At 42.1% G+C, this 288358-nt stretch overlaps 1 protein-coding gene and 1 pseudogene across 2 annotated transcripts; one reads left to right on the forward strand and one right to left on the reverse strand.

Annotated features, from left to right (window-relative positions):
• The first annotated feature begins 38359 nt into the window (after positions 1-38359).
• Positions 38360-39327, forward strand: LOC122208562 (annotated as a pseudogene).
• An 84520-nt stretch (positions 39328-123847) lies between these two features.
• On the reverse strand, positions 123848-229019 carry TOX3 (TOX high mobility group box family member 3). 2 transcript variants are annotated; one of them, XM_042920347.1, is made up of 7 exons: positions 228866-229019; positions 152181-152246; positions 147965-148216; positions 134383-134652; positions 130068-130295; positions 128440-128520; positions 123848-124552 (listed from the first exon to the last, which is right to left on the reverse strand). In XM_042920347.1, exons 1-7 carry the CDS (start codon positions 228950-228952, stop codon positions 123848-123850), a joined length of 1689 nt encoding a protein of 562 aa, XP_042776281.1. In that variant the 5' UTR covers positions 228953-229019. The 2 variants fall into 2 exon arrangements, with proteins under 2 accessions (XP_042776281.1, XP_042776280.1); XM_042920346.1 differs by having other exon boundaries at positions 147965-148219.
• Positions 229020-288358: the final 59339 nt, after the last annotated feature.

The raw sequence follows: 288358 nt of genomic DNA on the forward strand, positions 1-288358 counted from the left end.
AGCTGTCAGCACAGAGCCTGATGCAGGGCTGGAACCCATGAACCGCAAGATCATGACCTGAGCCGAAGTTGGACACATAACCGATGAAACCACCCAGGCACCCCCATGTCTGAAAATGTATAAAGTTCTGTGCAAAAGTCTAATTAATGTTCAACAAACTCCGTGTGTGCAAACTCAGTAATAATCTTAAATGCAAAAATAAGAATGAATATTGATGCCGTAGTGTTTTAGCCTTTCAGCTTGGCAAAGAGGAATTAGATTGATATTACCCAGGGTTTGGGAGCATATGGAGAAAGGACACTCTCATACTCCGGTGAATGGAGTACAATGGGTATGAAATTTTGGCAGGCAATTTGGCAACACCTATCAAAAGTGTAATAACGTATGCAGACCCATTCTACTTCTGAGATTCTACTTCTGAGAACTCAACCCAAGGAAATAATCAGATAAGCACACAGAGAGCTATGTGAATAGTCATTGCTATGCTATTGAAAATAGATGATAGATAGATAGATAGATAGATAGACACAATCACAGTGTCTATAAATGGTGGATAGGTCAGATAAATTATAGGTTAGATACAATATAAGCATTCATTACCCTTGGCAATTTATGTCTGTATTTATTGACAAGAAACAACCTCTGGAAGAAACCAACAGCAATATGAAAAGGAAGACACAGTGATTCCATATGTAATTGGAAAGTTTTGTTTTCAAATGTCAATTCTGAAAACAATAAAAATAAAACGTTAGTTTTGTTTACTGATAGAATTTCTGATGATTGGAACTTTTTCTTCTTGTCTGTGTTTTCTTGCATTCTCTACAATAATTATGCATCAATTTTACACACAATCTAAACAAAGGAAGTCAATTATTTTCCATGGCTTCTCCTTTAAGAATATAGCCCCTAAACAGAGAATAGCAGCTGATTTTAATTTTTGACTTTTAAAGGAAAGGTCAACACAGTCGACATCCATTCCCAGTTTGCTGAACATCATGGACACAATGTTTGTAATGAACAAAGGGCTTGGAGTGTCAAGAGGGTGAATTTTCTTTTGGGCAACTTTTAGTAGGTCTAAGGACACCTTATGTAGCTCAACTACCATTGAACAGCTTTTCCCACACAAAACACATGTTTGAATCAATTGGAAGAGCACATTCCCAAACGATAAGTTGTTGCTTAAATATTGTATTAATTGTTTGAAAAATAGTTCATTAAACCTTGTGCACTTGCTTTTTTAGACCTCATGTATCTGGATCTTTCCTATCCCAGACTCAGCTACAAAACGGGCTTCTTCTTTGACTCTGAACCCAAGCCAAGAAGACATCTGTGCCCTCCACCCTTCCAATATATTCCATCTGCTTATTTCCCCAAGTCCAGAGCAATATGGAATTTACAGCGCTGGCTTTTGTAGATAGCCTTAAGTCATGTTGTGTTTTTTTTTTTTAATGTGACTTTTCTAGAGTTACAATTTTTATAAGGAAATCCCAGTCCTTGAATATTCCCATTTGGACAAGAATAATTGGAAATCAGGTTGGACTATTGCTTTAACTAGCACCGGCATCAAAACTTACCTTCTCTACAAACGTCTGTGAAATGAGCTTGCCATCAGAAGGTACTCCAGTCAAGCAATTTCCTGCTGCAAACTGAAGCCAGCATCATCTTCTACCTAAATAGAATAGAGTGGTGTCTTTGGAACGAAGGAGACATTTGTTTGACGTTCAGCTGGCTGTGTAGGGAAGACATAGGTCAGGCTGTCCTTTTGACAAATCAGCCCTAAGGAACAACTCTTAGAAACAATAAATATATCATATGTGTTCCATAATGGAAGAGAAAAATGACCCTACTCACTGATCTTCTGCCTGCTTTGTAAATAGGAAAAACAAAAAAACCAAAAAACCCCTCTTATTGATAGGAAAGGAGGAATTTAACTTATTTTCACGATTAGATAACATTCTCTCGTAATTTTTCAAGTTATCATGAGACAATTTGATGTGGATTAATGTATGTCTGGTTTTTATCACCTAGATGAAAAGAATATCAGCGCTAAGATGGGCAGAGGAGACATCCCATGATTTAATTATACTAAACAATCTTGTGCTTTAGTACACAGAAGATAACAGTTAACATACTGCTAAACATTTACTGATATACAAGTCAAGGCAAAGATAAAAGATTTCATTCCAAAGGAAAAGTACACTTAAGGAAAAGCGGCTGTCGTGGGGTTTTGAAACAGAAGTGAAACAAAAATTAATAGCGGAGGTGTGAAGCGCTCATGTAGCAACATGATCGGGGATCATGTGTTTCAATATTCCATTCTCTTCCTTCTCTCTACTCACACTCTTCCTCTACAGGATTTGTATAAGCCTATGTTCATATCCCACGCTAACCCTGTGGTTTGGTCTAGGTCCTATTTCCATTGTCTGATACACCCTCAGAGAACCTGCTGTGCCTAAAAGTGCTTCTTGCTGCAATGAAAACCTCACAATGGCCAAAGCCCATTCTGGTTTCCAGCTCCGTTCTCTTTCCCCACACGTGGTGTATCCTGAGTTTGAACAAGTTACACTGAACTCATTCAAATCACTCCAAGATTCATCGTGGTTGGATGAAGTAAGAGACAGAAAAAGAGGTGCCGAGGGTCTCTTGCCTGTCCTGGCTCCCCCCTGCGCATAGCTTTTCCTCCTGACCACAGGTCTGACTGACCAATGGTGACCCTGGCTCACTGCTAGACACAGAGACAACAGCTTTCCAGCAAATGTGGTTTTTGTTGTTGTTGTTGTTGTTGTTGTTTTACCAGATCCCTTTTGTGCCTCTTTTCTGAGAACTGGACATGCCTGGTTTCCTTGGATGTCCTTGCAGGTTATGACTCGTCCCCTGGTGCCCATGACTCAGGAGAGGTGGCTGGCTACTTTTGTTTGATCCTACAACAACTGTTTCTGGACCTTACTTCTCCAGCTCCTTCCACATTTTGTAAGATCTAATCCCCCAATGAATTCTCTTTAGCAGTCCATAATACTCGTAATGACTCTGCTCCTTCATTGAGCCCCAATGGGTACCGTCATTACCTGGTTCTGACCATGATTAACCCAACCAAAGAGACCAACAGGGCAAGGAGTATGCAAATCATGTCGTTTTCAGGGCTGCTGAGGCCCCAGGGAGTAATAAGCCTGCAGGACTGGTGATTCTGGGGGGACATGAATGCTTGCTCCAGCAGCATTTATGGTTCATTGGCTAATGCATAGCTCCCAACCTCCTTCCTGTTGCCTACACTGCCTTCCCAGCTCACCTTGTGTGAGGGCTGGCCATTTCACCCAGTCTGCCCAATGAAAGATAAGCAAAAGTCTGCAGAAGGACTTCAGGGAACATTATTTTCCTTCCTGAGAAAAGGAAAGGGAGTGAAAAGAGAGTTCTAGATTCCACTCCTCTCTGTTTCTTCCTGCTTTGAATTCATTCATGATTGCGGGGCTATGGCAGCCATCTTAGGGCTATAGGGCATAAAGTATGCAAAAAAGCACCAATAATGCAAAGAATAGTATACTGAGCAGAGAGAGAGAGAGCCTGGGGCCTTGATGAGATCAGTGAGCCACCAGACCTAGCCTAAGGCTGTATATCATTGAGCTTCCTATTAAATAATAAATGTCTTTATGATAAAACCAATGTCACCTGAGTTTTCTGTCACATACTTATAGCCAAATGCATTTCTTATCTATACATGTGTCCTCAGCCATCAGACATGTAATTAACGAGAAGAGAAAATAGAACAAATAAATTTACTGAGCACCTACTATGGGTTAGGTATGTTGGGCATTTTCACAAACGTTTCCTTTTTAACCTTCACAATTACTTGGTGAGGGAGGTGCTATCTGTGTTTTAGAGAGGAGGGAATTGAGACAGAAATTAAAAACTTGCCCAAGATCAACTAATTTGTGGGGCCAAAACTTGTATCTTCTGATTCAAAGACCAGTTTGGTCTTATAGGCCATGGATAGATCAGACATCTTCTTTACTCTTTCAGTGAGCACACTTAGGATTACTGGAGAGATGTTAGAAATGTAGATTTTGTCTCCTTGAAAATTATGGGATAAAACTGGCATGAAGAAGTAATGTCTAATAACCAGAGATAACTAAAAATTCAATGGTTTTTCTTAGAAGGTATCAAGTTTCTTCATCAAGAGAAACATTCAAGGATAAGTAAGACATGGTCATAAAGGGCTGTTTTTTTATAATTTTTTTAAATGTTTATTTATTTTTGAGAGAGAAAGAAAGAGACAGAGCGTGAGTGAGGTAGGGCAGAAAGAGGGAGACACAGAATCCGAAGCAGGCTCCAGGCTCTGAACTGTCAGCACAGAGCCTGATGCAGGGCTCGAACCCACGGACGGTGAGATCATGACCTGAGCCAAAGTCAGACACTTCAACCAACTGAGCCGCTCAGGCACCGCAGGTCTGTTTTTTGTTTTGTTGTTGTTGTTTTTAATGTTTTATTTATTTTTGAGAGGGAGAGAGCACAAGTGGGGCAGGGGCAGAGAGAGGGGGGCAGAATCTGTGCTGACAGCAGCGAGCCTGATGTGGGGCTCGAACTCACGAGCTGCGCGATCATGGCCTGAGCCGAAGTCAGATGCTCAACTGACTGAGCCACCCAGGTGCTCCCATAAAGGGCTGTTGTAAACAAACTCCAGCATTGGGTAGGGGAGTGATATAATTTCTAAGATCCTATGACTTTCTAGAGATGTCAAGGTATTTTCAATTTATTTTGACCGTCATATGTTTCAGAATTGGAGCTGTTCTTTCTAGCGCCTTGTCTTGAATACGCTATCCTTGAGAGAATGAGAAAGCAAAACCCTTTTCTGGTTTCTGGCTTAGAAAATAAAACACTTCCATGCCTCAAGGCCGTTCCCTAGGGAAAAATCAAAATGACTGACAACTCATTAGGTTGGTAAAGTAGCACCAACTCAATTTAGAGACATGGGAAGGTGATGAGAGGCTGGATGTAGTCTATACGTCATATACTACATTAAAGAAAATAATCTCTGATCAACCAAAAGTGTACTTTCTCTTTTCTCGAAACAAACAAACACAAACCACAGTCCCAAGGGAACACAAAAGGAAGAAAGTGCTTCCCATTAAAAGAAATTTAAATGATTTTAAATGAAGTTTGACAAAGTATCAAATCAGATTTGTAGATACTGATGATCTTTCCTGGTTCAGAGTTAAAGATCTAGCAGAGAAGCAACTTGGAAAAGTAAAACCATTTTAATGTTCAGTTCTAAAGATCATTTTGAAAATAATCTCTGTGTCTTTAGAGACTCTCCAGTGAGGCTATCAGTGAAATTTAAGATGTCTTTGAGATAATATGAAGGGATTTCTTCTTCATTCTTTGGAAGCCACAGAAGCTTGATTCAGTTTGTTGAGTCCCTACCACATGACAGGCAACTGAAAGCCACCCCCCCAAAAAAGTTTGAAAAGAATATGAATATACACATGATAAATACAGTGAAAGGATCCTATAGAAGGATTTCAGAAGCAGAATAGATCATATAGATTGTTCCCTTGTGAAAACATCCCTGTACTTCCCCTCTATCATCCTTCAACATGACTCTTATTTTCTTTTTGCTTATTCAGATTTTATTTTTAACTAATGTCTACCCCCAGTGTAGGGCTCGAACTCACAACCCCAAGATCAAGAGTTGCACAGTCCACTGACTGAGCCAGCCGGGCACCCCTCATTCTTTTTATTTTTATGTCTTAGAATAAATAACATCTCTGACCCCCCCCTATTTAATTTGGATATTGTTTCACCATTCTCCATCAAGGCACCGTGTTTATTTTCTAGTTAGCATTCATTACAATTTTAAATTTTATATTCTATACTCCTTTGTTTGCTCAGTTATATATTTTCTGTGTCTTCTCTTTATAAGGTTATCTTCAAGAGGGCAAGAATGATACCGACAGTACCTGAAGTTTCACACAATGTGTGGCATTCAGTAGGCATTTACTAAATGATGGATGGATGGATGGATGGATGGATGGATGAATAAGATGGATGATGAACAAATGGGAAAAAGCTTTACGCAGGTGATTTAATCAAGCCTTCAAGGATGCACAAAATTTGGTAATTGAAGACCGTAAGGACTACAGAAGGATGCAGTCCAGGTATAATGGACAACATGAAAAAATAGCATCTATGAGGAAAACAGGTCAGTGGCATTAGAGAAACAATGATTCCTACATGATGTGATCAGACTTCCTTCTCCAAGTCACTACCACTGTGGTCATTTGGAATGGGCAGGAAATGGAGTCAGAGCAGAACAGGAAACATTAGTCAGTTTATCTTTGGTTAATTACATCATTCAAACTATCGTTTGTCAATGATAATTTTTTGCAATTTTTAAAAACTACACAAGTAATGCATGGATACATCTTGGTAGCAAAAAGGATGTAGAAATTTTAGAATGGTATAAAGTTAAAAATGAAACCCCACCGCCACCTTTATTTCACCTTGCCCCATTCTTTCTTCCCTTCCCAGAGTTAAACACTTAACCAACAGGAGAGGATATATTCCCAAACTTCTCCCATGCATTTAACGCACTCACAACTGCACGCGTACGTTCGCATACACATGCCTGAACATGTGCCTCCATGCATATGTACACATCCATTCACAAACACACACATATATGCACACACATACAAACAAAAAATTAACGACAAATCTGTTACAGAGAGAAGTAAGCTTACTATTCACGGCTGAGAGTCCGAAGGCTCCCACTCCATTCACCGTGGAAACTCATCATGGATTTGGGCTTTATCATTCCCCACTCGGAAAGTAGGGCTTCCCTCATCAACCTCAGAGACCCTCAGCTTTCCTAGACACAGGTGGAAAATGCAATTTAAGAGCAACACACTTGGCAGGAAACGCTCCGAAACTGTATTCAGCACATCTGGACACATGAGGCACTTTTCTTTCAGGTCCTATAAAAGTTCTCTAATTCCTATTAGTTTTAGGAACTGACTCTTCCAGAACCCCCAATCCTGACCTCATTTAATGCACTCGCCCCAGTCTGAAGTTCCATGGACTGCAGCCATTCAGGCAAAAGAATTTCCTAAGCTCCTCTGACTTAGTGCTATGTGAGGCCACTCCTCTCCACATTCCTTTACCGACAGTGACCTCTTCTTTCCCCAGTGCTTTGTACCAACAAGGCGATTACTGGTCGTGGAGGGAGAAATGAGAGGGGTCCCTGGAAACGGGCCCCAAATGACGAAAGAAGTTCCTGTGAGTTCTCTAAACATTGCACACGCTTCACTGTGCTACATATCGGCTGCCCAGAACAGACACAATTTAGGGCCTTAGAAACAAACCCAAGCTCTACTAATAAAACAAATATTTCACAGTTCATTTAATCCAAGATATTGAAAAGACCTGCAGAGCCTCAGGGTTGCCCTCTCCCCGGGGAGGCGGCTGTGTTTGAGTAATACAGATGCCTGCCCCTTCCCAACTCAGCAGCTGCTTTGCCAACACCAGCCTTCCTGCTTCTCTGTTTTCTGGAATCATCACTGGATCCAACCCAAAGGAGGCTCAGGTGATGCTCCCTACTTGGGGGTTCCTAGTCATGGGCAGTCATAGAAAAGTATGGCTGAAGAATAACTATGGATGTCCAAGAAAACATACATGAACTCTACTGTTCTTTTTTAAGTTTATTTATTTATTTTAAGAGAGATAGTCGAAGCACGAGACGGGTAGGGGCAGAGAGAGAGGGAGAATTTTAAGGAGGCAGCACAGACCCCAATGCGGGGCTTGAACTCACAAAATTGTGAGATCATGACCTGAGCGTAAATCAGAAGTCAGATGCTTAACCGACTGAGTCACTCAGGCACCCCATCACTCACTATTTATTGAGTGCCTATTATGTGCCAGGCACTGTTCCAGGTGTTGGGGATATGGCAGTAAACAAGGCAGACAAAAATCCCTGGTTTTATGAAGCTGATATTGTAGCAAATGAAAGAGACAATAAATTCGTAAGACATAGTATGTCATATAGTAATGAGTTCTATGAATAAAATGACTGGAGATCCCTGAGAGCTCTGGGGTGGGTGAGAACAATTTTAAGTACAGTGTATAGGGAAAGATTCCCTGAGAAAATGATGAAGGAGGTGAGGGAGGGAGCCATGCAGATTTCTGTGGCAGGACTTTTCCAACCAGTGGTAACAACAAGTTCAAAGACCTTGCTTGGGGACACCAGTGTGGCCAGAGTGGCATAAGTACAGGAAGGATGTCCAGTGATGAACTTGCAGAGCGGTAATAGGGAATTAGATCTAGTAGGCACATTTATCCAAGTTTAAGGACTTTGGTTTTGCATTGCCTCGTTCTAAATCAATTTCAAAAGAAAAGTTCCAAGGCAAATATCAGGTCTGGAGGGACCATCTAAAGAAGTATTCATATGCACCACACCCCATCTTTCTTCTGGGAACTGTTATGTGTCATCACGGATGGCTACCAGAAGAGACACCGTGTTCTTACTTGACACTGGCCATGTTCCAACCACTCAATAGGAGACATCAGACCAGGAACAGGCCACTGAGTCTCCTTCCTGGGAATCTATTAGACTTGAGACTCAGAGAACAGAAATCAGACCCTCTCTCATGGCAGAAGTTCTCAGGTATAAAACTTAAGAGTTGGGGGTGGCCATGTTTTCTACTTTGCAGAAATGATGGAACACAAGGCAGAGAACAGCAAAACACAAGAAGCAGATTATTTCAACTTGTATTCAAGTTCCTGGTGAATTCTATTTATATCCCTATCTACCCACACTTAGCTTATTTAATCCTTCCTTGAATGCAGGGAGACACGGAATAGAGCAACCAGAACTTGCGAAAGACAAAGGCCAGGTCTCAGGGAAGGAAAGCAGAGCACAGCACAGCACAAATTGATAGTAGAATTGGAAATCATCGTAAACCCCACATGGCATTGCAATTCCTGACCATAAGACACAAAAACATTAGCCTGTCATCACCGTGCCTTATGCCTTTTCCCCACTGATAAAACCACAGAATCCAACACTAATCATATTGGCCTCAATGTTTTGTTGCCCTGAAGAGGGGACCCACCGATGCTGGAGCCAAGGTGAAAGGGAAATCATGATGGATTGGCTCTAGATAAGTGATCCCCAGACCTGCAGTTCATCTAAACTATATGAGAAACTATCTACAAAAACAAATGCCTGGTCATCACCCCAGACCCATTCAACTGGCATAGCTTGGATGGGGATTCAAGCACCTAGATTTTCCAAATGCTCCCTGGAGTTAATGATAATCCAGCAAGTATACACAACTGTTAGGTCAGATGTCAAGCTTTCTCCACTATGCAGAGAAAATGTGAAAATCAGCAACTATGGAAGAACAGTTCATTCCAACCCAGTGGCCTGTTGGCTGCTCCTTGAACGTGTCATCTCAAGGTTATTGTATTTGCTGTGCCCTTCACCTGGGACATCCCTCCACGAGACATGGCCTGGTCTTTTGCTTTCTTTGGGTATTTTTTAGAATGTCACCTGATCGTGAGGACTTCCCTGGTTTCCGTATCTGTTATTTCAAACCTGCCCCTCCCCACTTCCTGTACCCCCTGATTTCTTTCTTCATTAGTATTTATCATGTTTTCATATGTTTTATATTTTATATACTATATTATGTATCATCTCTCTCCCTGCTTCAGTAAAATGTAGTCTCCAAGGGGGACAGAAATTTTTGCCTGATTTGCTCACTCCTCTCTCTCCAGGACCTGGAGCAGCCATTGCACTAGAGGAGGTGATCAAATGTTCGTTGAGAGGACAAACGCCTTCTTGGCCATGATTCTGCAATGGTTAAGGATCCCATTCTCAGAATCATTGTAACCCCTGCAGTTGAGAACCGGACTTCCAACAAGTTAGTTAACCTTTTACGCAACACCGAAGAGCATGTTCTCATGCATCCAAACAGATTTCTACATGCTGGGAAAGCACCTGAAAATGGTCATCTGGCTGAGAAGGGGCAGACACAGGCCAAAGCAGAGGCTGCGGCCAGCTGGTTGTGAGCCGGCAGGAAGATGAAGTCAAAGTGTGCACCTGTGTTGGAGAGCCCCCGCTCAGGACGTCGCCCCACACCGTGAAAAGCCTCCATCAGCCCAGTGTCTGTGAGAGAAAAAGAGAAAGAGCTTCCTCTCTGTCAGCTCCCCAGAAAGTGTCCATTTCCTTTCAGAGTCTAACAGAATGAGCAGCACCAGGGGAAACGGGTGTTGAAAGCAGGGTAGGGAGATTTAAGAGGGGTGTCCGGGCACCTGGGTGGCTCAGTCGGTTAAGCAACCAACTCCTGGTTGTGGCTCAGGTCATGATCTCATGGTTCGTGGGATGGAGCCACATCAGGCTCTGTGCTGACAGTGCGGAGCCTGCTTGGGATTCTCTCTCTCTCCCTCTCTCTCCTGTTCTTTCTGCTCTTCCCCTGATCCTGCTCTCTCTTTCCCTCAAAATAAATAAATAAACTTAAGCCCCTCCACCCCCCAAGTTTCATTTGTTCTGGTGACTTCCTCTTCAGGGGAAGGCCTCCAACACACATAAAGAGATCCACATTGTTACACGTTTCTGATGAGGCACTAGAGGTGGGAAGTGAATCGAGAATGGAGGTGAGCTCTCAATTCAACTTTCCATCTTCCAAAATGGAGTGGAATAGAGAATCTTGATGAGTTAGTCTCAACACCAAAGTGGCATACCCTGAAAGTCCCTTCTCTAAGCTGAAAGTAGAATTTAACTATAATACACTTACAATGATATGAGGAACGTGAGGGGCGCCTGGGTGGCTCAGTCGGTTGAGCGTCCGACTTCAGCTCAGGTCATGATCTCACAGTTCGTGAGTTTGAGCCCCCAGTCAAGCTCTGTGCCGACAGCTCAGAGCCTGGAGCCTGCTTCGGATTCTAGGTCTCCCTCTCTCTCTGCCCCTCCCTCCACTTGCACTCTGTCTCTCTCAAAAATAAATAAACATAAAAAAAAAAGATATAAGGAACTTAAGGAAGCTTCCATGACTAATTTACAGGTGTAAACTATCTGCATAATAGAAGTGCATAGAGAGAATGGGTGTGCAAAACTAAAATAAATGCTTCCAACAGAATTAATAAGTGATGAGTGACTTTTAACACGTCTATTTAATTAGGCTGCGAGAATACAAAAGGAGTCTGCACTCAGTTGATTCTTGAGCTCCATTAAAGTTCTCTTCCCTCTCTAAAGAAATCGAAGTAAAAATCATAGCCAGTATTGCACAGGTATGGTTGAAGGCAAGGAAGGCGATATGAACTCCAATTAGGGAGCCCACACCTAAAGAAAAGGCCTTGACCCAGGAGAAAAAGACGATAAATGTACTTTACATATTTATAGGGGGTGGTGTGGATGTGTTTAGTTAAAACAATAAGGTGACCAAGGTAGCCGATGTTTTGTGATTCCCGGCATTAACAGACTTTTTCAATTATCTGAAAAGCCTACAAATCCCAGTTACAGTTTGATTAAAGGATAAAAATATCATGTTTTCTTCTGTCACTAAGGTTCCTAGAATGCTGCTTTTGTGTAATGTCTTCATTTAATCAGATTCTTTTTTTTTTTTCAAAAAAATTTTTTTAATGGTTATTTATTTTTGAGGCAGAGAGAGAGCATAAGCGGGGGAAGAGAGCAGAGAGAGAGGGACACACAGACTCCGAAGCAGGCTCCAGGCTCTGAGCTGTCAGCACAGAGCCCGACGTGACGCTCGAACCCACAGACCTAGAGATCATGACCTGAACCGCAGTTGGACGCTTAACCGACTGAGCCACCCAGGCGCTCCCCATTTAATCAGATCTTCACCCAGAGTGCAAATAATTTCTCTGGTACCAGTTTCATTTTGTTGTGAGAAGTTAGGCTTTGGGGGCCGGTAGGGGGGGAGGTGGGGTGAGAAATACCCGCATGATAAGATAAAATTATTTTACTTTTAGTATTCTTTCTGAATTGCTATTTCAGAGCCACTAACAAAAACAAAAATTATTTTTGTTTTGATTATTTTTAAAAGCAGGAACCTATTATTGCATGCAGGCATAGGGATTGGTAGATTACATGGTTTTATTCCTTCAGTCTTAGAGAAACTATCATCCCCATTTGGCAGACAGAGAAGTTCAAATCAGTGTATTTGTGTTCTATAATATAGAATGATTTCAGACAGATTTTGAAATGCTTATGTTTCAGTTACTATTGATGTGTGCAAATCTACCCTATAGCTTATTAAACAATTTTCCCCCCGTGTTTACACATTCTGTGAGTCAAAATCCAGGCAGGGCCCGGAGGGAACAGTGTGTCTCTGGCCTATCATGTCTAAGGCATTGGCTGGGAGTTAGTGATGGCTCAGGAGGACATGGTGGCTGGAATCTGGAATCATCTGGAAGCATCTGCACTCACATCTAGCAGCTCACAACAGCCATTGGTTGGATCCTCAGATGGAGCTGTTGGTTGTAGCTTCTCTTCCATGTGGCCTGGGCTTCTGCACAATAGGGCAGCCTCAGGGGGGTTGAACTGCTTGAATGGCAACTCTAGGCCCCACAAGGGGAGAACTTAGCAAACAAGATGGAAAGTGCGTGGCCCTCTGTTACCTTCACTGGGAAGTCACACAGTGTCACTTCTGCCACACTTGGTTAGTTCCAGTTGAGTCATAAGCCTGTCTAGATTCCAGAGGAGGAAAAAAAGGAGAAAGAACATAATCTCTCCTTTCAGTGAGAGTGATGTCAAAGATTTGCGGTCATTATTTTAAACCATCACCAGAAGTAATAACTTTAAAGTGCCTCTTAGAGCAATCCTACTTCAGTGCTAGACTTTTACTACTCATGATATTCCAGGCATTATCTTTATTAGGAAGATATTTCAATGAAAAAGATGAAGAGGGATGAAGTGTTGAGGAAAGGCTTGCAAGCTCGAAGGAGTACACAGGCTATGCAGTTCATATGAACACCTGAAAGAGGCCAACTTGGATAAGAGGGAGCTTCTCTCATCAAAGAGAATGCAAAAACCTGGATGTTTTTACGTGAAATCTCCTGATTCTTAAAAAGGCTCTGTAGACAGGAAAAATACTACCTATAAGCCACCAGTTTGCTATTCCTGTAATTGATAGATGATATTTTTTGTTCAATAAATATCTATGAGGGGCGCATGGGTGGCTCAGTCAGTTGAGCGCCCCACTCTTAATTTCAGCCCAAGTCATGATCTCACGGTTCGTGGAATCCAGCCCCACATCGAGCTCCATGCTGAGTGTGGAGCCTGCTTGGGATGCTCTCTTTCCCCCTCTATCTCTTCCCTTCCCCCACTCATTCTCTCTAAATAAATAAATAAATAAATAAATAAATAAATAAATAAATAAACTTAGAAAAAGATATTAGTAAAAAATATCTATGAAAGTGATTATCATTTGCCTGGGGATCTTCTGGGTCCTCTAAGTCAATGACAACTCCCGCTCTTTATGAGGAATGACTTTTCCCATATCATAAACAAAATTCCCTGGTTAGAAGACAATTAATTTACTCTTATCTTGAACATCGACTTTGTAGAAACACATAACTGTCCATCTGTTCCAAAACTTTACAGAATCATTATTTGTTCCACTAGCACCATAAATGGGCTGTCATCAGTAATTGTCCTGTGAACACCTTCACTGGGATTGCATCAAGTTTAACTCCCAGAGTTCTGAAAGATTAGTCAATCAGTATTCAAACCCTTTATGGCTACACTCACGTATCCTGCACCTTAGAGTTAGAACATTCAAAAAGTAAAATGTCCCGTATCTTTTGTAACGAATATGTCCTCACCTGCAATGCTAAGTTAGCCCAGGGGCTATCTGAAAGCCAAAGGGATAACGTAGTATTAGTAACCTTCCTGTTATTATGAGTCATTTATTAAAAAATAAACTTCCAGGCTTTTATTTCCAGCTGAGATGTGGTAACAGGGACACTGGTTCCTGAAATCACTCAAATACAGGCAAAATATGTGAAAGAGTGGTTTTCAAGACATTGGGCATCATCCACAAAGGACAGTGGTGCCTGAAAAGCAGGAAACCAATGAAGGGAGCCCCATAGTCTCCCCAGTTCATTCCATCGAGTTTCCAGAACATGGCACAGGAAGGGGAAGCACTAGAACTACACAAATTCCCTGAGGATAGGAAGGTGAGGGTCCAAGGAGTTCTTGACAACTAGAGTTCACAGGGCAGAGGACCAGAGAGGAAAGAGTTACACAGAGATTCTGTGGATCTGGAGAGAGTCCCCCTGGAGAATTCAGCATATTACTGGAAAATATCTGGCATCCAATAAAAAATTACCAGGCATGAAAAAAAGATGGAAAAATAGAATCCATTATGAGGGGAAAAATCAATGCACTGAAACCAACCCAGAATTGACCCAGATGCTAGAATTATTAGAAGAGGACATTAAAATTATTATTACTGCATTGTAGATATTAACCAAAACTAGAGGAAAGATTGAACATGCTGAGCAGAAATATGGACAATTTTTAAAAAATGACAAACTGAGCCTGGAGAAATAATTACAATGTGTGAAAGGAAAAGTGTGGGAGGGGATTAGTAACAGATGAGACATCACAGAAGAGAAGATTAGTGAATTTAAAGACACAAAAATGGAAACTATCCAAAATGCAAAAGAGAAAGAAAAAAGAATAAAAGAAAAATGAACAGAGCATCAGTGAGCTGTGGTATAACTTTAAGCAATGTAATATATGTGTGTTTTGTATAAAGGAAGACAGAGAAAAAAATATTTGAAACAAAACAATGGCCATATAGCTGGATGTTGGCTATTTTTCCAATGTAATAAAACCTACAAGTCCAGAAGTCCCAACAGCTCTATGAACACCAAGCACAAGAAATATGAAATAGATGTACGCACCAAAGCACAACATAGTCAAATTTCTTAAAACTAGAAAAAAGAGAAGATCTTAAGAGAAGCCGGATTAAATAGACACAATATGTACACAGGGAGAAAGATAAAGGTGATGGTAGATTTCTGACTAGAAACAAGGCAAGTGAGAAGACCGTGGAGAAACATGTTTAAAGTCCTGAAAACAGAACCTATCAACCTAGAATTCTATAGCAACCAAAATATTTTTCAAAACCAAAAGCAAAATACTCTCTCAGACATTAAAAACAAAAAAAAAAAAAAAAAAAAAAGAAGAAAGAAACACCACCTGAAATTCAAATTCAAGACTCAGATATGCACTACCAGACATGTTAAAGAAAGCCCTTCGGGGCGCCTGGGTGGCTCAGTTGGTTAAGTGGCCGACTTCGGCCCAGGTCACGATCTCGTGGTCCGTGAGTTCAAGCCCCGCGTCGGGCTCTGTGCCGACAGCTCGGAGCCTGGAGCCTGTTTCAGATTCTGTGTCTCCCTCTCTCTGACCCTCCCCCATTCATGCTTTGTCTCTCTCTGTCTCAAAAATAAATAAACGCTAAAACAAAAACAAAAACAAAAACAAAAGCCCTTCAAGCAGAAGGAACAATGATACCCAGATGGAAATACAGATCTATACAAAGTAATAATGAATAATGGAAATGGTAATGATATTAATAAATATATTATTTTATTATTATTTAAATCTATTCAAAAGAGGGGCAAATCTTACCTGTCTCTAAGAATTCTTATAAAGCTATAGTTATCAAGACAGTGTGGCATTGGCATAAAGGTGGGCAAATAAACCATAGAACAAAGTGGGGTCCAAAAATAGACCCACACTTGTATGGACAGTTGGTTTTTGACAAGGTGCAAATGCACTTCAGTAGATAAAAATTAGTCTTCAACAAATGGTGCTTTATCAATTGGATATTCATATTCAAAAAAACTAAGTCCATTCATACCTCACACCATATATAAAAATTAACTCAAAGCAGGTCATAGACTGAAATATAAAAGCTAAAACTGTAGAGCTTCCAGAAGAAAACAGAGGAGAAAAATCTTTGCAACTCTAAGGTAAGCAAGGATTTCTTAGCTATGACACTAAAAGCATAATTCATAAAAGGGAAATTTGGTAAGTTGGATTTCCTCAAATTAGAAATCTCTACTGTTCAAAGGACACTGTTAAGAGAATTAATAAAAAGCCACAGGCTAGGAGAAAATATTTGCAACCAGGTATGTGACAAAGGGTGAGTATCCAGAATAAATAAAGAGCTCTCAATACTCAATAAGAAAAAACAAGCCACCCAATGAAAAAATGGCAAAAGGTCTTGTGTCTGTCCTCTCCTCTGTATCCCCACTGCTATTTCCAGATTCTGAGTTCCCGTCACTTCCTCCGTGGCCAGATCTGGTAGGCTGTTCATGTACCCCCTGCCTCTGAGATTGCCCTAAGGAAATCTGTTCTCCAAACAGCAGCCAGTGAATTCATTTTAACAATATAAATTGGATCATGTCAGTCTCCTGCAGTTAAACCTTCAGTCGCTTCCCAAACTGACCTCAGTGCCCTACAAGCTCTGCTTCCTCTAGCCCCGGCCTCTTTTTCCTTCACTACCCTCCTCCTCTGTTCTTCTCCAGGCATTCTGACCTTCCTTCTGTTTCCCAAACACATCAAGTTCATCCCTGGCTTATCACCTTTGTGATTTCTGCATTCCCTCTCTGAAGGGGTCTTTTCACACCTTATATGGGTGGCTCTTTTTTGTCTAAATGGGCCTCAGCTCAAATATCCCCTCCTCAGAGAGGTCTTCCCAGATAACTTGGTCTAGCCAGTTCCCCTCCCCCTCCCCTCCCCCCCCTCCCTCCCCGAATACTGCTTTACTCTCTGCATGGCATTGATGTATCACTACCTGAAACCTCCACATGTGTTTCCACCTATCTACCTACACTAAGTTGTAAGCCCCAGGGGGCAAGGACCAGGCCGTCACGCTATGCAATCAGCCCACAGACAGGGCCTGATCCGTGATCCTAGGATGTTGGCCAAATGAGAGTGTTACAAATTCCTTTGGCAGTGAGGAGTCACCAAGCCTTTTAGTTCCTTTCAAATCCCAAACTCTGGATGTTTCCATAGCTCTCTGCTTTGCATTTCTTTAAAAAAATTTTTTTTAACGTTTATTTATTTTTGAGACAGAGAGAGACAAAGTATGAATGGGGGAGGGTCAGAGAGAGGGAGACACAGAATCTGAAGCAGGCTCCAGGCTCTGAGCTGTCAGCACAGAGCCCGACACAGGGCTCGAACTCACGGACCGCGAGATCATGACCTGAGCCGAAGTTGGCCACTTAACCGATTGAGCCACCCAGGCGCCCCTGCATTTCTTTAAAAAAAAATTTTTTTTAATGTTTATTTACTTTTGACAGAGAGAGAGAGAGAGAGATAGAGCATGAGTGGGGGAGGGGCAGAGAGAGAGGGAGACAGAATCCAAAGCAGGCTCCAGGCTCTGAGCTGTCAGCCCAGAGCCCAACGTGGGGCTCGAACTCATAGACTGGGAGATCGTGACCTGAGCCGAAGTCAGACGCTCAAGCGACTGAGCCACCCAGGCGCCCCTGCTTTGCATTTCTTTATTGCACACCAAACCCCTGCTTTCCAGTTCCTTAAAACACATGTGCAGCATTGGGGGTGAGAGAGTGAGTCTCTAAACTTCTGATTTATCTTCAGAGACACTTCTCAGAGAACTGGAATTCCTAAAGTCTACTTGGCATCAGAGTGGCATGAGCTGAAATCATCCAAAGAAACCTGATACCGATAGGAGAACAAATCAAAGAATATCCAAAGGAGAAAACTTCACTTTGCTTTTCCTTGCATGGATATGAATTTTCCCATCAACAACTGTAGACTATCCGGCAAGAACCGAGACCGCTTTCCTAGCACATTCATAACATGCATGAACGTGCTGTGCAATCGGGCACACAGAGTGTGCAGGTGCTCTGGGTTCTAATTCTGGCTCCGCTGCAAACCTGCTGGGTTTAATGGCTCAGCCTCTCTGCTTCTGTTTCTAAGACAGAGAATGATCAAATCTAACTCATAGGCTTGTTGAGAGGGACCCAATGAGACCTTCCATGTGAAGGTCACCGCGTGGTATTTGGGGTGTAATTAAGTGCTCAATCCATAGTGATGGTGTCAATGATGACCCATGACGATAATTCACATTATCTGTGACAACTGGCATCTGTTCACCTTTTCTAGTGGATTTAACCTTTTTTTAGGATCTGCATTTGGAAGGTATGGGCTAGGAATTGTATATGCAAGAATAACACACAACACTGGCAGTTTATAGCTTAAAGGGAAGAAGGAAAGGTGAAGAGGGCATTTGCAGACTTATTCTGTTGCCTGCAGGCATTCTTTCTGGCTGTAGTTGTTCAGAAAATCTACTCCACCACTGAAGTGGTATAGCCACGTGTTTATACCGCAGAAGGCACACCTCACTGCTCTGCCCTCTCTGGGCTTCCCTCTCCTGTGTCCAAGGAAAAGACAGCTATGTCCAGGATGAAAGATCAGCCACCACCACTGGTGTTTCCTGAAACAAGGTGCATGAACGGACAGCCGAAGGTGGGGAGGGGCTGGCGGGGGAGGGCCAGGGCCAGCTACTGGGGGGTCAGAGGCTGAGTTATCCTGTCCTTCTGAGACTGACCTAAGCAGGAGCATTGTCCCGCCTCCATGCCAGGGAAGAGGTAACACACCTGCGCCCCTGCAAGCTTTCTCATGGCAGGAGAAGAAAGGGAAGCTTAAAAAGCTGAACACGGGAGGTTCAATCGGCAGAGAGCCCCTCATTCAAGTAACATGAGACCTGGGAGAAAAAACGCAAGAGAAGAGCAGGACCCCACTCAGGTTGGTTTTCTTTCTTTCTTTTGCCAAATCTCCCCTTGGGCATGGAGGAAGGGAGGAGAGGGGAAGAGTTGCATGACACAAAATAGACTGCCCAGAGCCGATGCCAACTTGGTGCCTAAGAATGAGTGAGTCACAGGAGTGGGGAGAGTTGGGGCCTCTCCCCAGATCCCAGAAGATGAGTGAAAGTGATCCTTTCAAAGCCATTTGCTCAACGGGAGCAAAGCACGCCATTAGGAATCACGCCAAGAGTTTTTTTGCTTGTTTTTGCTGCATTTGGAAGGAGGGGTGCTTGGGCGGCTGAGTTGGTGAAGTGTCTGACTTCAGCTCAGGTCACGATCTCGCAGTGTGTGGGTTCGAGCCCCACGTCCAGCTCTGGGCTGACAGCTCAGAGCCTGGAACCTGCTTCAGATTCTGTGTCTCCCTCTCTCCCTCTCTTGCTCTCTCTTTCTGCCCTTCCCCTGCTTGTGCTCTCCCTCTCTCTCAAAAATAAATAAAACATTAAAAATTTTTTGAAAACAATAGAAAGTAAAGGAGATATTAAAGAGATAAAAACAGAGTGGAAATAGATGATGTAGTGGGGTGAAAAAAAACCCTTTATTTAACAGCCAACAGGGAGTTTTCCATAAGGAGGGGACTGTATTCATCAGCGGCATGTGTCTCCAGGCCACTCAGCATGCGAGCTTCTATAAGAAGACAGTGGAATCAGAAGGTAAGAAACCTATCTGCATAGGAAGTTCAAGAGAATTTAGGGCAACTAAGTAAGAGGTAAGGTGAGAACAGCATGATGACAGGCAGAAGTGTGTAGCAAAGAGTGATCATTGAGAAATTCCAGCATATTCCAAGAAGATTTGATGTCTAATGTGTATTTTTAAGTTGTCTGCAATTTTGAAATGTCAACATCTCTGTCACCAAGACTTGGAGCCAGTCTTACCCAAAGCACGGATGCCTGGGAAGAAAGAAAGATTTGGGGCAATCGACATTAATGGGGCCATGTTCTTGATCTGAGAGGCAGAGAAGGAGAACCGCAGCCAAATATGAGAATGGAACACAGTTGGGAGTTCACTGAGGGCAGAACCAGCTGCCAGAGAACTTTCACACAACCCCTCCACCCTCCACCCCTATCTCTTGCCCCCCCTCCAATACACAAGCAAACATGAAGGGAAAACATTGCCCTTTTCCTCTGCGCGTAGCATGAGAGTTTGTGCCAAGCTTTATTTAAATCCAAAGGGCAGGGTGACCCCAGCTAATCCTTGATTAAATTAATTAGCGCACAAAGCAAAACCTGGTCCCTGAGAACTTCTCAAAAGAATGCATTAGACACGACTCTTTCGGTTGCAAGTTGGCACAAGCACAAAAGGAAATGTGTTGACCCAGGAAACCCAAACCATGGAAAAAACTAGGGGTGGAAGTGGTTTCAGGATTGACCGGATCCAGAAACTCAAATATCATGGGAACTCTCATTTCCCATTTGTACCTCTCTTGGTGGATCTATTTCTTTTTCTTTTCTTTTTTTTCCTCACAAAAAGAGAACTCATCCCTAAAGTTTTTGATGTTAGCTTGCAGTGGAAAACAATTTGCCTAAACCAACAAAATACATCCAGGAGGTGTGGGGAGAGCATTAGGCAGTAGATGTCATCACCAGCCATATTTCTGAATGCTGATGCTAGGCTCTTTGACTTTCATCCTGAAGAGGTTGTGATGCCTCTTAAGATCTCAGAGGAAGTAATCACGGAAGATGTTTTGTCCAAGAAAATCTTGACGAGGAACAATGACTGTAAGCCTCAACCTCTTCCCCAAATGCAGGTGGTCAGTGGTATCATTTTCTAGAATAAATCTGATCACATGATTGTCCCTCCTATCCCACTCTCCCCAGCAAAAAACATTCAATTTCCTCATCTTATTCTTAAAATACCTTCTTTCATAAACCTTAGGAGGCCTGGCCCAACCTAATTCTCTATCTTATTTTGCCCATTTCTGGTGCCATTCTCCTCTGGACTCCCTCATTAACCACCTCCTCTATCATAATAGTTGTCCCCTTAAAATGCCACTCTCATTTCATCACAGGGCCATTAAAGGTGCTGTCCTCTCTACCAGGAGACTTCTTCCTCATCCTCTACCCTGCCCTACTCCACCAGCCTATCAACTGAGTTCCCAGTCATTATTCAGGTCTCAGTCAAGCCATTGTTGACCACCTTCTTCTCTCATCTCTGACAATTAGGTTAGATCCCTCTGTTACATGTTCAGAAAGCCCCATGAACTTTTTCTTCAATATACCCACTGTAATTTGTAATTGTGTGTTCAGATGACTCTTTGATTGATGGAAGTTCCATGATGGCAGGAACCATGTCAATTTTGTTCATTATTATTTCCCTGGTACTCAGCACCTGGATTGGCACAAAGTTGGTACTTAGACATTTTATGGAAATAAATAAACAGGGCACCTGCACGTGCGTGGCTCAGTCAGTTAAGCATATGACTCCCAATTTCAGTTCAGGTCATGATCTTGCAGTTCGGGGATTAAGCCCTGCATCGGACTCTGTGCCGACAGCATGGAGCCTGCATGGGACTCTGTCTCTCCCTCTCTCTCTAGGACTCTGTCTCTCCCTCCCCTGCTCTCTCTTTCTCGTTCTCTCACTCTCTGTCTTTCTCTCAAAATAAATAAATGAACTTTAAAAAAAAAGAAATAAACACATGAATCAATGAATCAATAAACGAATGAAGAAATGAATTGATGGATGAATGGAAGAGGAAGGAGGACTAGGGTAATAATCAAGAATGGCAAACTGCAAACACAGTACATTTTTCCTTAAATTATGGAAGAGGGAACATTTACATTTTTCTCCCCATGTGACTGATACTGGGCTAGATATTTTACACTTGATTTTTGTCTAGGTCATCCTGATTCTAATGCCCAATGGACTTTTTACCCTATTCTGTAACCTTCTGCAAACAAAAGGAGAAGTGAGACACCAAGGGAATTGGGCAATACAGAATTTCCTTCCTTCGAAGACACTTATATTCTATGGAGCCCATAAACATTAGTCTATGTATCACTTACTAGGTGCCAAGAAAAGTTCTAATGCTTTATAAAATATGAACCCATGTAATATGAACCCTATGAAGTAATTTCTATTATCAAAGTTATCTCTTCAAATCACCATTATCAAGTAACTTACTAACGGTTGTACTTCTAGAGAGTGGTGGAATCAAGATTTGAACCCAAGCATATGGTTCCAGAGCCCAGGTGTTCTGTACCACTCTAAGTAATTTTTATAATTAAAAAAGAAACAAAAGGACCAGAGATTAGCTTAAGTCTCAGAAGAACTCCCCCCACACCCCATCAAGTGACAGTTCAGGTTGTGCTCCAAATACAATAGACACATTCAATTCTGTCTCTCTCATTCAACGAGACTAAAAACCCTGACAAAATGCATGGAACAGCTAGCTAAGGATTCTGAAAAATAAATGGCAGCAGGAAGGTTAGGGGAAAAAGTTCAAAACTCTAAGTAATACTATACGCGTGGTACGCTCCCCACTTTTCCTCTTCCAGGAATTCCTGACCTAGATTCAAAGACATCCTGAAACCTAGAACTATAAATGGAAAGAGACAGGAAGAGCTTCAAGAAAGCTCAGCTTCTGGTTTAAGAAGTGGGAAAGGGGAGTCCTCTGGAAAAGAGAGAGTTGAAAAAAAAAATCCCATTTTTCCCATTTTCTCTTACCGCAGCCCCTGGGCAATCAATCACTCAGAGGCAGTGGTAATGATGGAACCAGAAGCTGAGCAGGTACCTAAACTTAGAAGGAAGGAATCCTTCTTTTTGACAGAGAACATAGGGACAAGGCTCACTGTTCTTTTTCTCTATGTATCTTGTTGCCACTTAGCCCCAGAAGCAGACATATTCTGTGAAGGGCATGGAGGAGGAATTAAGTAACAGCTTTCCAATCAAAAGACCAAGAAATGAAATTTCTGTGAGCCAGTTAGTGCCTGAGAGGTCACAGAGTAAAGAGCTAGTGAAAGTGATGCCAGAATATTTTGTACAAACTCCTTTACTCACCCTGAGCTGTGCATACATGGATCTGAGGCCAAACAACTTTAAGAACTGAACTGCATGGTAGAGACCACTGCATCATCCCCAAACTGGCACCTGTATGGCACTCACATGACAGAGACAAAAATCACACTGCAAAGGCTTTGAAACTTGACTGACCCAGGACCAATAGCTCAGAGGAAGTGGGTAGGAACTTACAACCTGAATAAAATCCGGTTGACTGACTGATAAACAAATAAATAACATTCTCCACATGATTTAATAAAAGCAAGAGTATCCTAACATAATATTCAAAAAGTCCAGGATACAATTCAAAATTAACCTGCATACAAATAACAAGAAAAATCTGATCATCTGAAAAGGGAAAAGATAGTCGGCAAATACTAATCTAAAGATGACCCAGATGCTGGAATTATCAGATGTAGATTTTAAGTGATCTATTTAACCATGCTCCAAACAGTAGGAATGAATATTCTAAAAGAAAGAAAGAAAAAAAGCAAGAAAGCAAGAAAGCGAGCAAGAAAGCAAGAAAGCAAGAAACAGAGAAAGAAAGAGAGAAAGAAAGAACAAAAGAAAGAAAGAAAGAAAGAAAGAAAGAAAGAAGAACAGAAAGTTTCAGCAGATAAATAGAAGGAATAAAGGATTTTTAAAGAACAGAATATAAATATTAGAACTAAAAAACACATTAACAGAAATAAAACATTTTCTTTTTGGGTTGAGAGCAGAATGGAGATGAGAGAAGAAAGAGTTAGTGAACTTAAAGGTAGATCAAAAGAAATACTGAATCTAAATAATAGAAAGGAAAATTTGGGGGGAAAAAATAATGACAGAGTTGCAGAAACCTGTGGGACAATATCAAAAGGTCGAACATTCATGTCATTAGAATCCCATAAAATGATAAAGACTGTGACACAAAATACAAAATTAAATGAAACTAAAATAAGGAAATTATAGCTGAAAACTCCTCAAATTTGGTGAGAAACATAAATGAACAGATTTAAGAAGCTTGGCAAACTCCAAACTAAAAAAAAATGAAGAAAAAGGAGGAGGAGGAGGAGGAGACAGGAGAAGGAGAGGAAGAAGAAAAGGAAAAACACCCACGTTTGGATATGTCATAATCAAAATGCTGCAGAGTAATGGCAATGGAAGCAGCCAGAGGAAAAAAAGGGATTGCATATAAAGGAACAATTATTTAACGGAATACAGAGTTCTCATCTGACACCATGGAAACCAAAAGATGGTGGAACAACATATTTAAATTGCTGAAAAAATATTGTCAACCTCATAGTTTTATATCCAGTGGTATTCTTTAGAAATAAAGAAGAAAGAATGAAATTCTGAGGTGAAGGAAAACCGAGAAAATTCATCTTCAGCAGATCTTTTCTTAAAGAACTAAAGGAAGTTCTTCAGAATAAAAGAAATTGATCCCATAGGGAAATAAGAAATACCAGGAATGAAAGAAGAACAACACAAGTGGTAAATATCTGGGTAAAAGGAATATATTATGCTTTTCCTCGTAGGTTCTTTAAAATACATATGACAGTTGAAAGCAAAAATTATAGCTTTCTCTGATGGGACTTTTGATGTTTCAATAGATGCATTAGTTCAGTGCAACTATGCACTGAACTAATACAACTTAAATGAAGGAAGATAAAGTGTTTTATGCAGTGGTAAGGTTTATACATTCCACTTAAGGTAGGAAAATATTAATTCTAAGTAGTCTATAAGAAGTGAAGTATGTATATTTTAACCCCTTAAGCAACCACTAAAAACTATGCAAAGATATGGTTATAAACTGAATAAAACAAATTAAAGTGGAATACTAAAAATACATAAATAATTGAAAGAAGTAAAGAAAGGGAAAATAGAGAAATGGAAATAGAGGAAACAAACATAAATAATACAATGATAGAGCTAAATCTAAACATATCAATAATTACATTAAATGTAAGCAGTCTAAACGCACAAAGTAAAAACGATAGATTGCCAGAATGGTTCAAAGAAAAGCAAGACCCAACTATATGCTGTCTATAAGAAAGTTACTTTAAAAATAATGAGATAGCTAGGTTATAAGTAAAGTGATAGAAAAATGCTGTGCAAAAACTAATCAAAGTAAATCTGTAGGGTCTAATTAATGTTAGGCAAAGAAGATGTTATGACAATAAAAATACCAGGGATAAAAAGGGACATTATAAATGATAAAAACATCAACTCACCAAGAAGACTTAACAGCCCTAAATGTGGGTGCATTTAACAATAAAGACTCAAAATATATGAAGCAGAAACTTACCTAACTGAAAGGAGAAGCAGACAAACCCACAACAATAGTTGGAAATGTCAACATTCCTCTATTGGGAATCAGTAAAACAAGTATACAGAAAAATCAACTAGTATATAGAAGAACCAAATAACACTGTCAACAAACCAGAATAAATTTATATTTATAGAACATTACATCAAACAGCAAACACGCAAGCATCTAGACTATTATAACAGACTGTTATAAAACAGACCTTAACAAATTTAAAAGATTTGAAATCACATAAATTAGTTTCTCTGATTATAATAGAATTAAAATAGAAATAAATAATGGAATGATAACTGGAATTGTCCCAACACATGAAAGTTAAATAATACATTTCTAAATAATATATGGATGAATAACAAAAGGAATTTGAAAGTATTTTCTAAACAAAGAAAATGCAACATACTGAAATCTGTGGGAACCAGTTAATGCAAGATTTAGAGTACAATTAATGGTTAACTGCTTGTATTAGGAAATAAGAAAAATCTCAGATCAACAGTCCATGCTTCCACCCTATGAAATTTTTAAAAGAGGAGAAAAATAAACCCAAAGCAAGCAGAAGAAAGGAAATAAAACAGCAGAAGTTACTGACATTTAAAATGGTAAACCAGGGCACCTAGCTGGCTCAGTCAGTTAAGCTTCCAACTTCGGCTCAGGTCATGATCCCACAGTTCCTGGGTTCAATCCCCGCATCGGGCTCTGTGCTGACAGCTCAGAGCCTGGAGCCTCCTTCAGATTCTGTGTCTCCCTCTCTCTCTCTCTGCCCCTCCCCCACTCACACTCTGTCTCTGTTTCTCTCTCTCTCTCTCTCTCTCTCTCTCTCAAAACTAAATAAACATTAAAAAAATAAAAATAAAATAAAATGATAAGCCAATAGAAAAAAGTCAATAAAAACAAAAGTGGGTTCTTTGAAAAGATCTATAAATTTGATAAATCTTTAAGAAGATTGGCAAAGAAAAAAGGGAGAAGACATAAATTTTCAATATCAGAAATGAAAGGTGGACTCTCACTACAGAACCACAGACATTAAAGAGCAAAGGAAAGGATACTTCCAGATTCATTTATGAGGCTAGCATTACCCTCATACCAAAACCAGACAAACAGTAAAAGAAAAGAAAATCATAAACCAATATACCTCATGAACATAGGAAAAATCCTTAACCAAATACTAGCAAATAAAATCCAGCAGTACATAAAAAGAATAATGCACCATGACAAATGGGGTTAATCCCAGGAATGTAAATCTAGTTTAACATATGAAAATAATTTAATGAAATTCACCATGCTAATAAAGAACAAAAAACACATAAACATATAAAATTATTCAGAAAAGCAGAAAGATTAAGAGTCATTTCAAGTAAAAACTCCCATCAAACTTGGAATAGAAACATCCATAATATGATAAAGAGGGTCAAACACACACACACACACACACTACTGACAATATAATGGACAAAGACTGATGCTTCTTTTCCTAAGATGAAGAACAGACAAGGACGTCAACTCTCACCACTCCTATTCAAATTATACTGAAGGTCCTAATCATGCAATAAGTCAAGCAAAATGAATAAAAGTCATATGGATTGGAAAAGAAGAAATTAAACTCTTCCTATTCACAGGCAACAGTTCCATGTATTTAAAAACAACAACAACAACAAGGCAATAAATCTAAGAGAAAGTTCTCTGACATAATAAAGCAGTTTAGCAAAAATAAGAGACAAATTTACCCCAAAAAATCAAATTTCTAGACCTTATCAATCAAAAATAGGAAGCTGAAATGAATACAGTTGAAAGTAGCTCCAAAATATGACATACTCAAGTGTACATCTGCATGTGCAAACTGTGTATGCCAAAACTACAAAATGCTGGTGAAATACATCAAAGAACCTCGAAGTAAATGCAGAGACAGGCCACATAAGTGGATTGGAACACTCAGTGTAGTTGAGATGTGAATTGTCACCAAACTGATCTGTATATCTGATGTTATTCCAATCAATTACTTGTTAGGATTTGGGGGTAATATATGTAGATATATAGATATCTATTATATATATATATATATATATATATATATATATATATATATATATATGTATGTGTGTGTATATATGTATATATACATACATATACATATACATGTGTATGTATACACACACACAGATTCTAAAGTTTATAAGAAAAGGCAAGGCAAATACACTAGCCATACATTTTTTTGAAAAATAATTTCGAGGAGAGGATTCAGACCATCCAATTTTAAGACCACCATAAAGCTATGGTAAGCAATACTGTGTAGAACTGGTAAAGGCACAGGAAAATGACAATACAGTGGTTATAAAGAAGCCCACACAAAGTGGCCAATTGGTTTTAAACAAAGACAGAAAGACAATTCAATGGAGGAAGGATTAGACTTTCCACAAATGGCGTTGCAACAATTGGACATTCAAATACTAAAAATTGATGTTAACCTAAACCTCACGTCTTATACAAAAGTAGGTAAGGGTGGCTGAAGTTTGGTAAGAAAATACTATGGCATTTTGCTTACCAAATCCAATACCTTCTCATGATAAAAATTCTCAGAAAACTAGAACTACAGAGAACTCCCTCAACACAACAAATGGCATTTTATGACAGAACCCACAGCTGAAATCATACTCAATCATGAAGACTTCCCTTCTAGGATGAGGATAAGGAACAAGGCAAGGATGTCTTACCACTTCTATTCAACATGGTGCTGGAGGTTCTAGTCAGAACAATTAAGAAAAAAAAAATGTACATTTAAAATCCAGATTGGAAAGGAGGAAGTAAAAGTCTCTATTTACAGATGGGTGAATCTTTTATATTAAAAATCCACAAAAAAAATCATTAGCACTAATGTGTGAGTTCAGCAAGATACAGGATATCAGATGAATATTTTTAAAAAATCAAGTGTATTTCAATACACCGGTGATGAACAATGTGAAAATAGAATCAAGAAGATAATTCCAGGGGCATCTGGGTGGCTCAGTCGGTTGAGCGTCCGACTTCGGCTCAGGTCATGATCTCGCAGTTTGTGGGTTCGAGCCCTGGGTCGGGCTCTGTGCTGACAGCTGGGAGCCTGGAGCCTGCTTTGGCTTCTGTCTGTCTCTGTCTCTCTCTCTGTCTCTGTCTCTCTCTCTCACTGTCCCTCCCCTGCTCATGCTCTGTCTCTCAAAAATTAATAAACATTGGGGCCCCTGGGTGGCGCAGTCGGTTAAGCGTCCGACTTCAGCCAGGTCACGATCTCGCGGTCCGTGAGTTCGAGCCCCGCGTCAGGCTCTGGGCTGATGGCTCAGAGCCTGGAGCTTGTTTCTGATTCTGTGTCTCCCTCTCTCTCTGCCCCTCCCCCGTTCATGCTCTGTCTCTCTCTGTCCCCAAAATAAATAAACGTTGAAAAAAAAATTAAAAAAAAAAATTAATAAACATTAAAAAAATTTAAAAAAAGAAGACAATTCCATTTACAATAGCATCCATGAGAGTAAAGTGCTCACAAATAAATTTAACAAAAGAAATGTGAGACTCATACACTGAAAACTATAAAATATTGTTGAAAGGAATTAAAGAAGATCTAAGTAAGTGGAAAGACATTCCATAATCACAGAGTGGTAGATGTAATTTTTTTAAGATGTCAGCACTCCCAAATTGATCTACAGATTCAGCACAATCCCTGTCAAAATCTCAGATCATTTCTTTGCAGAAATTGACACGCTGAGCCTAAAATTTATATAAAAATGCAAGGGATTCAGAAAAGACAAACTGGAGGACTCACATTTCCTGATTTCAAAACTTGCTACAAAGCTACAGGAATCATCATGACTCTGTACTGGCATAAGGATAGGCATACAGATAAATAGAATAGAAAGAAGAGTACAGAAATAAACCCATTAATCTCAGAAACATTATACTTATATGGTTCCATTGATAGGACATTCTGAAAAAGGCAGAAGTATAGGGATGGAAAACAGATCAGTGGCTGCCAAGGGTCGGGGGAGGGTTTGACTGCAAAGTATCATTGCAAAGGGGCTTCTGGGGGGAAGGGAGGGTGACAGAATTCCAGTTGTGGTGATAGTCACATGATTGTATGAATGTGTTGTCAAACTATACACACACACACAAACACACACACACATTTTTAAAAAGCACACCAAAAAATGAAGAAATAAAGTGAATGGTACAGGATCAATAATCCAAGACTTCAGAAGATGCCAACGTGTTATCATCCCTGCTTAAGAAGATTTGTGATCTGGCTAAAAGGACAGAATTAGCAAATTCGGGAGAGCTATCACTAAAAATAACACTAATTCCTGTCATTTGTCAAGCATTTATCCTGTGCCAGGCCCTCTACCGATGCCTTCCACCAGCTAATCCTCCCCACGCTATTATGAGGTAGAGAGAGAAACAGTGTCAAAGCCAAGGCTGACTGGTTACAACGGCCAGGCTACCTGGCACATAAAATCAGAACAATGGTAGATCCATTTCCTTCTCTTTGGGGTCTCTGTCAGAAATCAGAGTTCCAGGAGCACAGTGGCAGGCCATTTGTCACAACTGGTTTGTTGCGTATGAAGATGTAAGGCTGTTTTTGTAATGTGTATTCCTCATCATGGCAACAACACCATCTCAGCAAGAACTTCAGTGATGGTTCATAGGTGCCCATCATTTCTTGCAGCCATGTGGTACCTGACACCAAATGGCTCCAGCTCTAAATAAAAATCGCTGGCAACTTCTCCCCATAAGGAAATGAGAGGTAATTATCTAGTCTGAAAAATTAGATTGGGTCAATCAGAAAGGTAATTAAGGCACAAGGACTGCAGAAACTTCCCTATCAAGGAAAAATATGGTCAATATGTTAGAAGCTGGAGACTACTGATGTTACTAAACCCTGAATACAAACTTTTGCAGCAACTGTAATCAGTGCTAAATTTCGGCATCATTAAAAAGCAGGTATTTTTTGGAAAACGGACTACCTGGGCCTGAAGGACAAGACACAGGCCTCCCTAAAATGTCTTTGCTCTGAGACTTTCACTAATGCCAGTTGTTTCGTTTTGTTTTAATACCAGATGAAGAACTTTAGCTGGGACTCCAAGTGTTTCTCATCCCACATAGCAGGAAACTTGGCTACCATCCCCCAAGTTTTATTTCTTACTGTCTCAGCCGCCAAGGGGGTGAAGACTTTTCTAGTTCTACATTTTCTGGAGAAGAAGGCGTATTGGCTCCTTTGTCATTCGTGACCATGCTTATAGACCAGCCAAGTGTGACCAGTGAGACAGACACTGCTGTGAAATGGGGTGGGAGTGGAGCAGAAAAGACAAAACACTGTTTCCAATCCAAAGAAAGCCCTTTTGGATCAACGCCAAGGCTTTCTCTCTCCTCTGAGCAATATCATAAAAGCTAACATTTACCAAATATTTATTATGTGCTAAGCACTTTACACCTCTTTCATTCAATGCTCAGTGAGGTAAGTGCTGTTATACCCATTCGTAATTGAGAAAATCGAGGCACACAGGAGGTTATGTAACTTGCCCAAGATCACAGAGTTAGCCCTAGTGGTAGAACCTGGGCTGTGACCACAGTGCATTAGTGCTAATTTTTGAAATATGAACTCTCTGATCAACTCTTTTGGTAATAACAAGTCTCCAAGGGTATTTATCATTTCACACTTATTCCCATCTCCCCAGCTAGACTGAGGGTGGAAGCCAGGTCTTCTCACTCTCTCTCTCTATCCCACATCTTCGCCTCGGGCATGCCCTGCAATCAAGACCCAAGAGTGCCAGGGCCCCAGGTGACATGCGATCAGAGTGCCTGCCAACAAAGGAACAGATGGGTCTGCTAAATGGTGAAATCAAGTCCCTGCCACTGTAATGGCAATAAGCATTCCACATAAAATAATTACTTCCAGTTTGCTTGGCAGGTTGGACAGAGTCCGAGGGAAGGTTAATTTATCTTTCACAGCTTTGAGCCTTCAAGCTGTGGTTTCCCAAGTGAAAAGGGCCTCTCCTCAATGATTCTTTGCAAGATCCATTTAGTCATGACAGAATTACCTCCTCATCACTGAGTGGCAAAGTCTATTTGGAGCCTACTTGTCAGTGAGGGACCAGAATGGAGGGAATTATTTAAGTCACATGGAGATTCAAGTCTATAGCAAAGGTCTATGGGACAGCAGGTAGAATACTGAAATAGCTTTCAGATCGAGAGACCAGTGACCTGAACCGTGTAAAAGTTGTACAGTGATTTTGTCATCTAAGAAACGGGTATAATCGTACACGGTCCAATCTATTTAAGGAATAGAAGGAATATTCAGTGAGATTAAGGTTGCTAAATCAAATTTAGAATGGCTAAAAGTGCTTAAAAACTTCCAGGAAGAGAATCCAGGCATTGATGGAGCCTTTAATCTAAGCCGAAATGGCAGAGCTTCTGGTCTTTCCTGCTGGTCAATGCTTCTCAGCTTCTTCTTCACTTCTGTTTGCTGAGGCTCTGTCTTCCTTCTGGTAGGCCCATCTGTTAAAGTACTTGCATGAGGGGGATCGAATAAGCCAACTTTTGTGTGTGTGTTCCATAACCAAACACCTAGTCCCACTGAATGGCAGAAGTCTAATCTTGGTAAGAGTTTGGTGTCAGCGTTATGACTATTTGACCCAATTCAATCCAACCTCTTTTTCAGAGAAATGTGGTTTGTTAAAAGTAATCCCTGGTGGTCAGAGCAAAGACAGGTCAAGGATTTCATCCCCAAAATGCCTTATGTGGTGCCACAAAGAGACATTCATTCCGAATACAGTCTTGTCTACTTGGCCTGGGTCAGAGCTACTCCTTAGTAGGAGCAAAGATAATTTTACACACTGGGAAGAGAAAGCAGAATGTAAATGTTTTAAGATTTGTCAACAGTGGAAGGCACCCAATATTCTTTCTAAAAGAATGGAGAAAGAGTCATGGTCACAAAAGTAAGAGAAGCAAAAATATTTTAGTTGAAGTGGAAAATGGCTGTAATTATCCATTATATTTGAGGTGACATGTGTTCATTTGGTCTCCCAGGTAGCCATACACCCTTTTACTGTTAACAGAAATTTGTGTATAACTCTCTTTCCTTCTATGTCCATGGAGCTTACTGGATTAAGAATTTGTGGTCGAGAGTTATTTTATTTTATCTTAATAGTTGAAAACTGTAGCGCTGGGGCGCCTGGGTGATTCAGTCAATTAAGCGTCTAATTTCAACTCAGGTTACCATCTCATAGTTTTTGAGTTCAGGCCCTGCATTGGGCAGTCCGCTCTCAGTACAGAGCCCTCTTCAGATCCTCTCTCTCCCTCTCTCTCTGCCCCTCCTTCTCTCTCCCTCTCAAAAATAAATAAATATCTGGGGCACCTGAGTGGCTCAGTGGGTTAAGTGTCTGACTTCAGCTTAGGTCATGATCTCACAGTTGTGGGTTCAAGCCCTATGTCGGGCTCTGTGCTAACAGCTCAGAGCCTGGAGCCTGCTTTGTATTCTGTGTCTCCCTCTTTCTCTGCCCCTCTCCCACTCACGCTCTGTCTCTCTCTCTCTCTCTCTCTCTCTCAAAAATAAAGAAACATTTTTGAGGCACCCGGGTGGCTCAGTCAGTTAAGCTCCCGACTTCGGCTCAGGTCATGATCTCACAGTTCGTGGGTTCCAACCCCACATTGGGCTCTGTGCTGACAGCTCAGAACCTGGAGCCTGTTTCAGATTCTGTGTCTCCCTCTCTCTCTGTCCCTACCTTGCTCACGCTCTGTCTCTCTCTGTCTCAAAAATAAATAAACATTTTAAAAAATTAAAAATAAATAAATAAATAAATATTGTGTAAAAAGAAAAAGAAAATAAACATTTAAAATAATAATAGTAATAATAAAATCTTAAAAAGAAAAACGCAGTGCCCCTGTTCTTTGGCCTCTCTGGTCTCCGATGGAGAAATCCATTATCATCCAGTGTTTGTCTGTAAGTAACGCCTCATTTCTTTGTGGCTTCTTTCAAGATTTTTTTTGTTTATGTGTAGTATTCAGAAGCTCATTTATGATGTGTCTTTGTGTGGCCTTGTTTATTTATCCTGCGTGGAGTTAGCTCAGTTTCTTGAATAGGTTTATGATTTTGGCCAAATTTCTAAAGTTTTCAGATATTTTCCTTCAAACATTCCAATACTTCTTTCTCTTTGCTCTCCTTCTGGGATGCCAATAACATAGATGTCAGCTCTTTTGTTATCGTACTACAGGTTTCTGAGACTTCGCTCACTTTTCTTTCAGTCTATTTTTGCTCTGTTGTTCGTTACAAAGCTGTAGTGATCGAGACAGTATGGTACTGGCACAAAAAGAAACACATAGATTAGTGGAAGAGAACAGAAAACTGAGAAATGAACCCACAGCTACATGGTCAACTACTCTTTCACAAAGCAGGAAAGAATATCTAATGGAAAAAGACAGCCTCTTCAACAAATGGCGTTGGGAAAACTGGATAGCAGCATGCAAAAGAATGAATCTGGACCACTTTCTTACACCAGACACAAAAATAAACTGAAAATAGATGGAAGACCTAAATGTGAGACAGGCAACCATCAAAATCCTAGAGGAAAACACAGGCAGTATCCTCTTTGACATTGGCTGTAGCTACTTCTTACTAGATATGTCTCCTGAGGCAAGAGAAACAAAAGCAAAAATAAACTATTGGGACATCAGCAAGATAAAAAGCTTCTGCACAGTGAAAGAAACAATCGACAAAACTAAAAAGCAACCTACGGAATGGGAGAAGATGCTCGCAAATGACATATCTGATAAAGGGTTACTATCCAAAATATATAAAGAACTTCTAAAATTCAACACCTAGAAACCAAATAATCCAGTTTGAAAAAAGGGGAGAAGACATGAAGAGACATTATTCTCTGTTATTTAAGTTGGGTAAACCGTATTGGTATATCCCCAAGTCTACTGGTTCAATCCTCTCTCATTTCTGCTCCAGCATTGAACTCATCCGGTTAATTTTTTAAAAAATTTTGTTGAATGTTTATTTATTTTTGAGAGAAAGAGAGAGAATGTGTGTGAGAGAGAGCCGGGGAGGGTCAGAGAGAGAGAGAGGGAGACACAGAATCCGAAGCAGGCTCCAGGCTCTGAACTGTCAGCACAGAGCCCAAAGTGGGGCTGGAACCCATGGACCACGAGGTCATGACCTAAGCCCAAGTCGGAAGCTTAACCGACTGAGCCACCCAGGCGCCCCTCATTCAGTGAATTTTTAACTTCAGTTACTTTATTTTTAAGTTTATAATGTCCACTTTGTTCTTTTTATAACTTTTCTCCCTTGCTGAGAGTTTGTACTTTTTCCTTTGTTTCAAAAGAATTCATAATCACTTGCTAAAGCATTTTTAAGACAGCTGCTTGAATATACTTGCCAGACCATTCTGATTAACCTTGGTGTTAGCATCTTTGATGGTCTTTTCTCATTCAACTTGCGATGTTCTTGTTTCTTGGTATGAGGAGTGATTTTTTTATTGTATCCTGCACATTTTGGATATAGTATGAGTCTCTGGATTCTATTGAATCTTCATTTTTTAAGCAGGAAGTCCTCCTATTTTGAAGTCATGTGAAGGCTGGGTGTATCGGCTCCGTTTCCTGCTGAACTTCACTGACATCACCTCCAAAAAGTGGAGCCAAGACTCCCATCACACCACCTTGTTGCAGACAGATGTGGTAGGCCTTCAGTCCCATCCTCAGCCCATTAACATCTTTCTTGAAAAAGTGGTGCACCGACTCAATCCAACTTATTATCTCAAAGTGGGAGTGTAAGTTCAGCTCCTTACTGATGCGATGCGGCGGGGAGGGCTACAACGCAGGGGGCTGACATAGCATTTCGCCGGAAGAGGTAGAAGTTCAGCTCCCTACTGGTCCCAACTCATGAAGGGTGGGAGTAAAGTGTCAATTAGCTCCACCCCTCACCACCTCATTCTACCTGTTGATGCCAGTGGGGGGCGGGGAGGGTGGCAGCTCAGAAGACAGGTGGAGAAAGCAGAGTGTTGAGTAGCCCTGCTTCACACTGCCTCATTCAGTCTCCTTGCCGTGAGGTTGGAGGGGGAAGCTCAGCTCTCCGTTAAACCCCACTGACCTCCAGAAGCAGGGAAAGTGGAGCACAGACTGGCTCCAACTTACATTGCCTTATTGAGCCTCAAGGTTGCTAGATTACGGGGCGGAGATTCAGTGCGCCATTGGACTTGGTCAAATACTGTAATTTGATCCCTCCCCACCAGTGCTCTGTTCAAGAAAGGGCTGAAATCAATCCGAGATAACTCAGTGTTGGGACTTTGTGGGGACAATTGGGAAATATAGGGTTATTAAGAGAGCCTCTCTCTTTGTGCTGGACTTGAGGTTGGTGGGAGTAGACCTGGAAACTATGGAGACTGCTACCTAACGATTTAAGGAGAGTTTAAGACTCTTTTGTCTTCCCTATACAGTAAACACAGTGGTTAGGTACATATACCTGATTTCAAAATGTAGCTCAATTATGAGACTTTGATCACAACATTTTTACTAAGTAAAATGGAAATAATAAAAGTATACCCCCTACAGGGTTATTTCAAACATTTAATGAAGTAATGCACGTAAAGCAGTTCAACCAATGTTTGGCATGTTGTGAGTTCTCGCTAAATGGAAACAGTGATGAATAATTGACAATGGTTGTTCATGGCAAGCCAATGTCTTCTCCTTTCCTTTTATCTTTCATAGGACTGAGCTCATGGTAAGTGCTTAATAAATATACCAGCACCAACCAATGTATCAGGAATTAGCAGATTAAAACCTGCTAACTCAATTTTCTATCCCATCACAATACTTGTTTTAATGTAAAGATTAGAGCTGGCTGACCAACTGTACCCTCACCATCTGCTGTCCCCACAACATATCAGTACTGTCTCTTCCACATCTGTCTCTCCAGGGATTCTGTATCAAAAGCAATTTCCCATGAGACTGACATCCTTATAGCTGCACAGAATAAAAACTCCTTATCCACAGTAATGTAGAGACTCTTCCCTTCCTCCTCTAGTTTCCCAGTTTCCCCCTTGTCACTTTTTAAAAATAAACACAGTAGAACTTGGATTCGAGGAATAAAAGTTGTGAAGAACAGAACGTGAAAAAGTGTCAGATGACACTGGTATTAATATTGTGCTTCTGGAGTCGTGTTAGGGTTTTTAAGCTGGTTGTGTAGTGAGAAATGCAGACAGATTAATAGCACCTTGCCCTCACCGGCACAATAAGAACCATTCTGCCAGATTGCCAGAACCTCGAACAAGGGAGCTGTAAAGTGAGTTTTATCTGAAGGCGACCACATTCAAAGAGCCTTTCTTATTCCAAACTCTAATTGTCAACATCATCGGGGAAAAAAATGGCCTGGGATTTACCACTGTCTCATTCACCACAGCCTGGTTGGATCTTTTCATTCCACTTTGGTAATAGGTATGAGTATATCTCAAATGATATTGTTATTTGTAACACTGATCCTTGAGATATCATGGAATTTCTTTTTCTCCTAAACTACCCTGCCACTAATCTGTTTGTAGCAGTACTTAGTCCCATTTTTACTTCTCTCTATCATGCCTTTATGATCCCAAGAGGGGTATTCTCAGCAGAGGGTGATTCAGCCACTCCCCAGGGGGACATCTGGCAGTAACAAGAAATGTTCTCAACTATCACAACCTGAAGGAGAGTGAAGAGGTGCAGGCCAGTGCTATTGGCATCTAGTGGATAAAGGCCAGAGATGTTGCTAAACATCCTACAACATACAGGATGTTCTCTCTCCCCCAACAAAGCATCTGGCCTAAAATGTCAATAATGTCAAAGTTAGGAACCCTGATCTAGAAGCTGGAAAACAAGATCATATTTCCAAGATATCTTTGCAGCCAGAGTTCCACACATGTTCAATTGGAAAGCAGAAGTGAGATCCACGAGACCACAGCTGTAACGTCCTTCGGCAAACTCACTGGCAGTGGTGTTTCATTCTTCTGTGGAGTAGTTCTAGGTCTACCCTCTGACCCCTAGATCCCAAGTGGCAAGTGTTAGCAGCATCAAGGTTCCCACTGGAAGTATCCGATGGCTTATTTGCTCCTACTTGCATAGCATTCAATTTTGTTTCTCTGGCCCTCCTAGACATTCTTGTAAGTGACTTAATGGCCTATAATAAATCCTTTTCTGCTTAAACTAGTTAGAGTGCATTATTTGGTCTGCAATTAAGGATCCTAAGTAATACAGTAAGTGATTATAGGCAATCAATCTTCAAGAAGATGGGAATGTGAGATTGATTACAGTTTGAAATCAATGCAGATTTAGTTAGCAATAGAAGGTGGAACTCGTGTAGGCATTGGAGGACCAAGTGGCTGCTGCTATATGGGAAGTGGATCGGTATGGTGGATTAAAGATGGTCACAGGTTTTTTTGTCACTCATCCATCTGTTCCTTCCCTTTCCCTTGAACATAGGCCATCCCTATTATTTGATTCAGTGAGTAGAGAAAGACAAAATTAATCCTTGTAAGCCCTTCAGAGGCAGGGCTTTAGATCTGCAGTATCTGCTTTTATCACTTAGAATACTCCCTTTTGGGATTTAGCCGCCATGCTGTGGGGAAGCCCAAGCAGCCATGAGACAGACTACTGGGGAGTAGAACCAAGGTATCCTTAGCTGATAACCCCACCCAAATTTCCAACCAACATCCAGCCATTAACTACCAGCCATTTTGGTTGTCTGTCTTGAATGTCCCAGGTTCTGTTGTCCCTCTGATGCTTGTCATCTTAGCAGTCACCACTAAATAGTCAATCCACAAAACTGTGAGAGATAATGATTGGGTTATTATTTTGAGTCACTAAGTTTTGAAGTGGTTTGTTACACAGCAATAGATAACCAAAATAATTGGCTACTTCCAACTATATTGACAAGTTTAAAAAATAAAATGACAAGTTGAGGATTTAAATTCTCTACTCAAGACATAGCCAGGGAGTCAGTTTCTATAACTAACTTGAAAGAAGGTGGCTACAAAAATTAGATGCCGAGTCCAATTCTGTGGGATGCACAAAATTCAACATAGATGGAATAAACAACCTGATTGGATCTCTTGTGTACAAGTCAGAGCACTGATTTGGAAAGAATAAGATGTTGAGAATAGGAATGGTTGCATTTGAGAGAATTTGAATGATTCTGAGGACATCTAACCTCCCAAATCTGCCAACAGAAATTTATTGCCAGTGGAAGGAGCCCCTCTTTCTCTATCTGATGACACTCGTCCTGTCCAGTAGAACAACCAAGAAAGACATCATCTAAGGTAGATATCATCACAGAAATACCAATTATTCCCCTGCCTGAATGTACTACTTCTCAGAGGCTCCAAGCCTACAACTAGAGTCAGGGGCATCAACAAGCCCTGGGGCATCAGTTACAGAATAACTGATAAAAGAGGGGGCACGCTCAAAGAACTAAGAGATTTTGCAGCTGAATTTAGTGATATGAGTTTATTTAGCAGAATGGATTCACAACTCTCTTTTCCAGTTATTATGGCATGTGGCACCATGAGCAGCAAAGTCTCCCATGACACCCTGTATGAGGTGGAGAAGAAAGTCCTTCATGGGAACCAGTGCACATGCCTAAAGTTTTTGGAGATGGTGGAGTTTCAGATCATCTTGAAGAACAATGACCCTCAGAAGGACAAATGTTTCTGGAGCACTGTCAGGCTTAAGTCCACTCCCCATCCCAAGTTCACCATCTGTGTTTTGGGGGACCAGCAGCACTGTGATGAAGCCAAGCCTGTGGATGTTCCCCACATGGAGATTGAAGAAACTCAACAAGAATAAAAAAAATTAGTTAAGAAGCTGGCCAAGAAGTATGATGCCCTTCTGGCTTCAGGATCTCTGATTAAGGAGCTCCCACAAATCCTGGGCCCAGGCCTGGCAAGGTCCCTTCCTTGCTGACCCACAATGAGGATATGGTGGCCAAAGTGGATGAAGTGAAGTCCATGATCAAATTCCAGATGAAGAAGTTGCTGTGTCTGGCAGTGGCCGTTGGCCATGTGAAGATGACAGATGATGAGCTTGTGTACAACATCTACTTAGCTGTCAATTTCCTGGTGTCATTGCTCAAGAAGAATTGGTGGAATGTCCAGGCTTTATACATCAAGAGCAGCACCCTGGGCAAGCCCCAGTTCCTGTACTAAGCCACAACTTAATAAACCCTAGTGCTACCACTATCTGTCTGCCTCTGACTAGGGAGAGAGAGGTGTTTTGTGAGCTGACATTGCATGCCATAGCACTGTGCTGATGACTGCAGTTTCTGGCGCTCAGTGATGGATAATCATTTTCTCCACACTGCAAACCAGAAAGTGCATTCTATCTTCAAAACCGCACAGTCTTATTTAGATCTCTTGGATACTTATAACATGTAACAGTAGGGTTGTTAACCAGGACTGAAGTTTTTCTGGTAACCCTGAGAGGGACAGATATGGACTAGGATTCCAGTTTCAATTGTTCCCACTGCTTACTAGTGGAAAGAGGGGCAAGATCTTCACAATGAAGACATTTACTCAGCCCTTGGCAGCGTGCCTAACCTGTGCCTTGAAGTTGCTTCCCTTTATGCCATGGATTCTTTCCGTAGGCTTTTTGTTTGGTTTTATCCCTCTAAGTTGTGAGTTTGGGCTCTTGGTCTGTAGGGATCACAAGGAATATTCCAGATGGAGATTGGGTTCCTAGATTCTTCAGATGGGAGTGGCCCACAACCCTGAGAAATTGAACTAGTGTTTGCCTATCTGACCCCCACATTGAATATACTATGTTCAGGGTAGTAATTTACTGTATGAGATGTTTAGGAAAACACAAGTCAGAGACACGTACGATATTGTAATCCATTGTCCCTATTTTCTAAGGGAGCTTACCAAATGGGTAAAACCATGTTGTGGAAACTTCTAGGCCTTTTGCTCCGCAGGTAGGCTCTGCTCACTTCCTGACCTGAGGCACTTCCCTGTTGGGGTTCTTGCCTCTGGCACCAAGTACTGGAAAGCTGGTTTTTGGTGCTGTAGGAAATACCTGTGATTTAACGTTTTGACTTGAATCTTCTTGATTTAACTTTGGTAAGGTAACCAATTCATCTCTCCATCGTTTAATACAGCTGAAAGTCTATTCCAAACCATAAATTAAAATGTTGCACTTTCTCGAAACAAGCTGGAACCATGAAGAATACAAGGTTTTCACCAGAAACAAACAAATAAATAAATAAGTAAATTTTAAAAAATAATAAATGAAATCAATGGGCTCACTCTGGCATCTGGGAGTGGTTCTAAATGGCTGACAGAACTCTTGACTCAGTGGTGGCCTACTGACTTTGTAAATAAAGTCAATAGTCATGTAATTCCTTAATACAATGTAAGGAGAAAAAAAGGCAAGGAGCAAAGAATGCTGGAGTAAATTTGTTGTAATTCATCCACTCACCCACCTTTGAGAGTGTTCAAAAAACACTCCCTTACCAAAGCATTGAGAAATACTTTGATGAGAAGGATGACAGAATCTTTGAAAATCACTGTAGTGGCTGTACTCTAAGCTAGAAGTGAAAATGCAAGACGCTGCCACTGAGAAGGGCTTTCTGATCTGAGTGGTGTTGATAGGCTGGCACAAACACCAGAGGCAAAGCGAGCATGCTAGGCCACATGGTTGAAAAGACAGTCAGAATGGTTTGATCCCATAAGGGTCTCTACCCTGTGGTCTTTAAGACAGCTAAGGTCCAACTTGACCCAAGTCTTGAAAAACTCAAACGGGTGAATAGAAACTTGACTTCTAACAGCATGACAAAGGATCATCATCTGATCCAATTCTGAGAACTTGATCTCAGAATTGAGCCAGAATTCCTTGAAAAAAGGGACAACCTTACTAACCCCCAAGCAAAGAGCTTGCAATAATTGTGTGTGTTTCAAATATCCTTCCTGGTCTTCCCCAAAGGAAACGGTGGTCCTGTGCCATTGTAACTGTGCAGTAGGAAACAGGAGATATATAGACTTTTATGGCATCATTAGACTGCATTATTCTGAGTTATCATTAATTCCTGGGACCTCGTAACACAATTGTGGACCAAGGCTGAAGGGGAGCTGATAGCAGAGTTTAGGCCTGGACCACCTAACAGTGGTTCAATGGATATATGAACCCATGTTAGTTCTTTCCCTAGTTCCTGAGTTCAGTCAAAGGGAAGCTCCTGGAGCTTTCCTCCATATGCAAATAGTAAACCAAAGACAATAATAGTTCCTATAAGAATACAAAGATTAATGCTACCAAGACCTGGAAAATCAACACTATCACAATCCCATTTTGTTTGCCTATGTAATCTGTGCAGAAGATGGATGGATCTTGGAGAATTATAGTGGCTTATTCTAAGCTTAATTAGGTTTGACCTCAATTGCAGCTAGTATTCCAGATGTAGTCTTCTTAGTGAAGCAAATCAATACAGCCTCTGGCACCTCGCATGCAGATACTGATCTGTCTAATGCATTTTTCTCTATCCCGATTAGCAGAAAATACCAGAAGTGATGATTAAGTGACCATAAGGCTGACAATTTAAAAGGAGTCCAGAGCAAGAGAAGGTTCTCCAGCTGGCCCAACTCGGCCATTTGGCTTTTGAGATACCTCAGATCCAATGATGTTTGATTTGTAATTGATCAAGTTGCTAAATGAAGCTTGCAGAAAGAAGTGTTAGGAAAATCATAGTGGCAAACCTTCAGAGATTGGTAGGAAAGTCATGTTCCTTTCTCTTTTTTAAAAACAGCTCTTTCTATGAGGTGACTATTGGCTCAGTTAAGCATCTGACTCGTGATTTTGGCTCAGGCCATGATCTGAGAACTGTGAGATAGAGCCCCATGTTGGGCTCCATGCTGGGCATGGAATCTGTTTAGACTCTCTCTCTCCCTATCCCCCTCACTCTTTCTCTCCTTCTCTCTTTCTTAAAAAAATGGGAGGAAAATAATTAAAAAATAAAAAATAAATTAAAAAAATTTAAAAAACAGCTCTTTCTCAACATACCCGAATGCCACGAATCCAAGAACACTGACATCATGAAATGGGAGTTGTCTAATTCACGGAGCCATAAATTCAGGCAAGCCCTGCATCAGTCCATCATCAAACGGATATGATATAAACAGAAATAGGTTTGAACAAATCTTTAAGATATAACTTATTTACCAGAGGCCCATACTTCCAGCATAGTTACTCCTGCCATATTGGTGTCCCAAACTTCTGAGAGTTCATATGATCAGTTGACTGAGGAGGAAAATCAAGCCTGATTTATGGTGCCAGTGAGAAATGGAATGCTATGCCATTTCAATTTCACTCAAGAATGGCCTTGGAGGACAATGGAGAAAGGGAGAATTTTCCAATATGTAGGATTTTAAGCAATTAGTCTTGTGATGCAAGGTCCAGGCATTTGGAAGAATAAGATTAGATGATTGGTAACAAGGTTTGAATGAAGGATGAGCAACTCTAAATGGGCCCAGCATAAGGGCATAGTTGCGGGCATCTGGGTGGCTCAGTCAGTTAAGCATCCGACTCTTGATCTCTGCTCAGGTCTTCGTCTCAGGGTCATGAGTTCAAGCCCTGCATTGGGCTCCATTATGGTGTGGAGCCTCATTAAAAAGAGAGAGAGAGTCAAAAAAGAGTAGTTGAACCCATGTGAGTGCTCAGAAAAGGTAGTCATTGCATAGGAAGTTCTCAATAATCATGTTGCAACTTATACCCCTGTGGATATCTGTCTAGTGACTAGGTTCATGGACGATATGGTCATGGTGGCAAAGAAAGAGTGATACACAGGTTTAATAACAAAATTAATTCTGGCTATCATATTGCTCAGCACACCAGAGTCTTGCTTGCATTCTGCATCACTGTCTAAGGACCAAATTGCTACCTGGTAGCAACTGATTACATTGAACATGAAGGGACAGAATTTGTCCTTACTGGAATAGATACTCATTCTCTGCATGGATGTGTATTCCTTGTTTGCCACAGTCCCACCAGGCACGGACTCACTAAATACTTTGTTCAAGATCATGGTATCACATACAACACCATCTCTTCATTGTATAGCAGAAGAAATCAGGAAGTAAGTATCTAATGTTCATGGGGTTTACTTATGTTTCCATGTACCTCCTCATCCATAAATAGTTGGTCTTACAAAATGATAGAATGACAACACTACTGGAGACAACATTTTGAGAGATCAAATAACAGTCTAATAGCCTGTAATATATGCTCTGAACAAATAAGACACCAATATTCCTCCTAGAGTGGATTCATTCCTCTTGTAGCCAGAATCTAAGGGAGCAGGAAACACAAATGGGAGAGTCAGCAGCTCCTCTGACTATCACAACTAATAATAAACCGTCTAAATAAGTATTTCCTTTTTATTTCCATAATTCTGGACTTTGCTGATTTAGGACGTCTTCCTCCACAAAGGAATGAAGCTCAGTATGAAGCTGAGACTTCCTATTGGCCACTCCATGTTCCTCAAAAGAAAGTGTTGGCTAACATGATCAATCTTTGCTATGAAGAGGGTGTCTGCCACGTAATGTAAGTGAGGGAAAGTAATAGGAGAATCCAAAGGTTCCTGGTGCTGCCTTTCCAATGATAAAAATGAATGAAAGATGCCAGAAGCACCAAATTGGTAATACTACCAACCCCCTAGAAACGAATGACCCACTAGATGAACCCCAACAGGATGGATGCTGACTGAAGCAAAATGAAAATGGACTTGGATGTAGGGGAAAGGAGTTTTGAATGTGAGTGCCCCCTTTCCCTTGGCACATCACCAGGACTGGGTGATAATACACTTGAAATGTTTGCATTATATCTTTAATTAGAAATGTTGCTGATTAGTAATGAGGTCAAGCATCTTTTCATATGCTTATTGGCCATTTGGATTCCCTCTTCTTTAAATAACTCTATTGAGTTATTTGTCTGTTGTATTAAGCTGATGGTACCCAAGATGCAATCTAGAAAATCACAAGATCAATACTCTTTCAGGAAAATCTGTAACATATATATAACATATATATGTTAATGTCATATCAGCAAAGTAACATAAAATGGTTACTACCTATAATACTCTAAGAAGGTCTTTATGAGTCCAAACGTTGACCCTCAGATAATGGAACATGGCATGGAGAAGAATGAAAAAGTTGGTTGACTTGCTCAGAAGTCTATAACCCCTGTCTTCCCCACCCCCTGCCACACACATAGCATACCTGGGAAGAATTGGGAACCCCAAAAAAGCCCAGGGGAGAAGAGAAAGTTTTGCTCATTCCAAACAGGAAAACATCATGGAAAATGTGAACTGAAAATAACGAAGAGAAAAGAAGAGGCTGCTTTAAATAGTAATGAGTCAGGCAAGGTTGTATTGCCCAGGCTTCGAGTCAAAGGCGGGAGTGAGTCAGAGCTTTATAAAGGTCACCCTTCACCCACCTTTCCTGTGCCTCCCAGGCTGTTCACCACTGTTAACCACGGTGGGGGCATCTCACCACCCACATCATGCAGAGGACCAGATCTTCACTCTTTTGCTTTTCCACAGCACAGCTAAAAGGTAGACTGTGTGGTCCTCAGAGCTGGGAAGAAGCGCAGAGTCCCAGGAGAAAAGGATTTGTAATGACTGTGAGAGCCTGGCCACCTCCCTCCTACAGCTGCCAAGCCTTGCGTTTTTCTTACATTGTTTAGGTTGATACACCAACATGCTACTCTTAAAGGTAAAGATGATTCCACCGATCCACTCCCCAGTAGAGTTGTTGAGACATACAACTCATCCTACATGAGTTGTTGAGACATAATCAGAGAACATTAAACATGGTAGAAAGTTAGAAGCCAACAAGGTCAATACATAGCATATGCATACATACACACACTCTCTTTTCCTACAACCATGGCAGACATCACCAATCAATCATGGAACTCTTTCCTTTTGAGCCTGGATATAGCTCTAAAAGTCTCCTGTATCCAATGCTCCTTAAAAACAGATCCAAGCTGCCATGTGAAATTAACACAATTTGCCTCCCTGACCGACCTTTATCTAGAGATGATAGAGGGTTCAGAGGGGGAAATGAGTTGTTTAATAGCACAAAAGAAGTAAGCACCAGAGCCAGGGAGAGTGGGGCAGGGTGAGTGTTGGAAAAAGAAAAGAAACTCAATTTATTGAGTGAATTTGTGCCATGTCAATTGAGTCATTGGGCTTGCAGCTTTGCACATGTTATCTTGGAACAGAATTCAGGTCTTGTGAGTGTGCTGAATCAGTTATTCTCTTGATCAGCGCCCTTTATGGACAATAGCACAGGTATACATGACAAAGTGCCAAGATCATGGCTATAACGGTGGCCATGGGCTAAGTGGTGTTAACTAGGTCATGGGTGCAGTGTGATGAAAGCCACAGTCTTGCTATTCTTACCCCTGGGCTCTAATCAGACACTTCCCTTTAGCATTATGACTTTGGATCTATGCCCAGAAAGCATGGCACCCTTAAAGGCATCTGCCATGCCTTATCATTTGACAACCTCAGCCATGTACAAGAACTATTTGCTTGGCACAGAAAAACCTGCTCCAGGACCACAGTATATCAGTGGGAAGTACTGTGCTTTTCCACCATAGCCAAGCATTACCCTCCTCACAAAAGGAGACAAGTAAGAAAATGAGAAGCTCAGTACAACCTATCTCCTCTACCAGATACCATTTAACCCTCCATGACATGTCCCATTACCACCATCACCACCACTGCCACTGGGCATGATAATGGCATAGATATGAAATGACATCATTACCACTGATGATGATACTAAAGTTATCTAACTAATCGCCACTGTACTCTTTCACTGTGACATAAAATTTTGTTAGCATTTGCCAGTTCCTCTGGGATCTCACAGAGAATGATTTGGGGAAACAAATTCAACAGCAAATGATCAAAAAAACATTTTCATATAACGCAGAATGGTCTTTGAATTCAGACAGGCATGGGTTCATGTCCTGATGTCCTGACTCTGTCCCTTAATTATGTGACCTCAGGCAAGTTACTTCACTTCTCTGACCCTCAATTTCTTTGACTATAAAATGAAATGTGGACAATAATGAGACAATGAAGATGAAATATTTATCACAGGCCTTGGCACATAGTAAACTTTTAATAAATGTTTACTATTATTGCATATTTTAATATTAAGAATAATAAGCAATGAGTAGCAATAATTCCTATTAGAATAATAATGGTGATGACGAGAATGGTAATGGATGCTCTTTAGCCCCCATCATTGCATTCACCATTTTTCTAACCCATTTTCACATTGTCCCAAATAAGACCCTTCTCAGAAGGTCTTTTGTTCATTTTCTCAGGAAATGGCCATCCCTTCTCCATCTGTCCAGAGGATTTCATCTTTAAAGCCAAGCTAAATATCTCCTTCTTCTGGGAAGCTCACTGCCTAAGACCCACCTTTTGTCTTCGACCCTCTAAGCATGCTCGTTGGTACTTCTGCCTATCTGCACGTAAGTATTGTGTACCAACATTGCACGAAGCATTACGATCATATCACATATCACATTGTGCTCAGGTCTTGGTGTACCCAATTTTCCATATTCCTCCTCTATGGGGAGACACACTCCCTTTTCCTTGTTCATTGCTAGACCCTTAACACGTAGAAAATTACATAGTATGGGCTCAATACTTAATAAATGAATAAGTAACGTTTTCCTTTTCGCCCCAAAACGATTAGGAGCTTCAGGGCAACACCTTCTAAAGCAGACATTCCTTTATAGTCTGTTTACTGAGCCTGATACAGTATTACTCAATAGTTGAATAAAATAGCTAGCAATACAGAAATTCAATGATAAATAATATTAAAGTGTGTGTCCATCACATCCTCACTAGATTATAAGCTCCTTGGGGGTAAAAGTCATCTCTTTCTCAATCCTGTGCTTCCTGAAGTGCCTAGCAAGCACCATGAAATGCGCATGTATAATAAGAGCTTAGCTATGTCAAATGGAATTGAATAGAATAGCACAAGCGTCTGCAGAAATGTTCAAACGCACACAAGAGGCAACAATAAAACTGCGAACTCATACCCGGTTCCTCTGCAGCATTGGCTCAGATCTTAGAAAAGCACTATCTATAATTAGGCATTTTGTTCTTTTTATATCTGAGGGATGAGAAAGGAGCTCTTACTTTCTGGGTGGCTGGGGAAGCAGAAAATAAACGCACTGTCTGAAACAGAAATGAAGATCCTTCGATTCTTTCCGTTTTATCACCAGAACCCTGATTAAATGTGCCAGTCTGCATTTCCACATTCTTAAACGGACCCTCTTTATGGTCGAAGCCTTGTCATACTTGAGCAAACGTATCTCTTTCCACTGAAGGCTACGTTGATAAACAAAGATTAGACACATTTAGTGTCTAGGAAACATTATACGTAGCTACTGTGGCTAATGACCTTCTTCTCATTAACCCATATATAGTAATGAAAGGTGGTAGCTACCATTGATTGGGTGCATATGATGCGGCCAGTTAAGTGAGTCACAGGTATTATGCCATGTAGTTTTTACCAAAACCCTATAACTACGTTATTATTATTATATCATTAATTATTATCACTATTCATACGTATTTTAAAAAATCCAAACCTGGGACTGGTAAAATCTGAATATGGCCTGTAATTTGGTTAATAGTGTTGCATCAATGTCCATTTCCTGACATTGAGAACTGAACCTAATTGAATCTATTGAATCTAATATGTTATCATTGGAGGAGGCCGGGGAAAGAGTGCAAGAGAGCTGTGTGTACTATTCCTACAACTCCTTGCAGGTCTAAAATGATTTCCAATAAAACTGTGGTTGTGTCCTTTTTCAATAAAAAAGAATCCTGGGACGCAGGGAGGTTAAACAGCTTGCCCAGATCACAAAGTTTGTATATGAAGAGGTCAACGTGAACCACCGTTCACCTGGTACTGGAGCCCAGGCCTCTGCCGTCAGTTATGCTGCTTGCAGTCCATGCTTCTCCTTTCAGAAAAGAAGAGCTCTTTAGCATCCCATTGCCCTCCTCATCTTGGCTACTGGGAAGCTCAGAGCTAAATCTGCTGAACCATAGCATCTGCTGACTGCTATTACTGATATATCAATTTCATTCCTCTTAGGTCAATTTCTTTACAGCATCCATCCACTTTGGTCTTTCTTAGATTAATTTTATCACTTTAAAAAAATGTTCTGCCTTGGGCAGGTCCCTTCAATCCTTTTAGAAAATATCTCGGGTTATGAATAAAGGTAAGGCTCTTTCTCTTCAAGGGTTAAGAATACGCTGACCTTCAAGGTTCTAAACCTGGACATCAACTCATACCATTCAACCAGCATTCCATAGTCCAGATGCTAAGACTAGGAAGACACCCAAGGCAAGCGATGAGATACGAAACAATGGCTTCAGGTTGCAGAAGGTTGAAAGGCCTTCCCTATCTTTATTTTGCTTTCTGAAAATTAAATACTTGGCAGGGCTTTCCTTGAACTAATTAGCATCCCTTCTTCACATTTTAAGTAACTGCTCATTTAGAGCAGTGAATGATTGCACTGAGATTAGAGTACAGGGAAAATCTTTCTATTGGGAATAATCTACTTATTCGGCTGTTTGTTTGAAGCAGAGATAAACAGAGATTTTTTTTTTCCCTCTTGACATGCCAGGCATAAGAGAGAACACAGTGATTAATGAAACTCTGCTTTTTGCCAATAAATTTCTGACTTCAGATACAAGCTCATAGCTGTTGAGTTTTCTGGGAATTTTTTTCCTTTCTTTCTTTTCTTTTCTTTCTTTTTTGTTTTAACCAATAGGAAAAAGAAAGTGGCACCATCCAGATTCTCGAGCTCATTTAAATCTGTTACATTGTGAACTATTTTTGGTTCTTAAAATGGTTTAGGTAATTTTTCATTGGTTCTCCTGGGAATGCCACTTTGTGCTCTGTTATTTATAATCTGCAGAAATTAATTATGCTGCTAATTAACAGCTTGCAAACAAATTATTGCTCAAGGAGTTATTTATTCAGTTATGAAAACACAACTTCAGGGGTCTGTGTAGATTCTTTCTGACAGCTCTTTTATTTCTTGCTTTTGTTTCTGAGTCTTTCTGCTTCTAAGGTTCAGTCAAGGTCTGCTTGGAGGGGATGACAATTAGTCAGGATCTCAGTAGCAGAAGCTGGGTCAGCTGCTCAATGAGGGGTGGGGGGGAGCAGAAAGGCCAGAGGGGTGCATAGCCGGCTCAGGATGCATCCTGGGGTTGAGAAATTCCTTATGTGAGTGGTGGCTTCTGTGACAACCACTGCAAGGCTGCATGTGCCCATTTTTGCACCTCCCAGGATTTTAGGACAGCTCTGGAGACTTCACGTAAGAAGGAAGGCAGACATGTAAACACATTCCACATACAGCCCTACTCCCCATGCCCATACTGCTGGCAGACAGCAATAATGGATCACAGAGCTACTTCAGCCTCTGAATCATTCTCAACACAGTCCTCTGCGTAGGAATTACCAACTGTCGGTGTCTCTGGTAGCAGGGAAAGTGCTGGGCAAAGTGAGTGGTTTGAGATCCCCAACTCAGGTAAACAATTGCCCTTTCCAAATCAGGCCAATGGGATGGAAGAAGCTATAGATGAGAAACCTCTTTCTCCCTTGGCCAGACTTCAGAGGGGCCCTCAGAACACAGTCTGACTCCTCACGGACCCCACCCTGCCCAGGGAGACACCAACAAACTGGCTATTGGAGAAGACATAAAGAGCCAGTTCCGGGGGAAGGGCCATGTTGGATAGGGCCATGTTGGATAGGGCCTGCGGGAGTAGGGAGTCCAACACAAAAGCTAAAAGTAGCACCAGTACCTGGTTCTGATTCTTTGTACTGTTCAGTGACCGTGAGATCCTGAGTGAGTCTCTGTCTCTCTGGTCCTTACAGTTTTATCTGCTAAATGAGGGAGGTATGAGTGTCTAATGGTCCAATTAGACAGGTGTTGCTGGTGTTGGATGCACGTGGAGCCACCCAAGGCCAGGTCCATTCCGATTAGACACATAAAGCTGCTAAGGGACCCACTAACCCCTCGTGCACTCAGCCAAGGGGGAGCAGAGCTGGGCTCCAGGATCAAATTGTAGCATGCTGAAGAGAATAACAGGGGAAAAGCAAGGACAAAAGTCACCGTGTTAGCACTGGATGGTTGGCACACACCAAACAGCATTTATCCCTAACTTCAATGGAACCCAAACCACCCTGTGGCTCTGGAGACCTGCAGCCCCGCCTCCCCCCCCAAGTTTCCCTCACTACTTCAGCATCCCTGGAATGTGTCTTCCCCTCTGTTAACTTACCAGCCCGCCTCTCACAGATTCCAGAAGCCAAGACCTAGACCATCATCAAATGCGTTTACTTTCTTTAAGCCCCTCTCTTAAAGCTAAGAAACAAGGACCCACGTTCACCTGATCATCAGAAAAGCCCAGAACCTTGGCCACGTATCCCCATGGTTAGATACTCCCATGCTGTCCGGACTGGAGTTTTATCACAAGCCAGACCAGAGGTCCCTGCAGCATGAACTATTGGCTCCCACCTCACAGAACTCCAGACTGCCAGTCCCCAAGAAAACACCCCTTCCCTGGGGTGCCTGGGTGGCTCAGTCAGTTAAGCGTCCAATTCTTGGTTTCGGCTCAGGTCGTGATCTCAAGGTTCATGAGTTCGAGCCCCACGTCGGACTCTGCACTGACAGTGTGCAGCCTGCTTGGGATCTCTCTCTCCCTCTCTTTCTGCCCCTCCCTCCCCCCACTTTTTCTCTCTCTGAAAATAAATAAACTTTAAAAAAAAGAAAACACCCCTTCCTGCTCTCAGACCTCAGGCTCTGCCTTCTCAGGGCAACCAAAGCACAACTGACCTTAAATGCAACTTATTCTCTCAGACAAATTGTAGACAGCCAAAACCTGCGTGACGCTTTCTGAATTTCCATCAACAGATTGAACCAACTAGATGTCCGCGAATGCCGCACATTTTATGCACAAGGTTCTTCCCTGCACACTCCTTTCCTTGAGGCTCACAACCAGTCTCTGAGGTGCTGAGAGTTAGACTCCCCATTTCACAGATGCCCTTTAGAAAAGTTAAGCGACAGCCCCCACGTCGCACAGCCTGGAACTGGCGGAGCTGAGTCCTGAGCCTGTGATGCGTGATCGCTGAGCCTGTACGGTCTCCACATGACCAAGTTTCCAGGCGTGTCTTTGCTCCGTGATCGGCACCAGGGAACCTCAGTAAGTCTCAGCTCGGACTCACGAGGCAACCATGACACTTCCTTTCTCAGATCCCGCTCCAAGCAGTACGCCCCCATCTGGAAGACCTTCCAGCCTGTGGGAGGCTAAGTGCAGCAAATGATGCACAGTGGTCTGAATCTGAGTTCCAGCCCTAACCTGATTAGCCTTCTGACATCAGACAAGTCCCCAAAGTGCTAGGAGCCTCGAGTTCGTCATTTGGAAAAGGGCAACAACGAACTCTTACCACGCACAGGGAGACGTATATGAGGCTGTCCATTACAGCCTGGTTCACCATAATAAATATGGGAAATAATTTAACTATCCATCAGTGGGAGAGTGAACAATAGACTGATGTTTAGTCATAAAATGGAAGCATCTACCTCAGTTGAAATGAACAAACTAGATATACATATATTAGGGTGGATAGCCTTCAAAACCGCAGAGTGAATAAAACAAGAAGCAAATGCGTAAGAGGCGTGTCATACAATATATGGTGTTTATTCCGGATTTTTCCATTTATCTACCTATCTACTAAAAGAATAAAAACACCTGGACGGTGATACTCAATAACCTCAGAACATTGTTTCCCCTGAGAAGGGATGGAAAAGAAGGCATGTGAGTAAGAATTTTGTCGTTTCTGATGTGAATGCCACATGATTGCCTTTAGGTCCAGTTCATTTTATAGTGAATTTTCAGTAATTTGGTTTTCTACATTGAATCCTATTTTTTGATGCATCATGTAGTCTCAATATTTCAAGGAGACTTGCTAATCTCTGCCTTAGTGAAGGATCCTTCTGTTGTGCCATTAGTCAGTCCCCTAATTCTGCCCGTACACTAAGCTAGTGTTTTGAAACTGTCTCCCAAAAAGTGCTTATTCATTCAACATGCTTTAGTGAAGGTCAAGTCTGTGCCAGTCCCTGTGCTCAGTGGGGATATACAGAAGTAAACAAAATAAATACAGATGCTGCATTCTGAGAGCTTAGAGCAGGAAAGAAAATTAAACAAGTTGTGCAAAACTCTGCATGTTATGATAGAACAAAACAAGGAAGAAGACGCAGAGTGTTTATTCAGTTATTGTTTGTGTATAATAACCCACCTCAAAATTCAGTGTCTTAAAATAACAACAATACAATTTCTCACAATTCCATTGATGCGCCAGAGGGGTCTTCTGGTTCCTGCGATGTTGACCGGGGTGCTGAAATGGCTGGAAAGTCCAATCACGTGGCCTCAATCACGTGGCTGGCTAAGTTCTCATCCACGTAGGTGTTTCCATGAGGCTGCTTGACCTTCCTCAACATGGTGGTCAGGTTGCAAGGAGTGTTCCAAGTAAAAAATATGGGAGCCTCAGATCTTGTAAGCACAGCCACGAAATTACAGTGTCACTCCTACTGCAACCTACTGGTTAGAACAAGTCAGGGGGCCATTCCCGATTCAAGGGTATGTAAATTAGACTCCACCTGGTAATGGGAGCAATGGTGAAGAATTGATGCCCTCTTTATCTGCCACATGGAGCTTGGGACAGATCATGGCTAAGGGACTGTTGGATGCCATGACTTTTCCATAAATATTCACGGTGCCCAATACCAAAGTCCCTGAGAAGTCCTGCAGTAAAGAACGTGATTTCACTTAACTTTTTAAAAATGTATCTTTTGGGGCACCTGGTGGCTCAGTCAGTTAAGCATCTAAATCTTGATTTCAGATCAGGTCATGATCCCTCAGTTCATAGGTTCAACCCCCCACCCCCGTCGGGCTCAGCGCAGGGCCTCCTTGGGACTCTCTCTCTGCCCCTCCCTTGCTCATGCACTCTCTCTCTATCTCACTCAAAATAATAAATACACATTTTAAAAAACGTATCTTTTATAGGACACCTGGCTGGCTCAGTTTGTTGGGCATGTGACACGTGATCTCAAGGTAGAGTTTGAGCCCTATGTTGGATGTAGAGATCACTTTAAGAAACAAATAAAAATTAAAATTCAAAAAATTACCTTTTATTTATGTATATCTGCTCATATTTTTCACTTATATTAATGTAGCATTTTCCTTAGCTGACCACAAGAACTCTTTTTTTCACAGAACCCCTAGCATCCTTGCACTCAGTTTGGGAAATGACTGTTCTAAATGAAGTAGATTTTTATAGATTAGAGTTGCTTAATGCAGAGTCCAAATGACAAGTATCACGTGTTCTATGGAGAAAAAGTTCTTCCGTGTAAATCAGAAAAATTAATAAACACGGTGACACAGTCTGCATGACATATCCCAGGCCTGAGGTAAGGAGGGGGCTCCAGCAGAAAGGGGAAGAGAGGGATCTGGATTCTGTCACCTGCTCACTGTGCCCCGCCCCCCTCAACCCACCTCCGACCTTCAACATTTCCCTGTTCATTCCTCTGGCTTAGGAATGACCAACTCTGGAATTTTAATTGGTTCTAGAATAAAGATCTACAAGCAAAATGCCATCAGCCTATAATATTACAACCACCTGGACAATTATTAGCGATGAACTGCCCGTGAATTCCATGAAAGACCAAATCACCCCCCCGAACACAATCCAGCATCCAGCAGACAGGTTGCAATGTTCAGCAGCCTCGGCGGCCGTGTTACAATTGCATTACAGGGGGAAACGGCTCTGTGCTGAGTTCATAATTATCATGATCTACTATTATGATCCATCACCAGCAGAGCAGTTGGTGAAGCCACCATAAATCACCATTATTTATATTGCAACAAATCACAAGGACATATCATCGAGAATCATAATTCACACTCGCTTCAGATCATAATTACCTATACACGACTGTCTAGGTATGTCACGAAGGTAGCACTGGAGGAAAAAAACTCATAAGCTGCACCGTCTCAAAGATGTGGCTCCTCTGAGCAAGATTTTAAGCTTTGCAAGCAAGGAGAAGACAAGTCTGCCTATCTCTTCCCCCACACTACCTGTCCTAGATGTCCCCAGATAACACCGAAGTGGCTAAGTTCTCAGCTCTACCTTCAGGCTGGACATTAGCCAACTTTATGACCTCTTGGTTTGACACTATGCCCTGTGAAATTAGCTGAAGAAATTTTAAGCAACTGCTCCAGGATGCTTATCCCAGAGGAAATAAGACCCACAGGAATAACATCCTGGGAGGACTGTCACAGAGCTGTGGGCTTCCAGAGGAGTTTAACTCTGTCCCCAGTAGTGTGCCAGGGAGCTTAGAGAGCCATGTGCTTTAGACAAGATTAAGGCTCCAGATAAAAATTGGATTAGATTAGCAATGTCCAGATATTTTTGAGCCACCAAATTCGTAGGATCAGTAATGGTGCTCTGCCGGCCATATTGGAATACAGGGTAAAAGGGAAAACCAGTGATACTAATCCTGTCTTTAGTTAAAATCATGATAGTTTGTTCGTCATGGATTCTTTGCACTGACTTAAATGTTTAAAAATATTGCACTCAAATATTTCTCCGGATCACCGAGATTCTGGTGCTGTGTTAAATGCCCTGCAAGAATTCCTCAGTTCCTCATGCTAGTTACTGCCTGGGTACTTTTATCAATAATCCTATGATATAAATACAATTATCCCCATTCTTGTGATAAAAAGGCTGAGGCTCAGTAACTTGGCCAAGTCAGGTTCTGGACAGCTCCAAAATCTCACTGAGAGTAAGAACAAGTTACATACTTCCTGTCCTTCCTCCTTTCCTCATGTCCTACATGATGTCACTGAACCAAGAGGCTGAATCTCAGCCCAAAGGCAGAGATCTAGAGTAACAATTTGCCATGACAGAAAGGAGACTGTCCTTATGTCCAGCTGTTAGAGCAGACATTCTTAACAAAGGTTCTACAAGGGGCCAGCTGCCTTTACGGAGTCCAGAAACTACCCCCAAATTATATGAAAAAGCATGTGTGCCTGTGTGTGTGTGTGTGTGTGTGTGTGTGTGTGTGTTCTAGATAAGATTTATAGTTGTTAACTCTCAAAAAGATCTTTGATCCTCCCAATTTAGGAATTCTTCTTATAAGATTTTGAGTAACTTTTAGTGAAAAAATCTTATAGTAAATGATCCACAAATAACCTATTTTATCTTTCTCACAACCAAGGAGTCTCCATGAAAATAACATGGAGTGATTGGAGCCAAAGTTCTAACAGAAACCTTGTATCACATTGTCCCTCTCAAGAGGTTCAGCTGGGCATACATTTCTAACAGTTTCCAACAAAGCCATCTTATAGGTCACCTTGTCCCCAAAGCCCAATCTTAACCCCAAGGTCTTTATATACTGATAAAACGGAGGCTCAGACGATCTGTGTGACCTGTCCCCTGTCCCACAGCTGGGTTACCTCAGGGCTGAGGTTAAAACCAGAGCTCGTCTCCTGAGCCCCTTTCTCCATTGGGCAGCCAGTTTCTGTGAGACAAGTACATCTAGGACCATACTGGCTGACTCCCAACACCATGCTCTGTTAGGTCCAAGCCTCTGGGACCCAGAAACAAATGCTTCATGTATTTTGGCTGCAGCTCATCTGGGACACAAACCCCACACCCCCACTTCTTTGCATCTACCTTAAAAATATGGACGTTTGGTGGAGACCTTCTGCACTAAACCAGGGATTCCCTCTAGTTTGAGATTTGTAATTAACTACTGTGTAACTGACACCACTCTCCAGAATCACATGCTCTCTCTCTCAGGGCTTAATTTCTCAAGAATTTCTCTCTGAAGACAAACCTATTTAGTGGTGATTATTATTACAAACAAAGAGAACCTGACTTCAGAGAGGGCACATGAGTACTGGTCTCAGAGATGGTACATGATCTCATCTGGAAATAAAATGGCTTTAGAGCATAGTTTTCCAATAATTAAATGAGGGGAAGCAAAGAGACCATGCTGAGACAGGGGTGGGTAGATAAGCTTTAATGAATGGGGTCTCAGGCCTCAAGAAAGAAAGGCTTAGCAAGATGGAAAAAAGGTATCAAACTAAATCACTAGTAAATTTCACCAACAATTTTTAAAGCGGGGAATTCTCCCTTACACAGTAGCATGCTGTGTGTTGAAGCTCACCAAGAGCCCCAAACTGTGCCAGGCATCCTGTGAGTCATCAAAGGAGATAATAAAGAGCCACTGTCCTCAGGAGTTTACAATCGAGTTGGGGAGCTAAACACAAAACACAGCAACAAATCAATGAGTGATGCAAGATAGTAAATGAGGTGCCATTATTTCAGAGAAGAGAGCGTTATCAACGTGAGTTGAAATAGCAATGCCAGGTCAAGCCTCTAGTTAGGTGAGCGCCAACTACAATCTGGTAGGGGGCTATTTTCCACCTCGCCTATAGCACCTACATCTCACATTCTGTTGTAGTAAGGAGGTGTCTTCTAGCATCAGGTTCATTCCAGATGATTTTGTTGTATACACAAAGGACACAAAAAGAACAAATATCTTATAAGGCTAAGGATAGATTAGGTGGGACCGTCCATAGGCTCAGATAGGGCATTAAGCAGTCAGATGGGATGAATTTCTTTTCCAGATTCTTTGCAATACTGAAGGGAAATAGAAAGTCAACTGCACATTGGGAGTGGAGCATTGCCTTTAACATCCTTCCTGTCTCATCTACAGTTGGGGCTCAAAATATATCCCCTAGAAAGGGAAATGTATGAACAGGAGGCTGGAAGAGTTATGGACAGCAGAGGAAGGTTGGAGTTTATGACATCTGCGGGAAAAGCCAGAAAATCAGAAAAGAGGACAAATTGAAGGAAATGGAGAATTCTAGATGAGAGAAAGTTCAAAGGACAGAGGAAGTAAGGAGGGAAGAAAAGGGGTAGTGGGAGGAATCCATAGGGAATGAGGTGGCCCAAGGTCTTGGTGAGGCCACTGTGACCTTGAGGCATGGACAAGTGGGAGCAACCATGTGGGCAGGTGTTTCCACCTCTCCATCTTCCCGTCTCCCATCCCATCTTGACTCTGTATGATTTGGATTTTTATCCCCAGAAATACCAAGTGAAGTGCTGTCTGAAACTCTCTTGGTTGTTGTGTCTGTGAGGTGTAGGCAGCAAACACAATGAAAAAATAGTAGCTTAAATTTGTACTGAGTAGTGTTAAATACTTTACATGAAAGAACTCATTTTTTAATTTAATTTGATTATTTATTTATTTTTTTTTTTTTTTTATTTTAGAGTGAGAGTGCATGTGAGCAGGGGAAGGGGCAGAAGGAGAAAGAGAGAGAATCTTAAGCAAGCTCCATGCTCTGCATGGAGCCCAATGCAGGGCTTAATCCCAAGATCCCGGGATCATGACCTGAGCTGAAATCGAGAGTCAGACGCTTAACCAGCTGACCTACCCAGGCGTCCCATGAAAGAACTCATTTAATCCTCAACGGGTATCAACTAAAGGAGGCAACTCATTTTCTCTTCAGACATCAATGGAAGAGAATAGAGACCACTTTGGTGGGAAATTTGGGGGAAAAGGTCCATTCCTATAGAAATCTCATCTGGAAGATCCTTCCTTCCTTCCCTCCTTCCTTCCCCATCAATAAAGAAGAGCTGTAGAAACCCCATCAGCCAAACATATGGAGCCTGGTACCAGATTGGACTCACAATTCAACCTGCCTGAGCCAGTGCAAGTATTTGCCTATTCTCTAAAACAAAGGAACCAACAGATACCCTGGACCAGGACATAAATACCTTATAAAAGTTTCCTTGACACAAACTCAAATTTGTCCTCTCCTTGGGTATAAGGGCTGCATGTGCAAATGCACACACACACACACACACACACACACACACAAGTCTCCCTTATTGGATAGAATCATCCTACAGCCCCTGGAAATTTTCTCCCACTACAGGTTGTCTTCTCCAACACCTGAACCCTCCCCAGTGATCCTTCTAGTTACCTTGCAGATAATGTCAAGATTTTACCAGCCTACTCAAAGGTAGTATCCCAGTCACCCCAGTTTCCCAGCTAACACTGGGCACTGCACAGTCACAAATGAGTCCAGTTCATGCTTCTGACCATTGATCCAACATCAATTTTTTCCAAGCCCGAGGCATGCGATTATCTGCAAAGCTGACTTACAAGATAAAATCCCCAGGCCTCTCCCCAACGCCCCCCTCCAACAAGCAGACATTGATTTTACACAGAATGTGCATGGCTTTGATGGTGTTATTGCAATCAACATGAAAAATACCACCACAGTGCTTATCCGGATGTCTCAGTTGTTTTGCCTCATAGCACAAGTGATTGTTTAAAGAGGCCTGACACTGTTGGAGTCTTTTGTTTTATGGATTTTGTAAAGCATTGCTCTTTGTCTCCTGGGCTGGCAGAGGAGGAAGCTCTTTTTTCAAGGCAATGGGCAGTGCTTTTAGAAAATAGGATCCAAAGTGAGGGCTGATTCTGGGAGTCCTTTAAGCTCCCACATTTATCTGATGATGGTCCCACTGGCCTGTGCCTTTAACACAGGACTGGCCAGGTTACCCTTGAACCTTTTAAAGCCCTATCTGTTCTCCATGGTGTTCTGCCTTTCTTATTGCATGCTGGTCCTAAGTAACTAAATGGGTTTGCTCCCTCCCTTTTACCTTTCTGCCTCTCTCTTCCCCCACTTCCCAACCCCGCATCACAGCCCAGCAATTATCTGACTCATCTGATCCCCAGCAAAAGTCAACAAAGAAACTTGGCATACACACCATTCACTACCCCTCCCACACAGGCAAAAAGCCAGAGACGCAGACTCCCCGTATCTCTTCTCTCCCTCTGCCTGTGACACAGTCACTTGACCACCCAGTCCACCCACCGCTCCCATCAGAACGGAGCCCCCCAAAACCTGGAGCTCTTCACCATATTTGCTGTACCCACTTATGGCTTATTGTCCAATTTAATGCTGTTTGAATTATATTGAGAATCCTACTGAGGGTAGAGATTCAGGTGGACAATTATGAGACCATGTATTCGAGAATGATTGCTCAATTCTGAAGCAGGTTATCTCAACCTGGGTACAACTGACATTTGGGGCCGGATAGTTCTTTGTTTGGGGAGAACCTCCTATGATTGTAAGATGTTTAGCAGCATCAGAAATATCTGAGATATTGCCAGATACCCCCTGGTGGGCAAGAGCACCCCAAGTAAGAACCCTAGGGCATCACAGGGGAAGGGGTCTAATGCTAGCACAATTTCATGAAGAGATGGTAACCTGAGGGCGAAGTGAGCCAGGAGAATTGTACCTTTAGTATCACAACCCACCATGCCTCTTGTCTCCATGGTGCTCCCTATCAAACCTACATGATGATTTTGATCCACCCTGTCAAAATCATTGACCTGTCTTCTGAGGATCAATATGAAACTACATATTTCTACTGCCCCAGCAAATCTCCTGGCTCTAAATGTGATAGCTGAATTTATTAGACAATGTCTAGGCCCAATTTGGGGTCCTCTGTGTATTACAGTACATACAGAGAGCAAAACTGAGCTATGCCTGATGCAATCTTAGAGAACAGCATCTACGCTTTGAGTGGGGACAAGTGGGTTTTGGGGCCAGATCTGCTGTTGGGCTGCTGGGTGCCATTGAGCGACTCCTTTACGTTCCTTGTTTGACTTGCAGTAGGGGAGCAGAAAAAGAAGGGGGTGGGCCCAATTAAGGATTTTTCAACTGTTGCGTCGATTTCTAAAGTTTAATAAAGGTATTGTAGGCACCCCCTAGGGAGGTAAGAGAAAATGTGAGATCAGGAGCTCAGCCTGCTGCTCAAATGCCAAGTCAATAGATGTGTTTTTCTCTTACCTATTCTACATATTGGGCTTCTGAGTCAAATTTCCTCTGCACCCCAAACCCCCAAAGTTTCAACATCAAATGTGTGTGTGTGTGTGTGTGCGTGTGTGCATGTGTTATTATTGTTCTTAAAGAAAAAATAAAAACCTCAATGATATGCATCAAAAATAATAAGGAAGAGTTTGGGGAGACCTCTACAGGTATAACCACTGCAGTGGAACTTTCTAGGGATGGGGGTGGGGGAGAGAGATTGGGCCAAACTGTGAATACAGCAAGGGCAGTGGGAATCTGTACTCAAGGAGCAAGGTGGGGGTCAGTGGATAGATTACTAAAGGGAAGAATCAGGAGCATGGGGGCTCTGGCTAAACCAACCTAACAGGATTCTCCCTGAAAACAGGTCAGGGTGATCAGACATCACCTTGGTGGAGGATGAGGAACCTGATCAGATCTCTTAAGAGTTATCAGAATTCAAGGGGGGGGGGGGGCGGTGTTTAAACAGACTTAGCAGGATTCTTGCTAAAACTGGATTTTACAGGGAAAGGTACCAGTGAGCCAGTGAGCCTAGAGGAGAATGTTCAGGAGCCTGACTAAAGTCTGATCAAGCAAAGAATCTTTGTCAGTGTGTATAATGTTATTAAAGTTTTAAAATCTTTAGACCAGATAACACTAAGGAACCCTCTGGTTCCAGTATTCTAGAAAAGCCTTTAACATAGAAATAATTTTCTGTGCAAAAATACTTTAATGGCCACTAGAACCCAGACAGAAAGAGGGCAAGAACTTAATCCTGCAGAGGAAAAATAAAGCTCATTCCTCTACCTCCCAAATTCTCAGCATGCCTCCCCAACTTCCCCAACAAAAGACAGATTAACAAGAGAATTCATGTGCTTTCACAAGGAAATGAGACCTGAATAGTTAAACTTCAGTGTTTTTATGTTAGTTTTGATGAAGAGTAGAGACTTGTAGGATAAAAGTTAGAAGACCAAAAAAAAAAAAAAAAAAAAAGGATATAAACTTAGAGTAGTAAGCTCAGGAAAATTTAGCAAGGTCTGTTCCTTCAGATTCCTCTCGGTGTCCCTCTGCCTCCAGAGATAAGGATGCTCTTTCCTCCAGGTCTAGGGGGAGTACCTCTCACATGAGGATCTTTTGACCTGCTTCAGGGGAAGGTCAGGCAGTCATTTCTCAACACCCGTGAGCTTCAAATATTCATGTGTCTCTGTGCCGTATCTTGGGGTAGCATGCCAACCCATTCCTCCTTCACTTTATTTTTTTTTTACTGTGTTTTTATTTTTGAGACAGAGAGTGCGTGAACATGGGCGCATGCACGGGCAGGGGAGGAGCAGAGAAAGAAAGGGAGACAGAGAATCCCAAGCAGGCTCCAAGCAGTCGGCATAGAACCCGACTTGGGGCTCGAACTCAGGAACCCTGAGATCACGACTTGGGTCGAAATCAAGAGTCAGACGTTTAACCGACAGAGCTACCCAGGTGCCTCCCCCTCCTTCACTCTATGTATATAACCTCCAGGGACCCCCTGGGGGAAAGGGCCAAAAAGAAGGTATCTTCAGGAAGACCTGAATTTGCAGGATGTGTAAGAAGGCTGCAGGAGGAGGGGGGAGGTTGGGGTTTTCACCACCTCCGCTTTTCACAACCAGGGCCTCCTCTGATCCAAGCCCATGCCTTGTGGCTCAGAACTTGTTCACAGCTGAGATCTACCAACACAGGCAACTGTGTCAGCTTCCCCCAGTCCCTCTGAGCCTGCGAGGGGGACTGGAGCCCTCTGACTTCTTTCTGAAGCCCGAGCCTTTGACAGCAGGCCAGCCGGCAAGCCTCAGTTCTGCAAAGTTTGCCCTGAGCCCTGCAGTCCTCCTGTTTTATTAATACCGCACATAACGAGAAGAACCAGCCTGAGTGGCAGCTACAAAGACACTCATCTCCTAAAATGTGATATTTGATCACAGAAGGATTTTGTGGTGGGATAGCTTATAATCCTAAATTTAAATCCTTCCTGACTTTCCGAGGTTCCAGTATCAAAATCCTTTTAGGATTTTTCAAAGTGTGTAATCTGTTTAGAATTAAAAAAAAAAAAAAAAAAAAAAAAAACCTCTCTAGCCCATTCTTTCTCCAAAAATAGGCTTGCTACATTTTTAACTTCCTTTAAAAGAAAGAAGGAAAGAAATGCCTTTTTAAAAAAAAAAAAAAATTATTTTTGTTATTTATTTGACTTAAGGGGCAACCGTTTCTAAGACATCCAGTGAAATATTCCTACTAAAACAAAGTGAAACTTCGTTCACTGACTGCAAATAAACGCAGAAGAAACATTTATTTTAAAAGGGATTAAGGAGAGAGAGAAAAACCAGGAGCTGTGTTAGGGAGAAGAAGCTAAAAGCATACAAGAAAGAAAGTGCCAAACTCTCTTCCTCTTTCCTGGACACCTCAGGCTAGCAGAGGAGGGAGCAGGCTGGGTTGCCTTATTATAATTTAAATTAGAGGGTGGAGAACAAGTGTCCCCTGAATGGAAGGGAGGGCAGGGAGGTGTGGGGAGAGCTAAGAACCGGCTGAAGGGAGGGGCAACTGAATGGAGACCAGAAGGGCCAGTCCCTGCTCAGCTGCCTGGGCAAACCTCACACTCTTGGGGGGGGGGGGGGGGGGGGTGACCCTGGGACCTCTTCAAGGGTTGAATAAAGGTTGGAATCAGAAAAGTTGTCCCCAAAGACAGTCCACAGGTAGAGATTTCCTCAGAATGGCTGAACCTCATGGACAAATTTTTCCATGTGATTTTCATTCCATTTTCCTCATCTGTTATAACATAAAATTTCATCAACTGTAAATGTCAGTTCTTCCCTTTATTACTTGCTAATGTCATAAAAATCTGAATTGTTTGCTTTGTTAAAGGGCTTGCTGGGCATTGACTTTTCCTTATTTGTACTTTACTACCCCAAATGTGTGGGGCTTATTTATTTATTTTTTTTTTAAATAACATCCCTTTTGAAATGGGATTTAAATAACAGAGCAAGGTTTGCCATTATCATAAATGTATAAAGTGCTTTGTGAGTAATAAAATGGATCATGGATTCAGGATAATTCAAACTGAAATGTTATGTTCAGTATCAAGATTAGATTACGTTAATGCAGTTCATTTTAAATGGTTTAAAGGCCATCAGATGCATGTGAAAAGAATCTGTATCATAACTTAGAATAAATAGACTGAGACATTTGTTTATAATGTCAGTGCTAAACAAATCTATTACTACATTTCTGCATGTAGCGTTATATTACCACTGCTATTAAATAAACAGAGCATGAAGATAAATTATAGCTTTAATTATAAACATTACCTTTGCGTACTTATTAATTTAAAATGGAACAATGTTCAATAACCTTAGGTTATTTATATCAGCTAACATTTTAATTAACTTTGTTGTATTTATGCGTCTTGGTAATTGTTGCTACCAGGCACATGGAGCTCCTTGAATAATGGAAGCAATCTAACCTATCCCTGCGCATATTACCCATTAATGGGATGGTAACGTTGTAACTCCTGCCAGAGAATCAGACTGTGCTGCGCAGGCTCCCTGGGTGAAGAGCCTAAGACTCTAAAATTTGCCTTTCTCCTTGGAAACCACCAATGGGAGCACCTGAAATTCCTGGATAAACTATGAGGCAAGGTGACAGTGGGACCAGGAATTACTCTGTGAATTAAAAAAAAAAAATAGGCATCAGTCAAAAAGGTTGGGCTAGAGAACCATCATAGTGGTAAAGCATGTGGCCAGAGGCTGTGGCTCTTCCTCAATAGCGTTCCAATCAAACACACTGATCACAGGCTTGAAGCTGTCATAAGACTCAGGCAATAACTATCACAAATCTTTATTTTTCCTTATTCAACTTAATTTTTCCTTTAAGCCTCCAATGCAAGAGGTTCATGGGCAATCCTTTCTCTGTCTTTGTTGGAGTTGTAGAACAAAAGACGGGGAAGACTTCTAGACCCCAGCCCACCATGTTTTCTACTGGCAATCTCTTGGCTTTTCCATTGGTCTCTTGGAGTCTTGTTGCTACTCATTTCCATGCCATGAGAAGTCTATGACAGAGGCACAGTGCCTGAGAGCCCTTCCCTCCTTCCTCAGACTATGGGAGTCTACCCTATGAAGCCTGGCCATCTCTTTAGAGAGTTGGCCCAGGCTTCCCTTGGGTCAAGCTTCTCAGTATATCCATAGGTCTCTCTTCCTGTCCAAAGCCAGGGGAATGGCCACTACTATCCTCCCACGTCCCCATAGCTTTCCACCTTTTTGCTAAAACACCCCTTCTTTTTGTCCCTTTCATGAGAGACTTTGTTAGTCCATTAAGCCTAAAGATCAAAATATTCAAAACACAAACATAGATTCCACTATTTCTTGGGGACGGAGAGGGCGTAATTTTCATATGCTACCTCAAATTTCAAGAAATTAGAAGGAAAAAGAAAGTATGGCTACATTGGGTTGGGGGAAAGAATCTGGAAGACAAGGATCTCTCCAAACCTTGTCCCCATGTCTGTGTCCCCATCACATCCTTTACTCTCCAAAGCCAGGCAGCCAACAGTCTATCTGATGGGCTTCTCTTTTTATTTTGGGGAGGAACTCTTTCGTCTTCACTAGAGTATCTCTAGAATTCACACACAGCCAGGCCTATAGAAAACACACAATATGCATCTGTTGAAAAAACCAAACAGATAAAAAGTAATGCTCTCCACAACAGGTATCAGCCAACCTTGACAGTATAACATGATCTGCAGCCAGGCACTATCTCCACCTTCAAAAAACAAGAAAGTCAGTCTTGAAGGTCAGCATATCCTATTGACCTGTATGGGCTATCACTCTAGACCCAGTACTGCAGTAATATCAGGGCCGAATTCCCATGACAAGATCGTGAGGGGATCAAAACGGGAACTGTTTTAAGAGACGTACACAAAACAACTTTCAATAAGTATTCTTCTTTACGTACTTATTTTTAAAGACTATTTCCCTCATTCTTATAAAAAATGTAGCCAACTCATGGGAATATGTGTGCACGCACACGCACACACACGCAAACACACACACTCAGTTTTCATATCCACCCTCCCACACTCCCTATAGACCAACTTTACCATCATTTCCATCTAGAAAAGGTCTGGATTCCATTTTCATCTACCACTGATCACTTACTAAGCCTTGAACATCTCCAGATCTCTGACCCTGCTTATCCATCTGTGGAATAAATTCAAAAATTTCATCCTTACCCAGAACGATCAGTGTATCCAGTGACATGACAAATATGAAGACATCTGGGTGGAAATAATATCTCATCTGAATGAAAAGAATTATTTTACTAAAACATTACTTGGGAATCCTCCTACGCAGAGCATATTTAGCAACAGGGTCGTGTATGGGTTCAAAAGTGCTTCATCACATTGTTCGTGGTAGTAAGGAGCTGGATGGCCTCTGAATATCCATAGTTTGGTAGGGAGATGGATAAAGTATGGGACTGGATGAGGGACTACAACACAGTGGTCTGAAATAACCAACACTCTAGTGACACAGTGACACGGACAGACTTCAGAATCCTTGTGTTGAGTAAACCAGGTTAGAAGTAGAATAAGGTTCATCAGATAATATGATGAGGCAAATTTAAGACAAACACACAGAAGACAACACCACTGTATTTCAAGGATGCACTCTGCCTATGCATAAACAAATGAGAGGTGAATTGGAAGTATGTGTATTTAAGACATCAGCACAGACATCTATAGAGAAAAGGGGCATGAGACAGGAAATGCAAGAGGATGCAGAAAATAATAAAAAGTACAGTAAAAATAAAACTATTTTTCCAACAGTACAGGTGATAGTATGCCACAAACTGAGGAGTAAGCGTGAATCTGTCCTTGATGTACAAACACTAGTTTTTTCAGGAAGGAAAGAAAACCACTTGTATTAGTTGGCCAGGACCGCCATAACAAAAGGCCACAAGCTGAGTGGTTGAAACAACAGAAATTTATTGTCTCACAGTTCTGGAGGGTAGCAGTCTGAAGTCAAAATGAAGGCAGTGTTGGTTCCTTCTGAGGGCCATGAGGGAAGGATCTGATCTATTCCAGGTCTCTCTCCTTGGCCTGAAGGTAGTCATCTTAGAAAGTTCACATGCTTTCTTCTGGTATGCCCATCTGTCTCCAAATTTCTGCTTTTTATAAGAACATCAGTCATATTGGATTAGGGCCCACCCTAATGACCTAATTTTAATTTGATGACCTCTATAAAGACCCCATCTCCAAATAAGGTCCCATTCTGAGGTAGCTAGGGGGTTAGGATTTCAATATATGAATTTGGGCAGCAAACACAGTTTGGTCACTAATGGTGCTCTATCTGAAACAACATAGAAGCGAGGATGATGGTCTAAAAATTATTTGAGACACTTCAGACTATGGTTATACAGTTGATAAAACATGGACGTGAAGACTGAGTGAAGAGTTAGAATACACATGTCTTGAAAGATGAGTACAAAACACAATATTTCTAAGTAGTATTATTTTATGAATTCATGATTTTAAATATGCATGTCTAACTAGACTAATAAAATGAATATAACAAAGCATTTGGCTATTTTTTTTTTTTTTTTGCATTTGGCTATTTCTAAATAATTCTAAAAATTTGTAAATCTCAGTTTGTGAGATCGAGCCCTGCATCAGGCTCAGCGCTGGCAGGGCCTGCTTGGAATTCTCTCTCTCCCTTTCTCTCTTCTTCTCATTTTCTCTTTCTCCATGTCAAAATAAAGAAATAAAAACATTTTAAAAAATAAAAATATTAAAAAAACAAGAACCAAAAACTTTTTTAATCTCCTCACCAGGAAACTGAAGAATTATCCCATTGTTGGCTTGCTTTGTATTCAAATATGCATGTATGGTCCTAAGCTAGAAATATGCATATTTACCCTCTTTCAGTTTGATTAATCGGGTATCTTCTCTCTGAAGGGCCTCTCACTCACTAGCCTACTAAGAATTAATTACTCTCAGGGTACCTGGTGGCTCAGTCCATTGAGCATCGGATTCTCGATTTGGGCTCAGGTCATGATCCCAGGGCCATGGGATGGAGCCCCGTGCGAGGCCTGCTTGGTATTCTCTCTCTCCCTCTGTCCCTCTCCCCTGCTCGCATATGATCTCTCTCTCTAAAAATAATAAAAATAAAAATAATAATAATAATAAAAGTAAATTAATCACTCTTTCTTCCAGATAATACTTTCTTCGTTTATTCTATTGTTGTCTGCTACAATTGTTAAAATGAAACAAAACAAAAAACATGTTTGCCTTCAGCATTAGAATGTGACTTCCTTAAGGGCAGGATTTGTGTTTCATTCACCCCTGCAGCACACCTGGCTCATTTTCTCTAGACAATTAATAAATACCGTGGAGCTCCACTCAGCTATGATTGCCTTTGTTTCAAGTTTTTATCTTCCTTTCTTTAATTAAATAGGTAATACATGTTTCTTATAGAAAATGTAAGCAATGTAGATTTATTTTAGGTTGTCTGGAGGAATGCTTTCTAACAAAATGTTGACCATATAATGCAATGTTTGTTCTTCTCAATGATATATCTTGTAAAATAAATATTTTTCTTCATTATCATGTTTAATGGCTATACCATGTCCCATTGAGTGGATACCATAATTTACGTAACCTAAATGCCCAACTCTAAGGAAGAGCTTACTTTCACATTTTCCTTGCTAGAGATGCAAGCAGAAATAGGTAGAAACCAATAATAAAAGACTTTAACAGATCAATCCCAGTGGTCAAGCAGACATAGAATAAGTTACAATCGAAGAGATTTGAACAGCATGAGCATAAGGAAGATCAGATCTTGAAGGTAAACATTGAGATGTACACCCCAATAAGAGAGACTTTTTCTTTCCTTTCAAGCACACAATGAATCATTCATGACAACTGAAGATACACTATTTCACAGAAGAAACCGCAATAGAGTCTATAAAATAAAAAGATACAAATAAGATTCTCAGATCTTTTTGCAATAAACAAGAAATTCACAATAAAGCAAAAATAAGTCCTTCTCTCGGAAATTTAAAAACACCCCTCTTAACATTCCCAGGTAAAAGGTGAAAGGTAAACGAAAATTTCCTCCTAAAAGAAAATTACAGAAAATACCCCATGTCAGAATCTCTAGGTGCACAGCGACAGTGGCGATCAGAGGAAAATTCAGAGCCTTGGATATTTGTAAACACACAGTGATGCCATGAAAACAAAGTCCCAGCTCAAAAAGTAGGGACACATCTAAATGAAAAGAAACAGAAGAATAGAAATAATAATTGGAACAAAACGGTCCAGCAGATGGGGGAATGAGGAGGATGCAAAGATGTAAATACATAAAATAAGAAATGACAAGTGGGAGATAATGAGTTAGTCTCTCTAATGGGACCTTGAAATATTTGGGCAGATCCAGATGGACGCATCCAGTAAATGGTGGACAAGTGGGTCTAAAGCTCGGTAAGAGAGGTCCAGGCTGGAAAAAGGGAGTCACCTGCCTACAGAAGTGAATAAGAGTCCCCGTCCCCCCAGGTGGGGACACTACTGGTGGGGACTTCCCGTTCAGTCTCAGGTCCAGTCTCCGCGCCTCCTTGCTAGTTATACTGTATTTCCCAGGTGTCATTGGCCACTGGCTCTCGCCCGGCTTCACCTAGTGGAAGACCCTGAAGGAGACAGGAGGGCAGAGAAAGGAAAGCCAGGGTATTTGCCGCTTCTGCTTGTTTTAATGACTTCTCCAGCACTGGTTGTGTGTCCAGCTGTGGCCCCCACTTCCATGAGTGGTCTTGGCTTTGGGGGCTTAGGAACCGCCACATGCTCCCATGATTACTCCCACCCTAGGAGTGGTGCGAGTTTTCTACTGTTGCTGCTCTCTGCGCTGCCTCAACTTCCTCCCTTTGGCTCCCAACCCTCTTGTAACCAGTTGCCCTTACGAGCATCCTCTGTTGGACTATGTGACATTGCTTTTATTTTCTGAGTGGAGCTCGAGTGCCCACTTCTCGCTGCTGAACAAGAAAGGGGGAGTTAATGCAAACCGGGGAGCCCCTACGTTCAAGATTTAGACAGAAGAGTTTTTGAAGGAAATGGAAAAGGAGCCATCAACAAGGCAGGAAGAAAGAGAGCAAACTCCATGCACTCGTTCCTGTGATTCTTCCTCCGTCCCCCGTAACAAATGTATATTTTAATTGGTGTCTCCAGGAAACATCATGCTGAGAGCCAAAGTAGCAAATGGCAGGGAGAAATTTCGGGGGAATGCCTCTCAAACTCCAGAAACGCTCATGTCTGCCAGCACCCAAGGCACTAGCTAACTGTCTCTTGGAAAAGGGACCCTCAGCCAAGACATACTTTATTCAGTGGCTGGGCTGGGCCCTGTTTATAATCTTAATAACACCCCAGCTTAATCAAGTCAGCCCTCCTACCTTAGCTATCATTTAATTGCCTGTGGTTTATATCTTGCATATTCAGTGGTTATGTGATTGAAAAGGTAACGACTGAGCCACTTAAAGAAGAAAAATAAAAGACAAATATTAACACACATTGCATGAGAAACTCAGATTAAATGGAGTAATTTTACATTTCATCAGATTTCCTTTTTCCAAACTACTGAGTAAAGCTTGGGCATACACACTGGGGGAGAATTCTTTCCAAGGAGAGCTTAACTGTGCTTTTCTTTCTTCCCATCAATAGATCTGCATAGCAGTGCTTATGAAATCATCTAACTAAATGTGCCTCATTAACCTATATTTATCTATATTGAGTACCTGGTGATCCCTGATGTTTCTGGAATTGATTATCTCCCTCCAGGTGAGTCTCAAAGAACCCTGAGCTGAGGAGACTTTAATGGATCTGTTGACATTTTCAAAAGATTTTAAATTTCAATCCCTCTTCCCTGACCCCCCTGGTCCTTGACCATTTCGCTTGTTCCTATGAGTTTCAAATCCTTTTATCTTTGCCCTCAAGCAGAAACTCTGACCTAACGCGACCTGTGACCTCCTCAGAGCTGCCCCAGACCCTCTGCAGCTCATCAAAGCAATACGGTGGTCTCAGTAACAGATGACACTTACTGCAGTCAGGAAGTGAGTAAAAATTAATTGTGCTTTCCACAAGTGTGCAGTCTGGTCACTGAAGGATGAGGAGCCGGCCCATTAAAGGGAGAGCCCATGGGACACTCAGTGGCTCTGTTCGCAGCTGCCAAAGCTTCCTGGGCAGTGCACGCAGCTGACTTAGCAGGTGGGTGCCCCGCGAAGGCAAGGAGAAGCACTCTGCTCCTGTGCTTCCAGACCCCGGTCCGTAGTACGTGCTCAAAAATTATTTATTAAGTGACCCAATTAATGAATGTTGAGCAGCACAAATTTAACATAGTTAGAATGGCAAACATAGATACAACCTTCCAAATCTGAGGAGACTTGGAAATCCTCTGGGCACCTGCCTTTGCCCGTTGTGGGCAAATGCAGCGTCAAAGCCAGGTTCTGGAATCAGATAGGCGCTCCACACGTAAAAAGTATGACTCTGAGTGAGAGACTAAAGTCCAGTCCGCTCAGACTCAGTTTCTCATCTGTGAAGTGGGAATGATAATGGTAGGTACAGGTGACTGGGGGGGGGGGAGGGGGCAGATGGGTGAAATAGGTGAAGGGGATTAAGAGGGCACTTATGATGAGTGCTGAGTAATGCATAGAACTGCTGAATCTTGTACACCTGTAACTAATATAATACTGAATGTTAATTATACTTGAATTAAAAAAATAATACTAGGGACTTTATAGGTTATTGTAAGAGTTAGATGATATAATACCTGGAAGAGTAGCCACCCCTCAGTATATGTTAACTATTATTACTTAGGTCAGGGAATTTGGCTTTGCTTCGATATTTTACTTATTTATTTATTTAGGGAGTAAGAGAGCGAGCTGGGGAGGGGCAGAGAGGGAGAGAGAGAGAGAGAGAGAGAATGAAAGAGACTCTTAAACAGGCTCCACGCTGTCAGCACAGAGCCCAATGCGGGGCTTAAACCCATGAACTATGAGATCATGACCTGAGCCAAAATCAAGAGTCGAATGTTTAACTGACTGAGCACCCAGGCGCCCCTCGATTAAAACAAAAACAAAAACATGGATCTTTTTTTCCCCCAGACAAAATCTTGATAGTGACCTCATGAATATAAAGCAGATTGAAGCAGAATTACCTTGGTAGACACTGGTGGGGGTGGGAAGCCCTGGAACTCTGTCTCCTTCTGTCCCATGATGTGGGAAAACCCAAAACCTCCACAGAAAACTAAGTTTCTGGAGAAAACTCTGATACTGCATTTACCTGGATCACTCCTTTCATTCCATGCACAATGACACTGATGCTCAGAGAGGGGACGTGACCAATAAGGATCACACAGCAAGTTCCTGACCCAAGTGTCCTGCTTTCTCATTGCCTCCAAGATCTCAGACTGGCAGGGCCCTTGAGAGTGAAGTGACCTAGTCCTTTCCCTCTGTAGTATCTCTTGGTGGTGTTGGACTGGCTGACTTAGATGTCTCCATTAGCATTAGGAATTCTTTTTTTTTTTTTTTTTTTTTTAAACGTTTATTTATTTTTGAGACAGAGAGAGACAGAGCATGAATGGGGGAGGGTCAGAGAGAGGGAGACACAGAATCGGAAACAGGCTCCAGGCTCCGAGCTGTCAGCACAGAGCCTGACGCGGGACTTGAACTCATGGACCGCGAGATCATGACCCGAGCTGAAGTCGGCCGCTTAACCGACTGAGCCACCCAGGCGCCCCTAGCATTAGGAATTCTAATGCTGGAACATTCTGGGCAAAATTTGCCTGCCTGCAACGTCCACTTACATTTGGTTATTATTGTGAGTGTAGTATATCAGATAAGCTGAGAGCATAAAGACAAGTTAATACCACTCACTGGCATTGAGGATCCATCCAGGTCCTCCAGATCATGATGTGTGCCCCCACAGAGGTGGAGCTAGAGAGGAAAATGGATCCCTCGCCCATCTTCGTGAAAGAGCTCCAGGCCCCAAATGTCCCCGCCATCATTCGCCACTACCTGCCAGACAAGACTGGGGACTAGCCAAGTTCGGCATCACTGACTGAGCTGGAATCATCTTCCCGATGGTGCCTCATCCCCAGTTTCTCTTCTCATGTTCTTCATACATGTCAATAATCAACTCTTCAACTTTCAACCTGTCTTTGTAGTTATGAAAATAAACTAGAATGTGAGGGTTGCCACTCTCCTCCCCCCCCCCCACCCCATGTCCCCTTCCCGATCCCCACGACTGTACTGCACAATAAGGAAAAAATGCCACAACAAATCACCTCATCTTCTCTCTGTGACAGTGAAGGCAGGTTGGATGAGATGGCTAATGAGCCACATATTCTGGCCACTGTGCCTTGCACCACATCAGGAGCCCATGAGAAATGGCGAGCAGAAGGAGCCCAATCCACTACTAAATTATCAGAAGGAGTGTGCCAGGGCCACAAATTCTCCCAAAGAAAGCAGTGGTGCTTCTCCATTCTCCCTCAGTATATAATGTTTGTTGTCATTCCTGGACACATGATTCTGCAGGGGCCAGAACGGCATCAACGGGTTGCCCATTTCTCAGTGTTTACCATGCTGTGGCCACTTCTCCAGGAAGACCACCAGGACCCAACCCCCATTGAGCTTCTCTAGAAGAGCATAGTATAAGTAGGCCACCTCCCTTCCCTATGAGTCTAAAGTACTGTTCAAAGAGCTTTTAGAATCTAACCTCTTCCAAGAAGCCTTTCTGGATTCATCAAAGATAAGAGAAGGCAATCTAATGGCCATTTAAACTGCTCCTTAGCCCAAGGTGCAGTAACATTTCATTTAAGTTGAATAAAAAAAAGTTGTGCTGTGTCCAGGGATAAAACATGAATAAGACAAAATTTCTGCCCTTATGGAGGCAAGTTAGAAGGAGAAGCGGTAAATAACTGATTTCCAGATAAGAAATTTTAAACTGAACAAGGATGCTAAGAGAACCAAGGAAGTAGAAAATGGTTACACTGCCTTTGAAGAGAGATTAATGATGGGACATCCCAATCCTATCATATTGGCTCAGTGGTGATCACAGAGTGGGACTTTAGTCAATACTTGTCTATTATTTATTCTGCTTTTTTTTTAAATGCTTATTTATTTTGAGAAAGAGAGAACATGAACAGGGGAGGGACCGAGAGAGAAGGAAAGAGAGAACCCTAAGCAGGCTCAGTGCTGTCAGCACACAGCCCAATGCGGGGTTCAGTTCCTTGAACCGTGAGATCACGGCTTGAGCTGAAATCAAGAGTGGGATGCTTAACTGAATGAGCCACCGAGGCACCCCTCTGCTATATTTTAAGTAATTCTGGTATCTGCTAGATTTTGTCCTCCTCTTAATTAGGCTTCCTTTCCAAACATTTAAAGGGCTGCTTTTGTATGTTTACTCTTCCCAATAATGTGTAACATCAACCTGAATTTCCCCTCCCGCAGAAGATACCCACAAAAACAATAAATTGCATATATTGAAAAAAAAAAAGAGAAGATACCCACAAAAAGATCTTATTGGCATTTTCATTGAAATTGTAGTCACTGTATGGATTGATGTGGAGGAAATTGAACTACATCAATTCTTCTCATTATGGAGTTAGTTATGATATTCCGTTCATTCATGTTATTTCTAAACTATAAAGTTGCTATGCTATGAAATTGTACAGTTTTCCTAGACAGAGCTTCCATTTTTTGGACAGTGGTTTAAAAAATTCTTTACTGAAATGTGTACAAAATTGGTGTTCAAGAATAATTTTCTCAGCTTGAATTGTTTTGCTTTTCCATCTACAAACAATACAAAATTATTGGCACCCACACACGTATACACTTAAAACTATAGTAACATTCTTTTCACAGAACCACATTAGATGGAGTTTAAATTGCTGAAAACTCAAGATGATTTCAAAAAGTGTTGCAGGGATGATTTTTTTTATTTTCTAAAAAGCTGACTGACAGTAAAACAATTCAGATAAAATTATTTTCTGTGGTTGTCAAAATTTTCATGAAGGTCACATTTCAACCAAAATCATTATTATATTTACTTTTGGTGTTTATATTCTTGTTAATGGGGATTATTGTTGTTTTAAATGATTACTTCTGGAATTTAAAAAGCACAATTTTGTACTAGTCTGATATTGTTATTGAACTCAATTACGGTCTTGGTAGTTTTTCATTTGATTTATTTCTGACACTTTATATGTAGACAATCAAATCATATAAAAATGATAACTATATTCTTTCCAATTTTATGTCTCATTTTTTAGTTCACATCTTATTTTACTGGTTAAGACCTCAAAATATTAAATAATAGTAGTGATTGCCAACATCTTTATCTTACAATTTTACTGGTATTATCTAGTATTTTATTGTTTAATCTGTTGTCTAGTATTTGTTTCTAATAAATATACTTACATTATCAGGTTAAAATGGTGGATTTAAAAGTTTTCTATCCACTTGAATATATATATATATACATATATATATACATATATATATATACATATATATACATATATATATATACATATATATACATATATATATATATATTACTCAACTGTTTAAAAAAATGATGTATAGAATATAGACAACCCTATACAACCCCAGGTTCTCTACAGGGAACATAAGTTAGGGTGTTTCCTTGGACTTGTTAAAATGAATGAAGTAACATATACTCTTCAGCAAACTTTTCAACAACAAAGGTTAAAATGCAAAAGGATTTTTTTTTTCAAATGAGCCTTACCTAATTCAGAAATTAAAAGTATACAGAATTAGCCAATTGCTAATACTGCCAAAGAGGGAAGAAAATTGTGTCCATAAGCAAACGATCTGAACCATAATATGTTCACAATTGAAAATTAGGACGATTACCATCTCCCATGACTGTTTTAAGACGAAATGAGACATAAGACATCTGATATAATTCCTGGCACATGCCAAGCGCTCAGTATGTCTTAGTTGTTTTCACTTCCTTTAGCCAAATGCCAAATACGTAATAATCACTCTATGAATAAGTAGAGAACAAAATAGAATTTACCATTCAATACATTTCAATACATTTACCCCTTACCTGGATAGCGTCTAACTACCCACCATCCTTTTTTTTTCTTCTCTACAAGAGACTCCGCTTCCAGCACGTGCTTTATGAGCAGCTGTTACACTCCAAGCACCGCGCTACACAATTTTACGTGTGTTCTTCTGCCAAACTACAATGGTAGATTTTAGATTATACAATTAGAAAGGTCTACATGGTCTTTTTTGTACCTTTTTCAGCACTGCCCCATTTGCAGTTAAGAACTCAAACTCAAGAATGTACTTTGGATGATAATGATGATGTGGAGGGCTCAGAGAATCTCAGCATGGGAAGGGATCAAGAAAAAACTGGGGGGGGGGGAGGGGGGAGGGGAGTTGCCATCCCTATTTATCATGATCCATGTGAATGTTAGTAAAAGTGCGCTTTTTCATTCAAGTAACATTTATTAATGGGGAGCGTCAGCTCAGTCAGTTCAGCATCTGACTCTTGATTTTGGCTCAGGTCATGATCTCATGGCTTGTGAGATTGAGATCCACGTCAAGCTCTGCACTGACAGCATGGAACCTGCTTGGGGTTCTCTCTGCCCCTCCCCTGCTCATGCTCTCTCTCACTCTTTCTTTAAATAAATAAATAAATACTTAAAAACTTATGAAACACTTGGCAATGTCTGGGCGCTGGGCATGTAGAACTAATCAAGAATGACAAGGTTCTACTTTTTGCACCTACTGTTCCTGACACTTGAAAATCCCTTCTCTCAGACCCCTGCATGGCTCCCTCTTTTGCCTCCTTAGGTCTCTACCTACATGCCATGGTGTCAAAGAGATTTTCCCCATTAGCTTACCTAGTGGCCCATATCTTTTGGTCTGGTCCTAGTCATGGGTGTAAATTTCTCTAACACACTATTGGTACACATTAAACTTATGGTCAACCAGTGTCATTTTTCATAGGAAGGACTTACCTAGTCAGTTAACAGTCCTCCACTCTTGAGGTGGAGGGCTGGAAATAAAGTGAATGCATATCCCTGTCATCTTGAGTCAGGCCTGCCCATTACCATTTTTACATCTTCATTCTTTCATCCAGAATACTGTGCTTTTCCCCAAGCAGACTACTGACCACAAATGTGATCAGAACGAGTTCTCTTCTCTCTCCCGGTTATTAAATGCACATGTGGATAGAATGTGGGTAGAACAGTGGCAGAATCCTGGGTTAATCCATACCCTTCAGAGACAGATTTGCCAATGGACGATGAAATCACCAACTTTAAATACCATCTATTTGCCAAAGAGTCCCAAATCTACATCAAATCTTGGCCTCCCCTGGAGATTCCAGATTTGTTTATCAAGCTGTTTTATATCTCCACTTGGAAATTCGAGAGGCATTTCACACTTAACATGTTCATGAACCTCCCAGTCTTCTCCATCTGGTATTCCTGTCATTTTCTCAGGCAGGAAAACTAGAAGTCACCCTTGATTCCTCTCTTTGCCTAATCTAATCCGTTAGTAAATCCTGGGAGGTTTGGCTCCCATCGTGTATCACAAATTCAACTGCTCTAGCATCTTTTTTTTTTTTGCTTGGAGTAGTAACCTCCTGGTATCTCTTCTGTTTGGCCCACTCCAATCCATTCTCAACAGAGCTACCAGTGTGATTAAAACAAAACATGACAAAGAAACAAAAATCAGATGATTATGTCACTTCTTTGCCTAAAATCCTTCAATGGCTTTCCATTTGCAATTAGATTAAAATGCAAATCCTTACCTTGACTTCACAGCCTAACCTAACCTAAAACCTGCCTCCTTCCCTGCCTTCCTCTCTTTTTTCCAGTCCCCACTTTGTTCCTTACCCCACACTTTCCTTGATTTACATGCTGTTCCTCAAGCCCACTCTGCTCATTACCTACTTAATGGCCTTTGCACCACCCAGGCCCGCAACGTAGATTTTTTTCCCCCTGGTTTCCACCTGGATGATTCTTCTTAGCTTTCAGATCTCAGCCTAAGAGTCATTCTTTTCTTTTCAGACTTTTGTTGACCACCCAGTAGCCAATGCGTTGCTCTCCATGTCATTCTCTACTTTAATCTTTTCAGCGGAGATACTGTATTGATGCGTAATTGTTCATTTATATAGTAACTGTCCCTTTGATTAGAATGGAAGATCGTTGGGGACAGAGATCTTGTCTCACTTGTTTAGTGCTATAGTCCAGATCCTAGAAGAGTGCCTGCTATATTAACAGGTTCTAGCAAACACTGATGGATGACCAAACAGTCCTCAGCCTTCAGGTCTTGAACTTGTCCAAAAGGGCATCACAAGAAACCAGGTTAAGGGATGCTAAGATACATTAGGCTATTTCATTCCCTTAAACTATGAGTCTAATAATCATAATTTTTAAAAAGACGAAGGAAGAAATGAAATTAGTTCTGCATAGCTTGTTAGCTCCTGGATCATTGCTTTCTTTACTCAATGTTCACAAACTAGCTGTTTAAGAATATGTTTTTTCCTTTATTGGTTTTCTTCAATTACAAAAGCAGTGCATGCTCATTGAGAGAAATTCTAATAACATAGGAGTGTATAAAGAATAAGAAACACCGTCTCTCCTCTATTCCCTTTCTCCCTTTCCAGTGGTTACTAGTTTGATCAATACCCTTCTTTTTCCCATGCACATACACATAGGGAGATATACATATGTAGCTTTAATGCAAACATAGGATATGTGTGTATGTATATGTATTTCTTTTTACTTACCATATGGTAGACATTTTTCTATATCCATACAGATTGATCTACTATATATTTAATTGTTGCACAGAATTCCATTGCATTCATTACTTTACTCATTCAAAATACACTTATTTTATGAGCAAAGAAATAAAAATGTGGGATTATAGATAAATAAGAATGGCAAGATGTTGACAATTGTACAGCCGGGTGATGGCACATGAAGCTTATAATACTATTCTTTGACGTAGATTTGAAAGCTTCCATAATGGTTAAATTTAAAACATTTTTTTAAAATCTTTATTTATCTTTAACAGAGAGAGACACAGAGTGAGAGCAGGGGAGGGGCAGAAAGAGAGGGAGACACAGAATCCGAAGCAGGTTCCACACTCTGAGCTGTCAGCACAGAGCTCAACTCTGGGCTTGAACACATGAACTGCGAGATCATGACCTAAGCCAAAATCAGACGCTTAACCGACTGAGCCACCCGGGTGTCCCTTTAATCATTAAATGTAAAAAGAAATACTGGGCACCTGGATGGCTCAGTAGGTTAAGTGTCTGATTCTTGATTCTCGCTCAGGTCAAGATCTCATGGCTTGTGAGTTTGAGCCCTGGGTAGAGCTTTGAGCTGACAGCACGGAGCCTGCTTGGCATTCTCTCTTCTGTCTCTCTGCTCCTCTCCCCCTGCTCATGCTCTGTCTCTCTCAACGTAAATAAGTAAATAAGAATTTAAAAATAAATAAAAAGAGATACTTAAGAGACCTCATTCTTATGGTGAATTACCAAATACTTTCCTCTGAGATCATAAACAAAATAGGATGCCCTATATTACTTCTACTGATCATTGTAATGAGGGTCTTGGGCACCATAATAAGTCAAGAAAATAAAAGGGATAAGAAATAAAAAAATAAAAAATAAAGGAGCCATTATTCATAGATGACATAATTTCACATAAAGAAAATCCCAAAGAATCTACAAAGTATTAGAATTAATTAGTGAATTTGCAAGGTCTTTGTTTACAAGGTTGATACACAACTCAATTGTATTACTATTTACCATCAACAAAGAAAAAGATAAATTTTTAAAAATCTACTGAAAACATCAAGTACTTCAGAATAAATTTACTGAGAGATATGTAAGCCTTCTTTGTCGACAACGACATGACATTGAGGGAAATTAAAGATAATCGAAAACAACTACCTAACGAATACTTTTATATTCTATACCATACACTCTGGCAGGCTGAGGATAGAGCATAAAGTAAAAATAAGACACAGTCCCTGTGTTCTCGAACTTGCAGTCTGGTGGGGTGACCAATACCCGTTGGCGAGCCATGCAAATTAATGTAATATTGCAAATGTGGGAAGGGTTACAGGGAAAGGTTCATAGCATTGTGAGAGCTTTAGAGATAGGATTTGACCTGATCAAAAAACCAGGGAAGGGGTCTTCAACTGCATTGCGAACAAAACGAACAATATATTCAAAGACTTTATGTAAACAACAAATATGAACCCTAATTGAGCCAACCATTCTTGGTATGGACGGCTAGTTAGGTCATGTGGTAGACTTTCTGCTGAAGAGGCTGCAAAGTCTCCCTTCCCTTGGGTAGTTCCCTACTGTATGGACTCTGGGGTAGGCCATGTGGCTTACTTTGGTCAATGCAATTAGAGCAAATGTTGATTCAAGTGGACACTTAAAAATACTGTACCCTGGGGCTTTCTCTCTCTTGCTGCACTTAGAACCCTGGGAACACCATGTGAACGAGTTCAGGCTAACCTGCCAGGGGAAAAAGAGACACGCGGAGCAGAGACCAGCAGTCCCAGCTGACCGTTCAGCCTGCTGACAACCAGACATGTGAGGGGACCATTCTAGACCATCAGCTGCAGGCTGAAACATTGGCACACATGAGAGAGCCAAACAGAGATCAGCCAAGTCAGCTGAGACCGGAAAAGCGATCTGGCCAACTCAGAATCATGAGCTAAATAGAATGGTTATTGTTTTATGCCACCACGTTTTGGAGTAGGTGTTAGGCAGCAAAAGCTAATGGATACAGGTTAACTGCAGTTTTCTGGTCTTATGAATGGTGCTTTAGGAAATGCCTTTGCATTTACATCTTGGTGCACCTGGCACATAGCAAGGTCCTCGTAATTGGTACTTTTACTATTATCAAGATGATTTAGGGGGCTCCTGGTGACTCAGTTGGTTAAGCATCTGACTCTTGATTTCAGCTCAGGTCATGATCTCATGGTTTGTGAGATCGAGCCCCAAGTCAGGTTCTGTGATGACAGTATGGTGCCTGCTTGGGATTCTCTCTCTCCCTCTCTCTCTGCCCCTTCTGTCACCTGTTCTCTCATCCTCTCTCTCTCTCTCTCTCTGTCTGCTCCCCCCTCTCTCTCTCAAAATAAATAATTAAACATAAAAATAAAGGTGAATTTGGGGCATCTGTGTAGCTCAGTTAGTTATGCTTCTGACTCTTGATTTCAGCTAAGGTCTTGATCTCACACTTCATGAGTTCAAGTCCCATGTTGGACCCGCACTGACAGTGCACAGCATGCTTGGGATTCTCTGTCTCCCTCTCTCTGCCCCTCCCTCACTTGTGCACTCTCTCTCTCTTAAAAATAAATAAACATAAAAAAAAAATGTGAAAAAAAAAAAGGTGAATTAGGAAGTTGCCCAGATGAGGAAACCAAAATACCAAACTTTTGCATGGGGAAGGAGATATTTGGGATTAGTAGCCAGGCCTTCAAATCCCAACTCAACACTCATTCAAATCCATCACTGTCTTATCTTGCTAGTGAAGAAAAGCAGCACATATTTCAGCCAAAAATCAAAGAAGTTCAAATTCAGTTTGTGGGGTGACAACCAGTCTACACTTTTAAAATACCTGTACCTTTTAATTCTGGCAAGCTCAGATTGGTTGAGCTTGTCAGGTTTTAAGGAAGAGTGTTCCAACAAGAAAGACCACTGGGAGGGCTGATTCCGCTTTGAACAGAAAAATACTGCTGACCCCTGGGAAGGAAATATAGCAGACAAACATTTTCCCTGACCTGATTGGTCTGAGAGTAGCCACAAATCACGAAGGGTTAAACAAAGATTGTAAACTTTCGTCAGCGGGGAGTGGTAAAGTTTATTTTTTTTAATCCAGTCTGGAGAATTACAAAAATATTATTTTCCTGGAACTTGGAAGAAGAGTTCAGCAGACAATATGAATTTCAGGAAAATATTTTCGCCATTAATTATGTCATAAGCAAAAGAGTAAAATAAACTGTTTATTATCACATATAAAATGCTTTTGATCAGTCAACTGAAAAACTAATTTCATTTTCTCATTACCCTGCCTCAGGCATTCTTTAACGTCAATTTTTATTATAGCAAAGGCAAGGAAATTAAAATGATCAGTTATGGTGCAGAGAGAAACATTTGCTTCACAATTTTTAAAAGTAAAAATAATAGAGCACTGAACCTCTTTATCATTCGTAATAATCACAACTCATCTGGTAAGGGAAGAATTCTACTTCAGGGGTATCATCACCACCACAACCCTCACCTCGAGTCCTGAGAACCGTTAGGGTTGATCAGCACTGGGAGAGATGCTGGAACCCGATTCACGTATCTAGTAGAGACTGGGTTGAATTTCCAGCCCAAATGGCTCAAAGTTCCACAGATGGAATAGGCAAGAGGGGGCTCTATTTCCACCCAGAGAAGCTAAAAAAGAAAGTTATGAGGAGGATTAAGGAAGTATGAGCTTGGTCTCCATCTTTTGGTCCAAAAGTTGGTATTATGGAAACAGAAATGATCTTATAAAACCACACAGTTAAGGGGTGCCTGGGTGGCTCAGTTGGTTAAACGTCCAAGTTCAGTTCAGGTCACGATCTCACAGTTCATGAGTTAGAGCCCTGCGTCGGGCTCTGTGCTGACAGCTCTGCACCTGGAGCATCCTGTGTCTCCTTCTCGCTGTCCCTCCCCCTCTCACATTCTGTCTTTCTCTCTCAAAAATAAATAAACATTTTTAAAAAATTTTTTTAAATACAAATAGTTAGGAGACATGTTTTCTGGGGTATTTTTAAGTTTATTTATTTATTTTTGAGAGAGAGAGAGAGCATGTGTGTATGAGTGGGGGAGGGGCAGATGGAGGAGGAGCCAGAGAATCCCAAGCAGGTTCCATGTTGCCCGAGCACAGTGCCAAGTGGAGCTCAATCCCAAGAACCATGAAATCATGACCTGAGCTGAAATCAAGAGTCAGATGCTCAACGAACTGATCCACCCAGGTGCCACAGGGAGACATCTTTCCTAAACTTGGTCCTGTCCCTCATAAACTGAGCACAGCATTATAAAGCATTAAAAAGGCTATGCATGTGAGGAGGAGCCACGATGGCGGAAGAGCATGGAAGTTTTTTTGCGCCTCGCATCCATGAAATACAGCCAGACCAACACTAAACCATCCTGCACACCTAGAAAACTGACTTGAGGATTAACAGAAAAATCTGCACAACCTGAATCACAGGACTCAGCAGGTACACGGCGCAGAGGTAAACTGGGGGAAGAGAGAAGGCACAGAGGGCAGGGAGCTGTTTTTGCGCCCAGAGAGAGGATGGACGGAGATGGGGTGGGGGGAGAATATGGGAAAAGCGCCCCCCCAAAAGCAGCTGGAGAGAAAGTGGAAAAGTGGAAACAGCTGTCGGGACTGAACTAAAAAGGGAGAGAGGGTTTAAATTCCATTAAGACTATAAACAGGGGGAGCACAGAGGCTGAAACGCTGCAGCTCAATACCTGGTGATGCTCTGGTGGGAAGGGCGAATCCCCAGGAGCGGAGTGGAGTCCAGGGTTCTTCAGGCCACATGGGGAGAGGCAGTTCACCTGCTGGGAGGACACCTGGTAGAGGCCGTGTGGGTCTCCCAAAGGCAAGGCCCCAATGGACCCAGGAGAACGACCACATTCGCTGGTGCTGGAACAAGGTCATTAAGGGTGATGCCTGGAGCCAGATGTGTGTTGTGATTTTCCATAATCCTTGAAACGCTGCTGCTACACTACCTCGGGAACTTTTTCTGGAGCAGGCTGGCACCCGGTCACAGTCTCTGGGCTTCAGCAGCAGGAGGGACCCGCAAACGTTCCTGGGTGCGGCCGGCACCTGGCCATTGCTCGGCAAGACCCTCCGCAGAGGGGTGGGACGGGTCAAAGCCATTGTCCTTCAGAAGTAAGAGGTCGGGAAAAACAGCCGTATCGGAGACAAAACTCAGGAGGGAGGTGCTACCTGGGACTTGGTCACGGACTGTGTAAAAGCAGGAAGTGGGTGGAAGCCGAAGACAAAGGACGGGTGCACGACCGCTGATCGGGTAGAACAGAGGTCCGGATACTAGAGACCCAGTAGATGGGTGACGCCATCTTAACTGATCCCGCGCATGCGCAGACGCACCTACAAGCGCGGCAACAATCCACCCCAGTAGGCTAGCAGCGCCATCTAGTGGAGAGCAGAGCCATTCCACTAAGCCCCGCCGAACGAGGCCAACCTCGCTCTTCAGGAACACTAGTCTCTCCACCTGCTTAGTTTATGGACTATAAAGCGCTTCATAGTTTGACTTCTAGGGGAAAACAAAGTAATTTCAGTCATATTTCAGTCTATTCGCCAGTCCATCTATTCCATTTTCTTTCTTTCTTTCTTTTACTTTTTTCTTTCATCTCTTTTTCATTTCTTTTCTTTTTCTTGAATACAGAAAGAGAAAAAATTCATTTTTATTTTTAATTTTTATTAAAAATTTTTTTCTACTATGTTTTTTACTTTTGTATAAATTTTTTCAAATTCTATTTTACTTCCATCATTTCATTTGAGTCTACTTCAGTGTATTCATTTTTTCAAATTTTCAAGTGATTTCCTTTTTCTTTTTTTTTCTTTCCCCTTTTTTCTTTACTCTATCAAGCCCCTTCCAACACCCAGACCAAAACACACCTAGGATCTAGCATCACTTATTCAATTTTTTTGTGTGTGTTTGTTTTTAATTTTTTAATTTTAATATTTTTTTAGTTTTAATATTTTTTAATTTTAATTTTTTTAACCTCATTAATTCCTTTTCTCCTTTCAAAATGACAAAATGAAAGAATCACCCCAAAAGAAAGAGCAGGAAGAAACAACAGCCAGGGACTTAACCAACACAGATACAAGCAAGATGTCTGAACCAGTATTTAGAATCATGATAATAAGAATACTAGGTGGAGTCAAAAATAGATTAGAATCCCTTTCTGCAGAGATGAAAGAAGTAAAAGCTAGTCAGGATGAAATAAAAAATGCTATAACTGAGCTGCAATCTCAAAGGGATGCCACGCTGGCAAGGATGGATGAGGCAGAACAGAGAATAAGCAATATAGAGGACAAACTTATGGAGACTAATGAAGCAGAAAAAAAAGGAGAGATTAAGGTAAAAGAGCACGATTTAAGATTTAGAGAAATCAGTGACTCATTAAAAAGGAACAATATCAGAATCATAGGGTCCCAGAAGAGGAAGAGAGAGAAATAAGGGTAGAAGGGTTATGTGAGCAAATCATAGCAGAAAACTTTCCTAACCTGGGGAAAGATATAGACATCAAAATTCAGTAAGCACAGAAGACTCCCAATAGATTCAACAAAAACCGACCATCAACAAGGCATATCATAGTCAAATTCACAAAATACTCAAGCAAGGAAGGAATCCTGAAAGCAGCAAGGGAAAAAAAGTCCTTAACCTACAATGGAAGACAGATCAGGTTTGCAGCAGACCTATCCACAGAAACTTGGCAGGCCAGAAAGGAGTGGTGGGATATATTCAATGTGCTGAATCAGAAAAATGTGCAGCCAAGAATTCTTTATCCAGCAAGGCTGTCATTCAAAATAGAAGGAGAGCTAAAAAGTTTTCCAGACAAACAAAAATTAGAGGAGTATGTGACCACTAAACCAGCCCTGCAAGAAATTTTAAGGGGGACTCTCTTAGGGGAGAAAAGATATAAATAAATAGATAAATAAATACCCAAAGTGACAAAGACTAGAACAGACCAGAGAACACCACCAGAAACTCCAACTCTACAAGTAACATAATGGCAATAAATTCATATCTTTCAGTACTCAATCTAAATGTCAATGGACTAAATGCTCCAATCAAAAGACACAGGGTAACAGAATGGATAAGAAAACAAGATCCATCTATATGCTGTTTACAAGAGACCTACTTAAAAAATTTTTTTAGTGTTTATTTATTTTTGACAGAGAGAGAGACAGAGCATGAGTGGGGGAGGGGCAGAGAGAGAAGGAGACACAGAATCTGAAACAGGCTCCAGGCTCAAACTGTCAGCACAGAGCCCAATGCGGAGCTCGAACTCACAGACGGCGAGATCATGACCTGAGCCGAAGTCAGATGCTCAACCGACTGAGCCACCCAGGCGCACCACAAGAGACCCACTTTAGACCTAAAGACACCTTCAGATTGAAAGCAAGGGGATGGAGAACCATCTATCATGCTAATGGTCACCAAATGAAAGCCAGAGTAGCCATACATATATCAGACAATCTAGACTTTAAAATAAAGACTGTATCAAGAGATGAAGAAAGGCATTATATCATAATTAAGGGGTCTATACACCAAGAAGACCTAACAATTATAAACATTTATGTACCAAATGTGGAAGAACCCAAATATATAAATCAATTAACCACAAACATAAAGAAACTCATTAGTAGTAATACCATAATAGTGGGGGACTTCAATATCCCAGTCACAGCAATGGACAGATAATCTAATCAAAAAATAAACAAGGAAACAATGGCTTTGAATGACACAATGGACAAAATGGACTTAACAGATATATTCAGAACATTTCATCCTCAAGCAGTGGAATATACATTCTTCTCCAGGGCACATGGAACGTTCTCCAGAATAGATCACATACTGGGACGCAAATCAGCCCTCAACAAGTACAAAAAAATCAAGATCATACCGTGCATATTTTCAGATCACAACGCTATGAAACTCAAAATCAACCACAAGAACTAATTTGGAAAGTTAACAAATAGTTGGAGACTAAAGAACATCCTACTGAAGAATGAATGGGCTAACCAAGAAGTTAAAGAGGAAATTAAAAAGTTCATGAAAGCCAATGAAAATGATAACAACACAACCCAAAACCTCTGGGACGCAGGGAAGGCAGTGATAAGAGGAAAGTATATAGCAATTCAGGCCTTCCTAAAGAAGGAAGAAAGATCTCAGATACACAACCTAACCTTATGCCTTAAAGAGCTGGAAAAAGAACAGCAAATAAAACCCCAAACCAGCAGAAGATAAGAAATAATAAAGATTAGAGCAGAAATTAATGCTATCGAAACCAAAAAAAGAAAAAGAAAAAACAGTAGAACAGATCAATGAAACCACAAGCTGGTTCTTTGAAAGAATTAACAAAATTGACAAACCACTAGCCAGTTTGATCAAAAAGAAAAAGGAAAAGACCGAAATAAATAAAATCAAGAATGAAAGAGGAGAGATCACAACCAACACAGCAGAAATAAAAGCAATAATAAGAGAATATTATGAGCAATTATACACCAATAAAATGAGCAATCTGGAAGAAATGGACAAATTCCTAGAAACATATACATTACCGAAACTGAAACAGGAAGAAATAGAAAATTTGAACAGACCCATAAACAGTAAAGAAATCGAATTAGTAATCAAAAATCTCCCAAGAAACGAGAGTCCAGGGCCAGATGGCTTTCCAGGGGAATCCTACCAAACATTTAAGGAAGAGTTAATACCTATTCTCTTGAAGCTCTTCCAAAAAATAGAAATGGAAGGAAACCTTCAAAACTCTTTCTATGAAGCCAGCATTACCTTGATTCCAAAACCAGACAGAGACCCCACTAAAAAGAAGTACTACAGGCCAACTTCCCTGATGAACATGAATGCAAAAATCCTCAACAAGATATTAACCAACGGGATCCAAGAATACATTAAAAAAATTATTCACCACAACCAAGTGGGATTTATGCCTGGGATGCAGGGCTGGTTCAATATACACAAAAAAATCAATGTGATTCATCACATCAATAAAAGAAAGGATAAGAAACATATGATCCTCTCAATAGATGCCGAGAAAGCATTTGACAAAATACAGCATCCTTTCTTGATAAAAAAACCCTCAAGAAAGTAGGGATAGAAGGATCATACCTCAAGATCATTAAAGCCATATACAAAAGACCCAACGCTAATATCACCCTCAATGGGGAAAAACTGAGAGCTTTCTCCCTAAGGTCAGGAACAAGACAGGGATGTCCGCTCTCACCACTGTTATTCAACATAGTATTGGAAGTCTTCACCTCTGCAATCAAACACAAAGAAATAAAAGGCATCCAAATAGGCCAGGAGGAGGTCAAACTTTCACTCTTCGCAGATGACATGATACTCTATATGGAAAAACCAAAAGATTCCACCAAGAAACTGTTAGAACTGATTCATGAATTCTGCAAAGTTGCAGGATATAAAATCAATGCACAGGAATCGGTTGCATTCCTATACACCAACAATGAAGCAACAGAAAGAGAAATCAAGGAATTGATCCCATTTACAATTGCACCAAAAAACATAAAATCCCTAGGAATAAATCTAAGCAAAGAGGTGAAAAATCTATACACTGAAAACTATAGAAAGCTTATGAAAGAAATTGAAGCAGACACAAAAAATGGAAAAAGATTCCATGTTCCTGGATAGGAAGAACAAATATTGTTAAACTGTCGTTACTACCCAAAGCAATCTACATATTCAATGCAATCCCTATCAAAATAACACTAGCATTCTTCACAGAGTTAGAACAAATAATCCTAAAATTTGTGTGGAACCAGAAAAGACCCCGAATAGCCAAAGCAATCTTGAAAAAGTAAACCAAAGCAGGAGGCATCACAATCCCAGACTTCAAGCTGTATTACAAAGCTGTAATCATCAAGACAGTATGGTACTGGCATAAAAACAGACACTCAGAGCAATGGAACAGAATAGAGAACCCAGAAATGGACCCACAAAGTTATGGCCAACTAATCTTTGACAAAGCAGGAAAGAATATCCAATGGAATAAAGACAGTCTCTTCAGCAAGTGGTGCTGGGAAAACTGGACGGTGACATGCAGAAGAATGAACCTGGACCACTCTGTTACACCAGACACAAAATAAACTCAAAATGGATGAAAGACTTAAATGTAAGACAGGAAGCCATCAAAATTCTCGAGGAGAAAGCAGGCAAAAATGTCTTTGACCTTGGCCGCAGCAACTTCTTACTCAATACGTCTCCAGAGGCAAGGGAAACAAAAGCAAAAATGAACTACTGGGACCTCATCAAAATAAAAAATCTTCTCTACAGTGAAGGAAACAATCAGCAAAACTAAAAAGCAACCAATGGAGTGGGAGAAGATATTTGCAAACAATCAAATCAGATATCAGATAAAGGGTTAGTATCCAAAACCTATAAGAACTTATCAAACTCAACACCCAAAAAACAAATAATCCCATGAAGAAATGGGCAAAAGACATGAATAGACACTTCTCCAAAGAAGACATCCAGATGGCCAACAGACACATGAAAACATGCTCAACATCACTCATCATCAGGGAAATACAAATCAAAACCACAATGAGATACCACCCTACACCTGTCAGAATGGCCAGCATTAACAACTAAATACTAGGTATTTATCCAAGGGATACCGGTATGCTGTTTCGAAGGACATATGCACCCCAATGTTTATAGCGGCACTATCAACAATAGCTGAAGTATGGAAAGAGCCCAAATGTCCATCAATGGATGAATGGATGAAGAAGATGTGGTATATATATACAATGGAGTATTGCTCGGCAATCAAAAAGAATGAAATCTTGTCATTTGCAACTACATGGATGGAGCTGGAGGGTATTATGCTAAGTGAAATTAGCCAGTCAGAGAAAGACAAATATCATATGACTCCACTCATATGAGGACTTTAAGACATAGAACAGATGAACATAAGGGAAGGGAAGCAAAAATAATATAAAAACAGGGAGGGGGACAAAACAGAAGAGACTTTTAAGTATGGAGAACAAACAGAGGGTTACTGGAGGGGTTGTGGGAGGGGGAATGGGCAAATGGGTAAGGGTATTAAGGAATCTACTCCTGAAATCATTGTTGCACTATATGCTAACTAATTTGGATGTAAATTAAAAAAATAAAATTAAAAAAAATAGTGAGTGTATCTAAAGTGTTGAATGAGTTGGCAGCTGGCATCCATAGGAAACATTATTTGTTCGTTTTGGATTGCTGGCTTGAGTGACTGTCTAGAAATTAGAAACTTTCTCTACTCATTTATTTATTTACTAATAAATATTAATTGTGTACAGTCAAGTACATACCCATCTTCCAGATGTGATAGTGGTTTAACATTTTATCATGTTTGCTGGAGAGTAATTTTTTTAAGAACCAAAATCTTAAAATTATAAAGCTCCCTTTGTATTCAGCCTAATTACATTTCTCTCTCTCTCTCTCTCTCTCTCAAAAAAAATTGTATACTTTTTCTATGTACACATTAAGTCATAAATATTTAGATTGCATTGCTTTGTGTGTTTTTAAAACTTAAATAAATAGCATCTATTGTATATATTTTTAAAAAGGCTATGCATGTGAAAGCACTTTGTAAAATAATAATCAATGTCCATTTTACAATGGCTGTTAAACTAACAATGTCCTAGCCAGGGGGAACCTAGCACTTGGTTGCTTCATCTGGAGGATCACTGGCTATGAACAGACCTCTTGTTTTTTGGCCATAGGAAGAGGAAGTGATTCAAGGGTGTTGATGGGAAGAGGAGAAATGAGGCTTGATGATGGAGTGATGTCAGAACCTCTGACCCCTTGTCAGCCTGAATGATCTGACCGAAGGTCCCGTGGAAAAAGAAAGGGGGGAGAAACTGAAAGATCATGACTCCACCACTCTTGGGTGAATGTCCTGGTCCAGAGCCTAGAGCCCAAGGTTGTCAAAGAGCCCTGTCCTCTCTGACCCACGTCTCCACACACCCAGTGTAGCACTGGCAGTCTAACGAGGCTACATTTTATGACACAGAGGTGTTGATGTAACCCTTGACAAGACGGGAAAGGCGGAAGGAAGTAGACCTGCTCTTCGGGACACATACCCTTCCCTGCTCCCCACCTTCAAGCCAGGAATGCCCTAAGAAGCTTAGGCAGAGTTCCCTCAAAGACAGAAGAGTCTTTGCTGTAGCCAAACGACCTGTCCACTCTGGCTCACACACGGGCCCCGCGGGGAAGTCACTATCCTCTGAGAGTTGAATACACATCCCCATGCCTCTGGTTGTCCCAACAGGGATAAATCTTGAGCCTGTATTCTTTTTATTTTTTTTAACATTTATATATTATTGAGAGACAGAGAGACACAGAGCATGAGCAGGGGAGGGGCTGAGAGATGGAGAGACACAGAATCCGAAGCAGGCTCCAGGCTCCGAGCTGTCAGCACAGAGCCCGACGTGGGGCTCGAACTCACAAACTGTGAGATCATGACCTGAGCCGAAGTCAGACGCTTAACCGACTGAGCCACCCAGGCACCCCGAGCCTGTATTCTTTTTAAAACAATTTTTTAATGTTTATTTTATTTATTTTGAGAGAGAAAGAGAGAGAGAGATAAAGCATAAGCAGGGGAGGGGCAGAGAGAGAGAGACAGAGAATCCCAAGTCGGCTCTGTGCCATCGGCATAGAGCCCAGGGCAGGGCTCGAACCCATGAACGGTGATATCATGACCTGAGCTGAAATCAAGAGTCAGACACTTGACTGACTGAGCCTCCCAGGTGCCCTTTGAGCCTGTACTCTTTAGGCGCTCTGTATGCCATGTTGGGGACAAAACAAATCCCCCAAAGACAGTGCCCTCTAGGAGAAGTCAATCCACTAGAGAGTCAAAACTCAGACATGAAATGACGTCAAGAGCAAACAGCAAACAGCCTATGAAAACCTCCAGTTGGGAGGGATGGGCAATGTGGAGTGGGGGAGGTGGTCTTCTCAGAGGAGGATAGCACATCCCAGTAGATGAGGCTTGTTATTGATGACAATCTCCTCTATTTCAGTTTTCTCACTTGCCTCAAAAATGGGTGTTGGCTGTGTTCTTGCTGTGAACAAGGAGGGACCTGCCGATGGGTGGCTACATCCAGATGTCAAACAATAAAGTCGATTAGGTGTCCTTACCTCTTGGCTTCACTTCCTCAGCACCAGCCCTGTTGTCAGGCATATTCTCCCAAGTGCCTGCTACCAGGAGCTCCAATGTTGCATCCCTCTGGCATCAACAGCAAGAGGGCTTCTCTCTTCTGATAGTGCAGACACAAGTTCTGGAATGGAGTCTCTTTGATCCCGGATAGCCTGCCTTGAGTGAAGTGCCCCTAAGAGGCAGAACAATACAATAATTCCGACTGGAGGCGCTTGGGTCACATGACCTTTCCTGGAGCTGCAAGAGGGTGGTTCTTCAAGGAAAAAGGTAGCACAGAAGGAAAATTCAGCAGAATGCTCTGTAAGCACCAAGACCAGGCTCACCTTTTCCAAGCTTTCACTAGGGCTTGGTTGGGAGCATAAGGAAGATTTGAGGGCAGATTCTAGATCCCCTCATGCCTGTGGCGATCGACAGGCACACGCAGGTACGGGGCAAGTACAGGGCAACCCTGTTTTTCTCCAGCCAAGATCACCCAGCCTGATGAAAAGGGCAATTAATCTAGCTGCCTCTTAGTAATCCACCGGCCCATTTGGTAACCATCTGTACTCATTCCACAAGGCAGCCCAAATTAAAGAGGCCTGTATTTGTTTTTTTGGAAAATGTTATGATTTTTCAAGTAAACAATAGGAACTTTACAAAGCCAGGAGATTTGTTGAAACTGCCAAGCTGTCTGGACTGGATCAAACTGGTTTGTGCTGGTTTAAATGTGTGCTCCATTCTCTCCATTTTATTATCACAAACAACAATTTCTATTTATTTGTACAGGACCAGAACTTCTCTGTACATTTCTCACATATTATTTCATTGGATCCCCCCAAAATCCACGCATGGAATGAGGGTAAGTGCTATTCTCGGGTCTGTTTTATGGAGGGGGCCCTGGCAACCTAAGCGATTAAGGGTTTCCAGAACTCAACTTGGTGCAGGCTCGTGAGGTTTGGAGTCCCACTCTTTGGACTAAAAATCATGTTTGTTCTGATGTAGCTTATTGTACCTTGACTCAGCTTACAACTGTAATGTCACTCACACACCCTCTGACCTCATTCTGTGCTAGCCCGACTATTAAAAAGAAGAAAAAATAAATGGAAGAAGCCTGATTATCCATACTTGAGCTGTGTGCTATTTCTGACCTAGACAGCCAAGGCCATTATATTCCATTATATTTGATCAGCAGACTTATTGCTTCTATGGAAAAAAGCACTGTCCTAAACACCCTGGTAAGAGATGCAGGTAAGAGGAATATTACTCATCCTTAAAAAGCTTGCTGCCTAGTTGTGGATTCAGGACAAACTGGAGAAAAAAATAATACGTGTTTTTGCAAATTTTATAAAAATTATAATTCTATAATACTTTTTTTAAAGTTTGTTTGTCTGCTTGTTTATGTATGTATGTATGTATATACGTATTCTCTCCACCCAATGTGGGGCTCAAACTCATGACCCTGGGATCAAGAGTCACATGCCCTCCCAACTGAGCCAGCCAGGCACCCCAATTAGAAATTGTATAAAAATTTAGATAGAATGATAGATAGATATACAGATAAAAGAACTTGAGACAAAATAAATGAGAAGATGACTGTCATAATCTGTGGTAAAGTACCACACAAGTTGCACAAAGGACAAAAGGGTTCAAAGAAAAGATGGCATCTTTAAAAACCCTCCTTGCCAAATTACACCTGTTGAGTGACAGCAAATCACTTGAAGTTCAGGGGTTTTCTAAGACCAGGTCAAGATTTGGGTCCTACCAAAAGCATCACACTAACTCTACTCTTTAAGCTGTTTATGAACAATTGGACTTTTGTGTGGTTTTTTTTTTTTTTTTTTTGGTAGCAATTAGTTAATGATGTAGTGGAATTGTTCTCAAATTTGGAAGTGCATGGGCTTGTCCTGTCTTTATTAGTTAATCGTACGCCTCCGGAGGACATAGAATTTGTTTTCTACCTTTTCTTCCCCTCGTCACTCCTCTTGCCTAGCAAGAGTTTGTATCCAGAGCAAAAGCTAGGTCCTGTAAAACCAGTATCAAAATAAATCTAATTTAGCTAATGAGCTCTAAGTCGCCAGCTACTTTAACCATGCAGTGTTGAGGAAAAACATTCCCTGAGAGGCTGGCATAACTTAGAAGTAGATGAGGCCCTTAGAGCAACTGGGGACACAAGACCCCATAAATCCAGGCTACCACAAATAGCAGACGTTCATGTGTTCTCACTTGGGTTTTCCACCCAGCACAACATGAATCACCTCAAAAGACTGGGAGAGGTGAGTAACTTGTTGACCAGTTAAGGTTGGGGATACCTCTCAGTGGACTCTCCCCCCCCCCCCCGCCCCGGCCAGTGACCTTTCCTTCATGGTCATTTGAACCAAGAAGGGACCTAGTTTCCATGGACAGGCAATTCAAGACAGAACCGAACACCAAAGAATATGGAAAGATGCGCCTGAGTGGAAATTAGCACACGGGATAAAGGAAATCTTTGGAATCATTTTATTAAATCCATGCTTCAAACCTTTAGTTTTCTCTCCTCCTCTACCCTGTTAAAATGCTTCCACTGGTGCTTGTATGATCTGTACCGAAACTGCCTTAATAAATTATTTCTCTTCCGAGCAATGAGTGGATCCAGCCTTGTTTGGTACATCTGTTATAACACATCACAGCCTCCCATAATTGCTCTTTTATTCAATTCTACACATTCTGATTAGCTGTGTCTGTTCCAGAGCACTAGGAATATGCTGAGTGTCCTTCATTCAAAAAGAGTTCTTCAGAACAGTATGAAGTGAAATTAAAGTAATTATTAAGTCATAGAAACTAAACACAGTTCCATAATCAGCAGAAGGGTTGGCAAATAGCTAGCACGCCGCAGTAAGGGTTCAAAGCTTCTTGCTGAAAATAATTCCTAGGATCTGGTTCTTGGTAATGGCACGCCCTGAGCAAAGTGGGAGGGAGCAGAGCTGGGGCCTGCTTTCAGATGTGGAAGGACCCCCCCGCCCCCAAACACTAGGAAGAAGGAAATGGAGACTCCCTTTAATGACCTTAAATTCCATCTGCGAGCATCTGGCACCACAGAACATTCTTTGGAGGAATACATTTTGGGGTGGTACTACATGGGCCAGCTGAATGAATAATGTCTTTCGATAAGCATTTTTTCAATAAACTTTTTTATTTTAAGGTAATTGTAGATTAACAAGCAATTGTAAGAAATACCAGAGGGATCATGTGTATCTTTTTTTAAAATATTTATTTGTTTTTCAGAGGGAGAGAGGACAGAGTGTGAGAGGGGGAGGGGCAGAGAGAGAGGGAGCCACAGAATCTGAAGCAGGCTCCTGGCTCTGAGCTGTCAGCAGAGTTTGTGGTGGGGGCTCAAACCCACAAATCCCGAGATCATGACCTGAGCTGAAGTCGGAGGCTTAACTGATTGAGCCACCCAGGCACCCCTGGAAAGCATGTATACCTTTTATCCAGTGTTTTTCAATGATAATATCTTATAAAACTGTAGCATACTTTCGCAACTAGGATGTCATGGATGGAATAGATCAGATTTTTTTTATGCTGAAATCTACTTGGACAAGGAAAATGTTCCTCCTAACATCAATAAAGTTTTGTAGATCAAAACAACAACAACAACAACAACAACAACAAAAACAAAAACAAAGGAACAAAAACAACCACGAGGAACTAGGAAAGAAGCAATCTCAGAGAAGGGCTGCCTGTGATCCTGTGGCTGGAGAGGCTTGCCCTCTTTAGCTCATCTATTTAGCCCTCATGAATATTCCGTGAGCCGAGAAGCTTTTAGTGGAGAAAAGACAATTAAATTCAAGCTTTTCCACCATTGTATCTCTTGCACCAGAGTGAGTAATAGGGCATAGGGCAATAGACTGAAATTAGATTGTAGCAGAACATGCGTACTGACCTTTTCTCAGAGCAGATCTATTTACTTTATGTTGCAGTTCAGCTTGTAGGAACTGATGTACTCCTCGCTGGAGGAAAGGTTAAAAAATACGTGCATCTTAATTCATCTGGATTTCTACCCTGCTCGAGTCTTCTGCTTACTATCCACACCGGCATGCATTGGCTTCAAGAACACTGGGGAGGCAAAACTCGTGAGAAGTTAGTCATACATTGGCTCTTCCATCATTGAGCGCACTGGTCCGCCAAGTGTGGTCTTGGGCTGCAGCGTTAGTGTGACCTGGGATCTTGTTTGAGAAATGCACGTTGTGGGGCTGTCTGCCAAACCTCGTGAGTCAGAAGCTGGGTAGTCCAACAAGCCCTACGAGTGAACCTGAGGCACACGGATGTTTGAGAACCGTGTGCGTGCACCCGCGCCCGCGAGCCCACCTCCGGCTGCTTTTAATATGCAGCCGCTGATGTAGTTCATTGTTTCCTAAAACGTGGAATGCAACAGATAGCACGGGTGACGCACAGATATTAAAGTGGTAGATGACTCACTTTGGGTGGTCTGGGGAATGTGATTTTAAATGGCACTGGAATGCGATTTTAAATCATCCTGAATCTGTTTAGGGAGGAAGTTAATCCTTTTCAACCCTTCTCACTACTCAAGAAGGTTCAGGTTAGTACTAATAGACTTTCTACCATCCCTCTACCACGTGATAATCTCCTTTTTAAATAAAGACCGATCAGGAGCCAAGCTTAGAACCTTTAGCATTCAACAGCAGCAAGATCGAACATGATTAGTATCATTACATTTTATCTGGGTTTTCCTTATAGGTTGCTTTCTATTTATCTGAAGTGATACCAGTTTTCATCCTATGACGGTGCTATAAATTTTCTTTTTAATTATTTTTTTCTGAAAAGAAAGTAAAGGAATTTAAAAAGAAACATGAAGTAAATCATTCAAATAATCGAGTACATGATGGGCTGGGAGGAGGGCACTTGGGATGAGCACTGGGTGCTGTATGGAAACCAATTTGACAATAGATTATATTTTAAACACAAAAAAACAAATAATAGAGTACAAATGAGTCCCAGGAACTCACTTACAGGCCGGGGCGGGAAGGCAATTTCCAGGGCAGTACTCAGTCAGTATAGATTAAGCTTAATTTCCAACACCACCAGCTCACTCTGTATCTGCAAGCCTTGACCTTCAGGAAAATGACCCGAAGCCTGAAACATCTGCCATCAGTAAAGAAAAATTCCATTCTGGTTACTACACAAAGTAGAAAAGTGACTCATACATTTCAGAATGATTTCTAATCACAACATTTGAAATCAAAAGTGATCTGAATTACTCAAAAATTAAAATATCAAAAATAGTCCCTTACTCAAAATTCAGATTAATTGAATTTGGGTTGGTTGTGGGGGAAAAAAACCTTACATTTCCTAATTTTTATAAAAGTAACAAGTTTTCTATTATAACATTTGAGGGAAAAAAAAAAAACAGAAAGAAAAAAAAATTCACACCATCCATACTTGGGTCCCTAAAAGGGACTTATTAAGACTTTGGTTAATTTCCTTCTAATCTTTTTTCTCCATGAGATCGTGGTACCAATATATATACAATCCTGTGTGTTATAGTGAAGCTTTTTCTTTTGTATCTTAAGGAGGATTTTATTGTGTGGATAATAGAGGAATAAATAAGTGACTTATAATTAGGGTTTCTACGTCTATATTTTCAGTATAAAAGTGGATCTTAGGTTGCTGCTTGCTGCAAATAACAGAAAACCCAACTCGAATTGGCCAAGATAATAAAGATATTTATCATGCCGCACAACAGAAAGCCCAAAGTAGAGTATGCTGCAGAATTTTGGCCAGCGTGACAATGACATCAAACATCTAGGTTCTTCCATCATCCTGGAATGGGCTTCATCCTCTTCCTTTCCAGGAAAAAAGAACATTTTCTGCATAAATTCCTCCAACAGATGTTTCACCTCTCAGGAGATGAGTTGGATCCCATGCCCACCTCTGACCCAGTCCCTGGACAAGGAAAAGGGCTTACCCTTGCTGGCTTACACCAAGATTCTCGAGAAGAAGGTGTGTTGGTGAGCCAACGGCCTTTCTCTCCAAAAAAGGAAAACAAATAGGGAGGTCTTTTTAGTAGGCTGACTTAGCAAGAGGTGTGTGCAATGTTTATAGAAGACATTTAACATCTCTCAATGGCTAGTTGCTTTCATGTACTGGATGAAATCTAGCTCTAGATAACTTCTAGTCCCTCTATGTTGTGGTCCACTCTGCTGCTCTAGCTTTATTTACAGACCATTGCCAAGATAATGTTACATTCTAATCAGTCTGTATTCTCCCTTCTTCCATGAACACGGTATTTTCCCATCTGATTATGTTCTTCTTTTTTTTTCTTTTTAGCTTATTTATTTATTTATGAGAGAGCGGGAGAGGGAGGGGGGGAGGGGAAGAGAGAGGCAAAGAGAGGATCCCAAGCAGGCTCTGCTCTGTCAGAAACAGAGCCTGATGTGGGGCTCGATCTCTCTAACTGTGAAAACATGACCTGAGCCAAAATCAAGAGTTGGCTCAACCGACTGAGCCACCCAGGCGCCCCTGATGATGTCCTATTAACCAGGGTTTACCTCAACTCCCACTCCATAACCAACCTCTATATTTTTTCATAATTATAGAACATTCTTTGAACAGCATTTCCTCCCTGTACCTGTTGGTTTATACCTCTTAACAGCCATGTCTTACATTTGTCTATCTAGCACCTATTCCTCCAGACATCTTGCTTATGGCCCCCCAAATTTCAATGAAGAAATACCCCTCCCACTTGCCATCCACATTCCCCTAAGTTCTGGTTAACAAGACCAGACAGCCACAATGACTATTTCAGGGATGGACATATGACCCAATCACAGTCCATTGGGCTCAATTCTAGAACTTCCTGCCAAACAGGAAGAATTTGGTTTTTGTTGGATTGCTGATGAGATTTAAATCTGAAAATCCTGGCAGACATCTTGCTACCAAAGACACAGCCTTCCTGGGAATGAAGCCAACATAACGTAAAGCAGAGACAAACCAAGAGACAGAGCAGGTAAGACCAAACTCAGAGAATACCACTAGACCACCTAGACCACCACTGGAAATCCAGCTATGCCTAAACACAGTGCCACCTCTGCCCCTTTGCGGTGTGAACGAAGGCATTCCCTTTTTCATTTACACCAGTTCGAATTTGATTTGGTCACTTGCAACCAAGAGAACCATGGCTAATACGGCTCCTCATTATTCTAATTCTGTTTCTTCTTAAAGGCTCAGTGTCATCTCTTCCAAGAAGTCTTCTCCATCCGCCATACTCTTCACTTTTTTGTCTCTTTTTAGAAGAGACAAGTAGCATTCAGGGGCACCTGGCTGGCTCAGTCAGTTGAGTGACAGATGCTTGACTTTGGCTCAGGTTGTGATCTCACGGTTCATGGGATTGAGCCCCATGTCAGCACAGAGCCTGCTTGGGATTCTCTCTCCCCCTCTCTCTCTCTCTCCGCCCCTCCCCCACTCATTCTCTCTCTCTCTCTCTCTCTCTCTCTCTCCCCCTCCCCCATTCATTCTCTCTCTCTCTCTCTCTCTTAAAATAAATAAACTTAAAAGAAACTGAACACATAGTATTTAAACCAGAGCAATTTCATCTGCTTGTGGCCTACTGTGCCTTTTTGAAAAATGAGTTTTATAAAGTAAATGATTGTACAAAGTACAATATTGTAGGAAAAGGCTACATTTCATGGATCTTTTGTATTCACATCAAGACCTAAAACAGAGCTTAGCACATAGTAGGGACTCCTTAATTTATTGTATGACATTTCTCAAAAAAAACAAAAAACAAAAGGAGAGATGTTTATTATGCAGAGGGTACTTAAGTAGGTCCCAAGATGCTATTGCACTTTTCAAAGATACTGTGAGTTTCTGTCCTTTTCCTGCTGTGACCCAAAAGGACACGCCTATATCAGTCTCTGAGGGAGGTCCTTGAAAATAGAGCCCCCCCAACCACTGCTGGCTTCTATGTAATTTGAAGAAACAGAGAAAAAAGATAATGGTCAAAACCTAGTTACTAAATTAATAGGAACCAAGGTGGAAGGTGAGCCATTAGTCACATGCATTTACTAATACTGGAGCCCACATCAAAAAGAGTGAATTATCTAGTCTTGTCAGCACTAGACCAGAGAGGTTTCCCCCAGAGTGAAAGCAGAGAAATCATGCTCCTTGTGGACGGCTATTTACAAATATGTCATCCTAACTCCCCGAGGAAAGGATGAAGAGAAGAAAACCAGAGTGCCACATGCTTCCACCCTGAAGGAAACATCAAGCACAAGGAAGAAGCATTCCCATCCCTCAAATGTGCCCGTAGGCACTTACCTTGGTCAAACCTTAGAAGCATGTGACTGGTGGCTGCCATCAGTCTCCTCTGATACTCTTAATGATGGGAAAGAGTTCCCAAAGAGATTTTGTGGAAATGGTCTGAGAGACTGGGTGATACCGTTGAGAAGTGGACACAATGTCACTTCACATGCAAAATTTCTCTTTCTTCTTTTTATTATCTCAGTCCTTGCTTTTTCTCCTTCAAAGTTTGCTTTCTAAATCTTTCTTTCCAATGTTTTTGGGACTATGCCGAAGTGGAATTTTATGCTTCAAGAAGAGAGTTGATGAATCATGGAAAGTGTAATTGACAAAGAATTGGCATGTTTTTCGTTCTTCTTTTTTTCTGCATCAACTGAATAAGATTAGTGTCTTACATGGATTATTTTTTCAATAATAGAGAAGGCTATGTTGGCAACAAAAATTGCAAAACAGCAACATCATAAGCTTGCCTAACCATCCAGTGGAAGAGAATTTTCAACTTGAAAAATACTCTTGGTCCAGCAAACCAAGGACCTGAGTGACAATTACAACTGAAATCATTAAACATTCGCTTTTCCTCCTACTGAGAAATTGGATCTTCTAGGATTCTTAGAGGGAGAAGGCAGAAACATTAGGGGAAGACCTTACATAATAACCTTTCTGTAAAGCTTGGATGGCACAAATGATTTTGTGAGACATTCAAGTCACATGCCATTAATCAGAAATGACAGTCTTTATTCACATATATTTGACTGAAGCTGCATAATTTTAGACTCCAATAGGTCTAGATAAATGACCCTAAGTATTGTACTTTTTCAAATTGACAATGATTGATGATGGAGGGAAAGAAATGAATGCTGAAAAGGGACCCCGAAGTAAACACTGAAAATCAGTTGCACTACTTTGGGGGAAGAAAAGAGTTTGGGGATATTTTTTCTTCAAGACTTTCCTCTTTCTGAGCATCCCTAGCTCTTTAATTTTCATTTTAATCATCTGGGCATTGCAAAACTCTGTGTTACGCTCAAATCTCAATGAAAAATGGAGACTGATTGAGTTATGCTTGTTCAAATAGTCAGAAAGGGAAGATAATGACTAATTACAATTCATCCACTCCATAAATATTTCCTGGGCCTATTATGTGCCAGGTGTCATTCTACATACTTGGGCTTCAGCAGAAACTAAAATGAATATAGTTTAAGTTTTTTGGGGAGCCCACATTTTAGTGGACAGAGACAGGCAATATCCAAGTGAACAAGTAAATAAATGGGATCATTTCAGAGAGTGCTAAGTTGCATGAAGAAAATAAAATAGAGTGATTTAATAGAAAGTGATGTGGGATGGGGATTTCATTTGATAGGTCAAAGAAGGTCTCTCTAAGGAGATGACATTTTAGCTGAACACGAGCCAGTTTTTCAAAGAGCACAATGCACAGACAGTAGTAAGTGCAAAGGCCCTGAGGCAGGGATAAGCTTAGCATGCGGGAAGAATAAAAAGTAGGCCAACATGGCCCCTTTAGTGAGTAAGAAGAGAGTGGCAGTAAATCAGAACAGAGAGGTAGTCAGTGGCCAGATTATATACAGCCTTTTAGGTCATTGTAAGGAATTGGGAGTGTTAGGCTATACAAGGTTTTAATAAAGCTGAAGGAACACTTGATCTCATTAAAATAATGAGACCCTTATGAGCAAAGCCTTGTGCCTGATACACTGCATTTCCATTATTGTCCAATCTCCTCGCAGAGAAAAGATTATCATTGTCTTTTAAAGATAAGGACATAACACGCTCTGAGCAAGATCACAGACCTAGTAAATAATGAAGGCAAGGTTTAGATTCTAACTTCAGTGTATTTCGTTCCAGAGTCAGAAACTGCCCACTACCCTATACAGAGTCCTATCATCTGCATTTTCTTATTTTCCCAGAAATATTAAAGGGACTAATATGAACATATATTGCTGCCTTCAATGAATACATAACAATGCTTATCAATGGTGGATATAGTGGATAGTGGGGCAATTTATAAAGTCTATGTCAAATGTTTGTGTGCAATTTTATCCTTTTTTTTTTTTTTTTTTTTTGCTTAATAATTGCTTGAAGCTACTTCTTACTACTCCTCCCTGGGGAACAGCTTTCCTAGATGATCTGAGTGAGAACCTCTGATGAGCAGGTGTTATCAAACAGGTATTTACTTAAAAAATTTTTTTTAATGTTTATTTATTTTTGAGAGACAGAGAGACAGGGTGCGAGCAGGGAAGGGGCAGAGAGAGAGGGAGACACAAAATCCGAAGCAGGCTCCAGGCTCTGAGCTGTCAGCACAGAGCCTGACGTGGGGCTCAAACTCACAAACTGTGAGATCATGACCTGAGCTGAAGTTGCTGTTCTATAAAAGTTGTTCTATAATTCTCCTTACATTCTAATGGGGTCATTATCTATCTGTGTGTCATAATATAACCCAAATGACTTCTCCACAAAGCTTTCCATGGTGCTTATGACCCTCCTTTGTTACCATTGTTATGAAAAAGTAAATATATCTGCTAAATATCGCAGGCAAGAAATAATAATAGGAACACCTGGGTGTCTCAGTTGGTTACGGGTCTGACTCTTGATTTTGGCTCAGGTAGGGACCTAATGGTTTCTGGGATCAAGCCCCGCATTGGGCTCCATGCTGTCAGCACAGAACCTGCTTGGGATTCTCTCTCCCTCTCTCTCTCTGCCCCTCCCCTGCTCATGCACGCTCTCTCTCTCAAAATAAATAAATAAACTTTAAAGAAGAAGAAGAATACAACTTTTAAAGAACACAAGTAAATTAAAGTAAAACACAGTACCAAAAATCCTTACCCGGTAGAGGCAGAATATTCGTAATACATACCCAGACTAATTTATAAATTTTCCAACACGGACCTGGTGACTATTTGTGAAAAGTAATAATGTGAATAATACCTGGGTAGTAAATGGAGAATAAAGAGTTTTGTGGAATGCTTCAAATAGTGAGAACATTAAGAGCCTCACACGCATAAAAATGAAGAGATTGGTGTAACACGTAAATGAGAGAAGACAGTAAACTTTTTTAACCAGATCATTTTTCCCATTGTTGCCTCTAACTCTATTACTCATACCAGCTAAATATTACTAGCGTAATGTTTCAATGACAGAAAAATAAGAAACAAGCAAAGAAAACAATTTGCTAAGGAATAAGAAACTGGCGAGTAGGACCTACAGTTTGCTTATCCAGCACATCTTGCTTAGAGTGGAAATACTGTAAATAACAGAAATGTAGAAATGCACAACTTCCAGTAATTCCACTGCTGGGTATTTACCCAAAGAAAATGAAAACACTAATTTGAAAATATGTATGCACCCTTATGTCCATTGCAGCATTATCTTATTTTATTTTTTTTAATGTTTATTTGTGTTTGAGAAAGGGAGAGAGAGACAGAGTATGGGTGGGGGAGGGGCAGACGGAGAGGGAGACACAGAATCCCAAGCAGACTCCAGGCTCTGAGCTGTCAGCACAGAGCCTGACGCGGTCTCGAACTCACGAACCGTGAGATCATGACCTGAGCTGAAGTAGGACACTTAACCAACTGAGCCACCCAGGCGCCCCATTGCAGCATTCTTTACAAGAACTAAGACATGGAAGCAAACTAAGTGTCCATCGATAGATGAATGGATACAGAGTGTGTGTGTGTGTTTGTGTGTGTGTGTGTGTGTGATGGCATATTAGCCACAAAAAAGAATGAAAACTTGCCATTCACGACTATATGAATGGTTCTAAAGTGTATCACGCTAGGTGAAATAAGTCAGGCAGAGAAAGACAGATACCACATGATTTCACTTATATGTGGAATTTAAGAAAACAAAATGAAAAAAGAAAACAAACAAACAAAAACAGAAACAGACTCATAACTACAGAGAACAAACTGGCAATTGCCAGGGAAGGGGAACAGGTGAAATAGGCAATGGGAATTAAGAGGTAAAAACTTCCACTTATAAAATAAATAAGTTATGGCGATGAAAAGTACAGTATAGGGAATATAGTCAATAATATTGTAATAACTTTGTATGGGGACAGATGGTAACTACACATATCATGACAAGCACTGTGTAACATATAGAATTGTCAAACCACTATTCTGTACACCTGAAACTAATACAACATTGTAGGTCAACTATACTTTAATGGAAAAGAAGTGCACACTAAAAACATTCGTTCATTCACTCAGTGAATGTTTAATGAGCCTCCACTCTAGTGGACACACCATAGGTTGCCTTTCAACAGGTGTTGCCTTCCCCCTTTCCCCCACAACCCCACTTCCCAGGACAGAACCACAAATGCCCAGTCCCTATTTTCCCAGGTTCCCCAGCAGTTGGGCATGATCATGTGATCCAGATCTGATATGAGAGACATTAATTTTCCCTCCTTTCCTTATTTGGATATTCTCATGTGAAGACTTGAACCTTAGGTTATAATAGTCATCTTGTGAATTTCAGGTGACAAGTCTGAGTGTGAAAACCAAGTGGGGGGGGGGGCACTTGGGTGGCTCAGTGGGTTAAGTGCCTGACTCTTGTTATCAGCTCAGGCCATGATCCCATGGTCATGGGATTGAGCCCTGCAGAGCCTGCTTGGGATTCTCTCTCTCTCTCTCTCTCTCTGCCCCACCTCCAAATAGATAAATAAATAAATAAATATTAAAAAAAGAAAACCAAGAGGCTGTGGATGATGGAATAGATTCTATACGTTTTACATGCATTGTTAAATAGCTAAGCTAACATGGAACTATGGATCTCTAGACTTTATTACATGAGAGAAGTAAATATCTTCATTTTTAAATCCGGTGTGATGGAATTTTCACCCAGTTTCAGCTGTGATCGTTCAGACACTGTCAAGACCACCAAGATGTCAAGTCAGTCAGCTACGCCCACGACTGCCCTTGAACAGGGGGCTAAGGAACGTATACGAATAACAATGCCATTTAAATAAAGATTTTTTAAAGTTAATCATAGGTAATAAGAAATGAAATGTCCAGCTGGGTAAGTCTTGGAAGTCTTAGTAGAATAAATAGCATTTAAGCTAGAATTCTTGTTGACGCTCTGACATAATTCATGCAAGGTAAACTGTAGTAAGAGCCTTAAAGAAATGTAGCTAACTCAGTGTCAAGTTGGAAAAGAAGACAAGAGATATAAGGCACTCTTCAAGGCACCATGAGACCCAGAGAGAAAAACAATAAGACACGTTCACTGCCTTCAGGCAACTTAAAATATTTAGTGGTAGTTGTCAATGCACATCTGAAATAAGGATTAAAACATGTCAGTTTTCAAAGTAAGATTGTAAAGGGTTCTTTCCCTCGGACAGAAGATCTGAGGCGCAAGTTCAAGACTACCTGCTGGGCACCTTCCAGGAAAGGTTTGTTGGCATCTCAGTGGGTGGTTTCCTGCTTGCAGCCTTGGGCTGTGGAGCCTCAGTGAACTCTCTTTCATCCAGTGGGCTGAGCTGTACCCCGCACAGTGAGGTATGAATCTCGGTCCTGGGGGAGCCCTCTCCCAAATTTACTCCTTCCTGTATTCTTTAGAATAGCCAGTCCTCTGGTTCCAGTTAATAATTGTTTCACATTAAACCTTGCCGGGTTGAATGACTATACGAGTTCTGTCTCCTGACTAGACCCTGACTGGCACTTGTATTTTATATCCACATCCCCCATATCCTGCCTGGAGTGTCCTCTTGTTCTTGAGTGTGATAAAGGCTCCAGGAAGCACCAACTGTCAATTTTGTTCAACTAACTTTCCCAGGTTTATTTGACCATAAGACCTGTTTATAGACGAGCACCTGTTACTCAGGTATCTTAAAGTACACCAGTATTCCACAGATCAGTTTGGGAAATGCTGTTTTGGGGACTCATCACTAATCTAGTGAATGTTTCCTAAGAAGGTAAAAGTGCTCACATCCTCCAAAGGAACGAGTTTCAAGTCCATCCTTCACTGAATAAAGTGTTCGGGACACAGTATCACCAGACAGCTTCTAACAAGTGGAGACGTCTATGTGAATTGTGAACGTGCAAAATCTCATAGGGAATTTTAGGTGGAAAGAAAAGAGACAAGGGAGCGATTCATTTTGACTAGGGTATCAGGAAATCAGTTTCGGAAGCAGGGACCTATGAATTTAATCTGAGAGGACGAAGGGATTTTGGCAGAGTTGCATCTAATGGAGTGGGAACAGGAAGGCAAAGCAGATATATGAAATAGGATTAAAAGAGGTAAGAGTGTTGGTCGGGACTCATGCTACTCGGTGGCTTACGTAGAAATGGGATTTTATTGGCGTGAATAATTGTTGCAGGAACAAGTGGGTCCAGAAACCTAAACCATCTCACCAGACTCAGGTTTATTCTTTCTTTCTTTCTTTCTTTCTTTCTTTCTTTCTTTCTTTCGAGAGACAGTATGATTGAGGGAGGGGCAGAGAGAGGGAGACAGAGAATTCCAAGCAGACTCTATACTGTCAGTGCAGAGCCTGATGCAGGGCTTGAACTCACGAAACCATGAGATGGTGACCTGAGCAGAAACCAAGAGTCGGACGCTCAACCAACTGAGCCCCCCAGGCGCCCCGACTCAGGTTTATTCTTGCATCTCTTGACTTTACCTTCCTCTGTCGGATGCCATTTTCACCGACGGGAGGGTCTCTCGTAGTTACTTGTGATAACGTTATGTTTGGTTCTGAGCAGGCTACGGAACAAATGGAGATTTTTCCCTTCCCTGGAGATCTAGGCTGTGACTGGGTCCCACGCTTGTCTTGAAATCTATTCCCATGGCTCATGAGATGTGATGCTCTAACCGGCCAGGCCTGGTCCACATGTCCAACTTTGGGCCAAGAATGGAACTGGCCAGTACCCATGCCTCACAGACAAGGGAGAACCAGGATTCAGGTGCCAAAAGAAGAGGCACAGATACCAGGCAAGCAAACAACTCTACAGATTGTACCTCACTCTGAATGTGGGGAAGAGTAGAAGATGGACCCCGAAATTCAGGCAAGCCCGGTCCACAGGTGAAATCATTACTTAACACATGAGACATAGGTAAGTCTTAATGAACTCTAAGGCACACGTCAACCTTGTCAAACCAGCAGCCAAACCGGGGGAAGCCTCAAGCATGGATCGAAAAGGCGATCTCGCTACGCGTCGAGAAGGTTTGAAGCTTTTCAGAATTCCTGGTGTTAATTCCACTCTGGTATTTTGTGAGCAACTTTCCCTGATGACACTTTTATGGGGAGTCGGGTAGGGACTCAAAATAAAATAAGATAGCACTTCTCCCTGACAGTGGGGTCCTACAGCTGATCCTAGATACCCGAGGCGCAATGCCAAAATGCGAACGCCAAACATGGCTCCCCTAGAATGTTCTTCCTCAATTCCTCATTACCCAGGAGACAATATTAGACGAGCAAACGGAGGCTGCCACAATGCTGATGGACGCCGGTGGGGAACCGCGAACAAGATGGGAACACGCTTAATAAAACGACCAACTCTTGCTGATATATAGCCAACTAATTACCTGCCAAATATCCAGGCTGTGTTCTCCCGGCTGGAATTGATAGCAGGCTGTCAGTGTGAGAGGGGACAAAAAGCCAGTTCAGGGTTGAGAAATAAGAAGAAAGGTTTGATATACAATAGTGGACACTGTCACTCTGTATCAAATTATCTTGGGCTGCCCAGAGTACACTGTCAGGCCCAAACCGGCACTTTTGGCGAAATCTAGAGTGACTTAGAATCCCATCCACATACCAGATATTGGGGAATGGGTGGTGAAAGCGATTTGTAAGGCTTGGCTCTCAGCAACAGAGAAAAGAGAGAGTAGGCTAGTATCGTAGAACTCAAGAAATAGATGTCTTTTTTGCACTTATCTCTTGCTCTGGGGCCCTAACATACACATACGTACCTACCTCATAAAGAGAGAGAGAGCACGCACGTGGGGAAGGGGGTGGGGCAGAGACGATCTGAAGCAGGCTCCATGCTGACAGCAGAGGGCCGGATGCGGGGCTCAAACTCACGAACCGTGAGATCATGACCTGAGCCGAAGTCAGACACTTAACTGACTAAGCCACCCAGGCGTCCCAAAAGAGATTCCTTCTTATGAAGAACATCCCTTTTGGAAACCCTCTGTTTGTTGCATTGGTGTTAATTCGGAGAGCATGGGGTTGTAAATCTCCTTGTGCTTAAGACTAAAGTTGAGCTAGAGATCTCTAAGTAAAAAACTGGTGAAGTCACATGACCCCTAGAGTTTGATCCTTTGGCAAGAACATCCAGGTGCATTTGATAGACTCATCTCGCTTAAGCAGGAAGAAGCTGCCGACCAGTGCCTGGGAATTAAGAGACTTTGAATGAAACTAGAACTCACTAACTACATGCTCAAGGAAAAAGCCTTTGGCCTACTGGTAGGCTGGTCCAATTCTTGTCCCAGCTGTCAAGCGGGGGATCATGGTGCTGTCCCAATGTAGCCACAGGTTTATCTCATATGTCAATGTTACATCCAAAGATGAACACTTAATTCTCACACAAAAGGGGGTATTGACCAAGAGAGCCCGGGGTGTTGGCACTTTCTGAACATAAAATGAGAGAGAGAGCAAAATAAGGCATCAGACATGTACTAAGAGATCGCATAGTCTCTAAAAGCAAGAGCTACAATTCGTTCATTTGCTCAAAGGGTCGGAGTCCCTCATTTACTATGCTTTTTTTCTCTTTCCCAGGACAACTGAATGTAGGGCATACCATAGCATGGAATCTTCTTCAAAGCTAGCGGATTTGTTTCATTCGCTCATCTACTTCTCCCACATTCATCTGTAGCTCCTTCCCTTTTCTGCCTTCAACACGCGATGCCCTTTGGCCGGTCTCTCAAGACATGGGATATTTCCAAATTAGTAATCTTTCACTGCAAGCAATAGAAACTAAGTCTGGTCAATTTAAGACAAAAGAGAATGTGTTATTTGTAGAATCAAGGGTTGCACACTCGTAAGAACTTGGAAAGGAAGAACCAACCTACCATGGAGAACTCAGAGTGGAAATTCCTAGACTTCCAAGTATTTTCCAAATCAACTTGATGAGAGGAAATCACCTAGGAGTGCTTGCTAAGACTGATTCCTGATTCAAGTCCAAATTTACCGAATCAAAATTTTTCAGGGAGTAACCCAGAATCTGCACACTTACCAGAAAAAAATGAGAAACACTGCAAAGGGCTAACATTAATTCCACTCCATTGGCCCTCAGGCTCTGCTCCAATTGGCAAGTTCCAGGAAAGGATAATCTGATTGGCTCACCCAAGGACAGGTGTCCCTGGTCCATCAGCTATGGCCAAAAGGGCTGTGTCAGAGGACCATATCCAACGAATCAGAGGAGGAGAAATCACCAAGAGCAGGGGAACCACCACAAAGTGGTGCCTATTACCAACACAATAAGCCAAAGCTGTGTAGAATTCATGATCAGATCTTTACAATTCATTTAGAGTTCTGAAATATTATATCAGCAGTTATTAAAATTATGAAACATAGCTGTACTGGAAAATTAGAGGGAATATCCCCCTGGTAAATCCAATCTGGATCAGGAGTTTGCACGAAGTGGCAAGAAGTCAAGACACAGAGCCTTACAGAGACAAGTGCAACATCTGGGACATTGCTTAGGCTGCAGAAGGCCAGTGCCTCTTCCCAACTCCTGGGCCCACACCTTGAAATGTCCTCAACCTGGAGCCCATCCCAGCTGTGCTCTATGGAAAGCATCAAGACAGTGTACGAGTTTGGGAAATCCCCAACACCCCATTCTTGGCTGGTGTTGGGGTGTCACCTACCACGTCTTCTGCTCTTCTTCCCCCAGCAGGCCCCACAGAGAGTGATTTTGCCAAATGATGGCAGCTTCACAGTCTTCTTTGTCCACAAGGTCTTAGTCACAGTGAACATTCAATAGATGGTTTTGCTGCAGGCGTACTTTCAAATGCCAGAAAAAGCATCTGACAGTGTTGGATGTTTGCAGGGCTATTGTTGGGAAGATAAGCGCCGTCCCATGTTCAATCATTTATTCAACAGTCACCCAGGGAAACTAAAGAGAGGAGGCAAGTGGGCTTGGATGTTTTGGTGGGTTTTGCAGAGAAGAATTTCTCTCTTTATTTTATATACGTCAAACCACAGACAGGGAATCTGAACAATAGCCAGGTCACATGGCCTCACTTTAAGGGATGAACTATAAGAGTTTACTCTAGGCAATGTCCTCACTTAAAAGGCAGGCTGAGAGCAACAGAGAACAAAGCCACAACAATAATTATGTTGGCACACACCAAAGGCAAGTTTACCCTTTTCCCAGACTCCATTAGATGCTTTGTAACGCTCTGAGAGGACTTTCCTAGGCAGAAAGTATGTTACATGCACTGTTGATGCCCCCTAGAATCCATGCACTCTTCTTCTGGTAACAATTCTCTAATTTTCCATAGGAGAACAACCTGTTCCTGGTCTTACTCCGTGTACTTCTAGTGGAACTTAATCCATCATCTCCGGAGATGAACAGGTGACTTGCGCTTAGCCAATCAGAGTGGTACATTATCATAGTCCACCGTGATTGGTTATGCTTGAACACAAGACCCAATCAGAACCAACTGAACGCAATGAGATTTTCTGCGTTGGTGGGAGAGTACGTTCTCTTTTCTGCTGGGAAGGCCAGCAGAAAGGGTATTATAAACCAGTACTTCCAGGATTCTATGAGTGGAACCAGAGGATAAAGATAACACTGTAGACAGAAGAGAAAATGAGCCTAATGACTTGTCTGTGCTCTTGGCACCAGCTGTGCCTGAAGCCAGTTCTGTCCCTGGACTTTTCAGTTATATGAGCAAATAAATTCCCTTATTTCCCCTAAGCCAATTTGATTCGGGTTTTTAATCTCCCACAATTGAGAGTCCTAATTAAAACAGGAATGAACACAATAATGCATTTCGTTAGTTCTATTTCTTTAAAAACTATCTATTGAGCACCTGCTGTGGGGCTTCTAAAGAAGTAGAAGGCATTGTTCTTCCACCAAAAGTTGCTTAGTTGCTCAAGGAAGAGACAATGTTCATACATGCATAAGATACAGAATCACTTCTACTTAAAACAGTAAGAAGATTTAAGCCTTGTGTATCAAATGATATAGGAGAGGGTTGAGGTGATACAAAGAGAAAGATCAACGTAGTAGAAGGCAGAAGTTGGGTTTTCTCGGAGGTGAGATCAGCTGGCTCAATGTCAAGTTTGGCATTTCTTCCCTCTTAGACAGACGTGCCTGGGCCAAAGGATTTAAGCTTGAGACAACACTAAGAGTCATGGTCAACTCTGCGATCTTCTTAGGTGCCGCCGGGAAATCTAACCAATTCAACTTCCCCATCTCATGTGCTCTTTGTTAAGCTGGATTTGGGGAACTATCCCAGTGCTCCAGAAGCTGGGTCAGATCAGCCCAAGTCATCTTCCCATCCCCCTGCAATAACTGTTAGGAAAGGCACAATTCTTAAACTAAAGAATTATTAATAAAGTCAATATTGATTAAAAGTTAAGGACCCTTTTATTTAAAATCAATAACGTCTATTGATTTCACATGAAAATTATCTAAAACTCAGTCAACCAACATCTTTTACCATCCATTGTGGATTCAGTACTTTCCTTGGTGGTGGGGGGCTATGAATGCTTATATGTAAGACCTTGTATTCCATGAGCTACTGTATTTCCAGTAGCAAAGTACACAACAAAGGAGATCATCACTAAGTACTTATTTGTGTATTAACTAAGTGCAATGGTTGGTTCAAGAAGAGGGGGTCAGAGGAGCACCTGGGTGGCTAGGTGGGTTAAGCGTCCAACTTCAGCTCAGGTCATGATCTTGCAGTCTGTGAGTTCGAGCCCCGCGTCAGGCTCTGTGCTGACAGCTCAGAGCCTGGAGCCTGTTTTGGATTCTGTGTCTCCTTCTCTCTCTGCCCTTCCCCCACTCATTTTCTGTCTCTCAAAAATGAATAAATATTTTAAAAAATTTAAAAAAAAAGAAGAGGGGGTCAGAATGTATGACAATTATAAAGGCAAGATTTACATATCAAGCAATTTTTTTCCCCACTAAGTCCAATACCAGGCCTTACAGAAGGCACACTCAATATGTAGTTATGGATTAAACAAGGTTTGCTGAAAATGTCTCAGAGTAATATCTGGAAGATACAGGTCAGGGTGTGGTGGGGAATGCCCCGCCTCTACTTTAAGATTCCATCATATGGGAAAACATGCCAGAACTGTCACTGAAAGACTGATTTGATCGGTTCAGCTGGACTTCCAAAGCCTTCTGTATGTTCACAGTGAATGAAAGATGGTTTAGGAGATGCCGAGTTCCTGTGTGTTGGGCCCTGAAATTTTCTTTCTAACCTTCCCAACCCTGCCCCACCCATTAAAAACCAATCGGGGCAGGGATTGGACACATAACTGTTTACTTCCGGTGAAGGAAGTCAAAAGTCTTAAAGGGCAAGTGATTTTGCCTAGCTGTGTGTATTTCCCTGGGTCATCTTACTCTCTCCCTCACTATATTCCATCCAAGACCTGAAATACCATTATCCTCTCAGCACAGCATCCTAGCATATTTTGGAAAGTCCTTTGCCCAGGAATGGCTTGGATGGAGTGACAATATGTATGTTCAGTCTACTTTTTCATGTGCCCAACATTCCGTCACAGCCCTCACCACACTATTTGGTACATTTGTCCATAATTGCCTGGATCTCCTTGCTTCTGCCCGTGCTGCCCTATAGTTTGTTCTCAACCCAGCAGTCAGAATGATCTGCTTCGGTAGAAGTCAGATTGTGTCATTCTCCTGCTCAAAATTCTCGCTCTCTTTCTCACTTAGAGTAAAAGCCTATGTCCTAATAATGGTCTCACACCCATGGTTCTCACATGAACAGGAAATTAACAAAACCTGGGGAGGCTTAAAACAAAACAAAACAATGTGGATGCTGTACCCCAAACCAATTACACCGATTACTGGGGCTGTTACTTACTTTTAAAGGCTCCCCATGCGATTCTTTTTTCTATTAGGATTATGATGAATTTTGAACATACACAGAAGTAGACAAAATGATACACTGACCTCCATGTACCCAACACCCAGACCCCACATCTCTCAACCCATGGCCAAGGCTGCTCCCTCCACATCCCCATATACTTTCTCCATCTTGCACTATTACAGAGCAAACCCAAGACATCATTTCATCTGATCCATAAATATTTCAGTATGTGGCTCAGAAAATTAAGGACTCTTTTTTTTTTCAACATAACCACAATATTATGATCACACCTAAACAAAGAAAATAATAGCTAATATGATCCACTGTGACGATTATGAACCACCGCCCTCCATGGCCTGTCTCTCTGCCTCCCAGTTGGATTTCATCCACTTTCTCCCACGCTCATTCACCTCCAGCCACACTGGCTGCCTTGAGTCTGTGCATGGGCCATTCTGCTATTCTCTCTGCCTGGATGCTTTTTCCCTGGATGGACACACAGCCCCTTCCCCTGCCCACTGTCACTCTCTCATAAGGCTTTCTTTGATTATTCAAACTTGTAGTACATCCTCTACTGACCCCTCCATACTCTCCCTTCCCCGTTCCCTCTGCTTATTTTTCTCCAATGCACTTTAGTAAGTACCCAATTACTTAATGAAATATAGTTTTATTAAAAAACTATATTCCCCATTAGAATAGAACTCCATGAAAGGAGGCACCATGTAAATATTTGCTGAACAAATGCATGAATGAATGATAACAATAATAGTATTATTAATACTATGCCTGCACAATAAGCCAATAAGATGATGGGATAAAGCATAAGAAGTCAAATCAATAGATACTCTATTTCATAAAGCTCAGAGAAAAATCATAAAATTTATAAATATGAGAAGATGAGAGTAATTGATAGGTAGTACGCTCACAATGAGCTATTAATGGACGCTAAGATGTTGGAAATCAAATCCTGAACTCTGAGGCTAATGTCAGAAAGGACAATTGTCCGCTTTTATTAAAAGTCCCCTTGGGCTGCTTGTACCATAGAATTAAGCCGGGTTGGCAAAAAAAGGGATTCCGTACAAATAAAAGAAACAGTTGTGATATACTGGTTAAGCTTAGCAGTACATAAATACATATGCATGTTTATATGATCTATATTAAAAAAAAAAAAAGAAACAGGGTGTACCAGTGTAGGTCCAAGTAGGCAAAATCCCAAGCATCCTCACTCGCTAAGCGTTCATATTCTCTTTTGCGGGAGAACCTGATCCTGGGGTTCACTGTACATGTTGCTGCTCTCACCGAGTCAGGAGCGTTCTTGGCCACCTTCCAGGTACAGGAAACAGCAGCATAGTCGAGAATCTCCAAAAGGCTGGGGCCGCACACTCAGGCATAATACAGCAGGGTACCAAAGCCATTCTTCACGGACTCCCTCCTCAGGGCCAAGGAGGACAACGGGAAGCAGTCCTTCTGGAAACCATACCTCACACAGTCCACGCTAGGAACATTCGGTATTGGCCTCCGACATAACAAGGGAGCTAACCCTCACTCTTCCTGACTGCTAAGGCAGAAGATGTCATGCTTGTTGTCACCTGGCAGATAAATACCCAAGGGCACCATGCTTGTAGCAACAGGGGGTGAGCTGATATGAGTAAGAGTCTCCAGCCTGGCCCTCACTCCTCTGCATCAGGAATCGTGGAAATTAGAGAGGCGTCCAGATGGTACAGATGCCTCTCACTTCTTGACGGTAACGCAGGAACATTGGAAACCCCTGATACTACTGAAGACTCCAGTCATTGAAGTGCATTAATCACCCTCAAGAATCAGGCAAAAGTTCAGCGATGGATGCCACCCATGAGTAGGAGTGAGGGGGGCACCTGGAGAGCCGCACGGATTTCAATGTCCATTACACATGCATCGGAAAACAAGACTACCATTGAAGTCATTTGTTCTGAAATTTACTTCCCATGCTCTACTGTTCCCGGCAAGAGCTGCTGTGCTCATGGACACAGACCTGCTTTGTAAATGCAATTAAAAGGAAATGAAGTTTCGCTTAAAACGCTAATGAATTTTCTCCGTGCCTGTTTTGTAGCTTGGGGGTGAGAGGGACATAGGCTTGTCTTTTCTTCCTATTAGAAGACATAAGCGTTTATGTGTATAATGATCTGATGTCTGTAGATTCACTAATTCCATCCAGAAACATTAGAATAAGCATTATGTGATGCACCAGTTGTGACAATGTGGCATAACAGAACTTTGCTTGGAAAAAAAAAAAACTGAAGAACTTGGTAATTTCCGCAGAACAGACCCATTTTTTTTTCTCTTTTTTTAACTGCTGAAATATTGTTAGACACAACTATCCATTCGTTTGAGTGGCCCAGAGCAGTTGGCCCCCGAAGTCCCCGGGTGGCTTGCTACCAGAAGTGACAAGGGCCACCGGTTCTCCTGAGAACGCAAGAGAGAGAACCTGGCCTTTTTATATTTGCAACTTTGCCAAACCTTGTAGAAGTTTGTAAACACCATAAAATATGTTACGATGTTTACAGCATATGTCTCTTATTGTTAAGAACTATTATGAAAGTATGAGCAGAGTCTACTTCTTAAAATATTTTTTATATAATAGTTACGGCATCCAATTATACAATAGTAATTGTGAATAATTATACCAAGCCCCAGTCTGTTTTATGACTACTTCTCACGCTGAGCTCGTATACTCCATATAAACACCATCTGTATCAAACATAAAACTCTTAGTTGCTTGAAGAATACAGGCTTACAAAATGCAGCTTATTAGTTCTGGGGCCAAGCAGTTTCATGGCTGTTGCCCGGCCCCCCCCTGCCAAACCACAGGAATTCAACGATCACCTCCTTCCTGGGCTGAGTTCTGTTGCGTTGACACACAGGCTACTTACCTGTGAGCTCAGGTTCTTTGCAGGACTTGTGGCCCCTGTGTGCAGACCGCTGACACTTGTCAGAGTATTGGTGGAGCACTGAGTACACTTAATATGCTCTGCAGAGTTCTGTTCATTTCTCGTACGTGTGGCAGTGATGTAAGCACTTGAAATTGGCCAACTGGTGCTTCCTGAATTTCCCTTGGTGAAGTGCTATGAGGTCGTGGGGTACCAGTTTCCTCTCCAGAAATCCCCAAATGAAGGTTTCCTCCCAAAGAGGCCCCTCACCCCGTAAAAATATTTAGCCATTCCAGAAAACAACTTTAAGAAACGTGACTCTGATCTTAGAACAGTGTTTGGTTCAAAGGATAGAAACCTCTGTAGAGGGTTACCTAACCTTCTCAAGAGTCTGACCTTCCTATTTTGTACCAAATATAAACAAAGCACATATTTTTGTCCATGACAATGTTCTTCAGCAATAAACAAACTTCAGGCACAACCTAGAAGTAAACAAACAAATTTCTTCACAGAAAGTAAGCCCAATCCAAAAAGGATTATTTGCACCCATTCTGAAGAGTCATCTGCTTTGACTGGTTGCTTTTGTCCCGTAGTTGATTGAGGCCAAGCAGCCCATTTTGGGGACCTTGATAGTCTAGAAGCAAATATCATTGCCACCTTTTCTTTGCACATTTAAATCCTGAAAAATTTTCCTGATAATAGTCCCAATCTCCTTGCTAAGATTTTAGGATTTAAACTGTGAGAAAACTTACTTTTTTTTTTTTTTTTGGTAAGAAATTTCTACCTCCAAATAGCATAAGCAACAGTGATTTTATTTTCTGCACATAAAAGGATACGCATTTCCCCCATGGAATTATGTTCTGCTTTGAAAAGGACTATATAGCTGTACTGACATTCGTTGGCCACAATATTCTGAACATCATTAGCAAAATCCCATGCTAGGTATGCCAGCATTTGGACACAATTTATAAAAGTGTTATTATGGAGAAAATGGTGCCAGTCCTTCCAGGTAACTGTCCAAACATCCGAAGATGGATACCTTAATTTGGCATCCAAAAAAGCACACACGAGGTCGGACTACATGTAGGTAATTTCCTCAGATGCTATTATTTGTCCCCTGGGATCCTACATACTCAATAGCAATTACAGAGGAGAGGATTAAGAATGAGCAGAGAGAGGGCGAGGGTAGAACAGCAGGCCTGAATGATTTGGACTAAGATCTTGTATCAAATTTGCAAATTACCAATTAAGGCAGGTTTAGAACATGGCATCGTGTCCACTCATTGTGACAAAGTGAAAATTAAGACTCCCTCTCCGTGTCAGAGGGATGACAGGTGACAAGGAATGTTATCAAAAAGAATCTTTTTGTTATCAAAAAGTACCTATTGGTAACAACAGACCCTTGGATGCAAGCAAACTGACCAGAAAGAAAAAAGTAGGCCAAAAATCTGAAAATAAACCTAAGATGTGGCTCTCAAAATAACCGTGACTCTGTTGACTCCGTGTAAGTCACTCAAACACCTTGCAAATGAAAGTCCCCAAATATTTATTCACCAGAGTGCTCATGCCTCGTCTTCTGGGTAAGTTGGAATTGTCATTCATTTCTATTCAATCTTACCAAGTGACTGTTTGCAAAGATAGCTTTAGAGCTCTGTTCGTTTAAAGTTAAGGCAATAATAAATTCTTGCAGATAAGGGACAAAGGATGAGAGAGGTCCTCATCCCTGTTATTTCCTTTAACAAGTGGTGGACTGTGGCAGAACACACCACACCTAGCCCAGGGGGCGGGGGGGGGGGGGGTGCTGTAGTCTTGGAAATGGAGTGGTAACTCACAAAGCAGTAGGCAGGGTCAGCACTGCATCATCCCCAAGGAGATGCACTCCCTATATAGTCATTGATTTCCCATGCTCAATATGGATTCACTGGATGCCTTAAATAATGCATAACAACCCACATCTACCTGATGTTCATCCATCTCCATCTTCCTTAAAACCCGATTTTTTCCCCCTCTTTTTACACACGCAGTGGGATAGTATGCTTTGGCACTTTTGTGGTGCCTCCAGCCCTAATGCTCGAACACCACAGGTCAAAGCTGTTTGCCTGAATACAAAATAATTACAGAGAGACCTTGGTAGAGAAAACAATCAGACTGGAAAGTATTCACACTGAAAAAACTGCCATGTGGCGTTATGCTCCGTGGAGAACACAGACTAGGTGGCATTCACCCTGGTTTACAGACTGTCCAACCATGAGGAAAACATGGGTTACTTATTCTTTTTTGTATTGATGGATTTCTGTCATCTGTCTATCATCTATCTATGTAGCCATCTATGTATCTATCATCTATCATCATCCATCATCCATTATCTAGCTATATCTACTATCCACACACTTATCAACATAGTCTATAGACAGATATGTAACAGATATAAATATATGTCTTTGACATAGCATTCATATACAAATATCAGGAGATGACAAAATAAACAAATAAACATTAAAAAAGGGGGTGCCTGGGTGGCTCAGTTGGTTAAGCTCCAGACTCTTTTGATTTCAGCTCAGGTCACGATCTCAAGGTTTGTGGGATAGAGCCCCGTGTCGGGCTCTGCATTGAGAGTGTGGAGCCAGCTTGGGATTCTGTCTCCCTCTCTTTCTGCCCCTCCCCCACCTACACGTGAATGTATGCGCACCCTCCCTCTCTCCCCCCTCTCAAAATAAATAAATAAATATTAAAAAGATGAAAAAGCAGATCTACAATGAGAATATTTCCATTCCAGTTCTGACCGTGCCTCTTATAAGCAGAGATATTAGAACATGTGACAAGTCCCTCTGTGCCTCAGTTTCCTAATTTGTTACATGGGGTTAACCCCTGCCCTATCTAGCGAGGGAACGGCTTTGAAAAGTGCAGAGCACTATACAAATGCTCAGGATAATGAGATGTTTTACAAAAGAGCATTATTCCTCTGCTAAGAAGTCTATAGCCACATTCACATTTTCTATCTGTGAAGGTTCTTCTTTGAAATGAAATTGAGACCATAAGCAACATCCCTCCCAGTGCTGCCTGCCTGAGGTTTTACTCGGCCACAAAGCAAGGGCTTCTTTTCATCATGCATCACATTGGAGTTCAAGCACCGAGAGGTACTTTTTACCAGTGGTGAAAATAGCTTTCTTTTCATAGCAGAAACACAGAAAAATGATTTCCCTCTTGATGCTAATGTAGGGACAAGGCTTATTCTACAGTTGTCGCCAAAAATGCCTTCCTTTGGCTCTGTCATTGGTGTATTCTTGCACCAGGGAGACAGGGGTGGGGTGAGGTGAGAGAGCATGAAGTGATAGCTTTATTTAGGTATGTGAATAATTAAAATTTTGAGATATATGTTCAAGTGGGAATCCTGTTCCATTTTCATTCTGCTTTAAAGCCAACTGGATACCATGTTCTCAAAAGTCGGTTGATACAATCCTGCATGCATTTAATCAATCTTGATCATACCTTCCTCATTTGGACTTCAGTGCTTTTTAAGTCCCTCACCAGGCTTGCAAGACCTTCTACAAATCCAACTTCTAACTTCCTTTCTAGAACTTTCTCCTGCTCACCTCCCCAGAAGCACTGTGTAGCCAGTCTGCTATACTGTCTACTGCTGCTTTGATGGTGCTTGTGATTTCGACATGAATGGCTTTTCTCCTGCTTCCTGTTGTCCGGAGTCATCTCCTTCTACCAGGATAGGACTTCCATCCCGGCCCACTGAAATCCACCCAAACTTCAAGGCACATCTTAAACACCGATGATTCCATGCAGCCTTCCCTAACACCCCTAACCAATTACAATCTCTTCCCTTTCTAAATAAATTTTCAGTTTCTTAGAGGACCAAAAAAAAAAAAAAACCCAAAAAACAAAACAAAACAAAAACAAAAATACAATCACCCAGAACAATTTGCTTAGTTTGTTTTGTCTCTTATTGTCATGTTCATATTCTGTCTGCTGGGTACATTTCTCCACCACGATAAAAAAAAAAAATTAAAAATAAATTAAAAAAAAAGCTACTGATGTTGAAGATGGCTTATTATCTGTTTATTTTTTTAAACCTTTACTATGGAAGATTTCAAACATATACAAAGTAAACAGAAGGCCTTGTTTCTTTTCCCATCTCCTTTGGGACCTATCACAGTGTTTTGCATGTAGCAGAAGTAAATTTAAGTAATTAGGGCCGTAGGCAAATGGAGTTGCCTGTCTGCATATCTAACTCCACGTTTCGTGGGTGGTTAAGCTTTTCCTCCAACACGCTGGCACACACAAACCCGTCACACCTGTAGGATCCTAAGCAACATGGGTTAAGCCGTTCACGGACTTTAAAATTCAGGGATAGTGTTTATCCCTAAATTTACTTCAGATGGTCAGCAAAACTAACTATATTTGAGGGGGGGGAGGAGAAAATTCTATCTAGGAATGTTTTCTAAGAGGATTCTAATCTGGTTGTGAATCTGTGCGGTTTTCCTACCAAGGCACATTTCTTCTAAATGTGCACCACTTGATGGGTAACTGACAAATAGGAGGGCTCTGTAAACATACTAGAATCGTGGCTCTTCTTTACCTTGCGTTATTAGCTGACACAAATCCTGAGAGGTCTTCTCCTTCCAAAACCTCAACCTTAGACTTGAGAGTCTATAATTTTAGACAGACTTGTTTTTTTTTTTTAAACTTGTGTCTACTTAGCCCATTAATTTCTGCTCTGCGTGTGTGTATGTGTGTGTGTCTGCGTGAGCAATGAAATCCTTACAGTGAACCAGAATTCTAGAGTGATAGATTACGCGCCCATGCTGTGTCATATCCAATTAACTCAAATTGACAGTACACTGCATTATTCTGTTAGTGCATGGAAGATCAATAAATATGGGGAAAATCCACCCCGGCGCCCCACTTTCCCATCCGATTCTAGTAGATCGGCGGCGGATCCTGCCACTGTGATGTGTGTGCCACAGCCCAGGCAGGCAGGTGGTGAACCGACACCATTCAAACTTGGCCTATTCAATCTCAACGCCTCTAACTCGCCATTCATGCATAGCAAAACACCATCTGGTCCTATTTTGCCTCCAGCAATCACAGCTGACCAAAAACGATAATAACAGCTGTTGCAAAACAAAAGCCAAACAAAGGGGGGGGGGGTGGGTGGAAGGAAAGGTTAGATTGAAGTCCAGTGCTGAAAAATGCTCCATGAAGTGAGTTACGGGAAAGAAACCATTCAGATGTCTGAAACCCGCTGAATGGACACAGCAGAGGAGTTCTACTTAAGCTCGAGATATTAATCCATCTGTCTAGAACGCCTTCAAACCTCCGTCAGGTGGTAATAAATTGCAAAAATTATGCTGCACGAAGGCATTTAAGCTTTTGTTCTTTGAGTTGGGAACTAATGACCCCGTGTCAGCTAAAAATGAAAACTCCTTATGTTCCTCCATCATACAGCAGTACAGGTTAATGCAAAAAAAGGGAATGTATTCAGCTAGAGTAACAAAACAACGCACACCGGGCAGGGGGAGTGAAAAGGTGTGCGCGGTAGAGGCGGGGGCGGGGGTGCGGAGGGGCCTCCTTCACGTCCCGAGACCGCTTAGGAGGGAAGGCAGTTAGACCATTTAGAAATCCCACTAATCAGATACCACATTTCTCATGTCTATTTTTCATTACCCTGATTTATTTCTGACCTGTAACAACAACAACAACAAAAAGTACAGCCAGTACTTACTGACTTCTCAGGAATAGGAACCAGTCACATGTATACATTGAAATACAAGTTGATTCATAATATGCCTTAGTGAATTCTGAGAAAAATAATCTGGTGACAAGGTTGGAGAATTCTTTTCATGATTCAAGCCTTTTGACATTTTAAACATACAGTTTTGCCTGATGATTAATTTTCTTAAACTGTCGTAATTAAGCTATTTTTTTTTTTGCCTTGAAATTGACCGTCAGTGGCTTAGCAGCATTTAATCAAATGTGATAAAACCCAAGATTTACAAAATCATTTAATAGATGTTACAACACCTGCTTCTAACTGCAAACAGTTGAAAACAGACTTCGCTTGCAATTAAGTCTTATCACTAGTGACATTTTTTTCCCAAGCAATACTTCATGGGTTTTCAAAATGACAATGACAGAACTAATACACAATTACTGTCACATGTAGTTTAGCAATTAATTTTGAAGACGTTTGTCTAAAGGTTTCACAACAGAATATAAAATGGTTCTTATTGTTATGTAATGTTAGTTTCAATTCACAGAAAATCTCTTACCATCAGCTCTCCTTCTGATGGGTCCGAGGCAAGCAGATCATTTCTTTGTGGAACACAATTGCCTCCTTGTAGATGTGATTAGGCATCATTCTAAGACTGTTTGAACACTGATACCTGTCAACTAATACATCTTATGAAAAGCTTCAATTTAGACATAAATTTTTCTACAGCAAGAAATCTATAAATTTATAATTAGAATCTCTTGCTGTTCAATATTTGTACATAATACAGAGTACGAGAGGACTATGAAATATTGAAGGCTGAATTCATTATTCATAGCCCACAACATACAGTAAATATTCTTTGAAAATACAACAACAACTTTGAGGAATCCATATTCCATTATGTCTGAATGTCTTGTGCACGGGAGCTACGGACACCCTACTCACACCCTCATGTTTCCTAGATTAGGATTCTGGTCAGGGCTGACACTTGCTGTTTTTAATTTTCATTTTATCATAAACAGTTTAAGACTGTTGCCAGTGGTAATTTGCAATTTTTATCAAGACCTCTTCATTATAGCTTCTGACAGGACAGATGCTGTAATTAATCATGCAAGACAACTGGGGATAGTGGTCACACTGTTCTCAAAGAGGAGCCACTACAGAGCAAGAAAAGGGGGGAAGAAATGAGCACTGAAATAATTATTTTGGCTTAAGAATCAGCATTCGCCACTCCTTTTACCAGCAGTACCAACACACTGCCGGCAAGTTCTGGCCCCAAAGAGAAGACAATTGCCTTTTCCCCTATACTTACCTGTCACTTGCATCTTAACAAAAGGATCGTTAAAAAAAAATATTTTCCATTTTTTAAGAGGTCCTGGGTGTGGGCCACGCAACCCGAATTCTTTGCAATGAGTATCCGATTTCCGATTGAAAACAGAGTATGATGCGTTGGCTCAAGAAAAGTTGGTAGGTGGCCTGTTTTCCCATCGTATACGTATTCAAGGAACCGAAAGTGAAATTTGACATATCATTTTATTTGAAAAGTGAACATTTTCCTGGTTGTTGCATCAAAATACAGTCCACAGTTTTTACTGAAATGTGTTTATTCTATAGCAAGATAAAAGCATTTTTTGTTTTAGTTAAGCAAAATACAAACAACTTAATCGCTGCTATCATAACTCATAAAAAAGTATAAAACAGCATAAAAACACAATAAGCAACGTAGCAATGAATGGTTTATGTCACCAGTGTTTACGTTAAAGCCTCATGTATGAAAACTTTACAACACATGATATGAAAACTTACAACTTTGAAAGAAAATATTTACATTGATTATTCAGATGTGGTGCGCCTTTTAAATATTCTACCGGTATTACATCATAATAAAAACTCTTGCATTTTTTTTTAAATCTTAACTTTTGTAATAACTGTTTTCATTTAAGTGCATTTCCCTTTTAAAAATACAGTGTTTTTATTTTCGAAACTTGTCACTCAAAACACAGAATATAATATTCACATTCTTTTCTTCTAATTGGGATGAACATAATGGGCTAACAGTGGCCATAGATATCGTTACAACATATACTGTGGTTTGATTTGGAGAAGTCATGGGTTAAAAAAGTGGAAATAAGTCAATAATTGAATCTAATCACTTGTATTTTTTTTTTTTTTTCTGGAGAGATTTAGGAAAAAAAAATAAGAGCTTTGGCAAAAGTCTGTGATTTACATTATCTTTTTTTTCATGACAAAAAAATGCCATCAACTATTCACGTCATACAAATGTTTGTATGAAACTGGATCTTCCTATGTCAGGTAATTACCACTGTGCTTTTTATTTTTAGGGCTCCGGAAGTTCAAATAGCCTGGAAGTGCGGTTTATTCACTTCTGGAGAAATAAGGCCGTTTTCTATGACTCAGAGAGGCCAGTTTAGAGTCCTCAGTACGTCCCAGGATTCATTAAACGGTTTGATTCACATATTGTAGGTATAGCCTGAATAAATAAAAAAGGCATCACATAAAAGAGCACAGCTTTTCTTGTTTAAAAACAAAGTGATTTACAGTCAGCTAGAAGGTGATACTCGGCTACACTGTGTTCTTATTGCCTATCTAATAGACACTTGAGAGGACCATGTGATCTGTGACACGTTTCTGCATAACCGACCGCCACTTACAAGCTTCGGCCGCGTTCGGGTTACCCTCCTCCGCCACTCGCCTCCGCGCGCGCGCGCGCGCCAATCCGGGCGCGCCTGCCGCGCGGGCGCCTTCAGAAAATACTGACCTGGGACAACACCGGAGTCTGTGGCTGAGACTGTATCTGTGACTGGTGCTGCTGAGAGGCTGGCTGCGGGCTCCCGATGGCGGGGATGGGGGACGTCATCTGGGAGGTGACCGGGGAGGGCTGCCGAGGAGAGGGCTGAGGCGGGTGCTGCATGTGCTGCTGCAGCTGCTGCAGCTGGAGCTGCTGCTGGAGCTGCTGCTGCAGCTGCTGCTGGCTGAGCTGCTGCTGCAGGTGCTGCTGCTGCTGCTGCAGGTGCTGCTGCAGGTGGTGCTGGAAATGCTGCTGCTGCATCTGCTGCTGGAGCTGCTGCTGCATTTGGTGCTGCTGGAGCTGCTGCTGCTGCCTCTGCAGGTGCTGCTGCTGGGTTTGCACGGAAGGGCTCCCCTGGGCGGAGGACGCCGAGCCCACCAGGGTCGTCCCCATGGAGCTTATCAGCGGGGCCCCAATGTTCGAGGGCATGTTGGCGGCGATGGTGACCGACGTGACGATCTGGTTCATGGGGAGTCTCATGGTTAGGGGTTTGGGGGCGATGGACCTGGGGAGCGACTGCTGGAGAGTCTGAGGTGAGGCGGATACGGTCCCGTGCTGCGACAGCGGAGGGTTGAGAAGGAGCGAGGATGTCAGATTGGTGGACGCCAGGGTCTGCTGAACGGAGCGAATGGTCTGGGCTTCTGCGGATTCGGCAGCAGCCTGCATTTGGGGGGAGAAAATCCCCAGATATTAAAATACCCAAGAATTTAAAACAGTCAACTGTTTTTTTTTTAAGTACTGCAAATTGGTTTAAAAAAAAAAAAATGACCACCATTTTTCTTCCCTGGACTCCATTTTCCTGTCCTTTGACTTTTCAGCTCCCCCCCCCCCCCCCCGCCCCCAAAAGGTAGAGTCAAATTCCTTACCCCTTGAATCGGGCTGGCCTTGTACCCTCTCTAGGCATCTGCCATCACCATGTGCGTGACAAGGGGCACAGGGCCCAGTCACCACTCAAAAGCCAGCCAGCCAGCCAGCCAACTGCCTTGTCCGTGAACGAGCCCCAGCCAGGTCCAACCCCCCTGCCGACTGCAGACCAATGAGCAGGACTGGTGGATCCTGCCCAGTCAGGCCTGGATTGAAGAACCAGCCAGTTAGTTCACTGCCGCCCTCTGAGACACATGCTTGTCTTTTCAAGTCACTGGGCTTTGTGGCTGGGTGTTACACAGCACAAGGTAGCAAAAGATAACTGATACACATGTTCAAGAAACGACATACCTCCAGCAGTGAAGCCTGAGCTAACCCTCATCACTATGACTCATACTGAAAAGACAATAGACCGCCAGGGAGTTCAAATTGTGCCCCACTACTTGGCAGCTTCATGACTCTGGGCAAGTTAATTCACCCACCTGTTCCTCAGTTTCCTTACCTACAAAACGGGTGTTATGGTATTTACCTTATGTAGAGGTTGTGAGAATTAAATTAATTCCTATGTTGTCAAGCATTTAGAATAGCGTGTGGCACAGGGGACGCCTTTAGTAAATGTTAGCTATTTTTTATTAATTAACAATTATTACCAGAAAACTACTACTAGAAAATGTCAAAGCCCTACACTTCCAGGCAGTGTATGACAATGCTCACTTGAATATAGGAGGAATGTCACTGAATTCCTTAGAGATACTAAATGCAAGTATTTTATGGCTTAAGAGATGTTTTAGTTTACCCAATATCTTCAAAGATTTCCAGAATTTATCACAGGAGTCCTAGGTCAGGGGAGAACGTTCAACACTCGGGTGTCTGAATAACCTGTCATAAGATAAACAACTGATCTGATCTGAGGCTCAACACGGAGAGAGGCTATTACATTTTGCACTAAAAATACGTAATCACCTCCACAAAGATAAATTCTTTTACTAATGTAACCGTGATTGAAGTGATTGCTCTTACTGGCTATTTTCTTCTCTTGTTCTTCACAAACTTAGGTGTTTTTGGAAGGGGAGAGTGGGAGCACCTTGGAGGCATCAAGCTGGCATCCACTCTTCAATGATACTGCATGTTTACTTCCAGCTTTTTATTACTCCCATTTATAAACTCTACTAGTAGAAGGATCTTATGAGTGGTGATCTTATGTTGACAGTCACTCAATGGAGGAGAGGCCATTGTTGATGGATTATGTTTGAACACATCATCATGGCGACACACCAGCTATCGGCGGACAGCTCTCCGATTTTTTACGGAAGCTTGGTGGGTTACATGCCTACTGGAGGTTCACGTTCTAAAGTCCTCAGGTAAGAAGAAGCCTGCAAAGACTCATTAATCATCTTTAAAAAACTATTAAATCACCCATAAGGTAGAATACACACAGTGTTCTACATATAAACAGGAAAACAATTCTTATATATTCTAATATTTAAAAATCACCCAGCTAGTCTTAAGGATGAAACTGCAAAGGAAGTCTGTATTTAGACACCTGGCCAATCACACCAGTGTGCCTTTAAGACACCACCGTACTGGTGAAGAGAAATGGGTGGGCGAGTGGAAAGAGTTCTTGCTTGCCTGCCAGGTTTACTCCCTGTGTTTTAATATTAAGCTTCTATTAACTTTTGTTGGTTGGTTACCATGCCCCTTTAAATTGTGGATTCCAAAATGGAACCGATACTTCAGATGTGGTCTAATCACCATGCTGTACAATTAGATACTATTTCCTGTGAGATGATCATCACATTAGAAGCTATTTTACACTTTTGGTTTGGACTGAAATTATTCTGAACTTCTACTTCACGGACTATTTTAGGTACCTGCCAGGACTCTGAATATAAATGAAGGATGCTCTCAAACTGCACTAACTTAGTGAAAAAAACAAAAACAAAAACAAAAACCCAAATACCCCAAACAAACACTGCTTTATATTTATTCTTTTTAAATTCCATCCTGTTGGTTTGGGGGACTCACTAAGCTTTATTCTGACATACTTCTGAATCGTGACTGTAGTCCCCGATGTATAACTTTTATGGTATCCCTTCCACATCAGTCACAGACTCGATGAGCCCAATCATGGTTGCTATTTTCTGGATGTCTTTTGAGATACTGCCTCTTGGCTGAAATCCATGTGTGGTCAATTATTCATGCTCTAATACACAAAGATCACCTATGCCTGCTTCTGGGTAAATGAATGAATAAATGATCCACTTAGGAAGTACATGTGCACTGCTCCTCTAGCCGGGTCACTCTATCTAATTAGCCAACTATACCTCCATTCTTAACATCAGTAGCCTACACATTCGGCTGTGTTCTGCCAGTAGGCAAATCTGAGTCCAGAACTGGTACATCTTTTAACGTGTGTCTTCCAGTGTCTCAGAAAAAGGTCTCACTATTGACCTCATGAATGTTTGTATTCTCTTTCTAATGACGTGGAAGTTGTCCCAACAGCGGACAGCTAAACAAGGGGGGCCCCTCTTGATCTGATTTGAGCTGCTGCTGCTAGTGGATCTTAATATAAAGAAGAAACAACTCAGGGGAAGAAGAGAAAAAAGGAATGAAGCCCTTTTTAAATTTTTTTTAAAGTTTGTTTATTTTGAGAGAGAGAGAAAAAGCGAGCCAGCAGGGGAGGGGCAGAGAGAGACGAGGAGAGAGAATCCCAGGCAGGCTCTGCAGCCTGACACGGGGCTCGAACTCACGAACCTCAAGATCGTCACCTGGGCGAAACCCAAGAGTTGGACACTTAACCGACTGAGCCACCCAGGTGCCCCGGAAGTAGCCCCTTTTGAAATGGCTTTGCCAGCAACACCCACCATGCCCTGCAGCCTCGTGTGGTACTTCTGGCAACAAGCATGACAGTGGAAATGAAGCCCTGATTGCCAGACGAAATATATCAAGAGCAAAAACATTAGTTCAAATTATTCTCCCCAAAGCCTCTCAAAATTCTTGAGAGGCTAAAGACAAAGTTAATTAAATGTTAAAATATAACGTAATCGCTCACACTCCTTTTGGATCAAGGTAATAATAATCCAGAGTGACATTTGCTTTGGGATACTGGTGCATTTTATAATACATCAGGGCCCATTTGCTCCTCTATGTAAAATACATATACACGTCCTTTTTTTTTTTTAAGTATTTGGAGCCTAATTTTATTTTAAAAAGTCGTGAGGTTTATTTATGTATATGATGTGGGACAGTTTGGTCAAATTGCAACATCCCCTAGGACAATAATAGAAGCACTCGAGAATTTATGATGGGATGTCGCAAACCGCCTGACCAAAATACCACCCAGTTTAAATGGAGGACACCGATCCCAGTCCCTGACAAAAAGCAAAAATGAGAGGCTATTCGAGATCGGTCTTTAATTTTTGTGCTTTGTTAAACAGTCTCAACACACATAAAGTGAAGCTTCTGGAAACAATGGAGATGCAGCGGTTTAACTGAACTCCTATTTTTCATGCCATCACTGAGGTAATCTCCAATGGGAACAAATAAGCTAATGAATTGTTCAAGACGCCTTTTTTTTTTCTTTTTTTTACCAACTGTAAAGGGGAGCTGCCTGTATGTGTTCAGTGCACTGGGCTGTTTTCAACACTGTAACTCAGAGACTGGCCGTTCCTGCACGGGTTTACCTTAGAAACGAGGCTGGCCCTGTACGCAGCCAAGGCCTTCAGGTATTCTTTTTTGGCAGCTTCCGTTTTCCTTTTATAAACCTATTAAAAGACACAATTAGCATCACCGTTAGCCTACAAATTCTCAGCCATAAAAGAACGGCCGCACAAATTGGGTCACAACGTAACTCACAGAGAAAGCTGGTTTCAGTGGCTTTGGTTTTTAAACGTGAAAACACACACACACACACACACACACACACACACACGAAAACAAAACCCTGCCATCCTCACAGGAGCACAATTTGGATGTTTACGATGATAAATGAGAAAAAAAGATTTCAGGTTGTGGCCTAGATGCCTTGAGAGAGCCAGCTGAGGGCCTCGCATTAAGGCAGCGGATGGGGTATAGCAAAAAGAGCAAAATTTGCTACCAATCGTTCAAATCACAGGAAATCACAAGTTTCTCCATCAGTGTCTTCTTTCGCCCTGACACACGTCTAACCTGCACCAAGTAAGAAGATTAAAATACCACCAACAACAGGTACGGTGTGCGAAGACCTAAGAGAAAAAGATGGAACTAGCGGTTTTCTTCTGAAGGAAAAAAACAAAAAACAACGCAGAAATAGTTAAAAGGTGGTAAATTTCCATTAGTGAGGCCAACGAGTTACATAAACAGATCCCATGATTTGCTCTTCCTTTTCTTAACGGTATCTGACAGTAGTGTGTTAGACCCAAGTGCAACTGCCTTTTTCTCCAGAGGTAAAAGACACAGCAGCTTTGGCAGTCCCTGAGGATTACATTTCTGGGACAGAAAATCAGTGCACCACCTACAACAATAAGCTCACCGCAAATGGGCAAATTCTATAGCTGCACCATCCCAGAGTCACCAGCGAGTAGGAATGAGGTCATGATTCGTAAAAGAAAACTCGAGGCCTTGGCACTCCTCGTGCCCGAAATGGCTATTCCATTTTATTCCTAAGGGAGGTCTGGTCATCTGAGCACACATAACGTGAAATCCCATTAATGGTCACTGGAGTTTCATGCGAGGTGCGGGGAAGCCATTCTTACTTCCCTTTGTGTGGAGGAGCCTCAAGGGAAGCATAGGAGGTGAGGCCCCAAAGGAAGTATCTCCCACCGGCTTGGTAATCTCTCAATACATCTCATACAGCCAAGCTTTCAAATGAACTTGGAATAAAATTTTGAATGCCCGGGGACAGTACTGAGACTCGCAGAGGCGGCTTCAAAGTTTGGAAACCCACCGGGACGGCACAATCGGGAAGATGATCAGAGAAAAGGCAAGAGGGATGGTCCTGATCGGTTTGTAGTGCCCTTTCTGAACCAAGGGGGCAAATACCACATTATCTAACGTGAAACGATGATCATCAAAAGTTTATGCTTGCAGGATATTGCGTGAATTTCCCCCATTTCTCCACTGAATGGGTTCCCAACACGAACCCTTAAGGGGGACCGAGAAATCCATATACCTGGGGAGCGGCTTAGATTTACACAACTGCGTCTCTAAATTCCACAGCTTAGAAAGGCCTTCATAGGAAACAGTCGTATTAAGCGAACATTCACTCAGAGAAGATGTAAGAAATACTCTGGTAACTTCTTGATTTTATGGTCACGATGGATCTCTGCCTCACCTGCTTTTGTTCTTCTCCAAGGCTGTCCCACATAGATGCAACGATTTTCGAGACCTCTCCAAAGGTTGCATTGGGGTTTTGACCTTTAATTGCGGCCTGTGTGTCTCTGAAAAACAGGGCATATGCTGACACTGGCTTCTGGGGCTCATTGGGATCTTTCTTTTTCTTTTTCTTTGGAGTCTTGGGCTTCTTGCCAGAATCTGGAGCAGCTCTTTTCTCTCCAATGGCCTGCAAAGCAGGAAGAAAATTCACTGCCTAGAATGTACTCGCAGAGAAGGCAGCAAGACCTAACCAGAGCCACAATTGTTCTTTTAAGGTTTTGTTAAGCAGATTCATCAACGGATGAATCACCGGCAAAAGCAGGGGAGGGGTAAGTTTTCTTAGAGTTAACTGGACAGCAGAGATTAGCATTTAGAACATTGATTAATGAGACCCAGAAGTATCTTCAATACATTCACAACATATGCTCTAAATAGCAATTATGAGTAATGAAAAACAGAACATTATACCAGGCAATGAAGTGTGTGCATATGTGTGTGTGTATGTGTGTGTGCATTACATGTGTACGCATAAAATATTTTACATTTTCAGAGGTATTAGAAGTAAATCTAAATAATAATTCAGGACGTGGATCATATTCAGATATTTGAAATGAGGTCCCTTGCCATAGTCACCTGCCATATATATGATCAGTCTGAATCAATTTTTTGACGCTTCAAGTTTTATCTTACCAGAATGTTACTTGGCTAATGGGTCTCCAGAAACGCCAGTGGAAAGTAGCTACAATCCCTAAGCTTGCACAATAAAAGAAAGGTCGTCTTTATTTCTTTAAGCAATTAAAACTTTCTGAAGAATAGGATAACAAGAAACATAAAAAATGTCAAAACTCCTTTAACTGGAGATAGAAAGGAAATTGGTATTCTTCACTGAACTAAAAACCAGTATGAGAGCAATAAATGATACTTAAAATCACCCAGGCTACAAAGAAGACTGATAAGAAAAGAGTTATGATATATGGTGACTAACTCTGCCCAGAAGAATCCTGCCATAGAGACAGTAAATACTTTACACATACTTATCATACAAACTCTCTGAGAGCAAAACCACAGACATGACATGGGTATAGCTCCCTACATTGATATACCAATGAGCTCCAGAGTCACCTGCTGCTACCATTATCTAGCGTCAGTGATCGTAAAGTATCCTTATCAGAGAAGCAGGAGAAAAGATACATCAGCCTTGTTTTATCCCCCTAGATTATAATAGGACTATACTGAAGATCGTTTTGCCGTTAACTTCATCAAGAATGCTGAAATGTTTGACAAGACCAGTTTTAAAAGCCAGTCGTGGGGAAGATCAACAGAGATAGACTCAAGTTGCTGACAGATTGGTTCTTAATGGCCTTGAGTCTTGAATCCTAAATTCAAATTTTCCGAGAGTATCATTACTTTCTGCATGACAGTCATTTGGAACGCCATCCAATTACTGAAATTCTCAGGGAGGAAACTGATTAGTGCCTTGTTTCTGAGCGCTCTGGACCCTCAATGTGTTGGGGTATCCCAAGTCCGCTTCTCGGCGGGGCTATTACACACGCTACTTGAGTGGGAACAACATCCGTACTTCATACAAGTAGTTTACCCACTTCAGAGGCTGGTGAGCCACATCTCACCTCTTCTCCAAAATGCCATCTTTCATAACTCAGATATTGAATGCAATGATTCTCAATAACCTTTTTTCTTTTTTAAATTCTCAGAATCAATGCGACTTGTTTAATTCTAGTTAATGAATCTGAACTTATTGTAAGGCTGTCAGATGCCTTTCGGTTAGAGCTTCAGTGGGAGCCAAGTTTTCCTTCAGTGAAAAAATACTGCTTTGGCCCCAAGGAAAAAATATATACATATACCACAGATTTTTCTAATTGAGTCCAACAACTATATTCGTTTCTTGGAAGAAAACTTGGCACTGTTTGCAGCAATAATGCCCTGACCAGTGGCAAGGTGAAAGCGATTTCCAGGGCAACCTTTCCCAAAGAGCTCAATCTCCCTTCCTGTAAAGTAGCATTCAAATGTTGACAACTTTTGATATCTTCCTTGGATAACCATGACGTGCCCTAAACATCATTACCTTTTAAGAATAAACCTGAAATGCAGAATCTTGCAGTTTAAATAAAATCTTAGAATTAATTCTCCTACAGGAACCTGCATGTGATTGACTGAAGAGGGTTGGGAAAGGTGGGGAAATAGTTTTCCCCAAAAGAGACACAATCAATGATAATTTTAATCTTTCTTTCTTGGCTCAGTTGCTTAAAGGAGAACAAATTGGATTCCTTGCCTTTACACAAAACCTAGACTCTTGCTTAAAATGGAGTAAGCTAGGAGTCACAGATAAGGTTCTCCTTAGCCATGACAATTTCAGTGTGGTACAAAAGTGAGTATCAGATCAGTGGAAATGTGAGTGAAATGAAAGGAATCCATCTGAATTGTGTCATGGCCAGTTGTAACCTAGCTGTGCCTTATTCACATCCCTGTTTCTCACTTCACCTTACGAAGGTTCTTTTGAGTGTGAGCAGAGACTGGTCATCCATTCACCCAATCTGCGTCCAGTAGGGTGCTAACATATCCAGTGGGGTGCTAAGATGTCAGGACAGATCAAACCCTCCTTTAAATCCCTGCAATAGATTCTAACCTTGCTTCCCTCTTACTTCATCACTCTCTACCTTCTCTAGCTCTTCTTTTTCCATTTGCTACTTAAAAATAAAAATAAATGATGCTCAGGGCTCCTTATGCACTCTGAGAAATCCTGATTACTTCCACGTCTTCCTATCTACATGTGATGGTCCCCAAATCGGTTGTTCTCCCTCCAATGAACTGAGTTCTAGCTCAAATGTGGGTGCATCAAATTTGACCCATACCATGCCAAACTCTCATCTTTTCCATGGGAGAAAAAGTAACATTCTTCTTTCTCTGGGCTGATTCTCTCATTTGCTGATACCCATGCTAACTCTCGTATTAAAACCCCATTTATCTTTTATTCCTTCAAACCCCAGCGGATCACCAAAACTTTATGATTCTCCCTCTTATATGTCTCACGGATCTGGTACCCCCTGTCCACTCCTTCCTTTGCTAAAAGGAAACACTTCATGCCAAAAAGATCTTCTGATTAGTTTCCTTTCCTCCCGTCCCTCCCTTTGTAACGCATTCTGTATACAGCCAAAGCCATCTTTCTAAAGCATAAAGTTGCTTCTGCTATTCCTCTATGCAAATCATTAATCAGCTCTCAATGACCTGCAGGAGAAAGGCTTCCACATTTCAGCCACTGCTTTCTTCAATTCCTATGTCTTTCCTCCCCATATCAAACTGTTCATGACACTCATAAATTGACATGTACTTCCATTGCTCCTTCGACCAGAATGCTGGCCTCTCTCTTCTGCCTCACAAACTTTTATGTATCCTCTTAGACCTAATTCAAATATCACCTTCTCAATAAAGTCTTCCTCAAATCACTCTCCCAAGCAGAATCGATTACAATCTTAGCACACCAGATACATCAATTATACCACTAATCACATCTGGAGCTAGTTTTAAGCATTGCTTTTCGTCCCCAGTGGGGAGCCCCAGAGGTAGTAATTCTCTTATAAATCTTTATGTCACCAGAACCAAGTACAAGGCAAAGCACAGAGTAGGTATACAACACATAATGAATGAAGAATGAGTAATCGTGTATCTTGGACAAGTGACTTTAATGAAACAGAATACCTTTCTAGGCATTCATAAAAGTCCCACCTGCAACTAAGTTTTTATTTCAACCCATGCATATTTGAGCATCACTCTCCATGACAAAAGCAGAGATGTGCAACAATTAGAACTTACTAAGTGATAAACATCATCCAAGGTGCAAGGTTCCCCAATTTGACGGCGGCTCAGCCAACTAACTGGATGAAACTTATCCACATGGACATTAACTTAGAACCAGAGCACTTTAGTATAGAATTCCTGGGGAATCTAGTATAAGCCTTCCCTTCTGCAGACCGGGAAAATCATGCCTACATGAGTTAAGTGACATGTTCGATGCCTTACAATCAGTCGGAGAAGCCAGATCTCCCAATTTCCAGCAGAATACACTTTTCACACACACACACACACACAAAAAAGAAAAGAATAAGTAAAAGAGGGGGAAAAAATCAAACCATCATAAAGTTACATGCTAGCCAAATCCACGAAGAGAAGGCAGGAACTACCATGAATGAAATTCAAAGACAGAGCATGAGGTGATTTGAAATTCTTGGGTACGTGACACACTAAGGCAGTCAACTTACTCTGTTGGATTCATCAGCATCCTCTTCATTGATGGAGCTGGAAGGGGAGGGTGTCGCTGATTTGCTCGCTGGAGGTGAAGGAGATGTGTGAGGCATATTGGCGCCTCCCAAATTTAACCCCAACTGGGCGCTGAGCTGAGACTGGTTGATGGTGGTGAGCTGAGTGGGAGGCATGATCCCAGAGCGAGCAGCATCAGTCATGTGGACAATGGACCTCATGATCAAGGAGTGATCCTGACGGTACTGGGGCACTTGCGTGTGGCTCTGGTCCTAAAAAGGCAACAGACAACGAGGAGGTGAGCTCTCCGTTTTCCCAAATGTCAACAAGCTGAAAATGTTAGCAGTTCCTTAGACAGGTCTGACCTATTCCGGGATGATGGTCCCTATTCATTCATTAACTAGAAGGACTCTTGCCTCAAAGTTGAAGGGTCAAAAGCACTAAGACCAAATCATCCAGCCTAGTCTATTTCACTCTAGAACTGTCACTAAATGGCTTTAAAAAATAATAATAAAAGCCTATTGGCAAAGAAGGATAAACGTCCAACTCAGGCTTCTTATTGAGGAAACAGGAAGAAGGAAAGGGTTGAAGCAGGGGTTTTACTCCTTCCCAGCTTACCAGGTGGGTCTTCCAACATTCTCACACATACTTCTGGTACCATTCCCGTAGACCCAGCTCTACAAGGGCGGGAGGATCTGGTCTTCACTTGACCCTTCCAGGAATGCATTTGACAAGCAGAGAGGAGGGGCTTAGGGAAGCACAGAGCCAACATCTGTTTGCTTCAGGGCACCCTTTCTATAAAACCCTCTGTGGTTAACCACAGGGCCATTCCCAGTCTGAATTCCATTGTCAATGGCATCTGGAAGTCATTCAACATCTCTAGGACTGGATATCACTTTCTTCTTCTGAAACCTTTCGTTCAACCCGCCATGATTTAAGATACTAATGGATTTTTAAAAATACATATGAGGAGGAAGCAGAGATCATCAGAAGTAGCTTCTCTGAAAGTTACTGCAGTGACTTCAAGAGCAGCCCTTCTGTTGTGGGCAGTCATTTAAAAGGCTTTAGGGTTGTTGCTGCTGTTTCTTTTTTTAATTTTGAAGAATCAAAAAATGAAGACCTGCTTTTAAACAACTTACTTGAAGACTTGTCATTTAGTGTGAGTCTGTGATTTTTACCAAAACCAAATTTCTCTCGACTCACAGTGACCCGGAATCTAATTTTATACAGAAGCCTATGAATTCTTAACTGTTCCTCTTTTGAGTCTCTCTGAGAAGACTTACTTTTGCTCTTTGAAGAAACAGATGAGTTGTAAATACCCAAATAGGAGCGTTTCGTTTCTAAATATCAAATATATAATCATCACTAAATAAGAAGCCGCAAATATCAATAGGAAACTAGTTGAATGAACGATGATCCAGCATCCTGTAAGTATTACGAAGCTTTGTAAAATAATGAATTAGATTTATGTGTATTGACTTAGAATGGGGTTTCCAATCTTGGCTCTATTGACATTTTGGAGCAGATAATTCTTTGTTGTGAGGCTGTCCTTTGCACGGTAGGATGTTTATAACACCCCTGGCCTCTTCTAGATACCAGAAGCAACTTCTCCTTCTCCTGACCAGTCATGACCATCAAAAATACCTCCAGACATTATCTCTCGAGGGGCAAAATTCTCCCATCTGAGAACCACTGACCTAGAGGGATATCCAAGATATAGAAATTGAAAAAGATGGGGTGCCTGGGTGGCTCAGTCAGTTAAGCATCCGACTTCCGACTTTGGCTCAGGTCATGATCTCGCAGCCAGTGAGTTCGGGCCCCGCATCGGGCTCTGTGCTGACAGCTCAGAGCCTGGAGCCTGCTTCAGATTCTGTGTCTCTCTCTCTCTGCTCCTCCTCCACCCACTCTCTCTCTCTCTCTTTCTCTCTGTCTCTCAAAGATGAATAAATGTTAACAAAAAAATTAAAAAAAAAGAAGTTGAAAAAGCGAGTTGTAAAATAATTATAGTGTATAGTCCCCTCTTTTTTTTTTTTTTTTAAGAAGTATCTAAACTTTTAACAATGGTCACATTATAAGAGAAGGAACTGGAAGGGTGAAGAGAAGAGCATTTTAAACGTTTCCATTTATAAATACACAAAACAAAATGAATGAAAAAAACACACTAGTGAGGACAAGCTAAAAAGATCTACGAGTAGTTTAAACAGTAGAGCTAAGTGCTAGGGTTTCATCTTAAATGTATAAGCTTCCCATTTCTTAATACTTTCTGAGTTCCTAAACTGCTGGGGAATCCTGGAGAAACGTGTCACATGTACCAGAACAATCCCACTCCTCCTGGTCTCACTGACAATACCGACACCCTCTTCCGCTGTCCCTGAAATACTACATTCCACTTACTGGCAGGTGTCCCTCTGCAGACGTGTATCACAAAAGTGGATTTTACAGTGTCGGTGTGTCCTAATTTGTTTTTTTTTTTTTTTTGATTGGCATCCTACCACTCATTTAGCCATTCCTCCTAAAAAATTTGAGCTGTCTACCTGCTCTCCCATGCTCTTCTCAATTTCCACCATTGCTTGCTTATGTCGCTTCTACCCTCCAACTAGTGACAACTGAGTGATCTTACTCTTTTCATTTAAAAAATTTTTATTTATTGATTTATAACTTTTTTTAAAGTTTATTATTTATTTTGAAAGACAGAACACACATGAGTAGGGGAGGGGCAGAGAGGGGGGCCAGAGAGAGACAGAGAGAGAGAGAGAGAGAGAGAGAATCTCAAGCAGGCTTCGCACTGTCAGCGTGGAGCCCCCACGTGGGGCTCGAACCCACAAACCACGAGGTCATGACCTGAGCCAAAACCAAGAGTCAGACACTTAACCGACCGAGCCACCCAGATGCCCCATCTTATTCTTTTTTTTCAAGTTTATTATTTTATTTTGAGAGACAGCGTGAGCAGGGTAGGGGCAGAGAGAGGGAGAGACAGAATCCCAAGCAGGCTCTGTACAGTCAGTCCAGAGCCCAACATAGAACTCATTCCCACAAACTGTGAGATCATGACCTGAGCTGAAATCAAGAATTGGACACTTAACCAACTGAGCTACCCTGGCACCCAAGCGATCTTATTTTTAATTCTACTCTCCAGATAGGTCTTTCAGAATGCACTTTAATAGTCCTTTCAGACTTATTTAAATCTAGATGTTTTAAGTATTTACAAGGAACTTCCAGATTACATTCAAATTGCGTATCTCAATTCTGACTGTACAATAATAAATCAGCTAACTGGCGTGACCATGAAATACGATGATGTGATTTACACAACTTTCTCATTAACAGAGAACTTGCTTTGCTCCAATGCCTATGAAATTCAGCACATACAGGTATTTGACTGACTTATCCCACACCTACTGCCTTTCAAATGGAGCTCCTGGTCAAACAGAAGGCCAAGAAGTAAGTTTTCTTGGCTTCATCAGCTCTTTCTAAATTCTACCTGCAGTGTCACCGAGCTAGCTTGATGGGAAAACGGCGCTCTCGGGAGCCATGGCCCAACAGTGGCGACATGTGTTGACAGAAAGAAATGAATGGGGCCCCAGGCTCTCTACTGCCATCACCCCCCTTTTAATGAAAGCAGTCTATATTCATTTATTTTATAAATTGAGAGTGCTCGTAACATTTCACTTAAGAAAGAGAGAGGGAGAGAGAGAAATAACAAGAAATTTCTACCTTGGGGACAGAGAGAAAACTACTCCTGAAACATACTGGTGGTGGGGCCCAGGCCTTGCCAAAACTTCGAGCCATCCACATAGCCTTCAGACCCCCAAACATGCTGGCGCCATTTTTCTTATCTCCCATAGGACAATGCACCAAGGTCCTCTAACATATTTTCAAGTAACCCCCGAACCACATAACTGATGCATCAAAATGTGCTAGCATTTGCCATGGTCCACAATTATGCCATAATAACTTTCTATGCATGACTATTACAGAACAAGAAGATTAGTAGTGAAAGTGTCTCTTTAGAAATTCAAGTTCCTTTAGGGCCACCAATTATTAACAACTAACTGCCTTGGGGAACTTGTTGATTCTTAACAGCTCCAATCATTTTCCATAAAAAAAAAGGTACCCTTTGAAAGATACTTCCTTTGATCTTAGGACTCCCACTTAAAAAAAGAAAGATGTCAGTTCAGTTTAAAGGTATTTTTTAAGCACCTGCTATGTGCCAGGCCAGAGAAACCAATATACCAATGCTCAAATCCTTGAAAACTAGAAAGCTAGCATGTGATTCTTTTAAGCATTACCCAAATTAAACATGATTTAGAATGGACTAATAAATATACTCTGACAAAGTGTAGGCAAGAATAATTCATATATACTCCTCAAAAATAGCTCGCAATTTCTCCCAGTAGTCACGACACAATAAAGAAATGTATAACCACAGATACAGCCCTAAGAAATTAATGCATTTTTGAAAATCATTACCTCTCACTTACTAAAATTAAGTCTTTACAAGATTTTTTTTTTTAATTTATTTTGAGAGTGAGAGGAAGCAAGTAGGGGAGAGGCAGAGGGAGGGAGAGAGAATCCCAGCCAGGCTCCACACTGTCTGCACAGAGCCCCAGGTGGGGCTTGAACTCATGCACCGTGAGATCATGACCTGAGCTGAAATCAAGAGTCAGACGCTTAACCGACTGAGCTACCCAGGTGCCCCTAAAATTAAGTCCTAAAGCCTTACCAACAATCACTGAAAGGCAAAGCAACTAGCGGGTTATAAGAGATTGCCACGATTATATCCCACGTAAGAACTGAAGGCTGGTAGCTTTCACAATTGCAGGGTTCACGTGTATCATTTCTTAAAACAGTTCATCCTTTGGGAAAAACTCATTCTCTCTTCTTCGTCTCACTCTGATCTCTGAGGTTATTAGATAAGAGTTTCCCAACCTCAGCAGGACGGACACTGTGGTCTGGATGATTCTTTGTTGGGGGAGGGGTCTCCCGTGCATTGTAGACGACTTAGAAGCATCTCTGGCTTCTGCACACTAGGTGTTAGGAGCCTCCACTCCCCAATCTGATCGTGACAGCCAAAATGTCTCTAGACATTGGCGAATGTCCCCTGGTGGGCAAAATCCCGCTCATTTGAGAACTGCTTCATTAGACAAACATAATGGAAAACATCATCTTGGGTGCGGAGGGAGTGTCCGCAGCCTATGTTTTGCTGGTAAGAATAGAAAACATTTGCATAAACAAGACACAAACTGCGATAAATACTGTGAGGAAAATAAGTAGGTTAAAGAAAAAAAGTTGGCACAAGAATAGGGTTTCCGTTTGAGGGGTCAGTACGAAAGGCTTCTTGGTGAGGACATGTGAGCAGATACCTGGAGCATGAGGAGCTAGCCAGGAAAGAAGGGTACAGGAATCGTGTTCCAGGCAGAGGGAACAGCATGTGCAAAGTCTGAGGTGGGAGAGAGCTTCGCTTGCTTGAGAAATGGAAAGGACGCCAGTACAGATGGGAGCAGGGTGGGCAGGGTGAAGAGTGACATTCAGTGGACTGGGGAGGTGGCAATGAGCCAGATGGTGCAAAGGGTGGGGGTAATCAGGGAAGGCTTCCTGAGGCGGTGACCCACTAGGGCCGAGGTATAAAGGGAGAATAGAAGCTAGTAAGCTAGAAAAGAGGGAAGAGCATCCAAGGCAGAGCAGAATATGTGCGAAGGCCTGGTGCCTGAGGAAGGAAAGGAGGGGCCAGTGTTACTGGGCCAGGGAAAGCAAGACTGGCATTGAAGCTGTAGAGGCAAGGAATGGCCATAACGTGACAAGTCTTGTAGTCGATCCTAGGAAGCCTGGATTTTATTCATAGTGTAGAAGGATGTCGTGATAAATTTAAAGGCTTTGTATCTATCTAGGGGGATTATTTATTCCAATAGATAGTAACTGATTGCACTTCATGGGCAACCCATTGAAATCAGTGGGGGACAATTTGGTTACAATATAAATTAACATAAATATAAATATATATCCTAACACTTTAACCTACATTTCCTACATTTTGGAGAGTACCCAATTCTTTCTGAATGGACAGGCCATGGGCTTCACAAAATAATAGGACGTGCAGGGTCTTCTATTTGCCTAGAAGTACAGTTCAACGAAGCCTTCATGGCCTGTGTAGGTCTTGGTGTGGGGAGTGCTCAGCTGAGACTGGCTCCTCTCTCCACCTGATAAAAGAGCCTCTTTGTCTTGTCTTTTTTTTTTTTTTTTTTTTTTTAACAGGAAACCAAGGAATGGAGATTTCTGGTGGTGGTCCCTCATTTTCTTAAATTGCCTGAAATCTAGTCTATTACTGAACATTAACCATTTGAGTGAACTGTTAAAATCTGAAGAGTTTTAGGTTAAATAAAAAGGAAACTTTGGATCACTAGCATAAATTAAAAACCGGGGACACCCGCATCAATGGACTGCCAAATAAATACCAAGGAAAGGAAACAACACCTTTACGGTCAAGGTATGGGGCCTGCCTAAGGCTGTGAGCCTTGCTTTCTCTTATTTAGAAAGATAAAAGAGGGGTGAAAGACTTATTAGTCCCAAACCGAGACTTTCTCCTAGACTTAATCAAGATTGAAGGAGGCTGGCAAGGTGAAAAATGTCCTCCCTGTATGAATCACAACGGGATATTACCGCCCGCCCCAACCCCCCGCCATACTTCATATAAAGATAGGTGGGGATTCTGGGTGGGGGTGTGGGGGCGGGAAATGAGCAGTTTGTTCAGACTTTCTCAGCCAACAAAACTCTCCCTCCTCTACATATTAAAATCTGTCTTCACTCATTCTATCAGGTCTGGAGCAAGGGTCTGGGCCTCTATGACATCTTGGTGCCTGAACAGGGACTCTTTTCCCTCTCACCCCTGGTATTTATTATACTATCTCTGTGCTGCCCACTCAGTACTATGTAATTACACATCCTCTAGCGTTGGGTTTTGGTTTCTTGTGCAAATGGAAGATAGAGGCTTTCAAACTGATTCCTTATTTTTAAAACCACACATTATTACTCTGTTTTATTTCCTTTTACTCACGACAGTGGTGCTGACTTCTGTCTGGGTTGATTTTTATCATAAAGGACTTTGAAACATCTGATACGCACCTTCCATGCAAATAAATATTCTCTGTAACGATCCAATGTTAGGTTTTCATAAGAGAGGATAGCATCTAATTAAGAAGCAAATAACCCAAATATATTAGCGAGTGTGACTAAATAACATTTTTCACTGTGGTGTTTTTTTTTCAATCAATATTTCTTGAGAAACGGAGCAATTAAACAATTATCAGTAATAAAAACTGCTTCATATTAATAAAGATCAGAGAAGTACAAATATGAAATTCAGGCCCGGTAATTTTATGCTCCATTAACTTAAGTTCTGTCTATTGCAATGTTAAAACTTTGTTTCCAAGTGAACAGCAAGCAGCTGCCCTGCAAAGCTAGTAGATTCCGAACCCCAGTGAACCCTGAAACAAACACAGGTGTGACAAATGCATACCAATGATAATTACAGACCTTCGATACTACAAACTTGAACTTCACCAAAATAGATAATTTTTACTTAATAGCTACTCTCAGGGTTGTAATCAAACATACCTACACATGAGTGTTTTGTGAAACACAGTCTTCCCAAGAGCTAATTAATAGTTTCTTAGCAAAACAAAATTTCCAAGAGTTTACCATAAAACACTTAATGGTATTTCAGCGATATACCCTGTAACTCCTTTGTTTTACCAAGGAGTCAGCTCTCTGCTTATTTTATTCGGGTCTAAATGGAAAGTTTAAAGGGGGATTTCGTGTTCACAGCTGTTTGTAACTTTAAGCCCTCCTCCTCCACTTCTTTATTTAGTGGTCAAGGTATTCTCTTCACAGCAAATACGCATTCCTTCGTCGTTCTCTCATTCGTGCATATATCCGACGAATAAAATATTTATTGAGAGCCTGGAATTGTATTCCAGCCCAGACCCTGTTCTGTCCACTTCACACAGGCAAGAGGAGGGGACAGGATGTGAACAAGCAACGGAAACCGTGTCAAAGGGCGACAGGTGCCATGCATAAAAGGATGGGGCAGTGGCATGAAAGTAACACCCACCCCTCTGAAAAAACACTGGAGTCCTCAAGCCAGTTTTATTCGGGAATCTGAGGGATGGGAAATGGTGTCTCTACTGTCCCTGACCCACTGGGAGTTACTGGCAATACCACAGTATAGTTGGTAGCTATAGATTAGACATGCTAAAACCAAGATAGGGAGAAATAAATCACAGTGTAACTTTCTAACGATGCTTTTTCTTGCATGTTATAAATCAAACACGTGACCATGTGTCATACTGCACGCAAGCTAAGCAGGTTTAGCGGAAAAGTTTGGAACACGCTCCTCTTTTAATAGATGAGCCTAACGTTAACTTGACCTTAAAGACAGCACGCGTATGTTCAGGGTCAGTGAGTATTTACAGGCCAAGAAGAACAAAGAATATTTATTTTAAGCGGTGTATGGTACAAGGCTATTTGCTCGACAAAGAAAGGCAGCCCATAAAAAATGTCTGCAGCCTGTGCATTTTTGGCAGACAATTGCCAAAGTGTAGTAACAGCTAAATTAAAAGTGACTGTGGGGGCACCTGCCTGGGTGGCCTATTCGGTTAAGCACTGACTTCGGCTCAGCTCATGATCTCACGGTTTGTGGGTTCAAGCCCTGTGTCGGGCTCTGTGCTGACAGCTCAGAGCCTGGAGCCTGCTTCAGAGTCTGTGTCTCCCTCTCTCTCTGCTCCTCCCCTGCTTGTGTTCGGTCTCTCTCTCTCTATCTCTCTCTCTCTCTCTCTCTCTCAAAAATAAATAAAAACACTTAAAAAATTTTTTTAGAAAGTGACTTTGGACAATAAACATCTGTAAAATAGTCATCAGACTCTGTGGTTTTTGTATTACATGGAACAGACACTGGTAGCCAAGAAAACAACTTTATAAATAGTGTAGTGTCTAACGGTTAAGAACAACATATGGCACTTAGTAGGTCTCAGCAAATATGTTAAAGGTTCACACCGTTTCAATTCTACAATCTGGACTTGAATTAGTTCCACTCAAAGGGAGTGTTTTGCTTAGGTAAGCTGTGCCTTTTCCAGTGTTAACTTAGAATAAGAATGCTTTTTGACCATCACTTGACCAAAAATAAATCTAAACGAAGTCATCATTCAATTTGTATGAGAGACTGTTGGTCCCTCCAGTGGCTACAAGGCAATCCTGTGGAATGCAGCTCTGCAGACCCTATTGACAATGGCAATGAACATGTTCATAACAATAATAAGGGCCTGTTTTAATAGAACGTTCCACGCATTAAACACATTAATGACCCATGAAATAACTGTTTTATCTGTAACACATTAGGCAACATTGCTAAAACAATGTATTAATTGAAAGTCTATTTCTCTAAATGTAAGATTTTTTTAAAGTACAAAAACGGCATGGAAGTCATTTCGTAAAAACAAAAATAATTCAACTTCGAAACTGGAGCCACAACAAATGATGGCGTGAAAAAGTAAAACTTGGAAAACAAGCCTGGTAATTTTAGATGTGTTATTTTGCTATATTCCCATTTCTCTGGTCAAAAATGGCATCTGTCTATAGAGTGTGACCTCAGAGTCTTATGAATATTTCAAAAGCTTTTAATTTTCTTCTGGGCATGCGTTTCTTCCATAGGACGTTTATCTCTTTTTCTTTTTCCTTACTAGGTACAGAGACTCCCGTACTCAAATACACCTTCCTTACTTCCATCCTCTTCTGTTCCCTCACACTACGTTTGATATTACCAGAGCGACCAGAGTACCGTTTTCTATAAACATGTGGTATCACAATGAAATCCAAAGCAATATCAAACTGAAAATGTCAGTCCTCTAAACATGAAATATAATGTATGAAGAAAAAGTATGTGAATTATCAGTGTGTTTTATAAATTCTCTTTTGGGGGGCATACAAAATATCAGACCAGAGACAATTATTTTCCTGTCTGTTTCTTGGATATCAAAGAGAATTCTGAAATTCATCAAAGCTAACCTTCTGTTATGTACAACAGGCTAAGCTGAAAAGAATGTTAACAAGTTCAATTTTCATTCAATCAGCACTACTGCTCTCTGAAATGTTTCATTGCAGGAAAGAAATAAAAATAATCTATATGGTAATTATGAGGATGAATCCCCCAGTAACTTTCAGCTACATGAAAGGTCAGTTCTATTCAAGATATTTTATCAGTCCCCTGCACATACTCCTGTCCTGTCATTTTAAATCTGAACAGCATTTTATTTTCCCATTTACAGCTACCTGCAGAATTAAGTACTTAAGCCAAATAAGAAAAAAAAAAAAAAAAAAAAGAAATGTTGAACGCTGGCAAAGGCTATAATAGCACAGAGATAAATCGTTCAGCTGCTCTCTCTCAAGCCTCTAGGGCTGCAGATTTTTCTTCTCCTGGTGCACTGTGGGTATTCAAAACTTGTTCAACATGATTTCATTTCATTTCAGGCACTGCCTGAGAAAACTAAATTACAGAATCAATCATACAGAAGGTCAGAGTGAGACTTCATTACAAGTATTGCATGCTTGCATGAATATCTTTCATTTATGACTGACCCAATATGTCACAATAGCTGTCTAGTAAAAATAATCCACTTTCTGAAATTGATGTACTACTGATGTCAATGCTACTCAGCAGGCTGGGCAGATTATAGAGAGGTGTTAAAAAAAAAAAAAAAAAACCAGCCAACCCTTTGGAGCGCACGTTGTAGATTTTTAGAATTGCAATCTTTTGTAGATTAAAATAATTTCCAGATGATCATCTGAACTGACAATAATGCTTAGAGGTAAAGATTTTTCTAACCAAAATATACTGCTGGCTTTGACTTGCCGACCACATCCTGTTTGAAAATATACACATCCGCCACAAGCAAATCAAGGTTGTTCTTTGAACTCACAAACGCATCGACATTCAATTTTTCAACAATTTGCTTCTGACTACGAGGGCATTATTTGCATATTTTGAAATGTGAATGCTTATCATTGGGCTCTTTTTAATCCCTCCTTTTTGTTCCTGCTTTCTGTTTTTAAATATGATGGCATAAATTTAAGGAAGATAAACACGTCGTGCTTGTTGCCAACAAAAATGCAGCTAATCAGTAATGTGACAAAACTGTCAGTCTTTCTAAAGGAAAACCAATGAAGCTCTGAAGAAAAGCTGGTTCGATACAACACAAACAAGCTGGCTTTTCTTCTTCTATGAGAGTCTTAATTCACCACGGCAAACCTTAACAGACAGCCATATTCATTTGGATAATAAAACTTCTTACTTGCATAAGGTATGAAATATCCACTGCACACTGGGAAGCCGAATGCATGATGTATAAAGTATTATTTATTATTTTTCTGGTGACCTTCCGAAGGGAAATCTCTGAGGAGGTGCTGTGGAGTATTATGATGTAGCCAGCCAACTCGGTACCCGGAGGGAGATATAGAAGAACCTTGACATAGCCTATTTTTAACCATGCCTCTGGCGATTCTGAATTCAAGTTTATAGGTGAATATGTCAGGTAGTACATAGAACAAAGCCAACGACACATTGTATTCATCATAATTCTGTCCAAGTACATTTTATTTTTTCCAACATTTGTGATTTAAAATCCCATGACATTTCTTCAAGGTGAAATTCTACTAGAATTTTCAACAAGATTAGTTTGTTTCAAGCCAAAATAAATATCACTCAGGTTCAGCGAAACTTCAGAAAGGCACCAACAAATGTGATGAGGCCCATGTAAATACCATGACAACAGCATGCACTTAGCTAAAGTACTTATACCCTTAAAAATCAATGAAATAATTCAAATGCTTTAGTGATTAGCAATACATTACAAAAGAAGCATTAAAAATTGAGTCCTCTCTCCCAAGGCCAGTCCGTGAAAGCATTGTTCTTTAAGTGTATGTGAATATCATAATTATTTTATGATTCCATCTTTAGTTCTTTCCAATATAGTAAATTCAATTGACCATGAAATGAAATTTCATAGTCAAAATGCCTCCTTTACACTTTTTTATAGCAGCAATAACAGTTTTATAGCTTTAAGGCGAGGTAATTCATCAGATGTTTAATTCAAAGGCAGATTCTTATATTATTAATAAATATTTACCAATTTAATAAAATACACATTTTAGCACGCATGATATGGTCTTTTAACCATTTCTGCAACTTCAATCGGCCTTGCTGAGCATCTATGAATAATGGTGAGCCCTGGTAAACTCCCTTGGTGACTAAACACCCTTTTTTATTTTTATGACTTTCCAGGCACCGCACTGCAAGCCTGACTGTAGAGGAACAGAGGACAAGAACCCTCCATTCCAGTGTCAAAGGGACAAGAACGTAAGGAAGTCCACAGGAAACAATTATTTGTGAGGGTGAGGAACATTTATGAATACTTAATGACCACTTTCCTGACTGCTTGCTGCTTCTTTTCTGACAAAAAAGGAAAACTAAAAACCTGATGTTCAGCTCAAACACAAGAGATCACAAGCAAAAGAAAATTATGTTGCATCAATCCTATTTGGGAAAGCAATCTTACATTTCAGAGAGCACGCTGAATCTTTACACCGCTAATCTACTACATACTTTGCAATCATCTGTTGTTATCTGGGGAATTAACAATGAAACCAATAAACATCATTGGCGTGGTCCTAATGTGCAGAGAAATATGTAAACAAGCAATAGGATTTGTTTTTTGTTATACCAACACATCTGTTTCATTTTATCAGGGTTAAAAAAAAAAAAGCCCTATAAACTATTAATCTTGTTTTAAAATGTCTGCTTAGTACCTCACCTAGATCGACACAAATGTATTATACACTATGAGGGGGAAAAAAAAAAAATCCCAGCAGAAGAGTTTAAAATACTTAAGCAGATTTACTCTGGTGATTGCTGACTATAATTGCACACTAAGAAAAATGGAACCAAAATTATTGCATTAGTGATCTTGGCTCTCTGGAGTGCCTTATTCCGTGTTTATGACAATAAATAACACAATTAGGTATATTTCACACAATAACTCACTCTATATTTTCCTCTGCTGGTTATAAGAAATTATTCTTCTTCCCTTTCTCCGTATCACAGTTTGAGATTTCATTTGAGGTAGGAACAGAACATGTACCATAATAAACATCATGTCACAATCCAACAAATGCAAAAGACCTCGGCACCAGATAAGGGCCTCCATTTCTCAAATCTCTCCTGGGCAAACTTCTAACTCGAGGACATCTCTGTGGTAAACCAAAGCCAAGGGAAGATTGGCTAATTCCAAGCCAACGAATCAGACTTGTTGAAAATCATTTCAAATCGGAAGGATCTTGCTGGGTCATCCTCCTTTAAGTGATCATGAACCAACCCATAACCCTCTTGTCCCTGCACTGAAATGGCACTAGGAAGAACAATCCTCACGTCCATCAGTAGGTAGGCGGAGCACGTTTCAGAACATAGACTCCTGGTCTTTACCATGAGAAGTGCAATGATTAAAAAAAAAAACACTTTCAAGCAATAAATGTAGTGCCTACCATATGCAACCCACTGCTATGAAGCACGCCATCTTGTTCCACGAGATTTCTTGAGATTGTTATGGAAGGAAGATCCAGGCTTTGAGGGGGAAACTGGGGTGTGAATTCACTTCCCTGGGAAGGCAACGGATCGCTGAGGCCTTGAAAGGGTAGAAGAACATCGGGCATGCCCAGGGCAGGGTCTGATTCTGGAGGAGGCGTGATAGGGGGGATTTCAAACTCCTCATCCCCGAGGCTTGGCGTATGGAATGTCTGCTAAAAGGAAACAAAACACAGACATCTTCACATTCTATTCCTATATCTTATTTCTCCTTGGAGGGAAGAAGAAAGATTTTGCATGAAAACACGGCATAGCTAGGCCAAATATTTATTTCTCAAATGAAAACATCTTAAACACAGATTTCCATATATAAAGTTTTGCTGATCATTCTGATTAAAGATTTAAGTCTCATTATCATATGGTTTTAATGGAGTATCAGTATTAACAGTTTTTTAATGCGTACTTAATTAGCAACATCTGTCTTTGTTGTTAGTTGGAGCATCAGAGACATTAGATTTGGCTATATAACAAATTGCCACTTTATTGATATGTTAGCGAAACAGCTCAAACCGCTTACATTATCCACATGCTTCATAAAATGCTGACGATTTTGTGGTGCACACACACAACATTAATCCAGGAGTGAACATTACACATGTTTACTTTCTGCCACAACATATAAAACAAGTAATATGAAATTGGTGGTTTGCTTTTTAAAGTTCCTTATGGGTATATTCCCAAGTGCCGAGAACGCTTCTATGGAAATTGTTACAGTTCAGAATACAAAATTTTACATAAGGATTATCAGAGCATATATTAAAAGGTCCCAGTGCTTTTATTTTAAATAAAATAAAAAGGAGAGTTAAAATAATAAGGGGGAGTTATTCGCTTTTATGATGATTTTACTGTGTACCTATCAGAACATTTTTAGGAGTCTTCAAGTCTGGAAGACTATCTATAGAATGAGCACAGAGATACACTGATATACATGTACTAACTGTACTGGCTCATTTACTTAAGCAAGTGTTATCTCTCAAGACCTAAGTAAATAAGGACCTTAGATCCTTAAAGACAGTGTTTTAAAACAGGGCCTTTTGATGTAAATGAGGGCTTCCATGTTCTATTACACCAACCACCTTTCTTAAAATAGAACTTAGATTGGTGGGGGGGGGGGGTGGGGGGCAGTAGTCAAGGTCTAGGATATTCTTTTGGGTAGGGTGAAGGGGTCAGATATTCTTTCTAGCTCAGAGGATCAAAGTTATAGTTCAGTATTAGTACCATTTTTTGAAGAATTAACCGGTGCAAGTTAATTTGGATCTGCTGTAATCGGTTAAGAGAACTAATTAAGAATGGAAAACCATCATTCTTCGAACTATCAATGATGATACATAATAACCACTTGAGAGAAAATAGAAACAAACTGAAGGAAAAAAAAAACCATTCTGTGCATATAGAACCTGTCCACCGTTAATTGTATCTCACCAGAAATAAAGAGGTCACAAGCTATGGGAGTCTATGGTGGGACAGGTGAACATCTTGAGGTTCTCAGCAGATTCGATATATGCAAAAACATTATAGCACAAAAACATGTCTGAAAGCTAGAATGAAGTATTAGATTCTCTGACATATTTATTCTAATACTGACCCCCCAAAGGACGTCAATTTCTTACTGTGGTACCCCGAGTTCCCAAACACAAAGGGATGGATTGGCCACAAACGTGGTTGGCTAATGAACGTAACCCTATGGCTGCATTTGCCGTTATTTTGGCACTAATGTGGTCTAGTAACAGATGCAACTGTAATTTGTGACTCATTTGCTACCCCATTACTGCTTAATGAAATCTAACATATCACATTAACAATACGGATAAACACTCATTCTTGATATGTGGCATTTGGCTGTTTTCATTACCACTGTAATTAACACTTGAAATATTATTTCAATAAATATTTAAAGTACTTTAAAAATGGTCAGGGTAATCATGACACAGACAGAAAACATAAAGCAAATGTGTGAATTTCCAACTCAGAGAATCCCAGTCCCTGTGGCGTTATCTACAGGGCAATATCTATGTGAAGGGAATTGGTTTCAGGCACAATTTCGACTTCACAGCATTCAAACCTAAAGTCTTCCTGAATTAGTTTGCACTCATTAAAATGTTAAAAAACCAAATAAATTTACTTTTAACGCAATGATCGGGAAATTAGGCACATGCTGTAATGTGGCGCATTAACATTTACTTGGGCTTTATTTTTTGTTCAAGATGTACAGTGAAATCATGGCGTAAGATTAGCTCTTAAAAACTCTAACATAAAGCACGTCTTATGCTAGGCGGTCAAAATTAAGGAGGCTTTCACTTTTATTTTCGTTAAGGAACAGAGAGGTGTCTTACGAATAATGTGTCCCTATGGTATAATTTTTTCAAAAACAAATTAATTTTAAGTTAGAATTGAGTATATTGCTGTAGCATAACCTAATAAAGTGACATTATAATAAATCACCAAGAAAATGCTAAAATGTTAAACCACTTTTAAAAGAGAGGTAAAATTAAGCATTCCTTAGAGAAAAGAGTGACCCCAAACACCGGATAAATCTGCGATTATAAAAATAACCACGTATGGCACCAGTACCAACAAAAAAGACACTGACTTTTGTGACTCAGCCATCTGACCGCTATCAGGTTAGTCGTTCCGAGTCTATAGTGATTACTTTTTACGGATACTGACTTTTCAGTGTTTACCTTGAACATGTTAAAATAGTATGTACATGGTTAAATACCATCTGTACTGAAATGTTCAAAACATTTGTTCCTTTTGATAAAAATGCAAATCTGGAGAACTGTTGTATCAACATATAACAGCCAATGTCTGACACGGTGAATTATCACAGCTGGAATTAAATTGTCTCTGAACAGCTGCTGGCAGTAGAGCTTTCATCAATGTTTGATTCAAATGTAGGGAAAAAATCCTACAGAATGAAACATCATGTTGTCCTTACAGATGGGGTTTGTGTTCATTATCACAAACAACACAGCAGCCAGTGCCAGACAATATCCCTTATGTAGGCGGTCTTCTTGGTTAGACAGATGATGGCCACTGCAGAAATGATTAATCTAGGAATACCCTTAATCCTCGCTTCCCCCTTTTCTCTAATAATTTTGCAAACTTCATTTCTTTCATACCACTTGCCTCCCTGTACCAAGATCATTTACAAAGTCATTATGATTTCCATCCTCTGGGGTCAAGCTAGTTCGGTTTCCTATATGTGAACGTACTTGGAAAATGAAGACTTTTTATTACGGGGACCACAAGAGGGAATGTTCCATTTGGACCAATTTCACCTGCTTGTTCTTGTTCTAGCATCTTAGATCTCACCGTTTGCCACTTGTGAGGAAACCGTTTTCTTGATCTAATCAAGATGGAGGTTTTTCTGGAAGGGCAGGCCAATGAGCTCAGACAGCAGCCCTAGGTCAGTAAGTAGGGAATGCAGTAAAAACAGCAACAAGAAGATGTCTTTTTTTTTTTTTTTCCCATTTGTACCAGTAAAGCTGTAGACAAACCCAGAGCCATCATCCAGTCTTCCCTGCTATGACCAAGTCCTGGAGCATGCCCTTTCACTCCTTCCATCTCTCTGTATTGATTGAACACCTACTATGTGCCAGGTACTGTAATGGTCTACGGGGATCTAACAAGAAAACGAAACACTCCCTTCACATCACTCCCACTGAAGACCCCAGAAACTATAATACTATATTCCCCCACACCATTTCCCAAACCATGGCAACTTAATGAAATTATCCCCAGAGCTTTGTGGAATTGAAATACTTTCTATTAAAAGTCTCTTCCACCCCCTAGTTTTCAAAATAACCACTTATTTGCTTAGATGCCAATTTGGAGAGACAGATTTTATGTGCTGTCTTACATATTTACTTTTGTTGGCATGTACATTTCTTTTCATCAAGAGATGTGTGTGAATTGCTAACGTTCCTAACAGCCTCCGGATAAGTGACAGTCTTGTCAGGTCATTTTCTTTTCCAAAAGGTTTTTCTCCTCCAAAGTCGTTACCTTGCACCACATAAGAGAGATAAATTTGATACTCTGCTTTTCCCTTCCAGCCTTTTAAATGATCCAAATAACACACGAAACGTGAACGGACGCATGAAGACAGATACCTACCTCACTGGCTGCAAAGAAAGCACTGTTTGCCTCAGCCATGTTCATGTAGTTATTGTTGTTTCCAAACTGAAAGAAAACAGATTGTTTTACGTTAATATGCAGACAGATCAAGAATCCCGGTGGTGTGCTTAAAACTCAGATGGGATTTGTAAAGAATGCTAGTGTCATGAATTAAAAGAGTAGTTTCACTCGGACCAAATGCGAACTGTGACAGGTTTTGTGCTACATGTAGTCCGGCTGCTTCCCTCAGAAAATAAAGCACAGAGTCAAGCTAACTTGAGAATTCTAGAAAACGGGGTTGTTTCTCATCAAGACTAACAGCGAAGGGAGACAATGACGAACTTTTGGCCGCCCGGTCACTAGTGGGTGTTGTTTACTGAACTGGCATTTGTGAGAGAGGAGAAGGAAAAGTTTCCAAGAAAATCACCTTGACACATTTTTACAGCATGTTGAGATTTCATAGCTCACTTTTCAAGAACAGATGTCACAAGTGTGAGTAGGTTAAAATGTGAATTAAGGGGAATAGAATCCAATTCCCAGGACTCAAATTCTATTTTCTGGCGAATGGGGTGTGGCATGAATATAAAGAAATAATAAGACGAAAGAATATTTTTCAAATCTCCAAACAGAGTTGAAAACGATATCTGTATCCATCAGAGCTGTTGAAAACAGTGATATTTAATCTCTCAATGTAACATTAAGTGCAAAGAGGTTTAAAATATAAACGGAATCCTATGAACACAGCAATTTTTATTTAATTCCCTAACACAATAGCCCATTCATACCATCACAAATAAGACTGTATCAGCATTTCAGACATAAGCTCTTTACTGCTAGAGACCTGTTATCAAAATGTAAAACTTGGATTTTGCCAGAAATGTATTTTCAGGTTCAGATGGTATAAGGAGGCGCGTTTTGTTGCTTTAAACATTCTGTTATCAGTCTGGCAATATGGAAAGGCTCTGTGAGCATAATTATCTGGGGCTATATTATTTTCACGATTTTATGAAGTGGTAAAAGAATGCCCTTCTTTTTGTAACGTGTACTGTTTCTTTCCTTCAGTGCATCAAGTAACATAAAGGTTTGGTCTGCAAAGGGTGAAATGTATACATCTATTCTCTCATGTAAATAGAGCTAGTCAATTATTTAAACTAAGAGGCGGGGAGCCTGGGTGGCTCAATCAGTTAAGTGTCTGACTCCTGATCTCAGCTCAGAGCATGATCTCACAGTTTGTGAGTTCGAGCCCCGCGTGGGGCTCTATGTTGACAGTGCAGAGCCTGCTTGGGATTCTGGCTTTCCTTCTCTCTGCTCCTTCCCTGCTCTTTCTCTCAAAATAAATAGACCTTACAAAAAATTTAAAAATTAAGTAAAAGGCATAACTTCCCCAAGGAGAGAGGGAGAGAGAGAGAAAATACAGACACACAGATAGATAAATGTAGAGAATAAATATAGACACATAGATATGGAAGATCCACATAATTCTCCTCGTAGTAAACCCACCAACACTTATTTCTAGGGGGCTCTCGGCCCCTGACTCTGAACCTGTAGGATTCATGCACAGAAGCCCAACTGACATGCTACACTTTATCATGTCAGGGATCCAAGCACTAAGCAGGATTTACACAGAAGGCTCTAATGGTTCCAGAGTGCTGTTGTGGTCTCCGGAAGCAAAATCCCACCCTGTAAAACGACTCCTAAATACATACTCACACAATGAGCTTCAGGTTCATTTGGATAAACATCTTTATAAGGATTTCTGAAAGATGTATTTGTTAGCACTTAAGAGAGACCTTTACCTAGTTTCTCTGAAGGCACGGGATATCCAAAACGTGTGGGGATGGTTTCACCAACAGATACTCACGTCCAAACCCATCAAGGTGTATATACATTAAATAGGTACCGCTTGTGGTATGCCCATCATATCTCAATAAAACGGTTTTAAAATAATTTTAAAATGAAAAAAGGTACCTACGTGGGCGGGTGCGCACGCACCTGCGCCTCCCGCCCACATACACAGACACATTTCCCCCCATTTTCCGACGATATTAAATGCATGCAAGCAAAAGCGCAGGTTTCCTTCTGGGAATTTTTGATGAATTAATGATCCTAGAATTAAATCTCGGGGCCTCCGTTCGGACTATTCTTTTTGGATGTTTATGAGGACTTCGGTCACCGTGTGCCTTCCAGGCACTCATTCTATGCCTCCCGCAAGCGGCCCAAAGCCTGCCACCCAGCTTTAACGTTATTTAAATGTACGTGTTGTTGGGGAATTAGAAATCCATTTAAGGAAAGCAGCTCATTATCAGAGAGTATTTTTTTAAGATTAAACTCACTTATTACCTAATAGCACCTAAAACAACAAAGAAAAATAAAATGGCTATTAAACTAAGGGCCTAAACAATTCAAAAAACAAATTAAGCTTAGAGTAAAATAAGAACTGGGTTAGAAATCCTCTTCTGAACAGTTAGTATGCGAATGTAATTACTGAAGAAACTACAGCTAATCAGCTGTGAATTGTATCCATTAATTAGTATTTGCCCTGGAGAAATGAGAAAAATCAGTAACGACGCTGGCACCGCGGTGTGCTGACGAGCCACACGACGGCCGCGCTGCGTTTAGTCAAGCAGGTGGCTCCAGTGGTCCACGTAATTTGAAAAGCTCTCACCTGAAGTACTGAGCTGGAATTACAAAGCACTCCTTGCATATCTTTTGTATCTATAGCAGGCCTTAATTAATGGCTTTTAATTTGGAAACACTTGGCCATGGGGCGGGAACAGTTATAAATCATTTCAAATAGAAGCAAGGGTTGCTGTTCCACTGGGGGTAACAGATCTCCCCTACAAATATGGCCTCAAATACTGACTTGTGCAGGGAAGGGTCTTTCTCTTGCACAGGTGGCTGGGTCCCTGCTTGAGCGTGGTAGGGTGGCTGGATACAATACAGGCTGTCCAGTTAAATTTGGCTTTCAAATACACGACTTTCAAAGTGTAAGTATGTCCCATGCACAATTTGGGATATACTTATACTAAAAAAAAGTATTCTCTATCTGTGATTCAACTACACCCCCTATTGTGTATTTTTACTTGCTAAATTTGGCCACCCTACAGCATCGTTAAATTGATCAGGATGACAGGAATGCCACTTTCCATTTGATTTACCTTATCTGGTAACACTAGCTTAATTTAATTTGCTTTATTTTAAAATGTGACCTATGAATCCTGCTTTACTCATTTGGTGTAAGAACAGATCTGATTCTGAGAGAAAAAGTGATCCTTTGGGGGCAGATCTCTAATATAATGACCTCAGAACAATTAGCTTTAACTGAATTGTGTACAATTAAATTTACTTTACGTTCTAAGAGACAGTGACATCGGTAAACAGAATATATTACAAAAAAATCCCTAGGTCCATGAGGCAAAGGGCCTTCACTGTGTTTCACTGCTGTCTCCCCACAAACTGGCACCAGTGCCAGGCATATTAGAAGCACTCCAACACTTGCCGAAGAGAGAGGGAGGGGGAGAAAGGTTGACCACATTCTAATTACCCTGAGAGGCCTTCTACATACACTATTTCATTTAACTCTCCCAAGCAGGACTAAATGGAATTTATTTTCCCAAGAACAAGTTAGAAAAAAGGAAGTTATCCCTATTTTATAGATAAATAGACTGAGGCTTCAAGGGGTCCATGCCCCAAATCATAGAGGTAAATACTGGAGTCTGGTACCCCTCTTAACATTTCAATAGGCACAGAACCTTGAATATTTCACCCAGTGATGAATTCAAGGTTAGAACTTGGTTTTTATCCTCTCACTCAAGGCTACAGTCTCCCAGGAGGTGTTTCCAGGTACCTAAGTCTAGCAGAATGCTCCTTAAGAAAAGAGTTGCAGGGGCGCCTGGGTGGCTCAGTCGGTTAAGCCTCTGACTCCAGCTCAGGTCATGATCTCACAGTTCGTGGGTTCGAGCCCTGTGTCGGGCTCTGTGCTGACAGCTTGGAGCCTGGAACCTGCTTTGGATTCTGTGTCTCCCTCTCTCTCTGCCCCTCCCCTGCTTGTGTTCTGTCTCTCAAAAATAAATAAACATTAAAAAAAATTTTTTTTAAAGAAAAGAGTTGCAGAGTTGCAAAGCCCATAAGTTTGAGAAAGGCTGCAGACTACTGCCCCTCTTTTATGAGTCCCTGTGCCCACTACACCAGGCAAACGTTCCGAGAAGTCCTGCAGCTCATTCATTCACAGCAAACACTTATTTATGCGCCTACTGTGTGCAAGGCACTGCGTTAGGCTCTGGCAACAAAACGGTGAGAAAGATGACAAAGTTCTTACCTGGACGCAGCTCACAGTTTTCTTTGAGTGGGAGATACCAAACCTCCCCTTTCCCCCCATATTTGCCATGGGACACCTCTTTTGGTTTTCCCCACAACAGTCTGCAGGAACACTTTGGGAAACCTTGTTCCAAACCCCTTATTGACAATATTCTTTTACTTTTCCCAAATACTTCTTACAAAAAGCTAACATCCTCATTTTGCACCATGGTAAAGTTTACACCTTTTATGAATCACCTAAATAAGAATTTCTAAATTACTCATTCTGGACTTGCGTAATTTGGCCGACTTCCAAGTTTTCTAGGTGGTAGCTCTCCACTGATGTTCCTTTGAAGATCCCCCAGTTCAGCCACATTAAGATTATTTACCGTGATTTCAGGAGTCAAAGCAAAATATTTCAAATCAACTGAAGGAACGTCAGGTGAAACAGAGTTACCTATGACGGAGAGCACGTAAAAACATTCCTTAATGCTTCTTTCTTAAGAAACAGGCCAATTCCAAGTGTTTCAAAGAGCTTACACGTTGGGGGAATGGTCACTGCGAGGCAGGGGCATTTATGAAGTACACTGGTGATGATCGGTCCTTTCCACTTTGATAGGCTCTAATAGATGTGATCCCCAAAGATATCATCCCCAAAGATATAATTATAAAGCAGGACGGAATTACTCTGCACGTCGAACTTCTGTATCTTAATAATTTCACAAAAGCACATCTTCATTGTACCTGGAGGTAGATTTGCTTTTGCGCCTTGATGAATAATTATAGCTTCGGCAAATACAATTTGTGAAGGACATCAATTAAAAAGGAGCATTGCAGGATTTCTAAAAAAATTTATTAAAGACCATCGTGTTCATGGCCTGTCTACCCGTGTGAAGTGCCAAAGTAAATTAATGGAGATTGTTAATTCTCGCTTGTCCAGCAAAAGGCTTGGAAGAGAAAGTACAGCAGCCCAGACAAAACCCGTCTGTAATCACAAGACGGATACTTCGGCTTGATCAGTCCACACAACATGATTTTCACTAAAATTATTTTGACACCCATGTGAAGAATTGTGTAGGCTTCTAATAAAGCTGCATTAACTACAGGGCATCAAACAGCTAAATGGCACCAATTTAATCCTTAAAAAAAAAGATAATCCTTCGAATTCTCTTTTCTTTGTTCCCATTAGATTTGTTAGCAGACACCATCCAATTTGATGCCTCAGTAAGGACATCTGTCAAGTTGCTTACACAGATGAACTGCGCCATCACGGACCAAGTGCGCCAAAGTACGGTCACATGATGAGAAGGCAGTGCCTCAAAGTTCGCACACTCTCAAAGGCTCTGTTCGCTACCCCGTGGAAAAGAACTTACCAAAGACAATCGAGGTTTAACCATCTCCGGCAGTGGGAATCTGTTTCGAGATATAGAGCCCCAAAGAGTGAACACAAGCCAGATATGGCAAGGGACAATAAATACTGGAGATTATCAGGGGTGGATCTGGCACACCACATCGTGAACGAACAGCGACGTAGTGAATACAGACAGTCCATACCAAAGGCTACGGGTTCAACAGCAGTCTGGAAACAGAAACTGCAAACAATGGACTAAGATGTATAATTAGCAGGAGAGTACACACACACACACACACACACACACACACACACACAAGTCCGCTAATTATGTATACACAAAGAGAGGATTATGTTCACATATATGTATAATTATACACACACATATATAAATTCACATATATATATTAATAGGTTCAAATATAAAGCAAGATTTTTGCAAGAAAATAAACTTTCAAAAATATTATTTGCCTTTCCATATGCTAACAACTCCTAGATAATTACCTCCTGAGCACCAGACTCACATACCCAACTGCCTACATTTGCATGTGGATGTCAACAGGCATCCCAATCACATGCACAAAACTGAATTCCTCATCTTCTCCCCAAACCTGCTCCACCCACTGCCTTCCCCATCTCCTTTGATGGGGAGATGACTCAGTTCCAGTGACTCAGGCCAAAAATCATCTTTGAATCCACTCTTTCTCCTTCCGCCATCAAATCACCAGAGATTCTGTTGGCTCCTCTTTCCAGTTACACACACAACTGACCGCTGGTCACTCCCTCCACCGGATTCACCCAGGCTCAAGCCACCCATCCCCTCCTGGGGTCAATGCTCCCCCCTCCTGGCAAGTCTCGCTGGTCCTACCACAATGTCCACCAGTCTATTCTCAGCACAGAACCAAAGAGAGACCTTGAAAACCTAAGTTAGGTCATACCCCAACTCTGCGTAGAACTTTCCAATGGCTTCCTGTTCCCTCGGAGAAGAAGCCAAGACCTCAAAATGGCACCCCATTTCTTCTCTGACCCTTGGCCAATGTTCTCCCCCTTGCTTCTCCTCCTCTAACCCTGCTGGCTTCCCTGTTGTTGCTCCAATACCCCAGACACATTCCTACCCCAGGGCCTTTGTACTGGCTCTTTCCTTGCAATGTTCTCAAGGCTCTTGCTCACTTCCTTCTCTCTCTCTCTTTTTAAAATGTTTATTTATTTTGAGAGAGAGAGAGAGAGTGCGAGCGCACACACGAGCTCCCTAGCATGTGAGCAGGGGAGGGGCAGAGAGAGACAGAAGGCGAGAGAGGATCCCAAGCAGGCTCCTTGCTGCCCACGCAGAGCCCAAGGCAGAGCCCAACACGGGGCTCAAAATTTCAAACCCTGAGATCATGACCTGAGCCAAAATCAAGTCGGACTCTCAAATGACTGAACCACTGAGCCTCACTTCCCTCTTGAGTCTTTTCTCAAAGGTCATCTTCTGACTACCCTCTAAGATTTCTTTGCAGCCCTCTTTCTCCTCCAGCACTTTCTAGTCCCCTTCCCTGCCTTGATTGTTCTCATAATGCTTTTCAGCGTAACATATTTACTGTCTTCTCCACCCCCCCCCCACCTAGAATGTAAATTTAATGAGGATAAGTACGTGTTGTCTACTGTTTACGCTGATGTCCCAGTGCCAAGGAGAGTTTGATAAATAGTAAGTGTTCAACAAATCTGTGTTGAATGCATGAGCAAATAAATTAATTTCTAGATGTGAAATGCTGGTACGCAGAACTGTTCTCCAAGCCAAGCAGGGCACCAGATAAGCACTTGAAATTCAAGCAAAAAAGGAGAAACCAAGCATCCATCACCAAATGTTCCTGCACAAACCACACCTATTGGAAAGAAGGGGTGAAGGGAAGAATTATATATTCTAATAAAATTAATATTTCAAATGTTAGAGATATTTAGCTTGAAAAAAAAAAAAGCTTCGTTCTAGAAAGTGCACTAGTCCTTTTATCAAAAAGACACAGAGGCCTGGGTGGGTGAGGTTGGAGTGTTAAGGGTGGGTGCCTTGGTGTTTGAAAATGCACTGCAGTGGACAAGGCTGATTCTGGCCTGCAGGCAAAAAGCCCGGAGAAGGGAAAGCCAATAATCTAACATCAAGGGACCAAGAATCTGAGTATTAAATCTGACAGTTGATTTTTTTTTTTCTAATTTAAAATATTCTGTTTTTAAGAAATTTTTGCTTCAAAGGTTAGGTCAGAGTTTCTCAAAGTGCAGTGCTAGGGACTACCAATTAACCAGATGCCTGTTTAAAAAAATGCAGATTACCTAATTCCCCAGAGTTTACTGTATCAGAATCTCTAGCCGGTGGGGGCCTAAAATTCTGCATTTTTTTAACCAGCTTCTCAGGAATTCTAGAACGCACTAATATTTGAAAACTACTAGCCTAGTTCATCTTGGACTAATGTAGAAAAGAAAATTTTTTTTAAATAAAGCTTTCCATACATCTGAAAATGATCTTATTGAAATGCTGATGTAGCACAAGCTGTTTTGTTTAAAGCAATAAATGCTTGGCTCAATTATTTCCAATCTCTTCTTACCTTCCTCACTTATGGGAAAATGTAAACACCCATGAGGGGACCATCAGCCCCCCTCCCACCCTCATGAGCAGAAGGAAAGACAGAAATGTCCTAAGTTGGACCAAGGAGGGAATAAAGGTTCTAGACTTCTAGAATACAGGTTTTAGATTTCTCAACAAGTTCCAGGGACCCACACAAGGAAAAAACAATGCCACAACATACGGACTCTACTCAAACATGGAGGCCTTTGGATTTTCATGATCTGGATGCATCTGAGTCTGTAAATTGCATAACCATCTGGACTAGTTAGAGGTGGCAAGGAAAAAAAAAAAAAAACACAACACCCTCTCAAACCCAACTGCACTTGTTTAATATCAGAAAAACAAATAGAAGCAGAGGAGAAGACACTAAGCTTCCCAAATCAAGTTTTCTTTTTCACAAAAATGGAGCAATCCTCGAGACTAGCCCAGCAAGCAAGCATCACCAATAGTGAGAGGATGGGAAAAGAAAGACCCAACAGGTCTTAAGCACACAACCAACGAAAAGAAGCCAGTGGTAATGCACCTGCTGTTAAGTGGCCACATGTTTTGTGTAATTCTCTCCGCTCTCCCCTTTCTCCCAAAAGCCTTACTGACACTGAACCTAGCATCTACTGGATACCAACTAGTAGGATGTGTTTGGGGAACATATCTAACTTTTCAAAGATGTCAAGAAGTAAGAGATCCGACTGTTGCTTTTAAGGGATGACCACCCAGTTAGGGTGATGGGGCAAAAACATCTCTCAGCCTAAGGGCTAAGTCCGGGAGTGACGCTGACCAATGATACGTACTTTCAGAAGAGGAACAAAAGGGAATGGCCACCCTGAGGAACAAGTCTGGAACCACAGAAGGGGGCAGGAGGAGGGGACGTCCCGTGCAGAGAGAAGGGAGTGCACGAAGCTGCAAAGTGTGCACAGGCTGCGTTCAAAGAAGCAGAGCAGAGACCAGTCTGGTTGCAGGGAGGCACCAGGCATTGAGAGAAGGGGAGGTAAGCTAGGGGAGATGGTCGGTAGCCAGGCTCTGCAGAGCCCTGAGGGCCAGTCTAAGCATTTTGAAATGTACTACATCGGAAGGTCTGTGAAGGATTTTGTTGGAGGGAAGAAGCAGAGAGAGATGCAAAACCCACACCTGAGCACATGGAGAGTCCGAGGTGGACAGGTCAGTTCTGGGAAAAACTGGAAGCAAGACCGATTAAGAACACGTCAAGGTTGGCATGGGGTTGCAGGTGTCCAGACTGGGCAGAAGGAGGAGCGGATACAGAGAACGCTTCATCTCGAGTCAAACTAACCGGCTCTGAACTCCAATCCTGCCACACTAGCTGCGGGATGGTAGACAAGTTGCCTAACTTTGTCTTAAGGGCCCGTTCAAACCCCAGCTGATCCCCTTGCTGGCCATGTTAACTGTGCACAAGCTACTGAGCCTCTGTGCGCTTAAGTCCCTCCCCCTCCCCCCGCCCCAATCTACGATATGGGAATAAGAACAGCATTTTGCCTCATCCTGGGGGTTTCGAGGACTAAATAGCGTTGTACCTAAGAAGCCACCTTTTCTATCTGTACTAATGGCTACGTAACATCTCAATGATTCTTTCAGAAACCAAAGCAGACCACGCGTTATCTGTTTTACAGACTGTTGTGGCTTATATTGGCAGAGGGAGAGAGTTTTACTACTCGAAGAACTCCAGTGACTTCTCAATGTTATTTCGAGTAAAATCCAAGTTCCCACATGATCTGGCTGCTCATTGCTTTTCCAAACTCCCTCCTCAGAGGGCCGCTCCTGCCCACTAAGCCCCAAGCACACTGCCCTGACTACTCCTCACTCTCTGGGCCTCTGCCCCTGCCATCCTCCTGACCCCGACTGCTCTCCCCTCTCTCCTTACTCTATGCAGGTTTCTGCTTAATGTCTGGCTCCATGCCGTTTCCTCTGACCCTGGGAGAGTCGGTGGCCTGCCATATGTAGGTGCTCGGTAAATATTTGTTGAATGGGGGAGGGAAGGGATGAGCCAGAGCGATCCAAGTGCAAATCCCAGCTCTATCACACTTGCGAGCTGCTTCGTGTTACCACTCTGAGTTTCTGTTCTTCATTTCTAAGGATGAAAGAATAGAGCTCTGTCGGGGCTGGGCTGTGTGAGGAGGGAGAGCAAACGGTCTTGCATGGAAGAGGCACTTGGTAAATGTCAGGAATTGAGAGTGAGGAGCCTCACTCTCAAAAGGTAGGAATTTTGACAGGTGCTACAGTATGGATATATGCAAAGCACTCCCCATGAAACGTCAGAGGAAGATTTCAAAGAAAAGGAGCCATTCAAGTGGGGTCTTGAGGGGTGTGCAGGAGAGGAGCTTGCCTGTGAGACAAGAGCATTCTGGCAGAGAAAACTACTTGGGCAAAGCCCTGTCATAAAAGTGGGCCTGGCTGACCAGGACACTGGGCTACAAGCCTTCTTGGCAGAGGACAGAGGGAGGGTTGAAACGGGAGCCAGGGCCAGCAAGTACAGACTATACTTTGGAGAGGTTTACAGACGACACTCTGGAGAAGTTTAGCTCCAACATGCTGTATGGATAAAAGGAGACTCACGACATGTTTGTAGGTGGAGGAGAGAGAAAACACAAAAGTGAAGGAAGATCAGCCAACAATAAGCAGAAGAGAAGATTCAGAGCATAATTTCCAGAAAGTACGAATAACGTCTATTCTGTGTGGTTTCTGCTGTTTTCGGCAAACTGTGGGCATCTTTTATACAGTGACAGCAACTTGTAAAACAGATGTACTTGGTCTGCTTTGGTGTCTTGAAAATCACTGAAATGATAGCTAATAGTTATTGGTCTGGATGGAAAAAGGCGGCTATGTTCTTTGATGTCAGTGTTAGAACCGGAAAGAACCCTTCCCCGTCCCCAAAAGTTTTGACGTTCGTGTGCAGATTTCCATCACCAGTGGTACATCCCTTGGGTGTAGAAAGGGTTGGGTCTCCTGATAAATTCTAATATTCCTGGGAGGAAGAACAACTTAGCTCTCATCTGTCAGGGGCACTTCAGTGGGAATTTGTTTATAGTAGGTAGATCCATGGAGACGCACAGTAGGTATCATCTGCAAGGGTGGTCAGAAAATAACACCTTGGAAAAGTGCTCCTCGGCGCCACCTTGCCCACCTCCGGCTGCACGGGGTTCGCCTCCAAGCTCCAAGGCAGTCTGTGTGTCACGCAGCATGGCGCTAAAGTGACCTACTTCCCAGTCCATCTCCCTCAAGGGCAGAGGCTATAAAAGCCTCACTGGCCACCGCGGCACCATATCCTGGCACACAGTAGGTACTCAACTGCTAAGACAGTGCCCCAGGATCAGGCTCAGGGGTACTTCCAACTGGCAGCTTCAGCGTGGTTTGGAAAACGTGTAACTGAGCTATTTCTTTTTCTGTGCACGTGATTCAGTCCACATTGCATTCGGGCGAACCCCGAATGGTTATGGACCCCCAAAGTACTGCACAGCCTAAAAAAAAACAGAAATGGGAAGTCATAGAAGATAAAATCGGGGAGTTATTTTCCTCATACTTCCAGATTCTGTAGCATGCTGCAACCAAATGACTAAGGACCTCAGAGACTTTCCACTGAAAACAAACTTTAAGGTCTCTAATGATGTGACCTATTTATACCGAATACCCTTAGTAAGTCTCCTGGGCTTCCCTTCTTACACAACTATATGAAATTTCAAATGTAAAGGTGGCCAAATATCCTGCAGGATTTTTAAGTGAAAATGTTTTAAACAATCACAGCATTTCCTGAGATCAATAACTAAATTCTCCTAACCAGGGGTAAAATTCACGATGCTCTGTAATTTCAATCAGTCCCTCCAATTATGATTTGTTATGAATTCCTTCAAATCATCGACGGCTTCCCATTATCGGTCTTCCATTCCTTGGTCTGTAAAGTATAAAATGTAGTGCTCTTCAACTATATCATGTCCAGGTGCCTAAGTCAAATAGCTAATACAGAGAGGCCGATAAAGCTACAGATGTAGATGTGCAGGTAAAGCATCGAGATATACAGACCACGGATTCTCAGCCATGGGCAATTTTGCCCCCCCAGGGACATTTGATGATGTCTGGAGAGACTTTTTAATGTCCCGACTAGGGGATGCTTCTGGCATCTAGTGGGTAAAAGCCAGAGATGTTGCTAAACATCCAACAGTACACAGAGCAACGCCCCCAATAAAGAATTATCCTGTCCAAAATGTCAATAGTACCAAGACTGAGAAACCCTGATATAGATCAATCCATACATTAAGCATAAACAAAAGATATTTGAAGTGTTTTAAAAATAAATACTACAGGATTACTGCTTCTGCGCTATCCAAACACAATCAGTGTTCTTTCTTCAAGTGGGCATTATGCTGACTTTGGATAGACCTACTTATAAGATTATTGACTGCAACCAAGGATTATCTTAAATGTGTTTCAAATATGTATCAAATAGTTGGTTGTCAGCTAGGAAGCTTTCCATTTACATAAATGCTCAGTTGCTTTTTTTTTCTTTTTCCTGCCACAAATAAATGGAGAAATAGAAATAGTGTAACACGTTATTCTAAGGCTAACATTTAAAAAAAGAGCAACAAACCTCTAATAAATTCTTCCTGAAGAATTGTGACTTAATGTGTTTATTTTCCAGTCTCGATCATACTTGATAGACCGAATACTTCAAGGACGTCACTCAAAAACCACCAGTGATAAGACGATCCCAAACATATATAAAATACAATCATTTAAATCCAACAGGATTAATGTCTACGAATTCACATCCGTCACTTCTAAAAGTTTAAGAGCAAGCCTCAGATACTCGATAAGGATGATAACATAAGAAACCACCAGCACTGTTCTGGCGATTGAAACATGTCAGGCCTAGTGTTTTACAGCACAGTGGCAGGGAACTTTTGCTCACGCTGCAAGAATATCTTGATTACGTACATCTTTCTGTGCTTTTATGATTGCCTGAATTCTGTAGGGACAACTTTTTACCAGATGGGTGATCATACGGCTTTCATTAGTTGTCTCTATGTTACCAGTTATGTTTGTTTTTTAATCTAAAATCTTGTACTGGGAAGGGGCTCACACAAGACCCTAAATCCCACTTCTGATAAGGTCTGGGGCAAGAGAAAGCAAAATTACATTCCTCCCCACCAGCTCTTCCAAAATCTGTAATTTCAGATTTCGTAACATGTTTACTTTAAAAAAGAGAGGTTCCCCCCACCCCAGACTTGTATTTTAATTACTTTTGGTTAGGAGGCTAATGATTTCTTAAACATAACCATAAAATAAAATCCCTTCAAAGGAGGGGCCATTGGCTTTCATCTTGAAGACAAAAAATGGAATTCAGTCAAGATGTCAATGTTAATCTGGTGTACAGTTCAAAGTTATTTTAGCATTTTACATAAAATAACCATGAATTCAAGTATTCCTATATAAAAGAGGCATTTTATTCTGGGAATCCCAAAAAGTCGTTGTATACTAATACATTCAAGATTACCTTAACATTTCCTTGCATGAATTTAAAAAGATGTGATTATACAGCAATGTGTAAGCAGCTCTTCTCAAATCATATATCAAATTTTACCCACTTCAGCAGAAGTCCAATCCTGTTCCAGAGGAGTAACTCAACTATATGAAGGAAAACTGTATCGAGTTGTAAAGGCAAAAGTGACCAAAAAGGAGATAAAGCAGATGCAAAAATCTTAAAACAATCGTAAAAGGATATTAGTGGGGCTGCGTTTTAAGCTAAAGACAGTACATGAATACTATCTAAATACTGACCAACCCTCTCAATATGCCACAGTTACAAATGCAGCCTATCTGGGGAGGACATTTTTGCTTAGGGACTTTTTTTTTACAAAAGGACAAAGTGCTTAGCTTTAAAATAAAATGTTAGCACCATTTTACAAGGACTTCTACAAAGTGCACACATGACCAACCAATCCTGACTCCATTTATTCCTAGAAAGGGATGTGTTTTGTTGTTGTTTTTTTTTTTTCCCCATTGCTACTAGTGGAAGAATATATATGGCACAAAGGAAAAATCGCTCCACATTTCACGGCGCTGGTTAATAACTGAGGGAAAAAGTACGAACCATCTATAAAGCCTATCTATAAATTTCTTTGGCCATCATAAAAATAAGTTAGAGGTATGATCTTTTTTTTAAAAGAGCTGCAGCTGCTTTCATATCAAGATTAATACTGAAAACAAACCCCGTCTAATAGGGCCCCCTGGGATAAGTAACAGATTCCATGAGGGATGTCCATCTGGTACTGGTCATAAGTGGCTCCCTTCCCCAACGGGCTGTGCAAACACTCCATACCAAAAATAAGTGCTCACAGGAAAGACCATGCTTACTGCCCAAACTGTTTAACTCTTACGTTTTAATAACATTCTCCAGGTGATAAAGATAATAGCCTAAAGAACAACTGGTTAAAAAAAAAAAAAAAAAAAAAAAAAGTACACGTAGAAGAGAACTCGACGTAAAAGATCAGATTTCCCCAATGGGAAAATACACCCTCCAGAGATAACAGGAAATAGGTTATATTAAGTCAAAGCTCTTGGCATTGACCATAAGAGCCCGAGAAAATACCAAGTGCTCATCTCGTTCCAGCATCGAACAATTACAAACTCCCCTCACATGCCTTTCGAAAATGAGCTAAAAATAAAAAGAAACCAACCCTCACAGGTTTATGGATGTACACTGGCCAAAAGTTTTTTTAAAGTTGGTCCTGACAGTTTTTAATACAAGAAAAGTAACTTTACCGAAGAGATGAGATTTAATTTCTAGCAGCAGAACCTGACGTTGATGCTTTATGCGGCCCAGTCTGGAACTAGATACAGTATTGCTTTCTGACAAAGAGTGACCAAGGAATTATCATCCTGCTCTCGAGGGACGTTCATGATGGAAGGTCTGGATAAGATATGGAGTTTTACCAAGTAGCAGGAGTAATGAAGTAGAAAAGGTATCTTTGACACTAAACACAATGTAATATATTTTATTTTATTTTATTTTATTTTATTTTATTTTATTTTATTTTATTTACTTAATATAGTTTCTTGTCAAGTTGGCTAATATACAGTATGCAGTGTGCTCTTGGTTTTGGGGATAGATTCTTGTGATTCATCGCTCACATGCAACACCCAGTGCTCATCCCAAGTGCCTAATGTTCATCAAACCTTATGGACTCCAGTAGTGGAGAGAAACTTCATTCACTGGGCAAGGTCTTCCTAGGAGTATAACTGCATCAGATGTAAACATTCTAGAAAGGTGGTATGTCTCAAATTTATTGATTTTATTTGAAACAGTTGTGAAGTGGTTTTAATGACATAGGAAAATGGCCATGGTGTAAACACCACGATTCAAAACTATATACATTGTTATGGAATTTTTCTTCTTTTATTTTTGTGCGCGTTCTAAAATTAGTACCTACTAGTTCTGTAATCAGAAAAAAAAAAATACATTTACAATGGAACTGCCCAGAAAGGAGTTCCCTAGTCTCTATCAGCATAAAGCACGCAAGTATATAAAAATCCTGAAAAAAAAGCAATAATCAATTTTTACTGTTCATTCATTTACTCCTTCTAACAACAAATATATTCTGATAACATCTATGTTGCCAAGCAGTTTGCTGAAGTAGTCAAAATAGCACATAGCCAAAAAAGTCCCTGCCTTCATGGAGCACACAACCCTGAGCAGAGAAATAAGAAAACAACCTAACGATTATACAAATATAGAGTGAAGGGGCGCCTGGGTGGCTCAGTCAGTTGAGCGTCTGACTTCGGCTCAGATCATGATCTCACGGTTCGTGAGTTTGAGCCCCGCATCGGGCTCTGTGCTGACAGCTCAGAGCCTGGAGCCTGCTTCGGATTCCGTGTCTCCCTCTCTCTCTCTCTCTGCCCCGCCCCTGCTTGCCCTCTCTCTCTCTCGCTCTCTCTCAAAAATAAATAAATATTTTTAAAAATTAAAAAAAAAAGTATCGAGTGAAATGTCACCTGTGAAGTATGCCACTGAGAAAGACACAGGGTGTGGGATGGATTAGAATGCTTGCTGGCTGACCAGCCAGGAAAATACTGCAACAGAGCAGGTGAGATATGATGGTAGTATGAACTAAGGAGGTAATGAGGAAAGTGAAGGAGTGGATGGAGTCCCAGAATTTTGACCCTGGAGGACTTGATGAGTTGAGAGACGAGAGACGAGAGCGAGAAGGGGCTATCAGGGAAGACAGCTAGGTTTGGAGCTTCCATAACTGGATACGAGTCAGCAGGAAAGAATCAGTCTTGAGGGAAGGAGGGCTGAATCATGGGCGCATTCTCAATGTGCTGGGATTGAGACGCCAAGAGATGTCTGTAGTTTATGGGAACAGTGTGGAATAGAGATTTTGTACGTGCAGATGTTTAACGAAGCCATGAACATGAATGAGACCAGGGAGAGAGACTATCTGGAGTGGGGCAAGAGGAGGTCTAGGGCAGAACCCTGAGGATCTTGAGTATTTAATGACCCAGCTATAGATCCAGCAAAGGAGCCTGTGAACGTGACAAGGGTTGTAGAAGCAGCTTAGAGAGGGTAGTCTTCCTGATGTTAGGAGAAGACTTCAGGAAGAAGAGAGGGATGAGTAATGTTAAATACTGAAAAACTTGAAGTGTGATCTGTTTGTTTTAGTGACACCAAGACACTTTGCCATTCACAAAAAGCACAGAGCGGAAATGCAGGGAGGGACAGGCCCCAAGGCCCTCCAGGACTTGGGAAGACAAGACATACCTCTATGCAACATCATGGAACCATATCCAAAAGAAACTCAAATACTCCAGTTTTGGTGGGAGGAGACAAAATGGAGGGGCCAAGAGGTCATGCTGTGGCTGAGGGTGAGTCACACATACAGATGATGCCTGAATGATGTGGGGGTTAGGGGCACCGACTGCTTTGCAGTTGAAAAGCCCCATATAATTTTGATTCCCCAAAACTTAACTCATGACAGCCTACAGTTGACCAGAAGGCTTACCGACAACAGTCAATTAATACATATTTTGTATGTTATATGTATTATATACTGTATTCTTAACATACATGGCAAGCTAGAGAAAAGAAAATGTTATTAAGAAAATCATAAGGGGGGGCGCCTGGGTGGCTCAGTCGGTTGAGCGAACGACTTCGGCTCAGGTCACGATCTCGCGGTCCGTGAGTTCGAGCCGCGCGTTGGGCTCTGTGCTGACAGCTCGGAGCCTGGAGCCTGTTTCAGATTCTGTGTCTCCCTCTCTCTGACTCTCCCCCGTTCACGCTCTCTCTCTGTCTCAAAAATAAATAAACGTTAAAAAAAAAAACGAAAAAGAAAATCATAAGGAAGCCCGGGCATCTGGATGGCTCAGCCAGTTAAGCCTCCGACTCTTGTTCAGCTCAGGTCATGATCTCATGGCTCGTGACATCAAGCCCCGTGTGGGGGCTCTGAGCTGACATCAAGAAGCCTGCTTGGGATTCTCCCTCTCCCTCTCTTTCTCCCCCTCCCCCACTCACGTTCGCTTGCTCTCTTTCTCTCTCTAATAAATAAACTTTTAAAAAACAAAGTAGTTTAGAAAGAGAAAATCATAAGGAAAAGACATTTATAATTCTGTACTGTATTTATGCCCCAAATTCACATAAAACTGGACCCACACAGTTCAAACTCACATTGTTCAAGGGTCAACTTTATAAAGAAAATGTGAATACCCATCATATGATCCTGATTTATTATGGGAGAAGAGATAGTAAGCATTATGCCCTTAAGCATATAAGTTATCCTCAATAGATAGACAAGAGTCTAAAAAAATGTCTGTAAAAGAAAATTCCTTGGAACAAATGGGCAAAAGAGATTTTCTTACAATAAAGCAGAGATCTACCTTTTGGGATTAGTGGAATGGCCTTGCTTGTCTATGATCTGTAAGCACCGTACGTTCTGGAAACTGGTTGGCTTCCAGTGGTGGTAAGCACAGGGCCACTCTGCTCACACCACTACCTCACATCCCTCCCCATTGCCTGGATTATCAGGGGTCACTGGAGCAGGTGAGTCATAGATGACAAAAAAGGAAAAAATCAAATGCCATCCCCTTCATCATGAGTGGTGCAAAAGGGACAAAGACGAGCTTTCCCAATACTCTTTCACTGCTAGGGAAGGGTCTTATGTTAAAAGGTATTACAGGTTGACTCCTACCTCGAGACTTAATACTAACCAATTCAAAATTAAACATCCATGTATTATTAAGCAAGAAATACCTCTCATCTCCAGTTTTATTGACTTTAAGTTTGAGGAACTTCCGCAATGTGTTCAGAAGAAACTGACCTCCACTAGAAGAAACAGGATTAAAAGCACCGTCTCAGTCTGGGACACCCGTTTGTAAGCCGGAAACTGCCACTGCCACGTGTCTCCTCAATATCCGTTGTAAAATACAAGAGAGTCAGACTAGATTTTGCAGTTCAAGTTAATGCAGGAAATAGTAAATGTGAACATTTGAGGAAATTTCTAATAAAATCTGAAACCATTCATTCCTCACAAAACAATTTGTTTTGGTGATTGTTGATGTTGGGGTACTTTTTAAACCCTCTGCGAAGCCAGGTGTATTCCTACAAGTCTACGGTTTTTAAGAACCAAAAACTTAACGATGAAGAAAATAAGGAAATAAAGTCTAAAAGCAAAAAAAAAAAGAAAAGTAATAATGATTAATAGTGAAAAGTGAATTCTACCCACCCCCTCCATTCTGATGTGTCTAAAGAATGAAATTCATCCACACTGACTCTTTCCCCTTTCAACTGCTGTCCTGTCAGCTCTATTAAATAAGAAGAGAAACTTCCAGGTCCCCAAATTTGAGTAACTAACGGACTATACTTTCTATTTAGGTGGCCTCCTGCTATGTATTTTGCATCTTGAACATACCCCACGTTCTCCAGACTTCAAGCTCCCTCAAGCTGCAGTCCCCATCTGAAATGCTTCTTCCCACCCCCAGTGCAACACACCCTTGCCTGCAGCTAGGGGCCTCCAGCTGAAATTCCATGCATTCATCAAGATGCAATGCAAACACCTCCTCCTGCAGAAACCCTCCTCAGCTTGGGCCACCAGAGTTGCTGTCTCCTTTAGAATCTTCAAAGCCCTTCCTTTCCACCTCTTTTATGGCACTCAGCATGTGCTGATAATAAGGGATTCTTCCTATGCTTGCACCACCCCCCCCACATCTCCCACACACTGGAAGCTTCTTAAGGGGCAAAAACCATCTTGTCCCCGAGGACACTTGCAGGACTAACTACATACAATGCTTTATCAGCAGAAGGGACCCAAGTAAGTGTTTGGATGTATCTCTGCATTCTCCATGAACTTTTTTTTTTTTCTTTCTCTTTTTTTTTTTTTTTAGTGGAAGAGGAAATACCAACTGAAGACAAAGAAAACAAAGGTCATAGAAGTAAAACATAACAAGGAAAAAGGATTCAAGTCTTAACATTATATTACTTGGGTTCCAGGAAATAGACTCCCTCCCCGCCCCAAATGGTCTGCAAATCTACAGTTGACTCATTTATTCAACAAAGGTACACTAAGCCTTCATTATGGAATATATAAATAGACACACACACACACACACACACACACACACACACACACACATATGTATACAAGGATTAAAATAAGCCTTGGAGACAAGAGCACCAATAATATGTATGTCCCAACAGGCATGATCTATCTCTTTATTATTAGGTTTCTGATCTCAGCAGAGCCCCTGTGAGCACTCAGCAATCCCTTGTAACTCTTCCTATTCATTTCCTAGAGCAGCTCTACCAAATTCTCTCCTCCCTCCTTCTTTCCCCTCCCCCACCCTCTTCTCCTCCCCCCTCCCTTCCCCCACCTCCAGCATTCTGTCCCATCCTCCTCTAAAGAGCTCTGTCCCTCACGGAGAAATACAGAGGCTATCAGTTGAATTCTTCAACTGTCACCCCCACACCAGCACCTTAAATCATCCTTTTCCTTCTTTTGTGTTCTTCCACAGCTACTCTAAATGCCACCCCCATCTAGACATGGCTCCATGAAGTCACCTCTCATTGGGTTCTTCAGCTTTTCCCACCCTGCTGCTTCCTCCCTCAGTTTACAAAAATGTTCCAACCCTGTTCATCCCCAGGGGTGCGGGGAAAACCACTGAGTCCCTCTCAAATTAGCATCACTTCCTTCCCCCATCGCCCCTAACCCAGCTCCACACCTTGATCTTTCATTCACCCCTAACCCTCCTGCAATCCGTCTTCCTCCATTTAATGAACTGCTTGTCATTAAGTACACCGTGGACTCCTAATTACCCAATCCCATGGACACTTCCCCACAATCTCTCGGTCTCAAATGATCGCTTTTCCTCCTCTGACATTTTCAACCATTCCTTTTATGAAAGAGTGTTTTCATTTGGAACTAGTTACTCTCAGACAGTTTTCTTAGCCCCCTGAAGATTTCTCAGTTTCTTCTTAACACATGCTCTGATAATTCATCACGTCCGATGTGTCAACCACCACCAGCCCTCCAGTCTAAATATCAGTCGTTGTACTGAGTTGTAATTTTCCAACTCCTTCTGAATCTCACCATGGGTGTCTTACCAACAACTCAAATTCAACAAACCCAATGCAGGGATCTTCTTTACAAATCGCAGACGTGTTTGCCTCAAGTAACCTACCACTATCTAAACTTCCCATCCAAAACATCGCCCTTGATCCCCTCTGTCATCTTCCACAAAAGGTCATTCAGCCATCAAGTGGGCAGTGACACATACATCTTTCGCGTTGTTCTTCTAATGGCAATGCCAATGCCAGTGCCACCCAGCCCTCAGATTCCAGTCCAGATTTGATTCCTTCTAATCCATGTCTGGAGTTACCGTTCTTTCAATTCATCTCCCAAACAACATTTTTACTACAGTGTAAAACAGAGGATAATACTGAAGAGTAGGACTATCAGAAAAGGCATTTCCCACCCCTGCGCAATATGACCGACCGTTCAATATGTTCACATAATGACTTCCTATCTTGTCTTGCCTCTCCACAATGTATAGTGTAATCTTGAAAGTAAAATTGGGACCAAAGTGTCTAATACTTTTTAGGCTTAAAGATGTTCCCCAACCATTTTCCTTACTGTTATCCTCTAAGATGTGATTTTTTTTTTAAGTTTATTTATTTTGAGAGAGACAGAGTGCAAACCGGGGAGGGGCGGGGGGGGGGGGCACAGGGGATCTGAAGCGGGCTCTGTGCTGGCAGCACAGAGCCTGATGCGGGGCTCAAACCAACGCACTGTGAGATCACAACCAGAGCCGAAGTCGGATGCTTAACCAACTGAGCCACCCAGGTGCTCCTAAGATGTGATTTTTAATAGTTACAGGGTATGTCAAGGCATGGGCATAGCATAATTCACATAATTAGTTCTCAGTAAGGTTAGTCTTCCAAAATGGAAATCTGATCATGCGTATCCTTGTGGGGCTTAAAATCCTTCAAAGGCTGCCCGCAGCTTACTGATTTCAAGCTCTTTTCCTCAGTAGGGGGAGAAAAGCCATTCACAAATGGCCATCACCTTATCTGTACAGCCTCATTCCCTTCCCCTCCCCCGCTGTCAACCTTACCCCCTCGACTCCCATGATCCTTCACTTCTTGGTTCTGCCAGTCCCTCTCCCACCAGCGCCCTTACCTCTTACTACCCAGTGGTGACAGGTCTTGCCGCTGAGATGCCCGGGGCTGTTTTTCACACTATGTCTGTTTGTCCATTCCCCCCATTAGTGTGTGAGCCCCTCTATGAGACCCATCATCTCCTTGCACAGCTAAAGCCTCACATTTGTGTCAAATAAGTGGGGACCGTGGTTTTTTGTTTGGGTGTGTCACCACTGTGGGACTTAACGACGTAACACTTACAATAACAAGGGCTCAAATGTCCTGAATGTTAAGTACGTGCCCCGTCAGATGTCGTTCGAGCCTCACAGTTGTGATTTTACACGTATTTGGACAAGTATTTGCCTGACATACCTGGCCCCCACCCCCCTTGGCTGTAAATGTCACAATGAACTGCTTCCCCTTTTGCTCACTGCTCTGTTCCGAATCCTGGGCACACCGGGTGGAACGTGGTAGGTGCCACATAAATATTTCCCGCATAAATGAACAAATGCCCCCGTGAGGTCATTAACGGTATAATCTTCATCCTTAAAGAGCGGAAACTCAAGTGCAAGCACTTCGGTTGGGGTTTCACGGCAAAAAGCCGATGACGCGCCAGTATGTTTCGACGTCCGCTAACAACTTTTGTGACTGCTTCTCGTCTCTCGTGAAAGGAGACACCCACGGCCATATGCCAAGCTGCGCTCGGGGCTGTGTGCCACGTTGCCGGGAGCAAGAGGAAGTTCAGCTTTTGAGAGACTCCCATCGGAGCGGCTCTGATAGGCCCCCTGGACACGGTAAAGGCTGCCCCCGAAATATTACTCTCTCAGTTGTTCCTGGCTGTATACATAAGAGCCATTTTCCGAAATGGACCTGGCCCACGAATTTTGGTTATCAAATTATTCTGGCGATATTCCGAAACTTTTTTAAGGGAGCTGTTAACGCCAGTCACCTTCAAAGCTACCAAAACCCAAAATGCCTTCCTTTTCCTTTTAGGTAGAACACTCCTGAGGAGCTGAATTTTCATATCCTGTATCTGGGACCGAAGACAGATGGCCAATCAAAATTAAGTCGCTCTTCCCCTTCCCAACTGAGTCGGGGCTCCAAACGTGACCAGGTGTTACCGGGTATGACAAGAAAAATAAAAGGCCGTATCCTTGCGTCTGATTTGCAGAATGATGAAAAGCATCTTTATTTTTTTCTTTTTCCTCAAGAGTGGAGTCTTTCAACTCTCAATTTTGTTTTCATGAGAGGCGCAAGGTAGATCAGACAACCCAACTGGAAAAAAAAGTTCACCCCAGCTTTCGTTCTGAGAACAGTCAGATCAAAAGAATTTTTCTGAAGGCAAAACAGGTGGGTTTTTCCCCTTTATACTTACAAGTGAAACAAATATGTACTTTGTACTTTCACTGAACACAGAACAAGTAGACAGAACCGAGCTTCTCTGTGCTTCGTCAAATACTCACACCTGCACAGGATGGACTCCTGTCTTGCAAAGGAAAAGGGGACAGAAACCAGTGACTTGTCACCGAGGCAAAGGGGACAGGAACTGAGCAGCCGTAATCCCAACAACTCGCGCAGAATAAAGTGCAGGGGAGAAATACATGTTAAGGAAATGTTAAGAAATATTAAAAAAAAAATTTTTTTACATTTATTTATTTTTGAGAGACAGAGTGAGACAGAGCACGAGTGGAGGAGGGGCAGAGAGAGGAGGAGACACAGAATCCAAAGCAGGCTCCAGGCTCTGAGCTGTCAGTACAGAGCCTGACATAGGGCTCGAACCCACGAACCGTGAGATCATGACCTGAGCCGAAGTCGGACGCTTAACCGACTGAGCCACCCAGGCTCCCCTCAGGAGTTTTTATTTTTTTACTTTTATTTTTTTTAATGTTAAGAAGTATTTAACCCTGGACACACCCTGCCTCTCACATACGAGCCCACATGCACGTCGACCCACTTCCTCTCAGAAACCGGCTCTTTGGAATAGTGAGCGCTACAATCTTTACAGGTTCAGCGTATCCATAAATTGGACCATAAAATAAAAGTAGTAATGGCGAGTTCCCAGGAGGCGTCAAAAAATAAACGTATAAATAAACCACAGGGTGATGAAAAGCAATAAGCAACATTTTATACTAAATATCATCTGAAGAGAATTACTTCCTGGCAGGAATAAAGAGAAACAATTGGTTACAAATGTTTGACGACCCCAAATACTCTCTTTGTCCTTCTCAACCCCTCTTTTCCTCCCAAGGAAACATCCTCAATTGTTTTATTTTCATCCCAGTCCGTCTCAGAGAATCTTCTTCACAACTGTGCCTTGTTTGCACAGCATGCCTTCTCCTCCAAACACTCAGCACCTTTGCTTCCTCCTCTAAAAACCCCACCTTTCTTACAAAGTCCTTCCCTTAATTTGGAAGAAAGGCAGTAACTATCTCCCAAACTCCCATCCATTTAAACACATAATTATCTAGACATCTCTTCGGTCACTGCCACACTTCCTCTATTCAATGTCAATACTTCAGATGCTTTTCCAGTGTTTCTGCCTCTCCCTTGCAGGCACGTGCTCTTTAAACATTTATCTCCACCAATACTGAAAGGCTTGAATTTTCTATCTTAGGAGTGCAGACAGCTTCTGACTGATAATCCAAAACTCCCCTATAACCTTTCCATCCACAGGTTTGGGAAGAATTTTACAATCTCTTCTTCCAACTCCCCAAAGAATCCTCTAATACTGGCAAACAAATCTGCTTGTCATTTGTGGCGGCTGCAGCTAATTATTTTCTGAAAGTCGGGCTCCTCGCTCCATCAGGTAGAGTTACTGGCGAGCCCCTCACATTTTGGTGAGGCCGTGGGACCAGCTCCCTTGCACGCTGTTGCCGTCGCAGTGCGAGCAGAAAGGATGTGCGTCACTTCTGGGCCAAAGCAGTTGAGAAGCAAGGGTGGCTTCCCCACTTTCTCTCCCAGCTGGTTGTTGGCACTTAAAGGAAGACGGCAGAGCCTCCATCAGCCTGGGTTTACCGCCAACCAGACCAACCTTGAACTGTACAGGTGAACGAGAAATACGCCTCTATTATGTGTACTCATTATCCATTTGGGGCCTATATGTTATAGCCACTGGGCTATTCTCACTGGGCGGCCGTCTCCTGTTTACTCCCACTTCTCATATCTTCTGGGGCCATCCCAATGCTTCTACATTACTTAGATGATCCTGTGTCCTTCATGTCATTCAAGTTTTTGACCAAATTCATCTCTCTAATAAAAACTTCTAGCAAAAATCATCCTCTGGACACATATATTGTTTACATTGCCATTCACTTGTATCAGGTTAGATCAGTCTTTCAAGCCCTCCCTTGGCAAATATTTATTCAGTACTTAACCTCAGATGCAAAGTTTCTGCCAGCCTGATCACAGGATAACTGGAGGGGAGAAGAGGTTATTTTTAGTTGGCTTGATTCCCTGGGACGAACCATCCACCTGGGTCACACGCCAGTGGGTGCGAGAGTTTATGTCAACTGGCCAACAGGGTCTAATTAGCTTATTTATGACCACACGGTCCTTAGTACCTTACAAGGAGGGGTGGTTACTAAATCCTCCATGAAGACTTCCTAGAAATAGGAACGGTGCCTAGTGCTGTGGTTGAAAAGGACACAGGTTTGCATCCTGGCAGACATCGGTTCAAACCCCACCCACCAGCTAGGTAGACCAGCTCTTCCCAAGTTCCTTAAATCCTCTGAGCTCCTACTTCCTCGTCTACGGAATGGAGATAACACTGAAGTTGGCCTTACAGGACTGTTGTCCATCAGCCGGTAAGAGACGTGAAGAAAGCCCCCTGTACCTTGAGGATGTCAATCATATGGGCTTCCAACGAGTCAAGACTTGAGAAAGTGCTTCTGGAAAAGGGGGAGAGGTCTTCCTAGTCCTCAAAATGCAATTCCCTGAGGCCTTACTTCTCTTCAAAATGCACCGGAGACGAATTTGAAGAGAAGATTCGTTGGAGACGTGAAGAATGGCCATGTGACTTTTCGCTAATAATTATCAAATAATTTGGCAGTGGTAGGAAGGTTTAGCACTCTGAATCAGCGCTTCCAGACCTTGCTAGCTCTAAAACATCTGAGGGGGAGACCGTACGGACAGTGACATTTATTGGCAAGTTTCAGGACACCGCCTTGACCACAGCCCTGTGGGGAAAGTATCACTACCTCTCCCAGCTACAGATGCAGCGGATTCTCAGAGAAGTTTAGTGGCTTGTTCCAAAGTCACACGGTACACGCACATGTGTTGCACACAGGATCTGAAGGCAGCCTGTCTGTTGCCAGATGGCGTGTTTTCACAATCACCACGGTGTTTATACACACCCCTGTCCTTCCAGAGCCTAGCTGGCACATCTACGATCTCTAGATTCTTCCAGCAAGGCACTGGATCCTAAAATTTCTCCCAAAATTCATCTAGAAACTCTCTAAATCATCATGGGGGACGGGAAGAGGGCAGAAGATTATCCATCAGTCTCCATTTCGATATAGTGAAACTTGAGTATTACATTCTCTTCCATTTATTCTCACTAGAATTTTGCCCTGAGAAACTTTGACAACAACCCCCACCCCATCATCAACAACGGGCAGGTATCACCATCGTGAGCCACGGGCTGGTGAAAAGAGGCGCTCTATCCAGTTTCACTAAACGCTGCTCACAAACGAGTACAGTATTCTACCTCTGAGGTTTTTTTCTCATTCTTTTTTAACTGAAGACTTAAAAGCCTACATAAAATAGTAACTGGGAGCTTAAAAAAACATGTAAAATACCATATAATCAAGATTGTTTAAATGTATAAAACTGTCAAGTAGATTATCCTTTATGCAATTCAAATGAGCCTTTGGGAAACAGAATTAACTGAGGGCAAACAAGAGCTTAACTTTAAAAGACAAAGAGTTGGCTTATATCAAGTTGACACTTCCAGATAAGATACCGCATTATACCAGGTTACACTCGCAATAATAATTTTTGATTGGCATATCATTTGCCACTAACTACTGCCTGGCTGCCACCAAGCACATGCAACATACTATAAACTGTTTTGAGAGATGTCTTTGTATTGTTCAATATTTATAGGGTGTGTTATTTTATAAATGCTCGAGCTGGCATACGTTAAAAAAGAAAAAGACATTAAAACATCTCGGATCAAAACGATCTCCTTTGCCTTACAAAAGAAGTGCTCTCTACAGACAGGTGACGATTCCGTTCAGACATCTTCACACCAAGGCTGAGTAAATGTTCAGCGGTAAAAACAGAATTGCTTTGTTCAGCTGCACAAACAGATTTCGACATCGCCTCTATTTGCGTATTCCTGAATATCCTCTTTCAGATCCCACTTTTATGGGGGAGCAAAATCAATTTTCTTTGGGACAAAAAAGTGAGATCTGGTCTAATGATTTTAATCTTTTAAATAAACATGAACTGAACTTGGAGCACAAGCTTTTCCCTTAAGAAAAGATCTTTGTTGTTCAGAAAGATCTCTTTCAACCTATGAACATTAACGCCAGCCACAATCTAACCTGGGGGAGGGGGGGGAGGGAATGGAAAATCTGTATTTCTACCAATGTTCTTTTTTAAAAGAAATGGCGAATACTAAAAACACACACACACACAGGCACAAACACACAAACCCTTGCCACCAAATGATCCTGCCTCACACAGACTGATGTTAAGTTTAATTTTTGAAGCAAATTAGGTTCCCCAATTCAATTTTAAACAAATAGAAAATGAGAAACAGAAAACTGTAACATAAAACTTTTATTGCTACTTTGCTAAAAAAGCACACTCATGTTTATGAAATAGAGTCTCCCTTAGCCTCCAAAGGGGAATTATTCTGAAATTCGGCAATACGTCAGCATCCTCGCAAACACCAGCCCCGTGCAGCATTTCCAGGCCTGTCTCAGCCCTGCTAATAGTTATTGTTTGTACAACTGTAACCAAGTACATTACCAACCAGTTGTTCAATCTATATAAATTTAAGAAACACACATTGCCAAGGAGTGACTCATATATCAGTCTATTATATGCTACAGGGCTGACTGTATTAACAAATCACTCTGCCTACAGCTGAAGTATAGAAGCTATATACAGAGCAGAGGTTATTGTCTAATTTAAATCTTGGCTCGCTTCCCAGTGCTGTACAAGATTCCAATTTGTGGAAATGTTGCTCTTTGCTACTGCCAGAAAGGCTGCAGAAAATGGTATTGGGAGCCTTCCAGAAATATGTCTGCAAAATGCCAATCAACAAGTCACTAAAGATTAACAGTAGGACTGTACCAAATTAATTTAAATTATAGAAACATACGGCTAGGATGTTTGCTTTGCACTTAAGACAACACCTTCCTCACAAAGAGCTGGGTTTGCTCCACGGTAGAAAATAATATCCCAACGTTCGGATTCCTGCAAACTGTGAACATCAGCTAATGAATTCGGAGGTAGATGTCCTTGCAGAGCCAATTCTTTGCAGTGTTCAGGGTCTTATCTTTAATATATTCAAAACATATGGGGAAATACTTTTTATACCAAGGGTGGTTTTCTCCTACAAAGATATAAAGAAAAAATCAACATAATTCAGTGACCGAAAACAATTTGCTCTGTAATGTGAAGAAAATTCTGGCCTTATTGAGATTCGCCGTAGAACCCGGAGGATGATGCGATCTATTGCACGTTATTCCCAATCCTAAAAGACGACAGTGGGCTAAGAATTTAATATATAGCCAAGAGAAATTCACCAATTATATGGCCAAATCGTGAAAATCAAAAGACAACACAATTTATACCCCGCCAGCTGCTCTCAATATATATTACATTCATGCTGCCTCCCCATTATTTTCATGGGAATCTTTAATATATACAATCATGTCATCAACCAAAAGGGGGGAAATCAATGGCACTTCAAGCCGTAGCTACACATTAGTGTATGCTGTATTTCAACTGAATAGGAAGGGAACTGTTTTATGTTTCTCTCCACTGCTTTTCTATTATTGCCTAGCTAATGGAAATACATCAAACAAATGTTCTACAAGAGCAATAAATATTAAAGTTGACCTATCCATCTGGGAGAAATGAGAACAATACTGCTCACTTTTAGCCCAAATATGACACTGATAAATGGAGCGATGAGATTCCATCACACTTTCAACAACCTGGGCTGGAGCCCCCGCGTGATCCTGGTACCAGCAATTTTCTTCATTCATCTTCATTAGGCAGTCACTTGACCTGCCTCCCAACATCCCTGTCAAATCAGAACCTTTGGGGGGCTTGTTGTACTTTCTAACAATGTAGCCTAAACGTGCTCTTCAGTTTTTTTTTTTTTTTAAACCCAGAAGAAGGCCCTCAATGAGCATGAAAGAGGGTGCGAACAATTCCTCTGGATGCAAAGAGACATCAAACGTTACTTATGATTAAAAGGGAAACCACGGTGCAAGACAGGTCCGTGCAGCCCCCTGCTCACCAGCGCACCGCCAGGGTGGCAGGGGAGGCCTCCGAGGGGGCTGACGAGCACCCCCTGAGCCGGGGGTGGGGGGGGGGGTGGGGGGAAGACAATTAGGTATTCAAATGAAGGATATATGCGGGCCTTATCACAGATGTAGAAATGCTTCCCATTTCCTTCCTCAATCACAGTTTCAAGTGAGCTGGAACAAGAAAGGAGGGCATTCTTACCCTAACACAATGAGCGGGTTTCATCACATTAGCAGTTTTACATTACAGCCCCATTATTTTCTATTTCAACGGCATAATAAGAGAGGTGCTGATTTGATTATTCCGTAATAGTGAAAATGAATACCGATGCAATAGAAAATTGCTATTATAACACAAAGCTACTAATATGATTCACAAGACCCCCTGGAAATTAGGTTTTATAACTCTGATCACAGGGGAAAAATTAGAAAGCCAGTAGGCAAGAAGGGAATTAGGTGCTCCCTCACCAGTCTTAGCAATGCGGGCACCTGCTCATACGAAGCCAGGCGGCATTTACATCGAACGACATCCAAAGCCCAGTCCTTGTGAATTATCTGAGAGGTATTCCTTTCGTTTTCCTTTACGGCATGTGCTCCAAAGACTCACAGCGTTAGCTAAGCCATGTTCGAGGGTAGTATTAATGCACCGCTTTCTGATTCAAAGACAGCCATAAATGACAGAATGCTACGGTAAGTATGAAGGATCCATCACTCCTGGAACCAGATCGTTGGGACCAGGCGGATTCCAAAAATCCACAATAAACAGAATGATGAAACAAAACTGCCTGAAGGATTCTGGTCAAAGGCCCCTCTTCTCTCCCTGCCCTCCACCCTAAATAAAAAGGACATACACCTCGTGATGATTTCTAAACCAATCTCCTCCCTCACAGTCTTGGAAGGATCCAAGACCCATGTCAGGATATGCACACCTGCAACTGAGGTCTTACCAAGCTGAAATTACACTTTCCCTAGCGCTTCAAATGCAGACCTGCCTGGGCAGGTAGAGGTCATGAGCAGAGAAGCTGCTGGAACGACATCCCAGCATCCCCCCAGGTACGAGGTAAAGATGGAAGGCCCTTCACAAAAGCTCTTCCCAAGTCAGTTCTTTCTCAGTTTCTGAGGGTGTATGAGATGTCTAAGACAAGTGGAAACCATGGCAGGCATCAATCTTTGACTTAAACACAAGAGTCACACTGGCTCCAAAGTGACAACTGTGAATTGTGGCTTCTGGCTTAAGAAAGGATACGTTCATGTAGGCCAGAAGTATTCCACCTCTGCAAAGACAGGGCTTTCTAGAACTGCAGAAGGGTTTGCACGACATGGTTTCCTTCTCCCAATACAAGAGATTCTGCTCCATTTAAGAGACCTAAGAGAAACAACTTGCTAACGTTCAGCTGGCGAGGGAAGCCACGTCACATCAAATTTTATCCTGTATCTCCATACTCCCTTTGCCTGTTTAAACATCTGTTATTGGAGGAGACGGCACTACAACGAGAACAAAAACCAAGGATTATGTAAATAAAACAGGTACATCCCATGCACATCACCCGCTCAGCACAGGCCACGAAGTCCTGACGCAGCCCTGTCATCAACAAACTGCCAGCTAACTGACCGGTATTGGTCCTGCCTCAGCAGCACTGATCAGCACGAGCCAATGGTACCACGCTGGAATGCTTCACAAAGAGTTCAGGAACATTTAAATGCTGCCAACTTTCTCAAGCAGGGCACCACAGAAGCATTTCCAAGAGTTGTGATGGCTGACAGTTACGCTCCTACTAGATATCAAGGGCTGATCTCCAAAACCCTCCGCTCACTGCCACTGCGTTTTGCTTTCACGCTTCCCTTTTAGAATAATCCACGTGCCAATGTGTCTCAATAACAGTATTTGCCGAGCCCCTTCTGTACACTAGGCATTGTGCTAATCACCTCCCATTACCTAATTTACCCTTTACCACTATCTTAGGAGGTGGAACTGTCGTATTTCACAAAATCTAAGACACCGTTGTTATAAGAAAAAAACCCAACTGAAGACATGTTACAATGTGAAAAAAAATGTGTGCCTTAGTCAATGAAATATGGTATTATTATTATGATTATTATCATCATTATCATCATTGCTATTCTCATTTGTAGCTAAGGCTCAGAGCTCAAAGCTCAGAGAGGTTAAGTAACCTGTCTACAATCACACACAAAGAAAATCTGCGCTCAAACTAAGCAACTAAGGTTGGATTCTGACATCTTAAATTCTAAATGAGTAGTCTCCAGTTACTTTTATCACATGCCTCTACTAAAGACACTCATATAAATAATAATAATAGCTATTTATTATTACCTGCCATTGTGCCAAACACAGTCCAAAGCCCTATCTATGTGGTAACTCATTAATTTGTCACAACCACCTAGGAGACAGGTACTGTCTTTATAACCATTCTACAGAAGAACAAATTGAGTGCCTTACATGGTGATGCAGACACGTGGGCTCCACAGTGCACACTCTTGTGAGCCACTGTATGGTCTCTCTAAAAAATGGGCATCCACCCCAACATATGCCGATCTGTTTATAAATTCTATACACAATTGCTATCATCTGACAAATTATGCATATTTCAAAATATCAAGTATTGTAATATTTGAAAATACAGAATTACTAATATTTTCTCCAGTCATAAAGGTCACTCCCTGCACTCTGGGTACCATACTGGGGAAACCACTGCCCCAAGCCACTAATCTAGAGTCCTTTTGACAACCTCACCTATTTGGAATAATCTGTAAGAAACAATCATGCCACCAGCTAAGGCTCCCTCAGCTTTCCTTCCTGGGGTAGAATGGACTCTTCTCAACTGAAATCCTACAATTACTTGAGGAAGGAAGCAACAGAAAATGGAAGGAGAATATTGCACTTGACTGTCATTTCAATACCCACCAAATAAAATTTGGGCCATATCAATAAGGGAGAGGAGGAAACCATCTCCCAGGTGGTTTGTCAATACATGGTATCCTGAGACACTGCAAGTCCATTTCTTCCTGAAAGTTCTTTCCAACCCTCCAACAGGACAAAAAATTAAGCATCTCTTGAGTGCCCGCTGTTTGCCAGCCCATGTGCAGTACCAGGAGCACAAAAATAAAAGCGACAATCATTCAGGAACAAGATTTCACAGTAAAAACTAGGAGGAAAAAAAAAATCTAACATTGGTGGAAAAAGCCCCACTCTTCCATGCTTCAAGCTTAATTCTTATTTCTAAAATATTGTCCCTTATACATTAGCCAGAAAGCCGGTTTCCAGTAAGATAAGCAGCAATAAATACGATGCAAGTCAAACCTACAAGAACAGATCTTCAAGAAAAGGAAACAATTCTCAGATCCATGCTGCCATGTTTAATGAAAAGCAGTGAGGTTTCTAAGAAAATCTTTAGTATTGAAGTTTGACCAAATAAATTAATTGCACTGTAGTCAAAATGAAGAACTTTCCAAAGAGCTCTCAAATGTGGCTTTTTAACAAAACTAAGAGCGGAGGAAGTATTTTACAATCATTGCAAAAGACATTTTTTTGAGAAGCTGAAGAGTTCCATGATACCCTACTGAAGACTAATCTTAGTAACTCAGTTTCTGGGAATTTGAAAACACTGTCAAACAATATTGTTTCTTACATTAAGTAAAACATTGGCTTGCTGGTAAAATACTAATACTACTAATAAAAATAACAATGCATTTTTTCATATTACTTTAAATAGGACTGGCAAACCTTTTCTTAAAGGACCAGGTCATCAATATTAACATTTTAGGCTCTGTGAGCCATCCATTCTGCCTGATGTAGCATGAAAGCAACCACAGAAGACGTGGATGAATGAGCATGCTGCATTCCAATAAAACTTTATTGACAAAAACAGGCAAACTAGCCCATGAGCCCTAGTTGGCTGACCCATGGTTTAAACCATTATTTGTAGCTAGTTTCTTTTAAAGATTAATGTTTACCAGGCTCTTTACATCATAAAAATTATGTTTGTTCATTAAAAAAATTCGGAAAGTAGGAAAATGCAGGATGAAAAAAGAACTCTGGACTATGACGTCAAAGGGCAAGGTTCCACATGAGCTATGTGAATCCAGGCTAGTGACCAACCATCTCAAAGTACCAGTGTCCTCACTTAGGAAATCGAGACGATGACCATCCTGACTTTGTGTCATTCACAGTGAGGACCAGACAAGTGAAGGTGTGCAAAGCATAACCCCAAACTTGCCCTATCACAACTACTGCTATCAATTTTCTTCTAACTTAACTCTTACTACATTAAAAAACACCCAGCCTAATGCCAACATAACTAAGCAGGGATGTACTCAGATGCAAAGAACAAGCAAATGAAAACAGTAAAAGCACGGAGGGAGGGGGCTAATTCTGGCCTTAGTTTCCAAATTAAAATAAAAGTTGAAACTCCTAATGTTTTACAGAAGAGAGAGGCAACAGAAAATAATAGTTAATGTGTAAACTGCATCGATAGGTTTTCTAGAGAAAATTCCATACAATTTGTTTTTCCCGCACTCCCAAAGAAAACATAAAAAGTAAATGAAAAGAGCTGCTGTTGTACAACAGGACTTGAACCAAAGGTTGTGTTCGGTGGAACAGCCCAAAACGATACTCTAAGAACAAACGTGCCCAACAATTACCCATCGCTCCAAAGTCGGCTTTGTTGTTTTTCAAATCAAGTGGTCATAGGCTGGTATTTGTTCCCCAACAGAATCACCACTTTCCTATTCACTACAGCATGAGATGAGATAGTTAACAAATAACAGGTCGGGAAAATACAGGGTAAGTAGTTTCTTCTAGCAAAACTGAACATGAGGGCAGCGTAGGCCAACCGAGTTGTGCAATAATTTTTATTGTTGGGAAACAATGAAAAAGTACCTTCCCTTAAGAAGCTCACGTTCTAAAATGGGGTGCATGAGGAAAGGTCTATGTGCCCATGGGCCCCGTAGACACACGTGAGCTGGAGGGCCCAGTTAGCTCTACTCTCTCTCTTGCTCACATGCCAATACTTCAAAGCCCAGGGGAGATCTGCAGAAGGGAAGAGATGTGGTTTGCTTCAGCGAGGGAATAAAGGAGAATAAAGGGAATAAACGTCTCCTGAGATGGCCGAGCGGGGAATCAGGCATGAAAGACAGAAAGGCAAGGCGAGGGCCTCGATCTAGGGAAATGGGAAGAGGAGATGAGAGCAGTCCAAGAGAACAGCAGTCCCTGGTGATGTACTAAAAGATGTAAAACCTTTGAAGAAACAGGACAGTGAAGATCAGGTAAGGAGGGCAATATATGGGAAAGAAAAGGCCCGGATAGGAATCTCTGCATCTTACCGCTAAAATGACAGTAGCCATTTTAGTCAATGCGGGTAAGGTATAATGATTAATAGATGCCACCAAAAGTTCTGATTTTATTAATCTCTCAAACAATAGTCATCTGGCTAATCTATTGCTTCAGAGGGATTACTTATTTGCTTGTTTCCTTAGCTACAATAAGTTCTGAATGCCAGGGTCTCCAAACTAAGCATTAAACAAATTGATTGATAATTTGGAAGCATGGGAATAATTACAGATTATGCTAGACAATACAACAAGATTGGGTTTTCATGAAGCTGATGACTGGATTTTGCCACAAAAAATCACTAACTGCTTTGGCGTCCAAAGAATGGCTTCATGGATAAGCCCCAAGTTCCTTCTGGAGAAGGCAAAACAGTCAAAAACATATTCAACGAGCTAATAACTTTATATCACAATAAAAATTCAGAATCTCCAGGAAGGTCTCAGTTTTTATCTAACCCTCTCTGAAACCTCAATGATAAATTTTACTAACTTAGCCCTGCATTGATACTTCTAGTCAAAATTACAAATACCATAGGAGAAGGGGCTTAGTACTAAACTCTTAGCGTATTTTATTTACATCCAAGAACTTTGGGAGCGGTGTACTTCAAACTTCTCATGCTAAAAACAATGCATAAAGTACTTCTTGCGTGCTCAAGCTCTAATACCCACGCACCCAAAGGTCTAGCTGCCAAAAGACAAGAACAAACAGAACAGATAAAGAGGAACATTTTCCCCAAGTCCAAGGTGAACAAAGAGGCTAGAACAAGAAAGTGAACAACCTCTCCCAGATAAGAATTCAAAACACAGAGCCATCAGTGCCTTCATCTCAACCCAACCCACACAAGTAATGTATCAACCTGGACGGTAGGCAGATTAGAGGCTTTATAAAGTGGCTGCTGTATACAGCTCGAGGGCTTCATGAATTTGTAGCTCTTCCTTTGAAGGAGGGTTTCTGGACAGTGGTATAACCACAGGCTCGTGGTGTGGCCAGCCACCTACCATAAGATGCTCATTACCATAAGTGTATTGGTCAGGTTCATAAAGTAACGAAGACCCTTTAGAAGCTAAGGACGAGGTACCAGAAAGAAGACTCTTATTGGGACGGGGGAGAGGGGTGGCTGGAGAGGCCGTCAATAATGAGATGCTATTTACAATCATTGCAAAGATTCAAAAACATGACTAAATCACATCTTAACACTCTCCTCCTTAGAACTCTGCCTTTCTTTAGAATGTCCTTCTAAATCTACTTCATCTATGAAGTGTTACCATTTATAATGTAGTATTGTTTGTGTCAAAGGTTATCATGGAGACTAAGTAGCTGGGAGTCCTAGTTAAGAGTCACCCAGAGAGATGTGAATTCTGCTCAGTGTTCAAAGCGTCCAAAGAAAAGTGGTCGCTCAGGGTGCCTGGGTGGCTCAGTCGGTTGGGCGGCCAACTTCGGCTCAGGTCATGATCTCACAGTTTGTGAGTTCGAGTCCCGCGTCAGGCTCTGTGCTGACAGCTCATAGCCTGGAGCCTGCTTCGGATTCTGTGTCTCCCACTCTCTCTGATCCTCTCCTGCTCACACTCTGTGTCTCTATCTCAAAAATAAATAAACATTAAAAAAATGTTTAAAAAAAAAGTGGTCACTGACCCTCAAGGTGATGAGTCCCATACACTCATCTTTATTGTTAAAATGTGTGGTGTGAGGCATCCCACTACCGTGGCAGACAGACACCTGGGATGCATACGAAACATTTTCAGAGTTGCGGACTGAAGGTGATAGTTTCCCAAAGAATCCATTTTACTCCAAGAGTGGGGAGATGGGGCGCCTGGGTGGCTCTATCGGTTAAGTGTCTGACTTCGGCTCAGGTCATGATCTCGCAACTCGTGGGTTCGAGCCCCGGGTCGGGCTCTGTGCTGACAGCTCGGAGCCTGGAGCCTGCTTTGGATTCTGTGTCTCCCTCTCTCTCTGCCCCTCCCCTGATCACACTCTGTGTCTCTCTCTCAAAAATACATAAACATTAAAAAATTTTTTAAAAAATACAGAGTGTGGAAAGAAAGGGAAGCATGACTTGTGTATTATAGCAAACACAGAGACGCTACATACAAGAGTGCAAAATCTGCATTAAAAAAATAAAACAAAGAACTTTGAAGAGTTGCTGCAAGAAGCTGAGTGACTTTGAAGAATATGAGTTCTTTACCTTCTTCACCATCAGGGGAGCTTCTGTGATAAAAGTCAGGAAAGTGAATCTTTCAGAAGTCACTGACGTCTTCATTTCAACATTTATGCTCAATTGTTTGCACATACTGTAGTAAGCAAAAGAAACCACAAACAAGGAAAAGAAATAGTGACGATAATATGATGCCAAAGACCATTTTTAAGGAAAATGATATACACTCAGTGTGTCCATGTTAATGGAGCAAAGGAATGCCACCGATAGCCCAAGAGATGAGTTTGTCCAGAACCGGTACTGAAGTCTAGAAGTCATACCCTAAGAAATGAAATACATCAGACTTTTCACAGTTTATCTATGATCTTAATTACACTTTACGAGGGCTAACACTATCTTCACTTTCCCTCTTTTCTTTTGGTATCTAGGTTATATTATTTGAAAATAATGACTTCTAATCATGCTGCATGGCAGAAGAAAAGCCCAGGAAAGAGTGAAAGTCAATCCGATGATTCAACTATGTCCCAACCAAGCTATGGCGTTTGCGTACCTACAGCAACATTGTAAGTTTCAGGTTGGTTACAGAACATGTTAAATATTTGATCAAAAATACTGAGCGCTTTTGACGAAGCACTGTGAGCAAAGAAATATGCCATGAAAGCAGAACTCCTCTAGGTTTCCATTATATAAGAAGTTTCCCTTTGATTTAATTAGGGAAATAAGCAAGCCCACAAATATCTGGAAACATTATTATGGCGACTGATTTGGACAAGATGTCTAGCACCGATGGGTTCCGGGTGGGAGTGCAGATTAGCATAGCCACTCTGGAAAACAGTTCACCATGACCTACTCAAGCCAGTGACCCTACCTGAAAGCCCAGAAGTTCTACCCCTCAGTAAACAGATGAAAGGGACTCCTGCATGTTGCACTGGGGCACGGACACTCGCATGTTTGCAGGGACGTTTGTTCCTAATGGCAGGATGTTCAGAACAAACCAAGTGTCCACTCACAGTAGTGGTATCTTCATACAAGGGAATCCTACAGAGCAGTGAAAGCCAAAGAAGTGCAGCCAGGTGCATCAAATAAGAGTGTGACAATAATAATATTGAGGGGGACATGGCAAGTCACAGAAGAAGAGGCACGTTACAACTGTACTGCTACAGAGATGAGAAGTAGGTAAACCCAGACAGTATATAGTTGAGGGATCACTAGGCATATGGTAAAACCATCAGGAAAAACAAGGGAATGAGAAATGTAAAATTCAGGAGGGTGACCACCTCTCGGGGTGGGGATGGGGGAAGCTGCAACAGAAAAGGCCCCCTTAGGGGGCTTCAAAATCCCTGACAACTTCCAATTCAGTTGGGTGTTGGGTAAACAGGTGATCATTTTATTATTCTTTAAATGTTCTCATTAAGTGTACTTTTATGTATAAAATGCATTTCATTGTTTAAGTCCACATGGGTAGTTCTATATACATGTATATATCACATATGTAACAATTCAGAGGCTTAAAATGCAACCCAAGAGTGGACAAGCCCAAATCTGTGGCATCCTAACAATAAAAGATGATTGTTACTGATGAGAGAATTCAAAAAAGAAGCATTAGGGTACGGCCAAAAATCCTGGTTGCTGTGATGTTCCTTCAACCCAGGACAACCAAGTTCAGGAAAGTTCCACTTTGTGTATCTTTCTTCTGAGCTGCAAGTATGAATAAATGTTTACTTAGAATTATCTCTATAACTATGCTTGAAGCCAACGTTGCAAGGGAAGCTATTTATATAGCCTCATCATTGGTTTGAATGCTTATCATTGCAGTTTTATTACAAAGAACATCTAAAAGATTTCTTTACAAGCTAAGAAAAAAAAAAAAAAACCCAGCACTATAATAAGGTATCTTACATTAGTGGGTAAAAATACTCCGTTTAGAGAACATAATATAATTAGTTTCTATTCCTAGTCTGTCAGTGTGCACTGGTAACCTCTGACAACTATACATGAACCTTTTAATTAGTGTGTTATCTTTGGTGCAATTAATAACTTGTACTTCATGTTATAGGCAAATTAAAGTTTTCCCACTAAAGCCAAATTCTTCACTTAGTCCTGAAAGTGTTTTGCCAGCTAAATGCAATTTTAACATTCAGATCTCTTGCTCCCAAAACACAGAAGCCATTTTTTCCCAAAGCTCGACAGCTTTATGCTATCAACGTTCTTTCAAATATTTTACCTAAGACAGAGAATCTCATATTAAATTCAATTTCACACTTGCCAATCACACACACCCACGCACAGTTCCTCCAGATGATGCGGTGTGGCCGAATGTGCACGTGTGTGTGTGTATACGTGGGCACACACAGCACACATAATGCTTAGATACACAGAAACAGTAACTGCTGGGTACTCGTCAAACAGACAGATTTTTAGCATATACCACATCGTTACACACTGAACATGATGATTGATAGCAGCAGTTCTATTAATTAACCTTTAAATGTGAATTGACAAGTCCAAAGTCTAAGGTCCACAGATGGTTCCCAAGCTCGTGCCATAACGGTGAGTCAGGGTATTTCCAAGGACCCCTCCGTTCTCCCCTCCCAGAAACCAGAGATACTTGCAATTAGTTACAGCGAGGAAGGAGCTTCTAAGTACAAAATCCGCTATATTCCTCCAGTCCCTGGAAACCCACCTCCTCCTCCTCTGTGCCTCAAAAAACATACTTGCATTTCCAAGAGAAAGAACAAAGATACAAGCCTTGGTTTAAAAAAAAAAAAAAAAAAGATGCCACTTACAAGATAAAATGCAAGGTTCTTTTTTACCTGTCTTTCCCCCTTTCTGTTATGACAACCTTAGATAATCTTAAAATGTTTGTGTCCATAAAGTGATGCATGGGACAGAAAGATGAAAACAGAGAAAGGAATAAAAGTCTTTAGCATGAGGGCCTTAAAGATCTAACGTAGGTATGCTGAGCAGAAATATATATAAAAACATTTATATTAGAAGAAAATAAAAATGGCTTTAGTAATGCTGGCTTTAAATTGAAAATAGCTATTTGAACTCGTGACCTTAACAAAAAATTATCTTTTCAGCTCTCTCCTTAAAATGACCTAATGGAGAAGTCATTTCTTCCTTCCAGAAGCACTTGAGTGGAACAGTAGCCAAACTCTGGACTCTAATACTATTCTCTACTAAAAAGAATCAGAGCTCCTTGGAGAATAGCGGATTCCAAGTGTTGGAACAGAAGAAAATCAAGATTGACTGGAACTTCTTGTGGTTCTCAGAAAACAAAAATGCTTTCAGGAATGCCTGGGGGTGATGCAGACAGGGCCAAGGAGGAAGCCCCACAGGTCTCCCTGTGACCATTTGAGAAGGAGTGTAAGTAAACAGAGCAAGTGCGTCTTCTAAAAGCTCTGAGTTCAGGGTACTAAAATAGAAAACTTAATGTAAAGTATACCAAAAAGGTTATTTGCAACACAAAAGAAGAGTGAGGATAAGAAAGTATTTTAAAATAAATTTCAATTGGTGGTGAAGGAGTGAGAGATTTGGAGTGTTGTTTCTTCTATAAAGCATTTGTTTCTGTACAAAGTATAGACCTGCATTTTTCATTATGTTGTGTTTATACAAAAGAACGAATACGAGAACTCTGAGTAACCCAAATACTTCCAGAAAAGTAAGATATATTCTGAGAAAACATGAAGGATCCCACCAACAGTTGAAAGACTGATCTTTAAAAAGTCAGGAAGTTTGAGAACTCTTAACCCATACTCTCATGACTTAAAAATTTAGTGTACTTGGGGCGCCTGGGTGGCTCAGTTGGTTGAGCGTCTGACGTTTGGTTTCGGCTCGGGTCATGAGATCGAGCCCCGCTTCGGGCTCCGTGCTGACAGTGTGGAGCCTGCTTAGGATTCTCTCTCTCTGCCCCTCTCCTGCTCACACACATTCTCTCTCAATAAATAAATAAGCATCAAAGAAACAATTTAGTGTACTTAAAAATAAAGTCTTCAGTATAAAATCCCATTTGACTTTATCATTTCAAAGAATCCTTAAAAGCAAGCAACACAGTAACTAACTGGATAAACACAGAACTCCTGAGGGAGGCAGCAGAGCACAGAGGAGAAACAAACGTGGAATCAGATATTCCAGGTTCAAACACCACTGTGCCTATTTCCCAGTTTACAAAACCGTTAATGCCTGCCCTGCCTCCCTCTCAGAGAAAACGAGAGGATCAAATGTGAAATAATGTGTTTAAAGTGACACTCCCTGTGGCGTCTATCTGTTTGACTGTATTTGTTGGTTCATCTTTAAGACAGTTTGACCATGAAAAGAATAAGATATTTTTCTATTACCACATTTCAGAAATCAGGACTCATTCTGGAAAACATAAATATTAGCTCCAATTGATTCTCTTCTGACTGAATCAAAGAGCTAAAAATTTGCCTCAGAAACAGTTGCTAAAGTGCCAGGAAGGTTCTAGAAGGAAACACTACACAGCTGACAGACTGTGGTCAACCTCCTCAAAGTGATTCCAATTCCAAATGTTTTATGATCCAGAACTTTACTCCAGGGATATTCCAACCAACATGAACCTCTGTTTTCTATTTACCCAGAGCATATTTACTGCTCAGTATGCCCATTTATACAACATATGCCAGGTGCTATCATGTGCTGAAGATGTGGATAGCAACAAAAGAGAACAAGGTCCCTGAGCCTGACAAGTGGTGACAGGCAGAGGCAGAGGACAATCGGTAAGAACTGCAGAGGAAGGAAATACAGCAAGATTATATTACTTAAACTGAGTTGGTAGAAGGATGCTTTCGAAAGGGGAATAGGAAAGGCTCCCTGGAGGAGGTGACACTTTGAGCTGAGACATATACAACAAGGAGACAGCCTTAACCAAGAGCTGGGGAAAGAATTCCTTGCAGAAGAAAGAAACAGTATAAAAGCCCTGAGTTAAGAATGAATGTGCCTGAGAGAGGGAAGGGAAGCAAAGGGGAAGGGAAGGGAAAGGAGGGGAGAGGGCAGGGGGAGGGGAAGGGAAGGGAAGAGAGAAAAAAGCAAGCAAGTAAAGCAGGGAAACTAAGATGGCTTCAGCAAAGTGAATGCCAGTGAATATTATGACTTGAGCTCAGAAGGACAGGAAGGAAGGCACTAAAGAACATAATATAAGCAAGGTAAGCAAAAAGAATAAATAATACCACTCTTAACATCCAAAAGTTGATCAATTTTCTCTTTGCAATTCTAAATACTATGTAGGTACATAATATCATGTTGGGTACAACAGCAGTGGATCAAAAGGAAAGAATGGCTATAATACATACAGACAGCAAATGATTCTTCTAGGGGCTTAAGAAAATAGAGGTGGAGACACCAATACAAAAGGTTGAATAAATCACAGCCTTACTCAATAAACACTGGTAGGGACATAAGCTGTAGAAAAAGCAACTGGTTCTCCATTTTCACGCACGCCCACTGACAGCCATCATTACCAGTAACCTTCCAAGCAATCAGATGTATGTATGTGTGTATGTATGTATGTATGTATGTATGTATGTGTATACACACACACACACACACACACACACACACACACACACACACAATGTTACCTGTGTCCTACAAACATTCTGTGTTATGATAACTGGAGATTTATAGTATATTTGCTACAGGATGATAAATAACCATCTCCTCTTTGTATGCTCAATGTACAGAAATATCTAGGACCACGCACATATTTCCCAAACATGCACATAACTGGAGCTGTTGCAGGAGTAAAGGCATGAGTGAAAATCACAGAAGCCTAGATGAGACAGAAATTGAAAATACACTGAAAACAATTTCTCTTGTAGTTAAAATAGGATAATATATGCAAAGCTCCTAGCAGAGTACCTAGGATCCTATAAGGGTTCAGTAAATGTTAGCTCCTTCCCAAAATGAAAGGGACACAGTTTTCTTCTGCATTGCTTCTGCCCTAGTTCTAAAGCTAACTCTACTTAGTAAAAGGAGAGTACCCTAGAACTGCAATGGAAAGGCCAATCTAAAATTGAAAAATCTAAGATGCAGAACTTTCAAAATAAGCTCGCTACTTATTTGATTCACTAAAACTAGTTAGAAGAAGGGCAGGGAATTTACATATATTTTTCTAGATACTTTACATACATTAAACCTTGCAATGGAGCTGAGGTGGATATTACAATCTCCTTCTGAAGAAATCATGGTTCGAAGATATTAAGTAATGTTAACGAAGGCACAAAGCCAATAAGTGGAAACTGTGGGAGTCAAACAGAAGGTTTTTAGGCTCCAAATTTAGGTGTTTTTCTGCCATATCAGATTGCCTCTCAGATATACAAATTTAACGAATTCCAAATGATTGGGACCTAAATAAATATATATATTTTAATGAAACACTTTATGTCTTCTTTTGTGTTTCTGGGTATCATTGCAACCATAAATCAAAGAGCCAGTGCTTTCTAATTTAACTCCGCATGACTGGTCTTCAGCAAGATCCCCGACTGATACTTAACCCCTAAACTACTCATAGCATGTGTCACTCACGTTTGGAGCAGTCATTTAAAAGAAGGGGAAACAGGTACCATTTTCACAGTATGGTTGTAAAGGCTGAGGTTAAGAACTGTTCTAGCAAGCTCAACAGAGCAGGAAACAGAAGACTCTAGAAGCCGATTAAGAGGATACGTATGCTGGAAGAAGACAAGTAGATTGAGAATCTAAGAACAGGTATTAATATGGGAGATATGAATTACGTGGAAGAGCCAAGCCCCAGAAAAAGAGAACGAGCATATACAATCTTAGAAAAGAACAAACTTTCATAAAGGGACACAAGATAATGCAGTCCCATGAAGGCAGAGTTTTGTCTTGTTTGGTCACACAGTAGATACTCACTAGATATTGCTGGATACATAAATGAAGCAAATAGATAACTTAAAAGCATAGCTTTGAAGTTTATTTAAAAAAAAAAAAAACTTTTAAGTGGGGAGAGGCGTGCCTGTGTCCCTGTCCTTGGTCCTGAATAATGGTGTTTGGTTAGATAGGATTGTTTCCTAATTCCAATTCACTGATGTCCAGATTCTACTAGATTTTTCAGTTTGATTTTCCATCTTTATGACATAAAGAAAAGAATCTGATTTTTTGAGTTGCAGAACAAATCATCCCCTGACTTCTGCTCTTAGTTTGCATTGCTGGCTGCACGTACTTTCAACACTTCTATCACGCTGTACTTATAAATATTTCCCCTACTCCCCTTGGGAAGTTGGGCGTTATGTGTTTCTCATCCTCCCCTGATGTTATACTTCAGTTTAAAAATAACAGTCATTATCACTCAATTATTCAGTGATCAAGTGTAACACCAGGTGCAAACAAAAGTTCTGACAACATTAAAACATGCCCTTGTTACTGCAAAGGATTTAAGAGCTTGGCATTCATGAAGCTAGTGATCATGTTACATTCAATTTGAAGGAGGTAAAACAAGACTAGCTTAAGCGTTTTGCCCTTGTAACTTCCTTCTTTTTGGTAGTAAGAATATCTATAGCAAACGATAGTAGTTGGCTTTCCATTTTCTTCATTTTCTCATTGACACAGTCAACATCTAGAATGGTTTTAAACTATTTTGGTTATTTTTATAATCCATCTTCTAAACCAGTAACTCTAAAATACCAACAGTACAATGCTTTGGGTTTTTCTCTTTTCTTTCTCATTTATTATCCACGTATGTGCACGGGGAGCGGGGGGTCTGTACATACACACCTCTATACGCACAAACACAAATCCAGCACACACATATATGTGGGGGAAAAACCCTCAAAGAATTTCAGGACTGAAAGCGGCACCTGAGTTCATCTGGTCCAAACTCAGTATTGCAGATGATCTCAAATGTAAAATAACTTTCAAATTTCACACAGCTATGTAACATGGTCATGGATATAACAGTTACAAAAATCAGCCAATCAATTAACACTAACACATTTAGATTAAAATAACATCTCATTTAACATTTTTATCAGTTTTCAAATTTCAGGAACTAGATCCACATAGCCCTGTACAACACACTATACAAGAAAAATTATAATATTTTCCCATATAAAAATATAAAAATGAAAATTTATAATCGCAAGAGAAAGGGAACTGAAGGCATCACTTACACGCTTTTAGAAAAATCTATCTCATTCATCAGCAACAATGAAAAAGAAAGGCTGGCAATGGAGACAATTATACTTATTTTCCAAGAGACAAACAATTTGGGACATTTAAAGATCTTTTTGCTATAATTGATATAAACTTTTCACTAAAATTTCGGACATTCCTTCTTTCTGATAATGTCAACATTACCAAAAGTAGCAAGAGACTGAAGAAACAAAACATATGCTAAACCATAAAGGTTCACCAATATAGATATATTTAAACACTTATATACTTATTGGCTTAACTCAGTTGGTTTACACATAAGTGTTTATCACAAACACCATGTAGACAGAGAGCAGATGAGTGGTTGGGGGTAAGCTGTACAAAGGGACACAGGAAACTTTTTCAGGTGACAGAAATGTTCTATGATTACGGTGGTGGTTGTTCACAACTCTACCAGAACTTATCAAACTACACACTTAAAATTGGCAAATTTTATCGTGCGTAAATTATATCTCAATATATCTGAATTCCACTCCCCCCTGCAAAATCCCATACCCTGATGCCTCCTAAGAATAATTTCTATGGTGTACCTATCTAGAACACCATGTACACACAAATACTATGACCCAACGTAGGCTACAAAGCATGTATAAAGTAAATAGTGTTCTCCTAGAAAACCACACACACACACACACACACACACACACACACACACTGTATGTTAAGGGATAATAAGTACAAAAATTAAGTTAGACACCATAATACAGAGCAGAAAACAGACTTCCCACCCCCTGTCCTAACTATCCCTTAATAATATTTACTGTAATTTAGGGCAGAATTGGGGGGATTTCCAGATCTTAACTCACTTTCTCTAGATACCCACCCCTCAAAGATTCTCTTGGTTTCCAGACACTTCGGTCTAGTCTCGATGCTCATAATTATTCTGACCAGGAAAGAGAAAGGCTCACCGTAATATACATGTGCCTCTGCCCCTACACTAGTAAGAGCCAGGCAGAGAAATAAATTCAAATACTGGAAGGAGAAAGATGTAGAGGTAAGCCAGGTTTGTTATGGCAAAATCTCTTCTTGCCCCCACTGATAACTCCCTTCTCCTTGGAGGTGCCCTGCCCCGGCCCCCAAGAGTGTCTATAAATAGAGAAGAGAAGAGAAAAGCACTAATAATGACTAATGTATCATAATTAAATAATTTATAAAGGATAAAATATTAGAGCCATGGGGAGCTCTGGAAGAACAGAGAGGCTACATGTGTCTTATGCACAAGTTCAGTATTTGAAAACCTAACTCTTCTCTACAGTGCCATCACACCACAAAAACTAACAAACTGGGGAATACCGTGATCTCTTCAATCAGAGTGAACACACCAAGTCCACTTTGAAAGTATGCAGGAAAACCCAAAAGTAACAAAACATATCATTATATTTGAAGAATATAAACTAAGAGTCTGAAAACACTTGTACTTCATCCATCTGTGGTCCCTCTTTCAAACCCCCAAGTAAAGGAGACACAGATTTCTGCTTCCAAAAAAATAGTTTTTTACAAACTGTATAATACATGTGCTTTCAATTTTATTTAATAAAAAGTAGGGCAAAGTAAAAAGCAGGTGCCTCTACAGATGGAGTATGCTAAACACGTGTAACCCCTCTGATAATTCTGAGTCCCCACCCCACCCCCTGCTTTTGGAATTTACAACAGCCCTAAAAGCCTGCATTTCAAATATTGCTAAATATTTAGAGTCTAAAAGGATGAGGTTCATTATTTTGCACAGTAACACATCTTCAAATAATATTTCAGGCTAGTTTTGAAGATCTGCAATTGATATCTTTTCCATATATACTTAACCTCCTACAGATTTATTTGATTCTCAATAATTACTATTCTCTGGTAAAAGGCATATGTTATTACAGTACACTGCACTCCCACAAGCTGTCCATTCAGTGTATTTTAATAAATCTCTGCCAGAGCTGTATAAATTTGATCCTGTTTAAATTTAATAAGGATCAGAATATATCAAAGCACAAATACCCATGGGAGAAATAGATATTTTGCATAGTTATTGAATGGCCTATTCAGGGATACAATATGTAAGACCCAGACCATCAACCTTGAATTAAAAAGAGAGATTAATGTGTTCAAAGCCGGCTACTTGTTAAATAACATATGAAATTAGTATTTAATAAAACATCTTCTCTATATTGCTGCTAATGGTATCAGTCCTAATACAGCTTTAATATCAATATTCCCACACAGAATTCTAATATTTACAAGAATTGTCAGCAACATATTTCTTAAATATCCACATTTACTCTGGTAAAAGGCAATCGTGGCAATACTATATGGCACAGAGATGAAGAGTACCTTATAGGAATTTAGGATGCTTAGTGTTTGCCTGAATAATATAAATTAAAGGAACAGCTACTTTACTTGATATATTTCTCAGAGATTTCAAGCATAATGAGCAATGAACTGCTTTTCCAAACATCCTCTTCCATGGTAGGATGTTTCTGATTTGAATCATATTTCTATGGTCATTAATATTCTGTGGTTGAGTAAATCATTTCATCTTTTTTCTACCAAACTTTACACTTGAGTGTAAACACAAAGGACAATGACTGATGAGCCTGGATTTAGGAGCAGGAAGAAGGTACAGAAGGGCAGAATGTCAGTTATCAGGAAATCCTTCCTAGCAGTGAGGACAACCACAGCCAAGAAGATCAAAGGGAAACAGTACCACTCAAGGCATGTAAAACCAACCTCCTCTAGCACCAAATGTCCTTCCTCGGCAGATGGATGGGCTAAGCTGTCTTGAGTTATCTACAAATATTTTGGAGGCTACAAACTGCTTAAAGCTCACGAAATTGACATTAGCTCCCACATGTTTTATTGAAATTTATACCTTGTTACTCCGATCACTTTCATCCTCTTGAAACTAGAAATGGAAGGGCTAGTTCATTCATCACACAAACTGATAAAACACACTGCCACTTGGCCCACCAGGATCCATTAGCCAACCTTACCAGAAGATTAGGTCTCACTATCAGATAGGTGGTTATCAGGTAACCAAAGTTCACGTCAACATGCTCTGCTCCCTGAGCCAGGCAATCACCCCTCCCTATATCTTCTGGGAGCTTCTGAGTCTTTCCTCTTCTGCCCCTTCTGTGCCTCTGCTCGATTGCCTTAGGTGAAAGAGGTGAATCCTCACTGAGCAAAAGAAGAAAGGAAGAGATGGCTGGGCAATCAGTCATTTTTCTTCTCTGGTGAGAGATGGGCTTAAACACCCAACAGCACTTCTTACCAAGTAAGAAGTAGTAAAATGGCCAATGGAAACTGAAATATGGATGTAGATACCACGTGTCAGATATACCCAATTGTATAACGTATTGGTATATAAAATCCAAACATAAAAAGTAGGTCCGTAGGAGTAATCAGTGTATTAAAAAAAAATCTTGAGATAGTACCTCTAAATCTACTTAAAAACTGCCTCTTGGTTGAATGTCTTCAGTTTTCCAATGAAAGTAGGGTAATTTTTTATACTATAATTTCCCCTGAAAAGCTTTTAAGATCAGCTTTAGCAGCAGGACTAGCACCTTACCTTACTCAGAAGACAGTTATCTTCTAACAGAGATGCAAACACTACCAATTGTTTATAGCAAGCAACAGCTGAGTACTCTATCAGATGTCATGTTTGTTCCATTCATGTTAATATATTCACCGCAAATTATAGCTCTTCACCTTAGATCAGTGTCTGCCAAATATCAGTATTCATACATTACTTTTATGTATTTGCCATTTAAAGCAGGGGTGCCTGGGGGGTTCAGCTGGTTGAGCATGTGATTTTGGCTCAGGTCATGATCTCAAGGTTCATGGGTTCATGCCCCATGTCAGGCTCTGTGCTGACAGCTCAGAGCCTAGAGCCTGCTTCAGATTCTGTGTTTCCTTCTCTCTCTGCCCTTCCCCTGCTCATGCTCTCTCTCTCTCTCAAAAATAAATAAACTATTAAAAAAAATTAAAGCAGGGGCACCTGGGTGGCTCAGCTGGTTGGGTGTCCAACTTTGGCTCAGGTCATGACCTTGCAGTCTGTGAGTTCAAGCCCCACGTAGGGCTCTGTGCTGACAGCTCAGAGCCTGAAGCCTGCTTTGGATTCTGTCTCTATCTCTCTGCACCTCCTCTGCTCACTCTCTTTTTCTGTCTCTCTCTCTCAAATATAAAATAAAGCATAAAAAAAATTAAAAAAAATTTAAAGCAGATCCACATTCTTCTTTTTATCCAAAACCTTGGGGCCAGAATGTGTTTTACAGTTGAGAGTTTTTAAGATTTAGAAAAGTGATGTGGGGCATATTCTATGTATTATATAATACCTCTCGTGGTCTGAGGCAGCACCCCATAACCCACAAATATTTCTGCAGCAAAATGTCTCAGTATTCACACAAAGGGATATAAATACAGAACAAAAACAGTCTCACATGAGTTCAGCTGCAGTTTTGCTGCAAATATGTTGCCATAAACTTAATTTTTTACAAACTTTGTTGCCCAGAACTTTTAGAATTTTGGAATTTATTATTTCTCAAGTCAGCCATTTGAATAAAAAACAATTGTGTTTTTTATTAACAGAAAGAAACTTGACATCCTAAGTGGAAAAAAAAAACAGTATTCTTTGCCATAAATAGAACATAATCACCAAAAGACATACAATAAAAGTAAAATAATCTATTTCATTCTACCAAACTACTGGCAACAGAAGGGTTTTCTAACTAAGTCCTGTGTTCTCTTCCTCCTTTTTTTTTTTTTTTGTCTCTCTCTCCGTTCATCCTCCCTCCTTCTCTCCCTTTCATCTCTCTCAGTCTCTCAATCTCTCTGTTGAAAAAAAGAGATTAGCAAGTGTTAGGTGTTAAAGACATACTGGCACCAAACGGAGATTTTTCTCATTGATGTAGTAAGAGAGACTAGAAGGGAAATGGAAAGAATACACTTTCTACGTAATTCAATATGGTTAAATGACATGTAGTGTAGCTAAAAATCAAACCACATACCACCAATGGTAGTAACTCATACCACCTAGCTTCCTCTTCCCCTACACCAACGCATCCAATGGGTGCTCATGACCCTGGCCAGCCTGACCTTTTTTTTAGACGTTTGGAAATACCCACAGAGGCCTCCAGTATTCAGTATACCCGTGCGTCAGACCACGCGGGCCCAGGAAGTGCTTCATTTCACATAAAACCCATCTGGTGTCTGGTAAATATGTTCTGCCTTTGTCTATGGCTGCCCGTGCAGAAGACACTGTTAAGCACCAAAGTATGCACCAAAGTATGAGAACAACTGTGTGTGCACAGCTCCAGTGGACGCCAGTATATTCTGTCCAACGGTCCCCGGTCTCTTCAGAGGCCTCTGCATGGTTCAGAGCAGCAGTACTCAAATTGAGATCCCAGGACAACAGCATCAGCATCATCTGGGAACCTGTTAGAAATGCAAATTCTTGCTCCCCACCCCAGACCAACTGAATCAAAAACTTTTGAGTGTGGGACCCAGCACTCCGGAGTTTAACAAGCCCTCCAGGGGATTCAGATGCTCATTATAATTTGAGACGCAAGGAGGAGGGTAGGGGGGAAGCACAGGCCCTGGAACCGTTGGGTTTAAATCCCAGATCTAGCACCTCCTACCTAGCCTATGACCTTGAACGAGTTATTTAATTTAGCCAAGCCTCTATTTCCTTATCTGTAGACTGAGACTTAATAGAACTTGCCTCAGAGTTGCGGAGGATTGAATTTACTAACACACATAACAGTGCTCAGAACAGATCCTGGAAATAGTCTACAAATAGTATTATTCTTGCATGGAAGCTACATAAAACCTTTATCTACAGCTAACAATGACATTTATTTTCTCCAAACAATACAGATATTTAATAACTATGTTCATTTACCACTTAAGATTTTTTTTAAGTTTATTTTTGAGTGAGAGTGAGCGAGCAGTGTAGGGGCACAGAGCGAGGGAAGAGGGAATCCCAAGCAGGGTCCACACTGTCAGCACAGAGCCCAATGCGGGCCTCGATCTCAGGAACTGTGACACCAGGATCTGGGCCCAAACCAAGAGGTGGACGCTTAACCGACTGAACCACCCAGGCGCCCCAACCACTTGGACCTGGGCCCAAACCAAGAGGTGGACGCTTAACCGACTGAACCACCCAGGCGCCCCAACCACTTAACATAAGATTCACAGGCCCTCTCGCCTAATGAAACGAAGTCTGGGTCTACCTCAGCAGAGGTAGCCAACTGACAGCCCCCGGGCCATATGTAATCCTTAGCCGGTTCCAGATTGGTTGACAACATTTACAAATTAAAAACTATCACAGAATCAAAATATCTTCCCCTTAAGAAGTCAGGAGCACAGGAAATGCTGGCCTCCAATTCCCCCAAAACTGTTGGCCAGAGTCTCAACCTCAGAGGGGCCTGTGTCCTCCTGTTCGCTACATACACAAGCAGATGAGAAGCACTCATGTATCATCTTCCCGGTGTCTACAACCCCTGTCCTCCTGCAAACTCTAACATTTTACGGGATATTCTCTGTGCGTATGGTGACCAACTATGCCAGCCTGCCCAAGACCGAAAGGGTTCCCAGGGTATGGGTCTTTCATGCTAAAACTGGGAAAGTCCCAAGAAACCCAGAACACAGCAGTCACCTTCTCCATGCATATGGTTACCAGATCTATATTCCAGGTGCCCTGGCATGCCGGTCCCCATTCCCAACTCTCACGGGGAACATTTCCCTTGCAAATCCCACTTTTGCCCCCCAAAACACTTTCCTTCATTCATCTGTGCATTCCACAAACAGTGCCTCAACGCTTCTTCAATGGCAGGCACAATTCTGGGCAAGAGGGATAAAGCAACAAAGAAAAGAGACAAAGATCTCTGTCCTCACAAAGTTATGTCCAACATGGAAGAGATAAAATCAATGCAGAGTATGTTTTAAGACCAAGTACTTGGAGAAAAATGAAGGAGGGAAGTGGGGTGGAGAATATCAGGGGGGAGGAAAGAGGGTTCAATTTTGGACAGGGTGGTCATAAAAGGCGTCCCAGAGAAAAGACCCTGAGAAGATGAGGAAGGGAGACATGGAAATATCTGAAGAAGAAGGTTTGGGGCAGAGAGAGGTAAACTAAAGACCCTGAGGTAGGGGATGTGCCTAGAGTTTCAAGTGGTAACAAGGAGGCTAATGTGTGGCAAGAGCAAGAGTGAGCCTTGCCTGGAAGAAATGTCATGGTCAAGGATATCATGGCGGTCACCAAGTTAGGGCTGTGAAGCCTCCATGTGGACCTTGACTTGGTGAATGAAACCAAACCACTGGAGAGCTCTGACCAGAGGAGTTATAGGAGTGACAGTAGCTAGCTTACTTTTCTAGAATATTCCTCAACATACAGTTGTCTTTTCTTCATATCCAAATCAGTTCAAGGAAGGTAGATTCTACCCCTTCTAGAATTTCAGCATTCTTCCCATCAAAAACAGGAACCACATTTAACGTCATAGAGTCTTTAAGCAACAAAGATTGACACAGAATGAGGTAGTTGAAATGAAAGACTGACCTCAGCTCCTCCCCCGGGATTTATGTACCACAGGCTACTCTGCAATTTCACTGGAATATTTGTGTTTATGAAGACATTCTGATGAACGGTACTTTTTTTTTTCCGTTCATGAAATTTTCAACATAAAAGAACCCTGAATTCCTATTTTGAAATCCATTGTGCCATTTTTATTCTGCCTGTATTTTAATATAGCATCAATATTTAACTACTCATTAAATGAAGTGTGACTTTTATAGTGAAAATGTCAGTCTTTGCAGTTCATTAAATTCATTTAAAGTATAGCTGCTTGATATTTTTTTTTCCTAGAAGAAGAAAAGGACTATGAATTGAAGGCATAAACTTTAAATTTAAGTATGTGTTTTCTTCAAAATTAACATTCAAGATCTGTAACATTATTCATAAGATTGAGGGACTGTTTGCCTCTTTCTGCATTTTGCTTAGTGACTGTCGACTTTATGGAGTATAGAGCTGTTTATCACAGTTGGATATGACCAGTGGAATGTCACTGTGGACATTAAGATGTCATAAGCTATTATGAATCTCTGGAATTCTGCATGTAGTATTAAAAAAACATTATCTTGAACTATGGCATCAGAAAAAAATAAACCCAGGAAGATGTGAAATTTAATAACTCGCTGAATGCAAAAGGGCCTAAAAGTGGTCTATTTCATTTTTTTTTTTAAATCTGGTAGGACATTAGATTGCCTGAAAGAAAAGGGTATATTAAAGATGGAATTTGTGAAATGAATTCAAATGAATTTTTTAGATGTTTGCAATTTTTTTTTCTTCCTAAAATTACTATGATTTACATGTATGGAGCAGTAAATGCAAATGATTTCAAATCACCACGGGTACGTGTGCATGATCACAAAGTCTCCTAATGAGATTTCAGAAGACGTCAGCATTCGCTGCACAAGACATAAAGGGAACGGAGGCTTCCAGGCCCTTCCTCCTTCCATAGAGGGCTGAAGGGGGCTTGGCTCCTGGGACAAGAACACGGCCACTCCGTCCTCTCCTCCTCTTCCCCCTGGGCTCCTCACCCCACTTCCTGTCTTCCAAAACAGAAATCTAAGCATGTCCCTTGATGCCCAATGTGCTAAAAAGTACCTGAAAGATAAAACCCAAACTCTGAAGCATGGCAGCCCAAGACCGTCCAAAATCTGGGCTCAACGCTCCTTCCTGGATCTCCTCTCTGAGAACCGCCCCCCCTTTCTGCCTTTTCCTGACCCCATGCCCTGCATGATGCTGCTGGCACACCCACCCCGATGTTCTTTCTTCCGCTGAGGTAAAATTCCCTAAAACAGTTTCTTTAGAGGGGGTGATAATTATAAAAGAAAAATTCTACTTTGTCCTGTAGAATATCTGAGGGGGGGGGGGGGAGAGAGATATCTGAGGGGAAGGGGGAGAGAGAGGTTGTTGGGTTTTTTTTTGTTTATTTCTTGGGTTGGTTTTTTAAAAAATAAAACCGCAGGACCTGACTGGGAGTAGTTTTGTGGATCCCACTGCACATACGGTAAATACAGTAGATGCAGCAGATAAAGTGACTGGAGAATCTTTCCGATGAATGCAGTGGTTGATGGCTGGGGAGGGGCTATCCATAGGGTATGATGTAATACACTTGAATACATTCCTGGGGTTGTTTCTCCCTTCTCTTTTTCTTTTGTTCTTTTCCCTGAAGCCTTCCTACTGCAAAAAAAAAAAAAAAAAAAAAGGAAAGAAAACTTATCTGGAGCCCAGAGTGCCTACCTAAATTACTAAGACAGTAGAGCACATACAAAATAAAATAATAAATCAAGTTCTACTTCAGGCATCCTGACCACTTGCTAAGAAGCATGCATCCTGCCATCAGTAACTTTATCAGCGACACCTAGAGGGGCAAACACTAATTTGAAATCAGCGGCTACTGTCAAGCATTTATGAATTTATCTCATTGCTTCTTTGCTATCAGAGATAGTGGGAACATGAATTACAAAGGCAGCAACCAAAAGAAGGATCTCTTTCAGCCTTTGCTCTTCTCCCCGCTGCTGGGAAGTCCACGTGAATCCCAGGAGTGCAGGTGCTTGAGCAAGTGTGTGTGCACGCACGTATGCACACACACGCACACACACACGCACACACACACACACACACACACACACATCCTAACAACGTTTTCCACTATTTTTATATTTTACCCACTCTCTTCTTCTCTGTTAGGGATAAGGCAGTAATACTGCGATATGTACCTACCAGGTAAACCCAAAAGGAAGAGAAACTTTAAAAATGTGTAATATGGGGTGCCTGGGTGGTTCAGTCAATTAAGTGTCCAACTCTTGATTTCGACTCAGGTCATGATCTCATGGTTTGTGAGTTTGAGCCTTGCCTCCGGCTCCACACTGACAGTGTGGAGCCTGTTTGGAAGTCTCTCTCTCCCTCTCTCTCTCTCTCTCTCTGCCCCTGCCCCATTCGTGCTCTCCCTCTCTCTCAAAATAAACAAACGTAAAAACTAAATAAATAAAAATGTGTAATATATCCCACTGAAAGATACCCATGAAATTATGTGAAATATTTGTGTCTACCTTTCAATAGCAAAAATATTGGTCTGTGATAAAGGAATATATGCTGATTTGTTTACATTTAGATCCAGACGTGGCTCTACAGAAACTGTTCATGAGGCCCCACATAGCTACTTTTTATAAAATTTTCCCACTACCTCTAAAACATTCTCCAACATTCCCATTGGCTGAAGCATTCTCTCATACTTTTTGCCTACATTTGTAGTTCCCCAAATTTAATTACCCCAGAACAATTCAGTCATCGACAACCATCTACAAGAGTATGGAATTTTTTCCCCCCATAAATCTATTCATTGAGACTCTACCGAGCCTGGAATGTCCAGGGAAAGATTCAATAATCAGGGGAGAAATGAGTTGCAGAAACTCAAAGAGAACAGAATAGCCAAGGCAGGAGATTACGAAGCCAGGAGATGAGGGCTCACTGAATTAAACATTCTTAAGCAGACTTACATACATAATGAATTGGTCAATTCTGTCCAATGTTTCTGAAAGAGATTACCCTTCCAACAAGCCAAATGAGTGTTCAAGCATGGTAGCTCGGATGGATTCCCGAACAAAATAAGTGTTAATCACTTTATCTCCTCCAATCTTTTTTGTGAAGAAGAGCAACTTTTCATTTCCATAAAGCCTTGAAATCGTCGGGGAGGGGGGGGGGTGTACGGGGGATGGGGGGATGGGAGCTGGCTGGCCAGAGGATGCGGACAATGAAGTCCCTGAAAAGGGGGATTTCCTGACAATAAAACTCTGATCACAGCCAGAGAGGGGACATTGTTGTCTGCGGGCGCTCCCCCTTTCCTTTAGGAATACCAGGCATGGTAGAAAGGGAAGGGGTCATGGCGACAACTGCTTTGGGAAAGATCAACCAGGTAGGCTTTGCGGTTTACTGCCTGGGAAATGCTGGACCACGACTAATACATGTTCTTTGGGATCTGTCTTTTCAAACGTATCGCAACGGTTTCCTTAAGACATCCTACCAGTGGTTCAAAAAATTTGTAAAGTAGGTCAGCCTAGGAACCCATTAGGCAAGGGACACTGAATATTAGCATAAAAATCTTACTATTAGTTACATGTTGAAAATTTCCTACACTCCAGGCACAGTGCGAGGCACTGAAGACAGTGCAAACAGATATGGTCATTCTTCTCTGGAAGCCAGCTTAAAGGCCAAAGCTCTCTCTTAAACTTCTATGCATGCCACACCACACACAGTAGCCATGCCATAAATATTTGAGGAAGAAATGAAGAAAAGACTTGCTTAGGGTTCATGTGACTCAAGACTTAAAAAAAAAAATAAAAACTTAGTAGCATATAAACCGGGATTGGCCAAAACATATGGAATAATCAACCGGAGTGTGCCCCCAAATTAAAAGAAATAGGATGAGAAGCTGAAATTCTTGACATCCAAGTCCTATCTGTTATTCTAAGACAATCATCGCACAGAACTAGTCACCAGCTGGTCATGGGTGTTTTTGTAATTCATCCCAAACAGTTTTGTGGCTGACTTAGTTAAGCACCTAGAGACACAAGTGAGCCCTCAATGAGCCCATTCCCCAGTTTATGGTCCATTATTCCCTCTAATAAACACCGACTTTCTCCTCTTAATGCTGTATATCACACAGCTTTAAAGATTCAAGACACTGTTAATAAGCCAGAGAGATTCCCACACAGAAAGCGAGAGAAGGAAAACGCAAGAAACCAGTTGGCAGGTGTGCCAGGACAGGTGTTGATTTGCATACTGGGTCCTGGAGCCTCCTTCCCTGGACGCTGGCCTTCTTAGCTGTTCTGAGAAACACACAGCGATGGCGGCTCCTTTTAGCTTCACTGGGCCCTAGAGAAATAACTGACCTATATTTAGACAGATGCCCTTTGTAACAAAGGAGTAACTCATCCCAGTTAGCACTCTCTAAATGACAAAACCAGAAAGTTTTCCCCGATATTCCTCAAGCTCAGTAGTTCTCAAGCAGGGGCGATTTTGGCCCCCAGAGACCACTGGCAGTGTCTAGAGACATGTTTGGTTGTTATTGCTGTGGGTGTTATTGGCATCTGGTGGGCGGAGGCCAGGGGTGCTACTGAACATACCCCAATCCCAGGAAAGCCCCCAGGGAAAGTGCTGAAGCTGAGAAATCTTGCTCAAGTTACACATTAAGCAAGGAACAGAGGGTCTGCCTATCAATGCTCAAAGTGAAAAGTCCTCCAAAGAGTTCTGAGGCAAGACTCTTCTTCCAATAGTCTATTCAGCAATCTATCCATATGTTAAGAAATTTACCGGATCTTAGGATAATAATAGTATCTTACAATAATAATGGTGACTATGGCTAACATTAATGAAGTACTTCATATAGAGACTTACAGTCGGTATTTACAATTCTATATTGTAAATACTGTTACGATTCTCCGCATGGTAAGTGTATTTATTACATACATAGGGGAATACACCCTATTACATAGGGGTAATATCCCTATTACATAATACACCCTATTACATAGGGATAATATGCCCTATCTGGGTTTGTAACTCCCCAGAATCTACATGTGATGGGGTGGGACTTTCTCTGTTTCATTCACACTGTTTATCTGGCACCCAAAAGAGTAAAATGCCCATTTAAGAGATGAAGACACTGAGAGGTTCAGAACATGCTGGAGATCACAGAGCCAGTAAGTAAGTGGTGGAAACTGGGTCAAACTAGGCTTCTGTGCTCCCCCTCTGCCAGCCTGCCAACCGCTAGATATGTGAAGTCATCGAAATCCAAAGGCCCTCTTGGGCCTAACCTCAGGTAAACAAAACCAACAACAACCTAAGCAGGAATGAATCAGGCTGCTTTCCAAAGCTACCAAATAAAATTTTCCACTTTTCAGGAAGCTGATTAAACAAAACAGTGACCCCAGGACAATGGTGAAGCGTATTTGCATTGCCATGAATCACCTGAAAGCAATCTAAGAGGGTGGCCGGTTTTACAAGATGTTAACTGCTTCTCTTAATTTGAGCAGGGCTCACAAAGCACTAGGCAGGCTTCCCCAGGCCAAGTCAGCGGTGCTTTCTCAAAGGACAAATGCCTTGGGTGAGAGTGCAGAAACTTCTTTCCGGCCACTGGGAAGTCAACTCATGGATCATGGGATGCGTGTGTGGACCAGTCAACACTTGATGACTGCTCCGATGGACCCCCAATGACAGGGTAATCTTAGCTGGGTCTCAGCATCTTACTCTGCACCTTAATTAAGGCAGATGCTGATTATGGTGTGATGCGAACTTTCAGGAATTAGTACTTTTTATTTTAATTTTTTTAATGTTTATTTATTATTGAGAGACAGAGCGTGAACAGGGGAAGGGCAGAGAGAGAGGGAGACACAGAATCGGAAGCAGGCTCCAGGCTCTGAGCTGTCAGCACAGAGCCCGATGCGGGGCTTGAACTCACAAACCGCAAGATCATGACCGGAGCAGAAGTCGGACGCTCAACCGACTGAGCCACCCAGGCGCCCCAGGAATTAATACTTTTTAAATAATAAGAGAGCTCACACATTAATTTAAAGGCTCAGGGGGTGTAGCAATTTCTCTAGTTTCACCATTTTAGCAGATTATGTAATGCCAGGGGAAATATCCTATAAGAAACAAATTCAAGGAAGTGCTATAAATTGAGAATTACATTCATCCTTAAAGACCAAAAGAGGAAGTGTTAAGTTTTTTAGCTTTATAATATTGGCACAAGTAGACTTCAATTTTTTTAAGTGGAAATTTCTCTTGTAGAAAGATAAGCAAAGTATCCTTGACACTATACAAACATATTCATCGCACTTGTAAGTACTTTAAGTATTTATTCACAACCTGCTTTTCTCCATAAAAGAATCGGGGGTGACTTTTTAAAAGTATATTTGATTCGGTAACACTTATAAGAACACAAAGGAAAAACAAAATTAAGAAAGCTATAAAGCCAAGATGGTCAGAGCACAGGAATGCACGTATTACTGTGGTTAGCTACATGTTGGTTTCACGGACCCTAATGCCAAGAAAGAAATGAGAAGGACAAGATTAATAATACCCATAAGATAAAACGGATTTTTTATTTTTTTGCAGCTCTTCCTGACATAGTAACCTAAGATGACTTTCTGGTAAACTGTCATAAAAATGGACACTCTGCTATGTAAGAGGCTGTATCTAAACAGAACCCGAAGAAAGGATGTACACAAAACTATTACTCATAATTCCCCTCAATGCAAAGTGAATGCGCCAATCCCATAGATGTGAGAGACCCAGTGAAGGCAAGTGTGAAGGGGTGTTCGCAACAGTGCGCCACCCCGAGCGTTCGGCTCTGAGTGTGGCAGAAGCTTCCCATCAGATCAGGTCGTCTGGATGAATGGAAGCACTGAATCTTCTTCAGGCCATTCTCCATAAATATATTATTTCTTACGACAAAGCCTTTAATAAGGACTGAGCAGCAGACGTCAAGACTATAATTTCTGCTATGAGAAACCAAAGGACAAAAATTCTGTGTCAGCCGTTAAGTATGATGGCAATATTTATCATCAGAAAAAAATTTCCCAGAGAGCTGAATTCTAACCTATATGGGTTATGTCACATTCGGAAATTTTAGTTAAGCAACCATAATCAAGCAATGAGGTGCGGTCTGTCATCTAAAGTGCCTGCTCGCTTTAGGTTGAATTGGCCTCGTTTCCTAAAAATATACCATCTCTTTTTCCTCTCCACAACTGATACTGTTTTGTCTCTCACCCTTACGTAAGAATCTTCTAGATCGTTCTCATCCATTGTCACTCTTCTTGTCTTCTGTTGTCACTATTTGTACTTTTCTTATTAGTCTATCAGAATTTCCTTTAACTGAACTCGGACTTCCCTTGGTTTCTGCCTTGAAGCTTCCACAAGTGTCTCCCATGTAGACAAGAAATGTGGAGGGAGGGGAATGGTAACTGTAACCCACCATTATACACCTGCTTAAGTGCCAGTATTTTCAAAGTGCCTAATTACAAAGAGAAATCCAGATTATCAAAGCAGTATATATCATAAGTACAGTGTTTTCTAGGAATCTAAAGTTGAGATAAGCTATACAAAAAGGGAATATGTGGTATACGATTTTAGCCCACTGGTAGTTAGAAACCTGTTAAGCCAAAGCCAAGATTGAAGAGGACATTTGATAAATTAATGAAGACAGAGCAAGGCTATTATGCCACAAAGAAAGTTATTTATTTTGAACAATTGGGCTTTGAGGGGCAGGGAAAATAACTACTTCAAATTAATATTTTCAAAACAACTAATATGTTTAGCACTATGCAAAAATTAAGGCAGGCAATCCTACTTTGTGGTGCTGATCTATAACGATTACAATGACCTTCAGCAGAACTCTAAAATTTAAGAAAATTCACTAGCTTTTTTCTAAAGAATTTCATTTTTCCTTAATGAGGTAACTTTAGTATTAGATATGAAGGGTCCTCAATGTCAAATTGGAGACACTGCAACTTATCCTGTAGGCCAATTCTCTCAATATTATGCATGCTGGGCTAATTTAATTCATATATAACTAAATTTATAAAATCTTAATAGTTATGCATTTATTATATGGGTAATTTTCATATATTGTGAGCCATACAAGGTTGCCTTAGGCAACAGTGGTATAAATTTCAAAATGAGTAATGTAAAAAAATTGAAATAAAGAGTAATATCGATGGTGAATAGATATGGCCTAAATGAAGGTGGTAAAGTCTGGGAAAGCACTGCCATGAACAAAGACAAGCAACTGGGGGTGTTTTTGGAAGGGGAATGATAGCTTAGACTGACATCCTCCTAAGGATTAAAGCAGAATTGGGGCATAGATTCAAGTGGAGATACAAGAAATCCAGAGTATAGAGAGTCAGCAAGGACCCCGTGGTTCTAGCAGAAGCTTAAACCAGGATCCATGGAAGAAGAGAGACAGACACAAAAGAGATCATTAGAAGGCAAAATAAAACCAATAAAAAGACTCACTGCACTAAGGGAAAGAAAGGGGACAAGTAATCGAAATTAATTTTTTTTAATGTTTATTCATTTTTCAAAGACAGAGCTTTGTCAGCACAGAGCCTGACGTGGGGCTTGAACTCATGAATCGTGAGATCACGACCTGAGCTGAAGTCGGATGCTTAACCAACAGAGCCACCCAAGCACCCCTAAAAATTAATTTTTTGTACCTGGAAATCACGGGGGCACTGAGAGAAATGGCGAGAACCTGAAGACAAGCTTTGGATGTAGAAGGAAAGCAGGTTGCCATAGGGCTCATTTTGGACTTGAACTGACAGCAGACCATGAAGGGGTTAGCCTCCTGCACAGAGCTGCCCGCCATCTAGAAAGTGAGAGGTGCAGATCAAGGTAGGGGTGAGGACTTGGGGCCTTGGGGGAAACTGCAAAAAGGCAGGCGATTCTTCCCACCTTCTTGTATCTGTGCCCCTTTGTAGTGTGATTGTTGAAGCTCCTCTCTGGAAGAAATGGAATGTATTCTTTCCTTTCCCCTTGAATCTGGGCTGGCCTTGAGACTTGCTTGGGGCAGTAGAATGTGGTAGAAGAAACAGTGTGACAGGTCTGCACCTGGGCTCAAGGGCCCTAGTGTACCCCCTCGGAATGCTGCCACCAGGACAGCTCTTGCATATGCCTCAGCGTGGTGGAAGAGAGAGTCTGTGCAGGAGAAATGAGGGGTCCCTGATAGAGCTAGCCAACGTCCAGAAGCTAAGTCAAACCTGCAGTTGACTGCAAACGCAGACGGGAACCCAACCTATGTTGTGGACTTGCAGAACCAGGGAAATGTGGTTTCTGTTTGTTTGTTTGTTTTAAGCCTCAAAGCTTCGTTTGTTACACAGCAATAGATAACTGATACAAACAGTACCAGAGAGGGAACAGCTGAAGGCAGAAAACAAGATCCACACACAAAGTGAAAAGAATACAGAGGCAAAGGAGTAAGAAACCAAGCTTTGGGAGGATAGCCCCAGTGCCGGGAAGAGGCGGGAGAGTGGACAAGATGACAGAGCAAAAGCAATCAGAAGCAGGGATGATATTAGATATATTAGAGAACCAGGGACACTGGAGGTTAGAGAAACAGGGATAGGGTAAAAATAGGTGAGTTCAAGGAGTCATCAGCAAAGCGTAACCCCAGGGCTTAGGGCAGTATCTGGCCTAAGCAGACACTCCATATTCTTGCATGACAATGAATGGAGTCCAATCTGGCAAGGCGGAGCTCCCTGGGGAAAAGTGGAAAGATAGTTTTGGTAATATAACAAAGGAGGGAAATAACTTGCAGAGTGCTGAGGAGAGCCTGGGTGGGAAAGACATGGAACCCCAGGTCAAGATTTCTTGTTTGAGGAACTGTTCAGAGAGGTGTTATGACAGGGGTCCGCAGAGTCAGGCAAACATGTGAACATAGGCAGTCCTTTCTCTCAGACTCTACAATTCTGAGTGTGGTCAGCAGCCAGCGGCCAGCAGCTGGAAACATGTGAGCAATGCCAATTCTCAGGCTCACCCCAGCCCTGCGGATCTGTATTGTATCCAGATGCCCAATGGACTTGCACCCACATAGGAGAAGATACCAAGACAACAAACCCAAAGAGCCTTTCATTACATCTTGAGAAAGTCCTGCTTTGAATTCCCTTTCAAGCCCTCCTCCCACCCCAAATAAAATCAAAGACAAAGTCTCAGTTTGGTGCTAAGGGGTCTTCAACACCTTCCTCACACTTGCAAATGTCCCTTTCAACAAACACAGGGCAAAGCCTTAAGTAAGCAAGGTCTCCAGTGCGCTTTTGGTAATAGTGTTTACTCCCCTTGTGTTTATTTTCAGGATTTTCTTCTATGTAAGGGAAGTGATAGGATTTTTCATTTGTGGTGGTCTGCACTTCACATTTATCTAAGGGGAAAAAATGGAGTTAGACAAAAAATATGAACCATATCCTAATGTGGATGGAATGAGGTCTTAGCAAAAGCTGTCACAAGGGAGGTGGCACTTGACAAGCTAAAGACTGGAAAATCCGTGGTGGGGGTCAGAAGATACGTGGGCACATAGGAAGGTAGAAAGGAACAAATCAGGAAGCTGTCTGTAAAACCAAGAATACAAAGCAGTCAGAAAGGGACAAGCACCTTTGGAAGGATTCGTCCCAAAGAACTGCTCTCAGGGGAGAGAACTGGAAAAATGAGAGAACTGGTTTCCAGACAAGGGAGGACAGCAAATTATCAACGTTCCCCATAAACTGAAAGATCAGAGTTACCTTCCAAGAATGAGGGTAGGGTTGGCTGAACTACTGCTGGACAAGTCCTGGACTGTCCATTGTGAAGAAGGTCCAAGAGAATCAACAGATAAAGAAAAAGATGACACACCAAAGGCCCAAGTATTCTCCGACAGCATTCATAGGGTTCAGTTACCCTCAAGTTGAGAAATGCCATATCCTGAAGTCTGATACAACACGCACAGCACAAGGGAAGGGGTTGAGGGGGTTGGTGGTGCCCAGGACAGCAGACGTGTCCTTGTAGCCAAGGCTGTAGAACAGTCAAGGGCTAACAAGATGGGCCAGTGGAGGAAATGAGGAGGAAAGAGCATAAAGAACTTCATGTTTCTAGGGAAGGAGGTCCAGTGGATGCAGGGATGTGAGGAGTCAGAGGTAAGCTGGGTTTGATCAAGAAAGAAAAATATCAGTTAAAAAAAAATCTAGTTTAAAAACGTTGACTGAAGATTGACCTGTACTCAAAACTTTTGTTACCAACAGTCAGGACTTGAGAAATGGCAGTATAAAAATTCAAGAGGTATTTCAAAAAAAGAAGAGAAATTTGGGCCTGAAATATAGGTAATCAATTAAAGTCAGGACATACGGGTTTGCAAGTGCCTGCAAAGATGAACATAAATCACTGGGGATTTTTAAGCATGCCCCAAATAAAACCCTCCAAATGAAGAAAGGATTGAAAAGTTATCTGATCACAGTGCATCACCAAAAAGGGACCTCCCAAAGAGCAATGAAAACTAAAATACTGAATACGGTTTACCAAAATGGAGTGCTGTAATCGGTATGCAAAAACCTCAAACGTGAAAATATCTCAGAAGGGTTTCTTGGACCTCGCCCATCATTCACTCCCATGCACCTGCTAAAACACATATATTGTTCCTGCCTATCCACTCATCCCCTTCTTCCACAGCAATGGAGTACGTAGCTGGGCACACTGCAAACCACAATATAGATTGCACTTCCTGGACACCTTAAAGTCATAGATGTGGCCATGCGTCTCAGTCCTGGCCAGTGAGAAATAAGCAAGTGTCACATGGCAGGTCCTGAAAACCTCCCTTTTTCCTTGACCACCTTCCTCCTGGTTGGACCAGGGATGATGACTGGAGTTCTAGCCTGAAGGGCCAACGGCTACAAGAAAGTTGGAGGTAGCTTGGCTCCCAGTTGTCTGCAAAGCCCCAGTAACAGCTCTAGACTACTTACCTCTAGAGTTCATTAGAGAAAAGAGAGACGAACATCTACCTCATTCACGCCACTGCTACTCAAATTATTTTTTCCTGCTGGCCAACGCTAAGTAACATACTCTTCTTTGCCTTTTATCGGAGTCTCCCTGTCCTTGACCACTTGACCTTCCTTGACCAGCCTGGATACTTGGATTGAAAACAGTCATTTCAAATTCCCCTTCTCTCCACCCCTCTTCTCTTATTCCTGCCTGAACAAGATTCACTACCTCATCCCTACCACCCATCGCTCCGTTCCCTGCCGGCAGTGCATGAAATACATGAAATCCAAAAACTTAAAATAAAACTTAAACTTAAAAACATCTAACAGGGATCATCATCACAACCACAGGCCAGCTCCTTAAGAACTGGACAACTGACTTGTCACCATTGCATTCGCATTGCCTCCAAGTATCTGGCACACAACAGGTCCAACATGGGTTTATTCAGATTAAACTAGAACCAGATCTACTCAACAATATTCTTACTCATCTCTAGTTCACTCTTTATTGCATTTTCTCTTATGTGCTTAAGCACTGTTCTAGAAGCCAGGCGTAGTGGTCATCAAATGTCCCTACCTTCACGGAGTTTTGGATACTCGTGGAAAGAAGTAAACTGAAAATACATAAATAAATGAATAAACAAAAAATTCAAATAGGGGGGTGCCTGGATGGCTCAGTTGGTTAAGCAGCTGACTCTCGATTTCAGCTCAGGTCATGATCTCACAGTTTGCAGAATCAAAACCCACATGGGGCTCCCCACTGAGCCTGCTTGGGGGCACAGAGCCTGCTTGGGTTTCTCTCTCTCTCTTCCTCTCTCTGTCCTTCCCCCGCTCATGCTCTCTCTCTCAAAATCAATAAATAAACTTTTAAAAATTTTCAAACAGGGATACAGGCTATGAATAAAGTAATGAGACAGTGACTGGAAGAATGGGGGGGGGGGCGTGTAGAGATTTGAGATATTCAGGTATTTTTAAGTGGTCAGGCCACACTCCTGTGGGTAAGACACACAAAGTCAAGAGGAGGGCGGGTAATGGCAAGAAGCGAGGTAGAAACAAGCAGTGATGGATCGTGGGCCTATCAGTCCACTCCCCCACCCCTTCCTCCTCCACATTCTCATCTCCCTTTCTCCCTGCTTCCTTCCCTCCTTCTTGCTCTGTCTCTGTCTCTCTCCCTCCCTCCCACACCATTTCACTAAAATGTGTATCTGAATCTTCAGCCCTCTTTTCTTTCTGCCCCATTAACTCAGAGAAAGGGTTACCCAACTTTCAAGGCTAATCCCCCTCTATCTCCAGCCTTTATCCCAACGCCAACTGACCACTCATCCCGCCCATCATTACATCACTCTCTGTGCCCCTTTAATCTCTCCTTCAAACATTCTCAGGTGGAGTCTGCAAAACATCTTCTCATTACCCTCCTCTCCTCCATTCAGTCTCCCCTACGCACACACACACACATCCACAAACTGGTGTGCACGCGCACACACACGGAAACACGTCCATAAACGCACACGCAAATGTATATACTCACGCACACATCCATGCACACAAACTTTACTAGTATCTGCTGGGTAAAACCTCAGATCGTTCATTGGACGCCCTAGGGCCTCCACACCCGTATCCCCCACCAGAAGAAAATTCCCACGCAGATGCGAACTCGTCCCCCTACATTGTCAATGGGACCATCCTGCACAGGCCTCCAGGGGAACCTTTCCTGGGGTGCCACCCTCATGCAGAAGCGCTGCCTGGAACTCCTTCTCCTGCCCTCGCCTGTCTAACATCCCATTTTTCCTACTTGTCCATTCCAAGCCTGACAGCCTCTGGGAGCTCTTGTACTTGACCACACACTGCCTCAGAAACCATTGCTCTCGTCCAGTCTGCTCCTGGAGCACTTTTGCCTCCTAGAGTATCTCCCTTAGGTATACAAATAGTCTCCCTCCCTCTCTCTCTCTCTCTCTCTCTCACATACACACACACACACACATTTCATGAATGCTCATGTGTACACAGCTGCTCCCCTACCAAACTAGAGGTTTCTTGAAGGTGGGCCACATCTGACATCAGCCCCTAACAAGTAGTACTTAATAAACGATAGTTATTAGCTCTCATATATAACTATTGTATCTCCTATCTCCTCAATAAGCACAGGCTATTTCTGGTTTCCACAAAGAATAATAATAAGCACGGACAACTCAAGTCCTCAGAAATCTACAAAATTGGCAGGCTTCATTTCCTTTAGCGTTTAAGCGGACTTTTTCTCCTACCGACCGTCACTTCCCCCACCCGGTGAGATCGGCACTGTGCTCTCCCTCTGGGGAAGCACCAGCCCACCTGCCCACCTGGTTTCCATGGCAACAGCAGTACCCACCCCTGCTCCTGAGATGGGTATGTGGCGTTGGGCCTGCACAGAGGACCCACGTCTGTCCAACAACCCAGAGAAGTTTCTGAAACAAGGAGGAAAGAGACTCTGTCCCTCTTGGGGAGGCTGAGCCGCGTGGATATGCCCTGCAGCTCCTGCCGGACACCTTCCCACCACCTGAGTGGAGACAGACAGGAAAGCCACGCCGATGAGAGCAGGGCAAATAAATGTAAGGAAGTGTTGATAACATCCCTTGAAACTCCGGGCCCAACTATGCCGGAGACAAAACTCACTATCCCTTTTCCACTTAATTCAGTTTAAGGACTTTTGCCCATTTGCAATCAAAAGCATTTTTGCTAATACAGCAGTTTTAACTGCTTTTCCATTAAACATTTTTTATTGGAATTTATATAAAAGCCAAATAATAAGGGTTGAGTTTCTCATTAAAGACACACAGGCATAAAGGAGAAGCAAGACAGATCCACAGAGTATGCCTAAGTGTCCAATATTTCTAGTAAAGTTTAAACCACCTTTTTTTTTTCTTTTTTAAGAAAATCAACTTACAACCAATCATACACACTCCAGAAAAGTTTTCCAGGTGGTCAACATTAGGGACTTCTACTTCCTGTACCAAGATGATTTTTAAAAGAAAATGTAAAACTTGCTATTATTCTACAGTATGTCAAATCCCTTGCTCATTACAAATTGGATGGAATATTGCTGCAAATTTTCACAATACGGTACAGTCACTGACATCCCATCAACTTGAAATATTAAAAAACTCACCTCCATCACATTTAATATAATTCTTCTGTATAACCAAATCAGTTAATGTAGAAAAGGCCACATTCACCTTCCAACATTTGGAATAGAAAGGCCCAGGTCAAAATGTATCTTCTCCAAAAGAAGGAATCCATATCATTCAAATGTGTATTTAGAGTGAAATCCAAATACTTCTTGGTATCGGCCAGTTTGTTTAACTTCTGGATTATCAAGACATTCAAATTATTCTTTTATAAACGAAGTAAAATCAAATTAAGATTAAAGACAGAACGTTAGTCATACAAGAAGGGCCATTTTCCAGTGGCTGATGTGCTTTACACAAGCATAGAACATATTTAAGAGAACATGGCCTCCCTAAGGAAGGGATTAAGGATACAAACCCAGGAAACAAAGAAAATAAAATAAGGTGCTACAAGGAGTGAAGATATAACCGATCAGAAGCTCATGCAGACCTTGAGTACCAGCCTCTACTTCCATTTTAAACAGGGTTTTTTGTGGGTTGTTTTTTTTTTTTTTAAGAGCTCAACCCACCTTCAAATACATTTTATTTGTAAGAATACTCAGCAAAAATCCTGTCCTTCCTCATTAAGCACAATCTAAACAGATTCTTCAAGATACTTACAACTTCACTCACACGTCATAAAATCCAACTTGAAATTGCACCTCTTACATAAAGAAAAAAACGTGAAACGTTTTCATTCATATGGCTCGTACAGTTTTAAATTACGTTACTATAAATTTTACGTCATCCTCCCCCACCCCCTTAATAGGCAACCATTTAAAAATGTTTCTTTCCACACAACTCCTAAGACCGAAAGGATAAACCATCATGCATGCATGTGTGCCTGCGCACAAAAGCACGAGCATACGTGCACGCGCACACAGATGCACACACGCGCACATGCACATGAGCGCACATACTCCTTTACACCACGATCATGGCACAGCGGATTTCCAAGTTTTCTGACTTCCACACGTTACTTCCTGAAACACTGCCTGGCTGCCTGCGGAGGTGAGTCTGCAAACACCACACCAACGAAACCTCAAACCAAGGATGTGTCCTAGCAAGTCCTGTCTCCCCGCTCTGGGAGCAGGCAGTTTCATTTCTACGGCTCCATTGCACACGGGAAGACCCCCCAGTTGGGTCCCTTGGCCCTCCTGAGCTCTCTCTTGAATTCCAGGGCATTGGTGCCAAGTGCCTACTTGATATCTCTGTGGGGCTATTCCGCCAAAATAGCCCATATCAGCTCTACCTTTCCTTCGAAACCAGCTTCTCCTCTGACCTCTTTGCCTCTGCTCAAGGTCCTACCATTTGTCCGAGGCCCAAGTTCGAACACTCTGAGTCACCTCTGCCTCCTCTCCCTCCCTTCTAAGTGAGAGATGCTCTGTTCAGTGCCCTCCTCTCTTTCCCATCCACGTTCACATCACCTTAGTTCGAATCCTAACACACCTTTATCTCGATTGGGCAGTGGCATCCTCCCTGGTCCCCCTACCTCTTGTCAGGCCCTACAGTGATCTAGTCAAAAGGTCAGATACTTCTTCACAACTTACAACTCCAACCACACCACTGGCCCGCTCCAAAGTCCTCACAATATGCTCAGCAGTAAAGCCGATTGTCTTTCCAATGGCCTTCTTCCTTGCTAATAGAGTATAAAAGATCATCTATGCTCATGTGACAATGTGCCTGGCCCCCACCAGATGACATGGGACTGATCTAAGCCGATCACGGCAATCTCCTTCTTTTTTGTTAATGACTGGCTTAGGGTGGGCATGCGATCCATTTCTGATCAATAAACAAGAGTGCAATGGAACTACTGGAAAAGTTCTTATCCCTTCTTGTTAAGAGAGGTACAGAAAACTTTTGCTATCACTCCCATCCCCACCACCACCTTGCTTCCCATTTTACATGTGATCATGCGAAGATGTGATGTCTGGCGCTACAGCAGCCAACTTGTGACCTTGAGGAGACTGCTAAAACTTCAGGAATGGCAGAATAAAAAGAAAAGAGGGTTCTTAAAGACATGATTGCCTTCATCCAAAATAGCCTGAGACCACCTAACTAATGACTTCTTTGTAAGTAAACGAACGTCCTTATGCTTTATGCCACTGTTTGTTGGGTGTTCTGTTACCTGTAGCCCAGTGCATTGTGACCAACAAACTCTTAAAAAGAACAAACTTCTTACCTTACCACTGGAAGGCCCACAGTACATCAGCATCATGTGGGAGCCCTAGCCTAGACCCCAGGATTCAGAATCTCTAGGGCTAAGCCCAAGAGTCTGTATTACAAAAAGCTCTTGAGGTTGATTCTTGTGCATGTTGAAGCTTGAGAAACACTGCTTATAATAATATGATCACAGATTACCTGTCTCCATTCACCTACTACCCTACATACCATAAGGAATATTTTTCCAGTGACAGCAACCTCACTTCACTAGGGTTTGAGCATCACATTGGTCGCTTGTTTAACTTCATCTCTTCTTGAAGTTTTCAAACCCAAAGCCTCCTGGGACTTGAGAGGAATACCAAGGGCAGAATGTGAGGAAGTTAGAGTGGGGAGAGGAACATGTTGCCTTGCAAGGGAACAGGCCCAAGATTGCCAAATTTATTGTTTCTTAAAAGAAAGAAGGAAAGGAAGGAAGGAAGGGAGGAAGGGCTGAACATCCAGATTTATATTGCAAAGATTTTTAGATACAGACAGCTACTGAATTTTTCAAAATATTGGTTCAAATGAGATAAAGCAAGTCCTCAAGTGGACAAGTGGATTCAGCATCCCCCTGACAGCTTGTGACCCAAAACAGATAGTTCTTACAACAGCTACACATACTTTGAATGTCGTGGCCACATACCTCCATTGACTTCATCTAAAACAACTAACATTAATTTTCTTTGGCTTACTGTGCATCAGTCTTTACGGAGCACAGGGTTTTCATCAACATTCCACTGTGTGGGGTGTCAAAATGGTAAGTTGACGGACTTTAGTGTTAGCTGGACTATTTTATCCATTAGTCACCAACGACTGGTTACCTAGAAGTATAAGCTTCTCAAGGGCACACAAAAATGTTTAAAAGGTGAGGAAAAAAATTAATTGGCCACACAACACACACACACACACACACTACAAAATTAAAACTAACAGATGCTGACAAAATGCAAACATAAGTCAACTAATCAGCAGCAACTCAGCCATGATATATGAATACATCATAGAACATAAAATGCAGGATGTGGATGCAGCATTTTCACGTCTGATATGATGTGGAGGGGAGCCAGGTCAGCAGTGCTTAGGACCCACCAGGGTTCTGAAAAAGGCCCTGAGTGTCAACCTAGAGCCAATCATCTGTCGTAAGTCTTACGTACTTTATAGCAATCACAAACTTTACCCATTTCTACTACTGCCCCTCCAGGTTACTTACTCCAAAGGAGGATCCCTAGCCTAAAACAAAGTTTTCAGCCATGGCTGCACACTGGAATCATCTAGGGAGCTTTAAAAACACTGCTACCTGGTTCCCATCCCCAAAGATTCTTATTGAACTGGTCTGAGGTAAGGGTGAACTGGAGTATCTTTCACAAGCTTCCTCCCACCAGCTATGACTGGAGTATAGCTAAGGCTAAACTCCCACTGGTTTAGAAACATTCTGAGAAACATTCTCTGAAATGGTAATCTCTCCAGTTATACCATCTTGTTAACTACGTCTTCCTTCTACTGCCAAGTCTTGGGACAAAGGAAGACCCTGGTACCATCAAGTGCTCTGATTATCTAGAACAGGGATCAGCAAACTGTTTCTGTAAAGGGACCATACTACACGTTACAACTACTCAACCTGGACATGGACGCACTCAAGCAGCCATAGACAATATGTCAACAAGTGAGTTGGGCTGCCAGTTCTGCAACTTTATTTATGGACACAAATGTGAATGTCATGTAAGTTTCAGTCATGAAATATTTCTTTTGATTTTTCTGCCATTTAAAAACATAAAAACCATTCTTAACTCACAAACCAAACAAGAACAGGCAGATGTGACATGTGGGCCACCGTCTGCCAGCCCCTGATCTAGAACTGTTCCGTTGCCTTGAGACCTAAAATGAATGAATGATAGAATTCAAACTATTCAGTTAGAAGTACACTGAAAGTGGTTAGATTCTACTTCTTGTACTCACTCAGCTGAATTGTCCGCATGATCGAACAGGAGAGTGGAACTGTCCAACCTGTTTTCATAGTTGACCATAAACCATAAATGACTTATTAAAAATTGATTTTTGAACCTCATCTGCATATGAGTTTATCTAAGACAAAAACTGCAGAGAAGTGGGACACAAGCCACAGGCATGTTTTAAGGGTCCCACATAAGGATTTCAGTAATATGTGAATTTGCTGCCAACATTTAGAATTCAAGATATCTTACATAAAAACTCAGATTATCATTCTCTTGGAAAAATAACTGCAAAATGTGGAGACACTGGGCCCAGATGTTGGCATGGCAACAATCCACAAATGCTGAACAAGGCTACCCCTTTACATGGGGCCTGCTCTCCATGTGACCACAAACCCTATCTTCTGTAGGTTAAACTGGCTGTCCCGAGGAGCATTTTGAGTTTATGACCCCTTGTCCAAGGTTCTTACAAAAACTTTACATGTCTTTCACAATGTGACTTCAATATCTTTTTTTAAAATTTTTTAACGTTTATTATATTTGTGAGAGAGAGAGAGAGAGAGAGCACACGTGAGTGTGTGAGTGAGTGGGGGAGGGGCAGAGAGGAGACACAGAATCTGAAGCAGGCTGCAGGCTCTGAGCTGTCAGCACAGAGCCTGATGTGGGGTTCGAACCCACAGACTGCAAGATGGTGATCTGAGCCAAAGTCAGACACCCAACCGAACCACCCAGGCGCCCCATTATCTTGCTTGAAGACCTCACATGGAAATCCCTCAACATGGAGAGGAGAGGAGAGGAGAAAATGGGTGATGGGCATTGAGGGGAACATCCGTTGGGATGAGCACTGGGTGTTGTATGTAAGTGAGGAATCATAGGAGTCTACCCCCCAAACCAAGAGCATACTATATACACTATATATTAGCCAACTTGACAATAAATAATATGCTTAAAGAAAAAAATCTCTCAACCTGCTCTCAAAATTCAACACCCCCATACAGCAGGCCCTAAAATGAAATCATTAGTTCTCACGCCAGTGCAAAGTATCAATTTAAGGAGAGCTGCAATCAAATCCTCCTCTCAATGTATTCTCAATTTGAACCATGGTCTCGAAGAAGATAGACAAATGACAAACTACCCTTCAGGTCTTCTAACTCTTCATGCTAGCCAAGGTAGAGGCCAATCCAAGGAGGTGTAGTGAAAACACTCACATCAGAATGTCTTAATTAAGCAGAATGATCAATAACACATATAGTAATTAGAAAGCAAGGTTTGGGACTGATGGAGTAAAAACAACAAAAGACTATTCTGCATAGGATAAGAAGTCAATAGCCAGATTTTGAAAGGACTGGGGGCTGGTAAAAAACAAAAAAACAAAAAAACAAACAAAAAAAAAAAACCCACCTAAGAATATGCAGAAAAAGCTATGAAATATTGAGTTTGGTCCAAGTTCATTATTAACCCACTGTGTGATTTCACCTTGTGCACGCCCACCTTAAATATAATAGTTTACTTCGGGGTGGCAGACTTCTAATGACATGCCAACTGATATGTTGCATATTACCTTCTTGCTGGTGAAAAGACAAACTGAACCCAGGAAAAGAAAAATTCTAGATACACAGACAATGGGTCGCTAATTCGCTTGAGCAACATAAGGCCCCTCCCCCTTTTAAAAATGTAGGTGGTGGTTTCATTTGTTGGCCACATCAGAAAAAGAAATGTTCAAACAGTAGATTTTCCACTTGAAATTAAAATGGAAATTAGCCCTTAGAAAACAGAGATGACTGTACGTTTATACATCAGTGGCTGGTTCATGAATTATTAACTGATTTTAATGATCCTGGCTATATTTTATTTGAAGTTATTCTCTTACTTGCAAGGACTTTTGAACCCTCAAAACTCTTTCATCCATTCTCCGTAGACAGTACACTTTCTGAGCGCTGACATTTAAAAAGGATCCATATACTCACAGAATGTAAAGATAATACACACACATATAATTTATACAAAGGACTCTCTGGTCATTTGTTAAAGACAGAAATGAATGAACCCCTATTATTCACGGTTTGTAAATAAATTTAAAGATAAGCGCTAACTTTTCACTTGTTAAGCCTGGAGCAAAGGGTTCTGTATTTCTTCTGAAGTTTCCCAGATGGTCGTTAAAACAAGAAAGGGCAGAAACATGCCTTCTTTGAAACTCATCATTTCCCATCCAGAATGATAATACACGGCAGCAAAAGTTAAGTCTTAAGAGATTAATAAATGCAGGTATTTCCAAGTGAAATAAATGGAGGTCTTTGTATGCTAGTTTTTACATGTTCAATATAGACCTATATTGAATAGCACCACTCAGACACACAAGTTAGCTGTGAAACAAAATGCTATAAACCCTTAATTAGCACTTGCTGTTTTATACCCATAAAGTTAATACATCGTCTTCTACTACATTCTCCCTATAAAGAAAAATTACAGGGAATAAAACTGGGTTTTTCACTGCTGAAATTAAGAGTAGGAAAATAAAGTATTGGGGCTCAAATTAAAGATTATTGTATTTTTATCTGCAAGGAATTAAATGCAAACATCCTTTAAAATAAGTACAATTTGATTTCTACCAATATGGAGCGCTGTGTCTAACTTTCGCAAATCGGGTACACACAGCACTTATGACCACCAGATTGCTGATTTACTAAGAAACCAGGCTATTTCAGGCAAAAAACTGCATTAAGAACATATGATAGCAAACCAACTTGCATCCTCCTCCCCAAGTTGAACAAGCATCTCAATAAATAATGTCGATTTTCAAGCTTTCTATGCTCTCCCTGAAGTAACTACTCAGTTTAAATGGACTCAAAATAGCTTTTCTCAAAAAAAAAAAAAAAAAAAAAAAAAGACACACACACAAAACACCCACAATTTCCTCTGGTCCCTTGAAGTACCCTTGGGATCTCAGTGAACAGAGAGATTTGCCACGCATTGCAGTGACTGGATTAGTACAAAAGGTTTCTATTTTGGTGTCATTCGAGTGTTGCTGATCTTAAATCAGAGAAAGAAGTTACATTAAGCAAGGTAATGGCTTCCAAAAATAAGAGCATGCCCAGTTATCCAAGGCTTGCATACACAGGCTAAGTTGTAAGGAGATAAATAATACCCGGCCGGAACAATTAGGTGGATTCTCAGAAACACGACATACTTAATTAGGCTGCCTAAGTCCCTCACTGAGCATACAAGGGGGACTTTTTAAAGCATTTACTAACCTGAGTAAGTCCAAAACCGAGGACAGAAAGTAAAACCTTAACCCTGCTACCGCGATAGGCCTTTTCTTGCTTCCCTTTCAAAGCTCAACGTAGCACTCTTGGAATTTGGAGACCATGAACGACCCCCCCCCCCCCCAACACCACCAAAGGGTTAAAGCACACTGAATAATGTCCCTTCGTTCTATACTCGTGGGGAGGCCCGCGGTGCCAGGCGCGGGGCTGGACGACGAGGACACAAGGGTGAGGCAGAGAGACCCCAATGGTCTTTCACAAACTTCAGCACTGGAGTTGGGAACGGAGTATAAACAAATAGAAAGGAACAGGAGCCTCCATCAGCCACGGGGCACAGCAAACTGTTCCTCACTCTTGATACAATTCCTTCTCTTCCTGTTATTTATTCATTAGTTTTGTATAGCACCTTTCTTTCAGCGGCTCCTTATTTCCTCCTCTGTTATCCAAGCAATCATAAACAAACTACGATTTGAAAGAAAGGGGGAGGGGGGAGGAGGGAGGAGCAGGGGGAAGGAGAAAGAAAAACCACATTCAAAAGGCACAGGCCATCCAGAGCACTGCTCGGTCTCCGAACATCGCCCTCGGGGTGATATTTCCTCCAAAGCTTGGCCCTGGGGGCTTCAGGAAACACCGAGAAGGGGAGACCGCGCCACCCAGGCCCAAAGGCTGTGACTCCCGCACCGACTCGCCGGTCCGAGCTGCGCCAGCTGCCCTTCTGAGACCCACCTTCGCCCACCTGAAACGCTCCGTCCTCGAAGTTGGCGCGGGGGACCGGGGAGGGGGGGCGGGGGGAGCGGGGGGGCGGGAGGTAGGGTGACCCACGGCGTGGTGTGGAGGTCTCCAACCCTGATCTCCCCGAAATGCAAAACTTACCCCTCCCAAAAAAATGAAAGATGAGAAGCCACTTGCGCTAACCAGGGAGGGGCCCGGCATCTCCGTTCCGCGGTCAAAGCGCCCCAGCGAGAGGGCAGCAAAGGCCACCTGCGGGGGTCCCAACACTTCGCGCCCCCCCCCCCACCTCCGTTCAATCCAGGGCACGCTCAAAAGTTTGTTCCTTTCCTTCCCCGAGCTGCCCTGGGTCCAGCTCTCTAGTGCGCGGGGAAGGTAAGAGGGGCTGGGGGGGTGGGGGGTGAGGGCGGCGAGGTCGTCGGACCACGAGATCACTTGACTCCGGCGTTGCCCCCCCCCCCCAACTCCGGGGCGCTGCTATCGTGTTTACTAATAACAACAAAGAATCACAAGCGTGTTCCCCCCCCCCCCCCTTTCAGTCCTTGGGCCGCTCTTGGTTTCTTTGGGAAGGCAAAGGAGAGTCGGCGGGGTTGGAGGGGCGTGGGGGGAGAGAGAGTGGAGCGCCGGCAGAGGGACAAAAAGGAGGGTGGGAAGGGGGCAGAAAGAGTAGAGAGAGAGAGTTGGACAGAGACGAGGGCGCAAAGGGAAAGGAGTGGAGAGGGGAGAGAAAAGTGCAGCGCGAGGGGAGCTGGAGCGCGGGGCGCGCCCGGGATGGGGAGGTGGCCCCCGCCCCGCCGCCCCCCGGCCCCGGCCCGGTCACCTTGCTGTAGCCGTAGTACCCCAGACACTGCGCGAAGTCCAGGCCGGCGGGGTCCCCGGCCGCCGCGGGGTAGAATCTCACATCCATGCCGGAGCCGGGCCCGGGGCCAGGGGCCGGGGCTAGGGCTCGCCGGGGCCGGTGCCCGCCTCCTCGAAGCCGCTAGATCCACCGTCGGGGGCGCCCGGCCGGGGTTGCCCGGGGGCGGCGCGCGGGGCTCGGGGCCGGAGGGGCGCCGCGACCGGAGCCCGAGGAGCCCGGGAGCCGCGGCCGCCGCACACAAAGGCGCGGCCACGCGAGCCGCGGGAGAGCGGGAGGCGGCCCGGGGGACGCGCCCCGCCGGGGCACCGAGGCAGCGCTGCGCGCGGGCCGGGCGCCCGGGGCGCGGCGCGGGGGCCCGGGCGGCGCGGCGAGTTCAGGTGCGCGGGGCGAGGCTGGGACGGCGGCGGCGGCGGCGCTGGCCCCGCTCCTCCTCCTCCTCCCCGGGCGGACTGAGGAGAGGAGCCGCGGAGACAAGGGGCCCGGCCCCTCCCCTCCTTCTCCCCCTCCTGCCTTCGCCGCCGGTCCCCTCCCCGCGCCGCCGCCGCTCCGCCCCTCCCACCGCGGGCAGCTGGCGCGCCGCCCGCCCCGCCGGTGCGCTCCTCGGCCCGGACCGCCCCCGGGCGCGCCGACCCCGCCCCGCCGCGGCCCCTGCCCCGCGCGGCCCCTCGCGGCTCGCCCCGCGCGTCGCGCAGCTCCGGCGGTGCCCGTCGCGCGCGCCGCGGCCTCCCCCTCCCCGGGGCCCCTCTTCTCCCCACCTCGCCCCCCTTCCCTCTCCGGTCCTCTTTGTCCCCGATGCCTCGGAGCGCTCCTCGCTCCCCTCCTCTCCTCCGCCGCTTCGGCCGGCCCGCCGCCAGCCCGCGGGGCGCGGTGTGGCCCTCCCAACCCCCTCTCCGAGCCCCGCTTCCCTCGGCCCCCGGCTCCTGCCACCGGCATCCCCAAGCCGTCCGCTCCCTTGCCACCCCTCGTTCCATGGGCTTCCTTCCCTCGGCCCCCCCCCCATTAGTCCCTCGTGGTGCGGGTCCTCCGTCCCGTCTACCCTACTCTTCTTCCCGCACGAATGTCCTCTGCTTGGAGGCACCTATCCTGGCAGCTAACCTGCAGGAGGGCCTCCTGGGAGCCGGGAGCCGGGACCCCATCCATGTACACCTGTGGTATTTTCCAGAAGGGGTGTTGGGGCCTGACCTTTCACAGGTAGGCAGACTTGAAGCTTCCCGGGTTAAGCCTCGTGTCGGTTCTCTTCGTATTTCCTTTGCTCTTGTTTGTATTCGAAAGGCATTTGAGTAACTGGATCTAGGCGGATCATTCACTGCTCTCGGAGAGAAAATGTCCCCATTTTCCTAAAAGGTTCTGGGTGATTAACTTCCTCAGACTGCACTCACCCACCTCCTCTTTCTTTCTTTCTCTTTCTTTAAGCTATCTCTCTCTCCCTCTCCCTCCCTCCTTCCTATCCCCCCACCCCCCTTTACTGCTTTGGGTTAATTTGAGAGTTTGGCCCTCAGCCTTGGCGAAGGGAAGTGACTTTATTGCTAGATGAGAACGTTAGGGAGAGGCGGTGAGATGTGCCACCCCCCCCCCCAATTTGGTTATCTAGTTGCTGCTGCAACCGGAAGGGAGAAATTTTCAAATATTTTAGCGGACACTCGCTAACACTTTCCTCCCCTGAGCACACTTGGCCGGACCAGGGCCTGAACTTTTTTTCAAACATCAGATGGGTTGCTTTTCATTTCTTCTGTTCTCCAAAGCAGGCACTCCGGCCTGGTGACACCTGTATATGTACCTTCACCCAATATTATCTTTCTGGAACCAAGCAGGAAAAATAAACGTCAATTAGGTGAAAGTTTGTGTATTTGCTCTTAGCTGAAACGTGTGTTTGGATACTGCCCGTGAGAGCGGTGTGTATTCAGGAGAGGAACAACCGCTCACATTGTCCCTGGGTTGACTCCAGTTCCCCCCCCCCCCCTCGAAAAAGCTTAGGTCCTCTCTCCCGGGTCTCCATTTAACGTTGACAACCCAGCGGCGCTCCCTAATGGCCCAGCGGGTTGCACAAATTGGCAGCGAGCGGAGATATTATCAGGACAACACCCCATTGAGCAGGTTCTTGAAACGCAGAAGTGGAGGCCCTTTCTCTGGGCCACTGGGCGCCTGTGGCCTTTCCACCAATCAGAGCGGGAGGTTGCAGTGGCCACCTGTTGTCTCGCAAGAGAACATCTTTTAAGTTTCACTATTAGTATTTAACAATGGCGGATAGTGCAGCATCTGGCCGCAGGAGAGGAGCAGCTTGCTGATCTGAGGTACCAAAAAAGAAATTATTTTCTCCCAGGTAGTTGTTAACAGGAGCCCCAAAGGCTAGGAAGCCGAGTGTTTCTTTGCACGCTCCCATTTCTCACCTTGTGCCCGTTCTGTTGTGCCTCTGGAGCAATCTGAGCTTGATTACACAGGATGAAGGAAAGTATAATCAAAGTTACACAGAGACTAAACCTGAAGTTGTAATCAGACCTTGAGCATCAAGAATACAAATATTCACAGTGGAAACCCCACTAGCTGCCAGAGTGGGAATTGCATGTGGGCTGATGAATTGCATGGAGCCCTGAGCTGTACACACTACAAAGTGAAGCGAGAACCTTCTCCCAGGAGGCTCCCAGGAGTTAGGAATGCTGGGTCATATCCAATACCACCTCTTGGCCCTTGGCTTTCCTCATAAAATCCCCCTCCCTGTTAAGATGCAAATGCCTTGGAGAAGGAAACAATATTCATCAGTCACTATTTTATTATGATGATGATTTAGGTAGCTGATTTCCGAGTGTAGATCTCTATTAAAGAGTGGCGGGTGGGGGGGGGGGATGGAGAAACTGAGGAGTCTGAAAATATGTATGTTGAGGCATTTAGAATGAAAAATATCGCTAGCGCAGAAACAGGTCATTCGGGACGGCTGCCGACCTCAAGGTTTTGCCCACAGTCTCCAGACACTCAGCAGCTATATTTTGCTTGCCTACTCTGTGCCGGGCACTGTTTTAGGCACTTGTGAATGAGAGAGAGGATCCCCGGATGACGCACGTGGAAACCAAAGGAGGCTATGATTTGGACCCATCACACTCCACACGCACACGCACATTTCCATATGCACACATGTACACATGCCCTGTCCCATCCACTCACCTGGCCTGGAGATCCTGTCCTGTTACAACGACCACTGCTATGGAGAGAAGCAATCTGATAAATTCACATACAGTGGGAGGGATGCCAGGCTCTGCACCTTCTTGGTTATTTGTAAAAGAAAGCTCAAGGGTGGGTGTAGGACATGCCTCTGCGGAGCCGGAGCTGGATCACTGCTGTATCCCCAGCCCCTTGGACCTTGCTTGGTTCTTAGGTGGTTTGCAATAAATTAATATCCATTTAAGCAAGGAAAGTGAGAAGGAGAAGGGAAAGAGGGGAGAGAGGGAGAAAGGGAAAGTGGGGGAAGATGTTTGAATAGTGGAAAAGCATTCCCAGGGAACCAGGTTAAGGGAAGATTCGGGAAGAGGGAACCCAAGACCTATCACGTGAATAAGAACACACTACCTGAGGGTGCGGGAGGGTGGGGGGGCTTCTGCGCCCTGCTGTTTTGGACCTCTTGTACGCAACACAACTAGAACTATATGTTGTTTCACTTAGAGCCCATCTGAGTGAACTCTCCATTGCATTCAGAATACCATCTAATTTTAAGGGTTCCAGTGGATTTGAAACGCATCCATTAAAAACGTTAGAATGAGGCTTTTAAAAACGTTAATGCCATTGTGACTGCCATGCTATTTGTCATTCTTAAGGGTGTCACCTTTTTCAGGCTGTCAGCATTTGTTTCTGAAATGCCACAAAGGTTTCCTTTGTACTAGGTTAGCCTTGAGTTTGAAGAAACTTCTCCAAGAACGTATCTTAAACATGCTTTGAATTTATGCTGAACAGTGCTAACAGTTACTGATTTAGGAGGGCAGGACAAGCATCAGTTATACAGCCAAAATTCAACTTCTGGGCATAAGAAAATCCCTGTCGGGTTTCTGTATGATTTGGGTCAAAACTGTCAGTCTTATTAGCTTGATGTTTCCAATTGAACAGTAGGTATCGTCCAAGAATCTCTTTTAAAAAATGGGGGCGGGGTGAGGAGGATAAACAAGCTTATCTTGAAGAATTCGGTGGAAATAGATTGTTTTTATGAAAGCAGAGAGAGCATGATGAGAAAACTATCTTACATCTTGACAGAACTCAAAAACTTTATTTCTCTACTTTATCTGTCTCCACATTAAGAAAGTTCCCATGAGGACTGCATTAAACCTGCTGAACTTTATACCCAAAGATCTTTACTTATTGAGACGCCAGCTTTTCGGAATCTGTGAACAGTAATTTAACCTCTCTGTGAATTGTTTGCCCAGATGAGGTGAGGATACCACTAAACATTATATACAGTGTAATTTTCTTGAGTTTTGGTCATGAAAAGCCCTATCCAAATATTATGATCCTTGTTTGCAATATGTAATGTAGCCAAATTAACAGCAGCTCCAAATGGAAATTAACAAGGCCAGAACTACTCGAGTTTCTTCTCATCCTATTCCCATAGTAACAGCTAATGTATCATATTGGTAAAACATTTTATATTTGGTTTTATGTCTGAATCTGGCTTCATGTCATAAAGCATAGCATTTCTATCCAGCATGGATTCTTAGTATCTGTATAACTCATCTCCATGAGATTTGGAGTTTCATGTCAGAGAATCAACACTTACATTCATATTTTAAATCACCTGCAGATAAAATCAAGTCAAGACCTACCAAGGCTTTCATAACAGAGAATGTGCACATGGTATAGAGGAAGCATTGGACCCTCAATACGCATCTCCAGGGCAGGCTCTAAAACTAATTACCAGGAGAGTTACACACAGGAACTATAGTGGGGCGGGTGGAATCCCCATGCATTGTCATTGTTAGCTTCAGTTTTCAGTGAATCCAAACTTTTCAGGTCTGGAAATAAGAACTATTTTGATATTTTTACTTAGGTCAAGAAATACAGAAATGAGCAAATTGAGAAACTCTCTCTCTCTCTCTCTCTCTCTCTATATATATATATATATATATGCATGCATGAGGTTGCTACTCACATTACTACAACCAAGTTTGGCCATATTGGTCTCTGTACTACCAGGCATAAGAACCACTTTAGAAAAACCAATCATTTTCTCAGTTGACTATTACTTTTACTAAGAATAGATACACCCATAGGTTTTGACAGATACATAGTAATTATGGAACGCTCACCCCCCCCCAAACCCCTGGTAGCAAAAAAGTACTGAGCTGAGAATTCGTTCCCAGAAACGTGAAATGCAGCAAGTATTTGCTTGTGACCTAAGTAGCTCTTCAATAAAGCTATTTTAAAAACCCAATACACTCTACACAATCAGGAGGTGTGTAATTTTCAGTGTGTTTACACCCTGCCTTAAAAAAAAATATCCTGTATTCACAGAAATCCTAAACTGTTGTCCTGCCTGTTTTCTGAAATATGTTCTATTTCTTTTGAAGCGAAAGAATGACCTCTTTTGCAGGAACAATTTTCAGAGACAGCGTGTTTATCAAATGGTTTCTCTGCCTTCATAAAAACAATTTATTTTCACTGAACTCTTCAAGATAAGCATCAAAGCCAGGAAGAATGTACAATGAAGTTTATAATTACACTCCAGAAACAAATACGGGGTAGTTTTTATTTTGCTCAAGTGAAAACCCTTTTTTTTCCCCCCAAAGAGACAAAGGTAGTGATGGGGGAGGAGGTTTTTACAGGAGTGAAAAATCAGGAAGCTCAGAGTTTTCCCAGCAGGAGGGGCCCTGCAGTGTTGCCCACAAAAACCACTGCCAAACAATGAGAGCTGAGGGTCAGGACTCTCTTAGGGATGGGTGGGGGGTGGGGGTGTCCATTTTTTATTCTTCACCAAGGGGCAGCTAAAGAAGCATTAAGGAGAGAAAATTATTAAGCAGATATTAATTAAACCTTTTCATGACAGGTCTGTATACTGTCACTGATACGTATTGCTCATAGTTGGAGCCTCTGATGACATCCTTTCTTTGACAGGCACCCCTTGTTTCTAGGCCTAATTCATAGGGCATGTTATTATTAATAACCTCAGAAAAGAATGAAATGGTCAAAATAACTGGGGGGAGAACGGAGTCTAATAGAGACTCTGTTTCTTAAGAAATGAGAAACAATTGCATTTGATCACAAAACAGCCAAGGACTAGCAGCAAAATAATCTCCCCTAATTTACATAGATCTGTGCGTGCCAAACAGATGAGTGTTTGCTTTTCGAGTAATAGCACAGGTGCATATCCTGCAGTGACGAAATCTCTAACTCATCAAACTGTTTCGCCAGAGTGGGACATGCCCTCTTTTCTGGAACAGTTTCGAGCTTTCTCCCCAGCATTCCCACCACCTGTTTATGGAGTTCATCCTTGGGAGTACATGCATGCAATTAGAAACAAGAAAATGAAAATAAATGACCTTGTTTGTTATTTATAACAAAGAAACTCAGCGAAATTAATGCTGTGGAGCTTGACCTCTTGACCCAGGAGAAAGAGCCACCTCATGGCTTTGTGAAGGATGAATAATACTCCAGCAGCTCCCCATTGTCCAGCCGGCCTGACTTTTAGATGGTCATTAAAGCCGCATGTCCAAAATATTAAATGTTTTACAAGTTAGGTCAGAGGATTTGCACTTTTTTTTTAAAAGCATGTTTAAAGAAGTAAGGCTAGTTAGCAAAAGAGCTTGTCTTTTTAAAGCCAGCTGTAAAATCATTTAGTTTTATCTACTCAGTGTGTCCTGTGTCAACAACTTGTTGAAGAAAAGGAAAATATTTAAAATTTTGAACTAGAGCTTTGGGAATTGAAAAATGCCTTTTTTTTTTTTTACATTTATTTATTTTTGAGAGAGTGAGACGAAGGGAGAGTGGGGGAGGGGCAGAGAGAGAGGGAGACACAGAATCCGCAGCAGGCTCCAGGCTCCGAGCTGTCAGCACAGAGCCCGACGCAGGGCTGGAACTCACGAAATGTGAGATCATGACCTGGGCCGAAGTCGGACGTTCAACCGACTGAGCCACCCAGGTGCCCCCCAAAAATGCCTTTTTAAAAAAGTAATTTATGTATTCAAGAGAGAGACAGAGAGCAGGGGAGAGGGGCAGAGGGAGAAAGAGAAAGAATCTCAAGCAGGCTCTACTCTCGGCAAGGAGCCCGATGCAGGGCTCGATGCGCAGCTCCACGCGCGGCTCAATTCCACGCCCCTGGGATCATGACCTGAGTTGTGCGCTGAAAGTCGGACTCTCATTCCCCCTCCGGTCCCCCAGCTCACCTCAGCCCACACAGTCCAGAAACCCAGGGCGGGCAGGACATGAAAACCATGATGGTGGCGGACTGAAACATCTTCAGGTAGAATTACTAGTAACGAGGTACACCCTCATAACTTGCGTGGCTGGTCCTAAGGCTGGCCTCTGCTACCACCTACTGCCTTCCTTTTCCCCTTTGGGATTCCTCCTTCCTTCATCCACAACACATTCCATGAGTGTCCTGGATCCTTCTCGTCCTGAAATTAAAATCTACAGGTAACTGGCTTTTTTCTCCTCAGGTTGTTCATTTGTTGTCCCACCTGTCCAGTGCCACCATGTCTTCAACTCTTTTCTTTTTCCCCAGGAATACGTGACTGGTTGCTCAAGAAGGACTCTCTACTGTTCTTCAAAAAATACCTTTTGCGCTGGAAAATGAAGCCAGTGTCACGAGGTATGCAGACTGCCATGCAAACACTACCCTGACCAGGACTGGCCAGCTCTCCTCACCTTTTCTTTTCCTTCTGATCCCCTGGGGTCTTTCATCATGTGTCCCTCCCCACCTTTCACTGGGGATGCTGCAGCCAGAAATCTGGAGGGATTACTACAAAGTCTTATTGGTCATTCACATACCCACACAACAACAAAATTATGACCATTAAAGGTCCAACCTTCTGGTTAACATCTCTGGGAATGGCCAATTCTCAGGCCCAGAGAAAGCAGTTTTTGCATTTAATTGGTCTAAAGAAACCCATTCTGCAGTCCGAAGCCACTTGTCAGCTATTGTTGCCCTGAAAGATTAAGCTCTTGTAATCTGGAAACACCACCAAACGAGTTTCCACTGTTGTGCTTGAAGTCCCAAGTATTATAGCTGCTTTCAGCCTGTGATCCCTCCATCCTACCCAAAACTGAAACTCCTGTCAGTTATTGTTCAACAGATTCCTCCTCTACGTTTGTAAGTATGTGGCGCTAGGGTTCCAGAAATGTAAAAAGAAAAAGCGTGATCGATGTCTACCCTGAAGATTTTAAGACACGGGGAAAGTATTATAATAATGAAATTTTCTCCTCATGTCATGGGAGAAGCATTCCTTCCTTGATGGAGTCAGCAAACATTTATTTACAGGTATCCCAGATAACATGTTAGGATGTTGCGTAGAGAAAGGAGAGATCATTTACGATCAGGATGATCAGGGGAAGCTTCCTAGTGAAGACATTTCAAAGTAAAAAGCATTTAGGGGAGGCAAGGGGGATGAAAAAGTGCCCTAGGGGAAGAGAGGTTTCCAACACAGTTAACGAAAGAGAAGAGGTCATATGGGTGGTGGGGATATGAGGTCATATTGGCCACTTCTTGGACTGATTATGCTACTGTAACAAACACCCCCTAATACCTTAGTGGGCTACCAGCACAAAGGGCTGTTGGTCACCCACATTTCTGCCTACCAAGAGCCAGCTGCCGCCCTGCTCCACACTTTCATCTCAGGACCGAGGCTGTCTTGTGGCAGAGGCAAAAGAGATCGTGAAAGCATGCTGTGGTGTTCCCAAGCGTCTGCTCGCATCGCTCCCACCCGCGACACTGGTCAAAGCCAGTGAGATGGCCAAGCCTGATGCCAATGGGACAGAAAGGATGATCCCCCTGGCGGGGAATGGCCTGTATTTTCCAATAAGGCGGTCAGTGACACGGGAAGAGGTTTTGTTGTCATTGTGTTGGGTATTTTTGAGAGACTTAGCGAAAGTCTGAAAACTAGTAAAATTGTTCAGCGGGAGCAGCGAGTGAGTGTGGAAGAGAAGGGGTTGGTGAGATGAGATGCCGGGAAGTTGCCCAGGGAACAGATGGCAGGAGACCGGAAGCACCATGGAGTCTTGAGGGCCAGGCAGCCAAGTTAGATTTGAGGGAGAATGACATGGAAAACATGGCTGCGTGCTCTGATCTCAAGTTTGCTTTAACTCATCTACAGCAGATTCATTCACATTTTACGAGTTTATACCCTGTGCCTGTTGAAGCACAATGTAGACATTTGCATTTGCATATGTATATTTTTTAAATTTTAATCCTCATGACATCTCTCTGAGGGAGATTGTAATTCCCCTTCTTTTTTAGTTGAAGAAGTGGGCAAACAGGGGTTAAATGACTTGCTTAAGGACACAAAAGAGGCACATAGGAGCGGAGATGCAAATTGAGGTCTCTTCTTTCCACTGCATCACTGCAGGGCAAAGAAATAAAAGTGTCACCTTGCTTTACTACTGACCTGTTACTCCCCGTCTCTTCCTAATACCCACTGTCTGAGAGCGAGGTTAATATGAATCTTTTTCTCCTCAAGCAGAAGTTGTCATTAAAATGATGTTTCTATAACCACCCCTTGTTTAGTACAACTTCATAAGCGGATGAAGAAGAAACAAGCCTTTACCTGAGGTATTTATTATAAAATCCTGTGGCAGAGACAGTTGCTGTGTACTAAATGTCCACGTGCTGCTCCCCAGCCTCCGCCATGGATTCCCCAACCTGTCCTGCCAGTAGGTGAGCGGTCACATGGCCAGTTCTGGGCAGTGGACCCCCAGCAGACGTGTGTGTCTCTTCAAGGCTGAGACAACTAAAAGCTGGTACTCTTCCTACATCTTCTCCATGCACCTCTCTTGCCCTACTGTGGTGTGCTTGGTGGCCAGGCAGTCCAGATGCCACAGGTAGAAGACAGAGGAGGGCCATTCAAGCCTCAGAATGTACATGAGCAAAGATATATCTCCATGGTGTTGAGCCATGAGATAGCAGCGTTTCCCAGTTACTACAGCCTAGCCCACCCTGGTCAATTCAGTTCCCCCTCACTTGAAATGGCACACAAGGAAAGGCACCATATCTGTCTTGCTCATTCCCTGATTTCTGTGGCTGAGTATAGGGCCTGCCACATGGCATAGGCTCAGTAGACATTGGTGGAAGGAAAGTGAATGAATCCAAAATGGAGTCTGGTCTCTGTATGCTGTTTAGTTAATCTACCTGTGAATTGTTTTCTGAAATCAGTGGTGGATCAATCTTCCTGAAATATCTTTGCCTCCTATTAGATTAAGATTTTACTATATATTTTTCAATTTCATATTCTTCCCTCCCCCTAACATTCAAGGTCCCCATAATCTGACCTGGATGTCTATGATTTTACTGCCTTATATCTCTAATTTAAGCCATGTGACATGAGACCTTTAGTCATTTGAGCGACATTAAAAAAAGGATCTCTCTTTCAGCCACACATCTGTCAAAATTTTCCGTGATAATCTTGTGCATATAATTGCTGTCTAGGAAATCTTGGTAAAAGAAACCTGGAAGACATTGTTGGTTACCTACTCCAAATTCATTCTCCCTTCTCCTTGTGCAACCCTACCTCCATTTTATGAAGGTCCCACCATCCTCCATGGGGCCATATTCATTCAGGATGGATGCTATCATGACAGACCCATTTTCATTGGTTGTTATGCTTTTGGGGCCCATGAGACATAAACAAGAGTGTAGCAGGGCTTCTGAGAAAGGTTTCCTTGCTGTTAAAAACAAACATTCAAAAAGACATAATAATTTTTTCTCCTAGGCAATATCATGTCTGGCAATGTTGCATCTATCTTGTCAACATGAGGGATCCAGCCTCAGGTCAGAGCTGACATACCGACGTGAGAATGGTGAAGCGGAAACATGCAAAGAACATAGATCCTTGACAATGTCATGAATCTCTGAAGTAACCAACCCCGGGGCTCTTTTCCTCCTGGTTTCTAGTGATGGGAAATAATACATATTCTTATCCTTGGATCCAATTAAGTCTAAGTCTTCTGTTCATACAATTAAAAGCCCTGAAACTCACTTGAACTTGCTGTAGTGGTTCCCCAGGACTTCCATGCAATAAGTATATCACAGGCAGGGTGCTTAAACACCAGAAATGTATTTTCTCACAGTTCTGGAAGGTAGAAGCCCCAGATCAGGGTGCTGGCAGGTTTTGTTTCCCCAAGACCTCCTTCTTTGGCTTGCAGATGACCACTCTCTGGTGGCCTCATTCATCCTTGGTCTCTCTCTCCAGCCTAATGTCTTTTCTGAAGGACATCAGTCAGATTGGGTTAGGACCCACCCCCAATGCCTCATTTTAAACTTCAATGCCTGTTAAAAGGCCCTGTCTCCAAACACAGTCACATTGTGAGGTACTGAGGGTTAGGGCTTCGGCATATGACTTTTGGAGGGAACAAAGTTGCAACACTCACTCAAGCCAAAAAAGGAGTTAATTTTAAAACTACAGAAAAACTCACAGAATCAAAGTACAGGTTATAAAGTTAGACACCTCATGGGAACTGGGAAGCCAACAGACAGCTACTCTCTTCATCTTTTTCCTTCTTTCTGGTTTCAAATTTCTGTTTCTCTCAGCATGTATGTTTTGGTTCTTTCTTTCTCCCTACAGATCAGCCCCTACTCTTCTGTTTATACATGGCCCATCATGGTAACCCTGTGATGGTGGCCCCAACCCCTAAATCACATGACCCTCATGTTTAGCTCCCTACAGCCAGCAGATTCAGACTTCAGGTCTTATTTCTCTCTTCATTTTCTCCCAGTTTTATTTAGATGTAATTGGCATACAACATTGTATAAGTTGTGTAAGGCGTACAATATAATCACTTGATCTATGTGTATATTGCAGAATGGTTACCACAATAGGTTTACTTGCCATCCATCCCCTCACGTAGTTAATGTTTTTTCGCATGATGAGAACTTTTAAGATCTACACCCTTATCAAGTCTTTACCAAGCTCTTGAGATAGAAAATTTGTTTGGCTCAGTTCACCCTTAGTCCAATCTAATGTGGCCAGGTACATAAGGGCTGGCTCTTAGGGGCTGTGACTAAGTTAGTTCACCAAGGAGAGGATTCGAATGGGAATGAAATAATTGGCAGTCCTAGTGGAATGAAGGAAATACGGATAACTTTATACTGTATCAGGTGGATTTGAAGTAGATGGAACAATCATGCCCAAGGGGTGTTGATTTATTATCGACAACCTGCAGAGAAGCCTTTAGTAAACTCTTACTTTATTCCACCCTTGATTCCGATTTTTTTTCCCAAAATTTTAATAAATAACTTAGATTAGGACATGGAGGCCTGCCTACTGAACTTTCAACTGATAAAATGATGGAAGTGTCGTTTCATATAGTTGGAGACAAAATTCAGACTCAAAATGATCATGAAAGACTGGAAACGTGGGTAGAATGAATAGGACGAAAATTAGCTCAGCTTAGTATTAACTCCCAAATTTGGAGTCCAGTATTTGCTGGCAAAACAATGGGATGGAGTTTTCAAATTGAGTCCTTTTATAAATTGTAGCACTCTGTAAGTGTGTATCTTCTCTTCCCAAGAAGAAATTCCTTTTTAATTAGTTATGTGCTAAAGTTAGTTTGGTTAAGTAAATGTTTTCCTAAAGTTGGAGGGCTTCTATAATTTTGGTCTCCCTTTTATTTGCAGATCAAATGGATAACAAGGCCCAGTAAGTAATGTCAGGTTCCCACAGGTAACTCATCAACCTGGAAAATCCCTTAACTAAAAAGCCCCTCCATAATGAAGCTTACCAAGGGGAAAGTTGGTAAAATACAGCATAAGTCTAACCATGCTCTCTCTATATATAGGTGGATATTCTGTAAGCCCAGCTTTCCTAAATTAGGAAACAAACATAAAGACAAGCTCACTTTCCAGCTATTTTATCTATTATGCCATTTCTATTTCTTTAATTTTTTGAAAAGACCTTATTATTTTCCTCTTATATATGAATATATCCCACTGAAAACTGAAGTCCAATCATTATAAATATATGTAGTATAGAAAATGAAATACTGCATAATATGTAACCAATGTAAATAGGTGACTACTCCTTTTTCAGATGATATTCCTATGCATTCTGTTCTAGCAACTTATCAATATTTTTATTTTAATGAATATAGGATCACCTACATATTCTTCTTTTTTTTTTTAATGTTTATTTATGTTGAGAGTGAGAGAGACAGCATGAGCAAAGGAAGGGCAGAGAGAGAAGAGAGAGAATCCCAAGTGGACTCCACACTGTCAGCATGGAGCCTGATGCAGGGCTTGATCCCATGAACTGTGAGATCATGACCTGAACTGAAATCAAGAGTTGGATGCTTATCTGACTGAGCCACCTAGGCACTCCACATATGTATTCTTCTTAAATTTATTTTCCTATGTAACCACATATCTTAGGGCTTGTAATGGTAGACCTGTTTGCTGTATACCAATTCATCAGCCAAGGACAACTAGAAAAGCCAGACAAAATATTTGATTAGGTTTGAAGGTATGAAAGGGCTACCAAGACTACGAGGACTTAAGGGGCTAAGATTCTTGAGAAAAGGCAAATACCAAACAGTGAGCTCAACATTCATCCTATTTCCCCCAAAGACTATTATCTGGTTCACAAGCAGTGGCTGAGGACAGAAGCTGAGCAATGCTTCTGGCAGTCTTACCAGACTAAGGGGGAAAATGGGAATTTAGAGCCCAGTAAAGAAATGGCAGTGAATCAGAATAAACCAACCCTCACAAAGAATGAAGTCCAGTTTTGTTTTGTTTTGTTTGAAGAGGTAAAATTTTCTTTGAAGTCCAGTTTTGAATAAACTCAATCTCTGATAGGATTAGGTGATTTGTCTCTACCCTGATTACTAGAGGTAAAAGCAAATCTTCTTTATAAGAGAATAAAGTTACCCAGAGTCTCAAGTGATCTTAATTTTATATATACACAGTTGACCCTTGAACAACAAAGGTTTGAACTATATGGATCCACTTATCTGTGGATTTTTTTTCAATAAATACAGTACAATGTAAATGTATTTTCTTAATAACATTTTCTTTTCTGTAGCTTACTTTATTGTAAGAATATAGTATAGAGTATATATAACATAAAAATATGCATTGATTGACTTTATGTTATTGGTAATGCCCCTGGTCAGTAGTAGGCTGTTTAGTAGTTACATTTGGGAGAGTCAAAGTTATACATGGAGTTTTGACTGCATGGGGTTGGCACCCCGACCCCTCCATTGTTCAAAGGTCAACTTATGATATCTGGCATCTAATTCTAAACTAGCAGCCATCTTAGGAGACAAAACTACATGATTAAAAAAATAATTGAAAGAGGAACACTTAAGGGGTGTCCAGATACTGAACTTATGAGACTTGGGTTTTAAAATATCCATGATCAATACCTTAAAAAATAGACTCGCTGGGGCTCCTAGGTGGCTCAGTTGGTTAAGCGTCCAACTTCGGCTCAGGTCATGATCTCAAGATCCATGAATTCAAGCCCCATGTCAGGCTCTGTGCTGACAGCTCAGAGCCTGGAGCCTGCTTTGGATTCTGTGTCTCACTCTAGCTCTGCTCCTCCCCCATTCATTCTCTCCCCCCGCCCCCCATAAATAAATATTAAAAAAAATTTGTTAAGTTTTCAGAATATAATGTAGGACATGTCTTGTGTCTTGGGGGTAGGCGTTCTTAACATGACATAAATAAACACATAAAAGAAAACATTGATACTTTAGACTTCATTAAAATGAAGAAATTGATCTTCATTAGAAGACATCCTTACGAGAGTGGGAAAGCAAATCACAGAGTGAAAAATGAACTAGAAATGCTAAAAAAGTCATATCCAGAATATATATAAATTCCTACAAATAGATAAGAAAAACAATAGAAAATGGGCTAACAATTTAAACAGGAACTTCACAAAGTGGGTACCCAAATGGCCAATAAACACATAGAAAAGTGTTTAAGTTTATTAGTCACTGGGGAAATGCACAGTAAAGCTACAAGTATCTACCACTGTATTTTAGCAGAATAGCTGAAAGAAAGAATAAGAAAGACTGTTAATGCCAAGTGAGGTGAGGATATGGAGCAAGCACAACTCTCACACTGCTGGTAGAATTGTCAACTGGTAAAAAAAACACTTTAAAAACTCATTGACAGTGCATAGAGAATTGGATATGCCCATGCCCTATGATCCAGGAATACCACTCAGAGATATATTCCCACCAGAAATGAACACATACGTACACCAAAGATTATATCCAAGAATGTCCATAGTAGCATTATTTATAATTGCCAGCATTTGGAAACAATGGAATAGACAAAGTATTGTATATTTGTAAATTGAAATACTATACAAAAATGAAAATATAAAGTACTTCTACGTGTAACATCACAGACAAGTTTCACAAACATGATGTGGAATGGAAAAATCCAGACCCAAAGAAGTTTATACTGCATGATTCCATTTATATTAAGCTCAAAAAATAAAGAAAACTGACCTATGATGTTAGACGTGAGAACAGTGGTTAACTTCGGGGATAAAGCAAGGGTAATAACTGGAAGGGAAAACAAGTGGAGCATCTGAGTTGATGGTAGCATTCTACCTCGTCATCTGGCTGGTGGTTGGGCATTGACTTTGTGTTAATTCGTCAAGCTTTAAATTTATATTCCCGCATTTTTCTGCAAGCATGCTATACTTCAAGAATTTTTTATTTTTAAGTTGTTTCTATACCCAATATGAGGCTCAAACGTGTAACCCTGAGATCAAGAGTCACATGCTTTACCAACTGAGCCAGCCACGCACCTTTTTCAATAATTTTTAAAATTCACTCTAAAGCTAGAGGAGTTACCAGAACAAAATATCCTAGTGCTCTTCTTACTTCATAGACTTCTGCTTCTAACACTTCATCTTATCAGGTTCTAAAGGTGATTCTGATGGGTGCATCTCCAACCACATACACACATCTATCAGTGAGAAGCGCTGACCTATAGGAGAAATTCCAAGTTCCTTGCCATGGCATCTCTTACTGTGATCTCTCTTTGTGCTCTGGTACTTGTAGATTCCCAAATACTACACCAGGTAGTATTTATTTACGCTCTTCCCTCTGCCTGGGATATTCATTATCCACACCCTAACCTCTACACCACCCATCTCCAACCAGGCTCAGTGATTCTCAAGATATGGTGAGCACAAAAGTTATCTTAGGAGCATCTTAAAATGGCCATGCCATTGTAATCAAAGAATCTGATTAGATAAGCCCAGTATCTATATATTGACAGGCTACCAATGCACAGGCAACTTTGTAAGTCACTGACTTAGGTAGCACATTGGCTTCCAAATTTGTCTAATGATAAGAATCACCTGGGGTACTTTTTTTTTTTTTTTTTTTTAAGATTTCCGGGTCCTTCTACTGGAGATTCTGGTCTAGCTGGTCTGAAATAGAGTCCAGGAATCTTTATTTTAACAAGTCCCAGGGAGAGTTCTCATGACCAGGCAATTTTGAATAATAGACAGAGGGCCTATCCTTTAGGATTTGGCTCAAAGTTTAGGAATCCTTTCTCAGCCCCGCCATCCAACACTGGACATTCTCATCAATCTTATGGCATCTTGGGATTCACCTACCATGGGAGAAATTAAATTTTATCATATATATATATATATATTGATATCATGATTACATAGCCATTTTTCGCCAATTACTCAGAAGCTCTTTAGTACGTGAACTTATTGAACAGCTTTGTCAATAATAGTCATAGTCATACAACAAATATTTAGTGATATGAACTGATAAATTAATCCAAAATAATGGGTTTGGAATTTAACCCTAAATGATTTCTGTGCAATTAAATTTAAACCTAAATAATTTTGTGCAATTTAATTGATATTTCTGAAGACCCTACCTTCACCCAAGGAAACTAAGATGACTTAATGTGGCACCCAGACCCCAAATTACACCTAAAAAGCCCTTTCCCTTTCTGTCTTCTTTTAGTCGTTCTTACGTCATGGAGGGTCTCAGCTCAGTGCTAACATGTCTTTCACACTATCCTACCATGACTGGATTTTCCTTTTTAGAAAAGGAAAGACCTCAAACTTGGACCATTGGCAGACTGCACCTTAGTATGTCTTCTCCATGGCTCTTAAGGAAGAGGACATAAACTCCTTACAAGGTTTGATGAAGCCTATGGACCCTGTATCAAAATAAGGTTGGTAAATGCATACAATACAATGCCTAGTTTTACAAAGGATGAAACACGTTGAAATAGTGTTCCATTCGCCATCCCCTTGGCACTAAGGTTTATGACCACTGTCCTCATATTTATGATTACTTTCTCCTTATGGGAAGTGATATTGGTTTCCATTTATAGTCATGGCATACAATGTAGAGTTTAGATACATTTATTTAAATTACAGAGGAGACCTCAATTAGAGAAATACACTAAGAACAAGTAGGAGGTAAGACAGACACTATGAGAATGACTGCCATGATTGACTCAAGGATGCTGACGTACCCAACGAGGTGACGTTAATGGTGGTAATTCCAGGCTGGTGATGTCACCAGACCAGGCTTGGGGCACAGCTCACCTGTCCATCAGTCAGTCAACATCCACTTATTGAGAAGGCCCACCATGTCCAAGACACCCCTCCAGCTATGGAGATAGGGCAGTGAACAAGACAAATGACCTACTCTTAAGGTGTTTCTATTCCAGTGAGAGGATACAGACAGCAAGCAGAAAACAACGTCCAATAATAAGATAACTTTGGGTGCTGATATTTACCCCTGACAGTTACTGGGAAGGGAGTGACTTTGGAGTACAAGTGGGAATAACGAGGGAGGGAGTCTTGCTTGGCCCCAAGCCTGGTCAGAAAACAACAGGCCCCCACTCCAGCACTGCCTGGAAAAATGCAGAGAGGCAGGTTGGGGTTTCTGGATCATTACCACGAGGAAAGGAATAAATGTGTGTTCTCTCTCTGTCCCTCCTCTTGACACCTGGGTAAATGGCTGTTTGCACAAGCACATCACCCAGCCGCTCCCTCAAAGGTAAACAGCTGCTTCCTGCCTCCCCTGCTAGCACAGATTGGGGCCCCCAAACCTTGTGTACCCAGGGGAGAGAGGAGGTATCCTCCATTCATGTTTTCATTAGTGCATTCAAGCAAGATTTATTGAAAGCCTCCTAAGTACCGGGCACTTTGGTAGATGTCTGTCCACTCCACTTAGAATCCAGAGTTTGCCCAAGCTAGAAATGCTTCAGGGCCCCCAACGCCACCCCCTCATGGTACAGATGGGAACATCAAAATCTGGAGAGAGAAAGTGACTTGCCAAAGATGCTAAGCCAGGTCATTGTAGATTTCAAGCTAGTCAGCTCTGAGAAGTCCTTTGTCAACTGCTGGCATTGTGTGCCACTTCTGAGGTTGTCCATCTTGGACAGTATTTGAATTGACTCTTCTAGTGTGTTCTCCATTACCAAACTGTCATGCCTTGGGGAGAAAGCAGAGGTTCCTTCAGTAAGTACATCGAAATGCCATCCCATTCAACATTCTGAAATCACCGCACGAACTACTTGGACTAGCTGCATTTGTCTTATGTTTATTTACCTTATTCTCCAGGGGACACTCCCCAGTTCCAGTTTCTGTGTTGAAATTAGTACAGCCTATAGTTAGGGCCAGCATACGTTACATTTAACCAGATCTTTACTTTTCAACACTCACTGTATTTTCAATGGTTTCATTATTTTGTCAAATCGGCATGTGTTTACTGAATACCCACTGTGTGCCAGGCCCTGTGGGAAGGGCTGGGATTTAACAGTCGGCCAAAGACAAACATATCTCTGAACTAACCCCTGCTTTCACAGTTGAGTCTGGGAGGTAAGCAAGCATCAAGTAATTGCACTTATAAACCTAAATTTATCCCCATAATAGATGCTTACACTAGTTTAGGTCCCTCAAGAAGCAGCCAGTAGGACAGGACTAAACATGCAGGAGATTTATTTGTGAGTGAGAATAGGGAGGAGGCTGGAGAAGACTGGGGGAGCCAGTCTTCAGATGGTGAAGCAGGTCTGGGGTGGAGAGAGACAGTGGTCTTGCTCTGTGGGGTGGTTCCCAGGGAATCCAGGCCACGCCAAAGTTACCCATCAGAAGAGTCTCATGTTCTAAAGAACAGACCTGCCTGAGAGTTCTTGCCATGCTCAGTGATGGGCTAGGGGCAGCCCTTGGGAAGTATGGCCCCAGCAGAGGGGTGGTGGTCAGGGCAGAACAGCTGGGGTTATCAATTAGACTCCCCTCCACAAAAAGATCTAAGAAGTGCATTCTTGTGGCCATCACAATGCTACAAAAGATCAAACTCTGGTCATAATGGTAGATAAATTATAGGGACTTGAGCTTGTCTAGAAGAACAGAGATTCCTTGAGAAAATAGTCTTTGTGTTGAAGTGAAAGTGCAGTGTTCCAGGAGGAGGAGACGGCAGGTACAAAGGCCCTGTGGTAGAAGGCAGCATGGGCTCTTCAAACATCTAAAAGAAGGCCAGTGTAGCTGAGTAGAGAGTGAAACGTGAACCTGAAGAAATGGTTATTACTTGGCAGCCACACAGACCTGTAAGCAAAGGATCTTGTTTTAAACACAGGGGAGAGGGCGGAGTGCCCTCCATATGCCTGGATTTCCAGGTGGTTTAACTGCAGCGACACCAGTGGGCATGGAGGGGTGGAGAGCCTAGGGCCTTGATGTCACACACTTTTGTGAGGATTAGAATAGAGGTTGCAGGGTCACTTGGGTGGTTCATTTGGTTGAGCAACTGACTCTTGATTTCGACACAGGTCATGATCTCTGGGTTGTGGGATCAAGCCCTACGTTGGGCTCCATACTGAGTGTGAAGCCTGCTTAAGATTCTCTCTCTCCCTCTGCCCCTCTCACCCACTCGTGTGCTCTCTCTCTCTCACTCTAAAATAAAATAATTAATAATAATAATAATAGTAATAATAATAAAAGAATAGGAGTTATAGGCTAGTGGCCCTCCTAACAAATAATAACCTAAAGACATGCTTAATTTGGCCCAGACACAATTTGTAAATTTTTGCAATTTGTTGCTTACATTCAAAATTTGGGCAATGCTATGTATAAATCTGGATTACCAAGTTCTGTTACTAAGCAAATCTAGCAACACCAGGCCCACTTTCCTGCCTGCAGACAATTATCTGGTAAAGAGCAGAGGTCACCTTCTTGATGCAGGGCCTATAACTTGGTAGTTGATCAATTAATATTTACTGATTGGGTGAATCAGTGAATGACAAGACAGAGACCTGTAGGTCAGCATGGACTGTGGTAAAGAAACCCCTCTTAGCCTAAAAGAGAATGTGGTTTAAGACTAAATCCAGGGTGTGCTGGTAAATGTTTAACAAGCAACTCTTTGAGGAGAAAAAAAAGTCCTGAATTGTAGTGTTTCTCAAGTTTTGTGCTACACATATTCCCAGCACGGCCAATTTCAAGCTACCAACATGATGTCACCAAACGCGGAGTTGAAGATGCGCACAGGCAGGTCTCATGTGATGGTTCGAGCCAGCTCCAGCACACCACTTACGTTGGGCTAGAATTACTACATCTCTGAAATAATGACCTTCTGGAACAGTGCCCAGAACATAGCAGGTACTCAATACATGTTTGTTAAACCAGGAACTGAATGGGCAGAAGCCTACAGAGGGGAACTTCATGGAGGGCATGAAAGATAAGGAGGGGGATAAAGAATTGGGGCTGGCTCAGGGACCACGAGTCAGGGAAATGCTGTCATTCTTTCGACTGTTAGTTAACCTTTCAGATTTTCAGATCTTTCATTGGCCAAATGAAGGAGAAGTTTCGGGTGATCTCTCTAAATCTTCTTACAATTCCATGATGTGAATTACGGATGTGCTGCCATTGTTAAAAATTAGAATCACATTTTCAAACAAAATGTCACAAATCCCATCAAAAGGATGTACATCTGTTGGGATCCCTGATCCCCTAACTAGTTAGTTTCCCCTGAAGTCCCTTGTACTTTCAGATTTGTGACCCCCAATGAACCACATTTCCCTATGTCTGCACCCTTGTGAAGTCCCTTGTCCTTGAATCATGGCTGGGTCCATGATGTGGTCCAACCAATAGAATGCAGCAGAGGTGAAGACAGGCCAGTTTCTGGCCTAAGCATTAAGAAGGCTGACAGCTTCCAGAGCTCTGAAGAGCCACATAAAAAGCCCAGTCTCCCTCCCCTGCTGGAGTGACCATGTAGAGAGGCCATGAGAGCTCTTGAGGAAAGAGAGAGACCCTGAAATGGCATGGAATGACAGCAAGGGACCCAGCCATCCCAGCCCCAAATCCACCTGCCAAGCTGGACGCATCCACAGGGACAACCACAGGCAAGACCAGAAGTATTACCCAGGTGGGCCCAGTTTAGATTGTAGAATTGTGAGCAAATAAAAGAGTTATTTCAAGGTTTTAGATCATGTTAGGGTCTAGGTGATGTTAAAGGAGTAAGATTACTTAAAAGGCATTGAAACTGATGCATACACTGGAAAACTAGCCCCACTATTAAAGGAATAGGGCAAGTGTGGGTTTACTGACACGAGATGACCACCAAGATTTACTCTCACATGAGAAAGCAACATTCAGAAGAATCCATAGAGTACAGTACAGGATTCCACCTGTCCTATAGGAAGTTAGGCATGTGTACCTGTGTGTGAGCGTGTGTGCATGAACGTGAGCGTGTGTGCACGAACATGAGTGCGTGTGACTGTTAATGCATAGAACGTTTCTGGAAAGATGCATAAGAAACTAGTAACAGATGAGTAGACTTAAGATGGGGGAGAGAGACTTGCTTTCACTATCCATCCTTCTGCACATATTTTTTTTTACCATGTTCCCATTTATTACCTATTCAAATCATTGAAATAACATTTTGACAGAAATGAAATGCGAAAGTGAGATCTACTAATATAATGTTGCAGATAACAAGCTGCAACACTCTGGTAACACACTATTCTGTTAACATTGATGATTTACGTCTTTAAATTTTACTTAGAAATAGCGTACACTGGGGCGCCTGGGTGGCTCGGTCGGTTAAGTGTCCGACTTTGGCTCAGGTCATGATCTCACAGTCCGTGAGTTCGAGCCCCGCATCGGGCTCTGTGCTGACCGCTCAGAGCCTGGAGCCTGTTTCGGATTCTGTGTCTCCCTCTCTCTCTGCCCCTCCCCTGTTCATGCTCTGTCTCTCTCTGTCTCAAAAATAAATAAACTTTAAAAAAAAAAAAGAAATAGTGTACAAGAATATAGGAAAAAAATAAAGACCTATCTGGCTAGTGCACACCCTTGTCACTCTTCCATCAGAATGGGAGATCTTGATAGGGAAGGGGTTCTTATCATGGGAGAAGGTCTCAGGTACCCTAGTGCCTCAGGTTGGGTCTCCCAAGAAGCAGATCCAGAGTCAAGGATTTCAGTGGAAATCACTTATTTGGGAGGTGATTCCAAGAAGCACCAGAACAGGAGTGAGGAAATGAGACAAGGAGGGAAAGGGAATCAATAAGACACGGGTCAATGGTTAGCACTGCAGGCATCTGGGGCTCAGTCCCACTGGGGACCTCTGAGACACAGGGTAGAATGTGTTTCAGAGTTGTCCCACCCAAAGAGGGAGAAATCAGAAGGGTTTATCCTCTGCCCTCTGGGGCATCGGTTCTCCAGTGCATCCAGCCTTCCCTACGTGTAGGCTGAGATGCAGGAGAAAGTGCTGGTGGTAGGAAGTCGTCAGCAGATAGAGGAAGTGAGTGCTAAGGGGACACAGGCAGGGGGCTGAGAGCTTTGGCTAACCTAGAAAGCAAAGCTTGTGGCAAAAACTTAGGAGGCAGCAAAGGAGAGAAGTCATACAGGGAAGGGCATTACTTCCTGTCAAGATGATTGCTTTGTCTTACTGGATGTCTTCTTGGAGTCCATGGGAAGCTGCCTTGTCTCCACACCATCCCTCTGCAAGGAGGAAAGAAAGTGCCTAGTGGGGGTCATGGTGGTCATGGTGGTCATGGTGGTCTTGCACTTTAATGACAATAGGAAAGTCCTGGGGCAGGAGATGGGATGTGCATAATGTGGGGGGTGGGGAGAGGAAATGCCTGATAGTCCTGAATCTGGAGCTACTGCCCAAGGAGTAGCTCAGCATGTGTAACACAGCACAAGCTGTAGGAGCCTGGCTTCATATAGGAGCAGTACCTGTCTAGGTTGGGGCTATCCAACTGCTGGCAAGGCCAGGTTGGATTTGGTGTGGTGCACAATGCCTCTGGTCCGCAAGACAGTGAGAAAGACGGGGTCAAGTCCGGGGGAAGTGTCCTGATAAGACACATCATCATAGATTACATTGTACCAAATTACACTACTCATCAATGATAAATTTCATAAAAATTTTTAAAGATACATTCGCCAGACTGGAGATATTATTCCAATGTTGCTTCCTGACAGTTAGATGGTACAAACTATTAAACAATGTTGATAAGCACACAGAAAAGAAAGAACTAATTACTAAGACCCTTTATCAGTTCTCCAAGAGCAGATCCTGCTGTTCCAACCAATTTCCATTTTTGATAAAGTTACTTCACTGATATATACTGTTATAAGCAAGGTCATGTCACTCATAATATTCTTGTGGACAACATGTCAAAACACAGACAGGATGACGATATAGTTGAAAAGGGATTTGTTACTCAATTTCAACCAACCTACTCATATTCATCCTGGAAGTCTCTAGAGATATGCCATTAGGTTCTTGTTTTTACCACTGTTGTGTTTAATATTTGTTCTTGTGATGATTTGGAGGAGGACATAGCAAGCATACTTACCAAATTTATGGATGGCCTAAGTAGGAAAGGAACAGTTGATATGTCTGATGACAGAATAAGGATTCAAATTGTATTGACAGGCCAGGTTGTTAGGTCAGGAACAGCCATATACAATTTAAGAGTAATAGAATCTGTATATTGAATACATCCAAAAAAACGTCAACTGTGTAAGTATAGGTTCAGAGAGCCAGACTGACAGTGATTGACTCAGAAAAGGTCAGAGGGTTAATCAACCCAAAGCTCCATATGATCCAACGACAGAAGTTTTGGGTTTTTTTTTTTTATTTAAAGCAATTTTACATGTGGTAATAAAGTATTATTTTCAGTTGAAGGGCAGTGATAATCCTAATAGGTTCTGCAAGGAGCACATTACATCTGGAGCACCGTGTGCTCAGTTCTGGGTGAAAGAGTGAGCAATTACATTCAGGAAGGTTTGGAACACACGCCACACAAGAAATGGTTATCGGCACTGGGATATATGAGAACAAAATGATAATATTTGGGGGGGGATAATAGTGACCTCCATCTATTTGAAGAGCATTCTGGTGTGAAGGGAGCAAACCTGTTCTTTGTCGCTGTATGTCTTAGTCAGCCGTTGCCACATGAGTGCTTATTAACCACATCTGTTTACTTCTTGCAGCTCCACAGGTGAGCTGGACTTTGTCTGATCCGATGAGGTCTCTGCTGTGCTTGGAGCAAGGTCATGGTTTGGGTCAGTTTCGTCCCATGTGTTTCTTTTTCTTTGGAAATCAGTAGGTGCCCCTGGGAATATTTTCCTCATCGTGATTGAAGAGTACAAAAGTGCTTTCCCAAATGGACACACACATTAAGAGCCTCTGCTGGCATTACATCCACCAACATCCCAATTGCTCGAATCAAGCCATCTCAAAGTCAAGGGTCAGGAAAATATACTTTATTCACTATGAGACTGTGGGAAGGGGCTGAATGCATTAACATTACAGAGTAGTAGAACCAATAATTCAACTCATCTCACCCTAGACTAGTAGAGTAAAATGAGGGTCAGTGGGCTAAAGCTTTAAAAAGATTGATTCTGGTATGATGTAATAAAAAACTGGATGATCATTGAAACTGTCTAATAATAGATTCCAACCAGTGAAGTCTTTGTGCCAGAAGAGGTTAGATAGAGTCTAAGGGCTCACTTCCCAGGAGTGGCATAGACAGCATTCCAGTATCATTTAGAAAGTGAGACACTGTGCCCATAGGTATCCATCCACCCCTAGCATCCTACAGCTTCGCGATCCTGTTCTACCCCGCACCGTTCTCTCCTGACTCTGACATCCTAAGGCTATTTCTCTCTGTGCTGGCACCTGGGGAGCTTAATTATATATGGCACATTTGTTTTCCCGAGAGTTTCATGAGTAACCTTTGACATCCCCACTACTCTGGAAACATTTCAGGGACCAGGCTGGGTCTTAAACTTCTCTTTCATCATCTCTAGCAACTAGCTCAGTCTTGGGCACCAAGTCCTTAGCATGGCATTAAACCACCACCCAATACCCAGTCCAGCCCCAAACCATCTCTCCAGCCTCATCGCCTACTTTTCATGCCTTGTAATGCAGCCAAGGTGAGCTACTTGAGCATCCCCATATACAGCCTGTGCTCCTCAGGGCTTTGCTCCCTCGAGTACCATTTTCTTTTATCCTCATAGGCTCAGATCCTACCCATCCCACCCAGGTCAGATCAAATGCTACCTTCTCCCAAATGTTTTCACTGCTAATCCGCCCAGAAAGAAGTCTTTTCCTCTTCTGAATAGCTGGAACACGTCTCACGATGCTTAAGCTTTTCAGGGGATAGAAAAGTGGTTCTGAACCCTAACCTTATTAGGGTGATTTGGGAATATTTAAAACACACATAACCTGGTCCCATTCCAAGGTAGTCTCATTTTATTGGTCTGGTAATAGAAATGCCAACTAGTGATGGGAAGGCAACAAAAACCTTTAGTTTACTGACAGAGCAAGGTATATGGAAACAAGTGGTTCCAGGATTGGCACAGCAGGTTAATGATGTCACTGAGAACTTAGGCTCATTCTTTCTTCCTGATCTGCCATTCTCAATGTATCAGCAATGTCTCCCCTCATGGCTGCAGGACAGCTGCTGTGGCTCCAGGTATCACATCTTCATACCCAGCATACCAAGCAGGAACCAAGAAGGGTTCTTCTCACATACCCCCTCTTGCCAGAGCAAGAGAGCCTAGGAGTTTCCTGCAGACATTTGCTTGCATCTCCTGGCTAAAACTGGGACACACACCCATCCATGGCCTATCACTGGCAAAGGAGAATGGGTTGTCCAGATTGCTTGAGGCCAAATACAATCCACTGTTAGAGCTAGACTGTCCTGAACAAAACCTAGGCTCTGAGCTGGGAAGCAAAAAAGAAGGAGGAAGAGAGGTCCCAGAAGGACGGTAAGCTTGCTGAAGGAGGCAACATGGCCGTGTGCACAGATGCTTTATCAGTCTTCAGAGATGCTCTGTAGTCACTTGCCAAATAACTGACCCCTCTCTCTCCAAACCATCCTCTCAAATGCTATTTTTATTCATTTGTAACGCATGCAGTCTCCATTACTCTACTTATTTTGGCTTCTGGGGACGTCCATTTCCCAGGATCCCCAAATATAAGTCAGGTTTTCACTGAGGCCTGCAGAGGCCTCAGAGCTGTAGAAACCATATAAGTATGTGCTAATGAGTTAGGTTCCTAGAAAATGTGTTATCTATGAAGGAAGCATGGATTAAGCATAGATGAAGCAAGGATTTTGTCTTCCTTTTTATCAGTTGCCATGGGACGGGATGGGGAGGGAGTATGTCAGACAAACCAGGGGTCAAGTACAAGTTCCACTATTTACTGCCTGTGCAACCTTGGGCAAATTATCTAACCTCTCTGAGCCGTGATTTCCTCACGTGTAAAACATGGCCCTTCTCCCCGGCACGCTACGTGAACAACACCGATAATAACGGCAACAATGCCCACCACTTTGTGGGGGCCCATTCCACGGTGGGCACTATTCTAGGTGTTTCATACACATTGTTATTTCTTATGTTCACAAAAACACAATGAAGTCGCGGCTTACATTGTTCCTGAGGCTCAGAGAAGTTGAGGGACTTGCCCAAAGTTCCACAGCTAATGAGTGAGGGTTGAGGCATTTGACTTCAAAGCCAGTTCTGAAGCATATCAATTGCTCAGTATCTCTTGGTTTCCTTTCTCCTTTTCTCCAGCTATTTGATGCTATTCCAAAGTCATTGGAACGGTTGCTGTAGGCACTTTTTTTAAAAAAATGTTTATTTATTTATTTTGAGAGAGAGAGAAAGAACAAGTGGAGGAGGGGGGAGAAGGGGAGAGAGAGAATCCCAAGTGGGTTCCGCACTGTCAGACTGGAACCCAACTCGGGGCCTGATCCCACGAACCGCGAGATCACGACCTGAGCTAAAGTCAAGACTCAGACACTCAACCAACTGAGCCACCCAGGCGCCCCATTGTAGGCATTTCTTACCCTAATTCCAGAACTCATTATTCTCCTGTCTGTTCTCTGTTTGGTTCCCGGGTAAATGCTTAGTATTTTTTTAAGTGCCCTCATTAATAAATACCTCTTTCGGACCATCCTGCCTTAACCTAGGTTCAGAGGACACAGAAGATAGGCAGGGAGACAGACCAATGAACTCCAATGTCCTTTTTAGCTTTTATTCTGTCTTCACTTCCCGATGCCATGTCCCTCTGCGAATTCCCGCCTCTCTGTGTCTCGTTTCCTGGAGAGTGCCAGTCTGTTTTCACTTCCCCTTTAAAATATCCGTGGATCTTTGTGCCCCCCGGTCACTTGGGCTGTACTGCACCGGGCCTCACTAATGGCACAGTATCCTTTTCATAATAGGGCATCCAAAATGGCACAGTAGACTTTTGTGCCCGGCCAGAATCGCTGCATTGATTGCAGATACCAAGCACTGTTCTATCGGATACCCTCATTTTCTCTTTTCAGGAAGGAGTGGCGTCAGCTTTCATCCTGCCTCTGATGAACTAGGGGCTTATTTTCTCTACGTCTTCTGGCTGCTCTTTTCCAGTCCCTGCCGGTTTCCATTTCTGCGTGATATCAATTGACCGGGGTGCCCCCACCCAGGACTGGGGCATGGGTGGATAGACAGTTGGCATTCTCCCCAAAGTTCCATTCTGCATATATTTCCCGAAACCTGTTGGCTTCCTACCCACCTGCTCTCTTCCACAGGTTGAGTCCAATGGACATATCACTCTCTTTCTTCTGTGCTTACAGTCTCACCTGCTTTTCATAGAGGAGCCACTCTTATTGCTATGGCGAATATTCACATTGTGGGCAATTTAGCTCGAATCTGTAGTGACCACAGAACATGCTCCAGAAATGTAAAAAGAATAGTATAATAACAATTAAAAAAAAAAAAAAAAACTCCGATGTGACCTTTTTCTTGAAATATGAGCGGAGAGTGACGAAATTTGAGAGGAGAGAGTCCTCTCAAAATAGGTTAATTGCAGTTTGATTGTATATAATAACAGCTATCATTGATTGAGCCCATAATGATAATGCCAGGCACTCTCCCAAACATGCTCTATACATTATAACATTTAATCTATATAACAAGACTCAGAGGAACGTATTATTATCGCCCCAGATTTACAGAGAAAATTAAGTCTAAAACCAGTTAAGTAATTTGCCTAATACCAGGCAGCTAGTAAGTATCAAAGGAGGGATTTGAACCCAGACTTTGGCTGATTTCCAAGTCCATGAGCTCAGCTACTGTTACCCGACTTTGCTTGCTTTTTGCTCCATGCACCACCTCGCTGATGTTTCCGTATTTGCTTTCTGGTTAATGTTTACTCCCTCCTCCCTAGTACACCATGTCAAGGGTGTGGCATGGGTGTTTGCTTCCTGAATGTTCGTTACTTAGTTTAAACTGGCTTTATCCCTTCCAAAGGGACATTAAAAGTGACAGCCTAAGATGAGTGGAGAACTGAGAGCTGACTCCAGTACACTATTGGCTACTATTTAGGATTTTGATTATATTGTTGAAGTTTATTTGATGGCAAAGTAGCCCAAACATGATCTATCCTTCAGACAACCCCAAAGGATTTGTAGGAACCCCCCAAACACACAGAAAGAGTCACTGGGGATAAATGGATTAAGGAAAGGCCCTGACTCACAGGAATATTGGTGGAGGGGGTGCATTTTTTTTTTTTTTTTCTATTGCAAACTCAGTGTGGTAGAGGGAATGTGGGTTTTAAAGTCAGACCCAGGCTTGTGGGATGACCTTGGGCAGCATTCTAGACATTTTTGGCCCACCTCCGATTCCTCAGTAGGGAAATGCAGATAACAAATGCCCTCCTAGGAATATTTTGTGGATTTAAAGGTTTTGTCTATAAAGTACCCAGGAGACACCTGGCACATTGTAGATGTTCCCCAAACCAGAACAACAATTCTGAGAGACTTAGCTTGGTTCGCTCTGAAATCCCAAGTGATCTGGGGTTCCCTCTGACCGTCGTTTCTAAGCCAGTGTGTGAAACTGTGCTTGTTAGTTCCATGACTGATTCAGTATCCTAACTTGGGAAGTACAACTCAGCATCCCACGCTGCCTTTTATGTATTTGGGTAAGAACCACTGAGAAATCCATGCAGTGTCTTGAAAAGCTCAAATGCCATTAGATAATTCTTTGTTTTCATAGTAAAAAGAAAAGAAGGAAGGGAGGGAAGAAAAAGAGAAAAGAATCCAGGACTGCTGTTTCCAAATTTGCAAAGTGAGTACGATTGGTGTTTGGTACTTTTTAATCTTTCCTTTTCCCTGCCCCTTTTTTTTCTCTCTTAAGAAGAAAAAGAGGAGGCGGGGGGAGTGTAATAGGGTCCCCCTTTCCCCCACCCAGAGAGAGAGAGGGGGAGAGAGGGGAGGGGGAGGGGAGAGAGTGAGACTCACCCCTCCCATTCTCCCTCCAGTTATGCCAGGGAAAATTTCTTGCTTTGCTTTTATGCCAACAGGCCACACCACCACAGTTTCCTCATCTGTTGAAATGGGTTTAGTAGCAGCTGCCCAGCACACCTGCCAAGCTGTTAGAGGAACCAATGGACAATGTAGTGGGGAAACAGCTAGTATTCAAATTGAGACGGAGAGACTTCCTGGTAGAGGGGAAGGAGCACCGGGCAGGAGGGAGCAAACCCGAGTTTGATTCAGCCCTTGACAATGGCAGCATTGTGACTGTGGGCGCGTCACCTCCCCTCCCTGCAGCTCAGGTTCCTCATCTTGCAATGTGCTGAGCAGGAACCTGGCACCTGTGCCTCCCCGGGTGGGAGAATCCCGGAGCTCCCATGTGTGAAGACACCTTGAAAATGGTGTGTGCAGGACATGGCGTTTCTGCCACTGGCTGCACTCAGTGTCAGGTTGGGCTGGCTTTTTGTTTCGCCTTGTTTTCAGGCTTTCTCACACAGAGAAGGCAAGGCTTAGAAATCCTCTATCCAGGGGCTCCTGAGTGGCTCAGTCGGTTAAGCATCTGGCTTCGGCTCGGGTCACGATCTCACGGTTCGGTTCGTGAGTTCGAGCCCCGCGTCTGGCTCTGGGCTGACAGCTCGGAGCCTGGAGCCCGCTTCAGAGTCTGTGTCTCCCTCTGTCTGTCCCTCCACTGCTTGCACTCTGTCTCTCTCATTGTCTCAAAAATAAACATTAAAAAAAAAAAAAAAAAAAGATCCTCTATCCATATGCATTTTTAGGAGCTTCTGAGGTGCCTGTGGGTTCGGTCTTTTCCCCAGCCTCTAACAAACCCAGGAGCAGAGTAGGGGTAAGACCAAGTGACTGTGAGCTCTGGGTGGTGAATGCATGCTCCATCTAGAGGAGGCAAAGGACCTCAGTGCCAACAGACAACTAGCATGAAGACTGTAGGTCCTGTGTGACCAGGTCTATTTTTTTCAAGGAAGGCCAATAGTCTTGAAATTTTTTTTTTAATGTAAAATCTACTATCTGCAAAATATAGGCTCAAAAATACAGTAAAACCTTGGATTGCGGGTGACTTGTTCTGCGAGCATTCCTCAAGACGAGCAAACATTTCCAATCAATTTTAACCTGATAAACCAGCAGTGTCTTGCAATACGAGTAGTAGGTGGCACCGAACGTCACAGGATCACAACTGAGCCAACGGTTCTTGAAATTCGCTTTGATAGGCAAGTGCTTTGGATCTCAAGCAAGTCTCCAGAACGAATTATGCTGACAAACCAAGGTTTTACTGTAATTGTAAACAGTTGTAAATAAATTTTATCTTTTCAAAAAGCCTGAAGCCCTGATCTAATGTATCTGTCCTGTGGTTACAATTTGGGGGCTGAAATCTAGAGAGAAGAAGGCAGCTATTTGGCTGGTCAGCGACAGAAACCCAGGGCTGGGACTGCCGCCCTTGAACAAGGCATCTTTCATTTTTTGCTGACTATACAGCCAGGTCTCTGGATTTCCTGGATAGTGCTTGTTCTCCCACACGGGGCTTCCTTTTCCAGAAAGGAAATAAAAGAAGCAAGAGACAAAGGGAGAAGAAAAGGGGAGAAGGTGCTAGGGAAGGAAAGGTAAGAGATAAGGAAGCTCCTCCATAAGCACCACCCTGAGTGCCCAGCATGTCTTTTGGTGGAACCCGGGCTAGCCCTCCTTCTCCTACTTGTTCCAGCACCCCCACACGCCCTGGGCAGGGTATGGCTGTTGTCCTCGTGCACATGCACGCAACCCCCAAAGTCCAGCTTGTGGGACACCGTGGGGCTGTGTTGTTAATCTCGGGGGGCTGATGGAAGGGTTTTCAAAAAAGCATTGGAGGGGTGGCTTCTGACAGCCTGGCCGGCTCCGCTGCATCCAGGTAGTCCGGCCAGTGTGCCAGGTGAAAGGGAAGTAGATTGTAAAGCACTTTGGATATTATCAAAGTTGGTTAGGAAATAGCAACCACCTCGCCTCATTATGTCACATCCGTGATAGGGGGGTGGGGTGGGGGGAGGGTCCGTGACTTCCTTAATGACCTTCCTTTCTTGCCTGGCCCTTGACCCCTCTGCCTGCTCTGAGGCAAGTCAGGGGGTGCTACTCTCTTGGATGTCCTTCCTTCCTTGCTTGCTCCCTGCTGCGGTGGCGCCGGGTGAAAAACGCATCTTGGAGCCATGGCTTGGGGGGTCTGGTGTGCACGTGCCTCTGTCTGAACCCTGACTCTTCACCCACCAGCTGTGCAAGTTCACTTTGCTGAACCTCACTCTCCTGAGCTCTAGGATGGGGCGAACAACGCATACCACTCAGCCCCAGCGAGGAAGTCGACACAATGGAACGAAAGTAAGACGGTGAACTGGAGGATGGGACGCAGGTGATGGAGTCAATAAATGGCGGTGATAGTTGGGGGAGCCGTGGTCTCCAGAGCTTCCAGATTCGAACTGGAAAGTTGTGAGGGGCAGTCCAGCGCAGCACCCCAAGGGTAGGTCTCTGGTGCCAGGCTGTAAGTTTGAATACCCTGATGCTACCATTTCAGTGAGTTGCTCAACACCCCAGTGCCTTCCCTTCCTCATGTGTGAGGTGTAGATAACGGTACCTACCCGTGGCGTTGTCGTAAAGACTGAGGGGGCTGACCTCGTGGTGTGCTTAGCATTACATCCACGGAGAGGGCTGAATGGATGGTAAATATTCGTGTCCAGGCGGGCACTACGGAACACAGATGTGCGAGCTCGGCACACATCTTTGTCGTTGTAGGCACAGGAGTCCCCCCTTACGTGTGGGGGGTACGTTCCAGGCCCCTCAATGGATGCCTGAAACCAAAGATAGTACCAGACTGCAAATATCCTGTGTTTTCTTCCCGTACGTATATATCTATGACAGAGTGTGATTCACAAATTAGGCACAGTAAGGGATTCACAACAATAACTAATTATAAGGTAGGATAATTCTAACAATTTACCGTCATAAAAGTGATGGGAATGTGGTCTCTCTCTCTCTCTCTCTATCTCAAAATATCCTCTTTCACTGCACTCACCTTTCTGCGTCTTGCCGTGATGTGAAACAATGAAATGCCTAGGTGACAAGATGCAGTGAGGCGAATGACCTGGGCACGTGACCCAATGCAGCATCACCACCGACCTTCTGAATCTGCGTCAAAAGGAGCACCGTCTGCTTCTGAACCGCAGTTGGCCACAGGTAGTTCCGAAAGCGAGTGCGGAGAGGTGGGGAGGACTACCGTACCATCTAGGCAGAGGCTAGCAGGCAAAGCTCCAGCAGAGGCTGCCAGGACGCACCTTGCCATCCTCTCGAGCTTTAGCCTCGTGTCTCGTGTGCATTGCAATGGCCCACCTGCCAATTGCCGTCGTCTGCATCTCACCTGAGACCCTTCTCGGGCACCCAGAGCCTGTCCCACCCCCGTGTGCAGCTGGGCACACATCCCAGAGAATCAATGCCTCCCCGCCCCCCGCCAGCCCACCACCACCCAAGGAATAACCCTCAGCCAGTGATTGACAAGAGCATCTGTATAAATAGCCACCTGCTTCCTCTTCCTCGGTGGCATAACTCCGTGGTGCTCGTTCTGCAGTGGCTTCTGGAGTTCCCCAACTGCCCGCTGGCTTGATGACACATCGTTCATTGATCGTCCTTCTGCCTCGTCTCAATTCCTCATTCCCCTCCTGGTGTGCGCCGGGATCATCTCCAAAGAAGTCACTTGCACTTGAATCCTAGTCCTAGAAACCAAATTATGATAGATACAAATCGAGAAGCCAAGCCGAATATCCTAAAGTGTGATGATGTCTGTATAGGCTGCAGATGCCAGGAATCCGTGGCCAGGACCTGGAGAGAGAGCCTCTCTGCCCTGGTTTCTCATAGCGGGAAACTGCCCGACACCTCAAGACCGATACCTGCGCTCCATGAATCCGCCTGCGGGTCCTTGTTTGGGAGCAGGCTTCCTTAGTAATGTCCCTGGAGGCTGGGGACCGTGGGGGGGGGGGGCTGATGCAAGAAGCCAGGATTGTGTCTGTAGGCTGGGACCACATCCCAGCTGTGGGCATCTCAACGTAAACACGGCATCTGAACAAGAGGAAGCACGCTCCATGCAGGCAGATTGGAGTTTTCTCTTTGTTCTTTTTCCTTCTTCTTCCTTTTAATGGGATGGAATGTCAAAACACCAGTATTTGGCCCCTTTTCTGTAAAACAATAAGCATTAAAAAATAATAGTAATAATTAGAACAGTAAACCCAGCCGAGAGAAGTCCGTCTGAGGCAAATGAGAAGCTATATATAAGATGCCCCCCCGGACCAGATAAGGAGCCCGTGAGTGGAAAATCGAATTTAGAAGTGCTGCTTCTGAACTGGGTAATTGGTGTGTGAATAAATCAAATTCTAGTGCAAGTTTCTATGCAAAATAAAAACACAGAAAGAGAAGAGAGGGGGGGAAAACCCACGCAAGACACTCAGAGTCAGTGCTGACACTCAAGCGTTCCCCGGAGTCAGTGACTGCATTCCAGAGATACATCTGCCTTCTCTGCAAAGTTGCCCACACGAAAGGAACACGCTCTGGGTTGTGGCATTTTGCCTCCACACTGACCGGGAGTTTGAAAATAAAATAGGAGACCAGAGTGTGGCTGCACAGGCCCTAGAAAGAGCAAGGAGATTTAAGAGCAGGCTTTCCTTCAAAAAAATTTGGTTTTTGTAACAAATCAGGGCCCGGACAGTTTGGAGGAGGACAAAGAACTCTCAGAATCCCCTCCCGAGGCTCTTCCAAAACCAACACGGTCGTTCCCAACCACTCACAGGTGTTTTTCCTCCCAGAACAAACACAGAAACAAATATTTACAGAGTCATGAAAATTCAACAGAAGTCACCTGGACACAGGGCTTCCCCACCTGTGCTCAAGCTCTCTGGCCCGGGATTATTAAACAAAATGTCACACCTAGTTTCCATTGTGGGACAGGAAACCCTTGGGCCAGAGAGAGGAGTTCCCAGAATGTATGCTGAAGAGTAAATGCTGCATCTTTTCAAGAAAGTGTTTGCAGCTCCGAGGGAAGAATGGATTTTAGACAAAGGAAATGTCAGCGGCTTTTCCCCCACATCTGCCAAAATTTGCAGCAATGCCCTCAAAGAGTGCACGACCACCATGTGAACCAATCCATTACATGTATCAACAGCACAGAGTATACAGCTGGCTGTCGGGCCGACCACCTTGAATAATTTCTCATTCGGTTGTTTCTGGGAAAGGCTTTTCCCAAATGCCCCAGATGTGGGCGGGTGTCAAAATTAGGAAATGCAGCTGGGGAGTGGTTGCTCTCGGCCTTCGGCACTCCCTGTGTCATCCTTCGGCCTTCTTCGGTGGATCCAGAGAAGCTAGCAAGCGAAGAAAGTGGATGTGGTTATGGGAGGAGGGACGGAAGGAAACGAAAGGAAGGGAAGAGGAAATCGAAAAAGTGTGGGAACGAGGATGAAAAGGAGGGAGGAAGGAGCAGGAAGGAAGAGAATGGAAAGGAGAAAGAAAGGAGGGAGAGAGGCAGAGAGAGAGAAAAAGAGAAAGACAGAGACAGAGACAGACGAAGATCTGCTGCTGTCAGACCCTCACTGGTTTTTACCGAGGAGCCAGATAGCCGCTCAGTGAAAAGCTGAGATTAAGCTCACAACATAATTTCCATTATGTTAATGTTGCTTTAAAATATATTGCACAGAGTGCTGCAACAATCAAATTATCAATTATAATGTCTACTCAGAGTAGGAAAGTGTTGCAAACAGAGGGCTGATTACTGCTTCAGTACATCCAATCTGCATACTCATTGTTCAGTACAGGGAAAACAAATTATCTTGTGTTGGCCCCGGTTCAAATTTAATTAAATGAGTGCAAAGCAATTATAATAAAGTACAATAGTGTAGTAATGAAAGGAAAATAACTCATTAACCTATTAATCTTTATTTATGTTCCTCTCAAATAACTATGTAATTTCTTTATCACCGCATCCCGTAAGAAGAAGTGGGGTCTCACTGCTTGTGGCCTGGTTTAACAGGTTCTATTTGGTTAAGATGCCTTCACGCCAACCATTTATACCAACTTTCCTTAGCTTTGGGGCCACCCCCAACCCTCCCATCAAGCTCCCTGCCCACACATATGTGTACCTGGGCTAGAGTTAGTGCTTCTCTTCTGGTTGAGAAAGAGAGAGCCTGGTGCTTTCAGTCGGAAGAGCTACCCATAACTTCTATTTTGCAGGGCTTTCCGGTTAACAAAGTTTTTCACGTATGTGATCTCATTTAAGTCTTGCAACAACATCATGGGGTGGTATGATTATTGTTGCTGCTTTATAGATGAGGAAATGGAGTTTTGGAAAAGATAAGCATTTTGCCCAAGCTTTGCAATTCCCCCGGTAGTAGATCCAAGATTGTTACTGAAGTTCATGGCCCCTGTATCCTCATTTCCACCACCACCCCCCCCCAACCCCGGAATCTCACTACTCAAAGCATTGTCCAAAGACGGGCAGCTTTGTTATCACCTGAAAGCTTTTCAGAAGTATAGAATCTTGGGCCCCCCTTTAGAACTAAAGAATCACAATCTGCAGTTCACAAGATCCCTTGGTGATACAGATGCAGGTAGAAGTTCGAGAAGAATCAGCATTGCTGGATACCACAGAGCCTTTCCTGAAGAGACTTAGACAAGTGCCCCAGAGAGATGCTTTTCAGGAGTTCTCACAGCAACTACTTGAGACGGCCTTGAGATGACCTTGAGTGATCAGCATTCACTCCGGCTTCTACTGGCCTATCACCTGATGTGGCTGGGGATAGAGGATATAGGACAGGCAGAAATAGTTTCTTCAGCCCCACACCTGACCCTAAAACCCTCATCCCTTCCTTCAAGAGAGTTTAGAAAAATGGAGAGGGAAGAGGGGCCCCTGAGTGGCTCAGTCGGTTAAGCGTCCGACTTCAGCTCAGGTCACGATCTCGAGGTCCATGAGTTCGAGCCCCGCATCGGGCTCTGGGCTGATGGCTCAGAGCCTGGAGCCTGCTTCCGATTCTCCATCTCCCTCTCTCTCTGCCCCTCCCCCGTTCATGCTCTGTCTCTCTCTGTCTCAAAAATAAATAAACGTTAAAAAAAATTTTTTTTTAAAAAATGGAGAGGGAAGAGAAAGGAGAAACTGAGGAACTAAGGCAGGAAATAGACATTTCTCAAGTTTCCTTGTTCCTAAAGATTCTCCATGTATCATTTCTTTTTTTTCTAATTTATTTATTTTGAGAGAGAGAGAGAGAGAGAGTGTGTGTGTGTGTGTGTGTGTGTGTGTGTGTGAGTGGGGGAGGGGCAGAGAGGGAGAGAGAGAGAGAATTGTAAGCAGGCTTGGCACTCTCAGTGTGGAGCCTGACATGCGGCTCAAAAAAAAAAAGTTACATATTTAAGCAATGTGTTTTTTTGATCATTCCAAATTTCAGCTTTACCTGTTTGTCCCAATTGCTTCTGATAAGAGGATCAACACATTACTGCTTTTCATGTTTCCCTTTGCCCATATACCCTTCATCCCGTAGACACACTGTCATCTTTAGGTGCAAAGTATTTCACGTATTCTGTCTTCAGTGAACTTATTCAACACACATTTGTTGAACTACTGCTCTGTAGTAGGCACTAGACTGGGTATGGGAATAGATTGTTGAATGGTAGAGCCCACAGTGGGGAAAACAGACTTTAAGTGCACAATCACAGAATGGCCACTTCATGATACATGTGATGTGTGGATGGGGAAGGAAAGGTTCACCCTGTCTTTATATAACTCAGAACTGGGATGGGTTTCCTGTTTTGGAAGAGTAAAATAAGTGTTTGAATAAATAAGCCAGCAAACGTCCCATCCAATTTTTAATGCAGTGTCTTTTTTTTTTCTTCTTGCTTTACTGAGATATACTTCACAAATCAAAATTTTGTGTATTGTATATTTCAAAACAATTGTATATATCGAAACAACTTGATGTGTTGCTAATGCAGTTTCTTTGGGCTGAACGATTGCTGGGGGCCCTTAGGATTTGGAGCAAGTTCTCCCACCTACCTCTCTTCTTGCCTGTCCTCAGGTCTGCCCCAGAGGATGCTCTGCACCTTTCTTCAAACTACCCTGTTCCCCAGAAAGCTGATCTTTATGGACCCGATCAACTGGCTCCCTGGCCCTGCGCCTTCCAAGTGAATGAGGCCATTTGAGGATTTGGAGGCAGGCTGTATGGTTTGTACACCATCTCCTCATCTATACAGTTGCCATGTATTGGTTACTGTCTACTGTCTACTGTCTCTAGAAAGCCACAGCTCCTGCCAGGCAGCTCTCTCCATATAACTACTCTCTGCACCCAAGATCAGCAAATCAGGCTGAGACTAAGGCAAGTTAGGGTGGCTAGTTGCAAAAGTTAAGGCAGTTGTGATGCTTGGGTCCATGCGTTGTCCCAGCCCTGATGTAACATTTTTCTGTAAGGGGCCAAAGTAAATATTTTAGGTGTTAGAAGCCAAACAGTCTCTGATGCAATATTCACTTGATCTTAGCCAAAAGGCAGAGAAGCGATCTGATGCAATATTCAACTCTGCCTCTGAACTGCAAAAGCAGTTGCAGACAATAGGCATGTTTCAATAAAGCTTTATTCTCATTAACAGGACGTGGGCCAGATTTGGCCCATGGCTGTAGTTTGCCAACCCCTGCTCTAAGTGAGACAATTCCCCACACTGCTAACTCTGGGGTACAGCACTGTCCCTTGTGGTTTCCTTTAACCCTGCTCCCATCTTTGAAAATAATTCCTTTACTAAGCTCCCCTAGAATTATCCAAATTGAGTGTACCATCTGTTTCCTGCTAGGACCCTAATTGATGCACTTGGCTTTGCATTTCTCCAACACAAGCTCTAATTGCAAAGGAACAACAACAACAAAAACAAAACCAACAACAAAAAGTGGGGACTATGACCAATTATGTGGCAGGGATGTGGTGCTTTACATGTATTCATTCATCCCAAATATGATAGACTATTTCACAAAGTTACAATATGCTTTTAAAGTTGGCTGGAGCTGAAATAAATACCCCCCCCCCCTTTTTTTCCATTGGGGCCTGGAGTCTCAATCCTGCTGCCCTACTTGTCCTCTTCTAATGGAATAGAGGTCTGTTCTAATTAAACAAGAAAACACATCTTTTCACAAGGGGAGAACGGAGGCCATTGTACTCTGTGCTCAAAGAAAGAATGCTTTAATAAGAATCCTTTTATAATCCCTGCTTTTATTTTTTGCTTCCCAAAGCTTTTGCTGGTAATAAAAGGATTGTAAAGTTGACAAATATAAGCAGGGACAAAGAAGTTTGGGGAGATAATGCCTTGGTGAATGGGCAAGTGTTTGAAAGTGTATTGATCCCACAACATGTAGAAGATGATCGCGAAAAGCCAAAGCTGCCATCAGGATGATGTTTCTATTACAAAGTAAAAGCCCCTCCAGGCAGGACCATCTAACCCTCGTATCAGGTAGAATTATGCCCTGTGTTGAGGAGAAAAATAATTCAAGCCAAAATGTAGGGTTTGGTATCTGAAGATCTGGATTCAGATGTGGATGCGTTGAACTTCTAACCTACTGCATTATCCTACATAACCAGCAAATGGAGCCTCAGCAAATGTGTCGTGTTCCGTGATGGGCATGTTATGGATGTCTGTTCTCATTTCACCCTCATGACTATCACCTGCAGTACCCGTTATTCCTTCGAGCAAGAGCCACCAATTTTGAAGGCTTTATTACATGTTCCATGGCGCTCCACTCCCAGCACAAGGATGGAACACGTGACCAGGCCTGGGTCAATCAATGCAGTGCAATGCACTGGCCACACAGATTGGTTTAGTTATATGTGCAGTTAACCAATAAGACTGAGATGCGGTAAGTGATCAGATGGGCTGTTCTTTTCCACTAGAGTTGAATGTGGGAGCCTAGAACTGCTGCAGCTACGGTGGAGCCCGAGGCTGAAGTCAACAGAGTAGAATGATGACATTGCTCAAGCCCCCAGGACAACCTTACCTAAAGCCAGCCTTAATGAGATGGATTGGGGAAAAATATAAACAAGATTCTACACTTCTCTGCATCCAAACCTTTTGTGGTTTTACACATTCTCTTACTGAGAGCGTCAAGAGGTGGAGATTTTTTCCTACCCCTTCAATCCAGCTGGTCTCGTGACTTGCTTCAGCCAATGTGATGCAGCAGAAGTGACGGTGTGTGTTATCACTCTATCTCAGAATCCTGCCACCATGCAGCTAAGCCTGGGCTAGTCTGTTAGGAGGTGAGAGATGTTGTGGAGGACAGCCAAGCATCCCAGCCAACTGTCAGAAGCCCATCCACAACTAACAGCCCAGTGGAGACTGAAATGAATGAGGGAGCCCAGGAGACTGGAATAACCATCCAACTGAACCCAGCTTTGATTGCCAATCCACAGATTTTGAGCTAAATAAGTAGTTGTGCTAAGCTACTATATGTTGAGGTGAGTTATCATTCATTAACAACTAACTAATAACACACAACCCTAACCCTGGGTTTTTCACTCATACATATCAGTAATTTATTATTATTATTATTATTATTATTATTATTATTTTTGTTTTAGTTAGGATTAGGGTCATCATTTGAGATGAAAGGAATCCTAATACAACAAAGATGTGCCTCCATTCCTCAACTAGACACTACTCTTAGAGATTCTGTCTGTCTGGTATGGGTCCAATGGTGAGTGGGTGATCAATAAATGCTTAATGATTGCATAATATTTGTCTGGTTCTCAAATCACGTTTTGAAGAGCAAAGGATATATTCGTTCTTGACTCTCTGAAGTCATCTGTATGGGGATCTTGCTTAACTTGGCCTAATTCCTCAGCAGGAATATAAGAAGCTTCTCCAACCATCACAATAGGTGAACAAGTAAGCTTGAGTATCTAAGGTATCCTCAGAAACCACCCTGAGCCGTCTTCCTCAAGAGAATCTGGAAAAATCTGAGGCTCATATTATCCTCCTTGCTATAGAAACCTGAAATTAAGTGTCAACTCTTTCTTTCTAAGATAAAAGGCATGTACGTTTTCTAGGCAAGAAGCCCAGATCCACCTTCCTTCTTGTCCTCTAAGACTCCAATCATTCGTTGCTGTAACTTGCTGCATTATTCCTATAATTTATTTTATTTAAAAAAGAAAGAAAGAAAAGATGAAAAACTAAAGTAAGAACCCCAGAGGAGTCACATTCCACTCCAGTAAAAAGATAGAATCTACCTGACCTATAGCGGAGTGGAATCCAGCAACCAATTCTTACCAGCTGTTGACAAATTGTGTGTGTGTGTGTGTGTGTGTGTGTGTGTGTGTGTAGGGAGAGAAAGGACACCATTATTTTTATTCTTTAATCAGAAGATAACCAGATTTTCTCTACCCTAAGTGAGTTTACATTTTAAGTTCCTAAATGGTTGTTTTTTTCTCAAATCCACAGACAAAGTCAGAAAGAAGAAGATCCTGTTGAGGACGGAAAGAGAAATATACTCAGTGGCTGGAGATAACTTCTCTCAGCCCAGAGGTCAGGCGAGGGCATATCTGGTTGACATTTACTCTTCTCTCTAAACTCTCCCAGGCCTCAAGAGCTCCTAATCTTTCCATTCTTCCTTCTTGCTCCTCCTCACTCATAGGCTCATCTCTTTCCCTGAAAGGCTCAAGGGAAAGTCCAAGGTAATGAATGACATTCATGAGAAAAGGAAGACATGGGTTCAATTGGTCGATCTCCTCCAACTAGACAACTGGTGTGGCATTCGACAATTGCCAATTGTCAGAATGAGGTCCAGAACCATTCAAACCTTCCTTCCTCATTAGATTGCAAGTCTGCAGAGTAGAGAAAACACCATATTGGGAAATTGGATGCCAAAGAGAAGACATTCAGAAGGTAAATAAAAGAACAGGGTCAAAGGGGGAGGGGCAGGTACGCTCTGAAGAAACAGAGAAACCTGTGTATGAGGGAGAACATTTGGTTGAAGCTACTGGACATGAAAGTGACAGAGCAAAGGAGGCAGTAATGCAAACTAGGGTGATAAGGGGGAAAGTAGTGAAGAGCTTCAATTTATTTCCTGTCACTTGCCCCCTTTCTTGCATTATAAAATGCAAACTCCATAACATCGTCTTATGACCCTGTGTGATTGACATCCCTTCAGCTTCTTCCCTAGAAAGCCCCCCCCCCCCCTTATTCCTAGCTGCACATTCTTTAATGTCCTCCACCATGCCAGGCTTGTTTCTGCCTCTGGGTCTTGCCATTTGCTGTTTTTTTTTTCTGTCATGGCAGGCTCCTCCCCATCTGTCAAGTCTCAGTTCAAACAGCAGCTCCTCTGTGAGGTCATCCTTGATTACCTTACCCAATATAGGCCTACTCCTGCCCAACACTTCCTACCTCACTACTCTACAATGTTCCCCTCCATTGTACTTCATGGTAGCCAAAATCTTCCTTCCTTGTGCTAACTTGGGACTTAGTTCACTCTTCTTTTTCTAGCTCCTTGAGGTGTAAAGTTACATTTTTATTCGATAACTTTCTTCTTTATTTATTTCTTCTTCTTATTTTTTTAATTTTTAGAGAGAGAGAGAGAGCACATGGAGAGGAGCAGAGGGAGAGGGAGAGAGAAAATCTTAAGCAGGCTCCATGCTCAGTGTGGAGCCCGACACGGGGCTCAATCCCACAACCCTGGGATCATGACCTGAGCCAAAATCAAGAGTCCGACACTCAATCAACTGAGCCACCCAGGTGCCCCTCTTCTTTTTTAATGTAAGCATTGATTGCAATAAACATCCCTCTTACTATTGCTTTTACTGCACCCCACAAGTTTTTTATTTTTATTGTTGAATTTGAAGGGGTCTTTGTTACAGTAGCTAGTACTCCCCACCCTAGCTAATACACGAAGGAAGTCTTGCAGATGGTGTGTAAGGACCAACCAGAAGACACAAATAATCATAGCTTCTCTGAAATTCCCCTTTCTCCTAATTCACTTCTCCTGGACCTTGGACCATGAATTCCAGCTGTTCCATCGACCAATGCCTAGAACCATTTTCTCTGTTGAGCACAAAGTCTTCATTCATTAGGGTGCTCTCCAAACACATCCATTCCCTGGTGCTCATTTCCTGGCCTGGAAGTGTGTGAGGATCACAGCACTCTCTGGATTTATATGCTCTGTTACCTGTATTAGTGAGAATGCTAGGCTGCAGCCATTCATCACCCACCAGCCCACCAGACAAAAATGATTCACTCTAGACTTAAAGGTTGAAGTCGACTGAGTATCGTTTTAACTGGAGGGAAAGGCACTTCCATAAAATGGCAAGAGCTTTACGGCAGAAAGTTGTATTAATGACCCCACTTCGGTGCTTATCAGGAGGAGGTCATATAATCCCTTCCCAGAATTACATGCTGGCCAGTTCAGATAAATAACACAGATCTCCACCATTCATAATCCAAAATGTTAACAATTAATTTCCGAAATCAATCCTGAAGGGGGCTGGAAGCCCAAATCGCTGGGCCCAGACAGGCCTTGCCTGGTGGATTTCTCGTGAGTCAAAATTTAAACCTCCAACTTGTAACGAACTGTTGTCAAGACACAGCTGACTTAGGCAATCAAGATAACATTATTCAGCAATAACGTGGGTGAAACATACTCTAAGTGTGAATTAATAAGTCGGCTGACACCAGGCCCCAGATGTTTCCCACTCTGGCAATATGCCCAAAGTGATGATAAGCAGATTTACATACTTAACTAATATGTTTATTTAAAGGAAATTTCCAAATCCAAAATAACATCCAGATTTCTTATTTGGCTGCAGATCAAAAGACATCCTATCAATAAAGACAGAATCCAGGATAAACCTTTTCAACATCTGCTTAAAACCAAACAACAGATTTGAGGGTTTTGGTAAAACTTAATTGCAGACAAATTTTACTGCCTCTTACATAAATATATCTTTTCATGTCCCTGGGGTGGTTCTGACCTCATCAATTCTCATGTTCACAATACACGACATTGTTCTTTTACCGGCACCAAGAGCTCTGCCTTTATGGAGACTTCCAGTCTCAAGGTTTTCTTTCAGACCGAAGGATGAACAGACTTTCCCCCTCATCAGGAAAGTGTAGCAAAAGTCAGGGGCGTGAGCAAGAGCTTGGAATGTTGTAGAAAAGAAAAATCTGTTCCTCTCCCAACCAGTTAGTGCTTTGCTTTTTTGTAAGTGCTAAAAAAGCATTTACTTGGCCTCAGTCTTCCTTCATTTTAGACTGATGCTCCTTGACTAGCGATGTTTTTTCTTTTTGTTGTTGTTGTTGCTGTTGATTCCCTAAGGGAGAGCTCAGTAACTGGACGAAAGTGTTAATAGATCTCTATGCTTCAGAAGGAGATGATGATGGAATGGGTGTCGGCCATACTAGCTCATATCCCTTCGGTGTGAATGAGTTCATTTCCCTAGGTGTTAACTGCCTGAAGTTGGACCAGGATTTTTGGGCACTGAGGCATTTTTCCTACCCACTGGCCAGGGCTGTAATTGAACTAAGGATGTGCTTCAGAAACTCCCCTTGCCTGGGGATCTGTTTAGTGTCAGAGCCAGTATTAGCCGGTTGACCCTGGGGCAGGCAGATTTGGAGAGTCAGAAGTCATCCATCTTTGCTCCAGCTCCATCCTTTGAACTTAGTCATGTTAAAATTTTGAGTCCAATCTCTTCCTAGCCAAGACCGGAAGGATAGGTTGATGGAAGCCTTCAAAGAAATGCCAGCTAGAGCAGCAGAGGGCTACCATTTTCCTCTTCTCAATTGGTAAACATGTTTCTAAACACTTCTTTTAATTACGCTTTTTATACTTCCTATAAATTTTTCCAGTAATAAGTGATACCATAGATAACAATTTTCTATGTATTACATAGAGATAGCAAACGCCTTAAAATCTAACCTTTGACCCAGAAATTCTACCTCTAGAATGCATAAGAAAATAATTATAGGTTTGTGCACAGATTTAACTATAAAAATGCATGGCTTTGCTTATGATAAGAAGAGAAATATCAAATGACCTAAATATCAAACAACTGAGACAAGCCAATTAAATGATGGCCCACAATTTGTGAAATTATTCAAAATGAAGTAATAAGATAAAACTTAACGACAATAAATAGTGTTGATCTTGGCAAGTCAGAAAAAACAGGTTGCAAAAACGTGTTATATTTTGCCACTAGAAGATATGTATGTACAAATATGTAATATGTATATGTCTTAATGACATATAACAAAATTATGGCAAGGGTAGCATTATAGGTAATTATAGTTTGTTTTTCACTTATTTTATAATTTAAATGTTCTACAATGAACAATTATTATTTTTAGGATTCAAAATTCTAAAAATATTGTGAAGGTTTTCATTTTAAATGAATTGTCGAGGTATAATTTACATATAATTAAATGCATTCATCTTAAGTATTCACTTCAATGAGTTTTGACAAATGTATATACCCCATGTCGTTGACAAACTAAGACAGAGAACAGTTAAAATATAGAATTACTACATAATTTCTACCCTAAAGTGTTCCCTCATGTCCCTTTCTAGTCAAACTCCTCTGGCTCCAAGGCAACTTTCTGTCATTGTTACGGGCTGAATTGTGTCTCTCCCAAAATTTATAGGTTGAAGTCCCAAACCCCCAGTACCTCAGAATGTGACATATCGGGAGATAGGGCCTTTCAAGAGGTAGATTAGGTAAGATGAGGTCATATGGATGGGCCCTGTCCATACGACTGTTATTATAAAAAGAAGAGATGGGGCATCTGGGTGGCTCAGTCTGTTAAGCGTCCAACTTCAGCTCAGGTCATGATCTCACGGCTCGTGGGTTTCAAGACCTGCATCGAGCTCTGTGCTGACAGCTCAGAGCCTGGAGCCTGTTTCAGATTCTGTGTCTCTCTCTTTCTCTGCCCCTCCCCTGCTTGCACTCTCTCTCTCTCTCTCTGTCTCAAAAATAAACATTAAAACAATTTAAGAAATGAAATAAAATAAAGGAAGAAGAGATTAGAACACTGACATGCACAGAAAGGAGACTGAAGACGGTCATCGATAAACCAAGGAGAGAGGCCTCAGAAGATTCTAAATCTGCCCCTACCTTGCTCTCAGACTTCTAAGTCTCCAAAATAGTGAGAAAATAAATTTCTGGTTGTTTAAGCCACCCAGTCTGTGGTATTCGTATGGCAGCCTTAGCAAACCAATACAGAATTATAGTATTTTTTTAAGTTTATTTGTTTATTTTGAGAGAGAGAGAGAGAGAGAGAGAGAGAGAGAGAGAGAGAGATGTGGGAGGGGCAGAGAGAGGGAAAGAATACCAAGCAGGCTCTGCACTGTGAGCACAGAGCCTGATGTTGGGCTTGACCTCACAAACTGTGAAATGATCTGAGCCAAAACCAAGAGTCGCATGCTTAACTGACTGAGCCCCCCAGGTGCCCTTATAGTATTTTTTAAAAAAGAGTTTCATATAATGGAATCGTACAGTATGTGTTTGGCTTCTTTTGCGCAGATTCAGCCCTGATGTTTTTGAGATTCATCCTTGTTGTTGTGTGAATCTATAGATTAGTCAGTGATTTACTCTAATCTGTTGGCGATTCCTTTTTCTTGCTGGATGGTATTTCATTGTGTGGCAATACCACATTTTGTTTATCCATCCACCAGATAATAGACGGACACTTAGATTGTTTCCAGTTTTGTACTATTATGAATAGAGCTCTTATAAAATTCCTGTACAAGGGGCGCCTGAGTGGCTCAGTTGATTGAGTGTCTGACTTGGTTTCAGCTCAAGTCATGATCTCATGGTTCGTGAGTTCGAGCCCCACATTGGGTTCTACACTAACAGTGTGGAGCCTGCTTGGGATTCTCTTCTCTCTCTCTTTCTGTGCCTCCCTAACTCAGGCTGTCTTTCTCTCACTCTCTTAAAAAATAAATAAACTTAAAAGCAATATTTAAAATTCTTGTACAAGGTTTTTTTTTTTTGAGACATATGTTTTCATTTGCCATGGGTAAATATCCCTAAATAGAATTGCAGGCTCATGACAGAAGTAAATATTTAGCTTTATAAGAAACTGCCAAACTGGTTTCCAAAGTGGTTATACCACTTTACAATCCTGTCAGCAATGGATGGCAATTCTAGTTCCTCCGGATCCATCCCAACACTTGGTTTTTCAGTCTTTTAAATTGTAGCCATTCGAGTGGATATGTAGTGGTATGTCATTGTAGGTTTAAATTTACATTTCCCTAATGGCTAAGGATGTGAGCATCTTTTAACGTGCTTATTGGCCATTTGCATATTTTATTTTGTGAACTGCCTGTTCAAGTCTATTGTTTACTTTTTATTGGATAATTGGTCTTTTATTATTATCACTTTTTAATTTTTATTTATTTTGAGAGAGTGTGAGAGTAGGGGAGGGGCAGAGAGAGAGAGAGAGAGAGAGAGAGAGAGAATCCCAAGCAGGCTCCATACAGCCAGTGCAGAGCTTAATGCAGGCCTCAAACTCACAAACCATGAGATCATGACCAGAACCCAAATCAAAAGTCTGCCCAAATCTGCTTTTGCCACAGCAAAAGCAGAAACAAAGCCCAACCAACCCTGGCACATATTCTGACCTCTAGGAAGGGAAGCACGATGCCTGCTGAAGCACCTTCTAGGATTTTCTGTCTTTAGACGGACAATGGTTTCTTTCATTCACAACTAACAAAAGTCCTTTTCAGGTATGATTTGGTAAGTGCTGTTCATGCTTCTTTGCCATAAGCAAAGCTGAAAAATAGAGATCCTTCAAAATTCTATTAGAAAACAGACCTTCTGGGAAATGCAGAATTGGGCTTTCTGAGCTATAAGGCTAAACCATTCCTTCACTCCCCTAGAACTGACTGCTTTCTGTTGTGTGCCCCCCAAATGACCCTTTGCACACACATATCATCACAGCTCAGGTTTTTTGGTGCATATTTCTTTACATGTCTGTTTTTTAGAATCATGCCAGAAGCCCCTTTAGGACATGGCCATGCTTTGTCTTTCTTTGTATGTAGAGAGCCTAACATAGAACTGGCACAGGATAAGAAATCAATGGATACTACATGAATGAATGAATGAACGAATGAATTGTTCAAACCCAAAACTCTGAGCTACCTCTTCTGGTTCTATTCTCTACTTGGTGAAATCTTTCACTCTGGAGTTAGACCCAGGATCATGTCTCAGCTCCACCTCTTGCCCTTGTGTTAGTCAAAGTTCTCAGCCTTTGAACTCCAGTCTCTTCAACTTATTAAAGGAGTATTGATGGTTACGATTATGATAATTGCCTCATCTGTTTGTGTGGATTAAATGAATGAACACAAGGTGTGTAACCAGTGTCTGGCCCATGGTAAGTGCTCTGTAAATGTTAGCTATGATTATGTATAGGCTGCATTTTATGTGACTCATTTCTTAGAAAATTACTCTTAATGGGTAGAAGATGATGGTAATGGTGATGATGCTGATCAAGTAACTATCAGACTAGGTGTCTTACGTGCATTATATTTCCTAATCTTTACAACAACCTTGAATTACAGGGATTTTATCCCTCTTTTATGGTTGCAACTCAAGTGACTGCATGAATCACCAAGCTATTAAGTGAAAGAGCTGGGATTCAGACTCAAGTTTATCAGATTCTAAGCTTTTTCATCATGGTCACTCTGTCCCTTCACTCAAGAAGGCGCTCTTCAGAGGAGTGGATGCCTGTCGCCAAGGAGGACAGCATAGGTCACAGACATGGGGTTGGCAGATTGTTCTGTCTGGAAGAATGGGATTCAGCCAACTTTGAGGACCACCAGTTCTGTCCTTCCGTCCTTTTTCATTCTTATTATATTTTTTAATATTTATTTTTGAGAGAGAGGCAGATAGAGTGTGAGCAGGGGAGGGGAGGAGAGAGGAAGACACAGAATCCCAAGCAGGCTTCCGGCTCTGAGCTGTTAGCACAGAGCCGGACACGGGGCTCCAACTCACAAACCGTGAGATCATGACCTGAGCCGAAGTTAGACACTTAACTGACTGAGCCACCCAGGTGCCCCAGTCCTTCCCTCCTTTAGATAGTATGTCATTTAGGATTAACTTCTGTAGTATATTACAGACAACACAAACAACAGTGGCTGAAGTGAGGTTTTTTCTTTTGCATAAGGAGAGTTGAGGTGTTTAGTCCAATGCTGGTATGGTGGGTTCCAAGCTGCAAAACAAGGTTTCTTCTATCTTTTTGTCCCTAAAAATAAGCAGCCAGGAGAAATGTTCTTCTTCCTCATACAGGGCCTGACCCGACTTCCTGACCCGACTAAGAGATATCCAGCCCCAACAAGTGGGCCAGCCCAGGAACCCTCTGTGTCTGGGGACTTAGGATTCTCCCCTCCACCAAATGCCACCTTTTTGCTGGCCTCGGCAAAGTCCTCTTCACCCTCAGGTAGCTCCATGGAGACCAGTGGGAGCCCCAGCAGCACCAGATGTAACAAGCAGATCAAAATAATTCCACAAAGGGGGCGCCTGTGTGGCTCCGTTGGTTAAGTGCCCAACTTCGGCTCAGGTCGTGATCTCACAGTTCGTGGGTTTGAGCCCCGCATCGGGCTCTGTGCTGATAGCTCAGAGCCTGGAGCCTGCTTAGGATTCTGTCTGCCCCTCCCTCCCTCGCATTCTGTCTGTCTGTCTCTTTCAAATATAAATAAACATTAAAAAAAATAAAGTGATCAAAATAATTCCACAAAGGCTCTGAAAATTAAATTGTTATTGGACATGTTCATCCTGCAATCATATCTCAACTTTGCCTCTTGCCAGCCCACAAAAGCATGCCAAGACCTGTGTGGTGAACCTAAACAGCCTGCTAAAATCAAAGATTTATATAGGACCCAGAGTCTCCTAACAATAACAGCTAAAATTTCCATTATGTAATAGAAAACCATCATCCCAAGAACCAAGAAAACCACAACATGAATAAGAAAAGACAACTGACACCAGCACTGAGATGAATCAGACGCTGGAATTATATTGACAAGGATTTTTTTAAAATATTTATATATTTATTTTGAGAGAGAGAGAGAGAGAGAGAGAGAGACAGCAGGGGAGGGGCAGAGAGAAAGAATCCCAAGCAGGCTCCGAGCTGTCAGTACAGAGCCCGATGTGGGCTCAAACCCATGAACCATGAGATCATGACCTGAGCCAAAATGAAGAGTTGGACGCTTAACCAACTGAGCCACCCAGGCTGACAAGGATTTTAAAGCAGCTATCATTGGAGTGTCTGGGTGGCTCAGTCAGTTAAGTGTTCAACTTCGGCTCAGATCATGATCTCACGGTGCATGAGTTCAAGCCCCATGTTGGGCCCTATGCTGACAGCTTAGACCCTGGAACCTGCTTTGGATTCTGTGTCTCCCTCTCTCTCTGACCCTCCCTGCTTGTACTTTCTCTCTCTCTCTTGAAAATAAATAAACATTAAAAAATTGTTTATAAAAATAAATAAATAAATAAATAAAGCAGCCATCATTAAAGTGTTTTAACAATCAACCACAAATTTTCTTGAGAAAATGAAAAAACATAGAAAATCTCAGCAGAGAAAGTTTTAAAAAAATGGAAATTACAGACTGAAAAATGTAATAGAAATAGAAAGGCTTATCTCCTAGCTAGGTCAGCGCCCTCCAAGAACTGCAGAATTCAGTGATTTCCAAATTTAATTTTACTGGATATATTCTAGCTACTGGGTATTTTTTAGGGAGACTGGGAAATGTAGTCCTCATGCTGAGCCACCAGGGATAGATTGGAGTTTTGTTTATTGTTATTATTATTGTAAAAGGCAAGAATAAGTATTGAATTGTTATCTACTCATGTCTACCATTGAAACAAATGGCCCATACAGTGAGAATGAAGGTTCTAGGAGTTGGTATTGGAATATGGACTTACTATGAATAAGACTAGAGAAATGGTGTGGCCATTAAGGAAGATGAGGACCTTTTGGTTCAGTCTGGCATAATCTACGGTTACCATTTTTCGTAAGAGCTGGCATAAAGACAATTTGATGTGACCTAATGTCACTAACACCTCAACAGGCTCACCTTCTCAGGAAAGGCCACTTAATTACCTGATTAATTTGCTCATCTTAATTAACTTGTCCCTATTGTTGATAACCTTGTATTGATTGCTCTGCTGGTAGTAATTAGAAAAGTGGTAGAGAAGTAAATGGAGAAGCCACAAGGAAGAAAAATAAAAGCATGCACTCCTGTCTCTCAGGAATCTACCCTCTAGACTTTGAGCTCAACACTTTTGTTTCTCCTTCTGGGTAAACATGTTAGAAATGAAGAAAGAAAGAAAGAAAGAAAGAAAGGGAGAGAGAGAAAGAAAGAGAGAAAGAAATGCAAGTCATTTTCTCTGGTAATCATTTCTACTACTCCTCATTCCTTAGAGATTTGCCCCTTTTTTTTTCCCTCAAAGACTCTGCTCCCATACCCCCACATGGTCCTCCTCCCTTGATTACAGCTGACTGGGCAATGGATGAACACAAAGCAGAAATCTATTTTTTCAGATTTTTGAATTGGAGCATAAAAAACAGTATCAGTTAACTTCAGGTGCTGAAACTATAGGATTCCATAGACATGAAGGGTGGCCAGGGCAGCCATTTTGTGGCAGCCATCTTGGACCTTGTACTCCATCAGCAACAAAAGAGAGCTGTCCAGTCATGCTTACCAGACTCCTAATGGTTTTACAATTCCTGGTATCAGTCTCTTGTCCCCTAGCCATACTTCTTACTCTGGGTTTTACAGGATACTTTTGCTTCTTTTACAAAAGCTTTTTGTACATAAACTCACTCATTTTGGTTGCCATTTTTTTGCAGCTCAGTGGATCCCTAATATAGCAAAGCACTCTCATCATTGGTTTCTCTCCATTTTAGCTTTGAACACCTCTAATGAAAACGTGCATGCAAGGGACCTATGAAAAATAAGTAAATGGGAGTTGCTATCAAAAATGTGTAAACTGAGAACAGATTGTTGGTTGGCAGAGACCAAAGGTGAGGAGTGGAAGAAATGGATGAAGGTGGTCAAGAGGCACAAACTTCCAGTTATAAGATAAATAAGTCCTGGGCATGTAACATGCAATGTGGTGACTATATAGGTAATGATATTGTAGTGTATATTTGAACCTACCTAGGAGAGTAAATCTGAAAAGTTTGAATCATAAGAAAAATACTTGTAACTATGTGAGGTGATGGATGTTAACTAAACTTACTGTGGTGATCATTTTACAGTATACAAATATCAAATCATTATATTGTGTGCCTTAAACTAATATAACACTTAATTTTAATTATATCTCAATAAAACTGGGAAAAACTGTATAAAGTGATGAACTGTTCTAGTTTCCATCAGGCCCAGTGCTGTGCCTAACCCTTTCAGGCTTTGTCTACCATTAACATGTCACTATATTCCCACTGACTTCAGTCCTTTGGGACCCCCTAATTCCCATACCCCACCCAGATTCCCAGAACTCTGTTGCCTCCCAGAAGTAATCATAGTCAACACTTAATGCCAGCTATTTTGGCTTGGGGCCATGGCCTTGCAAAGCTGGTATTGAAGTAATGCTCTCCTGCCTAATTTGATTGAATTGAGTGTTCCAGTAAGACTGGTGATGTTTTCCTTGCTACAGGGTCCATCCTAACGAGCAAATGCTGCCTCTCTTTCATAGAAGGCTGCAAATGTGGGCTTGTAAAGAAAATCTTTACAAACACTTCTTGGTGTCTCAGAGATCACCCAACATAATTACACGTGGGGATATGCTGAGAAATACTAAAATAAACCTGACTTAGCATGCACATAAGCCTTTCGTTTAGTATTGTGGCATCAAAGTTTTAAAAAAATGTGTTTCCATAAATTTTGACTATTTATTAATTGAGAATATACTAGAAGTGAAAGAGCCAACAAAAATTTAAAGCAGCCTAATCAGTGAGACAGCATTATGACAATCTGGAGTCTCATATTCCCAACACCTTTGTCTAGAGTCTTAAGCACTGCCCGAGTGTGTACAAGTCACATAAACAAGAACCACTCCAAACTTTGTTGAGAAGAATGAGGGCATCTTTACAAAGAAAGACCAACGAGGAGGAAAGCCATGTGCTACTTACAGCTCTTTGGTAGCTATGCAGTGCCAAGGATTTTTACCAGTCCTCGTACAGAAGAAATCTGGAAGCTCAATTCTAGAAGACTGAAGAGCCTCATGGTAGCCCAGAACTTTCATATAAGAAAGGAACTAACTCCTCTTTTGTGAAAACATTTTTTTGGTCTCTGTTACTAGAATTTACCCTAATCTTCATGAATGCACAAGCTTCTATGTTTGACAAATACGTTGTCTACCACATTATATAAATGGCAGCATGGCATTCCAGGATAGGGAAAGACCACCACTTCCTCATCCACCCCACTATCGTTGGATGTTTAAGCTATTTCTGACATTTTTCTAGGTTAAACAAGGCATGGTGAACACGCATCCATATACATCCTCAGGTATATCCTTAGGATAAACTGCTAAACTAGTTTATGTACACTCATTGGTCTGGGCCCACCTAAACTATTGCATATGTTTAAAAAAATTTTGAAACTTACTCCCAACATTCTTCTCCAGAGAAATAGTACAAAATCGTGCTTCTACAAAACTTGCAGGAAGTGGTTTACTGATACTCTCAACACACTGGTCGTGACTCTTCTTTTTTGAAATCTTTTGACAATTTGATTTATGCTGGACTTTTGCAACCTACACCCTGGTATTGTGTTATCTTTCAGTTTAGTGATCAGTATGCTCTCCCCATCACCACCACCAACACTCCCAATTTCTCTGCACTAGGGTTAGTAGTCCCACTTACACTCCTCAACATTCACTTTATTGTTGCAACCATTAATTGTTCATTCATCTATTAGTGAGTACCTACTTCGTACCAGTATCGTGAGAGCTGTTGATGATATGGGGATGGATAAGACTGACAAGATCCCTATGTTCACAGAGCAGATCGCTCCACCATATTCACATAGTTGACTGTCTGGGCTCAGGATTTGCCTCCATCCCAGTACATTGTGGAAACAGATCTGCTTCTCTCTCACATTGGCATTCATTCATCAGCCATGGAGATCTTCACAGACATTGTCTTTTTTCATCTTGCCTACAATAATGAGAGAGATCACCATGGAAACACTATCATGGGCTACTAATGAGTAATTTGGGTGTTAGACATCTCACAGTGGTCCAAATATGCTAGAGAGGAGACTCACTCTTCACATCGTGGGAGATGAAGTTTTCCTGAATGCAGCCTCTCAGTTGTAGATGGTCTTCTCTCTCTGACACCTAAATGACTTCAACCATGTGGACAGGGGTCCACTCTTCAACTCCCAACCATCTAACCAGGCTAAGAAGGTCAGAGCTCTGGAATGTTCTGGGAATCACAGAATCTCTAAGGCAGATGAGATCATAGAGGAAATGGAGTAAACCCCTCTCCTGTCTAGGAATCTCTCCAATGTCCATCTTTCACATACCCTGATTCTATAGTAGCCATCCTCCAACTCTGTAACTTTCTAGAGCAGACACATAGTGGAACATGACCCAGAAACCATGATCCTTTCCCAGACCCAGGTTTTGGGACTGAAAAGTAATGACCATATGTTCTGATTTGAAGTAGTGACCTGACAATGGCTTCAAGCAAACTGAGACCTCTGGATTCTTGACCAGATTCCCAGTCAGGCCACATGGGTTTGAATCTTGTGTTTTTTATAGAAATAATAATGTATGATTCAAGAGCATTCCGAGTTCAAAATATCGTGTGTGTGTGTGTGTGTGTGTGTGTGTGTGTGTGTGTTTGTGCGTGACTGTGTACATTTATACGCATGAGTATGTGTTTATGGAGGGGGAGTTTCTTTGGAAACCACCTAGCAAATATAGGTTGATGGCCCTTACCATACAGGTGCATGCAAGTCTCCTTCATTTTGCTGCTTTCCCTCAGAGCAGAAGGCAAGTTATTGAGCTCTGCATGTTTCATTGTGCATTTGTTTGTTTTTTGTCTGTCCCCTGATGGAAGATAAGCTCCACGAGAGCAGAGACCTTGTCTATCTTGCCTCATACTACCCCCACATAGCCTAGAATGGTGCCTGGCATTTAGTAGGTGCTCAAAAATTAATGTAAATATACTCATCACATTTCATTCGCACGCTACTCTGTGAAGAGACCTCCATTATTCATTCAACAGCTTTCTCTGAGTGTCTACTATGTGCCTGATATTATGTCAGCCACAGACCATAGTTAATCATCTTCCTCCTCCCTGCCAGGTGCCTTTTGGGGCCTAAATGTATCATGGGAGATGGGAATGTGCCCTTGTTAGCAGGTTTTACAGATACTTGGCATTTTATCTGTCCCTTCAAACCCATTTTGGAACAAGGGAATGGAATAAAGACATTTGATTTATTACTGATGCTGTGGATAAATTTAGTCTTCCCCCAACACACAAACACACACACATACACACACTCACACTCACATAAATGACATTCAATGGAAAGGATGTAGTTCCAATTACTCTACATCTTTGTCCCCTCTGCACCCAGGGCAGGCAGGCAGGATCCCACCTAACTCATGCCCATGACTCAATTTCACCACCTATTCCCTTCTTCACAGAGTCTCAGGGTTAGACTGGGTCTCGCCATCCAGGGGACAAACCTTTTTCATCCCGAGCAGGGGTCTCCAAAGGGGGCTGTGCCTCCAGCTAGGACCCAGGTGAGAAAGTCAGAAGTATTCTGGAGGCTCAGTATTCTCAAGGGGAGGTGAGGAGAAAGGGTCCCCAGAGGGTGAAGTCTCCTGCAGCCAGCTCACTGGTCGTTGGCACTTAGGTTTAATAGAGTTGGCTTTGGGGCCTGGGATCAGGCTCATTGCCATCTCAACAGATGGGCACGTGGGTAGATAGCCAACAGATAATGTATGAGCAACAAATGTGTTTGTTGAGGGCAGTTTTCCCAGGCAGGAGCATGAAAACGGGCTCATCCTGAGACTCCACACCTGTGCTCCTCTTCTGCCTAAATATCTGCTGGAGGCTGAGGTCCCCAAACACTGGGAAGGGGCCTGCAAAATGGCTATCAAATTCCTGCAAGAGAGAGAAAAGGATGGCTCCAGGAAGCATAGGGAGAAGGACTCCCCCAGGGGGCAAAAAAGATGCCAACACCTATTTTCAATGAAGGCAACAGGAGGGAGTAAGGTCAGACACGAAGAAGATCCCATGGGTTTGTCTATATTAATTCCTCTTACAGCTGAGAAGTTGTGAACCTCCCATTTTGTGACACTCACGTAGCTATGAGGAGCTTTGAGGAGAAAATGGGGAATGTGCAAAACATTGACAACTGCCCTGGAATAGTCTTCCTGAGAATGAGAAATTCTGTCTTCACGAGGTATAAATTATGAATATCATGACTAGTGTCCAGAGGTAAGAAACGCAGAGCCCATGTGCAGACACTGCTTTATCCTGTGTACCTGGGAGACCCCACTAATTGATTATAATGTATTCAGCATTTTCTCATGAGTCCAAGGCAGGGCTTCAGGTCTTTTTAAAAAACCTGTTATCTAATACATTCACTGGTTGCAAAATACTAAAGTATATACTTGAGAAATCTCCCTCCCACCCCTCACATCTAGTTCCCTTCCCCAGACTGGGACCTAGCTCCCCAGACAACATGCTAGTTTTGAGAGGAGCAGGAGACGAACCTAATTTCGGTTTCAGAATCTAGTCTTTCAGTTTCATAGAAGTGGCCCAGCAACATGTTTCTAGCTCCAGTCTTGGTCACCCAAATGGTCAGCTAGGACAGAGCAGACTCAGCTCTGCGGAAAGATATAGGTCCTCAACACAAATTTTCGATTAGATGGGCAACTTCAGAAGGGTGCCTGGGTGGCTCAGTCAGTTAAGTGTCTGACTCTTGGTTTCAGCTCAGGTCATGGTCTCATGGTTCGTGGGTTCGAGCCCCACATCAGGCTCCACATTGATAGTGTGAAGCCTGCTTGGAATTCTCTCTCTCTCTCTCTCTCTCTTTGACTCTCCCCTGCTCATGTTCTCTCTGTCTCAAAATAAATAAATAAATTAAAAAAAAAAAAAAAGATGCGCAACTCTGTGTCCACAATGCTCTGGATGTTCCTGAGTAATGTGTGGGCTTCTCAGAGTCTGATGATATCCCCTGAGCAGGGTCGGCACCACTGGACAGGACTTTGCCAACCAGACTTCTCATGGCCTTCTCGAGGCCTGCTCTTGGGGATGAGGGTCAGATATCAACTGGAAAATCTCACTTGGCTGTGAATGTTGACAAAGCCTTGAGAAAACAAAGAGCAGATGAGAAAGCACTGGACTATGAATCAGAAGATTCTGGGTCCCTCCCCCTGTTCTGGTATCTCCTAGTTGTGTGACCTTGAGAACATCACTTCCCATTTCTGGTGTAAAAATGAGGGGGTTGCACCACAGAAGAGAAGTAGGAGTGGTTACATCCATGAGCTTTAGAGCTAGACCTTCTGGATGTGAATCTTGTCTCTGGCATTCACCAGGCTTATGAGCCCATGTGAGACACATAAGCTCTCCTAACCTTCGTGTCCTAAGTAAAGTGAGGATAATAGTTCCTGCCTCACGGAGTTAGTGTAAGAAATGAATGGGTTCGCCATACATTTAAACTCGGTGGCATAATGCCTAAAACATGGTAAGCACTCAGTCAGCGTTAGCTGTTATTATTTTATGATGACTTTCAAGAGTGGCGGGAGATAGTAGAGGGAATATACTGAGGAATTAAGCACCTATTTTTATGCCAATACTAATGATGACAACTGGGTCCTGTGTCATTTAAAACTTCTCTATTTGTTATTGCTGCCACCCCCATACTCCCAAAGGTAGTAACATTAATTTTGCCACCAACGTTACACGTAAATTAGATTTAGAGATGTTGTGGTAACCTGTTTCCACCAATAAAGCTTAGACCTTGACTTCAAAATCACAACAAAGAAATAAGAAGGTATCCATAGGTGGGGCACCTGAGTGTCTCAGTCAGTTGAGCATCCAGCTTTGGCTCAGGTCATGATCTTATGGGTTCGAGCCCCATGTCAGACTCTGTGCTGACAGCTCAGAAGCTGGAGCCTGCTTTGGATTCTGTGACTCCCTCTCTCCCTGTCCCTCCCGCTCATGCTCTGTCTCTTTCCCTCTCTCAATAAATAAATAAATAAATAAATAAATAAATAAATAAATATTAAAAATTAAAAAAAAGAGAAGCTCTCCATAGGTGAGCCAGGCATTTGAGTTTTTCACACTGAAGATAGGGTCATGCTTTTTGTCCTTAGTAGGCAAAATGTAGATCTGTTTGGTGTAGGAAGGCTTGATCTCTATGTTATCAAAGTAGCATCAGCCTCTATGAAGACGTTTTCTTGAGATGCATCATCAATTTCTCTGTTATGAGTTGCAGTGTATCCCCCAGGAAGATATATTTAAGTACTAACCCCTAGAACTTGTAACTATGACCTCCTATTTGGAAATAGGGTCTTTGGAGTTGTAATCAAGTTAGGATTACAGAATTAGGCTCATACAGAAGCTCATACAGAATTAGGGTGGGCCCTAATCCAATGTGACTGGCATCCCTATAAGGAAAAAAAAAAGACACACACCGGGAGAGTACAATGGGATCAGAGGGGACAGAGATTAGAGTGTGGTGTCTACAAATCAGGGAATGCCAAGGATGGCTGGAAAACCCAGAAGGACGAGAAAGGCATGGAACATACTTTCACCTAGATCCTCCAGAAAGAGAATGGCCCTGCCAACACTGTGTTTTCAGACTTGTAGTCTATAGAACTGCAGAGAGAATAAATTTCTCTTGTTTTAAGCCATCCAAGTGTGTGGGGTTTTGTTACAGCAGCTAATATAGTCCTTAAGGAAGGTAAAAAAAAAAATCAAGGTTTAAAAAAAATCAAGGACAGAGAGACAAGGTCTTTGAGAACATATATGACTGTTTTTTAAGTTAGAGAGAGATGGAGGGGAGAGTGGCAGAGGGAGAGAGAGAGAGAGAGAGAGAGAGAGAGAGAGAGACAGAGAATATCAAGATTTCAAGCAGGCTCCACACTGACGTGGGGCTTGACCTGGATCCTGACCTGATGCTCAACCGACTGAGTCACCCAGGTGCCCCCATATACTTCTATTTGCACATATTTAGATCATTCTACCTGGGAGATCTATGCCAACAACGTCCCACTAACCTTATTCTCGTTTCAAGGTCCATCTGGCTATTTCCTCACAATGGAAGGCCCTCGTCCCAGATCTTATCAGGGAACCTCCTTTCCGGCACTCAGCTTCATCTTCTCAGAGAGACCTTCATGGACCATCTCCACTAGAGTAGCCCAAGCCCCTAGGCATTCTTCATCACTTTTCCCTGTTGAGTTGTTCCAAAACACCACGGTAGATGAAATTCTCCTGTCCAGCTGACAGCTGTTTGACTCGCCCTGCTCCACTGTGGCAGGACGTCAACACCC

Source organism: Panthera leo, chromosome E2, assembly GCF_018350215.1.
Source record: "Panthera leo isolate Ple1 chromosome E2, P.leo_Ple1_pat1.1, whole genome shotgun sequence".
In the NCBI taxonomy this organism is placed as follows: domain Eukaryota; kingdom Metazoa; phylum Chordata; class Mammalia; order Carnivora; family Felidae; genus Panthera; species Panthera leo.

What these genes read in the sequence shown, in the direction of transcription:
- TOX3 (XM_042920346.1), bottom strand. Translation starts at nt 228,952, where the DNA reads ATGGATGTGAGATTCTACCCCGCGGCGGCCGGGGACCCCGCCGGCCTG. An exon ending in GGTACTACGGCTACAGCAAG is followed by an intron (nt 152,247 to 228,865) that starts GTGACCGGGCCG and finishes GTTTTCTTTCAG; the next exon opens with TTTGGAAACAACAATAACTA. An exon ending in GGGCCAGCCTCGTTTCTAAG is followed by an intron (nt 124,553 to 128,439) that starts GTAAACCCGTGC and finishes CCCCAAATGCAG; the next exon opens with GCTGCTGCCGAATCCGCAGA.